Raw genomic sequence first — 282,969 nt, 5'->3', positions numbered from 1 at the left:
CTGCTCTCTACAGCCATTAACCCTCCTTCTCCTTTGCTAAACTATGTTAATAATACGTTTTGAGGCCTTTTGAGTGGGAGTGCTCGCTTTCATGGAAGCACCATTGTGCAATAGTGTGACTCGGCTTACCGATCTGTACAAAACACTGCGAGGTATTACAATCTGCAGCAAATGGACAGTTAGGTGAGGAGACTTGTTTACAGGCTCGTGTAACAATTCAGGACGAGTATGACCCTGGCAGATGTCTCCCGTCCTCCCCTCAGCCAGTTGGAGCATTTGAGCTCCAGGAGGCGCTGTAGTAGAGTCCCCCCAGGCAGCTAAAAATTTAATTTAAGAAGTACTTCATACCAAGTGTCATCAATATTCATAACTTCACAAAGTGACTGATGAGATTTAAGACACATGAACTGTTTTTAAAGTGTAATTTGACCGTGTCTGTATTTGCTTTACTAACACTTGCCTGTTGTTTCTTATGTTTGGTGAGCCAAATTGACATGGTGGGGAATAAAGATATATTCTATATGTCTTGAATTCAGCTAGAACAATATGTTTTTATTGGCTGCAGGTTTCATTAATATCAAACAACTTTGGTGCTCAAACCTCCAAAGCAGACACGAGAAGGTGTGTGCATGCACATTTCAGATTGTGGATAAGCTTTGGTTGAAGATTTGAATACATCGCGTTCCCTCACAGGACCTTTTTTCCCATGGGCTTCAGATAAATGAGATTCTACCGTACTGTCTGACTCCTTAATGATTATTCATGATGAAAATGATAAACGTCTTAAGTGAACAAACTGCAGAGCTAATCAGAAACACAGCAGGTTTTAATAATGAGAACCACCTGGGTAAGATTAGGGCCTGGGTGTGAAATAACAGGGGTGGATTGAGCAGGAAAATAGTAGACACAACATTCCTTTCCCCAACAATGGTGATCTTGCCAGAAATCTGCAGACTGAGCGTGGAACAGGGAGCCTCCACTGTGTTTATACTGTAGCTGTGGTACGTTAATCACCACCCTCCTTGTAATGCATGTTTCAGCAAAGTGCTCAGGGAAAGGCATTGAGAGAAGGGCCGGATAATCCTTATAGATAGATAAGGAAGCGTGGACGATGTATATTTATATTCCTGAATACCCCAGAGGCCTTGAAAAGTGTGCACGTACATTATTTTGCGCCAATTAAGCCGTGTCAGTTTTATCTGCTGGTAACTGTTGGAGAGCATCAGACGTACAAACGAAAAAGAGATACAGGATTTAAGCTCTGAGTTTACTTCCTGTGCGCTGCATTTGTTGATATTGCAAGTTCTGAACATTAAGCGATTGTGCAGCTAATCAAACGTCCCACATTTCTCCTTATTTTCAGAGCACATGGAGAGGGTGCATGAGCCTGATGACGGAGACACCACGGCCCTTCGCTTCCTGTTCAACCTCACCAGCATTCCAGAGGACGAGCTGCTCTCTTCCGCCGAACTGAGGCTCTACCGCCACCAGATCGACGAGGTCGTCGCTGACGCCGTCTCAGACGACCAGGGGCTTCACCGGATAAACGTGTATGAGGTGTTGAAGCCCCCGCAGCAAGGGCAGCTGATCACGCAGCTCTTGGATACGCGGCTTGTGCGCCACAACACGTCGCGCTGGGAGAGCTTCGATGTGAGTCCTGCCGTGCTTCGCTGGACTCGCGAGGGCCTCCCAAATTATGGGCTGGCCGTGGAGGTTCTGCACCTCAACCAGACGCCACGTCACCAGGGCCGACACGTCCGCATCAGCCGTTCGCTACACCGGGAGCCTGGCGAGGACTGGGAGCAGCTGCGCCCCCTCCTGGTTACCTTTGGCCATGATGGGAAGGGTCACCCGCTGACCCGCCGGACCAAGCGCAGCCCCAAGCAGCGGGGCCGTAAACGCAACCGCAACTGCCGGCGCCACGCACTGTATGTGGACTTCAGCGATGTAGGCTGGAATGACTGGATTGTGGCGCCCCCTGGTTACCAGGCCTATTACTGCCACGGGGAATGCCCCTTCCCTCTGGCGGATCACCTGAACTCAACCAACCACGCCATTGTTCAGACACTGGTGAACTCTGTGAACAACAACATTCCCAAGGCCTGCTGCGTGCCAACAGAGCTCAGCGCCATCTCCATGCTCTACCTAGACGAACATGACAAGGTGGTCCTAAAAAACTACCAGGAAATGGTAGTGGAGGGCTGCGGCTGCCGCTAACACACAGACCAGCTAGAACTTGGACTTGGATTGGCGACTTGAAAAAAGCAACATGGACGCTAAAGCAAAAGGTCTTTACTCCCAAAAATGTTCACTTGGACCCTTATTTATAACGTTTATGTTGAGGTGTATGTTTGTCTCACTTTTTTTGTTTCTTTGACAATATGATCATATATTTTGACAAAATATATATATTTATATCTACATATTAAAAATAAATTGAGTCCTTATTTTAAACATGAAAAAGCTGTACAACTTTTCATAATGTACATTAGATTGTATAAGGTTTTTTATTGAGAAAATAGTAAAAACAATCTAAAAAGTAAAAGTTTATTTACTGGTAATATTTATTGCTTTCATATGATATACATTTTTGGAGAAAAAAATAAAAACATGAATTGCTTCCAATAACACCTTCAAGCAGATCACAAGATGCACCCTTTGTGTATGTGCGTAAATTAGAGCACTGTGTGAATTTGTCACCGAGCTGATTTCTTTAAGGGATCAGTTGAAATAATCAGAACTGTACAGTGAATTTAATTGACTTACTTACATGATTTTAATAAGCCCCTGACAACAAAATCCATTTTACCTTCTTGTAAAATTTCTGTAATACCTATCTACTATAAGAGGGTTGTAAAAATAAAAGTTGGCAGTAATCAATTATTACAGTTTTAACAGGAATTTGGATTTAAACTCTAAGCCTGATACTTATCTTGGTACCCTTAAAATGTGTTCAAATCACTTTTTTAGCTAAAAGAAAGACAAAAGGAGAGAAATCTCTCTATCTTTCCCAAATAAATATTGTTTGGTTCATTATCTGGCATCTCACCAGCTTTGAATGATTCACACTTGTTCAAAAAAAGACAAATAATGGGATTTATCACCCTGAGGTTGTATATTTTCCCAATTTTCATCCCGCTTTCAATGACAGAAGCTGTTGCAGACGTGGTATGCCATTTCAAAGCTAGTGGGCTTTTGGGTTTGGGCCTTATTGTTCTCAAATTTCACTTTTATGGCAATTAGGCTAACATGTGGTGGTTGGACACTCGCTAATCCAATTGCAGTCGGGGCGGGTTGTTGAGCCTGACTGTGGGAGAGTGATTCTATTGTTCCTGACGTCCCCACATTGGGGGCATGATTGTGGCCGATGTGTCCTGCCCCTGATACAAGGCGGCTGAGTCCTCAGAAGAATCAAAGGTTAGACGCTCTGTCTCCTGCCTTTGTCTTCAGCGACTCATGCCGGCAGAGCAAAGACGCCTGTCTCCAACCTGTGCCCCATCACACAATAGGCTTCTACATCACTTATTTACAAGCTGACGGCTGGCCCAAATTATATGATAATGTTTAGAGAGAGCGACTCCTTTGAACTGCCAGGGGATGTTGGCTGGGCTTTGTTTCCCAGGGGCTGCCCTGTGCATCATCATGTCGCTTGTACCAACATAAGTAATTATAAATTTAGCAGCATAATCAGCATTTAAGGGATTTTGCAGTTTAATTTGTAGTTTTTATATGTAAAAACTGCGATTTCAGCTCCACACTTAATTGGTGTCAGTCTGATCTTAAAGATAGAGAGCTACATTTGTTAACATGAAAAATTTCGGCTACGTTGTGATAGTTACAGCTTTAGGTGGTTTCAGGTTTTCTACTGGAGCTTGTGCAGGCCCTCAGGCCCTCCGATGGCCGCCGGGCTTCTCTTTGATGCTTGCATATCAGCGCCAAACGAGGCAGACTGCTGCAGGAGAAGACGGCGAAGAATTTCATTTTGAAGTGGCTGAAGGCACAGGAGAAGGGGCCGAGGGCGGGAGGTACATGTATGTGTGTGTCCGGGTAGGCTGGGGGGAGTCTTTTTTAGCAGCTTGACAGCGCAATTACAACATTTCAACTGATCTCCCCCTGAAGTTGAGATAACATCAGCCAGTTATGGTAATTGTCTTGCCTGTTCATTATCCCACTACGCAAAGAGAGGATGCGTGTTTATTAAAAGGCCCAAATAGGGACGTTTATATAAGCTCAGCACACCCGGTGAGTCGGCCATTTAGGTCACCAGCCACCCCCGAGTCGAGACCTTAAAGCTTGTGTTTGGAGGCGGAGGAGCGCAAGCCTCCACCAGCATCATCCACGTGATCATTAACAACCTCAGTATTTCCTGAGGTTGATAAACGTGAGTGTGTGTGAAGGGAGATGAGGTGGGGGGAGGGGTTGGGGTCAATTACAGAATGAGTCCTTAAAAACAGATAGAGGCCTTTGTCATTCCTATGTGACGTGCCACTCAGTCTCCTGTAAGTGCTCGTTCTCACGCAATTACAGGTGAGTCATTATGCAGCAGGTCTATTGACACTGCTCGACTAATTGACTGGGCGAAGTCTTCAAAAAGCTTTTTATATGGACGTTCCACCGTAAAAGCCGAGTGTTTATAGACAGTAAACCTCCCCGCAGGAACAAAGGAAGATGATCCTCGCTTGCATTGCCTTGTTTGAGTGGGAGCACTCCATACCTCTATCACCGAAATCTCCCTTTCTTTTCTCTGGGTTACCAGATGTTCTGAAAGTGCATGCGTGCATGCATGCGCGTGTCGGTAAATCAGGCTTTCAGGTAAGTCATGTGACAAGAAAAACACATTAGAAACATCTTAACCAACGAAAATTGGATTTTTTTGTGTCAGCAAACTTACAGGGATGGTTCAGTTTTTGACATAAGGTGGCTGTAAATCCTGTGTGAAGAGTTGGAGCCCGGTGTTGTAGCTCATAGCTGCACCTTTTCTTTTAAAGAGCACACTGGTAGCGTGATATGCAACTGGGCAAAAAGTAGTTCCAACTTTCTGAGAGACCTGACAGAAGAATAAAATAGCAGAGTAAAAAATCTTATTTCTCTTTGTGTAGTAGCTTTAAATCTTTCATGTTTTATGGTTTTGGGAGCTAGTTTTTGTATGATGTCTTGCCGACTGGCTGGGATGTTTGGTGAATAATAAAACACCCAAAAATCCACATTAATTCCTCTAATGTTCGAACCTTTAGGTCTCTCTTCTTTTCGGTCTTTCATGTTTTACAATGGCAGCAACAAAGATGCTTCATTACTTTGCACAAGTTGGGGCCAACACTCAAAGTTATTCAATTTAAAATGAAACAAGCAAGAAATCCTCACATTAGAGAAGGTAGAAAGAACAAATATTATAATGATGTTTTAATAAGTACTCAAATATTCCAGCTGTATCGTATGTGGATACGTTTGAAAATGTCTCTTTTTCTCTCCAGTTTGGCCTTCCTCTCACAATAAACCATTACATTACTCACCCCTCAACATGATGAATAAACTCCTTTATCTCAGTGTCTAAACTTGAAAACAGCTCTTATGTTGCAGGGTGGACAGTTTCTAAAATCCAAAAAAAAAAAAAAAGCCAAAGTTCTTTCACCTCCAACTCTTTGTGATTTATGACAACTGACATCTTTTTATTTACTCTGTCAGACGACTTTATGAGCATGAAATAGTGATTTCATTGAGTCTGAATGTAGTACCTGAGCTTGGTTAACATGCAACATTTACAACCTGCCATTAAATCATTGTTTAATACCTGTGCAGATGTCTCACAACAAAAGCCAGAAGACGTCTGCACGACCAAACACCTGTTGCGCATTCAGCTAAATTAAAACCAAAATAAGTGATCAGAGGAGACAGACCAGAGGTTTGATCTGCAGAGACAGAGTATTCGTTTATCCTTTTGCTGCAGATCCTGAGCAGTTCATGGTCGTAATGCACCATTTTGTTTCTTCTTCCACAGAGAAAACTCTGCATGCCTCCGTAATGTTAGAGTGGTGGCAGAACTTTTGAACAGCAGTGGAGATCTCACACCCTCTGCAATTAAAGCCAAAGCTATCTGCAAGGCACAACGCAGCAGTGAGGCTCAAGTACACAAGAACAAGTGCTTACGGGCCTTGTGCCGAGGGCTGGGTGCGTCACGCCGTGCTCCGCTACAGTCCCACACTGGAAAGAGTTAGTGGATGCTCTCTTGTTCGGCTCCCTCTGTTCGCTAGAGTATCAGGAGGGGCTATTGTGACGATAGCTCATGTCAGTGCCGCTCGAGGTCACGGCCTCTTGTTTCACTCTCCCACTCATACTTCCACATGCATGCATATACACGCGCGCACATTCTTTCTTATAGCCTTTTTCAGGGTATATCATTTGTACACAAAGACGCGCGCGGCGTCACACACAGGTCTGAAACCTTAGACCCTTTCCGCTGTCCATCTGTGGGGGTTATCTGTGTGACACCTCCTCTCACCCCCCGTCTGTGGCTCATCTCCACTCATCATGCACGCCTCTGTGCTAGCACATGGCAGCCGGGGCGCTCTACGGCGCATTTAAGGGGATAAGGCTGTCATCGATGGAATACTTTGACCTCAGGGTCACAGGCACGAAACGCATGCACACAGGCACACGGTGCGTACAGTGCAGGTAGTAATGGTGATAGTAAAAGGGAATTTAACTCTTCAGGGTTCAAGTACATTTATGAAGAGTTATTAAAACTTCTGAACAGTTAGCAGCCTCAATACATGCTGGATATGTTATTTTATTTGGGATGACACCTGACTGACACATGATTCTATAAACCGGTTGAAGATGTATGTTATAGGAAAGCAGATGTTTGTGCCTCTTCTGAATTTGGTCCAGTATCATTTAGACTAATTCAGACTTTTTCAAACAACCTTGATTTTAAAAAAGTTGTGAAAAATCAACTGTGTTTACCAGCACCGGTTTTCTGAAGTGTTCCTGAGTCCATGCAGTAAAATAATTCATACAGTCATGTGTTCACAAAGTGTTGAACCTCGCTCCATCCTTACTTGTGAACGACTGAGCCTTTCCAGGATGCTCCTTTCATACCCAATCATGATACTATCAACTGTTACCAATCAACCTGTTTACCTGTGGAACGATCCAAACAGGTGTTTTTGGATCGTTCCACAACTTTCCCAGTCTTTAGTTGCTCCTGTCCCAACTTGTTTGAAAAGTGTTGCATCAAATTCTGCAGATATTTACAAAAATCAATGAAGTTGATGAGGTAAAACATTAGATATATTGTCTTTGAGCATATGTTAAAAGGATTAGCAAATTCTCACATTCTGTTTTATTGATGTTTCACACCGCGTCCCAACTCTTTTAGAATCAGGGTTTTAGTAAACTCTGATGACCGGAAAATAAGAAGAGATGAGCACAATGCCTGTAATCAAAAGGGCTCCAGAACTAAAACCGTTTAAATCACCAGGTCATCTTTTGAGCTTGTGCACAAAAATGGATTGAGATTTTTAGCTGTTTTCTGACACTGTATCGTCTAAATAATTATGATTAATGATTAATGGATAGTGAACAGTTGGTAGAGTTTAACTGCAAAGACAACGCTGTTGTTGGTAACTAAAATATGCAAACCATCTTTACTTTTGTTTTGATTGACAGTTGTTAGGGTTTAGGTCATTCTCACCGTCCCTGAGCTTCATTTAACTTACTGTGCGTGTGTGTGTGTGCGTGTGTCTGCCCGTACATGCTTGCCTTTAGTGTGTGTGCACAGTTATAGCAGCCCTGGTGTCTGTCAGTGGCGTTAGAAGAAAAACAATGACGGCCTCTCAGAGAAAGCTTAATAACAGTAATTGGTGCCTGAGTGATTAGAAAGAGTATCAGATATTTCCATCTTGACAACTGTTCCCAAACAAAGCGTACAGGAACAGAGGGTCGGGGGCCATGTGGCGTGTGAGTGTGTTGTGGGGGTTGCACACTGACTGTGTGATTAAACCCCCTCGACACTCGTTTCTCTCACCAAGCCTCCCCTACTGGGATGGGATCGCAGTGGAAATTTCCACTTGTTGAAGAAACAACCTGCGGGTTTAAAATTTGGTGTCAAGTGCCAGTGTCGCTGTGTGGACGGAATGCTTCTTTTGTGGGCGAGTCTCTGGTGTAATTTCGGGCAGGGCAGGGTGTCCCTGCAGTAGGCCTTTCTTCCTCGGGCACTGTGCAGTTTCATTAGATACGGCTAATGAAAAGATGGCTGCTGGACAGCCCGGCCCCCCGACGCTCCTCTGGCCTGTATTTAGAGCCCCCGCCTCGCATCTCCCACTGAACAGGTGTGCCGGCTGGCCCTCGAGCACCGCGCCAACTCCCTGAAAACCCTTTACGTCCTCATCTTCTCCTTAACAGGCTACCGAGTGTTATTTTCACAAGTTCATTTTACAACATTTTCATTTAAAGCTACTTGTTTGCTTCCATAAAAGCTCTTTCTTTTTATAACTGAACACAAAACAGGTACCTCCTCCTGTTTCCTGTTAGAGCAAAAGCACTTCATACGTATACCAGGAGGTCTAAACCAAGAATATAAAATAAACATGATTTTATATTTATTTTGATTCATATATGGAATATCTCCTTGTTGATAGCTCTCCATACTCTCATTTATTTTTTAATGTCTCTTTTTGTGCAGCTTGCAAGTAAATTTTTCATATTTTTGAGCTATTTGCCGTCACGTCTTCTTACTGCGAGTCTGAGTGAGTTTTCATTGTATGCGTCTTGCATTGTTAATGGTGTTGAGATGTTTGTCAGTCTGGGCTGGCTGGATGGTTAACCACATCAGCCTTTTGGTATAAGTATGGGCGCGGTAACTACTTCTAAACGTGATGAAGATCCAGCCGGGATCAAAACATTATGTATTTAAATAAATTTGTGGTTTTGGAGTCAGCAGGCACTACTCTTTTCATTAAGAGCATAAGCACTTTTCCACGAGTCAGGATTCACACACACACAACCTCCTCAACTATAAGAAATTTGAATAGAAAATTGAAATATGGTCGCAGCCATTTCACTAGTTCTTCTTTCACATGATTATTTATTGCCCTGCAGACAGTTTGTTTTCTTGCTTCTAGTAAAAGTGGCAACATGACGTGTCACATATTCTTCTCACATCCTTGTCTTTATTTACACATATGGCAGGAAATTAAAGACAGTGAGTAAAGCGAGTATCCCTCATTTAAAAGTCTCCACCGCTCTGAAGCCTCTGGCAAACTGAGACATTGTAAAAAGCCGCCTGTAATTAGACAAAGCTGTTTATGCGCAACTGTTCCATCTCAATCCCCCATTCGGTTCCCTATGAAACACTAATTTGCCTTTCAGTGTGATAATAGTTGATATACAGTCTGGTGTCATCTGGTGACAGCTCATTGTTTTGCTCTGGTTAGTCACAGAAGCCTATGTCGGCTACTGGCAGCTTCTCCCTTTTCAGGTGCATAAATATCTGAGAAGTTGAACTGGTGTTTGGCTGGAGCGCGACTGAAGTCAGATCTCAGTGTTTATTTGCTAACAGACTCCCTCTGTGTTCATACGCTGACCCTTTGTGTGGCTCTCTGAGAGACAGGTGGATTGTGCCTCTGGCTTGCGAGCTACAGTTTGAAAGCAACAACGTGAAACCGGAGCTGTAACGCGACCCCGAGGCAATTAGGCCCACAATGCGGACGTTTTTTTCGCATTCACCCCTTTTGTGTTGCTAAATACTATTTAAGAGCGAATAAAATGAGGAACCTTGGGTGCTTTGGCAGAGAGGCAGGAGGAAAATGTACAAGCAGGTCAGCAAATCAGCAACAGATTACGTTTTTGTGCCCTGAGCGATGGCTGCTTGTTGTACATAAGTTGAGGGAGTTGCTCCAACGCATGTCTCTCCTTTGAAGTTGCTCTAACTTGTTGTCCCGCATTTTTTTGAAGTGCGTGTAGAAGCAGGGAGGGGATTTGGGTGGGGTGGACAAGGCTGGAGGATGCAAGACTAACAGAATCGGTTTTGGGGGAGTTTTAGCACCGTAGACCCTGTCCCATGTTCACAGAGAGGCTGTGGAAGGTGCAAGGAGGGCTGGAAGAGGGAGAGAGAGACCCTGCAGCTCCTTCCCTCCTCCCTTCCGTTGCTATATACCCTTCTCTGAATGGAGTGTGTCCACCGGATCTGCCCAGGATGAAATGTCATATCTTAGACTGATCCTTATCTCTTAATCGCTTCCTTTGTCTCCCATGATTCCCCAGACCCTCCCTGACTTCCCTCCTCGGACACAGCCCTTTGATGTGTCAGCCACGGTTAGGGACGCTGGGGGTGGGATATTTGTGGTGTGTGCACGCATGTGTGTGTGTGTGTGTTTTAAAGTGGCGGTCTGGTTCTGCTCTGAGCTAACAAGAGCCCCAGAGGTTATCAAGATTCGATGGCGGAGGAGACCACTTGGTGGTTGGTGCTTTGCGTCTCTTGTGGCTTTGCAAAGAGACGGTGTGTGTTGCTTCGCGCAAATGTCCTAAGCTGATGACACATCAGCCTCACAAGCTTTCTCTAAGGCTACAAGCTGATGCTTGCATGGGTCACAGACAGTCAAATGTGAAACAGGTGAAGGGAATATTAAAGAGACAGTGTGCAAAGCATTACAAATATAAAAACAGGAAAATAGAGCAAATTCAAAATTATTAGTGCAATTGAGTCTGGGAAAGTCTCTATCACAGGTTATTTACATCCCGTCTAAAAGAAAAATGAACTCCATCCAGTTATTTCAACCATTTTTAGGCATCTGTTGCTCAGTCGGTCAGCCCGTCCCCCACTTTGCTCCAGACTGTAATAGCTCAACAACTGTTCGACAGATTTTCATCAATTTTTTGCACAGCAGGTTGTCTTGTCTTAACAACTATTGGATGGATTGCCACAAAATTTGGTACAGGCATTCATGTGAATCATCTGGGGTCATCGTGTCAATGTTTTTATTTGTTCACTTTGGTTCATGACCAAATATCTGCAAAACTAATTCCCATCATTCATAGTTCTACGTTGCCGTGCTGTTATGTGATAACAGGGGAAGTGTTGGCATGCTAATATGCTAGAATAAGTTGGTGAACATGGTCAGCATTATACCTACATCAGCATGTTGTCAGTGTGAGCATGTTAGCATGCTCTCATTAGGATTTTGTTCTGCCTCACAGCTTAGCGAACCTGGATGATTTAATGTCTGCAGAATCAGGTTGCTTGGTTGACTTTAGACTTGATTCAGGCTCAGTGCCGACATACGAACACTTCTACACTGTTCTTGTGTATATTTCCACAAGAGCAAAAGATGTTCATGGATCCCTTGCCTGAACAGAATAAATACATCTTGTTCAGAATGTGTCAGAAAGTCTCCAGATAAGCTGTAAGGCCTCTCGCTGTTATTATTTTTTTTTTTTGCCATTGTTGGCGTTAGCTCTGAGCTGATGCCACTGCTGTTCTTGCTGTAATGTCAGCTGTGCTGGCTAGGCTCATTAACTTCCAAATAGTCCTTCACTGTATATTTGATTTCACCAGGTAAGCAGGAATTTCAGACTTGAGATAAAAAGGACAAAACATTGTTCTGTTCCCCCAAAATGAAAACTGACGCTGATCTGACAGATAGAGTAAGTTTAATATTTTTGCCCTTCCTGCCTCCCTCCTGTTGGCCCTGGACATACTGTATTCACTGCGCTGCTGAAGTTTCCATATTTACAGTATAGGCATGTTTAAATAATTCAACACACAGTAGATGTGATATTTTTGACCTGCCTGCCTCCAGTTTGCCCAGGATTTGCTGCTCTAATGAACTTTCTGTGTTTATCTGCAGGTCTGAATAATTCCACAAACAAACATAAATGACATCCAGCAGTATAGCCTCGGCACAATTCACTGGTATTATCACTGAAGGTGCACATATAACTTGAAAACATCAATGAACCTCAATTTATTCAAGAATTTGAAATTGTGTGTTTTGTAAAACAAAGTTTCAGGCGTATTTTGCTGTTATCACAATGGCACAGATAATACATTTAATTAAGTAGTCAGTGCAGCTAGGCATGAGATATACTGTAGAAACATGCCTGTGTTCTGCAGCTGTGCACCGCAATAGAGCAGAATATAGAGCAGAGTACAAGGCAGGCCTGAAAAACGAGCGAAAGGATGGCAGACCGTGAGAAAAAGAAAAAGACAGTCGGAGACAGTGAGACCTTGTTCGAAAAGGCTCATATCTTCCAACACATCCTCAAGCAGATACATGCAATCATATCTTTAAACATATGACTGTGCGGTAACTGTGGAAAATGTACGTGTATCCTATCACAGCTTATTGTTGTCTGTTTGTCTCATTTTGCCGATCCAACATCCGGAGGCTCATTCTTTGGTGAATAAAGGAATCTCGGGCTGAAGCCAGGGGTGATGGGGGCACATTGTCTGCACCCTCTGGTGGCAGGATACAACACCACAACCAGTCCTTTTGTGTGTGTGTGTGTGTGTGTGTGTGCATCTGTGTGCGCACAAAGGGTGTTTGTGCGTCTACGTATTAATCAAGAGTCGGTAAAAGAACGTGCTTCCTCAGGTGAGAGCACAATACTGTATGTTTGTGTGGGGAGGCCACCCAGCATCAGCTGCCTACCCTGACAAAGATAGGAGACCTGGCTTACAATTAGAGGTTTTTGCCTCAGCCAAAAGCAACATTGTTCATTTCAGTGAAAGAGCGGGGCCCTCACTGGGTCCTGAGCCACCTGGAGATGAAGGAGGGCGGAGGCGAGTGGAAAGTAGAGAGAAGAATAACAGCATTAGTGTCAGAAAGAAAATGTCACCAAAAGAACAGATTCATCAACATGCAACGCTAAGGCTGTTATTATCGTCTCGTGTGCAGCCTGGCGTTTTCGAGCCCCGGGTGGATTTTCAAATGACGGCGCAGCATTGTTTCAGCCACGGGTGCATCTGTGTGTATTTGCACGTCCAAGCTAGTGTAGAGAGAAAATAAGCCAGCACTTTTACCCAGATTTAGGTCTAAGCTTGAATAAACTCTGACACTCCCTCCTTTATGAGTGATTGTCAAGAGGCTGTTTGTTGCTCTTGGCATGAACATACACAACTGTATACATTTAGCCGTGGACGAGTGAGATCATTAACATATGGGCCGAGCAGTAAAGGCCTGCAGCCATGAGCCCTGGGGGACGGCCCGGCTGCGTAAGTGAATACTGATCATATACTTCAGATATTATTACCTCTCCCTGTGTGGAAAAAGTTTGCTCACTAAGTACTTAAACCAGAAACTGAGCAGGTGGTAGACAAGCAAACAAATCAAGCAACATGCATTTGTGTTATTGGGAATTTTTCCTGAGAAAATAAAAAGATTTTCGGCTCTATCCCAAGAACCTGAACTTTTGATTGTTGCTTGAATGATTGGATTTCATGGCCTGGATTTCTGCTGATATGTTGGACTTATAATAATAGCTTTTATTGAAACCACTTTTCTGTGTGTCTTTTATCATGAACTTCTGACTTTTATCTTTGCAATATTACAAAACCTCCCAAGTTGGCCCAGTGTAGTGTGCTCAAAATTACCTCTTTTTTTTAAAAAAGGCATTTTGTTACTACAACTCCAACCCAAAGACTGGGAAAGGGGGAAAAACTGTGAAGACGTACAATTAAACATTTCAGCCGGTAATAAAACAGGAGAGGAAGAGTCACACCAAACAAACAGACCTGTTGCCTTGGTGATGGACAAAGCCCCTGCTGAGGAGGTGCATATGCCCTCCAAACTGAATGGAGGCATTAAAATGAGTTTTATCTAGAAACTACAAGAAGCCTGCCAGAGGTATGAGTTGGAATAGTTGACAGATGTACATTCAGGGACAGAAATTTGTTTTTGTGTGTTGTTTTGGTTCTAGTGATCTGCAAGAATCTAAGGAAAAGGTAGAGAAGAATATCATCCTAATGAAGACCAGGCTATCCCGGAGGATGGTTTCCAAAACACTCACATTCAGTTGTCCTTTACATTTGGGAGACATGCTGCAGTGTGTCGCGGGTTCACACGAGCTCCTGCCACATGTTCGCCTTCCTGGTGCTCGTTGCCACGTACCTGCCGTCCAAAATATTTTAATGATACACAGTACGAGAGAAAGTGGAGCTGAAAGATGGAGGCTCTTGCTGCGGCATGATGAGTTTACTTTAAGAAGGGCCAGGTAGAAAACATTGCGACAGTTTTGGTGCTGGATGGGACAGACACATGACTAAGGCACTCTGTTTGACTGGTCAACACGTGGTGTGTGTGTGTGTGTGTGTGTGTGTGTGTGTGTGTGTGTGTGTGTTTCTGTGTGTGTTTGTGTGAGGCTCGCGGCCACAGCCGTGCCCGGAAAGGCTTGGAGCACAACCAGTCATTAGGAAGTCAGGCCGTCTGGAGTGCATTATGGGCTGGGTACTGTAACTCTTACAAGCACAGGCTGCTATCAAATCAGGGATGAGGGGAAGAAGGAGGGAATGAAAGACTTAGAGAGAAAGAAGGAAAAAAACTCATCATACCTGTGTCAGACAGTAGTTTCCTTTAACTTACCTGTTTGCCACGAGGGACAAAAGTACAAATTCAAAGCAGGATAAAACACATTTTATGAGTTGTTTGGCTCAGGTTAAAAATGCAGGTGACAGCTTGGAAAAAGAGAATGAAAGAGATGAGAAGTTAAAGGAAAATGTGTGGAGAGTTGAAGAGCATCATGGCCAACCATCTAAAACCAGGGGAGGAAGCACTGGATGAATGGATGGATACACAGATGTGTGGAAATATGATGTTGCTTGGGCTAAAGGACAGTGCCCAGACAGATTTGGTGTTGCAATGTTAGCCGCAGCTGAAGTTTTGACTGCAGCTCTCAACAGTTTGACAGGTTCTGGGGCTTCATGTCAAATTACTGCTTACATTGGTTCTGTTTAGGTGTCATCAAATGGACATGACTCACTCCAGACCATACTGGGGGAATTGAAAGGAAAATTAATGGATGATGCATGCTGTAACATACAGGCAGAAGACAGTCTGATGAAGAAAAAGAAATGAAATAGGAGCAGATATCTGAGTGAGACAGATTAGCTGACATAAAGAAAAGTAAATATTGCAGACTTTATTGAATGATACCTGGTGAGTACCTCCAAATGAGTTTTGACACAAAGTCTTGTCCTAACTCATCTCTGTGGCTTGGCTAATAAAGTGCTGTGCAAATAACAGTACTCAACAAGGTGATCAGTAAAGATCTGCATTGGAAAGGTCTGCAGTACATGTTGGCGGTGCAGATTTTCTTCCTCCAGGGCTGTGGGCAGACACGTTGTAATGCGTGATCATAGTGTGCAGGCTGCGTGGTCTTCGGTTAGTCTGCCATCGCTTGCCACACTTGCACCAAATAGCTGTTTGGCAATGCTTTCTAAATCATAGCTTGTCATGTCTTCACGACAATTAAACATTATATACAGGAGATGGGGCCTGCCACAATAAGGAGTGAAAACCCATTTGCTGTAATGTAATGGTAAGACTTCAGACTGTGGGCTGAAAGGTGGGTGAGAAAAAATATAAAGGGCACGAACTGCATGTGGTGCGCCAGCACGCAGGAAGTTACGTAGCATTAATGGTGAAACACTTTTGAATCCTTTTCTAGCATTTAAGGCAGGCTGTTTGGCTCTGCATCACGTTTCCTCTGCTGCAGGGACACCCTAAAGGCCACTGCGTTGTGTTTTCTCCAGCTGTGGCTGAGGAGGGGGTGGGGTTCATCATCAAATCAGAAGACCTTGGTTCAACGTCTGGCTCCTCCAGCAAGTTACTGAGCGCCAAACTGCTTCCAATGGCTGCCACATCGGTGTGTGAATGTGTGTGTTAATGGGCGAGCATTTAAACATTGTGGCCTGCTTTGGATTTAGGCGCTCAATTCCTCCTGAGGTTGAAACCTTGCCTCTGCCATCAGTGTATGGATGCATGTGTGTATGGGTGAATGTGCTATGTGGTGTAATGCTTTGACTGGTTGGTAGACTAGAGAAAACGCTATATAGATATAGCCACTTTGCAATGTTTTCTTGCACACTAGGGCACCATATAGGGCACTTCATTATATTTGATTTACTATCTGCCCTCCCCCAGTCCATCGGTGGCTTGGTAAAAATACTGTAGATTGCAGCAGGTGGCTGTGGCGAAAAATTCTGCAGGTGCAGGAAGCTGTGGTCTTAAAAAGCAATTCCCATGCACACTTCTATCAAGCGAGTTTTCAGCATATGTGCAAGTAACACCAAAACTGATCACCAGCACTTGTATAAGAAGTAGGTTGGTTGTCCATATGGGAGGTTACTCTGAGAAAACATGTCAACCCTCATGCTAAAGCTAAGCTACGCTGTGACAGTGATTCAAGTTGTGTAGACATATGCAGTCTGCAAAGATGATAAAACTTGTGTGGTGATCACTGGCAATGTTTACTTGTGTTGGTAATGTACAGAAGTAATGAGTAGTAGCTCATTACTTCTGGTTTTGTTTTCAGGCTGTGGGAAGTGAGATGCTCAGTTCAGTGGAAGCACCGTAGACGCTCACTACTGCAGGCATCTTTCAAACTCTAGTGAATCCATACAGAGCGACTGCGTCATACTTCTTCACCCAGCACAAAGAAGTAAACAAACACCACAGCTGGCAGGTCACAGTTCACAACCGAGGCCATCCCACCAGACAAACTTTTTCAGGTCAACATTTGTGTCCTCTATCTATTGCTCCATGTCAACAGTGAAAATAGAGTTGCTGTTTGGGTCTGAAAAAAAATCATGTGAGTCATCGCTGTGCATCGCTCAACCACAAAAATACAAACAGATTTTGTTGCTCAGTGAGTTTGGTGAGGAGGCGGTTAGCAGATTTGCAGAGAGTCAATCCTTTACAGAAGGGCAGCAAAATGTCAACTTTTGTTGTAGCTGCTGAGTTCAAAGAGCAATCTTTTGATTTATCAGTTGAATTTTTGCATTTTGGCTCTGCAGTAGACAACCAGAGTTGGAGGCAGCCATTTAAGGTATCGTCTTTGACATCTTGACTTCATCCTGGTCTTCTGTTTTTTGATTTAGCGGCAGGGGAGGGAAGAAATCGCCTGGCAAGCGTCTGGCCTTCATGTTACAGCATTCGACATACTGAAACACCTGTTTTGATTTATTGTGTTTGGGTAGTTGGCAGTGGATTGATTCCAGCGCCCAGCTTCTTGCACATGCACCGCCAAGAAAACACACACGTCCGCAACACAGCTCTGTCTTGTGCACTTTTTCGCGCACACTCACACACGCTTACACGGCATACTCCTTACAAGTTTTACAAATGGCTTCGCTGAAAGATCAATCATGAACGCAGACTTTCTGGAAGTTTGTGTTCATGCCTTTCGTTTCTGAGCCTCCCCCCTCTGAGCACAGGCACGCTGGCACACAGAAGAAGAAACAAGAGAACAGCACAGTCCAACAGAGAAGAGCATGATGACCATACGTCAGGCTGCCCTGAGGTTACCTCCGACATGGTTCCACCTGTCAGCACAGACCTGAATCAGCCCCTTCTTCTCTGAACCCGAGCACATTAAGCTCAGAGAGCAAATGCACTGCAAAGCCTTTATGGTGCTCTGCCAAATTTCCTCTTTCTACCGGCCCACATCTATCTATCCGGTGCATGGACGAGAGTTAAAGAGAAGCAAATAGATACTCCATCTGGCAGTTGTCTGGTCTTAGCTGTCTGTGGGACATATGATGGATTCTAACGGGAAAAGACGCCAAAACACAAAATAGCTGAGGTCAGTAAGTTTAGGAAATCCCAAAAGTGGGAGAGGGCTGCAGATCTTTGTTGTCTGAATGCCGGAGAGGGTTTTCGTGCTGTGGATTTGGATGTTACACAGCTCAGTGTCTTATATCACACTTTAAATCACAAGTACTGTCACCTTTTCTGCAGTTTTTATGCAACACAAATCACAGAAGAAAAATCTACATGCCTCTATCGTCCAATTCCCTGGAGACACCAGCCGGTATCAGCTCCGCCCGCTCTGGTGGTTCATGGTTGTCGTCATGTTGACGCATGTATATGCTATCCTAATTAGATGGTTGGGGGAGGCAGACGACCGTTTGCCAAGGCCAGACGGGGTTCTTCCCTTTCCCGTGTGTCACAGTATGACATCACAGTCTGGGTGCTAGGACACCCTATCATTGGTATGATCGGGCAGGACGTGATGTGTTTGGGGAGTGACTGAGCCAACCTCAGAGGCCTGTCTCAGTCCCAGTCCACCACGCAGAAAAATCTCAGGAGGAAGTAGCCCATGTGCCAAGGAAGTGTGGGCTGTGCCACTTCAATCCAGGAATTCTTATCATGTTGACTTTTCAAAAAGGGATGCACCACACTGCGGTTTCGTCTGCAGCTGGGACAACAAAGTGATGAATGGAGTGGCTAGTGAGGAAGGGACATGCCCACACACTCACCTCCTCCCGCTCTCTTTCGACATTTACGCCCTCGATCAATGCGCACACACATACATACACAAATCCTGCGACAGCCGTACGGGTGGAGAAATTTGCGAGCTGTGGGGCTCTGCAGAGCCACTCTCCAGGGCCGTGGCCATAAAACAAAAGCACTTGTAACATGAAAGAATTCCTGCAATTTACAAGAGGAAGTGGAACATCTGAGAGACGATGTTTGAATTCTCAGTGTGCTCTTCTGGGCGAAGTGTCAAAGCTGGGGTGGCTGCTGCTGGCTGATGTTTCCACCCTCCACCACCACCGCTGACACCCCACAAGTCAAAACCACCCTCCATCCCACTGCTGGTATGCACTTCTTTCCATGCTGAATGTACTTCCTGTTCCCCATTACACCGCCATGTCTCAGTGACCAGTGAGACCTCAGTAAAACATGTCCTCCCTGAGTGCAGGCACCCACCGCGCACTGCTAAGGGGCCATCAAGGGCTTCACTTTGAACCTGGCAGCTCCAGGGAACATTCCTGCCTTGAAAGGTTTATTTGGTTATCTCTCCAAATGTCCTGAGGTGAAATATACTGTTAAGTAAACCTAGCTGATACAAACCAGTTGTAGGCATGCAATAGTAAACAGATTGTAACTGCTCATGAAATGGTTGCATCGGAGCAGTGTGCTGCACACTGTCTGCCTCCACCCTGCAACGTCAAAAATCGCAGGTTTTTCTCATAATGCACAAGAAATCAAGATGGACTTTTGCCTCAAGGCAACATGGGGTCTGAACTTGTACGGGTTTTCTGGTTTTGAGCATTATTATTATCTCAGACTTGTTATACTTTTATGACAAGACTTGGCATATATTACACAATTACTAAATTTCAAAGCGATAGGGGCTTCAGTTGGACTTTTAAAAGATGTGTAAAGGTACAGCCATTCTTTGCAAAACAGTGTGTAGTGAGTGTGTAACCTGCACGTGTTTGTGTCTATGTGTGTGTTTGCAGTTTTCCAGAATTTGGTCTGCATTCATGTGGATAATTATAACTTTATGGAGATTTTTTTCCCTCCCTTCCTTACAACCACATCTGCAGCAGAGGCAAATAGTAGAGGAAGGGTGGAGGCCAAATTTTCTGCTTCTCTCTCTTTCTCCTCTCTGTTTCTGTCTCTTTCTCTCTGCTGTCTGCCTCCCCTTTCTTTCACTCTCTTTCTACCCCTCCTTCCCTCTGTCGCTCATCTTCCTCCGTGGCCCGGACCACCTACGTTTGGAGCCTTGGGTGGACCCAGAACCATTGCTATCAGCGCAAGTGTACTCAAACGTCCCATAATGACTTCCACTTAGAGCCAGTCCATAAACACTCTCAGATGCACAGAGACACACTCAGGACTCAGGCAGGCCGGCTGCATGCTTTTCTCCTCCGCAGAGGCTGCAGTCACTTAGCTAGTTTCCTTAATTCCTTTCTTAATAGGAATCTGTTTGTTTGTTTGTTTGTTTGTGCATTGGTTCAGTGCTGTTTATTTGGCTGCCTGTTTTATGACATTTAGCAAAGTCCTTCGAGCCACCCTAGGAGCTGTGGTAACCTCGTGTGTGTGGCAACATTCACATATTAAACTTGAAGCTTTTTACAGTAACTCATTGAGTTTTCCGGCAGTGGTTAGACCTGCGGTGAGACTACCTCCACGAAGATTTACCCGTCAGAATGGCTTCATGACTTTGTGCGATCCCCAAAGCTGCAAGTCCCACGCCTGTGGACGATGATGTCACGTCACATTGTGTAATTATGTTTTGCTTTATGTTGAATACCATAAAACTCATGTATACTGCAAAGGGTGGAACTGACATATTCCTTTAACTCACTGAATGACCTCAAGCTAATTTAAGTGCAGTGCAACACTGCGATTGGTTAAGGGGAACTCTGAAGAGTGATGTTGTGTGATTAAAAATGTCAGTTTGTTGTGTGTTATTTGCTCGTGTTCTCTCTGAGGTCACTTTTAATCTGCGTGAGCATTAAACTGAAGAATAAACAGTAAAATGATGAATGTATTGCGACAGTTGTACCATTATGTGATCAGCACTCAATACTTAGATCTTAGTTTTGTTGTTTTTGCAATAGTTCCTACCGGCAACAATGAAACTGTATGTGCCACGTTAATTGCTGAGATCTGGAAATGCAGTAACATTGCAAAAAAGAAGGCAGATGGGGCAAGAAACACAAGCAGTGAGAAGATCATAAAAGTTTTAAATAAAACAACAGCTTAGCCAAACATATTTGGGAGAGAAAACAATGGCAGATTGTAAAATTATTACAATCTTTTGTCCATCCATCTGGTCATTCAGTTTTATCATAAAACTAGGAAAATTTAGCTCATTTTGTAATAAATCAGAATTATCCTTTAAAAGATAGAAATGTTAATATTCTATAGTTTTGTTACTGTCAACAAATCCCATCGGAAGTTCAAAATCAACAACACTTTCCGGCTTGTCTGAGTTCATAGTTCATGTTCATATTGATGACAGACCATCACACCCAGTGCATTGCTGTGGCTCATTTATGTGTTTTAAATGGACAGGCAACAATTAGAAAAATATACATATGCTTTAAGGAAGTCATACATTACTGTGACGCACCATCCTGACACCTGCAGACATTAACTTGACTTTGACTGTGCTAGAGGAACGTCAGAGAACCCCGGCGACACCATCTGTATCACAACACCTGGAGTTTATCTACCAGAGAGATAAACACAAATATTCACACATCATTCTGCTCAAACCTCCTGAACGCATCACTCACCCGCTGCTGTCAGAGATTAGGTGGACTATCTCCTGCCTGCTCTGACAGGATAAGAGAGATAGGCCGTTGGAAATGACATTTTTGCCAGCAGACTGTAAAGACCATTACGTGACAACAGAGCATCTCCTGAAGGTTGGGAAAAGAGCAGAGGGGAGAAAAGAGAAGATTGAGATCAGACTACCAGCTGCTCTGCTCACATCTTCTATCAATGTTGACATTTCGGAGTGTTTTATATCATGTCAGAATGTGGTTTTGAAAATGTGCCACTGACATTGTGGTTCTGAAGCCGAGTTGTGGAAAACACATTTGAATGCGTCTCATGCCTTTTCCTCTGTTCAGGATTTCCAAACCAAACATGAAGAGACCCTGATATTCTATATAAATGACAAGCATGTGCATGCGCTCGTGTTCACACACAAATCCAGAAATGAATCAAAGACAGTAAGATAAAAACATCCAATAGCCTCTTTCATCTGGTTTGTTTAGAATTTTTCCATCTCATGTTTATCCCTCGGGCAAAACTATGCATCTTGTTTTGCAATCAGCTCGCCTTTAATCTGTTTGGGACATTGTCTCCCCTTCTATCAGTACACAGGTGAGTTATCGCTGCAGCTCTGCATCCTGCCAAGCGTGGGGTTTCACAGCTCAGGGGCCACTATCTGGACTCGAGCTGAGCAGCTATCTTCACATGTGGGCCAGAGGGCGGACATGTCCGCAGCTCGCAAGATCAGACACCGCGCTAAGCCCTGCCACGATATGCCTGCTCTGAGGTGATGTTGCAAACCTCGGGAGATTACAGAGCAGATTCAAGATATCACGCATGCGACGGGGCAGGTGGGTGTCGTTCTTAGGCAAGGGGAAAATGAAAACCAGACCATCTGCTTTGAATTGGAACGTTATTTATGTTTTCTGAGTAACTTGGAAAATATACGTGTATTTAATGGTCTGCTTAAAACTCAGAACTTGGAATTTAAGAAATCCGATGAAGACCAAACATGAGCAGATAAAATCTTTCAACTTGTACTTATAAGCTCAGTTGAAGTGCATCATAAAACTGCCTGCATGGCAGTCTTGGCGGATCAGTGGTCTTGGTAGTGCATCATATGATCAAAATGTGTGGATTTGCATGGTTTTAATCTGTTTGGGTACATGGGCACCAGAAGGGGGGCGCTGAGGGTTCTGCAGCACCCCCTATCAACAAGGGTAGGTAGCAGGTAGCTATTTTACTGTAACTAACAGGCTATCTGAACATTTGTGTAAAGTGTGCCTGCTTCACCTGCTCAATCTTCCTCCACCATATCAAGCTCTATGCAAGAGGTAGCAACTCAGGCCGCATCTGCATCACCCACTGCTGGATTTGAGAATCCACGTCAGCCAAACTGAAGTTTTCCAGGAGGGAGATTTGGGACAAATACATCTGAACGATCATTTCAGCCCAGCTGGTTTTTTGAAGTAGCAGTGGCTGTACTGTGTGTCAGATAAAAAAAATTTTTTTTTGCTTTGTTTGCTGCAAGGCAAGAGAAGGGCGTTAAAGGAAAGCTCAGTTCCTTTGCCCATCATGATCTATCTGACATGCATCTGGAATGAGTGAGAATGCCGTTCTCTCTCAGCCATAAAACCTTGAACCGCTTTGCTCTCTGAGCAGACTGAGAAAGACTTGGCATCTGAGGGTGCTACCGGAGGTGCTGTTGCTAGCTGCCACCGCCGCTATTTGAGCCAGGCCTCGCTGAAGGAAAGTGTGCAAGTGTGTGCACATACATAGTCACGCACGCACATTTATACCGTGTTACACCCCTCAGCGAAATTATCCACGCGCACATCTGGGTACTTTTCGTTCCATGCCATCCTCCTGTTTCTTTCTTTAGTCATATACTCTGTCACTCTTTATAGTCAGCTGTCAAATAAAATACAAAATTATGGGAGAAATTGGGCTTCAGGGTTCATTCTTGACCTTAGAAGTAGCAGAAGTAGCAGTTTGACATTTCTTTTTGTGTTTTCCCAAGCTTTCAGCCAGAGCTCATAGCCCTCCCCAGCAGAGCAAGGTTGTTTGTGGGTATCATGTGATCCAAAGATGGAAAAACACTTAAACAGGATTTCATGTGATCGATCCACTAAGCAGTGAGATGTGGCTGAAAGCTTTAAAAGGATGGGAAAGGATCTTGTGATGAGGACTGATTTGTCACAATGGACGAAATCGTCATTAGCGAGTATTTCTTGGTGCTAATACTACTTAAATTGCCCGTCGTTCTGGCACAGTATCTGTTTTTATCCCATAAATGTGTCATGGATCCGGTGTGATATCCGGAACCTGTCTTCATTTAAAAACACCTTGCTACTATGAGACAAGTCGCTACAATGGCATGTAGCAGTGGCTTCCCTCTCAGGGTCATGCAGAGTTCCTACGAGGGTGAGTCAATTACAATTGCCAGTGAGTCAATTAGTGTTCGTGAGTCACTTTGTGGGCCCATTTTCTCCGTGAGTCACCTTGACGAGCCATTGCGTTTCCCGCAACACAAAGAGACTCTCTCGTTTTTCTTAGGTACCCACTGTTTGGACAGAATAGCTCCCTTAATTGACCTCGCTTTGATGTTCCAAGTTAAAGGTTTTGTCTGTGTAGTGTCACTCAGCAGGCAACATGAACTAATGACAATCTCTCCCTCGCACTCCTGAACAGTTTGGTATGTGTGTGGGGGTTATAATGGTATGGCCTCTAATAAAGTATTTCCCCAATACAAGTGCTACCCCTTTTTTTTAATCCTGTTAGATCCGAAAGCCGCAGCCACAAAATAACATTAATTGGATGAGTACTGCAGGGGCTGTAAGTGAGTAAGTAAACAGTCACTGAGGCCACATCCACACCAAGGTGGATCAATCTGGGAGCCTCATTTACAAGAGAAACGACTTCCAACCAAACCAGCAATTCTGAGCTGTTTTTAAAAAGTTCTCCACCCAAACTTAAAGGACCAGTGTGTAAGAATTAGTCAGAATGCATGGCAGAAATGGAGGATAATATTCATAAGAATGTTGCCGTCAGTGTGCAGTCACTTGAAAATAAGAGTCATGTTTTCGTTGCTTAAAAATGAGCCTTTTATATCTACAGAGGGACCTCCAAGGTCCTCTTTCACAGAGTCCACCATGTTGCACAAACCAAACACTGGCTCTAAAGAGTGAAAACTTGCTAAAAACCTGAAGGTTTTTAGCAAGTAGTAGGAACTCTGCATGTAGGAACTCTGCATGACCCTGAGAGGGAAGCCAAACCTGAAGGTTTGCTAAAAACCTGAAGGTTTTTAGCAAGTTTTGCAGCCACTGTAGCTTCTCCTACACGCTTGAGAAGGGAGGAGGGGGGCGCGGGGTATTTAGTTGGTTGCAATCTGCAACTTCACTATCATATGCCACTAAATCCTACACATTGTTCCTTTAAATACCAAAAAATCTTTTCTTTTTCTTTCAACTAAACTTATTGCAGCCATTAAGGTGTTTTCAGACAGTGAATGGTTACCATGTCGACACTAGTGTTGTTATGTTGAAAGGATGTCAGCAGGGCACATCTCCACCATTCTAACATGTTGCTACTAGGCGCCTACTTTAATCTCGAAGCCAGATTAGCGTGTCGTATCTTAAAGTGTAAGGAATGGTTACAAATATGCCATGATTCTGATCATATAATTTAGCTAATTAATACTGTAAACATGATTTATCGACCCAGGCTGGATCATCACACTTTGAAGCTGGCGTTGCTCAAAGAGTTCCCTAAATTTTGTGCAGCATTTTCCTGTGTGTGGTTTCTGGTCAAACGATGAATCACAGTGGCAAGCCGAAAAACGTCATGTTTAGTTTCTGTCAGCAACCGCTCTCCGACTGAAAGTACCTTTATCTGGACAGGAATGGGTAACACAGCCCAGTTATGCCGCTTGGTGTCTGCAGATTAGAAATCACCTGATAATCCCTTTTTCTTCTCAGTATTGCCTAATTACAGGAGCCGAGAACAGCAGTGCTTGCAATTATTACTTTAAGATCATTTTCTAGTGATAACAGGTTAATTTATCTCATTAAAACAAAGATTTCGGGGAGGATTGATAACTAAACAGCACAGTTAGATGTACTTGAGTGATCAGCAGGATCAGTGAAGTTCACCTGTGAAGCTGCAGCTGGGACAGTATTCCCCTTTAATGACTGGACTGATCTGAGTCTTATCTCTAACAGAAAGACACAATGCAATTTCTGCCTGTGTTACACCTTGATTGAAGCCGTCTGATGCACTGATCAATAATGGGTATAATGGGACTTTTGCATCTTGAATCAGTTGCTGAACTTGTCAACAAGTCATCTTTGCACACTGGCATTGCACTCCTGATCTCTGATAAACATTGTAAGTGATAACAGGTTGATTATGTCATTTATCTCAAAATGACAAAGCTCATTTTCTCGAGATAATGACATTAAAAGCAATTATTGCAAGCATGCCCATTCCCGGTTTCCATAACAACCACAGTTTACATGTTCCACTGAGATATTTTCCAACGGAGCAAGTATGAAATAGTCATTTGATCCCTGCTACACATCAGTGAACTCAATCCGGCCCGTTAGAGAAACTCATTTATTTGGTGTGAAAAGTGGCTGCCTCGTGCGGATGGAAGGCCAAAACGAGGAGGAAAACATGAGTTTTCAAATTTACTCAGCTGACATGGGACGTGGCCTGAGTCATCCGTGTTTGTGCCCTCACACACGTAGCTCTGCCCCCTTTATGCACCTCTATCTCTGGGGTGCTGAGAGCAGAGATTTTGGCTCCATCATCGCAGGCTGAGTGGCTGCAGACAGGAAGAGCCGGCCCATCTGCTGAAGTAGTTTGCTGCCGTTGCTGACTATGGAAGACGTTAGTGCTTCTGAGCGCTGTTTTTGTTATTTAACAGTAATAACAGCCTGCTTTTCAATTCAGTTCAGCTCGGTTCAGTTCAATGTGTGCTTTATTGGCGTGATAAAATGGACGATATGCATATACACACACAGGGGGTGAACACAAAATCATGACCACCTGTACATTCTAATGCAATAGCCTGCCTCTATGGTAACTTTTGAGGCCAAAGCAAGAGATTGCATTATACTGTACAGATGTGTATTGTTATCCCATCAGCCTGTCTAATGGCAAAGTTGCCTGACACATCACTAAAATCAGTAAGTTATTAAAGTAAATACAATTTGTTTGAGAATTGTTAGTATTTTTGCAGAATACACTTACTCAAACGTAAGACGAGTGTATTTTAAAACAGCCACGCTACATACCCCTTCACCACAATGGACACGCACACACACGCACACACACTCGACACACACATACATACACTTCAAAGGAAGCAGAAATTATAGCCTGCATACTAACTGGGGCCTGGCACACTCTCCTTGGCTCTCTCCTTGGCTCGCCTTCATGTGAAATAAATACACTCGCAAATACAAAACAGGCAAATACAAAACCAATGAAACACATGTTTTCCTCGCAGTCCGAGGCCATTGTTTTTCTTTTCATTTCTGAGGCTGAGGGTTGTATTTTTAAAATTCAGGTGAATTCTTGTGTGATTGTAGCACACACGAGCCTTGTTCACAAATACACACTTTTTGTACTTTTATTTATAAATTCATATGGATATTTTGTTGCAGATAAAAATGTACACATGCACATATATCATTCATATGCATTAAAGCTGTGCTTGGATAAATGTTAGGACAGCGTGCCAATGAGATGGTCCTTTAAAGTTATCTTGACACCACAGTGCCAATCCTGCATGTTGGAGATAACAGCCTGTGAGGGTTCAAAACGTCAACAACTACACTTTCAGTGCCTCCATTCCCATCACTCTGCTACCAGCTGCTACTATCTCGTTTCGGTTCTTAAAATTTGATGGAGTGATCGCTCCACTTTGAGCCGTGTCAGACAGGGCGCAAATATGGGCATCGTATTTCCAAAGATCGTCACAATATATTTCTCCCTGGAGGCGAAGTTAAACAAAACCATTCCAGGGATTCCAGGGCCATGAGTATTATCTCCTGTTTGGACCACCGAGTGCAAAAAGGAGGCAACCTGCAAGCTTTTAAAGATGGGGTCTGAACATCTAAGCGTTTGGCGCAGCACAAAATGTTTTTGACGTGTCAAGCAAAAGCCCTTAACAACTGAGAGGAGGGTATGTTTTTTAGTGTGGCGGGTTTATAAAGTACATCTGCTTTCTTTGTTTAGAGAGAAATGTTCTCTCTCATCTTTCTCTTCCGCTATAAATCAGAGACCACAATGGCACAGAGAATAAAAGTCAGGGACAGCAAAGCTCTGTTCATCTCACCAGCAAAGGCAACGTCTGTGTTTATGCTTTCATACATTTGTTTGTGCTGACTCCTTGTCTGTCTGTCTGTCTGTCTGTCAGTCCCGGCAATCCATCATTTAAAAATGTCTTCATTTTCAAAACACTTGGCATGCTCGTTTCAGGAAGTACACACTGAGGAGGCATGAATGAGAATAGCATGTTCTTGTTAGTATAAATGATTAAATTCATCCTCCTTGTTAACTAAATGTTTGAGAGAAATTGTGGTGGATATCATCAATTTACCCTTCATCGTTCTTCCTCTCTGACTTTGAACGTTTGCCCACTGCCTGATTGGTATTAAAACTGTGGAAAGACTGGGTAAGCGATTATTTTGGTAGTTTCTCTCTTTCCCACTCTCTCACACACGATGCTGGTTTCAGTATAGTTTCTCTTACAACTATTTTCAATACGGTTCCAAACACACACACGCGCACACACACACACACACACAAAGGGCCAGCTGGATGAGGCCCACCCCGCAGCCTGATCTTGTTAGCGTTGCGGTGGAGAGCGCGGCCACACCTCCGAAGAAATGAAAGAAAAGATGGGACAGAAAGAAAGCAGCGCTCCGGGTTCGACCCCTCGTCTCTCTCACGTTATCCTGAGGCTTGGACCCGGGGCTCCGCGGCGGTTTCGCCCGGCAGATGCCTGGTCACGGCGCTGTGAGGATAACCCCGCGATCAGAGGCACGACAGCCGCTCACTCTGCCACATGTGTGGGCACAAACAGATGCGCACTTGGATGCTGTCGATTTCCATGATGTCTTAATCCGTCGACATCATAACAGCCAACGTCTTGAGAGACAGTGAGAGTTATGTATACATGTTTACCGAAAAACAGGCCACCCACAGAAAGAAACAAGCCCTAAGTGACTAAAATTGTTTGTCATCAATTTCCAATGCAGTCCATATGAGTGTCCTCTGATCTGGAGCCCCTATCAGCGGGGCCTGAAATTGTTTGTTCATGTCCTTCCAAAACAACTTACATCATGTGAGCCTTTTCTCATCTGCCACTGCTATGATTAACGTTTGACTAGGTTGAGGCAATTAAAACTACTTGGCTGAGGTTAGGGAAAGATTGTGGTAATGTTTCAAAGAAGCCAACATCGCCTGCTGGCTGAAGACGGGACGCTAACCCTGGTATTTGTTGTCAAAGTCCAACACTTTGTATCGAAAACATAGCACATCCTGACACGCGTTAAAACAGCAAGCCCACACACCGGTGGTGACTTTATGCATCATTATAGGCCGCTGTCCAGTTTTACAGCATCGGCGCCCCAGAAAAGAAGCAGCTCTGTCATCAGGTGATGAGGTGATCATTCCTCCTGTTTGTTGAGAAGCCAGCAGTTTAGCCAGATTAGCTACAATTTATCGAGAGCGCCTGTAGTCTATGAGTTTTTAAGTACTTTACCGGGAAGTCGCTGTGGAAACTGTGATGGATGTTTACAGTGAAAATTTTATCATTTGCCCTCATTTTCCTCTTCTAAATATTGTTTGACTGTTCACCATCTAACCCTAGATTTCCACCGGGTGCGTCTCCATGACGTCATGTATGTGAAGCATATTTGCTATGTCCTCCACGCGTCTCCAATCCCCACCGGCCGCATTTTAGAAGTTTTGTTGACTTACTCTCATTGGGTTTATTTGCTTATTTTCCCTTATTTTTTGGTTTTCTGTTGTGGTTAAGTTGGCTGATGTACTATCGGGAGTCTGCACGGGGTGTGCTATTTTGAGAATTTACTGACTCTCTACACCGTCACTTCCTGTTTGACACGATCTGCTCTGTGCACATTGATGCGTCAGCCGTCAAAAAATGATGCTTCTGGGATGCTTCTGAAACACGCCTGGTGGAAGTACGCTCATTGATGAGAATGGCAGCGATCAGCTCTGTCATACGCATTCATGGACGGAACGTGGACGGAAATTAAAGGTTAAAGCTCTTCGTGTTTATTGCTCTTGGACTTGTTTGTATCAGTGTTGCTCTGGTGCGCACAGTGTTATCACAACCATCGAACCGATGGCCAAAACTACAACAATGACACCCAAGTTGCAATAAACCAGATTTCTTCTTCAAGATGTTTTACAGTGCTATCACAGCTTTATTATGGTATTTATCTGCTTCTGAGAGAGAACAGTCATTATTTGCATGACCACAAGAGGACGCTTGTCAGGAAAACGTAAACGCAGTGTTTGAACAAAACAACCAATGCTGTCATTTTTTCTGGTGAGGAGAGTCTCAAGACACATGTGTGACTACAATTTAAAGAAATCTGATTTATATTAGCTGCACTAATGCATGCAGGTTACAGAGGAATGGAGCGGAGCAACATATTGGCTGGGAGGGGGTGGAGAGTGATGGAGGTAGAGTGTGTAAATGTGTGTGTGTGTGTGTGTGTGTGTGTAGGGGGGTGGGTTGGGGCTGAGCTCACAGCTGGGAGAATGGTGTGCTAACCCTGCCAAAGCCTCAGCACATGACTCCCACCACTTGTCAAAATCACCATGTGTGCAATAATGTGATTACAGTCTGGTTACTATTATGATTTAAAACAACAGCTTGTGTGGAATGGAAGAAACGCACTGCCCCACAGAATATGTGCGTGTGTGTTGGAGGGTAAGAGAGGGGCTGGAGGGGGGGGGGCAATATGGGTAACAGGAGGAGGGAGGGAGTGTGTTGGATGTGTGCCCCGGCACCCTCCCTTCTTTCTCCCATCTATGCCCTGCAGGGGGACACTGGGTGGGGGTTTCAGGGTGACTGTCTGGGTCTTGTCATGGATTTACAAGTCGGGGGAATGCTTTATGTCATTTTCTCCCCCTCTGCAGCCCCATACACCATCCGCAGCCTCCCCCTCCTTTCATTCCAGGTTACACAATCACTGCACTGCACACAAGGGGTTGTCATCACAGGTGCAGCCGAGATTGGCCAGGATAAAGGAACGCTTCCAGCTCAAGATGTTTTTCCCCTCTCTTTTCTTTTTTCCTCCACCAGCTCCTTCCCCTCTCCTTTCTTGTTTTCCCTTCTCGTCTCATGTCCTCTAATTCTTTCTTTCACTCATATTTGTTGCACACTTTTCACTTACGTTTCCTCCATACTGGCCCATTTCCTTAGCTTTACATCTTGTTCGCTGTCAAAGCAGTCTGTTTTAAAATGGAAAAACAAGTCACACATGCCACCACACAGGGTTTGTCCTTTGCCTTGATTGAAACAGGACTGTGTCCTCTCCAGCCAGGAACCCAGCCCAAACTCTCACTCATATATGCCTCTTGATGGTGCCTGCCCCTTGGCTCACTCCTGAGCAACAGTCATGCAGCCAGCAGAGCAAAGGTGTGAGATCACCAATTTGCCAAAATCGTGAATACGTGTCTGTTTGTAATTACGCAGAAAGGTCTTTCAGCCTCTCAGCCACAGAGAATGGTGAGTCTCCTTTTTGGTGGTACAGCCTTGGCCGCAGGGCCAGATGGAACAGGGAGAGGGAGGGATGGAGGAAGGGAGGGAACGAGGGAGGAATGTAAACTGTAACCAGGCAGCCCAGCATGTTAGAAGCTGGACCCAATCCACACGATGCCAGCCGGGCATGAAGGCAGCTCTAACGATTCCCTCCTGGGCATCTGGAAGTGGGAGAGACAAAATGAGTGAGGCCCAGGCCCACAATGCCACCCATCTCGGAGCTCAGCTAAGGAAAACAAACGCCAGCGGTCACAGAGAGGGGATTTCCGGTTAGAGTCACCTAATACCTCCCTGGAATCTCAGAGGTTTGGAATCCAGAGTTGTGGAAGAGCCCGGGCTGCTATAAGCCACACAGCAGTGGTGTAATTCCACTTTTAAGTTTCACCTCTTCGTATTAAACTGTTGGCTTAGCATCAGGCTCCGTATCCCTTTCTCTGCCGGCTTAGCTCAAATGAAGGAAATAACAGTGGATTTCACTGACAAGAATAGAAAGATCAAACAAGTTATCCAGTTACAAATCAGCAAAATCACTAAGCATGTGACTTCCCCAGTTCTCATTTTAAGTCACACTTTTCACATGACTGGTTCGAATATGTGACAAGTTTGGGCATTCTTTCTGTAAACTCCAGGCCAGATACAGGAATTTAATGTAGGCACTAGGCACAGCTGGCCCTGCTGAAACTGGGACACGGTGTGAAGGAGGTCAGGTGCAGGATCTCCGCCCTCAGCCCCAGTGACAGGATGTGTTTGATGTGTGCGAGACCTGAGGTGACCAGGTGGCGTAGTTGCCGCTCATAAGCAGGATCGTTCAGTAACCCTGGTAGCGAGGCCCCTTATCCGGGGCCGAGCCTTAATTCTTTCACCAACTCCTTTTTCACCACAGATGTTATTAGACAGACAAAACCCAGACTCCTAATAGAAATAGTTTCAAAAATTCCCTGTTGGCTTTTTAGGGAGAGAACCGATTGCAAGACATGTGTAAGGTCGTGTGTGCTATGGGTTTTGGTCCAATTCGTTTTATGGCCCCTTTTGTGTCTTGTGATGAAACATCTGTGCACATTTGCGGACAGATTGCAGTTGAGAGCACTGGGTGCATACATGTCTCGCGTGTACTAGGTGTGGCCCAAGCTGTTTACATCTTGGACCGAGTCTGTGATGTGTTTTCACCAGATTGGTACATGTTCTGTGAGCACTTCAACCTCTCTCCTTTCTCTAAGCACTTTAGTCAGGGGTCTCTGGGCCTCGGGGACCTCCGTGATGAGACAGCTGTGCAAGAGAGTGCATGCACATGCAAAAAAAAGTGCATATGTGTGAGCAGGCCGCCTTGGTGCTGCTCGTAGCCCACGTGACCCTTTTGCCCCGACGCTGCTGCACGGTGTGAACGAGCGAGGTCACCATGCGCTGCGGCCTGATGGGAGTTGAGGCATCTGTCTGGGCCGTGATGAATAGCAAACACCTGCACTACTCACGGAAACCAGCGAGATTGAGAGATGGAGAGGAGGGGAGGAAAGAGAGTGAGTGTCCAGCTCCGAAATTGGCAACAAGAGACCTCACCTGCTACGAGGCCTGGAGCAATAAAAAACACCTCCCTGCAAAACCTCCCCTCCTGCCTCCCTGAGAGCTCCAGCACCCCCCTCACTACCACCACCACCATACACACTGATACATGCAAACCCTCACACACACACACACACACACGCTAGCTCAACCCGCTTTATTTGAGATGTTTGTCTTGCTAATGTGCAGTACCTCAGGGAGAATCAGACTTAATGCAAGGAGACCGCAAACTCTGCGCTCTGCGGCCTTAATAAGGACTAACCACTCGCCGAGCTTGGCTGGAGCTGGACCGGGAGTCCGAGGGGAGAGAACCAGATAGAGAGGGAGAGAGAGTGAGGATGAGTGATGATGAGGAGAGAGAGAGCACGCGGGATGGAGGAAGAGCGAGTATGAGATGGCAGGAGAGAGAGAGAGGTCGGGGATTGTTTTACAAACAGAATTCCTTTAATTAATCACCCTGTTTGAACAGCTGGCCTACTCAAGACAGGTCGTAACGGGATCCCTACGTGGAAGTGCGGATTACAGACGCGGATTCGGCAGAAAAATATTAGCTGTCAAATGCTGCAGCCGAGAGGTGCAGGAGAAGGCCCCTGTTTCCTGGTGGTGAGAGAGCCACAGACAGGGGGGGTTGCTTAACATGGCTCCCCGAGGACTGAGGCTGCACAAGGCAGCGCAGGGGCCTGAGAAGGGGGGGGGCAGACCTCGGGCCAGGGGCAGACCCCAAGGCCAGCAGTCGTCCCTCAGGGCCGAGTCCAGTGCGGCAGTCTGGGAAGGGGGTTCAGATTTAGGGTCAGGCTCTGATATGGGACTGGAAACTTGGAGACCCCCATGTTAGCATTTATGTACAGGCCTCACATAAACAACCGAGAGCAGCTGTCAAGAGAGAATGCAGTGTCCTAGTGGTACATGTTTATTATGGATGTCCCTGTAGAGGGATTGACATCATGGTTGAGAATGTGGCTGTGAAATAGTTGGCTACCTACTCTTTGTAAATAAATACATTCTGTATGTAGGTCAGTTTGTGGACAGGTCATTGGCGTAGTGAGGAAGGCTGGGAATTGCATTAAATCACAAATATTCATCACTGCAAGTTTTACATGATGCAAGTTTTCTGTGGGATCCGTTGGAACAGTCTCAGTCAGTGGATTCTCTCATGGAGGGGAGAACATTAGCATTGTCTTAACACTGCTAACCTTTGAGGGAGCATCCACTGTTATGGTCGGCAGTCTCACTCTTTCCTTGTCTGCTCTCTTCCACTGCCATGTATTAACTCTCTAGTTGTTTCAGATCCTGCTGCTTCCACCTGTCTTGCAGTAATCCCCGTCACCTGACCTCCCCCGCCCACCTGCTCACCTGTTTCCACTTCCCCGTCAGCCCAGTACCATATATGCCTCCACTTCCGTGCATTCGTCCTGTCTAAGTTTTGGACTTTGTGTCATTTCCCCTTCCTGCCTGTTTTCAGCTTTGAGTAAACTTAAATTGGGTCATCGAGCCCCATAACAGCTACTGATGGACCTTGTGGTGAGATTGTTTTGTCAACTGTTGTTTCAAAAATCAAGACTGAAGTTGAAGGACAGGCGCAGCAGGCGAAGACATCCTCTTTTTTTTTTACATGAATGGTTCGATTTTGATATTTTGGGCTGTTTTGCTTCCATAACATGTCTTCTTTGAGATTATTGGAATGAAAATGTCCACGATACACATTTAGTTTATTTTAGTTCAGATTTCTGTTTTGGACATTTTGCGCATATTTAATGAAATAAAGTCTCACTCATATAGTCAATAATAACACTTCAGGAAGCTTGTAATAACTAATAAAATAACTGTCTTATTGTAAGTAATTAAGTGGGGAAGTTTCAGCCATCAAGTCCTTCAAGCTTGAATATCTTCTTTTGCATGACAGCTGGGCAAACTCCTTCTCTCCAATATCTCAAAATAACAGCTTCCACTTGAGGACCATTATAAGCACATAAAAAGATAAATTAGAGAAATACAGAGAATCACAAAAAAAAAAGGAAATTCTGTGTGTTAAAGTATATAAGAATAAAGAACATGGACATATTCTACTTGAAAGCTGAAAATGGACTACTTTCTCCACTTCCTCTGTTTCTGTTTTCACTTTGTTTTTGTTTTTTTCCTCTTCCTCCTTCTCTCTCTCCCTTTGTCTTCGTCTCAATGTCTCATTCTGTCCAGTTGCTGCTGGAGGAGAAAAGGGAGTAATGTTGGCTCAGGTGCTTGATTGCCAGAACACTCACTTACACTGTATTTACATGTAGGGTAGGGAGGAAACAAATGTCCACCGACCACACACACACACACACACAGACACCACACAGTGTACACACATAACCAAGATGCATCACTCTAATTGTGTAAACAGCAATATTACTCTCAGACCTTCCACCCCGCCTCCACTCCCCTTTCTCTCATGGCCATGATGTAATTACCAAGGCACTTAATAAGTCATTGAGAGACTTGGAGCGGACACAGCTACAAAGTGAGATACTACACCACTCTTATTTAATGAATACCAATCACCAGTGCAATAACTTCAGGAAGCCAAACAAGGTTGTTTTAGTAACACAATATTTGACTGTAAGGCCGTTCACTGATACACACCACGGAAAGGAGAGACCTGCCTGGACAATGGCGTAAAAGCTTTTTCAAACATCTGTTGCGTTTTCCTTTGAGAGCCCCATAAAGTTTCACCGCCGAGTTTTGTGGTGATTTTCTGGGTTCTCTATGTATCCCAATAGGGAGGCAGCAGCTTGTTCAGTGAACCGTGTTCAGTTCAAAGCGCGGAGAGGAGCTGGAGGAGTGTTGAGGACGATGATGTATAGCAGACTGGACCACCAGGGTCATGGCTTTAGTGTACCCTTTCTGTGTGTGTGTGTGTGTGTGTGTGTGTGTGTGTGTGTGTGTGTGTGTGTGTGTGTGTGTGTGTGAAAAGACACCTCCTCCTAGATCACACATACACACACACACAAATACACACAAAACAATAATTAATAGTATTGTGTAGTGAATGAACTGACTTTTGTAACAACCTGGTCATTACTTTAATGCTTTTATTTTGCTTTAATGCTGGTAAATCTAATGCACACATGTCCGCAATCAAAACAAAACATTATTGTTATCATTAGACAACGAGCAAAGATTAGAGGCAACAAATTGGACCACAATATTAATGACATCCAGAATGTTATCATGTTGTCCCACGTTAACATTAAATCCAGGGGCTGTTTCCCAAAGTAGGGTTAGCAGATTATTGCACTGAATGAAGCACTGAAACGTTATCATTAAAGGAGGTTTTTCTCTGCTGGAGGAATGGTGTGTTTGGGGAGAGATGAAAATGGTCACAATGGTCAATATACCCTGATTTTTCAGTATTGATAAAGAAAGATTGGATCCTACATTTCCCAAAATGCATAGATTGTCTATGCATGGAGATTGTCTTTTATTATACCACCATGTCACTTAATGGTGTCATTGTTCTCCAACTGAAGTGCTTGTCAGATGGTGGAACAGCATCTGAAACACATCCCTCCACACACACTTTTCTGATCCGACACCTGCTGCTGGTTTATTGGAGGTTCTCAGCAAAAGCCAAAAAAAAAATCAAGGATTCAGACTTTGACTTTGTTAGGCCCCAAAGCTCTGGAACACATTACCTATAGATATCAGGGAAGCCAGCTTGCTAAATATTTTTAAAAGACAGATACAAACCTACCTCTTTACTTTAGCCTTTCAGTAGCTGTGACTTTCCTCATACGGGCCTGAGACTTTTGTGCTTTGCCTCACACTTCACACTGCACTGCTGCACTTCTTTTAAAATTCAAATGTTACCTGATTTCATGTTTTTATTTCTATTATTAAGTGGTTTTATTTTCCATCTGGGGTAAGCATTCTCTTTTGTTCTATTTTCATCCTTATTTCTATCTTGTTTTTTAACTTTTATTATCAAGTGGGTTTTAGTCTCCATCTTTGCATTAATTGTCCCTATTTTTCCCTCATTTTCTTTATGTTCATTTCAGGTTTTTTGTGCGTGTGAAGCACTTGGCAGATGTAATTTCTTTGTTTTAAAGCACTTTCAGCTGCATTTCTTGCATGAAAGGTGCTTAACATATAAATTATCAATTTCCATAACCTTCCGAAAACATCTGGCATTCACAGCCACTTCACACAGTGATGGGCCAGGTGTGTGGAGGTGAGGAAGTAAGATGAATATCTCTCCAGAGCTCTGTTTTTGCATTATTTACACACATTTTTCGTGTTTACAACCGAGTCAACAGGTGTGACGTGGAAACCTGAAGCCTTCAGTCACAAAAACACTGAGAATGGACTTCACAGTGAAGTCGGAGACATCTTGTGTCCAGCAATTAAACCTGCAAAATGAAAAATACTTGCATATTCATATATTCTGGGATTTTTAATGAAAGAGAAGGAGTGTCAGACACACATTAGTTTTTTGCATGCCTTAATTCATGTGTGAAGGGGATCTTAACACAATTAATGCATCTCCTACCTCCTCTTTGACAGTTCACGTTGTTTTTCACTCTGTACCAAACACTGTTGCCCTCAATGCTGCATGCTCCTGCTTTAAATGCCCCCTGCTTCCAAACTCCACAGCACCCGGTTGTAACTGAGGCTGTCTGTTGAAGCCCAAGCGGAGATGTTATGGTTATTTTTTCAGACTTTGGAAACCCCCATTCATGGCCACATAAGATATCATGTATCTTTTGAGGACTGCAGGACTCCTTATGACTAGTAAACTGTATATCATGTGTAAAATTGGTGGAGAGTCCCTTTCAGGAGGCTGCACATCAACTTGACCAAAGCAGAAACTTGGTGTCATGCGAAACTTTGTGTATACTCACTGTGGCTTTGTTTCGCTCATTTATTTACACGATGCACCAAAAGATTAAAGAGGTTACAGTAAAGTAGTGGAAATAACAGTGACCAAAACTCACAGCGGAACGACAACAGTGAGTGAGAAAAGATCAGATTTGGGATGTGAGGTCCGTCTACTGAAACCAGAAGATAAGGCTGAGACTGTATCACGAGATGTTTGTTCAGAGGCAGCAGCAATGAGCCAGAAGAGGAAAAGAGTGCTTCTTGTTTTCTCCAAATGTGTTTGCCTCCAGGAATTTGCCAACAGATCTTAGGGAACGTCTACCTTGAGGCAAGCGCTCCATGCATCATCATCGCACCCAGTTCCCAGGATGCTTTCATGAGACGTGGTACTTTTGTTGTCTCCCCCTCAGTGTGCGCAGTCTTGTGTCTGCATGCTCGTGTGTTTTGTGACCACGCATGTTATTGACTCATTTGCATACTGTTGCAGCAGGACCTGTTTTCCCATAAGGGAAAGAGGCAGATCTTGTGTCCACATCTGTGGGCGTCCAGTATGCGCTCACCATGGAGGCACTTGGCTGTTACTGTGTGTTTTTGTGTTCATGTTTGTATTACGTTAGCCGGATTAGTGCAGTTTCGTGGGCGTGTTTTCATCCATCACTCAGAGAATATGTGTGTGTTGAATGTATTTTGTGTGTCTGTGAATTCCCCACCCTTTTCTTTCTTTCTCCCTCCTAATCGGTTGTTTGTGTGCGTCTGCTCTTAATGAATACAGCCACAGGATAAACAGCCGCATGATAAAGCAATTACAATTAAGCACATATGTGAAGCATAGGGCAGACAACAAGAGATGGAGAGAGAGAACAAAGAGAATGAGGTTACACGAATCAATTTAATACGACGAGCGTTTTAGCACTGTATCAGAAATAATCTGCGTTCAGACTAACACGCCTGAAAACAAGTATCACATGACCATTCACATGCATTGGACATGTACGTGCCAGTGTTTGGTGTTTGCCTCCTGCACACGTCGTCCCTTGTAGCTGATAGACAACAAGGTCAGCAACACCTGTAAATCGTTGAACTAACCGGTGGTAATCAAGCCTGTTTAATATCTTCTGCAAAAGGGTCATGTGATAGGAACATGGCGAATCAGGGAAGGACATATCCTGGCTGATTAGACCCAAACAGCAAGCGAACGTGGGTGTATGCATAATGGTTTCCAAAAGCCTTCCACCCAACCACACTTTTTCAAACTGACACTTCGTCAGCAGTCATCATTTTTCAAACGTCTCTGTTTTTGGGGTTCTGAAACGGCGGATTAGTGTGGACGCCGGGTGTAAACGTAGCAAAAGTATTGTGAAAATGAAAACGTATTAGTGTGGATGCAGCCTGAGAGGACACAAAAAAGGCAAAGGAAGAGATGACCAAAAAAAAAGCCAAGAGAGTACAAGGTGTGAGAAAAAGTAGAGAATGTGAGGGAGATGCATATCGCTTCAGTGGCTCGTCTGGGAGACTCGAGGCGCTCCCACGTCCCTCTTCTCTCTCCCTTGGACGACCCTGCTCCCCTCCGTCTGCATTGGGAGAAAGGAAACGGACGAAGGATTTACTGTTGGGTCCTGACTTGTACACATTCCTGGTGTTGTTTTTCTCCCCTCGGCCCCTCGGCCATACCAAAGGCCTCTAAAACAACAGGCTGTCAGGTTGTGACAGCTGGCTTCAAACAGCTCCTACAGCAGCCCTGCACCCAGGTTCCCAGCCTCACCACGGAGCTGTGTGTGTTTGGATCTGTGTGTGCGCGGGGTGGATATGTGTGTGTGCGTGTGTGTGGGTGGGTGGCTAAGTGTTTGTTTGGTCTGTGCATGTGGATGTATAGCAGCTTGTGTCGGTATCTGTGTGTATCTATCACTTTGAGATAAGTAGGACTTCAGTGGCTGAGAATTAACATTTAAACCCCTTTGGTGTGTGTCCTCACACACACACACACACACACACACACACACACACCCCTCCTTATTCCCAGCGATGAGCCCAGGTGGCAGAGTGGCTTTGAAGCACTGCGAGCCTTCCTATGATTCCCCTGGCCATCCAGGTGTGTGTGGGCTGGCCCGTCTGTCTCAGCCAGAGAAGGCCCTTTTTGTCTGAGCTTTGTCAACCAGGAGAACGCCATTGATCCCCGTGACCCCCCACCTCCTCCCCTTCAGAGTGCTACCACACCTCCAAGATACTCCCCAGCTTCAGATGTGGGAGCCGGGAGAAACCAAAGCCGTCTGGAGGATGGAGGGGTTGTTTTGGGGGGGGGCGATGCAGCGGTGCAGGAGGTGTGGGGGTGTGGAAAAGGGCTCCTCTAGGTGAGCAGGAGCAGCCCCTCTTAGCACTAATGGGATAATCGTTTGCACTCCACAGGTGCTCACCGTCCAAATGAGGTCACAGCTCAAGTGTGGCTCTTCAGAAGTGGAGGAAGGTTGGAATTTTTTGGCTGAGAGCTGGCAGATGGGACACAAACACACACAGGACAGACTGTAATGCACAAAAGTATTTAGCATGCATTACACATCAAATAGACACACTGATACATGGTGGTGTATGTATGAGTTCATTTATATTAACTTTTATAATGTCATGCTTAAAATAACATAGTAGGCTGTTTTTTATTATTGTAGTTTGTACCAGTCGCCCTTAATTTTGGCTCTTTGCCTTTTTGCCTCAGCTTGCATCATGTTCTGGGATTGGCTGCTCAATATCTAACATTTAAATAACATTCTCCAGCAACCCGAATTCTTAAGCATTATGTGAACAAGCAACCGGGTTTTCTCAATTGGAGTAAGAGGTAAGGAGATACCTGTACAGCTGTATTTCTGCAGGAGAAGCTAAAAGGTGACGTTACATGCGAACATGTGCACGACAAAAACAAATGAAGTAACACTGTGGGATGAAGGTAAAGATCATTAATCCTAGTGGGATGTCCCTGTATCCATTTTGTATCCAGACATTTGCACACAGAAACAACACATTGTGCTTTTACACCAAGCTTATAGTCCCTGCATGGTTCTAACCAGGCGAGCTTTTTCACATTGCGAGTCAAAAGATTAAGCGTTAGGACAAAACAATATTTAAAGTAGCTTTAAAATGACTTGCCAGTCTGAATGAAAAGGTGCACAAAGTTTTTAAAGAGGGGAATAACAATAAAGAGATTTTAAATGACTTAACTTTCGCTTACTTGATTTAATTCAGGGATTTAGCCTACGCTCAGCACAGGACTGCATTAACTTTGGCCCAGGTGAGAAATAAACAAGAGAGGCAGCTCTTCCTACTCCACTCGGGTCAACTACACCTGTGGATGCATAACTATGTATTGGCAATGGCAATACACATGTACAAGGCACACACACACACACACACACACACACACACACACACACACACACACACACAAGCTCATTGAAAGATAAACTCAAAGTAAGATATAAGCCCCCTCCGCTGGTGTCATTGTTCTGTGCCTTTGAAGGTCTCATGCAGGTATTTTCCTCATGATATTTCCTGTGTTTTTGAATCACTCACTGTTTCCGTCCTCCACTGAGTCTTTAGGAAAGCCCCTTGATAGCTCTCTTTTTTCTTACCTACAGGTATTTACAGTCACATCTTCACATCTTTACTCAACTGTAAAGACACAAAGGGTTAAAAACAGGGTTTGATCCGCAGTAATTCCCAGAAAAGATTGCGTTTCTGATGAAGCCGGATGTCCCACGAAAGGGTAGCTCGGCCTAAATGACGAAAAAAGAACAACAACCAAAAAAACATATTTCTAGACTACTTTCTCAGTAAATAGTAGTTCCAATGAAAACTTTTTCAGTCACAGTGAGGTCCATGGATTCTGCAGAGCAACAGGAATATTAGTTTTTGAACTAATATTTTGCTGTATATTTTTTATGTACTCTTTTAGTTTTATGACCATATTAAGGTGCTGTGGCAGAAATCTTGTACATGACATGAGCCTGATGATAGCTCGAGTCGACAGACGCAGGCCCTCCTGAGTCAAAATGGGCATTAGCCATGACCACTGATTGTTTCATTCTGTGCGGTGTATCATAGTGGACAACAATCGACCCCACATCTGAGAGGCCTCCCAACGTCGCTACACAAACATGAACTTGTCAGAATTTATTTTTTTCCATAACAAATTCCACGACGTGTTCCAAGTGTTGACCAATAGGAGCTAAGAATGCTCTTCCATGCACAAGCATAAACATGATGAAGCAAGAGAAGAACGATGTTGGTTGAAATGTGAAACAGAATTAAGGTCAGAGTTGTTTTTTTCTTTCCTTTTTTAAGGCTTTTCTGAACACAACGCGGCCAGCATCGCACACACTGCCAGCGTTTGTTTAATTCATGTTCCCAGAAGTCGGCCCTTAGCGGCTCCTTTTTGATGACATCACGCATATCGTAAAAAAAAACGGCAAGCTATGATTGGTCGGGGACCAAACCGAAGTCTGCGATGTCTTTTGGCCAGGTTACGGCAAGAATTTATGACTACCATTGTCTAACCTGGCACAGTGACCATCGTAACAGACAAAAATATCCTGTTGTCTGAACCCGACATTGGAGACAGATACACAATGGACACATAAAACCAAAACTATCTGCATGGCTAGACACCACCGGGAATAAGTCAGAGAATATGTTTTTCATGTTGTAATTTCGGTGCACCAACCCTTTAATCTGCAGCCTGGCAGCTTAAGTGTATGAAGAAACACATATAACACATCTTTTTTTATGACACTGTAAGAAATGTCTAATTCACTTACAACTCCGATTCCGAAAAATTACGATTAAACAGGATTTTGCTAATCCTTTTAGACATATACTCAACTGAAAACAGCACAAAGACAATATATTTAGTGTTTAACCTCATCAGCGGCATTGATTTTTGTAAATATCTGCTTATTTTGAATTTGATGCAGCAACACGTTTCAAATATGTTGGGACAGGAGCAACAAAAGACTGAGAAAGTTGTGGAATATTCCAAAAACACCTGTTTGGAACATTCCACAGGTAAACATGTTGATTGGTAACAGGTGATAGTATCATGATTGGGTATGAAAGGAGCATCCTGGAAAGGCTCAGTCGCTCACAAGCGAGGATGGAGCGAGTAAAGGATAAAGGATGTTACTACATGGACTCAGGAACACAACGTGAAAGCGTTATCAGTAAATACAGTTTGTTTGTGAATTAATGCGTTCTGTTTTTATTTACCTTTTACACGGCTTCCCAGCTTTTTTCGAATCAAACTTGAAAAAGCTTGTTCCTGAGTCTTCGTTAAAGGTGGTGTTTTGCTGGACCACCACCACCACTACTACGACTTTGGTGTGAAAACATAGTCGAATTAACACCTTAAGGATTTGCAGTTCCACGACGGATGAGGAAAATCCATAGGCTGATGAGGGCTTTATCATATAGCTGAAACCTCTGAAGCAAGCGAGTAAGTGGGCCTTGAGTAGAAAGTTCTTCGTCAACTCCTGTTTGAAACACAACCGAACTCACAAGCAAGACTGTACCTTGTGTCACTGCATAGAATTTATAATATGTTGATGGATTATTATTCTACATAGGGAACCTTTATTAGTAACTTTTTCACCTTCATCTTAACCCTTCTTAGCTTAATCCCACACTTCTACACATGGAGATGAACCCTCCTGGCCCTGAGGCAGTATATGTACATGCAGGTTTGTCTCTTATTGGCCATTAAGTTGTGAGTGATTTTATGGCTGTTTTGCAGTGCTCTGTTTTCACAAAGGAAAACCGTATATTAACTCGCTCCCCTGTCCATAGGGAGGTCGAAGTCCCAGGTCAGCTATGATCTTTAGCAGGGCATTTAAAGTTCAGACGGGAAAAAATAGTACTCTTAAAGATTTTCTACACGGATTGTACATTAAATTGTGTTTAGAGCACTGGAGTGCACTTTGGAAACTATAATGTGGATTTTAAAAACAATCCTTCAGGCCCGTCTCTCGTCTGAACCGTGCTTTAGGCCCGATGCCACAGTGCAGACTGAAGTCACAATGGGAGACATCACAGAGTCACGGCCTGTAAATGTTAGCTTTAGTTTCTTTTACATCAACAGTTTACCCATCTCTAATTGGAACATGGCCCCCCTCCCTCCTCGTTCTATCTAAACACATAGGCGCGCACGCACACACATGCGCTCGCACATTCAGATGTGCTCACACAGTCAGGCATGCACGTACACATCCAGGGGAGTTATGGGAACATCTGGAGGAGCTCATCTAATGCACAGGCAAACGTTTCCTGGAGAGCACCAAAAGAACCATCAGAGAGGCTTCAAACGGCCCGCCCGGGCTAACACAAACACACACACACACATGCACACCTCTCGGCTGCAGAGGTAAAGGCCAGATCAGACGAGCGATGGGAACAAAGAGCGTCTCTTTGCGCTCGAGGGTATTGCAGCACTTAAGGTTAACTCTCCAAGCGCAGGGGCGAGGTTTCTTCTCCACCAGCATCTCATATACACATCCTACACATCTACACATGTATGTGCCGCCCTGCCAGGGTCCTGGGCCCACCAGGACACAGAGAAAGCCAAGATGCATCAGGAATCAGTTTCAGTATGTCAGGGTCAGACTCTCTGGCCTTGGATAAGTCCCTGCAAGACCCAGAGTGCAGCAGGGAGGGGAGATTAATACGCTGCATATGTACAGTATGTACGGTAAACAGTGTTGTAGATGACATGAGATGGAAACACATTTACTGACTAACTTTCTGAGGACAAACAGATTTAAAATAAATGGAAACACTGATGGATGAAGCCATGTTTTCAACTATTGCCAAGCGAATTATAAGTGAAATTTTAAATGTTGCAAAAAAGAAAAAACTGAAAAAAAGCAAATCAGACATGTTTGCATAAACTGGTTCAGAGCGAATAAACTAGGCGGCACAAAGCGTAGTTTCGTCACGAGTTGGTGGCTTAAGCTACGTTACGCTCGGCTATAATAATCAGAGCAGAAGAAGAAGAATGTTGGAAACCAGAAACAACATGCCTTAGCCACCTGAGAGAAAATCGAGAGAGGTCTACAGTAATTTGTTTCATTTGGGCAGGTTGTGATTGTTTTCTCATGTCAGCTGGTATTGGCAGTGTTTTCACATAGCTGTTGTTGGTACTATCAGCCATGTTTTCGCGCGTTATGGGAACATCCTGGAAGATGATGACAGTGGAAACAGCTACTTCTTCTTCTTCTTCTTCTTCTGGGTTTGTAGCAGAAACAGCTGATCAGTCATGTGAGTTCTGTTTGCAGCGTCAGAACTTATTCTGCAAAGGTGTTTCCACAGGTAGTCAGAGGTGACAGAGAGGTTTAAATTGAAAATCAAGCAAAGTGCGTCATCAGCTGTGTGTGTCAGTCATGTCGCCAAAAAGGGGTTTTAAGAGGAGACGGACTGCATACATGCAAAACCTGCCTTCAAAATGTTCATATTTAAGCATTCGCTCATCAGGAAATTGCTGAAAATGTTGTAGAACTGAATCTCTAAAACATGATATCAGGTCAGGTCCGTGATGTGTTTGAATTCTCCTCCACAGAATCCTGCCTTTCCTTTCTCTCCATCTCTCTATTTCTCCGTCAGACGCCGCAGAAAACACAGTTTATCATTATCACCCCCTCTCACCTGAGACCTCACCTCTTGCCTCCCCTCTCGCTCTACTTCCTGACACCCCCTCCCTCCACCCGCTCGGCCCTTTCACCCTTCCTCTCCCCTGCCACTGCCCATCCCTTCACACATTCTCTCCTCCCCTCCCTCCCCCTCCTCACCTCCCTACCACCTAGTGAGCACATTTCCTTACTCCCTCCCTGCCAACAAAGGGGAAAAAAAAGCTTTTACTCATTAGCGGATGACCCTTGCCCCTAGGCCACATTTTAAGAGGCTCTACTTGACTCCTGACATGGCCGTCAGCAATCAAAACATGTGCATTCAGTGCATATAGGCCTGGAAATCGGAGGGGGAAAGGCCAGTGTGTATTGATGCTTGGCTCAATGTGTGTGTGACAGCAGTCTGACAGGAGACAGACAGGTTCACTAACTACTGCACAACCTCTGCGCTGGTTCTTGTGTCCCCTGGCCGGACCCTGGTTACCCACGATGGAGATGGATCGCTCCCTCTCGTACTCCTCGTGCGGCCCGTTTGCCGGCGCCCCATTAGCTTTATCACCAACGTGTGTGTGTTTACTCGCTGTGAAAGGTGATGGTTTTAGGCATAGCGTGTCAGAGCCGCTGCGTAATGGTGTCGATGCCTTTCTAATTGCTCGCAGAGGTTGGATGTGGTAAGCTTGTTTAAGATCTGATGTGTTTGTGTTTCTAATTTCACAGACAGGATGCAAACGCTGTTTATCTCACTCTTGGCCTCTCTCCCTCGCCCATACACACACATAGAAACACACATTCCGCTTGATATAAAGAAAATCGAACAATAAAATCACTTTTCTCATCATTGTAATCACTAGATTTTTTGAGAAATGCCGCAACAGTGTCAAGCAGAAAATGTGAGCTAACCCGAGGCTGTCTCCTGCCCAGGTCAGTCTTTTAATGAGGAAGCTGACAGCATATTCCCTAAGGCAGGGTGCTGTTACTGTAGTAATGGCCCTTCATTGCTGACAGATTCATGCACACTCCTCGTTTGATGTGGCTCTCTCCTTCTGCTTCGACCTCGACTCGTCTGCTTTTGGAAAGTTTTCTTCCAAGGAAAACAGAGCTTTTCAAAGGACAGCAACCAAGCAATTAAGGTCCTCTTTAACCTGTTTTACTGTGTGGTAATGTGACATACCTCTGGGTGTCTCTGACACTAATATAGACATGTCTGCTCCCAATATGGCAACTGAGGGCTGTTATTGTAGCTGTTGAATTTTATCAACAGAAAATTATTCAAATCTAGTGTCATCAATACAGATGTTTCAGACCACGTTGAAGGAAATATATTTGAAACAGAAATGAAACAAGAGGAGAGAAATAACAGTTCACACAGATTTAGGGACAGTAGAAAAATGATCAGGAGTGGAGAGGGTCATAGGAAAGGGACGGTTATGTACTCTTTGAACTTTTTCTCATCCCAGATTCCTTTTCCCTTGTGAGATTTATTGTAAATAAAATAAATCAAATAGTTACGCGACAAAGCTAGATTCTCATATTAAAGGCTGTGCTCTTATAAAGGCTGGAGAAACATTTCCAGACATGTGACTCAGCAATCATTAAATGATTCAGGGACATCTGAGCTCATAAATACATATTTTATGTAATTCATATATATTCAGTAAGGATTATGTAGGATTCAGACGCCCTCCCCTCCCCAATAACTTGTGTACAGTCCCTCAGCTGGCTGGAGTTGGAAGTAAGGAGTCAGGCTGGAGGTCAGGGTCGATGTTTGGCCCTGGAGGGCCTGAAGCTGGATGGATAAGGAAAGGAGGAGGCAGTTGGTCAAAGTCTCATCTGGGGCCCGTCCTCGCGAGTCCACCACCCAGCCCTGTGCTTGGACAGGGTTTATTTTCAGCCTCTGCGTTGATGTTTAGCACGAAAGCCTGCGATACCCAAGTACCAAGCAGCAACGGCGACATGTGGCCACCAGACTCCTTCCGAGCTTACTCTCCTCCCTCCCTCCTCCTTGCTTCCACTCCACCCCCACCCTACGCCCCCTCCGCTGCTCCTGCTGTTCCTCTGAAAACATGTCCCATGGCATGAGCAAACATGCTTGGCCATCTTTCCTGTGAACCTGTAGAATGGCAGGACCCCCCTCTTCGCACGGCCCATAAGACATCCCGACCGCCTCTCTGTGTAACTCAGAACTGGTGAGACAACAAACCTTGAAGTTGGCTTTCTGTGACCTTTTAAAGGTATTTTAATGGCCCTATCTCCCCACTATTGAAATATTTGGCGGGGCAGGGTAATTTTATCTCTGTGAAGTGGAAAACAGCTAATCCTGCTTGAATAGGCTACCCTCTAGTGTTAAAAGCCATTATGACTCACAACAAGGCTTTGAAAGTCTCCTTCCACACTAACTAGGATTAATCACAGCTCAATTAGTGCCATGTTTTCACACCAGAGCTGCGTCTTGAAAGCAACTCGCTGATCATTACAACCTGCTGCCGGCTGAAGGAAACCACAAATGATTAAAGAATCTAAATAATTCCGCTTCACAGTGGTTATTCCTGCTTACAGTAACAATAATCTTACAGCTATTAATTACCCATACATCTACAGAAACATAGATGAGGCAAATTTCACAATTTTGGCCTGAGCCCTCCCTCGCTTTCATCCTTCAACTACATGTAAAAGTGTTTGCCAGATGATTGCTTTCCAAACATGGCTATTTACTCATATCCAAAATAGACAGCAAAATAGAGAAGCTACGGTGAAAATCTGTTTTTTTAATGACAAGGCCTCTTTCTCCTCTACCTCAGTGTCAGCGCAGAGAGGGGGTCTGTCATCATTTAGTCAATGATTTGTGGGAGTAAAGGTCAAACATTACACGTGCATACATCATACACTCTATTACAGTAAGCTAAGCCTCGCATCTCTCCCCTGGGCACTGACCTTAGCCACTGAGGGACAAGCAGAGAAGAGGAAAGTGAGTGCAGAAATTGAAAAATAGGAAGAGAGAGACATCAGATTATGAGATATCTGCGTCTGAGATGTTTATTTTTCGTGTTAACAATTGAATTTAATGTTGTGTGCAATGTGAAAGGTGAGAGATCCTCCAACTCTGCCGTTTCCTGCAGCACTGCAGAGCTTTTTAGCCCCTTTTAGTTCTTTGTTTTGGTTTAACGTCCACAGACTCTTTGTTAGACAAAGTTAGCGACTAGCTTGTGAAGAAAGTGAAACATTTTAGGAGCTAAAGTGCAAAATATATTTGTCAGTAGGTGTGAACACTGAAACAGGGCTGAGGAAAAGGGCAAATAATCAGACTTACAGTCATACTTTTGACAAGGGTTTTAAATGTAGTTTTAGTCTTACTCATATATTGAAAACTATAGTTAGTTTAAAGTTACATTTTAGTCTTTTTATTGACTTTTAAACAGTGGAACTCTGTTTAATTTTAGTTAGAATTTTCTCAGTTTCATATTACTGTTATGAATTTAGCTGAAGGATATTTTTCCTAATTCCAATGGGAAGTATGTGTACCTTGAACTATGTGTTTAGTCATATAGGCTGAGAATGTGCTACTGACAGCCTATTTCTTTCATATCATAAAAACAATCATGCCTGTTGTCGCTTTGAAAAAGTTCCATGTAATCATATGTCCTTCACAGGTTATTTTCTGCATATAGCTACAGCATGGCCTCTGCATGTCTGATATTAGTGGCCAGTGTATCTTTAAGTTTCTTTCATCCTTCATACTTTAAATGCTCTCGTTGAGGTTGCTGGTTTTGGTTTTCTTGGGTAAGGCCAGCCTCCTGTCAACCACCACCATCATTTCAATGAAGTCCTTCACTGTCCAGGCTGGTAGATCAGTACGACCTATCCACAAGGCTGGAGCTCTCTGTAGTTTGTTGTTCTTTTGCATCTGGATGTCACTTTGCGAGAGCTTAACAGGAATGGTTGTCTGTTGGTTCTCCTTTTCACTGCCTGTTTTCTGCAGTTATAGTCTCCAGAATCTGAAGGATAAATAAAGTGGTTTATACTGACAGGGTTTCTTATAATTTGCCTGCTCATAGTTTCAACCTGGCATCTTCCTGCATATAGCTGACAGTTGCAACACAGACACACGATATTTTTGGCCTGTTGCTCCAAAAATACACACTTTTAACCCAAACCATGATCTTTCCATAACTGTTTTTTTTTTTTTCGCCTCAAACTAACCAGACCTTATTGTCTTTATTGGTTATAAGACACTGATGTTTATTATCTATAATAGACTTTTCATATATTACTTCGAAATTCTACATCATGGTTCACTCACTTGAACTCCGGTTAAATAAATCTGCAATTATGAAAATGCGTAAACTGCATCATTAAGGCTGGCAAGCATCCCACTTTATTCACTTTACATGGAGCTCAAATTAATATCGACTGAAGTTAAATGTAAGAGTCTGTTCATGAGTCATAATAAATGGACTAGATTTTTTTAAGCTCGGCTCAGTCAAACTTTACAATATGTTAACAGAGCAAGATAAGATAGTTGCTAATGCGCCCTGTATACACTAAGATCTTTGACCTATTAGTCTTAGGGAATTAAATTATATACATGTAATAAAATCAATCAACATACGTAGCTGATATTTACCTTGGCAGACAGTGTGGGATGGTGTGTCTTCAGGTTTTTTCCACCTATCTTGAATCCACAAGGCACTCCATCCTCACTGGGAGTGATAAACTGGGAGTGATAAAGTCCTTTGGTTTGAATATTAGCAAAACGTGCCCACAGATCGTCTCTCCTCTTGATCCAATCAGGAGAGCGGCGTAGCAATGCATGTATCATCCTCAGGTATGATCCCTTTCATCCAAATGTGATCACTTCTGGCTCCAATAAAATCCAGATGGCTAGCCGCAATGTCTTTAGAACGGTAGTCCGCACACCAGCGGGTGACATTATGGTGGGTTTACACATGGACAAGTTTTGCATGTTCACATAAGTTATACTGGAAGCTGGCATTAGCACACAAACATGCATTTGGCAGTAAAAAAAAAAGTCATCCACTGAAAAAGATGCATGGAGGCAGTGATAGTTTGCACAAAGATCTCCTTTGTTAAAAAGACATATTTCCCTCCTCTGTAAATATACTGTATGCTGTGTCCCTTCTGCCAAAATTATTTTATTTTGAATGGCAAAAGAGCTCCTGTCCTGTCATGAAATATGTGTTTGGATCAAAAGAGTACAAATGTATTTCTGCTGAGATATACCGTATTACCGTGTCTCATATATATATATATATATATATATATATATATATATAGATAGATAGATAGATAGATAGATAGATAGATAGATATAGATATAGATAATATATGCAAGAACACTTCACAGCTTTGTGTTTGCTTTGGTCAGTCTCCCATGAATGCTGGACAGTCGTATCACAGCGTTGAGCCCCAACTCTCAAACCAGGTGATGACAGCATTATTGTAGTTGGGTCCCGGAAGGGTTATACTCAGTGTGTTAAAACATTATATAGGCCCTGACGGTCGAGAAGTGAGAAACAACTCTTTTCACCTGCTCTTCCAGCACAGTCTCTGGAATCGGCAGACTCCCATGGTTGTGTGAGGTCTTTGTCAAGCTCTTCATTTGTCTCCCTCACCACTGATAGTGGAGTACAGTAAATATTTGAGAGAGTTATTGCTGGGATTGGATTAATTACATGCAGTCTTGAGTTTCTGCAATGCATCCTTTGTTCCCGGAGAAGTCACACAACATTAACAAGCTGTCAAGCTGTGAACTGACATGGTTTGTCTCAGTGACTTGTTGTTGGTTTGCCTAACATTCTGTGTGTGTGTGTGTGTGTGTGTGTGTGTGTGTGTGTGTGTGTGTGTGTGTGAGAACAAGAGTGTGTTTCTGTGCCTCTGTGTAAGCACACCGCTTGCAACATTTAAGACAATACACACTTATAATTTGTGAATTTTCATGTCCAGGAAGTTGAATGTATGTGTGTGTGTGTGTGTGTGTGTGTGTGTGTGTGTGTGTGTGTGTGTGTGTGTGTGTGAGACAGAAAGACAGTGACAGTGAAACAGCATGAGAGTAAGAGAGGGGGGGTAATGGAGCTTGACTAAACTGAGCGCTTGTACATAAATTGACATGTGCAATTAGGGAGATGTACACAGTCCCCCTGGTCTGTTTAAGATCTGGAATAGTTTCCTAACAGCTTCAAGATGCCCTGTTTTGGCTTTAGTTTCAAATCTAAATCGGGTTTGACCTTGCTGAATAATGGTGCTGGTGAAGGTCCCTCTGTTCTCTTTGGCTCGAGTCCAGCTCCACACCATACATGACGGCGAAGGCAGAACAATGTTTGGCTTCACTGGAATCTGATGAATGGTGGATGAAATTCTGTCCTGAACCCGAATTCCTGACATTGGATTTTGCAAGGTGGTCATAAACACTTTTGGTTTTGGTTTCCTGTTTATATGGTGGATAAAGATGGAGGGGGCATTAAAACTGGAGGAGGGTTTAGCTTACTTGGCCTGGAAGCTCTCAGAATGAAAAGCGTTGGGCAGCTCTTACTGCTTTCTCTTCTTTCTTTTTGTCCGTCTTTTTCTTTCTGCTTTTCTTTGACTCTCTTCTTTCACTAAGCCAATACAAGCACTTGCACAAACTTTTCATCACCACCCAATCTTCACCAGCGGCTTTTACCCCTTTACACAGCGAAGAGTGGCAGACTGGAACTCCAGAGTGGCATCTCATGGGTTAAAGACAGCTGCCAACATCTGTAGCTGTGGTTAGCTTTTAATTGTGAGGCCCAGCAAGTGAGCGAGCAGCATGGTGGAGAGGGGGCTGGCAGGCCGCATATTTCAGCCGAGTGTTCACAGAGCAGCTTTCCGGCCGGCCATGTGGACTCAATGATGGCGTCCAGGGGTGTGCTGTGCTCCTATGAAATATTAAATCTGCTCGGCCCCCAAGTGTGGACAGACCACCTGCAAGCAAGCGTGGCGTGCGGCGAGCCCAGAGATCAGATGTCCCTCGGCAACACACATGCACAAACACACACGTACGCATGAAAAAGTACTCGCCAATGTCCTCACACAGGATAAACCTGTAGGCCTGCACATGCTTACACTAATGGACATAAACACATACAAAAAGAACCCACTGAGAACATGGAAACACTCAAACATATGTGGGAAAAGACATCTCTACAAGCATGTTTTTTCTGCATATAATAAACAGCATTGCTGCAGATTGCTAAGAATAAGAATTATTATCATTGGAATCTTTTATGAATGATGCCTCTCTGGCTTCTATTTAAAGCCACGATAAAGTGAAAAGGTTAAATTCACCTATGTACGTAGCTCTGGTAAACAAAGACTGCTTCTTATTCTGTCTCTTGAAACAATCAGCAAAAGCAGTGAACGATGAAGAACAAGAACAAGAAAACAAAAAAGATAAAACAAGAAAAAAAAAACTTGGAACTTTTAGAGTCCAAAAAGAAATTCAAGCCTGCTTCAAAACGCAGCCAAGAGGACAACGGGTGCTTGTCGACGGCCGTCCCCTTCAGGGCCTCGTTCATTTACACGTCGTGCAGTCGGTCCTCAGCCTCCCCTCTGCTCCCCCGAGGCATCTCTGCCTGCCCAGATGTGCAGCTGTTTATGCGGAGCAGCGATAAAAGCAGCTGGCCTGTGCTGCACATCCCCCAAATGAACAGGAGGGGTCGCCATTCTCCAAAAGTAACTCAGTCCTGATGAGGGAACAGGTTCAGGAGCAGTTCATTTTCTTAATCCTCCACTGTTCAACCATTAAAAGCAGCCAAAGCAAAAATACCCTGCCTCTTATCATGATTATAATGTGGAAAGTGGGGTTTTGGGTGGATTTTGTGCACCCGTTCAAGCAGTTCTTAATAATTCATTTATTGTCCTCCTCAGTTTTGTGATTTAAGAGAGACTGGCAATATCTTAATGACTACTGGGCAGCTGATGGACTTGTTTTATTACAATGACGATCAGGACTAACAGGCAATAGGTTAATAGACCAAGCAAAATATACAAATATCATACATTCAGCATCCTTTTATGGACTTATCATAGATGAAAACAAGCACAGTTTTTAGATTTGATTTTACAAAAAATCTGAACACAAAGATTGCTATCATGTTTAAGCTGAAAAACCCACTTATATTGTGCTTATTATACTATGTGCCTTGTGTTCGTGTAACTGAATCCTCTAAATGACTCTCAAACAGATACTCTTACATTTATGATATCTGTAATATCAGAGTCAGAATCAGCTTTATTGGCCAAGAATGTGGACATGGAAAGAATTTGACTGCGGTTTATCTCAATGTATTTACACACAGCTCCAAAAACAATTTACAGAAGGACACAGAACTAAACATACAAATCAGAAGAACAACAAACAACAAAGATACACAAAGATGGATAAATATAAGCTTAGAATTATTATATACAAACAAGTAGATGAAATTGTGATGTCTTAGCTTCGCTCTCTTTCTGTCCACTGCTTTTCATAATTACTGTGACAAGCCAGATATCTTTACTTGGATTTTGTGAAAATAAGCATTTATCTATTTTTCATATTTCCACAAAATGATGGAAAAATTAAGAAAACAGTAATAAGCCAAATTGTATTTATGAACTTCAAAAAGTCCTTTTCATTGAATATTATAATCTGACTAAACAAAAAAAGGAATGTATAACTTTTGCTGCTCACACAGCCTGCAGCTACAGCATTTATTAGTATTGAGAAAACTGTGAACTAAACTGATGTCAATCTGACCTACAATTTATGTATGGCTTTATGCCTCCTAGAGTACCTCCTAGCCATTCCATAGAGAATACTGCCACCCTGTGGTCATTTTGTGTCAATGAATCTTTTAAAATAGTAATGGTTATAATTTGTCCTTCTCTTGTCAGGGGACGCCAAACTCTAACACAGCTACACACGAGGGACCCAGATAAGGCAGGGTTGCAATAAGAAATGCTTTAAGATTAAAAAGCTTGATCAGTGTTTTTTTGTTTTTGCCATGATGAGTTTGTATACCTTATGTTGTAGCAGAATTTCATGCTGAGTGGACACATTTTACCAAAACAACAGCTGTTCACTGCATCATCACTTGTAATGTGATGATGTCACTTGCTGAGTCACATCCAAGGCTTTTGCTAACAAGCTGCAGAACACATACACATAAAATACATAGAAATAAGATCAGTGCACCAACCAAAAATCACCACTTATACAGAATATGTTGCGTGTTTTCCATGTGTAAGTCATCTGTATTCTCCTGTCTTCAGATGGGTTCAGTTGAACAGTCTGTTGCTAGTAGCAACCGCTGCTGACACAGCTGTAGCAGTTACACCTTAACTGACTTTTGTTACGTCTACGTATTTTTTCTGCGACAAGTTTACTGCTAACCATGCTCGTCGTTAGCTGTCTTAGGCTAACGTGTTGCTAATACAACATTCCAAGTAGCTAGCTAACTGATTAGCTTCTGTCGGGCGAACTGTATTTCACTTTTCTCACTTTCACTTATGTAGCCTTGCAGAATGTCTAATAGATTAATTATTTTTGTTGTTCTTGGTAAGGAGACTTAGATCTTTCACTAATAGTTCAGTGTTTGTTTCTGTCAAGAGGGACTGTACATGTTAGCTAATTTGACAGGTAACGTTTCACACTTTTTTGAATCTAGTGATCTTGTTTTGACTCTTTTCTTGTCCAATATTGTTGTTATAGTTTGACAGTTGCTTCCAGTAAAAAATACAAAGGCCACCTCATTTCTTCAGTCTTTATTGGAAGTGTATTTAGCTTAACTGCATAGCTGTACATCTACACACATAGTGAAGGATGAAGAATACGTGACATACAAATTTACATGGTCAAAGAATTACTGTTTTAAGCAATAATGGAACATTTTACTGCTTATTATTCAGAGTATTGCTACTTTGTCTTCTATCCAGAGTACTGAATATAGTGTCTAATGCTGACTATATCTATAACTGCTGTTGGTTTTATCCCCTACCAAATCCGGAATGAGTAAGAGCTCAGTTCCAAAGTCATGACCACTGAGGTCAAAAGGAGGGCCACAGTAATTTTATCTAATCTATTCTGAAGCCTGGACTCAGATATCTCTATAAATTACCTCAGTTATTTCCAAAGCAACCAAGATGTTAGGCCATGGCGGATGGGGTAAATATAATGAAAATGTACATGTACATGTACATACTGTATATATTACTAAGTTTGAATGTAAAGTAAAGCACTGAGGTGTCATACTCTCTTGGACAAAGTACCAGGACGACTTTTTAACCATTATGTTTGATAAATAACGAATAGTTGAGCATCTCTTTATTACCCACAATTTTGCCCGTTTTTTCCACAGTGTCTGACACTATCACATTTATATTCAGTGTCAGCTTTTTCTAAATCTTCATTGAAGCTATATCAGGTTTACCCTGAGGGAAGCATTCAGATGAGAGACCTTCTTATGGCTGTGCCATTCCAGCAAATGAAAATATTCTAGATGTCTTGTGCAGTCGTGTTCGGTGGCTTTGTTTCATGACAGTAGCTGACATTTGCTTCGAAGGGGTTAAAGAAAACTCTTCGCGGAGCATTTTGAAATCAGATTCACAAAATGTTTATTTCTGCCGGGCATGTTTGCCATCTGTTGTCACCCGAGAGATTTTATTAAAGGGCATGTGCGAACTGCCTGATTCGCTGAAGCCATGAGCTGCATTATAATGTAGTGTTTGTGTCACCACAAAGACAGTGAGGCAACATTTAAAGATTTGTTCTTAATACAGTACCTTCTTTCAAAGTTTTATCAATGCTTGTTTATTATTATGAATGAGACAGCTTATGCCTCATCCTTGGACGGTCACAAGGTGGCATTATAGGCACGCTAGCATTTTACCATCTCCACACAAAACGTGGAGCGCGTCCTGTGCACCTGCTTTATCTGAGCCAAATGCACAGAACACTGCGTGCAGGGAGAAAGACAACTGGGCATTTTATGAGGAGTGAAGGTTAACTATGTCCAAGACCTTAACATAAACAAGGTCAGGTCCTGGAAAATCAGGCTTATTAAACTTTGAGGATTTTAAAAGACGCGAAACAGCCTGGCTGGACCGCCTGTAGTGGCCACATGTGCATGTTCCTTTGTGCATGCTTTGTTTTATATGGCATGTTAAAAAGCAAACACCTTGCAGGAGGACCTGGAAGATGCAGACATTGACTTGCCCTTGGAATATATTTGTGAATGAGCCCAATGAGCTCCCTCCCCTCTCCCTCTCTCTCTCTCCTCATTTGGATAAATGTCACGGATTACCTAACGGACGAATCAGTGTGTTTTTTGTCATTCAAGAGAAGGTAAGACCACCATTTTGTTGCCTTGGAGACTACAAATCAATAGCATCATGCAGTATCTTCTTGCTCATTCCCAATGAGAGGGTTCAGTGGCTGCTGCCGTCATCAGTCGAGTCACCTGAGCTCTGATTGGCTCCTGCTGATAATGAGCTGCCATTGAGCTTTTTTGTGGCTCGTGCAGGGAGGAGGCGTGGCCCTGCGTCCCGGAGCACACGCCTCTCGCATAAATGCTCCGCACAACTGCGCCGACAAGCAGACGCACCAATTTAACGCGCTGCGTTCAAGTCCCCCGGGCTGTCAGACTCGTCTCGCAGTTACTTTCGGTTTGCGCGAGCGTGCCGAGCTGGAACAAAAACAGTTAAAGTAGAGCGAAGTCAGTGGCCGCAGTTCCGTTCCCTAATCAGCAGAACTGACAGCAGGTGTGAATTCATGTCTGTATTTTCCCCGCAGATATACTGGTGAGTACGCGCATCTTTTCCGCTTTCACCTGTTCACGTGTGTCAGCGGCAGTGTTTTATTTGATTCATCTGCTTGCTTGAAAAAAAAAAAACATGTATCAAACAGAAGATTTGTTGGCTTTGCACCTGACATGTAAGAACACTGAAGTATTCAGTTGTGGTTTGCTTTTCTTGGTGATTTCCCACGGAATCAGCCACCTTTGTTGCTACACCCACTCCTGTTTCCTTTTAAGATTTTCTGTGGGGTGTTGCCCCTGAAATTACAAATGTCATAGCACACAGATTGGAAAAAAAAATGTTATTGCTAGCAAATGATTGTCAGCCTCTAGTTTGATTAACGTCGCTGTGCCAGTTCAGAAAGGTCATAGTGGTCACTTCAGCCATTCGGTTTAGGGATAAAATGCACTTTAATCCCCCTTTCAAGACCCTTTTTTGGACCAGGAAGCACACAGGGTTACTTTAGTGTGTCCTTAAACATTTGAATAGACTGTTTCTGCTGACAGCCTTTGGTTTTTGGTGCTGCAGGTGCAGTGAAACTGGAGAAGGTTGGATGCACTCTGATCCTATCTATTACAGCTATCTATTATCGGTGTCTTCTTCTTTTTTCCACATATTCATCTAGCAGTCAGTACCTCGACTCCTTCGGTTACTTAACACAGGCATAGTGAGTGCATCTTTGTCTGTTTGAGCCGTTCTGCTCTCTTATCTGTCGAATGTTTTCCTGTCTGCACAGAGGATATGCAAGTGGCTTTGAAACATTGTTTTGCGAGCACCGTTCAAACCTCAGCAGGCTTCAGGCTGTCTCTACCAGGAAGTTCAGCATCGACCTCTTTACTGTAACCACGCTTTGCTTTCTCGCCTGTGCTTACTTTACAGCTGACCTACGCTTCTCTCTTCTGGAATGTTACTTTTTCTTTTCAATTTTTGATATGGATGTGCACACTGAACCTTTTTTAATCTTTCCAATCCTGCACACATCACTATGATTACATTTATGGCGCTGGAGTGGTAACTGATCCATGATGTGTTTTCAGTGGCAGACTCAACCCACAGGAATCTGGATAGAACCCATTCATTCCAGCACACTCCTGGGGGGTCTTACTCAGTCCCCTCAACACCCACATACCTGCAGAGCTGTGTGACTCGGCTGGTGGAAAGCTCAGCGCTGGCAGGGAGCGTCAGCAGCTTTGCCCTGTCGCCACACAGGCGGAGATTTATGAGAGTAGTAGTAAGAACTGTGGGATGGCAGAGGGGAAACAATGTTGATAATGCATGATGCAAATTCCCCTCTTGTGCAGTGAAATTATTGCGGAGGCCACTTGGTGCTCCTGTCAGTGCCACTGCAGTACAAACACGTGTGGAGCTAGCATGGCCTTGTCCTTGTATAGTCTTGAGACAGGTGGATGAACCTGGTGTCATGCTTATGTAAGACTGTCGGGAAACAAGGAGGCTGCTATACACAGCATGTCTGCACCTCCAGTGGCCGCCGAGTTGGTGCATTTGTCTGCACCTCTTGTGGTTGTAATGCAGAGTTAAAAATCAGAAAATATCACACTGTCGTCCGCCCTCATATAGTTGTAGCAAGCGGTAGGGTGATTTTAAGACAGGCACTGGAAAGGACATCCCTGATTAACATGGTCATCTTTCGTAGGACAGTAGATTTTGGGTAAATGATTGTTTTCATTATGGATTAGTTATTCTCAATTAATCATTCATAGTGTAAGATGTGTCCAAATTGCTTGTCATTTTCGCCCAAAATATATTAAATTTGCTATTATAGTAAGAAAAACACCAAATATTCACTTCAAGAAGCTGCAAATTTCAGGGCATTTTTCAATGAATTGATTGTAAAAATCGTGCTGATAAATTTCCTATCACCTAAACGATAAATAGTTGCTACCTGCTGTCCATCTGCGCCCTGACTGGATGTGGCGTTCGGAAGCTGGCAGGACCAGGTATGCCTTATCTTGACTGGGTCAGGAGGGCCATCTGCCACACCAGCGTCACACATCAAACGCAGTCAGACAGGAGTCGGGACTTCCAAATGTGTGCCTCTGAGCTCTCGTTAACTAGCTGCAGGACGTGCTGATCTCGTGTCACACTCATACAGGTTGGTAACTTATAGGATCACTTAACGCCTCCTCTCTTGGAATCAAGTATTCCACTCTGGGAGAGGCACACGCTGTTCAGCCCTGCTTGACACACTTGAAGCAGCAATAGATGTAACTGTATGTTTGTTTCCTCCCAGGTTGACTTGTTACTTGCGCACCCCCACTTCCTCCTCATTGTGCCCCCTTTATGTTTTATTAGGCCGATGTTCTGTTATTCTTAGCCGAGCAGGATGTTTATACGATCCCCGAACAGAAATATGACTGGCAAGGCCTGAGTGTTTATCTTTCTTTCCCTTCCCTCCCTCTCTTCCCCTCTCCTCCTCTGCTCAGGTCTTCACTGTCACTGTTCATCCCTGCGTCCCCTCCTCCGCTGCTTTTTGCATGCCTGCCTCGCCCTCTCTGCACCCCACTCAAGGATGAAATAAGTTCAAGAGCGGCCCCAGCTGACATTATTTTTTTCCATGTTAAACCTTGCATATCCTTCAAGGCTCCTCCTTTTTATTTTGGGATATCCGGGTATTGTTTCGGCCAAGTATGCCTTGTCGTCTGCCTGATGCAGTAAAGGTCGCTTTATAATAATTCGGCCATAAGCTTGTTTAATTTTCTCACTTTTAGAGCCAGCCTACACCTTTCTGTCAGTATTTCCTCATGAAAGAGACAAGGGTCATGTGTAAATGGAAAAACTTAAATGCTTCATGGGTTAATGATCTCCTGACTCATGTCATGCGATTCTCTCCTCCTCATGATGAATAAATGTATGTTAATTGGGCTTCTTCATTTGAGTCTAAATGAAGACTGCATCGTGTGTGGGTTGTAGGTTGTAGATACAATGTGGACGCTGAGAAATCCTAGATCAGAAATCACTGAATGAGCACTAATCTCCAGATTAGGAGGTACTTATTTTCTTCTTGTTGTTGGGCTTGTAGTTAGACTATGTAACCTGTGTTGAATAATAACTTCTGGCCACTCGAGTATAATGTTAATTGCTAAAATGTAGTGCAACACAAGCAGAACAGAGTCTTAAAGTCAGCACACTGTCAGTTGCACAGCAATATCTATATAAAGTTTGGTATAATTAGCTGCCATTAAACACTACTGGTCACATCAGACCAAGTCAGGCTGCAGCAGCATCAGACTGAGCAAGAGTGCATTTTAGTGCTTATGAATTCAAGCTTTCATGTCTGAGAATAAGAGCATGTGTGATTTCTTCTTTCAAAGGTTGCATAGTCTCGCTTTAAGACAAAGCAGTTACCACAATGAAAGATCTAAGGTCATTCATGTGTCAGTAAACATGTCCAGATATCTTTTTATGATATTTTCTCACTATAATGAGTTTTGGATGAGTCAGAATATGTTTCATGTTGTACGTGCAGATGAAGTAAAACTTGTAGGTTGTGACACTGTATATTTTTAAAGGGGACTTCTATTCACATGACTTTTCAAACACTGAGATGATTCAGTATTTTCAGTTTTTCTAGTTGGATTAATACACTCTGAAACAAGAGTGTTTTTGATAGATGAACTAAATGCTAAAAATAATTCAGTGGAACATGTTTACATAATCACTCTGTATTTTAAAGCCATGTCTTAATCACAGAATGCTTTTTTTCGCTGCTGTGTATATATATATATATATATATATATATATATATATATATATATATATATATATATATAAATTAAGATTCAGACTAGGCCAAACGAAGCCCACACATCTCTTCCAAAAAAAAAAAACTCCATTGACTCAGATAATGTGAGGTTGCAAGTGAGCCACTTGTTGTGTTCTGTTTTCTTTGTTCTACATAGCCAGTGACCACACAAACCGCAAGCCTGTGGCCACTGACCACAAGGCACCAGGCTTTAAATAGAGAGCGTGAGAAGGCCACTCAGCATCTCGTCTCAAGACAGCGTCTATGTCAGTCCTGGGACCTGCTTCAAGTCATTTGTTTTAAAGCTTTACTATGACAAAGCTGGACAGCGAATGCACCGAACATTGATAAACAAACTCCTGCTACTTTAATCTAAAATGGAAAGTCTGGCCAAGCTTGGATGGAACTGAGTGCATCAAGTTCCACTCCAGTCAAATACAGCAGCACGCCCCCAGCAGACTCTCACAATGACTGTGTTCTCTGGTTGCTACTGCAAGAGCACACCATCCTGTGTTTAGAAACGGCCACTGTATGCAAGCCACAGCATGAGCCGTGCAGCTTTGCAGTGCATTAGCAGAGCACGGAATGGATGCTTGGTGTGTTGTGGTCAAGATGTGCAGAGCATAAACAGTACTGTTGAACATGTGCAGGTAAAATGACCTGACTTTCAGACTTTGACTGTGTGTATACACATGGATGGTTTGATAGATTAGCCGCTTGTTGGTTTTCTCTTTTTGTTACTGACAGTTTTTCATTGCTGTGACTTCCTGCATCTGTTTGTCCTGCAAAACAAATGGGGACCACATTTAAATGAATTGTAATTCATAATTTGAATTATGAAACAGCGCTATGAACCGTTTTTAGGACTAAAAGGTTATTTCTCGTATACATTTGCTCTTGGGATGTCAGGCTAATGAACAAAGAACTTAAGATATTCATTTCTCTCCTCATATGGATAATGATCACCCCTGCACAGTATCTAATCACATAACTTCTTCTCAACTCTGCAGCCCAGTGTTTGTGCCCAGCCGAGATATGACTGAGGTGATGATCAACAGCACCCCCATGGAGGACATGAGGCTCAGCCCCAGCAAGGACAGACTCTCCTTCCAGGTAGAGCACACATACATGCGTGACAGTGAAACACCACGTCCGTCTCAGTCCCCTACCTGGGCATTTTTTACCGGTGTTCATCCATTCATTATCATGAATTATCATGAGCATGAACACGAGGGAGCAGCAGCTGCATTTGGTATGAGGTGGTGGAAATGTCAGCCCAATGTATATGAATGCAACAGAGAGGAATTTAGGATTAGCCAAGCTGAATTGTTTTTGCATTTAAGAACAGTTTGATAATGTTTACCATTATGAAGCCAACAAAATAGTTTTGTCATTGAAGAGTAATAGCATAAAGACAATTTACAGATTGGAACAAATACTCAGGTGGGAAGACTAAAATTTTAATTCTAAGGAAACATTACAGCAAAATTCTCCATCCCTCAGTTTTCATTCTCATATTTTGTCTATTAGAGGTTACGATTGGTCACAACACGCAAAGGAAATGTCTGTCAGGGAAATTGTCTGTAATTTACTGCAGCCTGTCACAAAAATAAACCCTGCAGATTCAGAGCGATGAGAGAGGCAGCCATCAGGTGGTCTTGACAAGGTGTTGCCAGCGGCTTTGTTTTACTGTCAGCTCAACAGGACCGTGTTAGAAACAAAACCACTTAATGACACAGCTGCTTGCTTATTTTAGTGTCACGTTTGTACCAAGGATGGAAAAAAAAGAATTGCCCTATTTTAATACGGACACCATTTTATTGTGATTGATTTGTTTAATACCATTTATGATTTTGCACGGGAAGAGGGAAGCTGCATTTTAATTGGAGGGTCACTGTTACAACTGGTGTCATAAGGCCATGGACACCAAAATATTCTCCAGCAAGTTCCACCTGTTGAGGCTTTTACAGCTCACGGGGCCAAAAGCCTATTTCCTGTTGGAAGATGGCTAATTTTTTACAGATTGATATAACTTAATTGTTTTTTATGAAAGGTACACATTCATAAACCCAATGCAATAGCCTGCTAATGCCATGCTGCATGTAGACGTTGACTCAGAGGATGTAGACTGACCGAGAGGAAAAGGCTGGCTTCCTCTCCCCACAGTTCACACCCCAGCTGTGAGTCTGTCTGAGAGGATGAGAGGAACGGATGAGGGGGGGAAACGGGAGAAACGGAGGGTGCCACTTCTCCACTCTTTCCATCCCCGCTCCTTATTTCCTCGCCTCGGCCTTTTGCCCAAGGTCCCAGCCACTCCTTTAGAGAAGCACTGTATGAAGCAGCAATGTTGCCGCCAGTCACTTCCTCCTTTATGGGCGCCGGGGGCTTTGACACAAATTGTGACCATTAAATTCCAGCTGCGCCTATAAAAGTTATTGAATATGACCTACTAGTGGAGAAGGATGAGCAAATAGTTCCTGATTTACTGAATTATCATCTCAAAAGGCAATGTCATGATTCAGGCGCCTAGTGTGGGCCCCTCCCAACCCCACCACACACCCTAGAAGATCCCAAAATAGCCAGCATTTTGCCTGGCTGATGATGTGTCGTCGCTTCCTGCCACTGGAAGTGAAACAAGTTATGACATGTGTTAGCTAGGGGTCCAAAGGCAAGGTCATTTGCTGCCTAACTCCCCTCAGTGCTGACGCACAGCAAGGATTGGTGATGCAGGCCAGGAATCGCAGAAACACGCAGGCATTAGAACTGAACACACACACGCTCACACGTAAACCCGCATGTAATCACACCTCTCGGTTCTCCACGCAGCTGTTTTTAGAGAATGTAAAAGCCTCCAACAGGCGTATGCATACTTTCATAACCTGACAAATTCTCACACACATGGCATATTTATAGCTTTTTGTTCTTTTCCCTCCCCCCTCATCTGTCTCCTATGGAATTCACGGAGACTTGGACACAGCTGGATCCCCTCTATCTCTTTCCCTCTCAGTCTCTCTCCTGCCTCATCTAATGCTTTCTTTCCACTCGGCTCTTTGCCCAGACAGCGACATGGCCCCCCCTCCCCTCCAATGTCTTGGAGTGAAATATGCAGGTCTAAAAATATTCATCCACTTTATCCAAACAACAGCAAAAAAAAAAAAAAAAAAAAAAAACTGCTGTTCTTGGACCAGGAGTGGCAGGCTTTTTCCCCTGGGCCATTTCTCCGGTTCCTGAGAACAGTGAAAGTCTGAGGTTGATGTTCAATCTTGCCAGGACAGGGAATGCATGTAATCTCTCTTGTCAGAATGTCTCTCATGCCCTTCAGTTTGGATCCAACCATCTGAGTGTGGCACGCTGCGTTTATAAGCAGACGTATCAGTCTGGATTTGCAGATAACTCGGCCGATTTCATGTTCTTCCCTAAACCTTCTTTCCAACTCCGTCATCAACAGGAATATAAAGTATTCAACGCTAACAGCTCACTGTTACAGGGACGGATGTTCTATTTATGCGCAAATCATGTCCCAGTAAATCTTCACCTTTTTTGTGTTTTCAACTTGCTGCTGGTTTGAAATGCCACGATTATGCTCTTGTATAATTTTCCGAGTAGCGGGTGACGTGGCGCTGGATGAGTTTGTAAGCAGCTACGAGCTGCTTGGCACAATGCCTTCGGAAGCATTTAGATTAAACATGATGCAGCATTTGCCGTGAGTCTCAGTAGACATGCCTCATTTACCCATACCCACAGCTGCTGATGTAACTCTCCCCTTGTGCAATTTGTTTTCGGGCGAGCACCTATGTGGAAAGCTGGCTTGACTGTGTGGGCTGGGCAAGAGCAGGTATGCCATTGGGATTTTAAGCGAGCACTTCCTGTCACAGATGTTTGGTCTTCACATCATTTCCTTCACAGTTGTTTAACCTTGTAATTGTGCCTGCAACACTTCTACAAGGCTCGAGACTAAGCTGTGATGTCTGGGAGTTCGCCACAGACTTCAGATCAGAAATGTGCTCACAGTATTAACTCCTGAGGTTAACAAAAGATAAATAACCAGCATTTTACCGCTTTTCTTTCCTCTAGATATTCCCCGACCCCTCAGACTTTGACCGTTGCTGTAAGCTCAAAGATCGTCTGCCATCCATCGTGGTTGAGCCAACAGAGGGAGAAGTCGAGAGCGGGGAGCTCCGCTGGCCTCCGGAGGAGTTTCTGGTCAGTGAAGAGGAGGAAGAGGAGGAAGAAGAGGAAGAGGAGCAGAAAAATGGCAGCATCCCAAACGGACAGCCGACACAGAATTCTCAGCACTAGAGGCTGTGTCGCTGCGCGCCCACCCTCTTGTGCCCCCTTTGTTTCTGAAAGACTCTTCCTTTCCCACACTGGTCCCGCTGCACCTCGGCACTCCAACCAACTCCAACCGGCAGACGCACATTCAGTGTCTCCTGATCCTGATGCCATCTCGTTGCCCTTGACACCAAAGCATCAGCCCCGCAAGAGAAGCAATACACACAGGCGACACACTTTCCTCACACAATGATTTATCCCCCTGGACTGCAAACCCGCCAAAACGGACTTGAAAAGAACACACACCTCTAACATCCACCTTCCTATCACGCCTGCCACCGTGCGGGTCTCTGCCCAGAACGGACGTCCTGTTGGACGGCGGCAGCTTAGCGCTCCATGGACAGCTCTTAAACTGCAGGGTGCTACAACTGCTCTGTCCTTTACTCCAAAATGGCTGGCGTCATGACCCCAGAGACTTCATACTGGCATACAGAACCATTGTGGTTCCCGTGGGGATTATCGTCTACAGTACACTGTCCACACTTGTGTTTAGTTTCTGGATTGATATGTTAATTATTGTGATTGCCACTGCTGTCCATAGATTTGTCTTGTTTCTGGGAAGTGAATGTTTTGTGATTTGTCCGGTTTTTGAGAAGTGGGTGTTTTTGTGTAACATGTTACTGGGATCCCCCCCTCCTTTCCAACAAAATTGATCTAAAATCATTTTTGTGGCACGTCAGGCAGTGAAAAAGGCAACCTCGGAGTCATTTTAGAGAAGTGAGCACAAAGTGGAAGAAAATAAACCAGCATGCCCAGCTTACGCTTATGTGATAAATCCATTGTACAAAGGCTTGTTTGTTGTGCAGTGCGGCCACATTCGTGCTATGATCCTCTCATCATGTCGGCCTCCTGTAAGCCTTATTACAACCAGTGCTTGGATAACAAAGCAAAATAGTGCAACATAGAAGACTTAATGTGACGCAAGCAGGTTGTTGGTCAGAAGGGCAAAGCTGAGTAAGGACTGACAGTTGTCATTTTTTTTGAAAAAGCAGATGATAAAGCAATGTACAGACCCAATGAAGGATGTGTAAATACTTGTTCCCAATGAGCCAACCCCTGAGGCCTTGTTAATGCGCTGATCCTGTTTGTACTCGTGGTTTGGTTAACATTTCAGAAAGACTCGAGAATCGCTCTGAGCTGTACACACCTGAACTGAACTGGTCTTCCTGTTCTTTATTTTTTTTTTTTTTGTTTGAAAACAGCCATACTTTTGACACCGTGAAGTTCAGGTCACGGTGAAGTCACACTGTAGCAGATAGTCCACAAAAATAAGTTATATATAAGGCAATATCTGACACCGTATTCTCCAGGTTAGTCCTGATGTCTGCCAAAAGCTGTTTATGGGAAATCTTATTTGTTGTCTGGTAGTAATGTCCGTCATTTTATTTGTATTGCAGTTTCAAAAGTCGGTGTTCTCTTTTGTTCACTCTTTAAAATCACCACTTATTGTTTGTGGAACAAGTCTTGTCAGTTGATTTGTGGAGAAGATTTCACTTTTGTGCACACGTTATGAAATGCTGTTGTACGAGCATGACTGAGACATGTCTTTTTGTAATTCCTCATTCGAGTGGCATTAGGGCTGTGTACAGAACATCTCTCTTTCTCCTGTCTGTCACCTGCAGGTCCCACATTGTCTTTGTAAAGCTCAGGGAGATTAGCCGCCATCTTTCTCTTGTTTTTTTTTTTTTTTTTTTTGTATTTAGACCACTTTCTCTGTGACAATTACAGAGGCTGTAAATAAACATTTGAATTTGCTATCCAACTGTGTGACTCTGCTGTGAGAATAATTAACTATAAAGTGTTGTTGCCATTTTTATGGTACAAGATGAAGTAAATGAGTGTTTTACAGGGGTAATCCTCCAGCACATTTAAAGCACGGTTTCCAAGAGACCTGTGTTTGCTTCTGTTTTCCTTTATGTGAAACCCCCCTTCTTCCCCACTCACTTTACCTGCAGTGGTTAGAGGAAAGCAGTAATACTTCCTGCTCGGCACCTCTCACATACATGCATCTGTATTCGTAGAGAGCGATTCTGTATCAAATGCGTACTTGTAGAAGCGAGAATAGGCCGCATGCTACTTCCTGTCTTCAACTTGCACACAATCCGACTCTTAGTTACAACGACAGCTAATTTGTCACCTCTGAACAGCTTTCATTTCTAAGTGCTTAAAAACCGCCTGTTTAAAAACACTAAAATGATGCCATCCAGCATTATGGAGAACATTGGTTTGACCCACCAACCTTCTGAGAGTTTTTACAATAGCAGAAATCTTGAGGATAGTACAGAGTATAAAAGCCTGTGGAAGCAACTCCTCACGCTCTACCCATAAACACTCACCACAATGATACAAGACTAATAAAATGTTGTCAAGTGGAAAAGTTCTAATGGGGAACTGGGGGATTTCCAGGAATAAACAGAAAGCTTTCTGATCACTGTTACAGTGGAAACTTCTCAGGTGATTCGCTGCTGTGTACTGTATTAGTGACCCACCAGGTCAAGTTTGATTGCCTTGTACCGGGAATAGTCCATCAGAGTTGCTGCGGTAGGGCCTTTGGAGGCCAAGGGCCTGACAGATTGGCCAAGGTGGTACTCTCAGGGCCTTACGGTCACTTCCTAGAAAGGGAACAATGGACTGACATTCTATCCTGCTTCCTTCTTCCTGGAAAAACTGGAGCATAAAGAGTTATTAATACCCCCCAGCTGATAATGGTGGTCAGTAGCGGAGTGTGTCTGGCCCAGGGAGCCAGTGGTGAGGTCTGAATAGGCTACAAAAGGAATGTCCTTTATTCCTTTCTTAACGACTGCTCCTTGATCTCAGTGGAAAATGTCATGAGATCATGGAAAGAAGAAATCATAAGAAGTTAGAGAAGGACAATCACGGTCCTTAGAGAGACTGGCTGAACTTGCATCCAGCTACGCAATCACGTGACGTCAGCCAGAAACCTCTGAACTTTGAGTCGTCTTTCAAATATTACTGGAGAAAGGAGTAGTGAGAAAGCAATATACTTCAGTTTTAATAAAGACAGGTCATGTGCTTCTGGGGCTTAAGCAGACATGAGAGGAAGCCCCTGAAGCATCTTTCCATAGCATTTTGACATTTTGAGCTTATCTTCAGCCCCTCTACTTCAGCCACCTCTCAGCCCATTAACTCACTAAGAAACCTTTGCAATTACAGACTTTTTTTTAACACAGCCGGTAATTAAAATTTTGGATGCCATCCTGTTGCCCTTGACACCGAAGGATCACTCCCACAAGAGAAGCAATGCACGCTGGAATCATTTCAGAGAAGTGAGCAAAAAGTGAAAGAAAATATGCCCTGCTGATGCTTATGTGATAAGGTCGTTGTGCAAAGGCTTGTTTGTTATGCAGTGCAGGCACAGTCATGCTATGATCCTCTCATCACATCAGCCTCCTGTAAGCCTTATTACAAACAGTACTTGGATGACAAAGCAAAATAGTGCAAGATAGAGGACTAAATGTGACGCAAGCAGGTTATTGTTCAGAAGGGTGAAGCTGAGTAAGGACTGAAAACTGTTTTTCTATTGTCTGCTGTTCTTTTCTTTTGACGGACATGGCTCTGTCTCTTCAAACCTGATTAAACCACAAAAACTGAGACTGGGAGCTGAAAGAAATGTTAACAGGGACTCACCAATCATATAACAATTATATTTTCTCAATCAGCTTCTTGCTATGAATGATGGGCTCCTGCGTGAGCACATTTCCTGCCAATGTTAGAAAACTTGAGAGCTTTCTGTATTTTTCCTGTGTTTTTCTCACTAGTTTAAAGTGGGCGGGGCTCGGTTTGGAAGAGGCAAGTCACGTACTTCTGTGCACCAATTAGGATTTAGAAACATTTGAATCAAAATGACAGTTACAGGGTTATTTGCTTATGTTGTCAAGCCACTGTCCGTTAGGTCTGATCAAACCACAGCAGCTCTGATAAAGCAGACGACTAACTGAGTTGCAAGTGTTAAGAAACAGTTTCATATTTTGGGAAATATGTGTCTTTCCTTGCCAAGTGTTGGATGATAATAACGATACCCGGCTCGAGTTTGTTCTGTAAATATGTAACTGTAGCCAGTAGCCACCAGCTTATCTTAACACAAAGACTGGAAACGGGGAAACAGCTAGCCTGATTCTGTCTAGTTGTAGTAAAACCTGCGTCCCAGCACATCTTAAACTCACTGATTAACACATTATATCTTTATTATTATCATGTCTCTAATCCATACAAAAACTGATAAATTTTGCTATATATTTTCATATTGACCATAGAAACATGAGTGCGGTATCAATCCTCTCATCTAACTCTGCAAGAATAAGCATATGTCCTGTCCCATATGTCCAGCTATTCTGTTGCTTAATAAATATCCTCAGACTTAAATGTTATTGTTGCTCATTTCATGATTCCAAATCAAGTTTCCAGGGGCTTTAATCTCACTTTGCCCTCGTGTTTTAGCGAACTTCACTGCAGATTTTAACCACCACATGTCTGAAAGAAATCTTTTTCCCATCCACTCTGCTGGTGGTCAGGGGTGACGCCATTCATTTTGCAAGAGTCGCTGAGTACTCGGTGACATCGGGGAACGGAGTGTGTCTCACACACCATTGTTGGCAGTATCTTTAAATGCAAGTGTGAGAGCGTGTGCCTGGCTATGTATTAAAACTGTTGTCAGAGCCCTCTGAGTGAAGTCACTGATAGCTCTTCTAGCTCATTCTTGGAATTCTTTCCAATGGAAACAATCCCATTGCTGATCCCAGTATGTCAGCAGAGTCTGACCCGCCAACCCCTGAATTCTCCCCGACTCCCAACTATAGTTCACATTAACGCTGTTTCACTGTCACTCTTCTGCACATAAACCCACCACCCCCTTCGTATACGCATCACATCAACCCTCCCTCTCCATTCTGGTATGTCACGGGGAGAAGAATAATGCTTATGCGATGAACTCTTTTTCCACCCCCTTTTACTTCTCCAGTGTGGTTGTTTTCTTGTTCCTTCTATTTTTCGCTCTCCCAGACTTTTATCCCATTCTGTTGTTTCAGCGAGTTTCCCATACTTACATGACAGTAGAAATGTACTCTGCATTCCCACAGTGCAGGTTATGTAACGTAAGTTAACATTTCATTATAAACAGTCCCCCTGTTCTTATAACCTTGCTATTTTAGTGCTGCAACCTTACTGTATAAGCCACAAAGATTTATTCTGTGTGTGCATGCATAACTGTGTCTGTGTGCTTGTGCAGAGCTTGCAAACGGGGACATGTGCTCGGAGGTTTTATGTATAACCGTGTCTGTTATTATGAGCGCCATTTGCGTAAGGGAAAGATTCTTTTCCCATGGTTCCTCAAGTGTGAGAAGAAAGTAGAGCTCTCAGGACATGCAGCAAAACTCTGATGGTTATTTATAACCTGTCTGGAGACGGCCCACCAAGCGTAGACACATATCTGGCACTGTCAACAAGGGAAGAGCTACAGAATGATAACACTGAGAGGCATACAACAAGGAGGGAGGATTAAAAGGGGAAGGGGTCAGGCAAGAAAAACTAAGGATGTTGAGGAGGTAGAGCATAAAGAACACCTGCACTGTGACATGGATAAATCACAGGTTAGAGACTGGTTGTCTACCCTGGTGGCCAGTTTAGATAAGACTTGATGAGAAAATGCAACCATGGCAAGAATGACACTTGGGACCTTGCTCAGTGTCACTTTGCCCTCATAAAATTTAACAAATGCACTTTCCAAATGACGCCACAAACAGCACGGATGGAAAAAAAACTGCAAGAGGCCTCTAGTAGTCTGTGAGGTAACTCCTTTTGTTGTAATCTGTCCTTCCCCTGAATATGTTTGACATTTGAAATTCCCACAGCACCGTGTGATACACCAGTCGAGAACAGGGGACCAGAATGCAGTGTTTGCTACTCAAAACAAAGTATTCACAACATCACAGTTAATCAGAGTCAAGCTTACTCAATAGTCTGCCAAATTGCACTCTGTATGTGCACGTCAACAGAGCAGCCTTTGAAGACATAATGCAACTGCTGGACTCACAACCACAGCACATATTTGGACTGATGAGTCTAAGCACCCTGGGACTCATTCTCTATTTAACAGGGTGATGTAAGGTACATCTCCATCTCATCTTCAAGCTTTTAAAGCTTTGATCAATACATGTCTGCTGGCATTCGCTTTATATCATAGTTTTGTGCGTTAATGTGCTAAGCCTGCTGTTCTTCCATAGGCTGTCATTGATATAAATAGACTGCGTATGGCCTCACCACTCTAATCCTTATTGCCTGGAGACGAGGGTGGAAAAAAGGAGGAAAGACAGGGGACACGACCAGGAAATAGACGGAGATAAACACACAGAAATTAAGATGCAAAACTGGAGTAACAGGAATGTGCTGTTACAGGTGTGAGGCCGAGACAGCGGGAAGAGGCAGTGAAGTGAGGAAGACTCGAGTTAAATCATCCATGTCCGCTCTTTGAACTACCAGAAAAGCACAAGAGGTCATTAGAGGCAAGAATGTTTAAAGAAACAAACTAGATGATTTTTTTTTCAATAAAGCCTCGTTAAAGTGCTATCAATAGACTCCACTGAAAATAAACCAAAACACAGTGTACAATGCCCGAAAAAGTCATTGTGTCTCTCCCACATGGACTTATGTAAGTGGAATGGCACGTCTAACATGAATTAATGTTGTCAGTCTCTGCATTTATCCATTCATTTGATCCAAGCTTTCACTGTAAGAAAAGTTGCATTTGACTTGGCTTACCTCCCAAGTCGTGTCTATCAGCGAACAAAAGTAATGTGTGCATGTTTTATAATTTTTAGGGATCGAAATGACTGTGATTCTAAACAGAGGGTTGAGATATTTGGAATTCTCCAAGGGCATATGATTAGAAGTACCTGATCGAATTACTTTTGCTAAATTATCTTGGACACCGGTTATTAATCATGTGGATGTGCTTCTCTTTTGAAGGTGAGTTGGCACTTCACTGAAAAAATGAGAGCTTTTTTCAGAGCAAAGTTTTTCCGTTCCCCTCTGAAGTGATGCGTTGACCCTTGAGAAGTTTATACTGACAAAGCTATACAGTTCACTCAGTCTCTCAGATAGAGTGCATGCCATAGGGAGCAGGTCATGGAAAAGTCTTGAGTTTGACTAAGTGCACTCTGTCTTTTCCCCTGTCTGTCAGTCTGTCTCTGCCTCTCTCACCGCACACACTGCAGAACACATGCACACACACGGGAGAGCACATGTGCATGCTCGGATACACTCGGACACATCGACCGTTCCGCGCACACATCACTGAATGCTGAGGTAATTTGTAACAGTAGAACAGCTCATAACTGTGGGTAAAAGAAACAAATGACACATGCTGGGATTTACACTACTTTAAAAGGCTATGTTGAGGGAAGTATATCATCAATAGCATGCTTGAGATTTGAATGAATTCTGACATATTATTAATACAAATTGAAAAGAGGATTAGTGAGCACGGATGTGGACATTCCTTTCCACTGTGGTTAATCTTGGTGATTTCAAACATGATTTAAGGACTTCTATGTCCTTGCAAAGGACAAACTTCCAGAAATGAAACAGGCTATTAGGTAGATTCTATTGAAACAAAGAGATGCCTATTGGATATTTACTCTTGAAACACATCATCCAAAATAATGATCCTGTGATATATTAAAAATGTGCCAATTAACATTTTTCCCTTCACCTAGGGATCACTGACTTTATCAAGTGATTGTTGTTTTGTTTTGTGATGCACTGAGGTTGCTACTTTTTTTCTTGTACTCTACTACATTCTGAGGAGAAAAATTGTACTTTTGACTCCACTGCAGTTTACTTCACAGCTAAAGTTACTTTGCAGATGAAACTATGATCAGTTTTTGAAATATGATGCATTACATATTACATATTTAACTATGCAACCATATAAAATAGTTAAAAGCAAAAAATATGCTTAAAATGCTGCTCAGACATAATAACAAGAAAATGATACTATATATATAACACAACATTCACATAAGCCATTTTCCTGCATAATGAGCACTTTTACTTTCTATAACTTAAGTAAATTTTGCTGATAATTTTCAGATTGTGATAGTATTTTTACTTTTGTAAAAACTCTGAATACTTCTTTTACCACTGGTGCTTGCAGTGCATGCATGGAGTGTTTTTTTCCCATCGTCTACCTCTCTTCCTTTGCACCTCCTGCAAAGGCTTTATGAGTGCAGGTAATTTGAGAACTGCTTAAAATATAGCAACCATAGTTATTATCATCTTGTGAAATCTACACTGTATTCAGTATTGCCTTGGTAACATCTGCTCCATTTGATGTATGTGCGGTTCACTGTCACCAGGTCGATGAATGTAAGCTTATACAAACAGCGACCCCTGTTGACGTCTGCTTGTAAGGACAGGTGAGAGGTGACAAGTTGAGAGGTCGCGTTAGCAGGCGGCTTTACTTTTGCTGCAGTCATAGTAAGTAAAGGGACTCAACGAAAGCTACGTTGTCGTGGGCCCGTGTTTGGCTCGGTTTATATCTTGCAAGAAACAAACCCGCTGTTTCATCAAGCGTCAGCTTTGAGGACCAGTAACGCAGTTGTTGTTAAGCTTTGCTAGTTACCCAACGTTAGCAGGCAGCTAGCAGGCTTGCTAGGCTGCTATGTCGCAGGCAAGTGCTTGGATTTATCTGAGCTAACAGAACTAGCTCACCTAAGACCAACTTTAATACTGGAGGAAAACACGAAAGGTGGGTATGTTGTCAACCGACCGAATGCAGTTATCTGTTCGGCAGTAGTTAGTGCATTAGCCACACCGGTTAAAATTACGTCGGCAAACATGAGCTAGTGTGTGTTTTATGTTAGATTTGGTTTGCTATGTTAGCATACACGTTGTTAGCCGTGTCAGTCTGGTTGAGAGTGTCACTTTAGCCCAAAGATTGCACAAACACCGGGTACCCTCATCTCAAGTGGATGTTATAGTGAGTAGACAGCAAGTTTCCCTATTTTTGATGGTGACTTAAATACGTCAATAATTATGCAAGCAGCATACTACTCGAAGGCTGATTATTCACAGACAGAACACGGTAAACCTCGTTGAGGGCCTGGGTTTGTGATCATTTAGCATAAAGTTAAACGTTGGCGAACCCGTGTTGTCTTTCTGGTATAACTCATTGCTCCTTGTTTGCTCCACCCTGGGGTTATGGAAAATGTTTGCACGTTAAATAACGGCACATTAGTTACGTATTGGTCTTAAATATTGCATCAACGAGGCGTGGTTCAGTCCGCGTTGCCTAATGCGTGTTCATTTAATCATAAAATGCCCAGCGCTATTGCATTAATCGATATGGTGGACTGGGAAGGTCGGAGGAGGCAGCCACTGACATCCGCTTTGCTCCCAAACTCATTACTCATCCACAGGAAATTTGTTCAGATGCAGTTGTTAATTTGCATCAACCAATTCAGACACATACACTCAAAGACAAAGTGAAGTAAGCCTGAAGTAAACAAAGTGTCCTTCTACTCTAATGGAAGTTTTGTTTACAATGGGATATTTGTATATTGCATGTGTTTCCCCACCTGTGTGCACTTAGTATGCATGCATGACGCATAAAACCCACATTACCTGCCTGTGGTGCTGTTTGAAAGTGATTGGACACTAAAGGACATTTAGTTCCTGTATGTCTAACTTGATGACAACATCTTCAACTCACTCTGTTAAGTCCTCTGTATTTTATCCAATTATCCACAGTGGTTGTGACTCCAGTTGCTGAGGTTAGAAGGATATGTCCCATATAGTGTTATTGTGTTTCATTCCTCCTCCCAATATTGATTACCCCCAACACTTTTGGTATAGTTCCCTTCAAACTTGTTCCTACATGCACCTAAACCATATATCGGTTTAGCTTTGCTGCAGACAGTACTCTTAAATGTAGGCAGTGAAACAACAGATGAAACTTTTCTTGTGGTTGAGCAGCTGCAGCACTTATTAGCTGATGCACTGTAACCAATACTGTACATGTTTGCCACATTGACAACTTACTGCTAACTTTTTCCTCTGCTCCGCTTGCATTTACCGTCACTTTTCTGATGCTCGACCTTTCTCTCACTTGCTCAACCACACACTCGCTACACACGGACACATTAAACACTGAGATATGCTACTCTTACAACAACAAGAAAACAATGGAGAACGTCAAATGTCTTGTGTTCTCTCTTTAGCATGATGTATAACCCTGCTTACAGTTGGGAGTACTTCTACTTAGGTTGGGTGGTATGACAGTATGTACTGTACAATGGTAAAAAATGTGTCCAACATAGAGATTTGAAAGTACTGTTTCCATCACTTAAGCCATAATTACACACTGTCATTCACAGTGTATGCACTGCTACGCTGCTACGCAGTGAGCGAGTGGGTGTGTTGATGTCATTGCACAGAGTGTAGCTGCTTCGTACTCTTTTCTGCTTGCCTATATATTGGTTTCTACTCTTGCTGACATTGCGGGTACGTCCAAAAACATGTAGCAATTATATGTACGCAACAATAGTCATCATTATAGATTATACCTCCTCCTCCTGCATGCTCTACCCAACCACAACCTCTCGCCGAAACCAGAGTATTTCCAGCAAGTGAGAACATGTCTGATGTGGACAACTGTGCTACAGGTGTGAAAGGACAACTTTGGAAAATGTTAGGACCTGATCCTGCAGACATTGTCCAGCATTCACATGAAAACACAGCTTTGGTGTCTCTGCAACATGTTTTTGACGGGCAGCGCAATGTGGCGATCGAGCTGCCTTGCAAGGTCACGTGATTTGGGCTGCAGAACTGCTCACCACCATCTCATGTGACGGGTGATAATGCACCTCTATCGTCTCTGTTGTTCTCGTTTGGAAACTTAAAGCTTCCATTTTTAAAGAAAGTTAGTTCTACTGTTTTTTTGTTTTTAAAATCAAGTGTTGTCTCATGAGAGGCAGTTGTTTTTGTTTGTATGGAAGTTCCAAATAGAACAAAATAATCAAATGCGATAAAATATGGTATGGTTCTTTTAAACAATTTCTTAAATTAATGGACATAACAATTACTGTACAGTGATACATGCTGTTACCGTGATATGAAATTACATATGCCGTAACAGAAGATTTTGGCCATATTGACCGCCTCTACTGTCTGCAGTGGACACGCAAAGCAGATGGAAGGGTTAGTTACATGTAGGTACGGGTTAGGTATGGCATTCAAGGCTACAACACAAAAAGTGTTTTTTCCATGCTTATACTGTTTAATTTTTTGCCATTTTGTTTGTCAAAAGGATATCCAAAAGTTATGGAAAAAAAAGTAAATGATTCCTGTGAAACTTGGTAAATATTGACAGACTTGATTCCCAAACTTTCCGAGTCTGAAAGGTCAATAAATCGAATCAGTTTGAAAAACTTGACTGTGTTTTTGGTTATCACAGCAAGTTGGAGAGTTGTTCAGTTGTGGAGGAGGTTTGCTCTCTCCGAGTGCCCTCTAGGCTGTAAAATAGACCTGCCCTTAAATTTATTTGCAATTAATTTTGTGGCATTATCTGTTTCATTCCTTCTGCCTCTGTCTTTCCTTCTCTGTCTGTCTCTTACACACACGCACACGCACGTACACACACACACACACGCACCACTTTAGCTCATTGTTTAACCTAGACATGCTTGACCTCTTCACTCTGCTTTGCTCTGTTGGGATGTCTGGTCTTGGCTTAGGATAAGGAATGCAAAATGATTGCCAGAGAATTCAGACTGGGACTATGAGGAGTATGCTGTACAGCATTGCATGTGGTGGTGTGTTTGGGGAAGTGCTTTCAGAATCATTACTATGGTGATTAAATAAATGTTAAACCAACCTAAATGGAGGGGGTTAAATCAAACCGACAAGTGGTGCTTATTTTGGAGTGTGGAAAACAAAGTGTTTCCGTGGATGCCTTATATAGCTAGTGCTTTGTCCCAGGTGTGCATGTCAAGCGGAAGAAAAACATGTTTATTTAACCCTTTAATGTCCATAATTCCATTCACTAATCATCTCTCTGGCTCCAGGTGTGTCATGCCTTTTTGCTGTATGTATGAATAGGCTTGTCTGATTGTTCCAGCAGCCACCCAAGGGTGTGCTTTTTGTTTGTGGCAATTGTGCTGACCAGGCCTGTTTTTCCTCACCTCTCTCATGCCTCACATTTTCCGTTGTTATAACCAGTAACCCTTAAACCCTTACTGCCACCATAATCATGCACGCAAATACACTTGCATCTCTCAAATGCACTTCAGCCGCCTTGGTCTCTGCTGTGAAACTTGCTGTGTCATGGTGCTGCAGAGGGTGTCACCAGGGGGAGGATGATGGGAGTGTTGGAGGCAGGTAGTGTGAACTGAAGCCTTGTGCAATCATAACAGTAATTGAGGTGGAAAGGTGAGAACTGCAGTTCATGTAAGAGAAGAAAACACCTGCTGGATGGAATCCTCCCTGTAGCATCAGCTCAGACTCCTTGCGTCAGCAAGGTCAGGGTCTAATCAAATCTAGACTCACTGTATTTCCCCTTTTAACCTTTATCTGATGGGACTTGCTAGTAACTGACTTTCTCCTAGTGCTAATGTTACGATTAGTGAATCTTATTTGTTTTGGTTGTTTTAAAGACTTGACATTTTTAAGTTTTTTGGAACATACATGCCATTTCTTATTTATTCATATAGTCACACAAACTAGATCCAGATGCAGCTTACTTAAATAGACACTGTTACTGTTTTACAGATAATCTTTAATTACATAGCCCTCATCAAAAGTGTGTATGTATGCATGTAAAAGTGCAGCACATCACAACATTTGTCATTTAAGTGACTCGAGCAATTTGTCTTGGTTGGGCACTGAAGTTGACTTTGTTCATAGGCTATTTGGATCATTTTTAAGACCCTACATGGCAAGACAGCTGTTTTAAATTATTTTACCAACCAAGACCTCCTCTTTTTGGTGGAGCCATACTAAGAACTACATGAATTCACCAAAGTCCATGAATTAATTAAGTGCAACAGACAGGTGCACAAAACAAACCGGATTCTAGTCAAGCTCACAGTCCCGAGATGAGGTCTAACCAGGCAAAATAAGTGAAAGCCACCTGTGTGGATATACTATATGTAGGGATTTTCAAGAGGGTCATGTTACACAAGTGTAACAGTACCACTGGAAACTGTAGTGGTCACCACTGATGTCATTGCAATGACAAGGGATCCCCGTTGGCATGTCCACATGAGCCCCTTTAAACTTTTTAGATATGTCATGGACAATTGAAGGTCCCGTTACTTGGTTTTAAATTTCAGAAGGATTACAGGCTCAGTTCACTTCCCTCAGGGATATAATGACCATGTGGTATTTCTGCTGTGTTGCAGCTACTGTTATAGTCATGCTTAACCAGCATTCAGTCTGTTTAAATGGTCTCCATTTACGTTTATCGAGAGCAGTGGTGTCTGTGCAGAGTGTACGTGTTTTTCTTCAAACCAGTCACATCATCAGCTGTTTTCAAAATTGCATAGTAATGGTTACACCACTGTGAATGTTAATTGGCATGCAGGCTTAGAATGAATAATAAGAGTAAGGGTAGTTATCAAACCAAGGCTGTAGTGAAATGAAATCATTCGTGTCTTTATCAAAGGGTGACAAAGTTTAAGCTTATCAGTTCAGCTGTACCTTCATCATCATCTAATTTTCAGTTCCACTGGGGTCGATGACATTTAAAGGGTCATAGCTTCAGGTGCTGGTGGATTCTCTCTACTACAGAAGTGGATTTTCTTTTAGTTGTAGACATGATGACTTTGTTAGGGCATATTTTATTTTATTCTATTTGAATGACTTCAACTAATTTAAAGAGCTAGTTTCAACTTCTGTTGAAAGTGAGAGCATTAATGTTCTGTATACTTTGCTTTTGATGATAGATTGCTTCAAGTAGGTTCATGAGCAATATGGATGAAATTATCAGTCCTAATATATGTAATTTTATATTCCTTTATCAATATGTTTTAGGATGTAGGAAATTTTGTGAAGAAACCTTGGAGAAAAATCAAATCCTGTCCTGCTTTTAATCTGCAATGTTGCCCATGCTGGGCTAATACATTTATAACACATGTAGCAAAATACTGCAGCACAGTACAAAAGCATGGTATGGCAATAGTGATATATGGCTCATAAGTGTTGTCTAGTGATACATATTATCATATCGCCTGCACCTAGCTCTGTGTTGTACTAGTTTAATTGTGAAAACAGCATTGCAACCATGATTGAAATTTCTAATCACACTAGTAAGTTATTGACAATATTTTAGATCTTCAGTTTATATAGCTGTGATATTTAACTACCAAACATCAGAAAATGTTAGCGCCACTGTACATACTGTGCAGTCAGTGGCCACGGCCACGCTTGATTTAGTGACCATGCACCCACAATTTGTCAGTCAGAAAGGTTCCCCTATTTACATTCCACAGTAGGAATGTCTGCCCTGGATTTTCCACTGTTTGTGGGAAAATATGTCAGAGGAACAACAGAACAGCAGTCTCTGCTATTGATGAGAACGTCGATAATCCCGTTTGGTTCATGTTACAGAGATGCTCCGCTTCAGCTCCTTTCCATAGTGGAAATCCCATAAAAGTCACCATTTTTATCCCCTTTCTGAAGCCACCTTGTGCTCAGCGCTTTGACTGCTCAAGACCATTTTATTGTGTTGTATTGTCTCATTCATTTCTCCACAGATGGCTGTGTCGGTGCGGGGCCTGTATTTCGTCGTGACCCTGTTTCTGGGGAGTTTCTTTGGAAGTGTCTTTATGCTGGGTCCAGTTTTGCCCCTCATGCTGCTGTCTCCTGCTTGGTACCGTTGGATTACCGATCGCATCGTCGCTACCTGGCTCACCCTGCCTGTGGTGTGTGCACCAGCTTAGCCTTTACTTAGCCTATTTCTGTACGTGCCAGATGGTCTTAAGTTATCTGTGTTTGACACAGTCACAATAACCTGCGTCATCTCAGCCTTATTTATGTCTCCCCATTTAATAAGATTTCTGTCAGATGTAAGCTTAATTTATTTAGATTACCTTTAAGAACAATTATGCAAGTCTTGTTTACAGTGACCACATGAATTGACAGCATTATTAATTTATTTTCGTCTCACTCTTGTCTCTCTCTTAAATTTATCTTTCCACCGTTTCTCTTCCCAGTCCCTCCTCTCTCCCTCTAAATCCTTTTTAAATGGTCATTTGTGTCTCCCCTTAATCATCATCCTCTACTCTGCCCCTTTCCATTCCTCCTTCTCTGTCACTTCTTCATCATCCTCCCTCTCCCCCGGTGTCTCTCCCCTCTGTAGTCCTTGCTGGAGCTGGTCTTTGGGGTCAAGGTGGTGATAACAGGTGATGGCTTCATTCCGGGGGAGCGAAGTGTGATCATCATGAACCACCGCACCCGCCTGGACTGGATGTTCCTGTGGTGTTGTTTGCTCAGGTACAGCTACCTTCGTCTGGAGAAGATCTGCCTAAAGGCTGCCCTGAAGGCTGTTCCTGGTTTTGGTGAGTATACAGTGGGTGCCCTGCCCTCTTATGTACACACAGACTTGAACACCTCTGCATACTCTCTATGATGTGCTTTACAAATCATTAGCAAAATCATTCAAATTTAGACGGCTGAATCTAAATATACAAGGGAAACAGTAAAGCAACTTCAGAGCAATTTTGCAGTCTCAATACAACAATTCTGCCATAAATCCAACTTCCTGAAATCTTCAGTTTCTGTGGAAACTGTTTGATAGAGGTGTTGATTCAACTGTATGAACATTTTGGAGGATGCAGTTTGTGGTCCTCTTGAACTGTATTATTTTAAACTTAGAGAAATGTGGTGGACAAAATAATTTATACACCTGTTGGTAACATCGTGACCTTCATAAAATAGGATTTATTGCAAGACTGTTGCATTAAACTGTTAGTTTTAGCCAAGCGTACCTAATAATGCAGCAACTGAGTGAGTGTAATCTAACATAACCAACAAGCATTTTGTTTCTGTGGCAAGACGCTTAACAAAACTGATTTCTAAAGGCAGAGCCCATTGACGCTTTTCATTGGAATCATACTGTAGGCTCTTGCCTGCGTTGAAAAGACTTACAGAATCAGTTAAGCAGAAAAAATAATCAGTTATGCATGTAAAGACTTTGTATGTATTGTCCAGGCTGGGCAATGCAGGTGGCCTGCTTCATCTTTATTCAGCGTCGTTGGGACGCGGACAAGAAGCACATGGAGAACATGCTGGACTACTTCTGTGACATCAGAGAGCCCCTACAGCTGCTGCTGTTTCCAGAGGGCACAGACCTCACCGGTGAGAATGAAACAATGCAGCACCTCCACCCATTCATGGGACGAATTTCCCACATTTCATCTGTTGGTCTCAGAATGTGTTACCCACCAACCAGTTTCCAGAGCTCAGTGTGGCACCTGTCTTACACCTTTGCACTGACACTGTTATGCAAACACAATTTCCAAGTGATAAGGCATAGCCAAATCCCTTGATGCACACCCCCCACAGTCATTTCTGCAAGAATGCTCTGATCTTTCAGTCCAAGCAACAGCGACACCGGTGCCTAAAGCCCTCTCAGATCACCATTAAGCCAATCAAAGTCCCGAGTAGCTTTACTGGGGCAAGCTTAACTTATCTGTACATACCATGATGTCATGAGGGGTCCAGTGAAGTTGCATCATAATTAGTTAGCAGATTTAGGGCTTTAAAGTTTGTTTCACTTATGGTGTTGTGTTTGTTCCCCTATATGTGCACATGCGTCTGCATTTAAGCCTCTTAAACCTCATGATTTAATTTGACGCAAGAAACAAGAGGATGTGTACACTATGATCAGATGTCTAAAGTTGTCCTAGTCTCAACTCTCTAGAGAAGCACGTACAGACCTCTATCTACAGGATCAGATCAGGGTCCGTTTAAGCCTGCATACAATTTTCTATGTCCCCTTGTATAGCTTGTGGAGCCTGTGTGAATTGAATGAAAGATTGTACAAGAATGACAAGTTGCAGCAGAGACCTAATCAACAAAAGTCTGTTCATAGTCCTTTTGTCCTGCAAGTTGGCCTCAGCTGCCTGTTACATAATCTGAGTAATGAGTCATGATACGTACTTTACATGTTCCTGAAACAAGTACCTGAAGAAAGGTTGAGGAATGTCCCCTTGTGGTTTTTACAAATGTGTAAGCGTTTGTCACTGGTGGATGTATTTCACAAATGTGGCCATATCCCTTAACCAAGATTATTATTGTTTAACTGCTATTCTTATAATAGTACACTTGTGTTTGCGATTGTATGTCTTGTCAACCAAGTTCTACTTGGATACCCTATGTGCAGTAATTAGGCTTGCACAGTTTATGCACATTGTGATATTTTCTTTTCCCAGTTGATATCATATTGTAAGATACTGCAAGCAGCTGTTAAGTAACAATTCAAAATTAATCCAAATAAGCAACCGCTGGCTTATTACAAGTTCCAGGGTCACTCCTCTTGCACCTGCAACTAAAAATATTCTGATGCACCGATTTATATGCACAGTTGATTGCTCCTCAGTGAGTTAGTTGCCACAAACAGTACAACATATGCGACACGATTTACAGTTTAGCACAATGTTATATGTATAGTGATTGCAGATGCCACCGGTTTATTGTGTGTCCATGTTTCTTACAGAAAATACACGGACAAAGAGCGATGTGTTTGCCGCCCAGAACAGTCTGCCCAAATTCGAGTATGTGCTGCATCCACGCACCACTGGATTCACCTTCATTGTGGACAGACTACGAAAAGGTCAGGTTTGATCCACATCAGCCATTTCTGAAATCATGAAATGTCTACATTAAACATGACAATGATCCACCCATGATAAAAATGTTATTAGTTGGCAGTCAAACAGCAGACATGTGGTCTGTGTTAAGTAGGACACAGAGTCTGTCATCGTAATGGAAATATTTTAGCAAAACCACAGAAAAATGACATGCTGTCATGATTGTAGTTAATCCACTGACGCTGTTTCTAGAAGAGGGGTCATACCTGTTATTTTTCTCAGTCTCAGACCTATGCTTCATCCTACTGCCAGCCATTACAACACCCCAGAGATTCTCATGTTTCCCTGTGAGCTAATTCTGGCAGTCCTCCAGAGTTCTTAAATACCACCTCTGGCCCTGCCATCAAATCCCCCACCCACCCTGGATGCTGAGCATGGCACTAACTCTCCAAGCAGGTGTTGTGAATCAGTGTGATGTCATCAGACTTAGCTAATTCTCCTCTCCCTCCCTCTGCACCGCTGACTGACATGCTGTGCATGTTGTTCTTTGTCCAAGTCCACTGTGGCCCTCTCAGCTCTATTTTTACCGAGGTAGAGCTGAGCCGTACAGGAGCAGGCGCTGGCAGGTGTCACCCTGTCCACTTGATAATTAATTCAGCTCTGTCTGTGTGTTGTAGCACTGCAGATCAGTGATGATGGTATAGAGCTCATGGTAGTCGTTGAAGGCAGAGAGGGAATGGAGCTCTAAGCCCCTGGGTAATAAGAGGCACATGTGTAATGGAGCTGAGAGCTGGGATTTTGAAGGGTGCGTAACACAGTTCCAGTAACTAGCATGGATGTGGAAAAGGGATCAAATTAAATCTCCCTTCAGTGTCATGCCATCATGTCTGAGACTGCGTAGTTTACAGTAAAGAGTCCAGTTCAGCGTCTCGTTTTGGTTATATTAGACTGTTATACCAGCAAGTGTTGTTCCTAAAATTATTTGAAATTGTGTCCCTTTTCCTAGGAGACAACCTGGATGCCGTCCATGATATTACAGTAGCATACCCCAAGAACATCCCTCAGACAGAACGCCACCTCATCCTGGGGCTTTTCCCCCGTGAGATCCACTTCCACGTCCGCCGCTACCCAGTGGCTTGCCTGCCCACCTCTTCCTCTGACCTAGAGTCTTGGTGTCGAGACCGCTGGGCTGAGAAGGAGGTCCGTCTGCGGGACTTCTACTCAGGCCAACCCCGGGCCTTTGATAGGGATGGTGTCGCACGTGTGCCACCATGTAAGACGGAGCTGCGAGTGACTCTGATCAAAGCCGCCTCACTGCTGTACTGGAGCAGCTTCATTGCTCTGTGCTTCACTGGCCTGTGGCTGTGGGCTCCATTCAGGCTCTACTTCCTGGTCTTGGTTGGAGTGTATATGGCCCAGCAGAAGCTGATTGGAGGGCTGGAGCTGCTGGAGTTGTCCTGCCATCGATACTGGAAGTCCATGGCTGCCGATGTTGGCGAGAAGAAAAAGGTGCTGGAGGAGAAAATGCAGTGAGGACGTAAAACTTGGTTGACTGGACAATGACATGTTTCCACGTGTGCTCAGCAAGGACACTGAGGACTCAGTGGTCTTGGCCTGTTCAGTCAGGAGGGCTAGAGGATCCCCTTGAGGGACCCAATCCTTCATGCCTTAGAAAGGGAGTAATGAGTTCACCTCCTGACAGTATGCATGGCTTCAGTGGAGAGAGCTTACCTTTCTTTTGAAGAAGAAAAAGAGGAATGTTATGTACATTTATCTGTGTTGGAGTCAAGGAATTCATCCCACATAATGTGTCACTTGCCCCTTGTATGTCTCCCCTTGGATAATCACTGTTTCTAGCTTGCTGTCAGTGCATTTTCTCTGTTTATGTTGTTAGTGTTTATTATGGTTGTTTGTTCAGAACCTCAGTGCAGAAATGTGTCACGAAACAATGCTGTTTAGTATTTGCTATACAGTTGCCATGTCTTTGAAACTGGTTTTATTGTATGTGTTGCCCTTGGTTTTCTATTGGTGTCATAAGTTATGGAGCAGAGCCATAGTACAGACCACCTGTACATATGATGACTTGACTCTAACCAATATTCAAATCAGCACTGTAGTTAGCTGGATTACACTGATGGGACTAATTAAATGAATCAGTTTCCATTCATAGTCTCTAGTCTAGCAAGGAAAGAAAAGGACCGATGTAATTCAAAGAGAATCGTTATGGAATATACAGGTATATATGTGTACCATTGTTTACCTTTTATTGGGTATAATTACCCTTTTATACAAATTGGGGAATGAACCTTTCCCAGCTAGTTGTTAGAGATAACTTCTTCTGTGATGATGTTTATTATCGTATAGGTCTTGAAACATAAACTATGTTATTCTGCTTGTTTCCTCAAGTAGCTTTTTGCACATAAAAGCCAAAGGTGTGAAAAGCAGACGTAATTTTAAAAAGTAACCAAACAGAATGTAGGCTGTCTTGTCCAGAGAGGGTAGCTTCACCCACCACTGGCAAGGTTGCCCGCAGCTACTCTGAGGTAACACTTGTGATCGTCAACTCACCAAGATCAAAGTTCTGACTGAGATCTTACAAGTGTAGAGGCAGATGAGCTTTGTGCCCTTTCAGGGAATGGAGGGATGCCTTGTAGAGGCAGGATGTGGGTGGTGCTGGGGTGGAAGAATGTCCTGTTGGGACAACATTACCCCTCGTTGTGCAGGGTGGCACAGAGGACCAGACTTGGAGTGGAAAACTGGCCCTGAACTCGACCTAATCCAAAAAAGCCCTGTAATGCCCACCTCTGCCTGTGTCCCTCTCTAGAGGACTGGCATTGATGCGCCTGCTAAACTCAATTAGCAAATGACAGCTGAGAAAGCTACTCCAATTGTGCCAAAAAAGGACAGAAATTGAAACAAGATTGGAGTGGTGCTTCAACCACGCTTTTAGCCACTGACTCACCTTGCCACTCAATACCATTTGAAACCATGTTAATTCTGGGAGTCAGGAAACTTTTGTGTCTCAGACAGTCTGTAGCAGTTTCTGTAACACTGTGCAATGTGTGCTCTAGGTGACCACTTCAACCCGTCTTTCCCGGTCGACCGCACAATAGGAAGTTGACCGAAACGTCTTTTTTTTTTCTTTTCTTTGTTTGTCTTTGTTTATATGAATCTGAAGCTCCTGTAGTCAAAAGTGTAAAGGGGCCCTTTCCGGTCACTGTGATCTAGCTGTGTTACAATTTTATCATCAGCATGTAGTAATTTACCAAACATGGTACTCCATCAGTTTCCACAACCCTGAACCAGCTACAATCTCCACATGTTACTCTTTCACTTGTGCTGTTTTCTGTTGCCCATTTTACAATCACTTTTTGATGCTGGACCTCTTTAAACTGTCACTGTCCTCAGGTAAACACAGTGGGCACTGTTCGAGTCAGGCTCTTAAAGGAGGAAATCTATAAATAAATATACTATATCACCTCATCCACGTTTCCAGTCATTGTTCTTTTGAGCTCACGGCAAACTTAAGAAAATGATGACTACTTACTGAACGTCTAATGGCTAATACTGCTTGTAAACTCACTTAATCTTTATGGTTATGGTATTAGATTGCTGTTAACATCAGTTTAAAATGTTAGATATGGCTGACACGGTGTGACATTTTGACATGGGTTTTCATCAAGCTGCTCATGTAGAGCACTTCAGTTACTCTGCTGTCATGTTTTCACTCAATTTTACTTGCTGCAATTGTCTCTGCAGTCCTTTAATCTAGAATTTACTACAATCCATCACTGCAGTAAATGAGTCAACAAGACCTTCAGTGCTCATGTTACACAACACCAGGGTCACAGTTTGCCTTGTCTATTTTGCACACACACACAAACACATTTTAGTCTACCATAGACAACCAAAAAGGTCAGGAGCTTTGAAGGTGAAGCGCAGTCGCCATAGTAACTAATGTTGACTCCCTTGTCTCCTAGCAACGGGATGTAGAGTGATGTCAATGGAAAGCATGCTATTTTCTCCCTCTGACAGAATGATGTCACTGCTTTGTGAGCGTGTGAAGCGACAAGTTTATTTCTATATCCTATATCTCTGCTCTCCTGAGGGGACGGAGAGGGGGCGTGATGCTGACATCCCGTGGAATCAGAGACAGACAAAAGGTGAGGATAAACTAAAATAGCTGTCTGGGGACGATGAATCACGGGCCAATTAAGGGTGCAATTGTGCTTCTGGTTCTTTTTTTGCTCTTTCCCTCCCCCGCTCCCAAACCATCCTCAGCATTTAAATGTAACTTCAGATTTGCTCCGATATACAGTGAGTGAAAGGGAGATGGATGATGCACATGAGAGCATCACTTCACTTGTGCACTTTTTTCCCCCTCTGTTATTGGATTTGGCCCTAAAAGACTTGGTTAGTTGAACGGGTGTATAGGATGAGAGCTTAGGGTTAATGCTTTAAATGGAATGTGTCCCAAGTCCTGCCCAGGAGCACGGTGGAAGTGAAGGGTAGTGGAAAAATAGCTCTCTCACACGTAAAGACTATGGCAGATGTAGATTTGTGCCATGTCTATCGAATTGCCTGCAGACTAATAGGATCAACAAGGCGATGTAATTATCCTTATCTGGCCTGATGGCTTTTTCAATAAAGACAGCAGATAATCCTGAGGTTACACAGGGACAAAGTCAGACTACTATGAATTATACAGCAGGCCAGTGAGCTCTGTGGAGATGGAGCCTGCTGTTTGCCTCTAGTCATGTCCGGCATTTAAATGGCTCTAGATGTGGTCAGAAAAAATATCAGTGTTCTCGATCCATTAATGCTCTAGATCCCTCAAAAAAAAAGAAAAAGAAAAGCAAACACGGTGGTTGTAAAAATAGAAGTGACCAAAACAGTTTTGTCGTGTCCAGCAACCTTTAATTAATATTTGTATGAGCTAAGTTTAGTGCTGCGTGCTCGGTGTAGGTCGCCTCCACGAGTGACTGCAGAGAAGCAGATCTGCTGTTGATTCCACCACTGTGACACAGACACACTAACAAAGAAGCCTTCCAACAGGATCAGAGCTATAAATAACTTTACGGCAGCACTGCAATATTAGTGGGTGGATTAGGAGTGAATCGTCACTGCCTATTTATAAACCCAATGCAGTCAAACTTCTTCATAGGGGTGATTCACTGAATAAGCAGGATTAAATGGAAATTATAGTTTAGATAAAGTATATTTTTGTCAAAAATGTTTGCTTCTTCCTTGACAACCCATTCAATATTTGCCTGTATGGGGCACTTAATCCAGTAGATTTAATTCATGTTTCTGCTCCAAAGAGTAATATCACTGACATGTATTTCCAGACTGCAGTGAAGCTCTACAGACCATGCCAAGCTGCAGGCTAACGTCAGAGGCAGGCAAGGGACTCAGCATCATGTATCCAAGGGAAAAACAATTCAGAGATCATCCTGTCTCTAAGTATTCTGCTGCCACCTAGAGGGCTAAGGACTTCGTTTTGCTCATAAGTGGCCTCCCCTCCCTGACATCCCTTTATGGACATGTACATAAACGCCTGTCCTCTTTCCTATAGATTTCAATCAGTATTCATTGATTAAACACAGGCAATTGATAACTCTCTGACTTTACCACACTTGCTAACAAAAGCAAAGATTTTCTAAGCTACAAAAGAGGCACAAATAAGACAAATTTAACCCAGCAAGACTACATGTTTATTTAGAAATCACGTCAGAGAAAAGCTTGCTATAGCCATACAAGAAAACATTTTTTCCAAACCTCCAATCAAGAAAATATACAGTAAGATCATCTATCAGCCAATAAAATAATAATCATATAGAGTAAAGCAAATAAAACCAAAGACCTATCAATAAAATGGCAAAAGTGAACAACAAAATGATAACAATATTTTGTCACAGCCACTGACTGTACACTGCACGGACTTCGGGATATGGATTGTGTCGGTGTCCTGTATAAGCCATTTTCATTTAATTTAGCTTTTGTTTTGTAGAAATGACAACTTGCACTTTCTTGCATGACCTTGGAAAGGCGAGCAAAAACATTAACAGTGTCACCAGTGACGGTTGGACCACTTTGGTAATGCCTGCAGGCGTGTACACTCTGAAATGGCACAATGTTACACTGGGGCCATGATGCTGTGCTATGACCCACTCCAAAAATAACCTCAAATGTCATGGAGATTGAGATTTCTTTTTCTTTTTTTTTTTCTTTTTTTTTCACAAGTTGACATTTTGGTTGAAATCTTCACAGGACACTGACAATATAAAATTGGGGCTCTGGCATAGTCAGAGGGCAAATGCTCATCTTCAAAAACTCCATTAAAGCTTGTTCGGCTTTGTGTTGTAAGAAACAAGTCATTTTATGACCAAATATGCCTTAAGCCGAGGATTATAAAAAGAGGATGGGCCACTATCCCGAAAGTAGGTGACGGCATCTCCAGTCACATGTTTAAATAAATGGAAGTAAAGTCAAACAAAATTTCAGTGCGTCATTTCCAGCATTATTATATATTGACTGGTAAGAGAATGTCTGCTGTCTTTTTTCCAGAGCATGTCTGTAAACTTGTCTCCCACTGTTGGCTACTGTCAAACACTTGCATGACCCATCCTCTCATAATCCTGTCCTTAAGCCAGCAGGCAGCCAGAGAATGTCTCCATCACGTCTCAGACTCATTCCTCCTCCGTCAGACCGAAGACACGTGGCTGGAAGGTACACGCTCCTCATAAGTCACCACAGTGACATGTTGCGCTTCACATGGCACATCACACAGGCACAGAATCCATGCTAACAGATGGAGGGTGGTAGAACTCAGTTAAATTGTGGGATCAATTACCAATTATATGATTGTTTGCTGTGCAGGAGATCACTTCCACACTTTTCAAGAATGTTGTGTCAGTCAAAATAAATGCACATCATGTGATCTAAATCAAACTCACTGTTAAACACAACAACAAATATTTAAATATGACATCAATCTGTGCAGTACCTATGGTATCATTGAGATGAGAACATAGATTTTAAACACTATTACATTCACTACACTACTGTTGACAAGTTGACAACAAAGAAGCACAAGCCTCTTGAAAGCTGAGTTTCGCCTCCATTGATTCATTTAACATTGCTGTGTACAGAGGACTGGTTGCTTCCCCATGTCTTAAAAATAAACAAAACAACCAGGTGATTTTTTTTTATGTGACTGACCATGTCTATCATCATGCATGTGTTAAATTACCATGTGTGGAGCATGCCTTGTGCAGAGATGGTGAAAATTCTGTGTGACTGTGCACAAACACCTAAACAAGTGAAGTTACAACTCCCTATCTGTGTCTCCAGCTGTTTTGGGGTGTTGCCTTGTGACACATAAATCAGGAAGTGGTAGGAGGAGGTCAAAGGTCGTAGGCCAGAGACGGGAAAGGGGTGTGGGGGGGGGGGGGGGGTGAAGCCAAAACTTGACTGACCACTAAGTCTGCAGGTGGTGGTGTGCAGTGCAGAGGCAAGAGGATAGAGGAGAGGGAGAGGAGTTAATCCAAGGATAGGGACTCATGAGTTGTCTGAGGGGACGTGCTCCTCGAAGCCCTCGCTCTCCCTAACTAGCGCCCTCTCCAGGATGACACGTCCCTCCTTGTACCGCTGACTGTCCTCTGTAGCAAACTCGTAGATCCAGCCCAACTTGCTGTTGCAGTTCTTGCAGCTGACGTCCCTCACCATGTGTCTTCCAGTTAGCATCACTCTGTCCTGCACCTCGCTATACTGGAGGTTCACCACCTGTGGGGTTGAGACACAGGCATAGGCACTCATTTTGAAGCAAGTAACGACATACTGAAAATGTGTACCCTGTTTGGCGCAGGAGTAAATGTCATAAGTAGTTACATCACTAATGTCTCTGTACCTTGTTGAAGAGGAAAGCTCTGCCTGTGGCTCCTGTGAAGCGTGTTGAGATAAGCTCAGATCTATTGGTCAGGATGGTGTCACAGTTGGCACAGGAGAAGAGCCGTGTTCCACCAATGTGGTCCAAGAAGATGCGTCCCATCGTCAAAACTGGGAGTGACTGAACTAAGACTAAAACATGAAAGAAAAAGAAGGGCAAACTATTTATTGTTGGAAAGCAACATAAAAATAGAACTTGATGATAAACAGTATATAGGCAGTTAACACTTTACAATACCTTAAGGCTGGCCAACATGACAGCGTATACCACAAGGCAATGTAAATTTGAGAACTTAAAGAGGTTTTGCTATACTGTTTATAATGTGGCAGCTACTCCTCTGACATAGCTGCGTGTGGGCGCTCTGGTAGCTCACCTTTAGAGAACATACTACATATTAAGACTGAGACCTTACTGAGCCTTTATTAAATGTCATTCCCTCGCTCTCCCCTCTGCCTTTCCTGTCTGTCTCCAGCTGTCGCTATCAACATAAAGCAGAAATGCTGAAAAAATGATCTTAAAAAAAATAGCTGAGTGTGTCAGACTATGATGGGAAATGTTGTAAATCAATGAGCAGGACTGTTTTACGGTCACATTGGATTTTTTAGACCTGTTAAGACTCTCAGTCATCCAGTCTACGGTATATTAAGAAGCACTATGTCAAAGGCAACAGGGCTTTAAAAAATAAGGACCAAGTAATGTTATTTTGGTTTCCATTTGGCTTCTCTTTTATGTCTTAACTCACCCTCAAGCTCTCTTTTCTCTCCCCTCACTTACTTCTTTCTCTAACTTAGTTTCAAACATGGCATTGAGGCTTTTATTTGTGCTTTATGAGGATAAATAGAGCCACGGTGCCCCTGAACCAAAATATGCATTAATTGTGAAAGTGCACAATTAACGGCTTTCAATGCTGGTGCAGACAGACTTTGAAGCAGCTGTTCTGTAATTTGATTTATCCTGTGTGTAACATATGTAACATACGCTTGCTTTTGCCATTTTTTAACGATGTCAAGTGTTTGCGACTAACACTGCACATTCAGACAGGAGCCATCTACACAATACAGTGTACACATGTATAAAGTGAAGGCCAATCACAGGAATTTGTCTTGTGTAATCAACATTAAGAAACTTAGCAAGGCACAAAAACATAATAACTCAAGTTGACAGCCTCAACAGAGAAACAAACATCATGAGCTCAGTTTAATATGCATTCAATTACATTGTGAGGCGTTATTACCTTATTACACCCCCTTGCTGTAGTACCTCGCTGTTGAGCTTTTTACTGATTTGAAAGTACTTTATGTTCCTGACTGGCGTGTCATGCAGACTGTTGCCTGTAGATGGCAGCTGAGCTTTACTCATTATGAAAAATAATAACAGCATCCTCTCTTCAAAAGATTGCCAATTGTATTTAGATATGTAGCTCAATATCATAAATCCTAATTTGTCTGGAGGGGCTTTACAGTCTGTAATGACAGCATACAGCACCTCCTGTCCTTAGACTCTCGATTCGAAAAAAATACTTTCAACGGAAGAAAAAATGGAAGCAACCACAGGAGAGGAAAGAGGATGGACCCCTCTCCCAGGGCGGACAGACAGAAAATAGTGTAACGTTGTACAACTATGACGACGAAATGTACATTGAAGAACATATGTGAAGATAAATACTTTTGAGTAACTGACAAAAGGGAGCACATTTGGGGGTCTCGGCCGTGGTGTCGGACGTTTGGGATGAGTGGTATCGTACTGGTGAACCAAGTAAAAAGAAGCTAACGTTACGTTAGCCGCTCAGCTAACTGCTACAACGACAACAAGCTCGGAACAAGCGGAACAACAACAAAACCCATTTCTCTGTTTAGTTCAAAAAGACGGCTTCCTACCTTTACAAATGTGTTTCAGTGGCACAAACCGCCCCCACCAGCGATTATGTCACCGTTATTTTCGGTATATTTTAGACGCGCATCTGTTGTTTGTGCCGTCGTCGACGCGGCTTTGTTGTTCTTTTTCAGCTGTTCCTGTCTGCTCTGTGCTACAAGCCAGTATCAACATCCGGTCATGACGTAGCAGCCCGTGCTGTAGCGGCGCGTGGGTGCGCCACAAGGTGTCACCAGAGCGGAGAAAAAAACCTTTACCTCAGCGTACACTACAAATATATCAATGGACCTTAAGTATACAGTACATCTATCTATCTATCTATCTATCTATCTATCTATCTATCTATCTATCTATCTATCTATCTATCTATCTATCTATCTATCTATCATGAAAGACAGAATGCCACCCAACTGCTGCCTCCGTCCCTTTCTGATCAGACAGTAAGAGGGCTCTGAGCAACAGGAACAGGCAATTTATCATCATTCAGCAGTCATCCATCAAGTGCAGCGGTAGAAACTATTTCATCTTTTATCTGACTGAGGCTTGTGCAAGCTAGACTCCATGACCCCGACCATGGCTCTGAAATATGACTGTGCTGTGTATTGATAAACTGATGGCGCAGACTGAGGTGCTGATGTAGCAGCACCTTTTTTCTCTCAGTCTCAGTCTCAGTCTACAGACCCATCATTAACTGTATTAATAACACATGTACTCTTGCGTAATGACAAGTCAAAACGTCTGCAGTGAAAAAGACCTAGAGTGTGCTGGGAAATCTCCAGTAAGTATGGGTTGGATCATCTGAGGAAAGTTTTGGTGGAAAAAGACTTAAGTCCTGAGACATCTCCTGACTGACCAACCAATCAGGCACTGACTGTAGCACTGGACAAATAATGGCGGTTGGTGTAGAAGTGGCATAAAGAATATGAGAAGCTGCATATTGGAGTGCAGGAAAATGCAGATGGATGACAAATAAAAGGAGAAACCAACATACTATAAAGTCTCTTCGTAAATTGTTGGGCAACCTGAACATTGTGATGTGCGCCTTTACTGTGATGCAACATATCACATTATAAACCACATACATTTTGTCCTCCTCTCCTTCGATGGAAATCTGATATCTCTACATCATCAAGATAACCTGTTGTTTCACCCTCTCGCGACTCCAAGGGTCAGGCTATCTGCAAAGCCAATCTAAGAACAAACTCATAAAGCATTTAGCAAGCAAATCATATCTCGCAACATCTCCAAAACTCTACCTAAATTGCTGGTTGTTAACATATAATTACATAACCTGATGAAATATATAAAACATGATTTTAGATACACACTTTATCCTTATGGCTTGCATAGTTCTGTCAATGTCATCAGCGATGTGCTTAAACATGGAAAACCACGTCCACAAGCTGGAGAACAAAAACTTTTAAGAAGAGTGACCATTTATGGTTGTTTGAGCGTTTACACCCAAATGAGTTTTATTACGAACCAGAAATGTATTCATTTCCCTGGAAAATCGCTCTGGTTACTATCACTGTGTCCACAAACTCTGTCCTGTTCCTTGTAGTAATGGAGGGGCTCAGATTTACCTCTTTAGGAGATGTGTATGGGGTCTCTGAAACATCAGTTTTGAATTAAAAAACAGTTTTTGGCTAAAAATAAAATAGACTGAAAGCTAAAAGTGTATAGAACTAAGATCTCATTCGATATATTGTTTATATATGACAGTATTTGATCATATTTTTATTTGGGATATCAGGATAACCCTTGTAACTGTCCAGCTAAAGGTTTGTGTGCTTTGTCTATTTCAGCCCCTAAATCCATGATATAACGATTTATTGATTATTTATACACTGGGAGCCATAAACTTGTCAGCACATTCTTCAGATTTACAAGTAAAACAGACACAGACACACATCAATAAACAAAATGCAGCGGTAGAGAGGAGGTGGGACAGCTTGTAGTTTGGCTGATTGTTATCCAGATAAACTGATAAGAGGAAGACATGCCTGAGAATAAAAGAGAGCGAGTGGGAAAAGCTGCATTAGCGATCAATTCTTTGAGAGAAGTGGTTTTTCTTTGCTTTTTCCTTTCTAAAACTTAACCCACGTGGGAACTCTTTTCCTTCTCCACACCTTTTACAGGTACAGTGTACTTTTACAGTCAGTGCAAGCTTACAGTCATTCTTTCTCTGAGGCTGAGAGGGAAAAAAGAGGAGGGCATTTCGCAAACCCCTCAGTGTGGGAATCAGTCAGGATCACACCACATCATGGCTAGAGCTGCACTCCTCTTTCTGGCTGCCCTTGTTGGATCCTGCGCTCGTTTGTCAGGTAAACTACAGGACAATTGGCAAATTCTGTGCCCTGAATTACTTGTTGCAGTCACCGACCTTAAGTGCAAGGTGACATGTGGTCAGAATGAATTGGTAACTGAACAGCCAGTCTGTTTTAGTTGTGCAGACTGTGCATGCATTTGCCACAATGTGGATGAAAGTAGGTCTTATCTACAAACTACCTTTTGCTTTACTTGTATATTACAAGGATTATTATGTTATTTGTTGTTTTTTTCTTATGCAAAAACAAAAGTTTGCTGTTAGTTACAGAGTAAATGTCCACTGTGCAAAAGGGACAAAGGGATGCAAATACAAAAAGAGCAAAGTACACAGTACATAACACAGACTGAGCAGTGTCTAATGGCACAAACAATACATAGTTCATTGAGAATCAGTACTGACCTCTAAGGTAAAGTAAATTGTAAGAAAAATGCTGCAATAGGAATATCATTATAGAAAATGTCCTGACGTGGTTTAACAATGAAAGTATTTTACTAAAGCAAATAAATAAATAAATCATCTATTAAAATAAGTTGATGCATTTTTGGGGGAGAGCGGGTGAAAATAATAAAAATTATTTCTTTCATATTAATTTTTTTAAACCTTTAAATGCATTATCATCTACTTTTTGTTTCATATGTCGCATTTAGACGGCTTCAGCGTTGATGTACGAAAAAATGAACCATCGCCAGAAAACTCGGAGAAGGTACTGGGTGTCTGTTGTGACAGCTTGGTGTTCATTGAATTTATTAATATGTGTATATACTCTGTATACAGGTGTGATGCCGTATCAGTGACATGAATTGTTTTTTCTGTGCAACAGACAGAAAGTTACATGTCAATACTCTGCTCACCCATACCTGCCACCTTATCTTCATCCTCTTCAGGTACAGTGCACACTCATCAATAGTCATATTAATGTGTTGTGATTACTGTTTGATTAGTCTTTTCAATGCTCTTATTTCCTTGAATGCATTTTTTCCCCGAAATATCCGTTTTATTATGTGACATTTGTAGTTATTGTGCCTTTGCTGACTTCTGCGTTTGCACCTGTTTCCTCTCCATCAGTTCACACTCTCAGACCTGCTGATATCTCAGCTGTTCATGTCTTGGGAATCCCGTCCTCACACAGGTAGACAGCCAAAAAAAACATGCAAAAATATGCTTCAGTAATACTTAAATCACTGGAAGTGACAACATACAGTGAAGGCAGCTGCTTCCTGAGCTGCTTTAAAGCAAAAGCTAATATATTGATACCTTAATCAACCCTCTCTCACTCTAACAACATGTTTATCTTCATTGTTAGGCACCAAGCATCCAGAGTGATCAGCAGAGTAGCTGGTAAGTCTATAAACTCTCACCCACAGCTTTTCTCTTGATTGTATTTCTATAGACAAGCAGAAAGAAAGAAGCGTATAATCGTCTAGAATGCCACAGTGTTTTGAACCTACATTTATTTTTTCTCACTTTATCAGTATCAGCACTTTCAGTATGTTGAATTTACATTTTGTTCTCAGGCGTAGTCCTGGTCTTTAGGTTTGTTGTCACTTATTAACTTTGTGATGATTTAAGGTAAAAACAAAACACATGTCACACTGTAAGATGATTGTCCGACCATGTGGTTCAAAAGCACTTCCAGTTTCTAGAGAGTTCAGTCGGCGCTTGTAGTCAAGACTATGTCGTAGTTTTTTATCTCAAAGGATAAGAGTGGGCCATAAACAGAGGTTGTTGACCTTCACATAAAAGTAAGCCAAACTGTCGACATGAATAGAGGCTTTTGCCAGCTTCATTTTTCACAATGGCAGTTATCTCATAGTGTTCAGTACATGACCCTCTGTCTGATTGTCGTGTAAGGAATTATGCATGCTGTTGACTGAGTCTATAGCATCGTGTCTCTGTGTGTGTTGAACAGAGCTGCTGTCCATGTTTAACCCTGAAGTGATCACTCAGCATGTGGATCAGACCTCACTGCAGCCCAGGTAACACATACATGTACAGTCACACACATAAAAGCTGTATAAGGTTATGGCTGCAGGTGTGGTTTATGTGAGTGTGTTTGCATGTGTGTGTGTTGCAGAAGCTTGTTAGAGGAAGCTGAAGACCTGTCTCTCTCCCTTTCTCACAAGGTACACATCAGCCCTCTGATAACATTGTTGTGTAACATATTTTAAATGCTTTATTTAGATGGAGAGAAATCTACACTGAGTTAGATTACCCACCATAAATATGATTCAAAATAAATAAGAATGAAATATTTACCACACTGCTTAGAAGAATATTGAATATTTTATTTAAGTATTAAATGGATCTCTCAATATTTAGGAGGACAAGCAGCTGAGCTCTCATCAAAACTAGAAACCACAGTTAACAAGAACCCAACTTGTATTTCATTAATTTAAGATGAAGAAACTTGTGCGCCCAGCCAAGAAACAGTCCCATACAACCATAAAACCACACCCTCCCATCACCACCAATGCTGATATAGGCAGAGCCAGGCTAGCTGTTTCGCCCTGTTTCAGTGTGCTAAACTAACCACCTCCTGACTGCAGCTTCCCCAAATGTCAGCCTGTTCATTTATCTCCTTTGACCAAATCAAATTTTGTTCAGAACAGATTCATGTCTTTTGAACATGTCTCACAGTGGATGGGGTTTGCTCAGATTTGTGTATATTTGCAGGTGACAGACTGGAAGTTTGTGCTGCTGTTTGTCCCGGCAGATTCCATGTGTGCCTGCTCGCCAGATGTAAGATTCCATGCTACAGCAAAATCCTGTTTACTGCGGCATACGTTAGAGTTTGTAAAGGGTGCTTAGAGTGTGTAATCTGTTTCCTCCTGCTTCAGGTTGCTGCAGATGTTAATGCTGTTGCGCAGGAAGTGGAAGCAGCTCTGGAGTTGTTACAGAAAAGGGTACTGTGCTTTTTGTTGAATACAATTTGACCATGAACAGATAAAACGGAAAGAAAACTAACATGCAGGGTGTATGTTTACAGTTGCGTCGCACTTTAGTTCACGTTGCAGTCTGGAGCACAAATCCTCAGCAGGACAAGTGAGTGTTTTGAATTTTAGGCAATAAAAGCAAATTACTTACATAAAATGTGTGAACTCATTTATAGAAACCTTGCTTTTTATACAGTTGTGATCCTGTTAATTGAAAAATGCATGTGGTGGCGATGCGCTTGCTATTTTGTGGCAGGTGTGAGTGTATGAGAGATGAAAGCGTCAGCCGGCGACTACATAATGCAATTCTTCTGACAAGACTGCAGGTAAAATACACACAAAGAGTTGTATTTGTCTTGTGGGTCATGCTCATCTGAATCATACGTGGCTGCTTTGTCTTGTTTTCAGGACTCTCTAAGTCATGTCTTGGAAAATCCAAAGTGGCACAGCGAAAGGGTGGACTTCACTGCTGAGCTGCAGCCTGCTCCAGTTATCTCTGAACAAATCTCAGACTCTGTAAGTGAAAAGAAAGCTGTTTCCAGACACCGGTTATGATAAAAGATACTGTAACTAACATCTGTAAATTATTTGGACTGCCTTCCAGTAACAATGGATGAAAGGCCCTTGAAATGGCTAATGTGTAACTAGCATGTACTGTGTGTTTCTTTGCAGGAGAGCACATGGTCGGACCCAGACCAATTAGTTGTTCAGCTATGGACTAACCTGGTAAGAGTAACAATAAAATTTACAGTGCACTGTATACATTAGGCTGTCTGAAAACCTTCAACACTGATCTCCATGTTGTTCAGACCCTGAAATTGACCTTGTGTCTTAGTTGTAAAATGAGCCAATAGGGAGGAGTTGCCATAATCACTCAAAGCAAAAGTAATATGGAACGATGACTGCAGCGATTGCTTTTATTGCTCTGAGGAGAGATTAGATAAAAAATGCACTAAAAGATGAAAATGATGAGATTATCCTATGCGATGACTTTCTCCATCTTTGATCACTGTAGATCTATATGCTGATAGAAGAATGATGTAATCCGTACTGTTTGACACTGTGTGGTCATTGGCTGTGCAAAGTGGCCCCACTTTAGCCTAAAATCTTAACCAATCCTCCTCCAGCTTCAGCCATCGACACGTCAACCAGAGGTCATGGACAGCAGCGTCATTCGTTTTCCTTGCCCTACCCAGGTGAGGCATGACATCCCATAATGCAGTCTATTCAAACGCCAATACTGCATGTAGAAGAATCGTGCGTTCCTGTTATGATGCAAACATAGAAAGAAATACTTCACAAACTCCGTCTGATGTTAAGATTGTCCTCTCTCGTCCCAGGAACGACCTTTCCTGCGGACACAGAAAAACTCCCCCACTAAAAAGGAGAAAACGGCCTCCACACCAGTAGATCCTGTAAGATTTTCAACTTCTACAGTGTAGACTTACAGCACATACAGATAAACTTATTTCAAAATGTACTGTATGTCTGCAGGTTATGGGCACTAAGATACATTGCACAGACCGAAGTCCATCTCCTACTACACCCACTTCAGGTAAAATCTATAATTTTAGCTCTTATTCTGCTAAAACATTTTGGGATATGTCGTTCAATGCAGCTGAGCTCGCCCACTTTGTTCTCTGTGTAGTTCACAAACTCAGACCTGCAGATATCAAGGTGGTGGCAGCAGTGGGCGACTCTCTGACAGTGAGTGTATTCTAAATTTCTATTAAAAAATGTACTTATCCCAGTAGGCATAATGATGAATTAAGACCAGGTGTACAGTATAAAGAACTGGACAACAGATGTAAAGATGTGGATCAGTGTGTATGCATGCAGACTTGCAAACACAACAGCCGAGGGATGTAACGCTTGCAACCCCCACAGCTGTTGTACATGCTTCTGGTTCAATAAATTCCTAAGTTTCTATTTTGCTGTTTTCTATAGGCAGGCAACGGTGTGGGAGCTCAGTCAGATAACCTCCTGTTAGTGATTAATGAATACAGAGGACTGTCATGGAGGTGAGACCAGCTAAAGTATAACTTTGTTCAAATTTGGATTGTGTGAGAAAATTCTTGAGCAGTTCATTTGATCATTTTGTGAGCTGCATTTAAAGCTAACATGCTGGCGCTTCAATTTTCAGCATCGGTGGTGATGAAAACATTACTACTGTGACCACTCTGCCAAGTATGTTTGTCTCCTTTATTATAATAAAAACATGTAATTGCTTTGCCTGAAATTAAATGAAATAAAACTGCTTACTTAAGATTTATCTAATCAAATATCAGATGACCATCATTGGCCAATTGTAACACTGACCTGTGATTGCGGTGTCTTATCACCATCATTATAGGCCCCAGTGTGTATGTCAGATAGTGTCCTGAATCAACTAAATATATCAGGATGCCTTCAATGATCAGTTGAAATCTCTGTGTTTGCGTCTGCAGACATCCTGAAGGAGTTTAACCCCTCGCTGACTGGCTTCTCAGTGGGAATAGGTAATGAGAACTCTCCTAAAGCCTTCCTCAATCAGGCTGTGGCAGGAGCGAAGAGCGGGTCAGTCTTTACCTTTTGAAGCTTAATATTTAAAACCTTAGTAGAACTTAGGTCACACCAGAACAAACATTATCAAAATATTACCATAAAATCCTGTTTTGTATTTGCAGCGATATGGAACAACAGGTGCGCGTCCTGGTGGCCAAAATGAAAAGTGATTCGGTGAGGCGGCAGTGAACTACGACACACATCCTGTCCTATCGTGTCAACCTTTATCTCAGTTTTATGTTCACAATTACCAAATTCACAAAAGATTTCCTGTTGATATCCTTTGACAGCGCATTGATTTCTACAACGACTGGAAAGTGATCACGATGTTTATTGGTGGCAATGACATATGTGACTTCTGCACAGACAGCGTGAGCACTCTTACTGTTTCTTTATTAAGATTATTGCAATAACTTCATTTGTGCCTTAATATTTTGCTTTGCTTATTGTCATGTGATCGTTGAACTGTCTTAAATTATCTCAGAGGACAAAAATATAGATTTAGGATCTATTAAGATCTATTTTAGGCGTCACATTTAGAACAAAGATCATCCAAAACTTTACAAAACAATTTGTTTTATGGCTGCAACCAATAGTTTTCATCTTTACGAGTTAATCCGCATATTATCTTATCAATTAATTGATACATTGTGATTGTTAAAAATAATAAGAAAAGCCCATCACAATTTTCCCTAAGCCGACATAACATATTTATACCTGCAAATATTTATACCTGCAAAACAAATCAGCAAATTTTTTGGCATCTTTGCTCAACAAATTGACTCAAATATTAAAGTAGCTGCTTAATTTTCTCTTAATCGACTAGTTGTTTGAGCTTTAATGTGTTTCATATCTATGTATGTGCACCTTCCGTTTCATTCTTTGGGTCCTGTGTACCAGTGACAAACTTTTTGTTCCCACAGATCTTTTTCTCACCTAGCAACGTGGTCGCTCGTATCAAAAAAGCTCTGGACATCCTCCATAGTGAAGTACGTTTTCATCTACTTGCACCAGCTGTAACTAACTGTACGCTAACTGTTAGCAAGTCCCGGTCACAGATAACCCACAAACCTGTTGTTTTGTATCATCCAGGTGCCTCGTGCCATTGTGAACCTGGTGGAGATGTTAAACATTGTAGCATTGCGTGATCTGCACAATGATAACACTCTGGGCTGTCCCACCTGGCTCGTAAGGTCAGTGATGTCTGATTGTGTTAAGATGAACAGACAGAAAAGAGCTGATCAAGACATAATTTAACAGTTTTGATGTTTATGTTTCAGTTTACTTTGCTCCTGCATACTGAAGCCTAAAGAGGGATCCGCTGAACTCCAGAAGGTCAACGACTTCAACAGGGCCTATCAGGTACAAGACTGGACTGATTTACAAATTTTCTAAAACTGACTTTGAGAACTTGAAGGTAAATTTAGCATCAAAAAGGCTCATAAGTCCCACTTTAAGTGCTGAATCATGTCTATCTTCATGACGCTTTCTTTTCTTGTCTTGCAGCATGGCATGAGAGAGCTGGTTGACTCTGGGCAGTACGACACACACGAAAACTTCACTGTGGTGCTGCAGCCCTTCATGAGGGAGATTTACCTTCCCACACTAGAGGTACGAGCCGACACAACTGAAATCATTTATCTGTTCATTTTTGTTTGTCATTATCATTTTAATGTTGTCCATTATTTTTAAAAGGATGGCCAGCCTGATCGCTCGTACTTTTCCCCCGACTGTTTTCACCTCAGCCAGAAGGCTCACACTCTCATGGCTCGTGCTCTTTGGAACAACATGGTGAGATTTGCTTTCTTCTGAGGACATTTCCTAAGTTTGTGCTTTGTGCTCTTATAATGATCCAAACTAAAATCACTGACTTTCGCCACCTCACAGTTAGAGCCAGTGGGCAACAAGACTTTTTCACAAGACTTTGAAGCTGGCGTTGATTTGGAGTGTCCTTCTGAGGTAACTTTGTCCCACAATTTATCAAAAATATGCATTACATGTTGCTGTTTTTATCATTTGTTTCTGTATTCATGTGTTTCTGATTATTTTGTTTTAGACCAATCCATTTTTTAGGACTGCTGTCAATAGTAACTACACCTATCCAGGCCCACCTTCTCTTCCTCCTCCTGTTACAGTAGGTCATAGCTTCTGTCTTTCACACACAACACAACTTTAGAATGGCAAGTAATTATTCTTTACACATGATGCCAAGTTACAGATTAGAACTACAAATGCCTTAAACAATTTCTCTGTTGTTCTTTAGAATTGGGGAAGTGACTTTTCCTGTGTTAACACAGCTCCTTCCAACTCTGTGCCCACTTCAGGTAAGCATGCAAGGTGTTTGCTGAGGTGTTTATCGACAGGGAAATAGAAAGGTGTGATGTGAAACCTGCTCATGTGGATCTTTTGGTAGTTCACAGGTTACGGCCAGCAGACATCAAAGTGGTGGGTGCTTTGGGAGATTCTTTAACGGTACGTTTGTACACAAATGTGACCAAGGAGTTTGCTCAGTAATTTATAATAATTTGAGAGAAAAAAAGATCTGAACCCAATACCCACTTGCTGGCTTTTTCCCAGAGCTTTCGACTGCATCTCAGACTCCTCATTTGATTGACTTATTGCCAAATGAATTACATTTGGTTGCCTTCTTGCTTTTAGACAAATTAAATGCCAGAAAATTTGCTTGTGCAAGTAGTAAGAATGCAATAAACTTTTTTAAACACACCATTTCTGCAAAATCCAGCACATCGGTCTAGAAAAAGGTATGAAGTTCTATGGGTTTCAATAAAAATAACGCAACATAAGTCTGTAATGATGGAGCCACTGGTGGGTCGATTTGTGTTATCTTGTACTTTTTCTCTGTAATTATTTATTTAAGGGGTCAGAGGAAGAGAGACAGGGAAAGAAAATGTGTCTGCAAATGATTTGATTTGATCTTTCTGTGCATGTAGGCTGCCTTTGGAGCAAAGGCAAAGAATCTGCTGGAGCTGAGAACTGAGTACAGAGGGGTGTCATGGAGGTGAGAGACTGCACACACACTATGTACACAACACATTTGTTCGCACTGGGATGAGCTCATTTTGTTCGTTTTTCATTAACAAGCATCGGAGGAGACGAAACTCTTGAGAATGTCACAACATTACCGAGTAAGTCCCAAGCCCCTGTGTCTCTGTTGACATGTAATGCACATTAGCACCAGTAGATGACAGAGTTGGACCATAATAAAACGAGTACTGTGTTTCCTGTGTTGTATTTTCCCTATTGATTTATTTTTTTTACATCAGATATCCTCAGGAAGTTCAATCCCAATATCAAAGGAATGTCAAAGGGACAGGGGAAAGCGCAGACTGGCCTCAACGTGGCTGTTTCAGGAGCTAAAGCAGCGTGAGTTCTTTGATCTGTTGTCGGGTTAGAATGGTTCCCTTTCATCTATTTTGTGCTGTGTTTTAAGCATTTTGTGCACTCATGAAAGATCTCTTATTTCTCATACAGAGGAATCCCAGAGCAGGTCCGGCTCCTGATTGATACCATGAAAAATGACTCTGTAAGTTTAATATATGGCTCTACCAGTAGTGGAAGAAGTGCTCAGATCCTTTACTTCAGTAAAAGCACTGATACCACACTGTGAAAACACTCCACTTCAAAAAAGCCCTGCATAGTTGAGTAAAAATATAGTAAATTATCAAAAGTAAACGTACTCATTGTGCAGTAAAATGCTCCCTGTCAGTGTTTTATTGTTATATGTGATGTTTTTGGATTAATGCTACAGCTGCATTAATGTGCATGTTGCATTTAATGCTGCAGATGTTTAAAGTTGAACTGATTCTAATCTACAGCAAAGCATCATGTTCTATATGATCACCATATGTTTGTAGTGCCTCTGTTCTGTGAGAACCACTTATCTCTGCCAGCCCTGTTTTCAACTTTGTGATGATGCATTTTCCAGATAATCCAAGAGGGTTTAAATAGTTTAGGAGGAGAACGTTCTCAACCCATAAAGGAACCAGTTTATCACTAACATTCAGAATTACCAAATTTGGAGATACATGGTTTTTAGTGGATAGGAAGGGTACGAAAAATTGTAATCTGCAAAGTAACTAGTAACTAAAGCTGTGATGAGATGAGATGTAGTGGAGTAGAAGTATAAAGCTGCATAAAATGGAAACACTCAAGTAAGGCATAAGTACCTTGAATTTGCACTTCAATACAGAACTAGAGTAAATGTACTTAGTTACATTCCACCACTGTGTACTACAGTATACTGATGCATGCACAGATGCAAATTTTGATGTTTTAATGTGCAAAACTCTCATCTGTGTTCCATCTCTTTGGTTCTGATTCTTTCTCCTTCCTTTTCACGGACGTAGACGGTGGATTTTGAGAATGACTGGAAGCTGGTGACCCTTTTCATTGGAGGCAATGACCTGTGTCAGTACTGCAATGACCGCGTGAGTTGCTTGGAGGAGTTGTCACAGGAAATGAAGGATGATCCGCCGAATGAAGACAGTCTCCTAAGCACAGCACAGTGTTTAAACATCCCGTGGTGTAGTGTGATGCCCTGTGTATAGAGCCGTCTCATGATATCACCCTCCAAAAGGGACTGCGCGCTGGAGCAGAATAATCAAGCTTTGTGAACAGCCCTCCCCTAATTGTTTTATTGTGTCAGAGTAAGATGAGAGCAGACATGGTTTCTTTTTCGATGAGCACATTCTGTCGCTTCACCCCTCCAACACAAATCACCCCCCTCCTCGATCTCAGCCTCTGTCTGTATTAAACAAGCGCACGAGGCACAGTGACAGGCCTTGTTCTCTCAGAGGCATAAACAACGCAGAGGTCAACCCAGACTCTCTTCATCCTGTCTCTGTCTCACTCCCTCCTCCTCCTCTATCTCTCCTTCTCCTTTCTCATTTTGCCTCCATTTCCCTGCTTCTCTCTCCCCTCTCTCCATTACGCTCCCTGTGCTCCACTGACAGGGTAGTCTCTCTTTTAATGTTTGTGCTTTGAAGCGGAATATCAAAGCACAGCATCAATTTAAGATGAGCTCTGAGACTGTGGTAGCGACAGCTTAGGGTTAGTTGTTGCTCGTACGCTCATGCATGTTGCATGGCGTCGACTCTTTCGGTTGCTTTTTAGCTACAAACTTGGCCAGTTTCCCCGAAATGGGCTTTAATTATTCTGCTTTTCTCTAGCCACAACAGAGAGCAGCTGCTAATGAAAAAAGGCACAAGGATACATGTGTTCACTATGAATTGATAATAAAAGGCATTGTGCATTGTGCGAAATCTTATTACTGTTTCCATCTCAAAACTACAGGCTGCTTTGTCACCTCAGAACTACAGCAGTCATTTGATGACAAGCTTGGACATGCTTTACAAAGAGGTAAAACAATGCTATCTGCTAAAAAATAACAGTAATGGACTGAAAAATTACTAAAATGTGCAGCCGTCCTGCCCGGATTAAGCAGGTTCATATTCTCTTCCCTTAAATTATCATTGATTTTGCTCTGCAACCGCATAAAAGTCTTACTTTCTTGTTTCTTGCTGTAGGTTCCCAGGATGATTGTCAACGTCTTGGAGATCCTAGAAATTGAAGGCCTTCGCAGCATCAAAAGGGATACCCTAGGGTGCAATGTGGTACAAAAGTACGTTCATTGATCCACTCATGCCAAATCAATCCAACATGAATCAAGACCACTGAGTGCAGCGCTCCACTGAATCATTGGCGCTTCTCTTAATATTGATCTAACACTAGTCAATCCAGCAAAGAAATATGGAATGAGTTTGTTAAAGGATGCCTCATCATACCTCCAACTTTGTGTTATGGATAATTATAAAAGCATTTTATTTAGTTCCCAAAATCAGCTGCTTATTTTCACCTTTGATCTTCAGGTATGTCTGCCCGTGCTTCCTGTTAGCAGGAGAGAATTCCCCAGAGCTGGCTGAAGTGAGACGGATCAATCGGGAAATCCAGGTCAGCAGACAGCCAAATTTGTAACCAACATCTGAAGTGCTCCTCCACTCAAAAATGGGATTTGCTTGTTGTTATTTCACTTGGATGCATGAGCTTCACTGTGCAGAGTGATGTATGTGCAGAGTTTGAAGAAAGTCATGGTCCCATATGTAACTTAGAGTAAATTAGGGTGATGCGGAATCTTGAACATACACAGAGAATAAACCTCTGAGTGTCATATGGGGCATCTTGTGTGAAGTAGTTAAACTTTTGAAGTAAAAATAATATCATTTTCATACATCCCGCATTTTCTAATGAGTATTTGTGGTCTTATTTCCAGGTGGAGACAGAAAGACTGGTGTATGGAGGTCGCTATGATGGCAGAGAGGACTTTGCTGTGGTCGTGCAGCCCTTTTTTAAGAACACAATAGTTCCCTTGAATGCTGTAAGCCGTCCGTGTACCTCCACCCTCCAGTGCACTCTGCATATACAAACAAATATTAGCTTTAGGACAGTAACAATCTCTTCCCTTCCAAGCACATAATTCCTACAAACAGTGATGTTGTATCGTTTCCTTTCCAGGAAGGCAAACCGGATGCCACCTACTTCTCTGAGGACTGTTTCCACTTCAGTGAACGGGGACATGCTGACATGGCTGCAGCGCTGTGGAGCAACATGGTGAGTCTGTCAAGGTGAACAGTTTAAGTGTAGCTGACAGGGGAAGCCTTTGTGGGTAAGTCTCTATAAATTAAATATGCAATTCAGTCATGGATGGAGCAAAGATGTCTGATCTCTGTTTTATCTGTAGTTGGAGCCAGTGGGTAAAAAACAGACACACAACAATTTCACAAATGGCAGACATAACATCAAGTGCCCCACTGAGGTAAGAAAGCTGCCACACAGGCACTTCTCACATGCCACTGCTGAGCCAGCTGGGATTTCTCTGTACAACTTGTGCAAAGTGCATGTGAATGTCTTGTGTGTTCCAGGAGCATCCTTACATCTTCACAAGTGTGAACAGCTTGCCCAGTTGGACCACAGACCCGCTCCCCACCTCTGATTGCACAGACATGGTGCAAATATGGCTCGCTGCTGTGCTGGCCGTGGTGGCTCTCCTGATTGGCTGTGGAGTCACCTGGCTTCTCCTCTCTTGCGTAGCCAAGAGAAACAAGAAGCTGAGGTCATCTGCGGAAGAGATGAAAGGCACTGCGTTTTAAAGTGCTGCTTGCTGTATTTTTAAACTGGACTGTTCAAGTTAGAGAACCAGAACTACAAAACAATGTTGTGATATTTAAAGTGACTGTAGAAAGCATTTTGTTTGTGGTGATAATAGAGAAGGTATTCATAGCAAGGCATGATAAGATAACCCTGTCTGCCTTGGCTGGAGAAGTTAATTATTGTCCTTGAACCACAAGAAATATTACTGATCAGAGGAAGCAGAAAGGTACACCAGTCTTCAATGTTGATTTTGTATGCAAATGAAGACTGAAATTACTGACTGCTCATTAACTTATTACTGCGGTTATATATTTAGTTTTATTCCAATGGAAATGTATTTGAATTCAATAGATGTCAGATAAATGTTGTGGGGTAAAATACTTGCCTCAATGTGTAATCTCTTAAGTGCTTGAATTAAATGTACTTAGTTACTCTTTCTGGGTCTAACAACAAAGCACTTTTGGTAGATGTAAATATTAATCTATCATTGTGCGGCAATTTTGTGCAACGATAAATACTTGGAAAGACAATGTAATTAGTTATTCTTTTTTTTTTTTTTTACATTTTTCATCTTTTTTTGGTCTCTTTTTGAAAAATAATGCCTTTGATTGTAGCAAAAAATGCTTTTTTGGGTTATTTGGAATAAAGAATTTGCAATAGAAACTCCTATCTAGTGTGATTGCTCAAGCGACATCTGGACAACCAGACATCAGTCAGTCCTGACCTGTTGCAGACTGCCAGGAAATCCTCACCATTACATGTTAATGGTATTTATCTTAATAACACAGCAAATACAAATATCACCATATCATTTATTACGCAAACCACCCATGTAGTAATGATTCTGCTTGGAGCACAGCACACATTAGCACACATGTTTTACCTTAATCATTACTGCCAGTGAGATTGCCTACTTATAAAACATAAAAGGGGTCATTTTATGGGCTCCATACAGTGATGAATACCGCTGACTACCTCTGGCAGTTATGTCGCAAGCACACAGTGGTGCAAAACACACTTACTCAAGTACTGAGGTACAATTTCAGGGCATTGTTTTTTTTATTTTATTTTCTGACATTTAACAATTTCGCTACATGCTATATTGTACTTTTTACTCCCACGAATTAATCTAACTAAGTAAAATTTTGAATGCATGACCTTTACTTGTAAATTACTATTTTTACATTGTTGAATGGCTAATACTTAGGTCTGGCCACTTTTTCCCAACACTATGAGCATAAACCCAAATCAAATTCAAAATAATAACGTGTGTGCTGAGTTTAATTTACTATAGGATATGTGTTAGCCTAAAGCCACTGACAAACTTGTTTATTTTATTTTATACATTTAAAGATGGTTAAAATGGCACTTTGTTAGTCTATATTATCTCCCGTTACTGTTTCCTTGACAACAGCGCCTCCCGGTGCCTATAGGGAGAATGGAATCGACCAACACTGTACCACATCAGTTTGAAGATGGCGGAGGGTGAATTGAACGTGGACAGCCTCATCTCTCGGCTCCTGGAAGGTGAACAATTTCAGTATAGTTTGTAATGTTACACAGAGCTAGTTGTTTATGTTCACTAAGCCTGGTGTGAGATTTATTCAGTAACTACCGCGGTTGCCTCACAAAACGCTGGAAATGTGCTAGCTAACAGGCTAACGACAGCCACTCGTAACGTTGTATCCCCGGCTAGCTCTGGCTAACGTTACTGTTAGCTGGCCGTGTTTATAAACAGTGTCAGCGGTGAACGCCTACATTTCTCAGTTATAGCAGTAATAGCTACGTGACTCTTTTTAAGAGATTTTATTGTGTCCTTACTTCAGCATGTAATTAAACTTTCCGCCTGCTGTTTTTTCGCTGTATTCTGGCTCATTTATTTTCCAAATTATGTACGGCTGGTCGCAGGAGGGGCTGGGACGCTTGTCCTGTGCGTCCTAACATTAAAATGACAGCCAGAATCATTTGTCATGGCTCTAACGGTTGTAACTGTTAGGTAGGTTAGGTTAATATTTGCTGAGCCAAGGCATGTACACCGATTTTCACCTGCGCCCCTGTCCTTGACACGGTTAAGTTTTGCTCATATCCGCGCTGCTGTTAGTTGTCGTTGTGATATACTGTTCGTTTTCTATTGCTGGTCTGGTTAATGTCACATCATTGAGAAGGGGGATCGGATAAGATAGAGAAAGAGGACCAAAAACACTAATATATAGATAACCCCTTCATTTGGTATTGAATGCCCTTATCACTACACTACTCTGTGAAGTAATTTTAACTTTCGCAGCTCACTCCTCTTTGGGTTTGTAGGTATGTTTTAGTGGGCAGGTTGCTGTGATTCAGTGCACTCGTGCACAGTGGGCCCACGTTGCGCACACATTCCCTTTAAATGTCTGCATCTTAGGTGAAAGACAAAACCCAAACTGAAGACTTTGCAAAAGTATGATTGATATAATAAATACTGTGTGCTTCTCTGGCCTGTACTCAAGAATGCTCATATATGTGGTTTAAAGTATGCCGTCTTGCTGTGTTCACTGTCACATTATTGATGTCATGTTTGGTAAATAAGGGGAATTGTCGGTGTGTTAGGACCGGGTTATGTGTTCGGCAGAGAGAGGGATGTGCAAAAATTCATTTGTGCTGGCCGTTCACCTGCCCAAGAGAAGGTGGTGAGTTTTCTGTTCCCCTGTGATACATCCTTTGAGTCAGACCAGACCGCTAAGGCAAATTCAGCTGTCCTTGGCATACTTTCCACCAGTATCTGTGATGGAGAGATGAAGACACACTGCCAGTACTGAAATATGAAGATTTTGTTATTAATAGTTATTGCTGGAAAATCTTGCTGCATCTCCCTTGTGTGTCTTGCAGTCAAATTTTATGTTAACATTGCTACCAAATGGTGAAATTAAATTAAAATAAACACAAAACAATAAAATACAATACTTCAGTATTGATGCTTCATATAATGTATTCCTGTGTACTCAGCTTGGACCGCTGTGACTTGTTGATTGTGTTGCTCATATTTTGAAGATAAGTTTGATGTCTTTCTTAGGTATTCAGTTCTGCTGTGATCTTGTTAGTGCAGGATGAAACAAGTGACTACACATGACTAATTGATTTGGATGTTATTGTTTCATAGTCTTCTTACATAATCGTTCAGCTTTGTAGTTAGTGGTGTGAATTCACTAAAGGTTTCAGATTGAGTATATGAGCAAATGATTTAGGAATGTGATAACAGATCATTATAGAGTAGCATCTTTTTTTATTCTAGGTAATAAATTTCTACTAGTGACAGACCACTTTGAAGATCTTTTCTTCTTGGTGCCTATGGCAGTAGTGGTGGTTGTTGCTGATTAGTCTGGATCAGTTCAGGTCTTGGAATTAAGACACTAGACCTATATATATAAAAAAAACAACCTTATTCTAATTGGTTTATTGGAACTAGCCAAGAAAACACACCCTGCAACTTGGCAGACACCAAAGCCAGGCTTTCAGATCGGTTTTTACCTTTCATTAAATGCAGGTGTTTATTTTCCCAGTGCCCAGCTCTAGGTTTGTGTGTCTGTTTTGATAAAGGTTTTGCCTCCAAAATTTTTGTTTGTTTGTTTTTTATGGATATATGTCATATAGTTGTAGTGTAACAAAACCAATTTTGGTCTTAAACACATGCACAGATATTTTCTGATGTTAGGCACAGAGTTAACAAACCAATTCAAGAGACTAGAAATTCTCTGGTGCTAAGTGTCTAAACCAGATAATTCGAAAGGCCTTGAGGCTTTATTTTGTGTCCCAACATTACACAATAGCTTATTGTATGTTTTGCTGTCTGAGAAAATTTGGTCTTGGGGAAAAGCCAAGTGTCAGTGAGAGTGCTTATTCATTTGAATTAAAACTTAAAGAACACTGTGTCACTTTCTCCAGCCGAGCGTACAGTCACACAGTGGCACACACACCACCAGTGATTTGGTCTCTGATGGTTGTAAATCCTTGTCATTGCTTCATTTTAGCCTTTGCCCCTTAATGTTCTTAAGAACGTAATCTCTTTTAAAAGTGCCAGCCTGCAGAAGTGCGAACAGGGAAAGGTTCAGTGTTAAAGCCGAGCAGCCTAAGCATCCAAGCTTAACTCACTCGGTTCTGATGAGGCCTGGCCGTTGAGTGAAGAGCCCTACTTCTGCAATTTCATGCTTCACACCATGGGTATGAAGCAGTGCTGATGCAGTAGATGGATGATAAAGAAAATTGATGGTGTGAAATGGATGGTGTAAAGCAACACTTCATTAAGGGTGGTGCAGCCCGAGAATAGATTTGGCTCTCAGATTTACCATCTGTGAGGATCCATATTCCTCTGGTTCACTCACTTCTCTCAGATTTGGTTGGATTATGTGACTGATGACTAAGGCAGTGACAGTGAGGGAGTCTGAGTCCAGTGTGTAAGTAGCATGTATATGCACACGTGTATGTTTCTGTATGCATAAAAATGCTTTTACTAAGCTTTAGGAAGTACTTACCAATACATCAGTTAATCCATTTTGAACTGCTCCCTGTTTGGCCATTCTCTGATTTGTCATCCTTTAAGAAAACAAAAAGGCAAATATGAAAAGTGTTTAAGTGAAGTTCATCTCTAACTAACATGCATTTGTTTTACTAGGCTCAGCTATCCTTTATTGGAATCTTTAGTGGGCGTCTAGCTTTAGGCCAATGCCAAAATGGTTTGTTATTACATAATTCCTCAGTCATGGATTTGTTCATCACTTTTGTTTCCATCGTCAATGGTTCATCTTCATACAGTGCTTTGATTTGCTTCTTGTGACGTGATGAAGCACAATTGATCACTGCTAAATCACCGCTATATATCTTCAGCCTAATATTTATTTAATTGGATTTCCACCTTTGTTTACCTGAAGCAACACTTACTTTTTGCATAGCTGTAATGTCATGTGACTGATTGTAAGCCATTTTTTAAGAAAAAGCTACCTTTCAGAGATATTGCACTAACCACGCTGTCCACATATTAAATCAAACACAAATATCAAATATATAAAATGCAAAAACTGCATGAACTTAGCTTCAGTTTTATACAAGCCACCAGTTGCCTTAGCAAGGAAGCAGTTTTTCTGTATAATCTAAATTTTCATATCTCTGAATATTTCTACTGCTGACTATAGCCAGCGTTTGCAATTCTCACTCCTCTTTTCATCGTTTTTAAGATAAATCTGCACCCAGAGCTGTGGCAGAACGCCAGAAAGTAGGCTTAAGCTAACAGTGCAACTACACAGCCAATAAACCCACACCAGTGCTGAAGATGCAAGCTGCTCTCACAGTCTCAGCAGTGGGTTTATTGAGTATGGCTGAGACTAAGCAGCTATAAGCTACAGAGCCATTACGCCCACAGCTCATCAGATTTTAAGATTGCCTTGTGATTCTGTTGAATGTGGGTTTTTTTTTCTCCCCTTAGGTGAAAAATTATTGTATCATGGTCTCGTGCTGATGAACTTTATGGTGCTGGGGGTTGCCGGTGCTGCTGTGTTACACCTGAAAATGATGACAACTGTTGTTGATAGAGCTGACCGGGTCTTTTCTCTCCTCTCCAGTACGGGGATGTCGCCCGGGGAAGATAGTCCAGATGACAGAGGCAGAGGTGCGCGGCCTCTGCATCAAATCCAGGGAGATCTTCCTCAGCCAGCCCATCCTGCTGGAGCTTGAGGCACCCCTGAAGATCTGTGGTCAGTGTTGTACATTTTGCTCTTGAGCCTGTTTTTTCACCACATTAAGTTTAGTTTTGCTTTTTGATTTATAAATTATAAATTCAGTGCTATGACATGTCCGTTAAAGCACATCAGAAGTGCCGTTTAAACTGAAGGGTTTTCAGGTTTTTTAAACAGACTGGATAACACTGCCCCAACCTGGGTCATATATTGTCAGTGTCTTACCTTGACTCTGTGGATGTTATAGAATGATTCATATGAAACTGCACACGCGTATGAAATGGACAGACCGATGTGGAGCAAAGGAGTGCACATTCGCAATTGAACTCCCTCCCAACAGTTGAAATGCTACCACTATCACTATCTGTAGCTGGCTCCTGCACATCTCTGCACACTCCCACATCCTTTATCTTTTCCCTACAGTGTAGCGCTGCACTGCAAACGACTGAACTGTATAATATGTGTGCCAGTCCTTGAAAACACAGTAAACAAGCTCACATATAGGCTCAGGCCTACACACAGTTCATTTGTGGCTGTCCTCATACCAGTTCCCTCCCACAAACATTTACTTTGAGTTTGTTGTTAGGTAGACCTAATACTGTCTTAACCTCAGATGGCAGCATTTGTATTATGTGTATTAAGCGGTAAATGTGATAATGGGAATCATTAATTTGTTTAAATCCAATTGATTCATATTGGATGTCAAGAGCATCACATTATCCATGTGTCTGACATTTGCACTGATCACAATAACTGACTTTTTGAAGGCGTCATATGCCCTTATTCATGTAGACTTTACCCTGATATATTACTCTAAAATATGCATGAGTTTGAGGTGGTGTTTTTTGTCCCTGTGTGAGCCGTCTTTGTCGCTCCTTTACTTTCTTTGTTTCATTGCGGAACCTCTATCCTCCAACTGATTACTTTAACCTACGGCTGTGTTGGCAGGCTTTCAGAGCACCACCATTGACTATAAAGACCAAACAGTGAATGCCTTTAATTATTTACTAGGGCCACATGGATCAGGTTCTGCGCTTTCTCTCTCTTAAACACGTTAACCTCAATGCCACTGGCATAATTTCACCAAACCGGCAGCTTTGACATTGTTTGGCTTTATCATTTGTCTGAACAGACTAATATAAAGTTGGATTTTTTAAAAATACGGTGTTGTTGACAATTATAATAATCAAACTCACAGTGTGAGGATGTGTTGGATAGTAATTTTGTTACTAAAATAATCCAGACAGATGATAATGATTACCAACACCCTACAATCACAATCCTCTGAAAATTACCATGGGGTTGGATGTTAACCATAATAGGACTGTACTGATTCAGAGCAAACTGTATCTGATTTGTTTGCCTGTTGAATTAGCTGAAGAAAGACCACTAGCATGCATGCTATGTTTATACTGTGTATGTTTGTGGTAGCATTTATCATACATTTCAACCCGTGGTACAGTGTCAGTGTTTGGGAAAATCAAATAGAATGCCTTTAATTATGTCTGACTACAAATACTGACTGAAAAGCAGGACAAACAGTTCACAAACTGAAGAGATTGAGATGAAAACATGGAATTCTCTCATATTAAAGTTGACGATATAATAAATACATGTAATAATTTAGCCATATTTTAGCAGAATATCACAGTAAGCCTGTATGAAATTTCTCACCCTGAAGTGATTTGTGTTAATTGTTTACATTCCACATTAGTATATTGGGCCTCTGAGTATAGGTGCACATTTGTTTCTGTTGTTGCCCTTTTTTTTTTTCGTTTTTTTTAAAGTTTGATGTATGTATCCTGAGGTGTTATATGTATCCATAAGGTGATATTCTCATGTCTTGTTATCAGCCATGCTGTTTTTAAGTTTCAAATAACACTTGAAATAAGACACTGCATGTATTATTATATTTTTCATGTAGTGTTTTTGCACATTGTTTATGAAAATCTGCCTGTTTTGTTTTTTGTGGAAAGTGAATCCTTCATTATTTGAAAATGATTTTGTGTGTCATGCCATCAAGCACAGCAAAAAAAGACTATATTACATTTAGGGGGGGCTGCACGGTGGCTTGGTGGTTAGCAGCGTCGCCTCACAGCTAGAAGATCCCCGGTTCGATCCTGCCTGGGGTCTTTCTGTGTGGAGTTTGCATGTTCTCCCTGTGCAGCGTGGGTTCTCACCGGGTTCTCCGGCTTCCTCCCACAGTCCAAAAACATGCTTAGGTTAATTGATAACTCTAAATTGCCCATAGGTGTGAATGAGTGTGTGTGTTTGTCTGTATATGTAGCCCTGTGGTAGGCTGGTCCCCTGCCTTCGCCCGAGAGACGGCTGGGATAGGCTCCAGCCCCCCCCGTGACCCTGCAAAGGATTCAGCGGTGTATGGATAATGGACAGTCAGCCTATTTGCTAAATGTGTTTATTTGTTGTTTTCAGCTTGAAATGTGCTTTGAGCAGTATTATTCAGTGTTCCTCACACCAGGGTTGTTTTTTTGTGTGGGTGCTTTTGAACTAGTTGATTATCTGGCTACACACAGACGGTAACAACAAGGGCAACAGTGCCCTTGACTCAAGCTTTATTACTTAAATACCAGTGCTCTGATGATAGGCTAGTTATATGATGGCCATTATATTGTGCATGCATAGGCATTGTTTTGTTTGATTGTTTTTTTTATTATTAATGATCTATTTATTGGTCTGTTCTTTCAGTACATAGGAGCATGTCAGCATGAGATATAATATTGATGAACCACACATAGGTGGTTTACCTGGGGATTTATAGGATGCACTGCTGTGTCTTACTGTTGTAGAGTTCTCTTATCGCCATTGTTTTTATATCATGTGGTCTTCTGAGACAAATCTTGCTAGTTTATAACACTGACCTCAGGTTCAGCCCTTTGCTCTGCGTTTTAAATCCTAAATCTCTGTGCGGCTATTCTCAGATTTTTGAGACTACAGCAGCAGTGCTGAGTAAATTATTCACTGTCATCCTACTATTCCCTGTGATCGCGCAGGTGTGTGGGGGTGGTGGGTGAGGTTTTACCCCATAGAAAGCCAGTGTCGGTGATGCTCCCAAATGCACTTTCAGACATGCAGCAACTCAACAAGGGGTTTAGGAAAGTTAGTGTAAAATTAAACTGAGGTAGCCATTTTCAAATATACAAGTCTGCTATGTCGTTCCTATTGAAATTATTTAAACATGTTTATTTTTTACAAGAGAACTAAAGACAGTTAACGTCACAGGTGTGGAAAGAGAAATGAAAAATAAAACAAAAATGTGAAAACAGCAGTAATGCTGGGAAATGGCATGGTAAAAGAGTATTATTTTATAATCCAGTTAATCCTGGTTTTACTACAGAGCCACAGCTCTTCTGAAGTTAGCCCTGCTCTTACAAAGTTCACTCAACCCCAACTGTCTCTGCAGAGATTACAGTCTATGTTGCCATGTCTACCATTTTATCCAAATGTGGCTTTTCATGTTTGTTTCTTTTTCTGTGCAGACTGCATCATAAATGAGCAATGCTAATTCTTTATGCCTCATGTCCATTTCTGTTTTGGTGCAGGCACAACCAAGAATTATTGTTCTCTGTGTGACGTCCTCTGTATTTACTCCGTTGTCCAGTATGTTGCTTTCAGACTGCCAAGACTAAAAAATCTGTGTCAGTTGGAATGAGTATTTTCATGTTTTTAGGTAGTATTTGTAGATTTTAGCAGTTTTCTGGTCTTTTAGATTAGCACAATGTAGACGCACACTTTTAATTGACCATCAACAAAATATGAAAGATAGGACTGAATTTTGCTATTGAGAGGACTAACACTGAAATACTGTTAACTGGAGTACAAAAAGAAGTGCATCTTCTGCTTTAAAAGTGAAATTCTAATAAAATGGAAAGAGATATCAAAATTAATTTTTAGGAAGATGCTTAATAGTAATAAACCTTATTTGTATAGTATGTTTTTCTATGCAGCAATTTGTGCTGCATTGTCAAAAGTATTTCTAAATTATTTCTGACACATGTATCCCTACTTTACACCTACCGTCTCCTTTTCACTGTCCTATGAGAAGAAAACAGCAACTCAGCTACTGGTTTGGAAATGTTAAGAGCTTTTCAGACTTCACACTAGATTAATACTTTAAGACTTGTTTCATTGAAGCTTTGATATTGTATTATTAATGGGCAGTTGTTACCTTTACCAGTACTTGTATCAAAACTCTAGATGGCAAGCTGGGGCCGTGTGTCCAGGGCAAAGAAAATGATTGATGGTGAAACACAGCTGCTCTGCACAACATGACCACTGAGTATAAGATGGAGCTAGACTTCAAACGTTCAGAACTGTTCCTTTAATCATTCATTTGCAGAGAAAAAAGTGTGTTTTTGCGTGCCATCATCCTAAGACACAGGCAAAAATAAGTACAGGCCTGTAGCCATATAGCTTTGCTGCCAGTCGTGGTTTGGGTTTTGGTGCCTAGATCAGTGACAGGCATGGGGAAATAGAAAAAAATCATGCCAGCCAAGAAGTTGCAATTTTTGTTGGTCATTTTTATGTCAGGGCCAGACAGCTGCACAGCGTAACAAGGCCTATTATTTCATTTTAATTTGTATTTGGTGCCATCTTGTAATGAAGCATTGCTTTAAAAAGAGTGTGGCGCATGCATTCGCTTTCCGTTTTGGTCACAATGAAGCCTATTATTATTGTCCTAGCCTTTCTGTTGAGGCTCTCTGCAGTCCTCTGTGTCTGGAGTACGTGGCCCAAATTAGAGCAGCTCATAAGTTGGTGCAAGAGGATATAAAAGGAAGCAGGTCTTGGCTAGGTGATGGAGTGAGGCTCCCCTGCTGAGATCCTGTGCTTTGGTAAGAGCGTCCCCAGCACATCGCTGCCTGACTGCTGTCACAGAGAGACAAGGTTGACCCTGAATCCTGGGAGAGCTGTTCAGATTAGAGTTAGTTTGTGTGGATATGTGTATGTGTGTCCTTTATTTTTGTGATTAACCTGGATTGTCAGCATTCTCTCCCTCTGTAGCTCATTTCCCATGGGCCGCGGCATTGATCTGGTGACAGCTGTAATGGCTCATTTTGTGTGTGTATCCTTGGGCTTGAAGCTGTAGTCCCAGTAAAGCATGGGCACAGACATATATCCCCACCAACCTACATGCCTGGCTGTGTTCTGAAAATCGAAATGGATTCAGAGAGATAGGAGTCGATGTGTGTGTGTGTGTGTATGTGCACAAGGTGGCTAATATGTGGTTTGAAGATTCAAAAACTGAAAGTATTTGCTTCTGTCCTTCACTTTTTTGACTATATTCTAGCATCTTTTCACGATCTCTGCATCTGCATTGTTTAACATCTTGTCTTCCCTTTCGCCTCCCACTCACCTCTTTTTCAGGTGATATCCATGGGCAGTACACAGATCTGCTGCGGTTGTTTGAGTATGGTGGCTTCCCTCCAGAGGCAAACTACCTTTTCCTGGGTGACTATGTGGACAGAGGGAAACAGTCCCTGGAAACCATCTGCCTTCTGTTGGCATACAAGATCAAATACCCAGAGAACTTTTTCCTGCTCAGGGGCAACCATGAGTGTGCTTCCATCAACCGCATCTACGGTTTCTACGATGAGTGTGAGTAGAAATAAACTCACCCAGCACGCATTCACGCATAAAAAGCCCAGAGGCACATACACATAGTTTGGTTCTAACAATGCATGTTGATGTGTTCCACCAGGCAAGCGCAGGTTCAATATTAAGTTGTGGAAGACCTTCACTGACTGCTTTAACTGCCTCCCCATTGCTGCTATCATTGATGAGAAGATCTTCTGCTGCCATGGAGGTAAGAGAACTGGCATGTACTTCCTCCTCTCGTCCCATATGTAAACTGGGACTTTTTGATGCTCTTGTTCGAAATGTAGTCGTCGCAACTCCAATTAAAAAGTAACCATCTTCATTTTCTATTTTAGGGCTATCGCCTGATTTGCAGTCAATGGAGCAAATTCGCAGGATCATGAGGCCCACAGATGTGCCTGATACAGGTGCTCATACTTATTACCGAACTTGTTCACTTCCTCTGGATTTCTCTGTGGAATTTAAAGTTTACCTTTGACAACACCGAGCCTATCTCTCTTCTTGAATGAAGGGCTGTTGCATCAGTGGATGGTCTATGTTGCATCAGCAAAGTCAGCTGGATCTTTAGCACATCCTCCCCCAGTTGTCTGTCCACACTCTCCTCTTTGCTCTTTCCTGATTTTCTCTGTTCTTTATTTCTTTCTCCCCTCTCCGCCTGTGTCTCTCAGGCCTGCTGTGTGACCTGTTGTGGTCGGACCCAGATAAGGATGTACAAGGTTGGGGAGAGAACGACCGCGGAGTCTCGTTCACCTTTGGGGCAGATGTGGTCAGCAAGTTTCTAAACCGCCATGACCTGGACCTCATCTGCAGAGCCCACCAGGTAATTATGAAGAGAATGAACACAGCGAGCGTGGATACTGAGTGTAAATGCAGGAGACACATAGCAAGCAAATTGATCTTGTGTTTTTTTTTCTTGGAGACTTAAAATTAGTTTGCATGTCTATGGTACAAGTAATTACTGTGGCTGATGCAAAACCACAGACACCCAAGCTAAACCACATATTAATAGACCTTGTGCAGCAGTGTAGCCCCCAGTTTCCTGCTCCTATTTCATCTATTTTTTTCTTCATGCATAATTCATTAGAATTTGATTTAGCACTCAGTCATTATCAATCTAGTTTTTTTTCTCAAGTAAAATAGTATGTAACAGAATGAGAAGCTACTGTTTGCATTTCAGACAATGACATCAGGTATATTTACCAGATCAGAACTGAAATGTCAAATTTTTCTGTTCTATTGATTGAACAACTTGAACAAGTAACACAAAAGCTGTTATCGTTAAATTGACAACGGCTATTTCGACTCGTTGCATTGGGCGTTTCGTATCGATTCGGGTGTAGGTGGTTTTGTACACTCAACCTTGATAGCAATGTTGGATTCTGAAAGTAGCTGAAGATGTTTCTTGGTATTGATTGCTGTAGGCGGTGGAATAATGTCATGTGTCTTCTAACAGGTTGTGGAGGATGGTTACGAGTTCTTTGCCAAACGCCAACTGGTCACACTTTTCTCTGCTCCAAACTACTGCGGGGAGTTTGACAATGCAGGCGGCATGATGAGTGTTGACGAATCTCTCATGTGCTCCTTCCAGGTAGTGTGAAAACTAAGATCTAAGACTTATATTGTTCACACATTTGTTTAAATCTGTGTTAGTGTGCATTTCTTCTTTGCCAAGATAATCCATCCAACTGACAGATGCAACATATCAAGATGGTGATTTAACATCATGATTATTGCACAGGTGTGCCTTTAGCTGGTCACAATTAAAGGCCACTTTAAAGTGTGCAGTTTTATCACAACACTATGCCACAGATGTCACAAGTTTTGGGGGAGCTTGAAGCTGACGTGCTGACTGCAGGAATATCCACCAGAGCTGTTGGCCATGAATTGAACACTCATTTCACTACCATAAGCCGTCTCCAATGCCATTTCCAAGAATTTGGTAGTACATCTGACCAATGTGACAACTGCAGACGACATGTAACTGCCCCAGCCCGGGACCTCAACCTTCACCTGCAAGATTGTCTGAGACCGGCCACCCAGACAGCTACAGCAACAGCAACAGTTGATTAGCCAAACCAAAGAATTTCTGCACAAACTGTCAGAAACTGTTTCAGGAAGCTCATCTGTACGCTCGTCGTCCTCACCAGGGTCTTGACCTGACTGTAGTTCATCGTCGTAACCGACTTGAGCAGGAAAATGCTCAGCATCAAGCGTCTGGCAGTTTGGCAAGTGTTCCCTTTATGGAGTATACCTGGTTTTCATTGTACCGGGCAGATGGCAGACAGCGTGTATGGGGTTGTGCTGGCGAGCGGTTTGCTAATGTCATCGTGATGTACCGTTGATCCACCGCCATCACCTCATGTTGCAGCGTGATAGTGCATGGCCCCATGTCACAAGGATCTGTACACAATTCCCGGATGCTGAAATCATCCCAGTTCTTGCGTGAGCTGCATACTCACCAGACATGTCACCCACTGACCATGTATGGGATGCCCTGGATTGACATGTACGACAGTTCCTGCCGATATCCAGCAACTTTGCCCCGCCACTGAAGAGGTGTGGACTAACATTCCACAGGCCACAATTAACAACTTGATCAACTCGGTCCCACCCACCCATAAATATGCATATCTGTAGCTGTATGAGAAGTCCATAGTTCAGTGCCTAATAAATGTCTTTTTTGTCAAGATAAAACTGCACCCGTGCAGTAATCATGCTGTTTAATCAGCGTTTTGATATGCCGCACCTGTCAGGTGGATGGATTATGTTGGCAAAGGAGAAGTGCTCACTAACACGGATTTAAACACAACAAACGAAGTGGGAGCAAAAACACAAGTGTTTTAAGGTTTTTATTTTCAGTATACATTGATCTTAATTTCCTTCAGATGTTTGTTATTATCTCTGAAACGCTCACATATGCATCTTCTCTCTATGTGTTTCTCATTATTTAAAGATCCTCAAGCCCTCAGAGAAGAAGGCCAAGTACCAGTATGGTGGTGTAAATTCTGGTCGGCCCGTCACCCCACCCCGCACCGCCCAAGCCCCCAAGAAGAGGTGAACATGCAGCCTTGGGTTTCCCCCCTCCTTCTCACCCTTTCCGTCCCTGGTCTGCCATCACGGCAACCCCTGTAACTCCCCTGTATAGCGAAGATACAGGGCTTATCTAATTGCCCAAATCTTTCTCCTCTTTCTTCCCCACTCACCCAGCCCCTCCTCAACTCCACTGACAGCTCTTTTCTTAATGTGTAAGTGTACATAGATTTGCTGTGACCAATCTGTTTTGTTTTTTCGCCTGTTTGTTGGTATTTTTGATATTATTAACAGGTTCTCTTTTTTTGTGATTTTACTTCCAATGCCATTTGAGGTTTTCTGAGGTTCTGTGTCATGAAAGGAAATGCCTTCTCTGTGTAGAGAGGCAAAGCGACTGAGTTAGGCGAATTCTTTTTCAGTTTAACAAAAACACAGTAGAGATTAAACATTGTTTTGCCTTCACCTCTCCAAAAGCAGAGAGAATCCTTCCAATGTATTACAGTGAGACTGAGGTTTCTGTGGAATGCGAATTCCATAGACAGAAATAACATTTCTCATATTCCAATTAAACAGTTGAAACACATTATAGCATGTGCGGTGAACTTGCGGTTGTTGTGAATTTTTTATATATTTAACCATTGAACAAGTGCACCTCCCCATGAGTAGCAAAGAATGTGAAAAGACCGGCGTGAATGAAATATAGAGGATAAATCAAAAGCTGCTGGCAGTGGACACGCTCTACCCGGACACAACGCCCTCTGGGCATCGATTCCTCCGTTCCGTCATGCCTCCCTGTGCCTCGACGACTCTACACCCACACAAAAACATGCCGCTTCTCTCACAGAGCTGGCACTGACATTTTCCTGGGTCTATTTGTTATTCCCTCTCATTAAGATATTTTCCCCAATATGATCCTCTTGATTTGTAGTGAAAGATGCTGAGTGATTTTTTTTGCATGTTGTGTCCGTGGAGAGTTATGTTAGTTGCACAGGCATTTAACTAACATGGGTCACTTGAGATCAGTATTTTACCTGCAGACATACTGGATAAATGGTGTATTAAAAGCGCTTATAAAATTGTCCTTCCCTAGTTTCCTAGAAGCAGATAAGCAGAGAAAATATCTAACAACACTGGTTGCAATTTTGTAAGTGTCTAACTTATCTAAGTGAGCCCGTGCAGTGTTAAATAACCAAAATAAATAAAAAGCAAGCTTCACAAAATGCTCCAGAATATTTGAATTGTTCAGCGCTGTGTTTATAGAGCACACAAACAAACATAACAGAGTTTGCTCTTGCAAGCTTTTAGGTAAAATGCCAGTTATCATCCTCTCACATCACCCAATCTGTTCTGGTACAGAGAAAGAAAACTGGTGGAGTCAGGAGTGGGCGGCAGGACCAGGACGGTCTGCTGTGTGACACTGATGCCACCTGGTGTATAAATAGAGTAGTGCAACCCAAAGAGGAACAAATCAGTTGTTGTGAATTTCAAGCTAGACAGCTCAGGAGGGGCTTTTCATTACATTGCCAGTACAAACTGTGTCCTTTACCACGAGGAGGTACTTCAGTTCAAATGTTTGACTGACCAGCGACAATCCTGGCTGGCAGTTACTTCAGTCTACTGCAAATGAGATGCAGTTGACCCTTTGTGGAAAACAGTTGCCTCTTTTCTTTTTCTTTTGCTCTTTGTGGTATTATTCTTTCTGTTGTATTTCTATGTTCTCTGTCCACATTGTTTACTTTTTATTCACTTAATTTATTTCCTAATAATGATAATAAGAAAACAATGAGGTGTTACCAAAAGCTGTTTTGCAATTTGTACAAGTTTGTTTGAAAGTCTCTAAATTCAATTAAAATGGATGGAAACCAAAATTGTTGTCACCTCTGCTTTTACTGATGTCTTTGCATGAGTGCATGTCTCTTTACTGTCAAGAAATTGTAGGCATTGTAAATTCCCACTACACTTCATTGCCTCAACAAACAACTGAAACTTCACACTCTTTTAAAGACCTGAAGAAGACAAGGCACACACACACACACACACACGCAGGCAAGATCAGGTAAAGTGATATTAAAAAGTTATACACAGTCAAAAAATCCTCAGAAAACAGGGGGTGTCTTACTGGTGGAAATTATTGAAAAGCGCAGGAACTCTTAAACTCTTTCTCCAGAAGATCAGAGGCAGGAGCAAACATGGAGCTGCAAGGTGGAGGTGGGACAAGATCCAAGCAAAGACGATCCACATCCCCACTTTAAGAAAGAGGAGAGCGTAGTAGGCGATGAGGCTCTGTATGCTGACTGTGGAGTTGGCCTGAGGAAAGATATGAAGTAATACATTTTCACATGTATTCATGACTACAGCAAAAAAACATGTTTTGATACATGCACATGAGAACCAGTAGCCTTGTCGAACCTGAACATCCACTGCATCAGCCATCATCATATTACTGCGGTTATCAGAGCACAGGGAGTTCAGAGTCTGAGAGGAGGCAGTCCTCTTTCTCTTTCTGTGCCTAGACCTTCGAGGCTGTGATTCTTCCATTGTCAATGTCGATCTGTCTCAGTAATGTGGACAACAACAACAACATGGGATATTATAAACAAATGTGAAAATCTGATCTATCAAATCAAACACAGTAAGCTTAGATATTTTGTAGCTAACAGAGCCATTTAGCTGCTGAAAATCTATGTGTATTATAATAATGTCTGCAACTTACCAGGTACAAAGATTGCTGCCTGATAGTGGAGATGAGCGTGTTTGTTTGTTTTTTTTTAAATTAGTTTCTGATGTTGGCAACAACTGCATAATAAACTTGGAACCACTTTGAATGTTTTCTCTTGAAAGAGGAATGTTATTTAATAATTGTTATAGAAACATATAGAAAAGTAACAAAGCACATTTACTCAAGTGCTGTACTTTATGCTTGAGTATTTCCATTTTATGCAACTTTATATTTCTACTCCACTACGTTCTGGAAGCCAATATTGCACTTTCTACCCCCCTACATTTCTGTTGCAACATTAGCTACTAGTTACTTTGCAGGTTCTGGTTATTAATACATACTATAAAAAAAACTAAGAAACTTTGATGTATTATTATATATTAAAATACCCAGCAGTATATAAAGTCATTAAAACAACCTCTACCTTTACCAGCTACAATATTAAAACAATGTACATATTAGTTAATAAATAATTCTATTCCAGTAATATAATATACATTATTCAACGTCATGAATGCGTTTACTTTTGGCACTTGAAGTATATTTTGACGGTACAGTAATATTGTTGTACTTTTACTGAAGTAAGATTTTGAAGGACTGAAAGACTTTTACTTGTAACAGAGTATCTCTCCACTGTGGTATGCCTTTTTTTACTTAAGCAGCAGATCTGAGTACTTCTTCCACCACTGCGTGTATACGAAATACTTTTAAATTTGATTTCTTTCTTTCTTGGTCCTCTTAGCGAGGATTGTTTGTGTAATACACCTTCCCAAACGAATGGGGGCGACATCTATCACTTCGATTCAGTTAAGATGCTCTTTGACTCTTGTTGACCGGACAGGACGGAACGCCTAACATCAGCTTCATGTATAGCATGGATGGGTCACAGTCAGTTCGTAATGGCAGCTGCAGATGGTTGTCAGATCTGTGATGTTTTCCAGGACAAACTGCTGAACCAGAAGTGCAGGTTGTATCTCGTCTTTTGCATCTAGTGCAACGAAAATAATATATGAGGACGCGCACGAGCCGTTATATTAGTTGTGACTATATAATACTAGCGTAATAATATAGATAACACTAGACGTTATATTTCAAAATACCCAGTTTTAACACGGAAACATGTGACGTGTTTGACTGTCGGAGGGTAAAACTAATATTATGTAACCCCTGTTATTCTCGACATCTGATAACAAATCCAAAGTTCATCAATGCAGGTAGAGTTGAGGTAGCTAACGCTGTTAGCTTGTAGTTGTGTCTTTAATCACGGATAAACCGCAGTAGCTAGCTTAGCTATATGTGGTACTGTCATTGGATGTAACTAGCTATATATGACAGGACTTCCGCATAGTATTCTTTCACATGAATTAAGTTAGCTCTGTCTTTTTGCACGTTTTTTCCCTCTGTTTTTAGAGCCGAAACGATAATCGATAATTGGTTTATTGTTTCAGGCATTTTTCAAACAAAGCTGCCAAACATTTGCTGATTGAAACCTCTTAATTGTGAGAGAGTTCTTTGCCCAACACTGGAGCAAACTGAGCTAGAGCTGCACTAATCAGTCAATTCATCACTCAGTCGCTCAACAGAAAATTAGAAACTTTCTTGATAAATTATTATTATTCGTTTGAGTAATTTTTCAAGGAAAAATGGCAAACATTTGCTTGTCAAATGTCAGTATTTACTTTGCCTCTAAGAACTTGTAATGGATATTTTTCACTGTCTTGTTGATTTAACATTAATCAAGAAAATAATGAGTTTCAGCCCCAATGTCCTTTTGTAACACTCCACCTTTGTTTTCCTCCAACCTCCAGGCTGAACACAAACTGACTGACTGAGCTTCAATGGCATCCTGTCCCACAACAACCCCTCACTGCTGTCTCAACAGGGAACTGTGGATAGCCTCAAGCACTAAATGAAGAATGGCAAGGTTTAGGCGCAAATTTTGCATCACATTAATTGCTTTGGTGTTGCTTGTGCTCATAATAACAGTGATCTTGAAGGCGCTCACGCCAGAGGACTCTCCTTTCAGCGGCCAGTTTGGTATGGAGGTGGTCCCGCGCACAAAGACTGAGATCCAGAGGGAAAACAACAAAAAGCCTGACCAGATCAAAATGAATGACTCTGCTCAGTCGGACAAAGATGCAGAACTGGAAGCTACTCTGAGGAAGTTTCCTCCCCCAAACTACTACCTCCACGCCTTCTACTACATATGGTTTGGGAACCCCGAGTTTGACGGCAAGTATATCCACTGGGACCACGTGCAGCTGCCACACTGGGACTTTAAGGTGGCACAGGGGTATCCGCAAGGGAGACACATCCCACCTGATGACATCGGGTCCAACTTCTACCCCTCTCTGGGGGCTTACAGTTCCAGGGATCCCTCTGTTATAGAGGCTCATATGCAGCAGCTGCGCACAGCAGCCATTGGTAAGACAGAGGTGAACCTAAATTTAAGTCAAGGGCAATAATTCAGTGTTGTCGCTTTCTTTGTCCGCTGAAACCTTTTCCTGATGATGTCATGATACTGTGATATTGTGATCAATCCTGGGCCATATGGTTGAAATCTAAGGATGTCAAGGGCATACTGATCTGGTTAATTCACATTAATACAGTTTCTTTGTCAATGTCATTATAAAATTCAGTATTTCTGTCTGAGGTACATTGATTCAGTTATGTTGGGTTGCTGACTGCTGCTGACTCACTGGCCTTATGTTACCTTACATAGAAATGAAATGGGGGAAAACAGCAGTGGTGTAGGATCAGTTTTGGCAGAAACCCTGAGTTGAGGTATCAGAATATATATCAGGAAAATCCCCCCAAAAAATCACTCTCACAATATTGATAAAGACATTTCTCCAGTATTACAAAATGTTTTGATGACGGATGTTTGCAAAATCACATGTAAAATGATCAAACTGATCTTCAGTGCAGTTAAATGTGTTGCACGGCTCTACACTGAGTCTGACAAAACTCTGCCTACACCATGAAGCAAAACAAAAACTAAATTAGCTAATTGTGTTGACTTTCATTATTATGATCACCTATGGTTATGCCGTATGTATCAATAAACAACAGCATTGAGTTATTGCCCTACCATATGTTATGATACACAGTGCAGTGATGATTATCAGCAAACTAGTTGTACAGCTGTTAAGTTTTTGTTATTTATGGTGTCATTTTTGAACATCACATTTTAAAATGAAATGAATGGCCTTTTATCTCTAACTAATTTTGTTAACAAAATGGAAGATTTAAGATGTGATAAAACACGCGTAATCCATATTTTGACTGATGGAAAATGATTGTTGCCATGTTAACTTCTGCCCCTACTGTATTATTCCTGCATCACATCTAACATCACTTCAGTACATGTACACTGTGTGAATAATTCTGTTTGTGAACAATTATGAGTGTTTTCTTTCATTCAGGTTCATGGTTTGTGTCTGTAACTGTGTTTATTCTCAGGAGTCATGGCGGTTTCCTGGTATCCTCCTGATTTGAAGGATGATAATGGTGAGCCATTGGATGGCATTGTGCCTTTGTTGCTGGAAGTGGCCAATAAGTACCATATTAAGGTCTGTATAAGGATATGAGTCACTTTAGTGGCCTTTTGTTTTATATTTAGCAGCGGGCTAAATGTTTGGTGTAGAGAGTTGCTTAAAAACTGCTAATATTCTTGAAAAATGTCTATTTATGAGAATGTTTTGTGTCATTGCCATTTAGAGTGTTACCTTTTTTTATGTTGCTTTTGCATTTGCATTCATATGTTTACAGGTAGCGTTTCACATTGAACCATACAAAGGAAGAGATGAAGTCACCATGTTCACTAATGTCAAATACATTATTGAGAAGTGAGTAGTGCACTGTTTCCTCAGAGCTGTCAGTCAAATGTCAGCACCATGATTTCACACTCCCTTTGGAAATCATGTCGTCATTCATGGCATCAACCAATAATTACCATGTTTGCATCAGCCTTTCTATTCCAGTGACATTTTCCTTTCTTCAGTTGTTTATCCCCTGTCTTTTACCTCCTCTTCACAGATACGGAGAGCACCCTGCTTTCTTCAAGTACCGGACAAACACTGGCAAGCTTCTTCCACTCTTCTATGTGTATGACTCATATCTGATGAACTCGCAACAGTGGGCCAAACTGCTAAAACACACAGAGAGTAACAGCATCAGGGACACCCCATATGATGCCATCTTCATCGCTTTGCTGGTTGAGGAGAGACACAAGAGGGATATCCTTACTGCCGGTTTTGATGGTGTCTACACTTACTTTGCTACTAATGGATTTTCCTATGGCTCCACTCAGCGGAACTGGGACTCTATAAAAGCTTTTTGTGAAGACAACAACCTGATATTCATCCCAAGTGTGGGCCCTGGGTATATTGACACAAGCATTCGACCCTGGAACTTCCAAAACACTCGAAACCGCATCAACGGCAAATACTATGAGACCTCGCTGAGTGCTGCTTTACAGGCAAGGCCTGATTTTATCTCTATAACATCTTTTAATGAATGGCACGAGGGGACCCAGATCGAAACGGCAATTCCCAAAACAAGCCAGACTGTGTATCTGGACTACCTGCCCAATAAACCCTCAATCTACCTGGAGATAACTCGAAAATGGGCTGCAATATTTGGTGGTGAGCGACGGAAATGGCAGGAATGATGTGACTAAGAGCCATTGTGGGTGTTTATTTGTGGTTGTATAAATAATTACATGAAAAGAACATGATTATACAAAATGCACATGATGAATAATTGTATGAAAGCAGCTACATGATTTGCAAAGCCACAGGCTAAATTATCTTAATTTAGGCTGCAGTGATGTATGTGGTCTTTTTACGCTTTAGTGAATTATTGTTAATTTAACTGATGTCTTATTACTTGTTTACACACCCTTGTAAGTTTTCAGAATCATAACGTAATCAGCATGTTTTTATCACCGTCTCCAGCTGAAACTGTGCATTGGCATGATTTGCCGTCCTGTAATCTGCGACTATATTAAACCTCAATAGAAAATTAATAAAGTGCACCCTGGAAAGGAAGGAAAGACACCAATAAACAAAGCAGTCTGTCGGTGTAAAGCTGTCGCCTCACTCTGCTTCCAACTCTGCCTCAGTCCAAAAACAGTACAACAAGAAGCACGACATAGATTTTGATATTTGAAAGACATGTCAGCCGAAAATCTGAGATGAATCATCGTGATGACAACACTGGAGGGATGATGGGACAGCACTTCAGTTACTGAAACAGGCGAAGAGCACAGAGTGGAGGGCAAAAGCAAGATTATTTTTATCTGTGGGATAGATGGCCCTGTTATTAATGGTCTGACTCCATTGAACATGCTGCAAAAATTTGCATATCTGGAGGAAAAGTTTAATTTAAAGTAACTATTATGAGATGAAAAGGCAGAGTTTGTATCAGTATCAATTTGATTGACAGCAGTTTTGCACTTGTCATGAGGCATAACACTCTTAAAATTGTATAATGTCCTCTGTGGTTCTGCAGGGAGAGGTCTAAAGTCTGAGAAAATGACCCTGATGATGTCATCGGGGTTGGCCCTTCAAACGGACGTGATGTCATAGTTCTGATGCGGGTGATAAGTAATGATTGGAACAACTGCAAACGGCATACCGTGAACGAGAGCGCCGCTACAGTTTGCAGACTGGTCATGTGATAATACACCAAACATGGCATCAGAACACGCCAGAATAATAACTTCTCGTTTTCCAGACACAGCGCGTCAGTGTTTCTGTTAGCTGACCGAACACATCGGCTCAGTTGAACAAAGGTGAACTCTGACCTGGAATTCCGGCTAGAGATCACATCGAAAACAGGAAAAGCAAGCTTTAAAGACACTTAAATATTCACATGACAGACATGTAACCTTAAACCTGCTGTAGCTAATTCATGTGACATGAAAGCGGCAGACGCAAGATGTGAGCATGACAGCTGACATCCAACAGTTAGAAAGAAATGTCATGAATTCTGAGTCACCTGGCGAATGTAAGCCAAATATTCACCACCTTTTAGCTCTGTTTTTGGTCCCTACCCACTCCCGATGGAGATATCTGGCTCTTAAGCTACCAAATGCTCCCAGCGGTCACGGCTAGTCTAGAACTGGTGGTGTGCAGTGGGTTTTTAGAGCTGTTTCGCTGAAAACTGCTGCATCCTGCGGATGAAAACTACACCAGGGAGTAAAAGTTGTGATATCTCAGCCTGTGCTCTTTCAGTTTTGACCCCTCTCTGCCTCAACTTCATGGAAGTGCAACAATAAATCAATAGAGTGCCCCTTTAAATAATTAATGACGATTGAGCTCATAGGCATTACTGGTGATGTTAGAGGTTTAATGATGCTAATTGCCACATTTCTAAGCTGAAGTGCTTCCTTGTTATTTGCAGAATAATTAACCCACCTTTTGCAGGCATCAATCTGTTGTTCATAGCAAGTGCTGTAATTTGTGGAGATTAGCGCTAACGACTTACTTTACTGATGTTGGGTGGAGTTAGGGGTTGTAGTGCATCATCTCTGACCGGCGGTCATAGTTCAGAGTTTGGCCTACATCACCGAAAGGCAGCCATGTGCCACATAAACCTCCCATTATTCTGTTATTTGGATAAACAGTCGATGCGGGCCAAGGTGGAGCAGCGTGGGGGCAGGCGATGCTTCTGATCCGCGCTTCCTCGCAGCAGAAATGATTCACCTGTTTATTCAAATGAGAAGCTTAAGCAGATGATTGAAGTGTAATATGCACTAACGCTGAATCTCAGCATCCCACACACACACACACACACACACACACACACTGGAGCTCCGCCACAGCCTGCAGCTGCATTGACGGTAAACAGAGCAAGGTAGCGCATGGGCAGCCAGCAGGGAATTATTCCACATCGCATCACATCCCTGAGCATACATGGCGTCCGCACACACCGAGCCATGAATTTAGTGTGCAGGCTCACGGGGTAGCCGCCAATTTCTTCCTTTCGTTTTTTTTCTTTCTTTCTTACATTTTTTTTTTTTTGCAGCCATCATCCATTGCGTCGGTGTGCAGCAGCGGGGAAGATTCAGCGCACATTGCTACAGTAAGGTACCATCATTTCCTGGATCAAGACGATGGGATGTGGGCTCATCCGGATCTATCCCTGCAAATACGGCGGACGGGCGCGATTTTTTTTATTATCCCAAACCCATCCACATCTTCCCAATGTCGCAAGGTGTCTTTGAAAAGGGTACGGACCTCTGGAGGAAATGAGAAGAAGGGTCTGTTTTGACTCACGCCTGTCGAGATGGTGAGTGAAATGCATGGCTTTCTATTCCCACTGCACCCCATGGCTGAGTACCTGCCTTTGACGGCAAATCCTCGCCAGCTAATTAGAAATGATCCCCACAGAAAAAAAAAAATGTCACAATAAATTCACCGTGTGGCGCTTTCCCGTTTTCCTTTGCTGTTTCTTTTTACATAACATCTCGTTTTTATGTTTAGGCTACACTTAAACCAAATGTAATGGATTTTTTCTCCAGTGAATGCGACTTGTATTTCAAATCTTCCATCGCACTATTACCCGCGTTTGCGTTGCACATACTGCACATTTCACAGCCACCGTCCTGCACGCTTTTACTCGTATTCTGCGCGTTTTTGGTGCGCAAAAGGGGTGCTGTGGCAACACATGAAATATTCCAGTGTGTCTCCAATATTCTCATCAACTTCGATGCGGTGTCACGCCAGCGGACAACCATTTTAAAGCGGCGGCTCGACTGGAGCATCACGTTTTAAAATGACCTTCAGTGCTCGCTGGCTGGAAATTGATTCTCACCTGGGATGGAGTGTCCTTTTACAACCAGTGCCGCTGCCTTCCTGACACAATACGCATACATCGACACGGAAATAAGAAGAAAGAACACGTTATTGTGCCCTTTATCTGGCACTAAAACCACATCAGGGATTGGGTGCATCTCTGTGCTTGATGCTACCAAAATCTGCCTTGCGTTTTTTTTTTCCTCTCTCTCGCTTTTTCCTCTCCAGTCATCTCAAACGTAGCCCCGCTGCAGACTACTCACCCATGCGGTGCTCTCTCCCTGTCCCAAATACATCACAACGCATTTGACAAAACCCCAGTTGTGTTCTTCAAAATGTGAATGAGTGTTTGAGCTGCACATGTCTCGCTCAGCTCCCATTTCTGGGCGCAGAGATGGAGAGAAGAGAGGGCTGTATCAGCTGTGTGGGCCATGCAGTATTCCCCTCTCATGTTAAACACTCTGACCTCAGCGCCATCACCATGGAGACACTATAACTTTACCACACACTGCATATTTAATGGGTGTGATTTTGATCTCCGCGCTGCTGTACCCTCGAGCCTTTCTGCATCTATACAGTGTTTTGTATATTTGACAATAACATATGAAGGTATGCATGGGCTGCATCCTCTTGAATAGCAGGGGGCTTATCGCTGCTGCTGACAGAAAACATGTTTCAGCGGTGTAAGAGGATTTGCCTACATGAAAATGTATTGATACAGTAAGCCTTTAAAAGGAGTCGCACTCATCTGGCCCTGGTTCATGTGGTCTTTGTGCACAGATCTGTGTTACCTAAGTCACACAGATGGGAGCGATGAAGGGGCGCTGTCATGCATAAGGCCGGTATTATTCCCCATATGTCTTATAGGACAGACGATGTGAGGAAGACCAGTGTTGGAGCTGGTCTTGCTGATTTCAATCTGCTCCAGTGATGTGTGAAATAAAAAGTCACCTCTCAAGGTCTGCTTCTGCACTTGGAGTCTCAATCTGCTTGCATGGCCTCTTTATGCAACATGCAGGTGTGTTGAGCCCCAGAGAGCCGGAGCGTCGGGGGGCCTCTCTGCTCTCTTCAGCCTTAAGATGGCAGCATTCTCTTACAATACGTAGTACCTGCCAAAAATCCAATAACAGCTGGTAGCTTACAATCGTGCTTAACTAACAAATTTGAAATAACATCCACGATTAACTGGCAATTTTGCAGTAACCTCAGTGTTTTCATTTGATTTTCCAGCGAATTGAGAAGATTGGTTTGCGGAGGTGAAGCCTGTCTCTGCATGTTGATTGCGTACATCCTCCAGACATGTTGCTGCATGCTGTTTCTGTGTTGATGCTTGGTTTCTTTCCCCCTCTCCAGCCCTGACTGCTTCTCTCTCTCTCTGCTCACATAAAGGAGGCATCATTAAGAAGACCTGTACTTTCAAGATCAAACACACCTCATTAGGTCATTGCGGATCATTGTTACTCAGCGTAAGAGGCATCTCTAAGCTGTGACCTGCAATTTTTTTTTTGTCTATGAGCACTGAATCACAGAGAAGACTGCTCCCACCGTCGACCCAATGTAGGAACTCCTCCCTCCGGTTCCCACAGCCTCGAGTCTTGCTTGGATTTCAGCATTCAGTCAAATCCACCAGGTTTGTATTGTAATGTTCATGGGGAGGCATTATAGTAAGACTGTGTTCACATGCAGATGCTCACAAGCCAACTGAATTTAATTGAGGGGCAAATGGTGTTCAGAGTCAATGATCCACTGTAATAGACATTATAAACTCATGGTCCTAATGTGTAAAACTTTCACACAATTAGATGATCAGTCTGAATGTTGTGGTATCCTGTTGACCGTGACTTTTTTCTACCTTTTTTTTTCCTTTGCTGTGCACTTTTCAGGACGGAGTATGCCATCTGCACCTTTTCACAGAATCCTACGACCCCTCCTGCTCGGCACATTCATACTGGGATGCTTTGTGACCCTGTTTTTGATGTATTTTAAACCATCCACCAGCTGGTTATCGGGTCCTGTAGAGTCAACGGCGTCCACAGACCGGGTCAAGAACCTCTTCTCCACCAAGAGCGACAAAAACGTAACCACCGTGCTGATCTGGCTCTGGCCCTTCGGACAAACCTACGACCTGAGCGTGTGCAGCTCTCTCTTCAACATCGAGGGCTGCTTCATCACTGCGGACAGGAACCTGTACAACAAGTCAGATGGGGTCGTCATCCATCACCGAGACATCTGCACTGACCTCTCCAACCTGCCGCCGCTGCAGCGACCGTCCTTCCAGAAGTGGATATGGATGAACTTGGAGTCGCCGTCGCACTCCTCCCAGCTGCCCGGGATCGAGAACCTGTTCAACCTGACTCTCAATTACCGTCAGGATGCTGACATTGAAGTGCCTTATGGGTCCATCGTAGCAGCGGAGGGAGAGGAAGACTTTGTCCCGCCCAGCAAAAACAAGCTGATCTGCTGGATTGTGAGCAACTGGAACCAGGACCACGTGCGAGTGAAATACTACAATGAGCTGTACAAACACATTGAGGTTCATGCGTATGGACAAGCCTTCGGGGAGTACATCTCCGACCAAGACTACTTCCCCACCATCGCCAGCTGTAAGTTCTACCTGGCTTTCGAGAACTCCATCCACAAGGACTACATTACTGAAAAACTGTACAACCCGCTCTCTGTGGGGACGGTGCCAGTGGTTCTCGGCCCACCCAGGCAGAACTACGAGAACTTTATCCAGGGAGACGCCTTCATCCACGTGGACGACTTCACCTCGCCCAAGGAGCTGGCTGATTACCTGCTGCTCCTGGACAAGAACGAGGAAATGTACCTCAGGTACTTTGAGTGGCGGCGGCACTTTAAAGTAAAGAAGGCCTATTTCTGGGCAGAGCACACATGCCTGGCTTGTGATTACCTGCGCAGGCACAAGGAGTACAAGGCATTCAATAACCTTGACAAGTGGTACTGGGGTGGATAGTGCTCTGAAGGGCTATGCAGCGCTTGTTTTGTTGTTGAAGGCAGTGCTTTAAGATTTTTGTCCTTCGGTTAACATGAAGGTTCATTACTGTTCTGTCCCGAGCTCCCGAATGATGTTTTTCTATCGGTTCTGTGGCACAGCGAGACATCCATCTTGTTTTGTTTATTATTTGCAAGCCAAATTTGACAAGCCTTACTTTGCCTTTTGAGTTACTCGTTTATGATTTATATTTTTATGAATTACAAATGCACTACATTTTTTTTATTATTTCAGCCCATGTTTTGCGTAACATGCCCACATTTGCTGCTATTTTTTTCTGTTTTTGTTCCGTCATTAGTGTGAATGTGTGATTGTATGGATGTTCCTGTGCAACAGATAACATTCATGATGCAAGGTTGCCGTTTAAATATCACATTTTCATGAAGTGGCACACAGTGGACATCAGAATAGTGCTGGCTGCAGACTCACACAAAAACTGAAAATATTTATGTAATATTTATTCAAGTGAGGCATTATATGATAAAAAACAATCTCATCTGTGCTAGTGATGCAGTCACCTATGCAGTGTTTACTGAACTCAAATGTGAAAGTAGTTCAATTGTGTCATGTACATATTTGTGTATTTTTGGAATTATGTAGCTGTCTTTTTTTTTCTTATTTTTGTAAATTTGCATTTGCACTGCTAATCCAACCTATCTTTATATATGTACAGTAAGACAGACGCTTATCATATTATATGGTTGTAGATGACATATGGTGATCATTACCCTGATAGTCTCCGACAGCAGATGTGACTGCTCCGTGAGAGGGAGGTTACTATTTTAATCATGTTGTGAGTTGTTCATTGTCACGTGTGATGTGTCACAGTGCGGTTGGATCCCATGTGGATGATGATAGTACAGTACGGAGCTAGTGCGCTGCAACATGAAACTCCCAGACGCCTCATTATGTTGCATTCTGATTTGAGCTTTTAAGTGAAAACGGTGACGACAAAGAGCATAAAATGAAACAGCGCAGCTCCTCTGCTGCGTGTACTGTACTGTCATCCCACTGAAATATTTACACTGATATTTTCAACTATTCCAAGCAGGTGTTAGCATATGGGTGAGGTGGGTGAGCTCTGCCCACGTGTTCGGGACCTGTCGAGAACAATGTGAAAGATGTGAAATGCTCGCGATTATTTCTGTCTTTGAATCATCACACCGCAGTGTCGTTTGGGGAGTTAGAGGTTGCATGTGAGAAATATTTTTCTGGATTATTTGTTTACTCCTGTTTACAGTTGTGTGGCTTGCCAGCCAGCCTACACCGCTCAAGATCACACTCGAAAAAGACAGCTCGGCATCTGTACATATTACATCACTTTTAAATGTTGTCAGAACAGCTAATCCATGAACAATGCATCTCAACAGCACTCAGCAGCTACTGACATGACGGTTAAGTCTTTACAGAACGTACTGTGGAAAACCATGTCAGCACTTTATGCAAGATGAGCTGGTGTCTTCTTGGTCAAAGTACACAAACTTGTTTCAGGTTCAGGTTTCATTTTGATATTTCTCCACTGTCAAAGGGACCATTGATGTAAATTAGGATGAATTCAATTATTTTTCTTATGGAATATGGTTCCACATGCCATAGTGAAACCTGTATATAACCCCTGTAGTGAACTGAATCATCATCTAGATCAAACCAGCCCACTAACACAGATCATTCCTGTATGTGCACCATGCTGAGGGAGCTCCAACGGTGTCTGAGTTCATGGGGAAAAGACGTGATGTGTTGTATATATTTTCCAAATCTCTTTATAACATGGAAGTATTGTGAGGCAGTGAACATGATTTTGCTGCACCTTCGTAAATGATGCTGGTGCTTCAAGAGGCTGTGAATCAAGGCGAAAGGAGAGAGACACTTGAAAAGAATGACGTCAGAGATAATGGTTTTAGTGTTGTGAGATGGACGTTTTCATCAAGGGAGGCAATTTTACACTGATGTTTTTTATTGTTGTTTTTTTGTTTTGTTTTTTTTGATTAGGCGGTAATCTTGTTGGCATGACCTGATTGAGAAAGTCGTGCCAAAATGCAGCAGAGATATAGCACTTTTATTCATTTAGAGTTGTGTGACTCACTGTGCTGGTGCCTGTCTTAGCTGGAGCTATTGTGAGTTCATAAACTGTCATCCAAGACCTCGGCTGTCCAGCAGATTAACTGTGAAGCTGCCGCTCACGGTCTCATATTGTACAGTCCAATCTCATGTATGAAAACAAAGGTTTCTTGTCCAATGTGGTTGGTGACTTTAAGGAACAAAAGATTTTTGATTTTTTTTTTGTGTGTTGTCTGTCTCTTTCATCCTCTCTTCCTTTCTCTCTTTTTTTGCACAAAAACAAACGTGAGGAGCTGTGGCTTCTCTGTCCCCTGTCTGAGTCTGCGAGTGTGTCACAGCACCAGAGAGTGAATCAGGATGTCTCCGGTTGCAGTCTGACCTGGCACTGATTCTGCTGGAGTCCTTAAAAACACTGCGAGATGAAATCTTCGTGTGTGGTTGAACGTGAAGATTTCTCCAGAAATGCTCATTTTCTGCCAGTTCACTGAAACAGTCAGTGAGTCAATCAGTACAAGTTTTTTGCCAAATCATTGTATTTTGCCAAATGTTGTGTTTTAACTGTAGATGTCTGATAGTGTCAAAGAAAATAAAGATGTGGACAAATGAGCAAACACTAGTGGAGCTGACAGCCCTTTTTTTGATACAGCTGACCATGTTACGCTGAAACAATTTTTCATTCAGTTGTTGTCTGCTGCCCTTAAATGAATAGCTTGACATTATGGGAAATACACTTATTTGCTTTCTTTCGAAGAGTCAGATGGAGAGATTGACACCACTCTCACGTCTGTGCAGTAGATACGTAGCAAGAACCAGAAACTAGTTAGATGCTAACTTAGCTTAGCAGAAAGCTGAGAGAAGAGGGATATAGCCGGCCTATATCATGTTCATTTTAGCCGTACAAAAAGCAGTACGTACATACGGTACGTTATGCCACCTAACATAGTGTTCTCACATCCATGTCAAATATAATTTCCACAAATGTTGCCCACACCGTTCTCCAGTGCCATGTAATGCAGGCGGAGGTATAAATAGCTGTCCAAAAGCCTTGATAAGTGATTGATGAGAGCGAGGAGAGGGTGTTGTGGTGGTTACGCCCCGAGCCTCCGGCTGTTGTTAGTTACCCCATATCCTCGCTAGCACTCTGGTATTTGCCTCCTCCGCCACACAGGGATGACACATCTTTGTCAACTGCCTCTCCTCAATGCTGCAGGTCAAAGTGTGTGATAAATGTGTGTGTAACCAGGATCAGTGGCACAAATAATCCATCAGTGTTATATGGGGATTAATGTGAAAGTTCAGGTGGTGGTGAGGGGACTGTCCCTCCAGTTTTTAGAACTCAAGACAGTGTTACAGCGGAGGACATTGTCCTCAGCAGTGAATCTCACATTTGCCCGGTCAAATACAATAGAGGACATTACTACGTAGATTGCATCTAGTGTTTCTACACTTGAATGACTTTGTGTAACATGAAAAAACCCACAGAAAATGATTACTGACTCGACAGAGCTTTACAACTTCTTTCAGCTCATTGTTCTGGTTTTTCAGCCCACAACTTTACTGTTTTGGTTCAGGCTAACTGCTCTAATAGCACCATTTTCAATGAAAAACTTGCTCAGCACCAAACAGCAGATATATGAAGTTAGCTTCAAGGTGGTGAACAAAGTGGAACATTTAGCAGCTAGAAAGCCAGATACTTCGCTCAATAGGTGGAGACCAAAAAAGAGCTAAAATCAGAGTGAATATTAGACTCTAAATTAATACTTACAGATTCACCATCATCTTAGACTGTGATAAGCATATCAGTGTTGTGCTCCCAGCTTGTTGCTGCTGCCCCCAAGTGACCAAATTATCTGTATGTATCAGATATATATATAAAAAAATTACCATTGATCGTCTCTAACAATGTTTGTTGTTCAAGTCCTGCCATGGCCGCTGGGTTTTTTGGGTCCAGCCAATGATTTGTATTGTTTATTTGTGCTGCGCTATTTGCATGATCGGAAGTGTTCCAGCATAAGGCACTGAGGATGATGTTATTATTACTGGAAAGCTGGAGAATAAATTAAGTCTTCTTTTTCTGAAGCTGTCTAATGCTGTCTTAAGATCGAGATTTAGCCCGTAGCAGGTACGTTAGAATTTCTATCTCTGTTTTACAGGCTGTGAATAATTGAACAAAATTCTGGTTAGAAATTCCTTATTTAGGTGATATATTGAAGTATGTTTTTGTGCTCTGACTTGCTGTGGCTGGCATCCAAAGGCAATCAGCAGCTTCGTCTACACTGTTTCCAAATACCACAAACTCTGTGGGCTGGGAGGAGGCAAGGGATCGAAGAGGAGAACATTTTAATGGGTTGTGCATTCCTAGGGGTAGACAACTTTCTCTCCTCTTTAGCGGTGGAGCTCATATGTCTGGCTCTGTGACAGGTCTCGTCACCCACTCATACCATGACTCATTTTGGTGAGAACTTGGGAGGGGGAGGGGACAGACTCAGTGGAGGCATTACCCAGGTACTCATAGGACCTCCCTGAAGGGGTGTAAGGTTTTGTCAGATAGTAGACTTAGTAGATTGTATCTCCTCACCCCCCTGGCAACCCCCTACCTGGCTATCCTGTTCAGATGAAAACGCTGCGTTGAAAGCAAGCTCTCCACGTTGCAGAACCTGCTCAAAAGGCCAGGTTTGTGTCAGCCCTCTCATTAACTACTAGAGCCGCTCCTCATCTCAACTTAATGGATCCCACTTATGCTGTCATCACCATGCCAACCAGCTGTCAACTCTAGTGCGGCGAGCCTTTTGTGCTTCAGAGAGATGCAACTGTGCCGTGTTGATCTATCTCAGTCTACAACAAGTCACCACCTCAAAGGAGCCACCAATGTAAATGCTTCTCTTCTTCTCTGAGATCATTCGATTAAGAGGGGGAAAAAACATCCACTGACACCTTATTGTAAAGACTGAATACATTAAGATAAGAGGACACCCGAGTCCAGGTCAAATAAAGGCCTATTTATTGGGGCGAGACAGGCCGCATACGAAATCTGTTGGCAGCTGCTCGCTAGTTGACTTCAGAGGATTAAGCAGGCAAAAAGGAATACGCAAGATCAGCAAGCTTTTTGCTCTGCAGAGCTGGCACTGTCTGGTGTAGAAGTTAATAATCCAAGGGACAAAGACCAGCACCTGTTATCTATCAGATACAAATCAGAGCAGTTAAAATAAAATCACAAACAGGCATGCTTTAATGCAGATTAACGCTCATAATATAAACACAATAAACAACAATTTCTGCTGTAATATCCAGTGAATATTTCAAATTGTGTTCATGCATTCAAAGAGATGAGAGTTTTCGTTTGCGGGTGAATATAGGTCACCTCCACCCTGGCTTGATGTCACATGGTGACAGACATACTGTGCAGCAGCCACCAATGCAACAAAGATTAGAAGCTTTTGAGAAGCAATAGCTATACTTGTCCTACAGTTGGTTCTGAGTTTATTTAAGGTCTGCATGGCTTTGTGATTTGCCGCTGATCTGGACACCAGCAGGGAGCACGGATACAATACAGTGGTAATTTAATCCAAAGCAGCAGATGACTCGGTGTAATCCGCAGGATCCACCCACTTAGAAATAAGTAGAACCTGAAGGATGGCACGGCTTCAAATCAAAGATATTTCCTACACCTGAATTCTTGACACGATATGGTTATTTTGTGCTGAAAGCCTTACATAACATGCAGCTTGTAGGTCAAAGTCTTACATTATTTCTCAGAGGTTTGTAGATACCACCTACGTACGCCACAGAGACATGTTCCGACATCATCTAACAATCCAACAGTGCATGACATACATGTGCATGTCATGTGTTACATACATGCATTGCATTTATTCACAAGAGTGTAATTTAAGATGGATTTCTTTACAAGGAGTGGTACCGAAGAGAAAACAGACAGGGAGAGAGTTCATCGAGAGAGAGTTGCATTCCTCTCAGCCTCATCCCTGTCGCTGACCTTCCTGTGTGTGTATATGAGGGATTAGGCCCGCGGGCCGGGCTGGTGGTCTTCTCAGGCTATTTTTATGATGATCTCCGCCCCCTGATCCTTTTGGAAAATTGATACGAGCACATGTTTCAAGATTCAGAGGTAATTAGTCGACTGTCAGTCAAAGATGCTGAAGAAGAGCATTTTCTTTACGCAGAAGGAAAAGGAACGATTTTTACTGTTTCAGACATGCCTGTTGGCACCTATGTGCTCACTTGGTATATGTGACTGAGCCATACTCAAGGTAAAGCTTGAGCTTGTCGTGTCAAACACTGGTTCAAAATAACCATATTATAGTTTGGGTAAATAACTCAACAGTAATTTTAAAAAAAATTACGTGATTACGTGATGCTAGTTGAAGTGAACCCAGTTTTGCATCTGTGCTACATTGACCCAAACTGGGTCAGTTTTTAACCCAGTGATTTGTTATTGTTTATTGCTAATCATCTTTTGTTCCAGCTCAGCATACTATGAATGTGTTTTTAATGAGGTTACAAGTGCATCGCTATCAGCTAGATGATCACCATCAAACTGTCGTATCGGCTCCTCCTCCTCCTTTATTTTGCCGTGGATGGATTGAGCATCCACAGGCCCGCAGCCTCTCCCTTCTGAAGTGCTGCCAAGGCGCTCTCAATAGCTACTGAGAGGTCCTGGCATTATAGTCCAGTACCTGGCAACCACAAAGCTGCTGGCGCCTACCTCTCATAAGCCATCTGCAACTGCTTGTGTGTGGAGCAGGCACTGATGACGGCCACAAGTGTGTCCAGACATGTCGCAGAATCCAAATAGCCATCTATCTCTGCTGTGTACCGATGCTCAGTCTAATATTAGTGTGTGGAAGAAGCAAGCTTTTGCATCTTTAGGCTCAAACCTTATCTTTTACTCATGTGTTTCTATGTGAAATTGATCAAACAGTCATCAACAATCAAGTCCTAAAACTGCCTTTCTCATTCCTTTATGCCACTCTGGAATAAAGCAGCAATGATTAAATCAGTTCAAAGGCTTAGCAATCTCTGCACCACCAGCTCCCTTAAAAGGTGCATGTTCATTCTCCCCGGAGATTACCGCTAATAAGAGGGCCAGTATTTATAGAAGATCCCCCCCAGTGGATACCCCTAATCCTACCTCACCCCTTTTCATCCCTTCCCCATCCCTGTGCCTGGACCGCTCACTCTGTGCAGCCCCCTGCTTCAGCCTCATCCTCACCCCATAGCCACTGAGGTAGAGACTTTTTGTTTTGTTTTGTATTGTTTGGGGTTTTTTTCAGATTCTTGAGAGAGAAGGGAAAAATTACTTTGCCTTTTCACTTGCTTGATGAGAGGGGGAAGAGATTGCTTGGACTATTGCAGGGCATTTTCCATCTTTCCCATTCTTCCTTGTTGTCCAATTTTCCTCCTCCTGCTCTCTTTGACCCGCAGCTAAGAAAAGCAAACAACAATGTCCACCAACGAGCGTTTCGACTGCCATTACTGCAAAGACTCCCTGCTGGGGAAGAAGTACATAATGAAAGAGGACACGCAGTACTGCACTAAGTGCTATGAGAACTTGTTTGCGAACTGCTGTGAGGGCTGCTCTTTACCAATTGGCTGCAACTGCAAGGTAAGGAAGCACCAGTGTATAAGAATGCATGCTTATTTATTTTATAATCTAGAGGTGATTTTGATGTCTTATGATCCCATCATAAAACATCAAGTCCAAATGAATATCTTACTTTACAGAATGTCCACAAGTGGAATAAATATTTTGTTAAATATCTCCAGGACTTGTCCTACAAGGATCGTCACTGGCACGAGCTGTGTTTCAAGTGCGGGAAGTGCAGCCGCTCTCTGGTGGAAAAGGCCTTTGCCGCAAAAGATGACTTGTTGCTCTGCACTGAATGCTACGCCAATGATTACTCCTCCAAGTGCACCACCTGCAAGAAAACCATCATGCCAGGTATGTTGGGGCGATGATGATGATGGATACATTAATGATAACAAACGTATTGAAAACTGTGGCTAACACACGATTTCGCCACAAGGTCAATTTAGACTGTTTTCACAGTCAAGAATTAACTTCCAGTATCACCTCTTAAGCCAACATGGACCACAAGTGCTCAGAAAAGAATAGAAATTTGAACGCACGCTAACCCTAACCCCTGTTCAATCAGGTGAACAAGTGAATGAAGTAAAGATAATTGTTTATTATGACAGATGATGTGTGATAATTAAGTCTCACATCAGTATCAGAAAATTTTTGCCGCTTTGAATCCACAGGGAGATCTTGTAATTGAGGGGCATCGCCCTGAGCAGCAGCGAGATAAATCCCCTCATGGATGTCCAGACACGGGTGGTGGTGGCGGCTGATGACTCTGTTGACAGGCTGATGAGGATGATGACATGATGAAGCTCAAGATATGCAAAGACTGGGCACTGACAGGGAGGCGTATAAAAGCAGCATGAAATAGCTAAGGCAGAGAGAGAATCATATTAAAAATGACAGACTGATAGACTCACAATGAAGGTATGTCACTGTGCTATTCGACAGATGTGGCACGCTGTTGAGAACAGCTGATATCTCAATTGACAACCCCAGTAAATGAGGAAATTATGAGTGAAAAAGTGTTAGAGGAGTGAATGCAGGATGGTTTGAGAAATAAGCTACAGGTCTAAGCATTCAAAAGAAAAGTCTTCCTTACTAAACTAGAGCTTCATTAAGCTTAGCTTAGCACAAAGACTGCAGGAAACAGCTGGTTTAGCCTTGTCTGAAGGTAACAAAATCCACCTACGGCTCCTCTAAACCGCACTAACACATTACATACTGTGTTTTTAATCTGTTAAGAAACCCAAGTGTAAAAACGACTACTTCTGGACTAGACTGTGAGCTAAATTTCTGGTTAGGCGTCATTAGTTATTATTGTTATTCGCAGTTTATTTTATGGTGTTTGGGCAATTTATTGTAATTTCAGATGAACTCTGAGTGAATTAGGATTTGGTGGGAGATCTGTATTGGTAATACAATAAATAATAACAGTATATATAATGACAGTAATTACTTTGACAAAAGAGGAAATGATTTTAATAGCTGGACTTAAAAGGTCATCCGTTACCTTGGAAACAGTGGCTGACAAATTGATCTCACCTCAGGCTTTTCTGGTTTTTCAATGCAACTTCTACCTTTCCCCCAAATTCTTTCCAAGATTATTCAGATTGCATCATCCTCTCCCAACAGATCAAGCGGGCCTATTTCGGGCCACAGTGTGTTTCTATCATAGAGGTACCATATGCTGACTAAGCTGCTCTCGTCCCCGGTGCCAGGTTCCCGCAAAATGGAATACAAGGGGAACAGCTGGCATGAGACCTGCTTCCTGTGCCACCGCTGCCAGCAGCCAATAGGAACCAAGTCCTTCATCCCAAAAGATGCTGGTTACTTCTGTGTGTCCTGCTTCGAGAAGCAGTTTGCCTACCAGTGCTGTGCTTGTAAGAAGGTAGGGTTACACCTGAGTGCTTCTATGTATTGACTGCTGCGCTCCAGTAAATCCCCCTGACTCTTGTACTTTAATGTTACTCACACTGTGGCTGCCGAGTAAAAGGATGCAGAGCAATAGAAATGTCACTGCGCGTTTTCTTTCACTCTTGCCCTGTCTGGTTCTGTGTTGCCTCTAGGCGATCACTACAGGTGGAGTGACATACCAAGACAAGCCCTGGCACCGCGAGTGTTTCCTATGCATCGGCTGCAGAAAGCAGCTGTCGGGTCAGCGCTTCACCTCCAGGGAAAACTACCCCTATTGCCTCGAATGCTTCAGCAACCTGTATGCAAAGAAGTGTGTGGGCTGCACCAAGCCCATCACCAGTGAGTCACTGACTGTGCTCGTTTTCATTCACTCTGACACCCCTCATGCAGTTCCCCCGCTCATATTTAAGGCTTTTATTTGCATTTGTGTAGGAACTGTCAGATAAACAAGGTGAAGAAGCATTAACCTACACATTATGTAAATACATGCATCTTTGTTTGATGTGTGCAGGTCTGGCAGGGGCCAAGTACATCTCTTTCGAGGAGCGCCAGTGGCACAGTGAGTGTTTCACCTGCACGCAGTGCTCAGTGTCCCTGGTGGGACGTGGCTTCCTCACCCAGCGAGACAACATCTTGTGCACCGACTGCGGCAGGGAGAAGTGACCTTTGCATGAAGGAGTCACCGTTACAACTAGAGCTATTCAGTTATCATATTCTCGTACAGATACTGTGTTGTGCAAGCATGGATAGTTCTTTTTAGCATGCACACAAACAAACATCAAATACAAATGTCAAATTATTATTGTGGTGTTGTAAATGACCATTAGTTCTCTCACACTGCCCACACACACACAGAAACTGGAATGTTTCCATAACAACAAACATGTATCTTTAAAGTTTTTGTTCTATCGTTAATGAATCGTTTTCTTTGTTTCCTGAAATGAAAAAAAAAAATTGTCCTCAGATACTTTCAATTTTTGACAACGAAAAAATGAAAAAAATATGTATTAGAGTTGATAGCAACTGGTCACTTAATAGTTTATTAAATTGACAGAAAATTTATCCTATTTTGATAATCCATTAATCATTTCAGTCATTTTTCAAGCAAAAATCCCAAACATTTGCTCGTTCCAGCTTCTTAGGAGCTAGAATTTGATACTTTTTTGTTGTCTTATAACTGAATATCTTTGGATTTTGGACTGTTGGTAAGTATGTTCCACTATGTTCTAACATTTTATGGACAAAGGCATTGATCTGGTAATAAAGAAAATAATCAGATGTTTTAATTGATGATGGAAATAATCATTTTTTGCAGCCCCAAAACACATTTCTCTTTATACAGATCTGATTTTCATTACACATATATGTTTCTGCTACTTGCTCAGCATACGTTGGTTATGGTTTCCAATAAAAAAAAGTATTCACACCGTGGAAACAATAAAACATGCAAGATATATGCTTCTCTTATGTGAAATACTTTACATGCTAAAGGTTGCTCCAATAAAGACCTTTCTGTATATTTCATGATGAAAGAGACGTCATACCAGCCCTGCTGTGGCTCATCTTAATGCGTCTTATTCTGCTCCAACAATGCCATCCAGAGGAGGATTCTGCATATGTCAGCGTAACAAATATAGCTTTGATGGTAGGTTTGAAATCCAGATCTTTTTATGACCACATCGTCCCCTCTCGGTCACCCTTTATGGAATCATTGCTGTAAAACAAACCTCTGGTGTGCTTCTGTTGCCTCTTGACCTCGTCGCACCCAGCACATTCGCGTTGTAAACAAACAGAGCGACCATATATGGTGTGATCAGCAGATCACTTGCTTGCCCACTTGTCCATTATCCACCAACCAAAGCCACCACTTTGGGCCATGCACAAGCCAAGAATACAAGCGACCGTTACTGTGGGCACCTCAAAATATCTGTCTTCTTCACCATACCTATTGTTTTGATACTTGTAAAAGTTGGTTTTCTTGGTGAGAGCTGGCAGATGAGTTGTGCAAGTGTCCTCACATGGCAGGATAAGCGGTGTAAAATGCTGACATAGATTTCCTGTCAGGACATAGTCACATGGGGAGGTGAAACTACTTTACACTTCATAAACTTGTGGAGGAATTAAAGAGGAAGGGAGAACAGCAGAGAGGTAGGGACGTCTTATTTTACAGATCTGGGCAGATACTTATTGTTTTTTACCCTAAAAAACATCTAACCTCTTTAATTATCTGCAATGGCTTTTATAGCATTTAAACAAACACATGTCTATGAAAAGCAAGCTGCCCCAAAAGATAAGGACAGATCTGGTATCCAGTGCCTCGAGTGCTATGACCGAAATGTGTATATAGGGACCAAAGACGCAACAGTCCTGCATCTCATCCTTCCCAGTGGCACAAATGAAGACCTGAGTGCTGGCCAGAGCAAAACCAGAGAAGGTAGGGCAAGAAAACTGGGCTCAAGCAACCAAGTAACCCAACTGAGGGCAGTCCCACTTTTCAACCATCTGCTGGTCCTGTGGGACCGGAGCGTTACTGCCCTCAACATGTTCTCCTTAGAGCCCGTTCCAGCCCTGAAGAAGATCCAGCATGTGTCTTTGTTTGAGGTGTGCGACTCGCTGCTCATGGCCCAGACGGCATGCGTGCATATGGTGACTTCCTCCAGTCGCAGGAAAATGATCCGGATCCACGTGGTGGGAGTGGACAGGTGGGAGGTTGTAAAGGAAGTCCCTCTGCTCCAGGACCCTGTGGCCTTGGCGGTAGACGGTGCCAGCCTGTGTGTCGCTACCAGCGACAGGTATCTCCTCTGTGATATTCAGACTGGGAGCAGTGAGGAGCTTTTTCCTCACAATCACAGCAGGCAGCGTGTCATTGTTAGCTCAGTGGGACGAGGGGAATTCCTCCTGAACGGGCCTGAATCGTTAGGTAAGAGCTGCCAAAATGTTTATGGTCCATGTTTTACAGGCTGCCAAGCTCAGATATCTCCATGTGTCATTATATGCTTCTTTTCCAAAGCAGCTATATAGTTAACCCCCTCATATCATGCCTCCATATATCCATCTAGCCAGAGAATATAAGTTTTCCAAGATATAATTTCTCCATCCTCTTCCCTCAGGCATGTTTATGATGAAAACGGGGATATGCCAGCGCCCTCCCCTGCAGTGGCCTCAGGAGGTGATGGCAGCCGGAGTCTGTTTCCCTTACATCCTAACCCTGCAGCCCCAAGTGCTGTCTGTCTACAGCATGGTAGATCAGCAGCACAAACAGACTGTGAGTCTCAGCGGAGCCAAGGGTCTGCTCTCCACGTCAGGTAAACCAGGCAACATCATTTCATCACCTAATCCTGGCAGATTGCGGACCGAAGGCTGTCAAATTGTGGTTTTGTTTAGAGAGTTGTAGCTGTGTCTGTCTCAGTTTGCACTGATTCAGTCAATCATTCTTGCACCTACTGTTCCTACACACTGAGTGTTTCTGAAAACCAAAAACAAATCTCCCTTCAGATGGTGTGTTAGTGTTCACAGAGAGAGACATTTTCAGCCTGCGCCTGGTGCCATATGAAGAGCAGATCCAGGCACTTGTGAGGCATGAGAGGGTCGAGGAGGCCTTGTTGCTGCTGGATGGAGTTCAAGGCCGTCATCCACTTGCCTCATACAAGGTGATAGATAGACACGCAGCAGGATGCAAACATATCTCTGCTTCGAAAGCAACCAAATATATTCTTCTCAAAGGTTACAAAACTGCATTTCTGAAATGCATATATTATAGTATTTCTGCTTTCTCCTTTCCTTCTGTCACCTTAATCATGTAAGGAGAATAAAAAAACAACCTGGCCAACTATTCTGCCTTCAAAGACAAAACGGCAGGACAAAACTGAGCTAAAACCAAAATCTGACTTTTTTTAACAGCAGTTCTGCCACATGAAATTATCATAGAAGCATAAAAGTGTAGTTAAAAAAAAGCATAGAAAGTTTGCAGCAAAAACCAATTGGAAAATCAAGCATCACCAAAGCGATTATAATTCACAAAAGTAGCAAATTTCAAGTCAATCAGCCCTGTAGTCGACCGCCAGTGGCGCTAATGAAAAAGTCACAAGCTCACCAGAGCTGCTAGAAAAAATGAATAACTACATTTCATGGGATAAATGAAAACTCCGTCCAGTATTTGTAGAGATTCAGTCTGGATCACAGTGGTGGACTGACTGACCTTTCCTAGAGCGCAGCAAGCATGTCTAAAAACCAGACCGAGATTGCGCTGCACAGCTAGCCTTGGCTTTTCCCTGTAATTGAAAATCAATTTTAATCCTTCAGCATCTCAGCATTGAGTTTGCTGCACCACATTAATAAGGAAGTGGCTGAAACATAATGGAGAACGAAGCAGCATAGATAAACTGGTCTTGCTAAAAGCTAAGTAGCATCCTTTAGACTGTCCGGACTTGGAGAACAGTTTGACAAACACTGTTTTTCTTTTGGTGCCCGCCCAAAAAAGCTTCAAAATTCTGGTTTTACAGCTTACATAGCTGTAACACACTCAAACCTCAAACTCTTCTTTCTGCATTCAGCGCTGCTATAATTTCACCCTATTATAGTTTCAAACACACCACTGATGTGTTTATAATATGCACGCATTAAAGCCCAGCTGGCATTGCATTGTAGTGCTACAATTTAATATTTCACCACCATAGAACAGACTGAACCAGCATGTCAAGGCGGAGACTGACTATTGTTGTGAGATGCTATTATAGGTGTATTCCAGTTGGGTGAATGCAGGAGAGCAGATGTTGTCTAAGATTTAGTGTAATCTGTGCCATATCACAGATTGCAGGTTAGCGGGGAGCATGTCAGAATTAACACACTGATGAGAGTCTTTCCTTATCATGTAGCTGGTTTTGAGCCATCTTAGTCTAATATATTGCCCTCAAATTTGGGGATCATCACAGATCTTTCTGCCTCAGTGATGTCAGATGACATATTGGTGCTTTAAATTTAAATGTTCATGTGATGCATGCCTGGCTTTAAAAGACCTTTTTTAATCAACAGGAACTGCAAAAGGCCATCACTTGCCTGGCTGGATTTTCTCATTTTTACCAGCAGGGTTTTTACGAGGCCAGAGATCTATTCATGTGAGAGTAAAACCCCTTTCACGACACTCCAAATCCCAGACACGCTAAATAAATCACAGCACACTGTGCAGTAATATGTGAATTTTGTGAAAAGTGGCTATTTTCTGCTGAATTCTACACTAAAGTCTAACACAGATCAATACTCATTACCCACTTGAACAGTAAAGGTGAGCTGGACCCCAGAGAAATCATCCGTCTCTACCCTGACATGCAGCCGTATCTCAGCGAGGACTTTCAGTCTCAGCTTGATCAAGTGAACAAGGGCAGGGATCTCCAGGTGCGCTGGCAAGAGGACAGAAACACATTTCATCATTACCTGGGCTTCCTCAGAGATTTTCTCAGAGCAGTCAGAGGGATGGAGCAAGGCCTGAAGTGCATTAAAGAGGTGGACTGCGCCCTCCTGAGGCTGTATGTAGAACTTGGAGACACTGAAAATCTGCAGCAGCTTGTGTCATTTCCCAATGAGTGCAGGCTGGACCACTGTGTTCCTGTTTTGGAGCAACACAACAGGTGAAAATGAGTCATTGTTGAACAGGTGATTTGTAATGATACTAGCTTAGAGCACAAATATGTTTTTTTGTGAATGACAAATTATTCTTGAGGCTTCAATTCAATGTTTGACACATTTTGTCTAATTTGTGTCTGATTTTCTGTTTAATCTCTTTTTATTTTCAGATTTTTCGCATTAGGTTCCCTCTATCAAAGCCATGGGAGTGAAACTGATGCAATTAAGGTATCGTTACCCAAAATTCCACACATTTTCCAAATATACTTCAAGTGTACAAGAAGTGTCTATGAGCCTGTTGTTTTCTTCCAGACTTGGGTGAAAATTGCAGATGGCGTCCACAAAGACCCCTCTTGCTCAGATGTATATGGACACATAGTGCGGACTCTCAGTCAACTGCAAGACAGAGATGCTGTGTGGGAATTTGCAGACTGGACTCTGCAAAGAAACCAAGAGGTGCCTTTTTCATTCTTCATGCTCTCAATTGAAACTACAGAGGGCAGAGTTGGACAACACAACTGTGTGTTACAGATATAAATGCACAGCAAATTGCCACCCACTATATTGATTACAATTTACTTCTAAAACAATTACCGGCAATGAAGTGGCCAATAACAGCTTTCCTTTGTCTGACAAAGGTAGGTGTGCAGATTTTCAGCAGGCGTCCACCAGATGATCGAATTGAGACCCAAGATGTCCTTGCTCTCTTGGAGACATACCCACTGGCATTGCTTTTATATCTTGAGTTCTTAATCCATGATTTGAACAGTGAGGTGGGTACTGCAGCAGCTACCTAATCAAATAACGTGACTCCTTTATTAAATTCAATGAGACATGATTTGTGTAATCTGCCCCCAGGAGGAGAGACATCACAACCGTCTGGCCCTGGCATATGTTACTCAGATGCTACAAGAGGAAGAGGAAGCCAATTTGAGGAAGACCAGAGGGAAGCTGCAGCATCAGCTATGGGAATCCAAGTTCTATGACGTCTCCACTCTGTATGGTGCGTGGATGCCCTGTGAGAAAATAAATTGCTACTGAATTATTATTAAGTCTTGTTTTATTCCCATCACAGAGAGAGTAAAGTCAACAAACCTGCACATAGAGAAAGCCATTCTCCTCTGCAGGACCGGTGATCACTCACAAGCACTGCACATGCTTGTCCACCAGGAGCGAGACCCCCAGGCGGCAGAGGCCTTCTGCTGCAGGGCTGCCCAGGGCCGAGACTCACAGTTCAGGCAGACCCTGCTGCTCACCCTGCTCCAAATCTACCTGGGCTCCGAGGATCTCACCGGCGCTGCCGTGGATCTGCTCAACAACAACCCTCAGGTGTTTGCAGCAGAGAAGGTCATCCAGCTCCTGCCTGATCCCTGGTCTGTTCAGCTGGTCTCCCAGTTCTTAGTTGGATCCCTCAGAGAGACCTTGCACCAGAGGCGAATGGCAAGGCTGCAAAAGGCGTTGAGCCAGATGGAGCTATTGCGGCACAAGGTCATTTGGGTGAGTTTAACGACATATTTCGCATTTTTATTTTGCTCCAGTGAACATTATGTGTACTCTTGTTTGCTTTTTTCCTGAACCCTTTCACTCTCTCCTCTGCAGATGCAGGCCTCAAAAACAAAGTTCAGACTGGAGAAGGGGCAGAAGTGTAAGGTTTGTCAGAGAGACCTTGCTGAGCCACAGTTTGCCTGTAGTCTCCACGGTGAGCTGATGCACACAAGCTGCACTGGCTTCTCATCATCATAAAGACACCGCTAGACCAATCTATTGTCTTTTTATGCAAATATGCGCATCCCTGCGCTCTTGACAATCATTCATTTCCAGCCGGATAAGTGTCTGCTTCCCACCCGATAATTTTTCTAGATTAGACTGTGTCATCCACGCAAGCTCTGTACAAGGATTCAATTCATGGACCTTGGACCAGACGCTTTCCTTAATTAGAAAAAATTAAAAACATTGTGTAAATAACTGGTTTCAAACTGCAGAAAAGCAAGCAGTGCACTTTTTCAGGGCGGTATGTCTGAGCCATTTCCTACAGACACTGCAGACAGCAATAGCTATAAAGTGAATTGTGGAGGACACTCGGGGGCATATATTCACTGATCAGACAGTGGTGTTTTACATGGAAACCACCTGCGGTCATCCTGGACCAGAGGGAATTTGACCATCGTCCAACGTTGTATATATGTATCCCCGCCATCACGGTTTCCACTGACTGTGTATATTTGTCTGCATAGAGCTGGAAATAGAGAGTCAACAGCGCAGAGGCTGCACGTCAGAGACTTTTTTATTCAGCTCGTGCATTAATATACATTTAAGACCAGGAAAAAAAAAACACAATTACAGGTTTAAAAATGAAAAGCAAACAGGTCGAGGAAGTGCAGTTTTGGGTCATTTCTGATAATTTTACAAGCCACCAAAAGACATGTCTGCACTATGTGTGGAACATTTTTTTACCAACATCATCCCTATATCATTAGGGGCCATGACAGACATGTACTGCAAATAATAACACACAAACTCCAGTGTCCACATGTGTAATATGGAAATCTTGTAAATAAACTTAAACACATATCATTAAGTTAAATGACACTCCAGATGAATTTGTGTATTTTTGTTGCAATTTAGTCATTAAGGCTAACCATAACTGAGGGTATTTCTTTATCCTGATGCATTTTGGGACAGGACATAAGGAGACGCCTAAGTCAGTCTTTGGCCTGGAGTGAGTGACTAATAGAAATGTAGATATAGTGAATTATGAGCATGTTCGAAGGGATTATGTTTTTTGATGCCCATGCCAAGATCTCTTCAGTTTTTCTTTCCTAATGAGGTTTTTGTTGGAGTTTTTCATTGTTCTCACTAAGAGTCGAGTTGTGTTCATGTGATGTTTCATGCTGTGAGTGCTATGAAGCCTTTTCAGAGTGTAACTAGGATTAAGGGATACAAAAATACACTTGACTTAAGGTTTGACTTGAAACTTCTCACTCTGAGAATTTAAATTTAACCTCTGACTCATATAAATAAACCCATTCATATCCCTGAAAGCCCAGGAAAGCCACATTTCTAGCTTGTTCTCTTTTATGTGGTTGCAGGAAAACTGCCACATCCACTCCTCCATATCGGGTCCTTGTAATTTTGATAATCTATGCATTTGATTTTAATCTACCGTTCGGTCATTGTAAGATCTCCTGGATAAACTGCTGAGAGGTATCGGTGCAGAGAAAATCACATACCATCGACTTCTTTCTTGCTTGTTTTGAGATGTGAAGGAGCCTCTCACAGTTTATGTGGACTGACTGCGGGCTGCCGCTCTGTGACTGGCTGAGCTTTGGGCCGTGACTGATGACCAGTGACCACTGGGTGGACCTGAGATGGGATTTATGTCCACTCCTTTCCCTTCTCACGGACATCCTCTGGGAGTATTAAGGCTGTTTTGAACACCTGCGGTTATAGAGGCCAGAAGTAACCAGAAGCTAAAAATATACACGCACAAGTACAAGTGCACCTTCTTCTACCTAAATTAAGGCTTTTGAAGGCCTGTTTGGTGCATTTAAAGGTTTTTTTATACTCCTATGTGATGCATGTAGGCACTGATATGAGTAGTTCCTGTCCATGTGAATGTAATGCTCTTGCAAACAGTGTATGAGTAGGCAGGGGCTCTGGATCTCTGCAGGCTGCTGCAGGCTGCCGGCCAGACGGACATTTTAAACATGAGGGGAGTGGACTGGATGCAAAAAGAGACTGTTTTGGACCAAAGTATGGTGGGGTATTCAGACATTGGTCTCCCATTATAAATATCCATGCTGCCACAAACTCAGTAAGAAGGGAAAACAAGAACAGTTTCTTCTTGTGCTTTTCTAAATTTAAGAAAAAACATTGGCTGTCTGAACTGTAGGACGTAATTGTTTAGATGTTAACACTGGTTTGTTTTCTGTGGAATAGAAAGAAAGTATTCGGATGCATTTGACTTTTTTGCCTATAAGTTATAGAAAAAGGTGAACCCTAATGTTCTGTTGGGGTCCTGATGATCCCTGGCACCGTAACAACTAAACCAAAAACTGATGACCTGTTGCAGAAATCTGCTACAGAAATGATGCATTACTTCTGTTCGGCCTGTGATTGGTGCCCAAATTCTTTTTTTTAATTTCTTTTATTGGAGTGTTTTTAACAGAAGAGAATTAGACTGTCTGGAGTCTAATTAACCTTAAATAAAATCACCGTGAAGATTTTTATAATGTACATTTCATTACAGTCAGAAGAAAAGGAAAAAGATCTTTTCAAGAAAATAAATGCTTCCACAAGATGTCAGAGCAAAACAGCCAATTTCAGTAGGATACAGGGGTTAGAATGCCTGGTTTTAATATCTAATACCTTCAAGTCAATTATTTGTTGAATATCATAAAGTAGATGAAGTTAAATATTCCACACTTTGCCCCAACTTTAAAAAAGCCTATGAATCAAATGTTGCTTCAGGATTATGAAAATTGCTGCAGGTACCTCACACAATAAAGCTCATGGGAAAAATGAATACACAATGTTTCTGTGTGTAATCATGAATCATATTCATAGTCAAAGCCACAAATTGCTGTATCATGCCCCTTATGACGCATTTTTCAGTCTTTCAGTGGTTGCACAGTGACAAGGAGGATCTTAATTTGCAACCCTTTTGGTAGCAATAATGGTAAGGTAGCAGAAAACCTAAACGACTTAACTTTAATTCCCACTTTCTCCAGCAATACTAATTCTATGGATATACAGAACATGAATGGGAATACATAGATGAAGAGGATGATCAAAAGATATCCTTTTTTAACTCTAAGGCTCTCATTTTCATGGCTTGCTACCTTGGGGTTTGGCAGCATGCCACTGGGAGAAATGTATAGGGTGGCCCACTGGAGACACAGATGGCTGAGACAGTGACTGCAGACTCCCACCCTGCCCTGCAGCATGAAGGCATTGGGGACTTATGTCGTACTGTACGGTATAGCAACCCAATACAACCCTGCAGAGAGTCAACCCATGGTTACAGGGCTAATATTGTTTGTTGCTGGCCTCTTTCAGTGCTCAAAACTGAAAATATAATTTCCAGATAATTAGTTTGCCTAAGAAGTGAATTATGTTATTACAAATATGGCTAAAGAGCTTAGAGGCTGCACAAAAATAACAAGGGGAAGGGTCATAATTTCTATTTTTCTTTTAGGTGGCGTTGTCTGTTTTTTTGGGAGAACAGAAGGGGGTTTTATTTTCTTTCCCCATATTTATATTTCAATTCAGCCTCCCTTGTGACATTTATTCTAAAAAAAAAGGGGAAAAACAGGTACATATAAACAATAGCACATGTGTGCCTCAATGTGGCTGAAAGTTTACCGATATGATGGATAAAACCAATATGATGGATAGTGCACGCATGTTGTCAGTGCATTGCCACTCTGAACTCCTTAAACGCATTTGAACTCATGCACTTTATGGTCTGTTTTTCCACCGTAAATTGATATTCATATATGGGAACACAGCCAGAAAGGAAAGGTTAAACATCGTGAGAAATACTTTTACTTCCTTTATGGCATAGTTTTAGATGAGAAGGTCAATGAAGCTGGCCCCATCAGCCAGCTAACTTAGCTTAGCATCAGTACTGGAAACAGGAAAAAGAGCCCAACTCTGTCTAAAAGTAGCAAAATCCAACTTCCTGCACCTCTAATGCTCTCTGATCAAGGTGTAAAAACTGTCTTTGTATAAATCATACAGATCATGAATGGTGTCGATCCTCCTAACTGCACTCAACAGGATAACTAATAAGAATGCTTTCCAAAAATGTTGCGATCATGTGATAATATGTCTTCCTAATACTAGCCAGGAATGGGAGATCAACCTTGGGAAGCGGTTACTGACAGGGTTAACAATACAAAAGTTAGACATTAGGTTCAGCCCCCTCGCCACCCCAGTGTCTTCATACAGTACCTCAGAGCTTCCATTTTTCAATAAACTAGCCAGAAATCTCAAACAAACTTCTGACTTCTTTCTCCAACCTGAAGCCAACCATAAACAGATATATTCCCCAAACAACTTAAGTAGCATTCACTTAATGTCCCGCACTGTGCACAACTAATGACTCAATTTTGGATGAAGAATGAGAGCTAATTTTTGGAAAGTCTTTCTGGCAGCGTCATGTGTTTACGCTGTTCTTTTCTAACAAGTACATTTCAGGTGGAGAGTTAAGTACTCGGCCCAAGGGGTCTAGCTGCGGTTGTCCACCTGGGTTTTTATTTCAATCTGGAGGCTTGCGTCTCATTTCCAGGTCTAGCACCTTTCATCTCTGGACCATTTGGGTTTCTGGGAACAGAAACAAACAGACCTGCTGAGTAATCTAAAAGTTGGGCTGAAACTGCAAACTGCTTCGTTGTTCGGCACCCATTCATACAAATGAACTTCATTATCCATATGGTGAACAGTTTTTAATAGCGAAATATGCCAGAAAACAAATAAGATTATGTCACCTTTTGTTCAGAGTTAATTTCATGCAGCTCAGTGTGCACATATAAGGGGATGAATCTTAAATTTCTACTCATGCACATCTTAATTCAGAGCATCCAGTTGCTTGCATTCGAAGAGGGCTATTCAGTAAGCTGCAGGTGATGAAAATAGTACCACAAAAATGGCTTGATGGTCGGCACCGTGTGAAACAAATATAATTAAAGCTCTGACAACAGAAGGGACGTGTGTTCTGCACCGCAAGGTCCCCGCTAGCTTCTGAGCTTTATCTGCAAGACTGCGCCTCATGTGGTGTTTGACATCACTGATTACAGAGCATGTGTCACATTAAGTTTCTGTTACTGTACCCTGGGAAAGTTGAGAGCGCTGGATCGTGCATAATTAGACATTTTGCACCAATCCTGCCCACATACGAACACACCCTTAACCACAACAGATAGGCCAGGGAGTTAAAAGTGTCCCAGCGCCCCCTGATATCAACCGCTGGAGTCAAAAAGCGCCCCACCTCCGCTATCTAGGACTAAACTTACTGTAACCCACACAATAAAGGCCCAAGGGGAGCATGAAAGCCAGAACTAACCCCGAAAGGCCTCATTCAATCTTCAAGCTGAAGTGACTGCAGTAAGAATCTAAGTAATCTGTATTTTAGAACAGAAAAAAGTCCCATGAGCTGTCATAAACTTATATATAGCAATCAAAGCTCCAGTCAGAGCTCAGACAAATTAGAGGTATATTGTGTTTTAGCATAGAATTACAATTCTATTTCTACAGATCGAACATCTCTGTAAGCATCATACGAAGGACATCTCAAGGCTTTCATTAAGTCTTTCATGAACCATAACTACCACCGTGCACAGAAGAATAGACCAATTCTCTGCTGGCGTGAAGCTGCACGACATCTCTACACTTTGTGGTTTTATGCACCGACAGATACCCATACTTGAGAGTATTTCAAGAGTGCTTGAGCATTTCTTTGCATCTAAAAAAAATACATAGAACAATTCCCAAAGAGCACATGATGTCCTGGCCAAAAAGCTAATATTTGCTGTGAAATAAAGTGAATTCAGGTCATGTGTAGCTTCTTTTCTACTCATGTTAGTTTATGTAACCAAGTGCATTTACTGCTGTGCTTAAAGGAGAACTCCACTAGTTTTAGAGCATCTTGCTTTTATGGCGTAAAGCCTTTCATGACTGTGTGAAGTGGTAACAATAGCCACTACTAGCATAACACCCCAGACTCTCTGATTGAACTGTCAATGGTCAAAGGGCATTGTGTCTAATGTAAGCACCAGATTTTAAGAAGAATGCCTGGAATATAAAATACAATATCTCTGGTTCTGCTGCATTCATTTTTATCCTTTTTTGAAAAATGTCCAGGGTGAGTTAAAGAAGTGCAATGCTAAATCAGGGTAGTACTCTTTAATGTACCTTTTCAAGTACTTGAGTGTTTTGAGTTCATGTTAAGTTATATTTCTACTCCACTAAACCTTTTACTCCACATTTGCCTAACAGCTAAAGTTACTTATCGGCTGGAAGTTGACCTAAGACTTAAACTAAAACTGGCTTATATAAAACAGTGTATTGCTGAAGATTAAACCATGGTTTCCCAGTCGTTTTGGCTTGTGAACCATTACAGAAACCCAGTGTCTATTTTGGCCTTGTTTCAGATTTGTAAAATTCTGAATGGTTTTATCTAAAAGTAGCTTGAGGCTAAAACTAATTTGCACAGCAGAACTACGGTTTATCTTCGTTTCTTTGACGTTAACCATCTCATGACCATCCAGCTTTATCTTCTGATCCTCTAAAGGAAGGCATACCTAAACCAATGGACTAAAGTGCCTATCTATACAAGTATTTAGAAATAGCTCCACCTTAGCCAGCTATAACAGCAAAATGCTACTTACACACTGATGCAGCAGTATTAACTACCTAAATATGAGCAGAACATGAACTTTTACCTCCACACTTTGAAAATAATACTTTTGCACTAAAATATGCTGTTTGGTCCTGCCTGCCACTGAGGCATCTATCTCTGATGTATTTTTTGCTGGATGATGTGTTCAGTCAGCTTTCAGTATGTGCTCAAACTCTGTGGGTCCAGATTCAGCAGTAAATCAAAGAGCAGTCATCATTGTGGTGACAGCACAGTGAATCACAGCGTCCTAAATAAAGCTTTCAAACTTTCCATTGTCTAAACACCAAAACCGACTCCAAGCTCTATAACATAACATTGTGTATGCTTAACATGTTGCTTAATGAAGCAACAAAACCATGGTAACAGCCACTATTATATGTATGAGTAAACCAGAAAGTAAGTCTGTTCTTTCAGCCCATAAAAACCAGGGGCAGTGTAATTGTTGTCTGTGATCCAATCCTGAGGCAAAAAATACTTTAAATATTCTGTCAAACCCTTGTCTTTATGCATAATGAAGCTTCAGCGAATATTATGGCATTGAAATACTTAAGAGTAGTAGTTATATCTTTAGATTCTTTCACGTGAAGTACCCTATTAAAGCAGGATGACTGTGTCTTTATTATTTTGCTGCTTATTCTTGCACAGTGTACAAGTGTGTTGCTCTCACACGGATCATTGCAGCCAAAACTATTTCTAAAAGCAAACACTAAACATTATTCATTAAAAGCATGAAATGAAAATGAAATGGTTCACATATACACGAAAAGCTTCAGGTGCATAATAAATAAACTGATTAATCATCTATGATGGTTGTGGTTTGAAAAGGCTGAAAAATACCTTCCAGGTGTCTGATTGGGGAACGTGTCTGACAGAGTGTGTGTGTGTGTGTGTGTGTGTCTGTCTGTCTGTGCACCTCTGTGTGACTGCACATTCTGGTCTTTTTTCTTATCCCCAGGTGATCACTGACATTTGCAGTTTATTGCTACACTTCATCACAGAGCAGAACTCTTAAGACGTCTGCGGGAGCTCACCTTGGCTCTCCTGCTCTCTGTGCAGACTGGAGAAGAGGACTGATTTGCACAAACTGAAGCTTATGCTAAGCTCTCTGTTGGCGGCTGGTGTCAAACTGGGGCAGACTCACAGACTGGAGAGACTGGGCAGCTTTTTACTCCTGAAAAAAGCTCCCCAGCTTATAATGTCAGGTTTTGGCACATTTCCGACCTTTAATTTGAAGAGGGTGTTTCGCAGTCACGAAACCTTGGCGAGATAATAGCGGGTGAAAGTATAGCTTACAGTAGCTGCATGTGTACGGGCGTGGAATATAATTAGCTTAATTTCAACGAAGCAAACCACTTGTCTGTGAGGTATAGATGTGATCAAACTGTGCAATCAACAGAGGGGCTTCACGCTGTGCGTATGAAGTGAAAGTAAAGGGCTTTGGAATATGTGTGCAAACATGCAACTAATCTCATTTAGGTTTTCAATCTCTTATTTCAGATCTGTTAGGAAAACAGTAAATGTCTGCAATTTACACTGACTAAACAACAGAGCAACAGGACAGGATAACCACCTGTCATTAGAAAAGCAGCAAAATGCCTGACTACAAACATTTCCCACCCGTGTGCAATCCCTCATTAACCATGACCTTAAGTTCGGGTCAACTTCAAATTCTCATTCGGCTTTTATTCAAAATAGATGACATCTCCATTAAGTTCAAAGGAAACCGCTGTTTGTTTTCAGGAGGATTCCTCAGTCTTTTAGGAGTACTCCACTCTTCTGTGGCCTCAGGCCGTCATTGTCCAGCCTGCCAGCGCAATAACAGAACAGTGAAACAAACGTGAATCTGATATTTTCACTTGGAGGCTCTCACAATAGTGAGTGATATTTGTTGTAACCCAAATATCAATTGAAAAGTGTCTTTTAAGAATAATTAGAGCTGCTATAATCAATATTTTTTGCCAAGCTGGTAGCATTGCTCGGCATGTCACTTTGATGGGATGGATTGCCGTGAAAGTGGGTCCGGGCATTTATGGTTTCCAGATGATGGATCCTAATGACTGTGGTGATCCAGTGTCAGTGTTTTCAATGAAATGTCTTCACCAGTATTGGATCAAATTTGGTGCAGACACTCCTGTTCCCCTTGCAGCAATGCACAGTAACTTTCTTTAGTGCTAATCAGCAAATGTTAGTATGCAAACATGCTAAACTAGATGCAGCTCGAGCGAAAGTTCAGTCAGGAAGACGTGTGTTTTGAATGTTTGAGCCTGTATCTTATTTCTCAAACCATTCTGCATTCACTCCTCTCACGCATGCTCATTCATAATTTCTTCGTTATCATTATCTGAGGTTGTCAGTTGAGATATCCAATATCCAATAGCACAGTGACACGCCTTCACTGTTAGCCTATCATCTCACTGCTGTCTATTTAAATATCCTCTCTGTGCCTTTGTTTTTTCATGCTGCTGTTATGTTATCATACGGTGTTAACACCGCCCAGTCTTCAGCTTCATCATGTCATCATCCACATCAGCCTGTCAAAAGAGTCATCAGCCACCACCACCACCCTTGTCTGGACCCCATGGGGGGATTTATCTCACTGCTGCTCAGGGCGATGCCCCTCAATTACAAAATCTCCCTGTGGAGACTTAATTATCACATATCATCTGTCATAATAAACAGTTATCTTTGCTTTATTCGCTTGTCTCCCCTGATCGAAATGCTAATGAATTCTGTACCTGGAGGAGGTTTAAAAACACATTCACATTCACCACATCAATTATAATTAGTGCAGGTCAAACGAATAAGATTTAAGTGGATTTATGAAGAAATGGAATAAGATATCTGTGAGGGTGTTTTCATTAGTGTATAAGAACCTGAAAATAGGAAGTGTTCTTGTTACTGCAGAATGCGCCCTGTATGTCTACAGAGGGAGCGGGTCCTCTTCCATGAAGTCCATCATGTTGCACTGCCATGTTTCTACAGTAGCCCAAACCGGACAAATCAAACACTGACTGAGAGCGCCTTTGGCAATTTTTTTACGTAGCCACTGGAGGGGAGGGTGAGGCGAGGGGTATTCAGTTGGTTGCAATCTACAACTTCACCACTAGATACCACTAAATCCTACACACTGGACCTTTAAAGCTACTAGGCTATATAGACGACTGAAAGTTTACCACTGAAGCAATGTACACCGCTACCCTCCTACCCCCATTTATCCAACCCAGGAAAGCTGAGGTTAAGGAGCTGAAAGCAGCACATAACCTACTGTAGACTTCCACGAGGTTTGTCTCACGAAAGCCATCAGAATAATTTGTAAGCTGCTCTCGTCATATAAAAAACTACAAATATTGGCTTTAAGAAAATAAAGGAATTGCCACATCTTTGTATTGTAAAACAAATCATTAGTGGAAATGGAAGCAGATGGCTTCGAATAAGAAATATTTTTTATTCACTCCCACAACCAAAGTGGTTACAGCCTCCTGCAAATGGCTGGTTTGGCTCGCTGAATGAGATGCACAAAGCAGTACAGTCTGTTGGTGAGGCCTGTTTCCATCTTGGAAAACATGCTCGATCAAATGCTCTGTCCCTTTATTAGACAGCCACTTGAGAAAGCTGCTGCCATTTAAATGCTACTGCAGGAGTTTCCAGACACAGTCTGAGTCCACCTGTCTGCCTGGCATGAGTTGGAATTCAAGCAGTGGCTGCAACCACAGTTTTATTCAACCACTGAGCTGCTGCAATCTGACCAGAATGTGACTAGACCAATGTAAACACTGTAGCAGGAAAAGTGCACCAGTATTAGTACTGTAACCCTCTCTTCCTTTACCGCAGGACCTCAAACTTCCACATTTGGAGAATTTGTTTGAAATACAAAACTGCAAATAGCTGAGAAAAATACCAATTGGAAGCACTTCAAAGTGTTGTACGCGCCAAATTAGCAGTTCACCTTGTGCCATCCAGACTTGACTGTCCAGCTCCAAGTCTGTCACCAGAGAGAAAGACATATACTTACAGGCTTCAGCTGTGCCTTAACAGCAAAGGCCGTACCCTTGGAAAAATGGTATTTACAGTAGCAGCGTTATCCAGGAAAAAAAAAAAAGAAAAAGGAGATTTGGTTCAGGAATTATAGAAGAGATTAACAGAGGCTCTTTGTTGGGGGGAAAAAAGGTCAGAGACCCAAAATAGTCATCAGGCCTGTCCTAGAAAGATCTTCCAGCAAGCTGTCACTGCATTTAAACCTATAGCCTACATGCTGCAATTGAGGGAGAGAGCTCTGGGAAGTGACATTATAATTATTATGTTAAGAGGAAGGGAAAGTTTTACATGTGGATCAGTCTAGTTAACAGGTCTACAGTCGTGGTCACTTAAGACAGCTGCAGTGTGCCGAAATTACAGAGCACAGTGACTCACACTCTTGCTGAGCTTAAGACCACTTGGCTCTGCCCGGGACGGGACAGTAAAACAGGCTCTCCGCAGAGAAACTGTTGGCTCATCGAAATAACAAACTCTTTGTTCGGCTTTGCAGCACTGGCCTTGCAGACCACCTGGAAGAATTTATTTTTGTTGTGATTACATGCTAATCAGCGCTGAGAGAAATAACCCTGAATGCTACTCACAGGAAGACACGCTGGTTTATTTATGGAAGTTGCATGAAAAAAAATAATTCATCTAGACCCCCCAAGAAGCTGCTCTGATTTTCATTTATAAAATCACCTTTCCATAGCTTTCATCTATGTAATGTGGCCGACACTAAACAAAACCCATTCAGCCCATTAGGTGCCTCGGCCTTAACCTCTCCATTAACAAAACCTTTTATTAACAAGTGCATGTGATTGTTAAAAGCTAGAGGATCACAGCCCTGTGCATGTTTCTTGTACATCATTCTGAATTTACCTGCAAAAAAGGGGGCTTAACAGCTCATTTCCTATAACTGCAGCTCTAATAGCTCCTTTAAAGACGTGCTTATCCATGACTTTTCTTTGTGAAAAAGGTTTAAATCACTTGTAATTTCACAGCATCCTGCAGAACCGCAAACACAAAAGTTAATTCATTGTGTTTCCGTTACATTTCTGAGTAAAGGTCTAAACAAGGCACGGCCAAATTTAGCCTGTCAGATCTTTTAGACTTTGACGTCAAATTTGTTTTGTCTAAATGTCGGAGACAGTCTCAGATGACCTGTGGTTAAACATGTTTAATGCTCCATGGTTTCAAAAGACACCGAAGGCAGGAAATATCCTGGACCCGTGCTGTGTCAGACAGCTTTCCGTGTCCACAATCACAGGCCACGTGAGGATCCGGACAAACTCACAACACAAGTGTTTTTGCATTCAGGATCCACCTTTGGTGAGTCTCTTCAAAATATCCTGCAAACATGAAGTCTGGTCCCCTAAACCCTTTAAACAAACACATCTAGAGGCCAGCGACCAGCGAGCCAACCATATGGAATGAACCTTCACTTTGTGTGTTCTTGTCCAGATTTATTCTGGGATGTTCTTGTGTCTGTGGATTAGCAATAACAAAGTCCGAAACATCTGCAGCGAGCCACTCGTCTGAAAGATTGTGGGGATTTTTTTTTTTCTTAATTTTGTCAGATTGCAGAGCCAATTCAGTACTTCGTAGCTTTCTGGCAAAACACATGTAGGCAATGTTCCATGCTTGGTCACATCTGAATTCAATTGACAAACCAACTGCATATTTGCCATTTTTATAATACTTTGATTTTGTAGTAGTGCATGTGAGACTTGCTACATGTTTTTACTGATGTTTCAAGTATAGTTTGACCAAGTGGCTTCTATTTTCCTCCAATTTAAAACATAAGAACTACAACTGGATGCACGTATATCAGGGTTCAACCACTTGATGAAACTCAGAACCAAAGACACACAGACTCGAGGCAGCTGGAGGGTTGAGGCCACCACTGCTTGTATTCTTGGGCACACAGCTGCAGCCTTGGACTACAAGGGTCACGAATTCAGATAAATCATTTTGCACATCTGTCACAACAGACATAATGGGCAAAAATATGACAAAATAATGTATATACAGTATTAAAGGTATCCTGTGGAGTTTATGACCACTAGTAACGCTACAGAGCAATGTTTTTACATACAAGTCCCTGTTTTGTTTGTCCTCGTGCGTGCTTATGTGGTTTCACAGTATTCCAGTGATCAAGAGGCGCCAAGAAACGTAGCAATTCGCCAACAAAAGCTTAGAAGAAGATGATGAGGGCAAGGGAACATGGAGTTAAACAATGCCGGTTACAAATGTTTCAAAGGAATTAGCTCTCCAAATGTTTTATGAGGGAGAAAATTCGCTAAACAAGTTTGTTAGACTTTAAAGCTCCAATAGCCGATTTTTGTGGCCACTTGGGGGCATCAGAAACAAGCTTTTAAGTTGATGTAACGAGTTGCTTAATTACATCAGTAATGGACAGTGGGTGAAGAAATATTAGATGCATTACTCAAATAAAGGAGTATTACTACAGCAGGCATGTCAAACTGATTCCATAAGGGGCCGTGTGGCTGCAGGTTGTTCCAACCAAGCATGAGCACACCAGGCCATCGAATCAACATCAAGGGATCACTTAGTTATCAGCTGAAGACTGAGATGAGCTATAAATTGATTTCAGCCTGGTGTGCTCCTCCTTGGTTGGAACAAAACCTGCAGCCACACGGCCCTTCATGGAATCAGTTTGACATGCTTGTACTACAGTGTAAAGAAATATTTTATTGTTGTAGCTGGTCATAAAGAGCTCTTTAGGGATTCTTACTGTTACTGTGACGTTAGTAGAGAGTAGACAGGATGATATTGTTTGTGTATGTTATATAATATGGAGTCTTTCCCATTCAGACTCAGTTGGGGCCACTGTCTCTGGCTCCAATCAGAGCATCAGCCCACACACTGTCCATCAGCATGCAAAACAAACCTCCAAACCACACCGGATCGAGACTTTGACCCGCACGTTGTTGTGGACATACTGTACGACAAACTCCAGCCAACTTCCCGCGGTCATGTCTCTATATCCAACCACCATGAGAAAAGATATGTAAAGTGTGTAGCCTCTAACTGACAGTTTAGCTCCTACATTTACTGGGAGACAGGCTTGGCTGGAAACAAATATAGTGTACAGAAACAACACTTGTCTTGTCTCTCCGCAAGCCATTATGGTGCAGTGCTAACTATCTGCTCCAGAAAGAGAGGTGACATTGTGCTGTATAAACATTGCTTCTTGGTTGTTGATCTGCATTTCAGGCACAGAAAGTGCAACCCCCCCCCCCCCCCCCCCCCCCCCCCCCCAACACACACACACACACACACACACACACACACACACATCCCAGCTGCAGTGTGTGCTTAAGTCAAATGTAATTACAAAGTGACAAGTCAAATATAAATCCACCTCTGCTCTGATGCAGTTTACTCCTGCTGTCACAAAGACTTTTTCTCCCCTCTCTCTCTCCCTCTCTGTCTCTCTCTCTCTCTCTCTCTCTCTCTCTCTCTCTCTCTCTGGCATTTGTAGTGAAATGGCTGACGCTGCCTGATACAGACGTTGAAACCTGACATTTTCACAGGCTTGATGTTGCGGATTAGTCATTATCCTTAAATACAGGACTGCACCACCTACACTTAAGCGCTGAAAATCCCATTAAGGTGGTTTTATTTAACTTTGATATCTTTAAATGATCCCACAATAAGCAGATTCGTCTCGCAGTCTGTCTTCTGTTTGACTGGGGTTTTGTTTGTTTGTTTGTTTGTGCTTTGAAGACAAGGCAATATAATGTAGCGAACACCAAGCAAAGAGTGTTTCCTTGCTGGACAACAAAACAAGAATGAAAATAGTATCTATATATGTTGCTCTGAACTTTTTACCTTTGTAGCAAATTGTGTGCACAAGGGCTGTTTTGCTTCACCCCATAAACTGTCTGGCTGAGTGCTTCTAGTTAAATTAGTTTTTGGCCGCTGCAGCTCTCAAACTCTGGTTTCCCCCTAACTGGCGGCAGAGTCAGACCTTTCCAGAAATAAACTCGCAGCAAATTGAACCATGGAAACAATCAAATCTCACAGTCGAGATAATGTGGCACTCGGTTGACTGGCAATAAGCAACTTCTCGCTTTCAGAAGTGTGTGTGACAGCAGCCACATCCGGCAGACCTCTGATAACATCGCAGGCAGCGTATGAGTGCAAATTTCCAAATATTTCCAGCTTAATTACAAAGCAAATTTGAAATGTTTACACATTAAACACTTCAGCTGTGTCTGGCTGCTCGGTGAACCTCTGGAATACAGCTACACGGGTTCACACCTGCGAGTTGTTGAAGGACATTCAACAGTTGCTTTCTCATCCACTTCCTGCCATTCTGGGGTTTCAAACTGGTTACCTCCCATACATTAGGCCTCATCTCTACGGCTACCACCGCCATTTTTCAGTTACTTTTACACTTCCGGCTCCATTTGGGTCCATGTTTGCTTTCAGGACCCTGTAATTTCCCCACGAATCACTCAAAAGGGCCCCCGTCAAGTCTGCCATTCATAAAGTTTAAAGTAGCTCTTAGTGGTCCGTGGAGTTTATTGAAACATTAAATTTGTATCCCAGCCGTGATGGTGTATCTTTAGCCGTTGCTTAACTCACGTGCTCGGTCGGGTCCCCTTACATCAACCGCCAATTATGTTCTCCTCTTGGGTGTGGGTTGAGCCTCGGTCAGCATGGAGAAGAAACCAGAAACATCAATTCCTGGGCAGTGGAGCGAACAAAAACAGACAAAATGCGAAAACCTTTTCCCCGAAACACTGTTATCATTGCAGAGTACGAGCACATACATCACTAACATTGCCAGTAATACTGTCCAGCAGCACTCTCTGGGGAACTTAGCAAAACTTACGGCCTGCTGTTAGATACGGATGAAGGCCTGAACAACTAGCTGGACCTCAGAATGACAGCTTCTGGCCTCTGCAGAGGGGTTAGACAAAGAAAATTTGCTCTGTCACAGCTTCCCATGCTCGCTGTTTATCTTTCTTTTCAATCTATTTCTGTGGAGGATAATCAGAAAATGCAATGAGTAATCCTTCCAAACAGGCGCCAGCACCAGAAAGACTTCACTGAAATAAGAGCAGCAATACCACAGTGTAGAAATAGCACACTAAATATTGTACTGGAAGTAGAAAATTATGCACTATGCAAAATGATCCTTTCCAGAATAATATGTATAAATCAAATTGTTAGATTAGAATTATTGATGCATCAGTGCACTAGCATCACTTTAGCGTTGCAGCTGGTAAAGGTGGGGCTGCTGGGTAGCTTAATCTATAATAGTGCAGCATTATTTATTAGATGATTAGATTTGTTATGATAATCTAAATCAGAAAATTAACTAAAGCTGTCAAATAAATGTAGTGTTTTATAAAGTAGTGGAGAAGACGTCTAGCACACAGCACTTAAGTAAATGTACTAAGTTACTTTCCGACAGGAGCTATCACAAAAAAAACAAAATCTGAACTAACTGTGATCCTGAAACAAGAGACTGTGCAGCTTCCATGTGCTCACAGCGACTTTGGGTGTGTCGTGCTCATAATGAGCCATTTTCTTATTCTGCTAAATTCAGTAAAAGTGTTTTAGGTCATATATCAAGTGTGTATGAAGTGACACGAAACCGAAAGCATGTGCGCATTTTACAGTGAGGGTCTCTCGACAATACGAGAGCAAAGTGGCGTCGCCGCCTCCTGTTTGAAGACCTAATTCCTAATGGTTATTACAATGAAGCCTGCCGACCACATCAAGCTGCTGCGGTGCTGTAATGAGCAGAGCAGAGAGAGCTCTGCCGTGCACTTTCACAGCCTCCAATTCTGCCACTATAAGCACAAGGACACAGAGTCCTTCGCAAATGAGTGCAGTGGCGTGTTTAGAAAACAAAAAAATATGTTGTGAGGTTATAAACAACATCCAAATTACACTGTTAATTCAAGTCTTCCTCAAGCCAAAGTACACTCTGGTTCCAAGGCTCTGCATGAATGTGTCTGCTTTTTCACTGGCTCACATGCAGATGCAGGTTGTTACGTTTTTGTACATAAAGAGATGAATCATTGTTCTCAGAACATGGGACTAAAAACGGAGAACCTCTTTTGCAGTGGTTTAGCTGCAGAATGTTTGACAAACATAAATAAACTGAAAACATAAGAAGCTATAAACATATAAAATCCTAACTCCACCCTCTCTTGCTCTGTCATTTTATCTAACTTTGACTAAACCGGGTGTTGCTGGGCCTCCTCTGGGGCACAAACATAAAGAGATTTTAAATATGACTATAAAATATCAAAACTTTGGCAGAGGCGCAAATATTGCGCCAGTCACGAGCAGTTAGAGTGAAACAGGAGAATTCAGTTGCTGAGAACTTGCGGGACAAACATGACTCTGCTCAGCTGATAAAGCGAGACCAAGCATGTGCAAAATGAAAAATATGACTTGCATTTATGATACTGGCACCACAGTGATCCTCCTCTTGCTTGAGTTGCACGTGTGCATCTAATATGCCATTTCTCTGTCATCACGCCGCCTCAGGTAGTCAGTCTGCACCTTTGCTGTCAGCCGTCGCTCCTGTCTCGGTTGGGAACAGAATTTCAAACATTTGAAAATGAAGATCACAAATTACACTATGTTTTATTTGACAGGAAGGGCAAAGTTAAACAATGCTTGCCAAACATGATTAAGTTCTACAAGCCAGGCAAGGTAGCACTTTGGAAAATTGCAGATAATTTGGTCTAATTTACAAAGAAAAAAAAGTTGGTGGTGGGGTTCAAACAAGCTTCATGTTGTAGAATCTTTAATTATACCCCCGTGAAAGAAGCCTGTCACACTCACGCGTTGTATAGACGCCTCATATAGAAGCCCGCAATCAGGCGACTCGTCCTCTTTCCTGCAAGTGCTGTCAGCAGTATGTATGTACATTATAAGAACACAGAAACCATAAATGGTCTCATGTTCAGCAAAATTCTGGGATTGTACCCTACACATCGTTCATGGCTCCTTGTGTGTTTGAGAGCATGTGATTATTTGGGTGTATGCATTTCCTATGTGGCCGGGCTGAAATTGAGAAATTACAGTTGGAGGATCTCAAAGTAAGCAAGGCAAGGTGGAGGGTGGGGGTGAGGGTGAGGGAGGATAATACGGGAGGACGGAGCTGATTGACGAAATATAACATCATGACAGAAAGTAGCCGTAATTGTAGGAGCAGGCCTCAAACCTCTGATGATGTATATGCACTGAGGGGACCAAAAATAACAAATGACCACAGGGCCATGGCCCCTTCTCCACAGCAGCAGCAGCACCTCAAGCCATGCAAAGGTGCTGTGCAACAGTAAAACCTGCCCTCTGGTGTCCAAACATCAGTACTGCATATGAGGGCTGTCGCACACTGGGCTGCATTCACATGGCTGCACAGAAACAAGCCCAAATGTCTTTTCCAGTGGCCCTTTATATAGTTTTATTAGCTGTCTTGAGGGTGAAACACTTACAAAAATACACAACTTAAGAAAAAGTGTTCATCCTGAAATAGAGGCTGAAATCAAGGCCACTTTTGTCCCCAATCAACCAAAATGACAAGCTGACCAAATCACACCCAGGAAATGAACAACACTGAATTTATGAAAACATGTAAATCCCTTGAATGATGGGATTATCAGGAATAAACATAATCAGCCGCTCTAAGGCAACTAAGATCTGCGGCACCTTTCATCCACAGCACTCTGGGCCACCTTTCCCCACCACTTCCCTTGTTTACCTTATCATGGCAGGGGGTGGAGGTGCCCAGACAGTCAGGAAAGGTAAGGGCGAGTCTCAGCCAGCCGGCTGGACGAGATGTAAATTTACAGATGAGTCTGGTACTGTACATCCTCAATGTGAGCTTTGTGAGGCCATGCAGGTGCCACTACAAATCTGGTCTGTTTTTTCTGCACGCGTTCTGACTATTTTCAGACGTTGTCATATTTAAACAGGGGGGTCTTACAAACACTCATAAATATAAACATGCCCTTTAATGTTGCTGGAAAACCTGTAAATATAAGCGTAAAAAGACTAAGAATGTGATGTTGGTGCATTAAGTGTATTCCTCCCACAGAGCCTGTTAGTATTCTTTTTCTTATGTATTCATTTATTTCATTTTTTTCTCTACTTTGAACATGATTATTGTCTAGTTCTGAAGAAGACTGAAATAAGTGATAATCATGTGTCTGGATACTCAAGACATGGAGGCACCCTGATGTGACATGCCCGCTTTGGGCAGATCTGTCTGCTAATTACAGCCTAGCTCTGAGGAGGGAGGTACTTGCGTGGTGGGGGCTTTTTTTTTTTTTAATGATGCGAGGGGTAGATATGGTATAAATACCCACATCATTGTACTGGAAGGCAGCATATCCTCAGTCGTGCTCCTACCCTAAGGATATACAGCAGCACCAAGGATCACTGGTGCTGAAGAGACTGACTTTCTCCTCTTTGGATGCCGGTATGTGTCTTCTCTCTTTAACTCTGAGCAGCTCTGTCACTGGGGGAGTGTAGTCAGCATCTTGGCTTTGCCTCGGCCTTGAGTTGCTCTTGCGGCAGGCTGGTGATGGGAGGCAGATTTTGGCTGGCTTAGAGCTTCCTGGGTGACACTCAGAGAGTCCTGAAGGATCCAGGATGCTCTGACTGAATCAAATTTGAATTTACAGCCTGTTACTCAAACTTATCCTGTCTTATTTGAATCCATTGACTTTCGGTAAAGATGTGCAGCCTGTACACTCAGCTGACTAAGTTTTTAAGCTTTGTAAAACTCGAGAGAAAGCCTGCTGACACTTTGTACCTTGAGAGTGGTTGTGCTCACTGTCTCCTTGTTTTCTCCTGCAGGCTGGATCTTGTAAGATGGACCTACGAGTAGCAAGCATCCTCCTCCTCGTGGTGGCCTCAGCTGCTGCCCATGGCGGGTATGTGGTGAAGAAGTTGGTGAAGGCCGCCCCTCAGTACCAGCCCTACTCTGTGAAGAGCCACGGTAAGAAAACACAGCCTCCTGTTCTCTATGCAGTCTTTTTGACAATGGCGCATTATAGCTTTTTCTCAGTTTTTGTCTGTTTTGTCCTCACAAAAGTTGCTTCTTAAGTCAGATGTTCTTCTCTAAAGACGATCTCTACTTGGGCAACTTTTTGTCACAGCCCTGCCTTACCTTTAAAATCTTCAGCTGGCAAACTAGCATCTTTGTTGTGGCAAATAGGAGCAGCGTAAGCAGCCAGACAGATGCTGCCCACAGCCAGCTGCACTTTACTTTGAAAACTGAACTCCACCTTGCTCTGGAGCTGCCTTGTGCTCTGATTGGCTGCAGCAGTGCACATGCTTTTCCCATCACATCCAGTCCATCTGGATGAAGGATTTGAAAAACATTGCTCATTTACTCAGTGCAGAGCTTTGCTTTCATATTTTTTTGTAGTTTTGACTGAGATCTTTATTCCTTCTTTTATTCACCATTACAGCATTTTTTAATTGAAGTGATTTCGGGACTTTCTAAGTTTCCTTTGTTAACTATCCTGCAACAAAAAGCTCTTTGCATGATCAACAATTCTGAGGAATCACTCATGTTTTTCATTTTTTGTAATGTTCTCATTCACATTAGCAACTGTTAACATCTAACATTCTGAGGAGCATAATGTTGTAAGATTACTACTGATTTGACATACATGCTTCACATTTTTAGTAAGTTTTGCTGTGAATGCTGTTCACTTGCTTTCAAACACTTCATGCTAGCATCTCTGCAAAACAAAACAAAAAATCATTATCTGTCGGTATATTTAGTCCCACAAAAACATATTTTACTGCATTTTAACAATGTTAATTATGGTGTGGTCTTGAGTGAAGGCTAAAATGCAATACAAAATATGAAATGTTGCTTATGTGTGAATCAACATGCTGCTATTTTTATTTGAGAAAGTAGCTGTTAGTGAATTATTTTTAGTTTGACACTGACAATTACAGTCCAGTCACCCAGCAGTGTGGTTTGTTTGGGTGTGCCCGCTTCACACACAAGTAGAAACATCTGTTTGGCTTTATCCAAACTGGGCTGCAGTTAGCCGAGGAGTGAGCCTTTTACACTCCAACACATGTGACCACATTAATGCAGCAAATTAAAAAGAGTCCTTTTCATTTAGACCTACTGTTTCACAAATAAAGTCACAAGATACAGTGTCATCCTTGACAGTATGAAAAATGGCAGTAAACTATATCATTCTAAACAAATTCTAAATATCTGTCTTTCATTCATAACTTTTCACCACAATAATAAATATATATGAAACATAAATATATATTTTAAATGCAACCCAGAGTCAAATTTCGACATTTATTTTGAAGGATTTGCATGTTTAAGATTTTTGCAAAATTCTACAGTTTTTTTGATCAAATTTTATAAAATAGCAGTCGTTTCATAAAATTGCTCCAGTGCATCAACACCATGTAGTCAAACTTCAAAACTGCAAGATTGGCACCTGGGAATAAAACTGCCCCGCCTCCAGGCATCAAAAACCAGTGAATTCAGATTAAATACATTTTTTTGCTGATGCATCCATCATTTTAGCTCTGTGATACAAGAGCAATGCTTGAGAGCAATTGTAGCACTTTCCTTTACATCGCTCTTCATCTCACGTTTGATTGATGAACAACGTTGCCAGCAAACAAAATCCCAAACTCATTTACACACACAAACACCAGTACATGCAGGTTCTTGTCATTTTGTCACTTGAATGGGATTAGGAATTAGAGTTACTAGATATGCTAGACCCTGTACTCTAAGAGTATGAATATGAAGCACAGACTGTAATGTAATGAAAAATATACAAACTCTAAGTAGTTCTTTGAACTTTAGTTGATGAGTGCTTCCTCCTTGCCTGTTTCCATTATCATCTGTTTTTGGGGGTTTGTTGTTGTTGTTTGTTTGTTTGTCTGTTTTTGGCGGTACTGATGATGGTCACTGTTTTACCCTGCACAGTGATGTCAGTGGCAGGTGAGCCTGGTCCACCAGGTGAGCCCGGCCCTGAGGGACCTGCTGGCCCTCCTGGCGAACCAGGTGAGAGTGCTGAAGGTATGCCTGGACCCCAAGGACCCCCTGGACCTCCTGGATCTCCTGGTCGCTCCATCGCTGGCAAACCTGGATCCCCAGGTGGACCTGGCAAACCTGGAAGCAATGGAGCACCTGGTGAGAAAGGAGACACCGGAGCCCCTGGTCCTCAGGGTCCAAGGGGAGCCCCCGGAGCTTCTGGAAGCCCTGGACCCGCTGGCCTCTCTGCTACCGGCAAGCCTGGACCTGCAGGTCTTCCAGGAGCAATGGGACCTAGAGGAGAGCCTGGTCTGAAAGGACATCCAGGTGTACCTGGACTGCCAGGTGCTAAGGGTGATAGAGGGGTGGGAGCTCGTGGACCTCAGGGTGAGACAGGACCTGAAGGGCCCATGGGCCCAACTGGAGCACCAGGTGCTGATGGAGTTGGAAAGCCAGGGAAACCAGGTATGGCAGGTGAGTCAGGAAAGCCAGGCAGCCCAGGTAGGGATGGTGCCCCTGGTGCTATGGGACCAATGGGACCTAAGGGACACACTGGTGCCCCAGGTGTAGGTCTTCCAGGTAAATCAGGTGAGAATGGTGCCCCAGGTCTGCCTGGTCCAGTTGGTCCTAAAGGCCACCAGGGACCTGCTGGAGCTCCTGGTGCCCCAGGAGTCCCCGGATATGGAAAGCCAGGTGCAAACGGAGAGAAGGGAGAGAGGGGAGCAACAGGTGCCACAGGTGCCACAGGTGCTAAGGGTGAGCAAGGTCCAACAGGTTATACTGGTGCTACTGGTGCAACTGGGCCCAGTGGTCCTGCTGGACCTCAGGGTGCAAGAGGGTTCCCAGGTGAGCCTGGTGCTGTTGGCCCTAAAGGTGACACAGGTGAAAGTGGACCTCAGGGACCTAAGGGAAACAAGGGAGATCAGGGACCACAGGGATTTGCAGGCAAGCAGGGTTATCCAGGCGCAGCTGGTCCTCCTGGACCAAGGGGAGCCACTGGACCCTCAGGTGAGAAAGGTAATGTAGGTGCCCCCGGTACCCCAGGTGCCCCAGGTATTCCAGGCCCTGCTGGACCCAAAGGTCATCCTGGCCGTGCAGGTGAGCCAGGTTCTTCTGGTTCTGATGGTGCTCCAGGTGCCAGAGGACCCACTGGACCTCAAGGTCCCGCTGGTGCTCCTGGCCCTAAGGGACACCAAGGTGCCCCTGGTCCTGCTGGCCCCGCTGGTTTGGCTGCTAAGGGTCTCCCCGGACCTCAGGGTCCTGCTGGTCAGCCAGGTGAGCCCGGTGCTGATGGAGAAGCTGGCCCAGCTGGCCCTCCTGGTCCCCCTGGTCCTCCTGGTGAGGTTGTGTTTGAGAAGGGCATGGGAATGGGCGAGGTTATGGTCAAGTCTCCCATGTCTGCTTTCACTGCATCTCTGGCCACCCCCTACCCTGCTGCTGGCACCCCCATTAAGTTTGACCAGATTGTGTACAATGCTGAGAATCACTATGACCCAGAATCTGGCATTTTCACTTGCCAGATTCCTGGAGTTTACTATTTCTCCTACAGCATCCATGTTAATGGTGCTCATGCCCTGGTGGCTCTGTACAAGAATGGCCAGCCTGTTATGTTCACTTATGATGAGTACAACAAGGGCTTCCTGGACCAGATGTCCGGTAGTGCTGTCCTCTTGCTGGATGAGCAGGACACAGTCTACGTCCAGATCCCCGATGACGAGGCCAATGGCGTCTTTGCCGCCGAGAATGTCCACTGCTCTTTCTCTGGGTTCCTCATTGCTTCAACGTGATACGTTGATACAGTAGTTCCCAAAAGCCAACCAACTAAATTTGCAATCTATTTCTCAAATTAAAGTAAACTTCCTGTTTCCTCAACCAAACAGACAGGCAGTTCACCCTTATTTGAGGAATAGTAGCATCTCGACTTGAAAACTACAAGAAATAGGTGCTCAGAAGAAGGAAAACTAATTTATGAAAAAAGATGATCAGGGATGGGGGATGCAATCCACAAAGTTAACAGTGAGCTTTTGTAATGGATACAGCATGTGAAATTGAGGTGTTATAACTGTGTTGTGTCCTGACTTTTTCTTTTCCACTCTGTTCCTTTTATACTGACATCAGCTGGTGATTCTCAATTTAGTGTTTGTCTGGTTGTTTTGTTTGTTTTTGTACCTGCTTGTTTTTGTTTGAGTGACCAATAATCTTATTAAAAGTACACAAATACTTTCTGTGCAACATGTTGTAATTGTTATCCTTGTATGTGACTTGAATATTGTGAAATGGTAATGGTCAAATTGACCATTAAAGTGAGTCACCAGAATACTGTCATGCAAACACAGACTACCAGCAACATTGTTATATCCCTGAACATGCATTATGTCATGTAAAGCATAATGAACAAAATAAACGATGTCTAAACACATGTTTTGTCTCAGTAGCACTTTTTAAATAATTGCAAGCATTGTACCAACTTTCCTGTATACTGATGAATTGGAGGTGCATATGAAAAAACACAGCATGTCTTTATGGTATCTTGTGCAGTTACACACTGAAAATTCTGCCAGGAAAGTCAGTGCATTGATGCCGCTTTGAGCTGGTGGGGATTCTCTGTCTTGATCAAGAACCCTTAAGCAGAGGTGGATGCTTTCCAGAATGGTTTGTGTGTTTGCTACTCCAACTGGCTGTCAGATGTGTTTGCAGCATGGTACAAACCCAGATTAAAATCTAGCCTTCCTGAACAGCACTGGATTGAAGATCCAAGGCTCCAGGAAATTACCTGGTCGCCACACTCATTTATTACAAGATTTGCAAAATATTAATCAATTTAATGCAAAAATGTAAAAAGTAAATAAGATGTTCAAAAACAATTAATAATGGATAGCTTCATGGACTTTGCATGGCATTATACCTTTATGGACTTTGCATGGCATTATATAAGACATACCAACATGTAATGTAGTCAGATGCAGTACTCATACCCCTTTTTATGTAAGTAAAAGTAATAATACCACAATATAAAAACATTCAGCAGCAAGTCCCCCTTTTTAACCTGTAAAAGCAGTATATAAACATTCAATAAATGGTTTATAACACACTGTAATGTAGTTTTAAACAGATCGGAAGTGTTTGTTAATGTATTTGTAACAGCTATACCTGCTCCTGTCAGGAACCCGTTAGTGGTTAGTGGGTATGAACAGATAATGATTGATATAAATATAAAATAATAAAATATAAAACGTGCTTGAATAATGTATGTCTGTATTGACATTGCTGGCAAATACTGTCATATCTGCTTACAACTATATTACTGTGTGTTATAACCCACTTTAAAAAAATGTATACTGTTTATAAATGCTATAGGGAGGTTTCTGTATCACCAAATATTCAATTACAAGTATAAATTCCTGCAAAACTTCAGCTTATATCACAATATAAAAATAGAATTGAAACATAAGTATTAAAAAAAGGCTACCTTGGGTATCAAAAGTAAAAGTACTCATAATTATAATTACTAATGTAAGCAGCAATATAAGGTTGTATAGTATTATGTATCTTAATCTGTAAACACAAGCAAATGTAAAAAGGATAGGATAGGTACAATCTTAATCTGCAAAGTAACCAGTTACTGTAACAAATGTGATGGAATAAAAAGTACAATATTTTAGAGAAGAGGTATAAAGCAACATGAAAAAGAAATATCAACTTCAGTGCAGTACTTGAGTAAATGTACTTAGTTGCTTCACACCACTGGTACCTGTAGAGAAGCTGAGATGGATTGAGGATCCTGAAGTAAAAAGTTCTCTCCACACGATGGCCACTGGTTGCCTGCTTGGCAGCTAAAGTTTAGAAAAGCTACCATACACTTCTGAATATAGGTGTGCTGAAAATAGTCTGCATGTGGGATGAGGGACAGGGATGGTCCTCTGGCAGAGCAGCAGCCGTTTGATCTTCCCTGGGACAGAGAGCGAGTCAGTGGTTAGGTGAGGGGCCCGGGCGACAGAAGAGAGGAAGCTGGTTGAAGGAAACCGCTGGGGATTGCCATCTGAGGGGACAGCCATTCAGAGACGGTCTGCGGTTGGTGCATGAGGTGGGACCGACAGGAACACAGACGGAGCGCTGCCTCTGGTCCACCCCGCAAAAGCCACACTCCAAAATAATCTGTTGCGCTTAAAGGAATATTTTTCACTTTGATATATTTTTGTTCTTTAGCAGGCTCACGCATCTGTATTTATTTGTATGGAGCTGTACTCTTGTGCATCCTTTTGTCTAAAAAGAAGCCAGCAAAGGAAGGAAGAACTTTAGGAAGGATGGAGAGTGGTGTGTGGCATGATGGGAAACTTCATGGGTGTGAGTTGCAAGTGAGGCACACTAAGGGCCAAAATGGGCAGCGAGTCCCCCAACCACCAGACCAAGATGGACATGCAGACCAGGAAACAGAAATAGAAATATTATGTGTAAAACACACCCTTCCTGCGGTGGCCAAAGGCTGCAGTACACAGGGTTAAAGTGGGTGCAAAGGAAATAGATGGTTTGAAATGAGCAAGGGTGCAGTTGTGGGTGGCTAAAAACACCCTGGAGGAGTTTGCAACAAGCTCCTCTACTCTTACAAAGATTCTGGTGTTTTTATGGGGTTTTGGGTTTCGCAGAAGGTATCCTAACATGTCGATGGCACGCTCAGGCATCGGGCCTGCGCTGCAGTTGTTTGCTGTGGATGCTAAACCTCTAGACACCGTAAAAATGTTTATTTCAAACACTATCATTTAGGGTGCAAAATCAGAATCCCTGTGATGGAATCAAACACAACTTACCCCGAATCTCATCACGCAATTATGTTGTGGCTGTTTCCCTGAGTAAGTCAGTCATTTCTTCGAAATACTGTCGGGCAGCAAGCACGTCTCACTTTGTCTCCTTGCAAATGAGGCTGGTTTAATTGGGATAATCATAGATCTTAGGATGTACTGACTGGGGCCTCAAAGGTGTAATTCACCAGCCATTTTGTTGTCGCTTTTGCACCAATCACTGCATTTGAAAACTGATTTATGTAGAAGTGTTTACTCTAGAAAACAGTTCTTTTTACAGAAGCTGTGCAATATTTTATTCAGATGCTAATGTAATTACACAACCTGCTAAAGAGTTGCACTTAGACCAAACTGATTACATTTTCTCCAAATAGGCTCAAAATCTCACCCAATACAAATTGAATGAAAAAAAATCTTTGTACATGCTACAAGCACCACACGGGGGCGCTGTAAAGCAAAGAACTGGTGTGAATTTATTCCTCCAGGAGCTGATCTCAGTCACGAAGCACAACTCTGAAACCACCAGAGAGATTTGATGTCCGCTAAACATTATGAATAAATAAGCCACTTGACAGTTTATTCCTTTATTCTTCAGTGCTCACAGAAAATAAACTGAACATGTCTAAACCAGTTTGTAGGCAGTGTTACAATCCAAATTGAGGCCTCATTATTTACAAAAGATGCTGTTCAAAGATGGCAACCCTGACCCCGAACTTTTGTGCTTTCTAGTGTAGTTTTTGAGTGGTGTTGCAGTCATCACAGCTGGATGCAAAATTTGCTTAAAACATCTCCCAATTTTATTCAATCTTACAAATGGTGAAAAACAAGAAAACTTCATTTACAATGGGTAATCTGTTAAAAACTTCAGTCATTTAGGTACATCTCAGTCATAAAACCAGTAATATCAAAGTCTATACAACGTGCATTACTACAGAGTTTGGAAACGGTGGAATCTAAATGGGAAGTGATGAGCACCTATTGGTTTGACAGTTATCTAAATCTAGTTCATTCAGGAATGGTTGTGTCCACAGGAGCATTGAGTTTAAGAGTTGTAAACAACTGTGCACTGCAAAGACAACATTTAAGACTTGGTTTAGGACTTTCCCTTTAAATATCACAATGTGTCAAATCTTGCAGACACAGCTTTAGCTGCTACATCCAATTGCCCAGCACCAAATACTTTGATAAAATATGTCAAATTCAGCAACGTGTCAACACAGTCATGGTTTCATGTAGAAAAACATTCGCACTCACATTCACACTTTCACACTCACCCACGTCACAAATGCAAGCACCAATGAGCAGTGAGGAAGCAGCACACTCTCCAGTACACCTCCTGTCCATCACTGCCAAGGACGTTGCAGTCATTATGGATGAGATGGTTGCAGAATAGTAAACAAAACACCAACAAAACAAAACAAAAAAAAAAAAGGAAAAAAAAATTCCCTGGTTTTAGACAAGTCCTCGCATTCCTTCACACGGGCTCAATCGCCTCCTTCATTCCGGTGTCTCGATCAGCAGGGTTACTCAGCCGCGGCCGTGGCCTCTGGACTGGCTGCCGTCTCTGGCTCAGTAGGCGAAGCTTCGGCCGGTTTCTCCTCTCCTCCCTCTGGTGCTGCTGCTTCTTCTGCCTTCGCCGCCTCCTCCTCGGCCTTTGGCTCCTCGGCTGCAGCCTCCTTAGCTCCTTCCTCACCAGCCTCTGCTGGCTTGGCCTCCTCCGCAGGTGCTTCCTCCTCTGCAGGTGCTTTCTCTCCTTCGGCGGCGGCGGTGGCTGCTGCTGCTCCCTCCTCTGCCGCCTCCTCAGACTCCTTCTTGGTCTTCTTAAAAGAGAAGCCGCTGAGCTTGAAGGAGGGTTTCTTGAAGGAGAAACGCTTTTTCTTCTGCTTGCCGTCCTCGCTGGTGGATGGAGTGCCCTCCTCCGGCTTGGCGGCAGCCTCTCCGTTTGTGGCGGCGGGCTCCTTCTCGCCGTTGGCCTCAGCACCCTCTACTTTCTCCCCTTCTTCTTTTGGCGCCTCCTCAGTGGGAGTGCTGCCGTTGGCCTGAACATCAGCTTTGTTGGCCTCCTCTGCAGCTGGAGAGGCATCCCCGTTGGTCTTGGCATGGCCATTCTCCTGGAAGGAAAAAATCAATAAAAATGTCTTTAACGTGCACCATGCTATTTAAGTCAACAATGAGTTACGCTTGATTTCCTGTAATCATGCATCTCTTCTGCCAACACTTGCCTACATTTCAACATGTGGATGCAAGACTACCCCCTGCAGAAAAAAAGAGTGATGTTTAATCAAAATCAACCACTAGTGCTAACCAATAGCAAAATAGACCTAAAACTGCAGCAACATCTGTTACTAGGAGAGTGACGACAGATATGTGGCTCTCAGCAGTAGGCTAGTCGGTTAGACTGCAGTACCGCCGGGCTCCGCCAGGTGGCGTTCAGCGTGGAGCCGGTGTACAACACTGGAATTTTGGGATTTTTTTTTCTTCCTTTCTTTTAACGACCCGTTTAGTCAAACCAATGTGTGTTATTTTAAATTTCACACACTCCTCTCATCCCACTCAATGCGCTTTCTATAATTTGTTGCTTTTGCGGGTTGTGCGTGTGTATGAAAACGTGGCTCCTTTCTTGAACCTGGCAACAAAGGCGTGGTAGCGTTTTTTAAAATGGCCATGCCACCAGCGAGAGCGGCCACAAACCTCCGCGGCACACATTTCAACCAAATGCATTAAAAGAAACAAAAAAAGCAGCCACAGTGTTTAGGAAGCTGCAGCCCCACAGAAACCGAGCATCGCTCATAATAAATCAAAAATGTCATTTAAACAAATCCCCGATGAATCAAAAACATCCATCAGATTAGTTGTGCAGCCTGATATTCACGCTCAAAAGATGAATTAAAAAACACGTATCAAGTTAAAGCCTTTCAGGAGAAAAAACGCCATTATTTGAAACAAAATTGTGCCGCAAAACACATAAATAGTAACAAAGCGCTCGCCGGTGAAAATGGATACATGTGGCCACTTTCCCTGAATGCCGGTGAGCGTGGGGATGCGCTACAGGGAACATGGAGCACGCCATTGACGCAACACATTGCAAAAATGAGACAAAACCCCGCTTGAGCCATTAAGACGTGAATAATTTAAACGCAGTTTACCTGTCCGTTCGTCTTTGCTGCAACAGCTGCACCTTCTGCAGGCTTTTCCACCGCGGCTTCCTCTTTTCCAGCGGTTTTGGAGATTTGTGCTCCCATGCTTTTGGTGCAACAAAGGAACCCAACCGATCAAATGATTGAACAAAGACCGCAAGCTTCCTCCCAAATATTCAAGTCAGGCGCCGACACCTCCTTCTCAGAGCGAAGCCGAGGAATCAGCCCGAAACCGAGATGACCGCAAAGGGACGGGTGGGAACTTGCAAGAAATTGTGGCGAAGGTGCAAAAGAAACGCGAATTCTTTCAATTTTTTCTCGAGCGGAGTTTGTAAATGGAGAAATTGGCCCCGCCGCAAATGAGATGCGGAGTACAACGCCCAAGTCCACTGATGAATGGGCGCTGGGGCTATGACGACAAAGCCACCCCGTCTCCGCCAATCACAAGTCCGAAATCAGACGAGTCGGGGGGGTCACGGAGCGGGGGGGCTGTGGACAATAGGCACAACAACATGGCCAGCAACTTGGTTTTACGACCAAACTTCATTTTATTTCTGACTAAAATAACGACTTCGGTTGTGTAGAGCCTCACCAGGTGCTGCACATTTACCTGGAGGCGGATTTAAGGGAGGGAATATCCCAAAAAATCTGTCATCACACAGTAAAGACTATGGTCAATATATGCTTAATTGCATCAAAATAGCCAACATTTGTTTTAATATGTTTAAGTATTTAGAAATATTCATTCTCTCCAGTGGCAAAAATTTTGCCCACTCTTTCATATGCATTATATGCCATCACCAAGAGCAATAAAACTGTCTGTTTATTTACAATAATATACAATATAACATGCAATAAAACTGCATTTTTTTGTAGAGTGTTAAAAACACTGTAGCTCATCAACATATTTATTGCCACACAAAGCCGCAACAAATAGAGCCAAAGAAGTTGTTGGTCACAAGTCTTAAATGGATGTGCAAGTACCAAAACAACAGCATGTTTTGGACAGCTGAGCTGAGAAAGCGCTGCTCAGCTGGTCTCATATTATATCATCACGCACCCTCCTGACATATGCTTCACTCAGTAAACAGACGTCCCCTATAACCATAAGCCCCTGTGCCCACAACTTCCCTCATCCCTCTTCTTGCATAATAGCGTCTTGTCTGCATGCTGCAGCTGGAGCATCCCAGTGACCCAGATATAATGAGAGTTTATGGCCCTCTGCTCCAGGAGCCTGCAGTGCTCCGACTCCACCACCAGCCACAAGTCTCCTCTCTCTGCTATCACTGCATGACCCACATCTCCATGGTTACCAGTCCAAAATGGCTGTGAGGACGAGGCTGCACATCGAGCACTTCGGCGACCGTGACTCCTGGTTATGGAGAAGTAGGGTGAGAGTGAGTTCAAACGCTAAGCAGCGCAGACAACAGTTTGAGGATTAGGGTGACTTCTTTCACCCGCCCTCCCCTTCATCAGGCTAACTAGGCCACGCTCATTGTTGTTATATTCTGATTATATGCAAAGCTGTAATTATGGTGGTGAGCTGCCATGAATATGTAAACCAGGGGACAAAGCCAGTGGGGCATGGAGCGTTTTCAACAACACCATGCAAGCCAGACGCTCAGACATAAAGACTTCACCTGTCAGGAAGACAACATGCTAGTATCCGAGGTGGAGTGTGTGAGAGCAAGGGGAATTTTCAAGACAATTACACACTGCTGCCTTAAATTACAAAAAAGGCATAAATCAATATTAAATCAAATAAATATGACGAAAGTTTATTATTTCAAACACTTGAAATGTAACACTTTAAACACTTTAATCATCCCATCCAGGAAAAAGTAATAAAAAATGTTTTTTTTTCTTGTTTTTCCATTGATTTTAATTGTGAGCCTCAAACAAACAGTTGAGATGTCCATTTATGATAAAAAATATTTCTCTATCAAACAGTAAACATGTCGATTTCCAATAAAAGCTAATTTTTACCAATCTGCACATATTCTTCTCCATTGTGGCAACACTTTCTGTTACACATCTGTTTTTAAGGACAGGAGTGATGTCTAAAGGTACAGACACACTGATGGATGTTAAGTTGCCAAATCCTATTCATTTTCTATGGATACGGGAGATATTGACTGCATGCTACATGATGGATACGGCAATGCAAGTTGATGGACCATCGTAATCCTTGTGTCTAAATTTTTGCATAATGACAGCTTGTCCTCAACTTTCTGCAAATGAGTCCGTTCAGGGTGACGCAGCTGGCTCCAGAAAATCAGATCAAAAAGAGCCAAAACCAAACTCCCTTTGAAACTGTCTGGATTTGATGCATTTATTGTTATAAAAGCAATACAATGATCTGCTGCCAATATATTAATTTAAACTTGTCTAATGTGAGGATTTGCATCTTTTATCTGTTTTATATTGATGTGTGATTGAACATCCTTGGGTTTTGGACCATTGGTTGGACAAAACAAAACATCTGCACTATTGACTATTTTCTGACAGTTTCTATACAAAATAGTGACATGATTGCCAGAAAACAAGCTTATTTGATAATAAAAACAATTGTTAACGGCAGCCTGAGTCTAATCTGCTGGTGCTAACTGTAGAGTGGGTGGATTGAGTCTTCATTCTTCCTGTCCACCGGTCAAAGCACTGATCTCCAGTGTGTGTGGAAAGGAAAAGACTCAATTATTTTGGACAAACACCAAACGAATGGGCCTGATAACACTGTATGTGACTGACATTGTTGATTTTCTTTCTCATTTCCTTGCTGTTAAGTATCTTATTCAGTCACCCAAATAATCTGAGTGCGTGTTTGGTGCTCAAACAGCTGCAAAACTGGAGGAATGTTAAGTGAATGGAAGTCAGAGATCAGCATTGTGTTTCATAATCACATTCCTGAGCGGGTTTAAATCGCTGCTAATCCTTGTAAAGTATCAAAAAGTTACATATTCTAATCTGGATGAGGATTGTTGGCTATAATTGTTGGAATCCATGTTACATTTTGCACTCAGCGCTGCCTCTCATTGATTCCTGTGAGAGGGGTTTATCACCTGTGCATTACCTGAAGTTTCTGCCTATTGATCATTCGTGTGAGGCTTTACTGTGCTACTGTATTATTCATGGAGGGCTACCTGCATATCTAGTTTTAATAAAAAAAAAAAAAATAAAACGCTAAAGATCCCATGTACATGTCTTAAAGTTCCATTGTGTAAGATTTAGGCAGATATAATGGCAGACTATAGCTGAAATGGAATATAATACTCACGAGTTTGTTACAGTAGCCCAGAACAGACAAAACAAATGACTCCAGAGAGCACATTTCACGTTTTTTGTGTTTTTTCCAGCCACCATAGGGAAGGGTGAGGCAAAGGGTGGTTGCAATCTGCAACCTCACCACTAGATGCCACTAAATCCTACACACTGGTCCTTTCAGGTATACATGAAAAATGTCTAGTGTGTGTAAAAGAGAAAAAAGTATAATCACCACATCAGAATCCTTAAAATGTATCAGGCTTCCACATCACACTGTTTTACACTGAATTTTATATGTGCGTTGTCACAAATCATGCTCAGATCAGATTTTCAGTTGGCACAGAGAAGATTTACACTTTCAGTAAATCAAAGTTAAAACAGTTTTCTAGTGTCAAACTCTGCACACAAATCATTCTGCACAGAGAAGATCAAACATTGAATCATAGCAGAGAAGCACATTTTTGACTGGAGGGGGACTTTTAGGCCAATGAAGTGTCTTTCTCGCTGTGGGATTCTGTGCTCTTACTCAGATTTAAACACTTCAGACGAAAACATATACAGAGAGCTCTCAACACTTCAACAAAACCAGAACATTTGCCAACCTTGCCCTGTTTTCCAGTCGTCCCACAGACGAGGAGGTGTCCCACTATAAATTGTAACCTGTCATTGGAGGAAGGCCGTGTCAATCACACCTCTTGGTCTGTGTGGATCTGCATCAGCCGCACGCAATCACCGCTGCGTCAAGACGCATGCAAATGAACCGGAAAATGGCCCATCAAAATAAAAGCACGAAAGGTAGTAATTTTAATTCATGCAGCGGGCGTGCTTGACATGCTCTTACTAATGTGCGATTAGTGGAATGGCTGTCTTTAATCTTTAGATTCGTTTTTCTTTATGCCTGTTTTCACCTTGAGCTGACATGCCCTAGTTTATGGAGAAAAGCAGCTTTATTTTGACAGGATCAACCAGAAACTGCGTGTGTTTGTCGCTGTGGACTTGACGCTGGTCGCCGTCGTCATCATCTGTACGCACGGCGGCGACAGGAGCCCCTGAATCGGCAGGGACGGGTATCCCACCGCTATTCTCTGTCAATGCCAAGAAAAAACACTAACAGAGAGTAGAAAAATATCGGCGATTCCCCCCAACGAAAGCCTCCGATGGATTAATCTTGATTTTTCTGCGGTAAGCACGCTTTATTCCCCCCCTCCTGTGTTGAATTGCAATTGGTGCACCCGCCTTGTCCCCTATTTTGCGCTGTGGGCTGCGAGATGAATTCATCTTAGGAGAGACAGAAAGAGAGAGAGCAGAGGGATAGATAACACGTTGTACCTCGCTGTATTCACTCCAGCCTTTCTGCACATTTGGGTGCGTGTATTTGATGGGGAAGTTTGCCCTCGGAGAGGGGGCGAAGCAGAGAGTGGTGGTGGTCTCGTGATTGTGGATGGTGTTTTGCAGTGCTGTGATTGTGGAGAGGGGGGCTCTTGTGTTGCAGCAGCAGGGATGGATGCGCTGCAGAGCTGAGCTGACCACTGAGGCCATGCACACACATGATGAACGCCGCCGTGGCCTGCGCGTTGGTTCACCCCGAAATAACTGTCATATGCTTTACGTTAACTGCATCGGCACGCTGTTAAATGGCCAATTAAAGCAGCCCTAATCGGGTTATCTGATGTGTCTTGGAGGTGCAGCCATCCATCTTGCAGGCAAACACCGGGGATGTGTGTAAAGTGTGTGCAGCCTCAGATATATCCATGTGCAATAAGTTGGCCAGTAGTTGTGTGTTGGTTTGTAAATATGCACTCAGCACCCTAAAGCTGTGAGTATGCAGCCTGCCATTGGTCCATGAATGACTTCAATTGATGTGCGTGATATGTATCGGATGTGAATGAAAGGAGCTTCATCTTATGGCTCATGAACCATGTGCATTTCTCCTCAGGCCATCTCTGTCTATACAGTTGAGCCCATGCTTAGCAAACACCCCGGCACGTAAGCTGCTGCCTCTGACTCCAGGCTTTCAGGGTCATTGAAATATCTCATCACAGAGGTGAAATGTTTAGTCCAATGAGGGGTTAACTGATTACTTTGGTTAAAGCACAATGAGTTAATTTGCAACATATCAGCTGTTGTTTGCCTGTTTTTGTCACACATACAGATGTAGAGCTGCAACAATTAGCTGAGTTCATGCACAGAAAATCAACCTGCACCTAATATGATCATCAACTTATCGTTAAAAGTCTTTCTTGAAGCAAAATCATGGTTTCAGCTTCTTAGATGTGATAGTTTGCTGTTTTTTCCTAACACTAACTGAATATCACAGACACAGCAACATCGTGATGGGTGTGTTGTATTATTTTCTGATCGGTTCACATGAATCGACCGTGAAAATTATAGTTAGTTTCAGCCCTGTTTTCTTTATTTGATTAATGGAGTAGATAATCAGGACATTAATCCCTAATTGTTTCATGTCAACATGTCAGAAATTAGTGAAAAATATCCATCCTGGTATCCTGAAGTCTTTGTTGATGTCTTCAGATGTCTTGTTTAGTGTGACAAACTGTCCCAACCCGAACATATTCAGTTCATAATGATAGAAAACAGAGAAAAGCAGAAAATCAACAGACACCAGAGATTTTCTTAAAAAATCGAAGCCAAATATAATTTTTTCTGTCATTCCACTCATCGATTAATCAGCTAATTGTTGCAGCACTACATTTAGCACCTCATTTTGAACTTTCTATCAACCCAAGTGTCGTTCAGCTCGATCAGAAAACTTCCAACCTCCGTCGCTGCAGACCCACCACATCATTATTTCCAGTGGGTTCTTACATTGAACGTTGCCCTTCACTGGCACCAGATCTGGAAAGTTTAAAGCCCCTATCGTTGACTGACAGGCAGAGGCAGCGAGAGTCTGCTCCTGTTTGTGGAAAGAAAGAAGAAAAAGTTAATGTTTTTCTAATTTGCCCTTTTCTCCCATTTGGAAAATATTCATCCACTAGGCGCAAATATCAGTGAGTGAATGGGTATTTACAATGGGCTCAGTGATTGAACAACGTGACTCAACACACTCAACTGTGAACACCGTGACACAAAACACAGTGAGTCTTAAACCCACACGTACAGACTGTATGAAGCTCAGCTGTGGGTTTCATAACTAGTTCATTCAGTATGTGCAGAATGCTTTGAAAGCCTTAACAGTGCATTTCTTTGTGCTGATAATCTTGTAGCAGAGTGAAAAGTGCCCATTGTCTTGTTGTTGATCTGCTGAATGAACTCAGCTGTGCAACACAAGCAAATATTGTAACTATTCAGAGAATGGCAGCCATGAGGAGGAGATTGTACCAAATCCAGCAAACATGCCAGCGAGTTTCATAAAACGATCCTCTTTCAGGTCGTTTGTTTGGTGGAGGAACAGAAAGTTGCATCTCGGAGTTGAACAAGGTCGCTGCGAGTGTGACTTCAGTGGGAGGGCTGTGGGAGGTCTGACCTTGTTTTGTGCCATGTCAGTGATCTGAGTGTAAAGGGACCCCTCACTTCAAATTAGACAGAGCTGTCTTGTTACAGGCTGTGTTGAATTGCACAATGATTCTGCAGAGATTTGTAAATTCGTCAGGTCTGAATAATGAAGAAATACTGGATGTAGCGACCGGTTTGTGAGTCAAGTTCAAAGGTTTAAAGCTTTTCTTTATCTTACTTTTATGGTAACGAATATAGAAAAGAAATAACCATCAGGCCAGCTTGGGACCAGTTAGATAGCTGTTTCCTATTATTGTCAACTATTTCACCATTTCAGTCATTTTTCAAGCAACAATTAGAAAAAAAAGCTTCTTATATGTCAGGATTTCCAGGATTAATTGATTGATTTTGAGTAGAAGTAATCTGCTGATTGCATCTTTGGTTAACAGAGTAATAAAAAAACATGTGAGTCCTGTGTGACATCTTCAACTGTCTGGTTTTGCAGTCCACAATCCAAAGATTTTTTATTCACAATGATATAAAACAGAAGAAAAGCAGCAAATCCTCACATTTGAGAAGCTGTTTGGTGTTTTTTGGTTGATAAATCAATGATATGATGAATCGATCAATCAGAATTGTCATTTTCAATTGTCCAGTGTAGTGAGTCAACATGGGTGCTCCTGATCATTTCAGTCCACATGTTATTTTCTCAGACCTCACATATGTCTGTTTCCCAGGCCTGACTGCCTCCTGTTTAATCCATCAGTCATGCTGCGTGACCCTGACATGTCTGTCCGTTTTAATTTAGTATATTGATCTGGCGGCTTTACTATAAATGGCCGAGTATCTCGTTATGGCCCCCGGCTCTCCATGTTACTGTAGATGATTAACACTCGTGCCCGCGCGGCATCAAAATAAAGGCCGTCATTTGGGGAAATTAATTTCCAGTCGATCCCGGTGGCTGTGAGTGATGTGGTGGCACCGGCCCCGTCCTGTCGCTCTGCGCTCAGATGATGTTGGCGTCTTCGTCTCTCTCTGCTTCCTGATGTGTAGGAATCTTGCAGCAGCGTTGACGAACACTATCCAGCAGATTTGGCCGGACATCAGAGTCAGATTTCAGACTTGAGCCAATCAAGATGAGGAGAATTAATGTGATACCCCTGCCTGTCTGTGTTTTCGTGTGAAAGTCAAGTCCTCCCTCTCGTCTCGTCTCTGCCTTTTACTGTTAACTGTTACAACACACCACGTAGCTGTGATCCCGTCCCCCTTGGACCTTCCATATCACGCCACTGCGGTCCTCTCGGAGGCAAGCTGTTCATTTGGGTCTGAAAATAGCGTGTTCTCGCAGGCTGAGGTGGTCATGCGATACCCAGTGCAAGGGAAAGGAACAAGCCCCGCGGCTGCCATGCCATCATCTGCTTTTTTTGGGGGGAGGAAAGTTGTGCCGCAGGTCGGGCACGGAGCAGTCAAGTATATGGCTTTGTGTCTCACCTGAAATCATTATGTTGCAGGGCTTTGTCCTGACGTTTTGACATGATCCATAGTGTCGATTCATGCGTGTAATTGAATAACAGAGAGTTGTCGTCCCTTGGATCAGTGATGAACGCTGGTGAAACTCATCGCCAAAATGTGATAAATCTGCCTGTTGCTGTCGAACGCGCCTGAGCTAAACTCCATAAATCCAGATTCAGTTGTTTATCTCCTTTAAAAGAAAAGTGTTGCTCAGGTCCAAAGATGGCGGATTTTTTACAGCACTCACGGCAACTTCAACAGCACCACATGATTCATGGGCAAGTGTTTACTGAGCGAACGCCGTGCCAAAAAATAAATGAAAAAAAAGGGAACATATGTATATAAACAATACAAGATGGCCTAGTTTCTGTGCGGCAGAATGGTAACAGATATGTTAAAGCTATGGTAGTCCCTGGCCTTTTTACTTCAAGAGCAGGAAGATTTTCATAATCCCCACAGGCAGCACAGCGACGTGAGATCTCCCCTCATTTACTCTGATCCCTCCAGGAGGGGATGCAGTGCTATTTCAATCACTGCAGTTATAAGAGAAAATTCGCCAGAAAACAGGCTTTACCTGTGTTACCCAACTCAGTTCAGTCAACGTTTCCTCGCCTGTGCAGTTCTCCACCAAAGTTGTCAGAGATTTTAATATGTAACTAACCCTGTTTTCATCAAGCAGGAGGCTCGTTTGGACTGGCTGTTTTTGAACTTGTATATGCATGCAAGTTTTGTTTTAGTCTAATGCTCCCAGTTTTTAAAGGATTTCCATCACTGTGGTTGATTCTGTCAGATTTGTTATTTTTATTTTTCATTGTCTACAGAATGACAGAAAATCACTCAAATGCCTATCACCAGCTCCAGAAATGTTGCCGTTATGATGGTGAGCAGGCTTCAATCTCATTGCTACTGCTTTGGAGAAGCTTGTGCATTTCCCCTTTTAAAATGAAATCTTCAGCTAAATGTGTGTTTTTAAGGTAGATTTTTGACTCACCTGTTACACTGTGGAGAGGGGAGTTGTGAATACCAGGAGACAGACAAGGACATGCAGATATTCATGTGTTTATGTGTTATTTTAAGGGCTACCAGAGACCCAGCAGTCCTCCTCCTCCTCCTCCTTCAGTCTGTGGTCTCAGCTCTGGTCTGGGCTCATATTGTAATGCTACCACTGGGCTTGTTTTTTTTCTGGGTATTTAATGGGCTTTTATTGGCAGTAATGAATCACAATGATCTCCTCCTATCTGCAGTGGCTCCGTTCCTCTGTTGGTTAAGCAGCGTGGAGCGAATGTAGGACTGGGGAAAGTGAAAATGCTGTGCACGGGAGGTGGATTCTGTGTTTGGGAGGCATGTGATCTGTATTTCCATACACCTGTGGGCTGCAGGTATTTGGATATTTGGACTTTTGATGGTGCGCTTTATGTGCGATTTGTCTTGGTTTTCTGGTTTCTGCTTCTTTTAAGGTCTTGTTTAAGTGTAGTTCCCAATACACGTATGAAGTCCGCAGATAAATCCATAATAAAAAATGCATCGTTGCGTTCTGTTTGTCTTAAATATTAGCTGCTTTAAAAAGAAACTTAAACACTGATGCACACATTTTTGTCTTCAGTGTCTGTACCCGGTTGCAGTGCTTGCAGTCTGCAGCGAGTGACACATCTGTTTGCACTTTTTCTGATGTAGGCATTTGGGTTTCTTGCTAGTAAATGTAAAACAGGCACAAAGCTTTCCTTTTAACCATTAAGCTCCAGTGTCCTTCAGGACATGCCTCTGATTCCAACTCATTTGGAGCTGCAAACTAGTTTACTAGTAGGAAAAAAATGCCCGTCACAACTTCCCAGAGCCAACGTTGACATCCTGAAATGTCTCCTTTTGTCCAAAACTGCTAAATATTTATAAATTTTCACATTTGAGAGGCGGAACCGGTGAATGTTTGCTTAAACGATTAGTTGATTACGCAATTGAGTGAATTATTTGATTGAAACAACTAATTGTTTCAGCTCTAAATCAAATGCAATGAGCTGAAACTGTTACCTCCAACATCCTCTTGAGATATGTGATGCTGCTGGTTTTATTATACATTACTTATTTTCGCCCATCCTGGCCTGATGTTTTGTTTTTTCATAAGACTCAGCTGTACTGTTAGTGTAGATGTGAGCAGAGGTCAAGAGCGGCGCGATAGTTTCCCTCTTCCTCCGTCTGCTGCGGCGCCAGCGTTTGCCCCCTAGCACCACCTCTCTCCATCCACAGCGACTGTAAACAAGTGTGTTTCCAATTAGCCGTCTCCAAAGTCAGCTGGCCGCTAAAGCTGATGAAAGACAACGGTGCTGTCAGCGGCCTCTTCCCAGCCCTGTCGTACCGGCTTCATGAGCCTCCGGGGCTCAAAGGGGGGCACGGTGAGCCGAAATGTGCATTAGTTTAACTGGGTCTATAAAGACGGTGAGGCTCTTTTTAATTGGCAAAGCAGATTGCCTCACTCGTTACAGAAACTGGTTTAGCTTTGCTTTAGTGAGGCCAAATGCTCCGTCAGTCCCCCTCATGAGACTCAGAGTCGAGCCAGGGAGTGGTTTGCTGTTCAAAGCCTCTCTGCTGTGAATCTACAGACGGGTGTGTGGCTCCTTGTAAAGAAAACAAAAATAAAGTGCATGCCAACTTGTAAACGCAATGGCCGTGTGTAAATTCTTCTCACAAGTGCAGTGGTGCAATAAGACGGAGAAGTAAACCATAACAAGTAGTTCTGTCATGTTCTTTTATGCCAGATGGATATTCTCAGCATCTCACGTCCACATATTTACACCAGTGGCCACATTAGCCAAACGCTGCAGCTCTGTCACATTATGTTCCTCTGTATAATTAGTATTGGAATTTAAAGTATCGTGTTTAATTTCAGCCTAATTGAAAGATTTTTCACAAGGCTCTGTGTAACTCTCAGAGGAAGCTCTGAAATAATGGAATATTGAATCATAATTTCCCCAATGGAGACAGCTTTCGAGCTATTATTTTACCTTCGTGCTAATTTCATCTGCCTCTTTCTCTCTCCACCCACAGAAAGTAGAGAATGGGCTGTGTCCAATGTAAGGATAAAGAAGCAGCAAAACTCACTGATGACCGGGAGACCAGCCTCTCGCACAACTCGGGGTACCGCTATGGGTCCGACCCCACGCCACAACACTACCCCAGCTTCGGGGTCACCACCATCCCCAACTACAACAACTTCCACAGCGGGGCCTCGCAGGGGGTGACCGTGTTCGGAGGAGTCCACACGTCCTCGCAGTCTGGCACGCTTCGGTCTCGGGGAGGGACAGGTGAGGTTGAAGAGGCTCTTTTAAAAAAGTCTGTGAATGCATGTCAGATGGTTCGAATGCAAGGCAGCTGTTTGGTACCCCGAAGGGTTCATCTGGTCCAGGTTTGTGAAGGATGTAGTTGTTTCCAGTCTTTATGCTAAGCTACGCTAACCTCCTGCTGGTTCTACCTTCATATTTATATTACAGACATGAGAGGGTGGTGCCGATCTTTTCATCTGACTCTCTGCAAGAAAGCAAATAAGCGTAGTTCCCAAAATGTCGAGCTGTGAAAACAGGGACCTTTAAGGCGGGGTGACGTCGTGAGTGGAAAATCCTGAAATATGTTGCTGTCACTAAATGGGGGTCAGATTACAAACAGTGCCATTAAAAGAGAAATAAAATGTCAGTTGTAAAGCTGTAAACTTCTGTGAGGACCACTCACTGTCTGGCACCCCTCCAGCGTTCAATAAAAGGCGAATGTCAGCTGAAAAATGTTGACTGACCAGGAGACAGTGTTCAGTCTCGTGGCTAGTTTTCACTTCGGACATATTGGATGATTTAAATGAACTCCATCAAAGGTTTTTCCGCCTGCATTCCAAGTAAATATGTGATTCATCTCGTGTATGTGTGCTGATATTGTGTTCTGCAGAAGATGGATGTCCACTGGCTGAAAGTTAATGGGAAACAGAGTGACCTAAATAATCGCCGCTACTCTTTGAGGCACATCTGACGACCGTAGAGATCAGATATTGTGCTGAACAGTGCAGAAGTGTCTCTGTGGTGGAGAAATGGGCTTTTCCGTCCCACACTTAAGATTTTAAAGATACATATGATGTGTGATGCATAAATTAACAGCATCTTCTTGCTTTGATGTTTTTTTTTTTTAACCCAGCACAGATAAACACTCTGTGGAGTCAGCAGCTTGTATGAATAAGAAATTACTCCAGGAGGGCAGCTCTAAGCAGCATTCATATCTGAGACTGTAAAGAGAAGCCCGGAGTTAAAAACAAACGTTCAAACGACAGTCAACAAGGACAGAGCGGAGCCGAAAACCTCGCCTGCCCCCTCTGCGAAGACGTCGACATGTTTGCCTCTGAGACAGCGAGCAGCTCTGGTCATTGTGAGGCGCGTTTCAGAGGTCACTGCCTCGACAGGGAAATGTGCAGGGCTCGACTGCGGCACTGGAGCTCTTGACTGTCCGGGGACGATTCAGATCCAATCAGAAAATGAAATCATTTTACAGTATCCAGGCTTATGAAGAGATACAGGGACTCCAGGGCCGTTCCAGATCACATCAGATAAATTTGATTGGCCTCAACATTCCTAGAGGATGCTCTGTTGGATAAAAATCAGATTTGTTTTTTGTATGCAAAACAAAGCCTTTTATTTATTTGCATGTTAAACCTGCAATAATTCATCTTTTTGGGCCCTTTGGGGGCAGTACAATAAGCTGTAGACACAACACTGAAATGGTATTAGCTTATACACATGCAATTGTTAACGTCTTAGCAAACAGTTGCTAATTTACACATCCAGCAGATACAGGTCACCTCCAACATTCACTCTCCTCCTAACTCTGTTTTGGTCTCCCCCAACTCCTGAGGGAAATACTTGGCTCTGTTCACCATTTGTCGAACAGGTGCAGTGGGTCTAATAGAGCAGCTGTGGGTTTGTCATTGCGAGCGACTCCCTTCACATTACATTACATGTAGTCATTTGATGCTTTTTTTCATTAAAAAATATTGACCAGTGCATCTCTAAGATCAAAAGATAAGACTTTATTGATCCCACGCCGGGAAAATTCTCTCGTTACAACAGCAGAATAAAAAGTAGAGTAAGAAAATACAAGTAGAACAATATAAAGATACAAAATAAAATCCACTATTGCCAAAAATACAGTGTCTTTGGGTTGTTGCACGGCATAAAATATATATAAATAAACAATGCAGGAAGCAATACAGCACTAACAGCGTTATTTAATCTGTAGGAGGAGGGGAAAAGCCCAAGAAATAAATTACCGCCACCTAAAATAATGTAAAACAATTATTCGCAAAGTTTAAATCTTCGTCATTTTCTTGTTTCACACATGAGGATCTCTGCAAGTGAGATGTTTGTAGAGATAAAGGCTAGATGACATCTGGTTGAGCTAATCTGGGAATTAGTTTGAAATTAAGACATATAAATCTGTCTAAATCATGACAAATCATGACAAATTTGAAAAGTAGCAGTGCAGTAGCTCTTATTGCCATGACATGACCAGCAGCCCGTGTGTCAGAGGGATGAATGAAGAAAATCCCAGCATTATGCTTCATCCATGCAGCTCACCTCCACTAACTCCAGCATGTCACTTTGTTTCGCTGCAGGGGTGACTCTGTTTGTGGCGCTTTATGACTACGAAGCCCGGACCGAGGATGACCTCAGCTTCAGGAAGGGGGAGCGGTTCCAGATCCTCAACAGCACGTAAGTGTGAAAACATCTGCATGAGAGCATGAAGGGTGGCGGTCGTGTTTTCGCTCTCTGGTTTTCGTCTGTCGGGAATGTCAGAATGCTGCGTTTGGAAATGTTGCTACACAGGCGCAGACAGAGGGAACCAGCCTCTCGTTTCTAGACCCGATCCAGCTTATGAGGGTAATGTTATAATGTTAAGTCTGACAGATTTGTCATGTTTTAATGGAAACAGTTTGCATCATTGAAATAAAACGTGTCCTAGAATTGTGATGTAGAAATAATAATAATACAGAAAAAGAGCTCTGGTATCTGTGTCAGTATCACAAATACCAGATACAAATTCTGGTTTCCGTGGTGGATCGGTGCATCCCTTTTTCTTATCTAACCGACAAACATGAACACACATGTTCTGCTGCACCTGCCAAATGAACCACCAAGCCAACCTTCACCGTGGAAAAGTGCGACGCTAACGTCATTTTGTAGTCCGGATAGCTAGTTAGCAGCACATTAAACAGCATGTAACGGTACCATCAAATGTCACTCTGGTCCCGTTAGATGCTGCTGAGGTCTGCACATGACATGCAGGCTGCTGTACGAGTTTGTTAACTTTGTCTCCTGTCAGTCTGGCAGCCTGCCGTCAATCAAACCCCGCCAGCTGAGACGAACAGGAACATTTCCGATATTTCCCCGAAGACCTTCTTCTTTCTTTCCTTTTTGATAATAAGAATCTATTAAGGATACATTTAAAGAACGGGGTGACATTATTTTAGACTTCAAAAAGGGATGACTAAATTTCAGTGTGACTTTAAAGGGATGATTCACCGCAGGAGCCCACGCTCTAGAAAACAACTGCTTTAAACGTTGGTTTTTATGAGCCCTCGACTCAACTCTCAGAGACAAGACAGCCAATAAATGTGATCACCCACTACTGAGCCTGTCTGCATAATGTGTAAATGCTGATCTGTCTCCCTGCTTATTCCAACCTGCATCCATCATCCTCCGTCTCTCTGTCCTTCTCTCCACAGCGAGGGGGACTGGTGGGAGGCTCGTTCTCTCACTACAGGTGGAACTGGTTACATTCCCAGCAATTATGTTGCTCCGGTGGACTCGATCCAAGCTGAGGAGTGAGTAAAACTTTCTTTTTTTAACATGAACACGCTCTCAAAGTCTCCGAGGCACGGCAGCTTCATCAGCGGAGAGCATATCATGAATATTTGAGAGCTGCCTTTTGTTAAATGTGGCGTGGTGGCACGTGCAGCGAGGATAAAAGACAGGACGTTTGAAAAAAAAAAAATTGAAAGCAAACATTGCCCTCCACACTTTGATTCCATCTCTCTTCCTCCCCCCCCGCAGCTGGTATTTCGGTAAATTAGGCCGAAAGGACGCAGAGAGGCAACTGCTTTCCAACGGCAACGCCAGAGGCACTTTCCTCATCCGTGAGAGTGAAACAACCAAAGGTACTCTGACCGAGCGGCGTCTAACGCGCTGACATGTTGAATGCTTTTAAAGTTCAGCAAACACAGCGAAGTGTTTGTGAATAAATGAATATTTAGGAACTCCTTACATCCGCAATGTAGCAGTAGAAGCTGTTTATTTAGAGACAAACTTAGAAGAGAATCTGACCAATAGTGCAACTTAAACTTCAGTTCAATATCATGTCATTACCCATGTAGCTGCTCCATATTCATTGTCCTAAATCTTGCTTTATATGCACCCATTAAAAACTATCAAGCACTGCCACATGTGCTGTATTACCTTGGTTAAGTCTCATCAGGGTTGTGGCTCTGTTCCAGGGGCTTACTCTCTCTCCATCCAGGACTGGGATGACATCAAGGGAGACCATGTCAAACACTATAAGATTCGCAAGCTGGACAGCGGAGGCTACTACATCACCACCAGGGCCCAGTTTGAGACCCTTCAGCAGCTAGTACAGCACTACTCTGGTGAGGCTCTGCTACAGTTATGCTTCCCCGCTCTTAAAATCACAATGTCATGTGGTTCTGTGCCACTTTAAATATCATTTAAAACTGAAACTGCGCGCTCCATCCAGCCAGGGCTGCGGGTCTGTGCTGCCGGCTGATCGTGCCGTGCCACAAAGGCATGCCTCGTCTGACCGACCTGTCCGTCAAAACCAAAGACGTGTGGGAGATCCCGCGGGAGTCGCTGCAGCTCATCAAACGTCTCGGCAACGGGCAGTTCGGCGAGGTCTGGATGGGTGCGTACCTTTTTGTGGCATCCTGTTTTGGCACAAAAGAAGAATTGGACAGCTGTGAGCAGTGGTGTGAAACATGCTTGTATGTGTTGGATCACTCAAAACTAACACCCAGCTAATGCCACCCACAGAGAAGAGTGTTTGTTGTCAGTGATTTCATTTAGACATTAGACGCTGGACACATCTTTGTGTCAGCGTCCACTTTGACTGGAGTAAGATTCCTGATTGGATTCTGGATCTGAAAGGACCAGTTGAACCTTGGTGTATGTGGTATATGTTATGTCTAACTAGGTTTTTGTGACGTGGCTCCAAACTCAGTTCAAACATGCTGTTTTAGTTCATTTAAGTTCAATGAAACTTAATTTGTCCCACATGTGTGGCAGATTTGCTGGTATGTTGTTTGTACTTGTATTCCTTTTAAATAAAGTTTTCAACTGGAACCACCTTTTTGGGCCAAGTCTAAATTCAGGTCCTGACAACTTGTAAAGCATTATTTTACTCAATGCTAGATGTATTCAGTATGCAGGGAGATAGTTAGTTATTTATAAAAAAGAAATAAACTGGGATGTGTCATTAATATAATAATAACACATTTATTTTTTTTATAGATTTTAATTACACTACTGTATTATGGTTGTTACCCTGTTGCACCACACTATGCCATTCCAAGTTTTATACTTGAGCCACCTCCAGCCACTATTTGTTACCTATTTACTTATGAGGAACAACCTTTTTTTTTTTATTTCATCAGGCACGTGGAACGGCACCACCAAGGTGGCGGTCAAGACTTTGAAGCCCGGCACCATGTCGCCCGAGTCCTTCCTGGAGGAGGCTCAGATCATGAAGAAGCTCCGGCACGACAAGCTGGTGCAGCTCTACGCCGTGGTGTCCGAAGAACCCATCTACATTGTCACTGAGTACATGAGCAAAGGTAGATTTTACGCTGACGCTAAAAAAAAAGACAACATGAATATTACATGCACGCGTTTATGCACACACCTACACGTTGTGTGCATAATTTATGCTGCTACATGGACAGTGCAGTGTGTGTCCTACTTCATAACACAGCGCTCCGTCACAGAGATCCTCAGTTACCACGGCAATAACTAACAAATACAAATCCGAGCCAAGTGTGACGTGTGGCAGGAATCCCAGAACTGATGTCACATTAGCCTTGACATTGTGCTTCAGTTTTGATCTAAATCTGAGTTAAGACCTGGCAGCTGAGGGCAGTACGAGACAACACATCCTAACTCATGTTTCACCTGTTTTTTATTTTTTTTTTAGGGAGTTTGCTTGACTTCCTTAAAGACGGAGAAGGACGAGGCCTCAAGCTGCCAAATCTGGTGGACATGGCAGCGCAGGTACGCTGCTTGGAATAATCCAGAATCGTGCTGCTGTACACTGTGGATTCGTTACCAGAGCACTTTCAAAGAGATTTTCTTTCCAAGAGCTTAATCATCTCCAGCTGTTACCAATTTATTCTTTTAAGCTCCGTGTTGCACATTTACAGCCACTTCCATCTTGAAGTTGTGCCAGTGTTTACACTCTCAAGAGGCAAAATGGCAGTTTGTGAGAAGTTTGGGTGCACATGTAGCACATTTTTAGTTACTGGTTGGTCTGTGATTGCTTTATACTAAGACCAAATGGACAACATCATATCTAAAGTTATTGATTTAGCATTACGGTTGGAGCGCTCAATCGCTGTTGGATTGTGTTCAGTTCTGAAGCTGTGATTCATCACTTCCTGCGGGTCAATAAGTAATCAGACTTGACATTTGAGTTTATTTTGCAATTATGGCAAATCTGTGGGATTTGACATGCTCCTCTCTCTTGCAGCCCAATGTGAAGGCTTATAAAAAGGCTGTAAATCTATGTGAGAAGTACAGATTTAATCAGATTGAAACCGTTCACTGGAAAAAATGACTCCATTTCCCAGGTGGCAGCAGGCATGGCATATATTGAGAGGATGAACTACATCCACAGAGACCTGCGCTCTGCAAACATCCTAGTCGGGGAGAGTCTGGTGTGTAAGATCGCTGACTTTGGTCTGGCCAGGCTCATCGAGGACAATGAATACACAGCAAGACAAGGTAGGCCCACAGGAGCGGGTTGCACCAGCGTTGTAGAGTGGTTGCCAGGAAACCTGTGTAAACAATCAGCTATATAAACAGGAAGTAGCTTGTGATGCAGGTTGCATCACAAGCTGTAACATCACGTGGAAAATAAACAGTTTCAGAAGGCCAAACGGCGTATTAATGCATTAAACTTGTTCATATGTACGTGCAGACATGGAGGAATATGTGTGTCAGGGTTTGCAGTATTCATGCTGTTTAGCCCAACAGTGGCACACAGCTCATGGAGGCAATTAAAGCACTTTAAAACCTACAGTGCCCTGTTGCCACGATTTGCATAAAATATTCTGCTCCTTCTCAGAGTGATACCTCAGTCAAATATGAAAACACAGACACAATACACACATTCTTATATTCAGTCTGTCTCCCACTCCCGAGGATACCATTGTGAGATTATAAAGTCTGAATAAATGTCCATAAATTCTCTTAGAAATTATGGAAAAAAAGATGCTCCTTACAGTCCAGAACTTGTCTGAGAATCAACACATTTTAAAGTTTTCTTTTGCACCAAAGTAATCCAACCATAGTCGTCAGTACATCCAGTGGTTACGCTGCAAACAAGAACTGTTAATTCAGCATAATGGCACAATGATGCAAAGTTTGATTGATACGTTTGTTTTTTAGTAACAGCTGATCTCTACTTAAGATGCAGTTGTGTAGCATTTTAAGTTAGTGTTTTGATTTAATGATGTGTAACATAATAAGCACTCACGGTCTAACTAGGCTAAAGGGTGCACTTAGAAACAGCTGCAGCAACCGGCAGCCACTGTTTAAAGGGAGCACTTTTGATTTATTGGTCCTGGTCTGGAAATGTGTTTTTTTTACAGGAGTTTGTTGGAATAGGAATGAACTGGTGTGACTTGTGTACATATCTGTTGTGTGACTTTAATGTTTCTGTAGTATTCTCTTAGTCCCCAACCACAGCATCTTCTGCAAACCTCACTGTCAGAGGAAAAAGCCGGCGGGCTGGCAGATGACTTGTTCCATTTAGTCAATTCCAGGACACATTTTACACGCAGCCACACACACACGCAGCCACACACACACACACACACACACACTATGCTTTTCAGAATAAGGGCTGTAAATGAGCAGGAATTTGCCTTGGTGACACCAGTGGAAAACTGAAGCATGTGTGGTTACAGCATGGTGCAAAAACAACAGAGTAACACATTCATATCAGGGCAGAGTGCAGGATTTAAGATGCAGCACATGTTATACACAAAAATCCATCTGTCGCTGTGTATCTCATAGGAGGGATACGGAATAAGTGGCCCTGCCCTGCAAAAAACATTGTTCTCCCCTGACTGTGTTGGCAGACGTGAACTGCACCAGGAGGACTTCCAGACCCTCTTAGTCACTCTGTCAACATGCTCAGTCACTCATTTGTTAGCGATATAAACGTTTACTTGTTCAACTTGGGCCAAGTGCAAACTGAGGCGGAGAGAGATAATGGAATTGTTCCGTTTTTTTTTCCCCCTGGTGGGATGTTATCACGTCCTCATGTCTCTGCACTAATGAAATCACAGATGAAGGGAAAAAATCCATACAGAAGGGACTGACCTACTTACTCCTGCATGCACCGCAAAAGTGAAATAACAAAAATATCCCGGCAGAAGATTAATAATCATGCATCTGGTTGTCTTTTAGGTGCAAAGTTTCCTATAAAGTGGACTGCCCCTGAGGCAGCTCTCTACGGGAAGTTCACCATCAAGTCGGACGTGTGGTCGTTTGGCATCCTGCTGACAGAGCTGGTGACCAAGGGCAGAGTGCCCTATCCAGGTGAGTGCCTTCATCGGCTCTGTGGATTATGCAATCGCGTCTCAATTCCAGGTGATCGCTTGTGTATGATTAACGCAGAGTGTGTGAGAGCCGCTGGAGACGCTGCCCATTGTTCTGAACGCTAAAAAAAGAGCAGCACGTTGCATAATGTACATCACATTGTGCATTATGCAGAGCGATGTTCCCAGATGACTGCGCGAATATGTGAAATGTTTTCCTGTTTGTCTGCCATGCACATTTTGACAGTATATTTTATATACTGTCAAATATATATATTTTGAACAAACTAAATTATTATGAACCAAATAGCATGGGTGAAAAATAACCTTTATTCCTCTTGATGCTGCATATGAGTCGAGTTTACAGCGCCTTCTAAAATCCGCTTTGATTTAAAGGTCCTGCGAGCAAACCTCGAGTTAGTTTTGTGGAGCTACGATGGGAAATACGTGATTTCACAAACTGTATGTACTAAAAAGAATAATGTCATTGCGATTTCTGCTCTTACAGATGAAACAAAACTAAAATGAGAGTCACAGTCTGCACACGCCCACACAAACCTGAGCAGAGCTCTAATCAGGGAGCATAGGTGAAAACACCTGAGAGGCTGGGCTGTATCTGTGTAGGGGCTTCAAGAAGAATAATTATTACACTGCAGTAGGGCTGCAGCTAACGACTGTTTTTATTGCGGTTAATCTGTAGGTTATTTTTCATCGATTGCTTTACACACCCAAAGTGACATTTTCAGATGTCTTCTTTTGTCCAACAACAGTTTGAAAAACAGAAAATATTCCCTTTATTGTCATATGTGAACAAAAAAGGCCAATCTTAATTTAAAAAAAATGAAAAAAAGCAAATGATGAGGATTTTTTTGTCAAAAAGATGATTGTTCGATCAGCAAGAATTTCCAGATGAATTTGTTGTCAATTCACCAATTGACTAGCCAGTGCAGCTCTAATAACTTAAAGATAAGAGTAGGCCTATTACATGAAAGACCTTTTTTCCCTGCTGAGAAAAAAAGTCTAGCAGAGAAAAGGCCACAACGAAACCCTGCGAGCTAATTTAGGCAGTGATGGCCTGTCACAGTTCTTATATCATCGCCTGATCGCAATCATTTGAACTGACCGTGATCACTTTGATTGACCATGATTGGACCCTTCTTCTGCTACGGTTTAATGGCACCTGAGTGGAGACTATTGTTAATCGCCGCCAATTGTTAATCTCAAGGCGCTTAACTTCTAATATTCAACCTGAGCACGATGTTCCGCAGTCAAGAAAAAAATAGCCTGGCTGTCTGAACCTTACTGCTGTTGGACAGGTTCTTTACATTAGAGACCATATTTTTTGCTTTATAAGCTTCATAAAATGACTTAAACACACAAGTTGTTAATCGCAATTATTTGCATGACAATTAATGACATGAGTTGGCTGATTGAAATGCAGCTATTGGCCAATCTGGAGAAAGTAGAGAGCATCACTGGACTGGAGAGCCACCTTTGCCTTCATTTGTCCGTGTTCCTCTCTCCAGGCATGAACAACCGCGAGGTGCTGGAGCAGGTGGAGCGAGGCTACCGGATGCCGTGCCCACAGGACTGCCCCACGTCCCTGCACGAGCTGATGGTGCAGTGCTGGAAGAAGGACCCGGAGGAGAGGCCCACCTTCGAGTACCTGCAGGCCTTTTTGGAGGACTACTTCACTGCCACTGAGCCTCAGTACCAGCCGGGGGATAATCTCTGAGCACCGCTGCCTTCATCTCATGTCATTTCGCTGGCGTTCCACCAGAGGGAGCCAGACTCCACCTATTCTCTCTCTCATCGTGTGGCTGTGACGATCTCAAAAGCTCATCGACTGACTTCCTGACTTCCAAGCTTCATACAAGTAGGGACGGTGCAGCGCTGACAGCAAACTGACTATCAAATCAGAGGATGATTTGGAGGCGGCGCTGAGATGACTGAAGAGTTAAAAATGACTGCCATGGATGAGCGAGATGTGTTGTGTAACTTGTATGTAGTGTAAATATAAATTGCTTGTTTACTTATCTCTTTCTTTTTTTTTTTGGTTTGTTTCATTTTATATTACTTTTGATATTTTGGAAAAGTGTGGATTTTTTTTTTTTATCCGAAGTCGAAGTAATTTCAGATTTCCGGCTCGTAGACAAAAAAAAAAAGGGTGCGGCTCACAGTTGGTAACAAATCGTGATATAATAATTGTAGGAATGGTAATAGTCAGACATCATGGACCGAGGTGTCTCAGAAAGTTTTTTTGGAAGTCCACTGACCTTTTTTACGAGGTTAATATAACAATACTGCTCTCCTCTTCTCAAGGAACTTAGATGTACTATAACACCTGTTCTTGCCTTTTCATGTTTAGTAATATTCTTATAACGTAAGGGAATGCCTTCATGCTTTCTACACACTAACTTAGTGCATCATGGACTCTTCCACCCAAACTTGTATGCCATCTGCGCTAATATTAAGTGCATTCATCACATTTCAGCTTCAGCCAATGAGTTTTAGATCGGCTTTAAGTGACTTTTTGTTCCTGCTTCTTTGTAGTTGAAAAGGAGGCTGACTTCCTCTCCAGCTGCAGCCATTGTTCGGCTGACTGCTTATTATACTGGCAATATTTTAAAATGTATGTCGCATTATTGTATGGCAGCAGGCTGTGTAAGAAATGCTGCACCGTCTTTTCGCTTCAGCAGCCGAACGGCCGACCAAACAAACTGCCACTCCCGTGACAGGAAATGAAGGATGCGTACCTGTGTTTGTCCCTCCATAATGTGTATCTGGAAGTAACATGTTTTACGAGACCAAACATGTTTATTTCATCGTCAGCGTTTTGGCCAGTCTCATATATCCTCACGCGTAATTGTGTGATTTTATTTCTAATTGTTTGTTACCAGGGAAGTCTGCAGCTCTGGATGATTTTATCATCCTCAAGCGTCAGACTTCTCTCTGTTGGTGGGAGGGTGCATTCCAGGACAAGACCCCATTTCTGTGTGTATTTAAGTTACTTTCCAGGGGCGGAAAAGTGAGCAAAAACTAGTTTTTGAGTCACTTGGTTTGACCCTTATTCTGTAGCAATACAGAAAATGTTCTTGGTCTCTGCATTATTTATTGTCTCTGTCTGTTACTTGTACACAACTGGTTTTGAAATAAACAATCTTGTCATCATGGTCTTGTGGACTACAAAACAATTAGCACTGAACACTTGTCAATAACTTCTGGTTTGGAAGCTTCCCTGATTGCTGTTTCGCTGGCTTCACCTTTTCCAGCACCGGGCGAAAACTGACAGCAGGAATCAATCACTAAGGTGTGAAGAGCTGCAGGTAAAATGATTGCGGTGTTTGTGAGAGTGCTTCTTTGTGGTTTTCCCTCAGGCAGAATTTCACACAAAGACAACATGACTGAACTCAGAATATATGCAAATCAGTTAGTAGGTGTCTGCCAGACAGTTGGAGAGCAGTCAATTGTACACAGGATAGTAGATCAGAGTTGAACTTTTTAATTGCTTGGAATTTCTTCTTTGATTAAAACACTGAACTGTAGATTTTTGTTTTAATACAGCCTCCTGCTGGCCGTTTGAGAGCACAGCTTTAATGTATTACAGCTCCCATTTCTTTACTCCCCTATCTGAATCATATTTCCTCATAAGTCATTTTACAACTAAGCGTTTTTCAGATGTAATTTTCAAGAATTAGACTCCACTTCCAAAGGTATTCCTCCCCAGCTAAACTTAACTGGCCAATCTGGCTCAGCAACACAGACGCTGCATTCTTGACTCTGATTGGACACAACTGAAGCATTGCAAGGATTTGCATATAGCAGGCTGTAACACACACAAGCCTCTGCACCCACAGGAGTTTAAAGAATCCAGCAGAGAGGAGGTAGGTCATTGGTACTCTTTCTTTTCACACTCCTTTTGCCCTGGTATGTACAGAAGACATGTAAAAAATACGCTATCATGTGGTATGTGCATGGAAAACATCTCAGTTCAACTATAATCATTTGAAGCATTCTGTTTTATTCTGCAGGACTACAGAAGTGTCCAGGTTAACATGGAGAAATCTGAAAAACTACCAGAACTGAAAGCGTTTTCCACCACAGATAAATCAGATCAACTTTTGAGCCCTGAAGTCACAGTAAACCAAATATTTCATACTAATCCCCATCATGGCAGATTCATACCAAACTGCTGGGTGGATGCAGATTATTTCTGGCAAAAAAGCCCTTGTAGAGTTGGACAAGTGAACCAAGAGTTTAGTCAGCCTGCTCGTGCTGTGCAGCATAAAGAGCTGATGCAGCACAGAGAGCCAGAACGCAGAGGGGCGACTCCTGACAGGATGGACCTCCATCATCGACCTCTTTGTCCTGCAGGAACTGGGGATGGTGCAGGGCCGGCGAACAGAGGCACAGCTAGGTGGGGAAATCAGCCACAGAATGGAGTAAAATTTGTATTTGCTTCAAGGTTTATTTGGGATTCATCTATTTTTTTATATATTCAGGGAGGAGGATGAACACAATTTTCAGCTTCAGAGTGATGAGGAGGATCTTGAAGCTCCTTTGCCGCTAAGATCTGATGATGAGTGGCAACACTACAATCCCTTTCTACCTCCTCACCACTACATGCACAACTGTGGTAAGGAAACCTATTTACTATACATACTTTTTTACATTGCATGGTGCAAAAAAAATAAATAAATAAAAAATAAAAAAATTATGTAGCCTGTAAAAAAATGGTTTATTATATATTACTGAATTATTATTACTGATGCAAAAATGTGTAAACAGCACTTGTTTTAATTGGTCAAGGTGGATCAAACTGTACTGCTGTTTTAATTTTGTATCAATAGATCATGTCTTTTTAGAGGCTTAAATACTTGTAAAATTCGAATACTTTCAGATAAATAGTCGAGTAAAAAGTCTAGTATTTCCCTCCGGACTACAGAGGAGTTGCAGAAAATAGGAGCACTCAAGTAAAGAGTGAATGCTTTGTGACTTTCCACCACTGTCATTAGCAGCTATTATCATGCTGTAAAATTGCATGCATATTTTTCATTTTTTTAGTCTAAATTTATTTGTGCCCTTGTTGCTTTTCTAGGCATTTTCTGCTTTGTCACTGGATGTGCTGTCACATAGAAACGTTAAAACTATATTTGCAGACCTTCATCACACTATGGATGTCAGGTGTTATCAGTCTGCAGGAGAAGGGCAGTACGACTTCAATCCGGCCAGCAGATACCCACCTCAGCCATGTCACCACTCTGCTCCCTGTCGCCACAGAAGACCCTGGGATGACCCCCAAAACTGGTAAAACAGTAGCCTGACCCAGTCGTGGGTTCCTATGAGCCTTGCTGGTGAGGTTTAAGAAAAGAGCAGCATTCCAGGTGCTGCAGCGGTGTGCCTACTTTGCATGTAACATAAATCCATGACATGTCAGCGCCATTCAACTGAACGTGCTTTGTTTTTTTTGCGCTTTCTTCCTGCTTCAGGCTCCGATCTCATGATACCTGTATGAATGACAGCATGGCTCAGGTAAGCGTCTCAGTTAACGTGCCTCAGTTCTTCGTCCCCCCTGCGGAGGAGGTGTCGCAGGTCGGCGTGATGAACCTGAGCTCAGCAGCAGCAGAGGCGTCCAGCTCACATCCCCACGAGAGACGAAGAACTATCAGTCTGCCCGACGAGTGCCGTGAGTCACCTCATCCTCTCATTTCAGAGGAAGGCAACTCACTTCGAATTTCAGTGAAAATAACTCTTGTCAGCACAGGAGATAATTGAGCACACTGCAAAACCTCAGCTCACAAAACCAAGAAAAAAAGCAATGAAATGGGGGGAAAATTGCATTAAATGAACAAAATTATCTGGCAACAGAACAGGAAAATTTCACGTACCAAGATTTTTGGAAAAAATCAAAGATCCACAGTTATCTAAAAAATAGTCCGACCAGACTAAAAAACAAGTGCAGTTACCTGGATACAAAGAAATTCCGACTCTCACAACCGTTTTGTGCCTGTCAGTGTTGATCAAACAAATTTTTAATCCTGCAGAGTTCAGTTTCAAGCATTAAATTACTCAAAGAGAGAAAAGCAAGCAAACACTGCTTTGATTTAAGAAATGTAGAGTTGATTTTTTTTTTTTTTTTTTGCAGTGTAGGGCACGTAGACGTAACTGTAGGCAATTAGCCTTATTAGCCTTAAAGGGTGTGTTATTGATGCACGTTATCTTTATGAGCCTGCCAAGCCTGTTTGGAGGCTTGTAAAAAAACAAAAACAAAATGAAATTTACATTAAGATTAACTCAGTTGTTTATGTCAATTTGTCTACTAAAGACTAAGGGGTTGTTCTTTTTTGTTCTGTTTGTTTGTGTGTGTGTGAGTGTGTGTGCGCGTGCAAAATAGAAACCCCTTCACATTATATTGGATTTCATTAATTTTGGTGTAACATTTTTCAGTGAAAGCAGAACCAGTCCAGCAAAACACGTATACTCCATGGATTTTATGATGTCTTCTCTTGTCAGGAAACGTTTTTATAACTTATTCTTCGGACCTTTCTTCAGAGATAGTCCCCTTCGTGGACTTCCTCACAAAGCAAGGATTTCGACCCGCTGTAAGACACTTCCTCTTCACTCATAAGTCAGATATTTTAGAAAAAGACACACTGGACAGCTCACGTGCGGCCCTGAATTTAATCTCACAGATTGACATATTTGACAACCCCATCAGACGCATGGATATCAACAAGTGGAGGGACAGTTACCTGAAAGATGTAAGTGAAAACCACAGTTAAAACCTGATTCATGTACATTTCTTATTGCTAATTTATATATTCTCTTATCTTAGCATTACTAGACTTAGAAGACAGAATCAGACTAAATGTGGCTTTAGTATATGTTTTGTGCATTACAGTTGTCTTTTCAGGTGGTGAATGTGTCTTAAATGTATGTGTTTTTAACAGTCTTCAACCCTGATTATCATCGCCATCAGTCCAAAGTATAAGGCGGACATTGAAGGGTCTGTGCTGGATAACCATGGTCTACACACTAAATATATTCACACCATGGTGAGAGCGTATTTATCTCCAAGAGATATGAGTGTGAGAGGAATTTCCAACAGGTGCTTAGATTTTAAATCTCGTTTTGCCAGATCCAGAATGAATTCATCCAGCAAGGCAGCTTGAATTTCAGATTCATACCGGTTCTCTTCTGCAGTGCGTCACAGGTCAGAAAGTGTTTGTTTTAAATAACACACTCTTTACTCTGGCACCCTTTACTCGAAAGTTCTGCAGTTGCTCTGTTTTTTTTTCCACTCTTCTCTCACTTCCCTTTGTCACTCCTCTCCCCGAAACCTTTCCCTTCTACAAAAAACCCCCCAAACATGTACATACAGAATGACGTCCCACGCTGGCTTCAGAACACACGTGTTTACCGCTGGCCGCGGGACACGGAGGATTTATTACTGCGGCTGCTCAGGGAGGAGAGATACGTCCCTCCTCCTGTACCTATGGAGCTCACCCTCATCATCAGGCCTGTGGCCCACAGCTCTGCAGCTACACTGTAAAGAAGACACACCTGTGTTTATATGTGTGTGTGTGTGTGTGTGTGTGTGTGTGCGTGCGTGAGTGCGTGTGATGATTTCTTTCTGATGATTTGTGTGTTGTGCAAATCAAATTCTCAGAACTGATCCAGTCAAAATCAACAACAGCTCTAAGATATGTTTGTATGTAATATACAGTTGTTTTTCATATGTTTCAATAAATGTTTTTCCTCTGCACAGCGTATTTAAGTGAGTGGTGTGGCTGCAGGGGGAGGCAGAGTCTTTCTGTCCACCACTTTCATCCAAATTGAACTATCTCAACAACTATCGGATGGATTGCTGTGAAGTTTTGTACATTCATGTTCCCCAGACGATGATTCCCAGTGACTTAAGTGATCTTCTGACTTTTCCTGTAGCACCATCAAGAGGTTCATATTTGTGGTTTTAACTGACATGTCTGAACAACGATTGGACAGACTGGTACTGACAGTCATGCTCCTTTCGGGATGAATCGTAATAACACTGGTGATTCTGAAAACTGAAAGCTCTGAAAACCAAGACAAAAAGCAATACAATGGGAAATGTTACATAAATTATCTGCCAGCAGAGCAGGACAATTTCCCTTACCAAGACTGATAAATAAATATCTAGTCTCAAAGATGTGCTGTTATCTCAAAAGTGGTCCGCTATATCGCCATGATTTAAGATATTTCATCTTACTTAGATTTGTTTTTTGCGGTCCAAAATTTGTCTTAAGCACTTTGATTTAAACTGGTGACATCCCCACCAGCCTGAGCTCACTTTGTGTTAAATACTAATTAGCATATGTTAGCATACTAACACGCTAAGCTAAGATGGTGAGCACGTCAAACATCATACCTGTTTAGCATCAGCGAGTCAACATTGTCGTTGTTAGCATTTAGCTCAAAGCACCACTGTGACAGTGTGACAGAGTGGCTGATGTGACTGTAGCCTGTTTTAATGCTTCCAAGGCAAAATATGATAATGTCTTTCCACTTACTTACTTTTTACTTATTCACTTTGTGGTAAATATTGCACTTGAAGCTGTTGCAGGTTGCTAAAAGGTTCACCAGATGGCGCTCTTTAAATTCACATGCTGGGTCTTTATTTGATTCAGTGAGGTAGTTAATAATTTTGGAAACGTGTTTATTTCAAAGCTGCCACGTATGAGCAAATGTCAGAACCTAAAAAGAAAGTGATGAGCAGTGAAAAACTCCTGAACAAAATAAAGCACATCAGCACCAAAGGCAGCGGGACAAATGTGACGTCTTGACGTCTGACAGTGGAACTCGTTAAGGACAGTTTCCACCTGTGTTGCTGTCCATTCCTCATCTTGGACACCTGATTTGTTCCAGTTTAGTGGGCAGATTACCCCACCAGTAGGGGTGCCCAGTTCAGCCGACTGATCTTACACACACCCCTTCCACCGCCAAAAAAGGCCTGCCAGAGCGGCTGGTGTGCAGCGCTCCAGCTAAGAATAACCTTCTGGGGGATAAAGTTACCTTGAAGCCCCCCTGTGCTGTGCTCTGACCTATACCCATGTGAGGCACCAATAACACTGGGTGGAATATTCTGTCTGTTCCCCCTCACCCTACCCAGCCCTGTGCTTAGCTTGGCTCTTTCCTTCACCCTGCGTCGCTTTGCTTTTGCCCCACCGTCCCCAGACCCCCCTCTGCAATGCTGCCGCACTGGCAGCTCCAAATTCCCAAACGGCTGTGAAGCTTCATGCTTGATTTTCCATTTTCTTCCTTTTTTTTTTTTTAATCTTGGAGAAGTTCGCCCTGTGGATTACATGATTCAGGAAGCCACTGAACGCCAAGTGGAAATGGAATAATCTCATAAAGGGGACATTTTCTTTTAGTGGATGCTGATTGGATTCATATTGAAGCTGTGATTTTCCATCCACTTCTGCATGAGGAGGCTTTGGTACCAACTCGAAGGATAATACCTGATATTGTCTCCATATCACCATGGCTGAAGGTAGGACTGTTACATCTGCATCAGCGCTGAAATGAACAACTCTCTGCTTGCTGCAGCCAGAAAGTCTAAGTAAAACGTGCTGTGTGATAAATAAATGGCAATGTTATGACGGTGTGTGTCCTCTTAGGAAAATGTGTTGAAAGTTGGTTGCTATAAATACAGGATATCATGTAGCCAGAGCACTAATATTGCTCTCCTGTGACGGACGTGACTGCTGCCGGGGGGTCACCTCTGGTTTTCCAACAGCTTTCTGTCTTTGCCGTTGGAAAATAAGCCTTAAGTTTTTACGGGACCCGCTCAAACAAGTGGTGTGTAACAACCAGGCTTAAAGGCTTAAATGAGCAGAGCAGGCAGCAACAGGCAGTTTTTCCTTAAGAATCAGTTTCAATCTGTGGTGAAACACTGACACCACCTGTCCAGCCTGAATAATTCAGTTGACTGGAGGGACTGGCTGAGTTTTCATAAGCCAGCGTTTGTGTATGAGGAAGCGAATCATGAGACAGGCACGATCAGGGTTCATTCACAGTTGGACGGCGTCTCTAACACCTTGGCACCAGGGCCAAGTTGGAAAGGACAGCAGTGTCGCTGCACTCTCACAGTTGATGATGGCGAGGATGTGGTATTAAATGCTACACAAGAATTTTCCGCTGTGCTAAACAGATGGGAATTGTGCATATGAGAAATGAGAATAACAGATGATGTCTTTTCTGATTTTTTTTATCAGCGATCTCAGATAAAACCTTTGTTGATCAGCATACGACACTCTTAATCCGTCTCCTAAAGCTTGTATGTTGAGAGGTTTTAATTTGATGAATGCAAAGGTGAGACATACTTTCTTTAAAGTTTAGATCCTTTGATCGTAAAGGATTCACCTGTCATGGTTTAGCTGCAGTGTATGAGGCTGGGAGGGTGGACAGGGCAGGACGTTATTCTCCCAAACATGCCACAGTGACACAGTAGTCAGAGATTTGACTGAGCCATGCTACTGTTTTGAAGTTAGGAGTTGTGTTAGCATGAAATGAACTGGAGAACTGTAGATTTTTAGAGCTGGTAGACATTTTCAAAGGAAGAATATATCAGACACGTCTGCGAAAAAGCTTTTTTCAAGATGTTTATATATGGACCACATCTTCAATTAAAGGCCCTAAAAATCTGCTTTCTTTGCTCACACGTTGAAAAAGTTTTTGCACCAGAGACTTCTGTATTTATGTTTTTGTCCGTTTCTCTCACTGGTCTGAAGTACGTCGAGCTCAATTGGAAAAAGCTGATGTTTATTTCCGTGCACCAATCAGCAACATTTGAATTTGGTAGTTTGTGCTGTTACCAGCGCTGTCAATCAAAGGTGATCTAACCACACCCACACAGTCCTGACGAAGCAGCTTAGCTGAGATTTTCAGTGTTAAACTCTTTTGTGTTTTTCACAACTTTAATGATGATATTTGCTTATTTAGTCATTAATATTCAATGTTAGAAGAAGAACCATAAGATCCTAGAGCCCCTGGAAACTAGTTTTAAGAACTTTGTGCGTAGGAAAGAGAAGTTTTTGTTGGAGCATATCTTCAGGGCCTGACTAATACTGGATTTTTAAGGACAATTACTGACATTGATATTTAAAAGCTTTAAAAAAAATCTGATCTTTTTTTTACAGATGCATATACATGCATCATGCAATCCCTTTAATATGATTATTAAAGAATTGTGACAACATTGTGTAATGAGGACATTTTACAGTTAAGAAATTAGTAAATGCCTTCCAGAAGACAAATTTTTGCACATACTGTATTCATTTTGTTGCATGTAGATGCAGATATATTTGCAATGAGCTAATATCAGCTGATATATCGGTCTAGCTCATGTATTTTAACACACACACACACACACACACACACATACATCTATGTAAAAATATATTGAAAAAACAGGAGACAAAGCTTGTCTTATGACTCTTTCCCAATGCACTCACTGTATGAATGTAGCCTCTTGTGATCCGTGTTAATCTGCGTGCTGCTGTACAATGGTACATACAGTATAAAACCAGACTTCTCCAGTGTAGCAGCAGCAATTGTTAGACCAGGCAGCAAAGGTTTGATCAAAACAAGTACATCCTGATGAGCTCTCTGAGTAACTTCAGTGTCGTTTCTCCCCCTCTGCAGCCACGGGGTCCAATGGAGCGGCGCCTCCACAGACCAGCTCTCTCAGGTCCAAGGGTCTGGGCCTCCTCGGGAAGCTGAAAATGTCTGCAGAGCTGCTGATAGCTGTGGCTGCCCTCCTGTCCTGGGTGGTGGTGGGAGTGGTGATGTTTGACTTTGTGGAGTACAAGGCTGTCCCCGGTGGGTCACGGATACCTAAAAATGAATCCATTTAGATTTTCAAACAGCATAATCACCAACATCTTGTGTTATTTTCAGACGTTCAGCAGATCATGACGGACCCCATTCAAGCTGTAAACGATGCTGTTGATGAAGTATCCAGTCTGCTCAATAAGTTTCAAGGTACATGAGAGAGATGGCACGCCACATGTTTTTAGTAGGGTAAAAGCAAGTTTAATGACGCTTATTTCTGGGCCCCTAGAATGTGCACCTGATTTAAGTGACCCCATGTCCGTTGCCACCTACGCTGCTGAGGAAATATCGGAAGCAAAAGATGGATTTGTTCGCTATTTTTCGGATGAGGAAGGTATGAAAGCAAAGTCGACCAGGAGGTTTAGCAAACATGTGATGTGGCCATGACTCTAACTATCTCTTTCCAAAAACCACAGGGAACTTCTACTTCAGCTATGTCGACCCTGTGGTCATTGGGAGACGAGTTTTCCATTCAACGAATGATTTCATGGGTGGAATCGTGGGCTCCTTCAGGGACACACTGTGTGCTGTTGTGGATACTGTACTGGATACTATATCGGATATAAATACAGGTATGTATTCTGTATTTTGTTGTTTTTTTCTGAGGAATTTGTCTGAAATAAAAATAATAAAAAAAATAAGATGATGGTAAAAGAGGACTAATCATTTGATTCATTCAACTAAATCTGTATTGTTGCCCAGCATGATTTTTAATAAATTAATTTTCCCTCACAAATGTCCTCGTTCTCAGGAGAAACTGACCTCAGCTACATTGACCCTGTGGTCATAGGCAGAGGCGTCTTCCGTGTTACTAACGAGTTCGTGTGTGGAGTAGTGGGCTACATCCAGGATGTGCTCTGTGCCATCCTGGACACTATTCTGGATGTAGTGAAAGGTATTTACTCTTCTCATTTAACATGCCTCTAACCTGCAACCTCTAAACAATGACGATTATACACAGCAAAGAGTGACGATGTTACATATTTCTCATTGTTTTCCGTTTGTTTTTCCTCAGGATCCACAGATATTAGCTTCATGGACCCTGTGGTAATCGGCAGAGATGTCTTCAGTGTTACTAATGACACTGTCAGTGGAATAGTGGGCTACATCCAGGACGTACTCTGTGCCATATTAGACAAAATACTGGATATTACAAAAGGTACCTGCTTCATATTTAACAATTGTATTGCTTGCGGGGCGATATTTACATTAAATATCATTATGTCTGTGTTTTTGAATCCTTATTTGTTGCCTAAATTAACAACTAAATCAACATTATTGCTCAGTAACTTTCAGCTTGTGTTCGTTATGTGCGTGTAACAGTACTTTTTTTGTTGTTGTTATTGTTAATTATTAATTAATGGCCAATAGCTTTTCCGACTGCTCTCTAATTGTCTTTTCAACAGTCTTCATAACAACAAATAATTAGTTGATTTGTTGACTGAAGTGACTCACTGGAGCTTGAACCTGAATGTGTGTTGTTCTTCTCAGGAACCACTGACGTTAGCTTCATTGACCCTGTGGTTATTGGCAGAAATGTCTTCCATGTTACTAATGACTTTGTGAGTGGAATAGTGGGATACGTCCAGAGCGTGCTCTGTGCAATCATTGATGTAATACTGGACACGGCACAAGGTACAGTATCTGTCATGGTTTCTAACGTTTACCTTATATATGTATGTTTTTGCAACGTTATACTATATATTGTACTTTCAACTCCACTACATTTACCAGGTATCTTTAGTTACTGGCTGCTTTTCAGATTATATTTTTCATACCTTCCCTGCCCAAGGAAAACCATCTCCAAATTTGACGATTTTGAATTTGGATTTTTCTCAGAAACTGAAGGATTCCATGCCTCTTGGATTAGCTGGAAAAATGAATTGTCAAGGAGGTGGGAACAGGGCTGTTTTTCTTTTTACAGATATGTGGTTCTCACAGGACAGTGACGCTACAGACATATGATGAAGAAAGTAGTTCAAATCATTAACATTAAACATCTACAGAAGCAAAATGCAACATATCCATTAATGCAGCCCTACTATTAATCCACACATCATATCTAACAGTAACACTGACAGGGAGCATTTACTGCACAATGAGTACTTTTACTTTTCATACTTTTGCTGATGAAACTTGAGTAAGGTTTTGAATGCAGGACTTTTACTTGTAGTGGAGTATTTTCTGTACTGTAAGCTGCGAACTGTTTTTTTCACTGTGACTTTCCTGCTCATCAGATATCCAGCATGCTGTGGGATTCAGCCCCATTTCAGCTCTGAAGAGAACAGCAGAAATCACCACAGAACAAATAAACATGCTTGTGAGCTACTTCTCCACAATGCTGATCGGTGAAGAAGGTGTGTTTAAACACATGATGACAGATTTACATACCAGCTACATTACATCAATGTTGTCTAACTGAACTAAGAGAAACAGAGATATGAATAAATGTGGTAATGGAATAAATACTAGCCTAAACAATCTAAAAGTTATATTTTTTTGGTATCACGAGCAACAGCTTTGACTGACTTTGTGGTGTGCTTATATCTCAGGGATCATGTCTGAAGTGTCCATTGACCCAATGAAAGTTGTCGAAGACGCCGTGTTGGAGTTTACAGACAAGAAAGATTTGTTCTTGGCTTACATGTCGAGCATGCTTGTTGGCGATCAAGGTATTCTTGTTTGCCTCAGTAATATACAGAAATATTCTAACACAAATGCACCAATGTGGGGAAAAAGATAAAAATACTGACACCTTGATGCATATTTTATTGTATTTTCTTCTCTTGTTTTAGGTGAACCTGTTGCCACGCCAGTTGTAAATGTAGTGACTGAAAAAGGTTTCACTTTTCATTACTTTTAATAGACCTAAAAGCATCTTACTAGTCTATGACTGCAAATTTCAACATGTCTTTTTTCTTGTCTTTGTTTAGATGAAGCTGTAGCATCCCTGACTGATATGAAATTGGTACAAAGGAAAGGTGAGTAATGACAATACTTCCCTTTTTTTTTTCTTTTTTTTTGCTGCAACACTAAAAATCATCTTAAATCGTCTTAAACGTGAAGCTAACTGTCTTTCATTGCTTTCTTTGAAATGTAGGTGAATTTCTGCCACCTTTTGAAAAAGGTAAGAAACACACTATAACATTTACTCTGGACAGGTGTGAAGTGTGCTGCCAGCAAATAGTGGCGTTTCATGCATGTTCGCGTTGATTTTTGTTTTTCTTGCCACTTTGTATGAACTTGTCTCAAGTCTGCATTATGTCATGTTCAGCATCATAAAGTCAGCCTGAAGTGCAATGAAACTGTATGTCAATTTTGTTTGAATAAACTCCATTTTGCACTTATCAAATCACGGCATTAATAAATATGCATCATAATAACCAGTGTATACCTTCATTGTAATAAATGTCGTTATGATTTGGTGACTGCATCATTTCATGGAACTTTACATTTACGTGTTTTACCAGTAAGTTGTTGTTGTTCCAATCTTCATGTTTTCATCATCATCTCTGTTATATTGAGCATGAAAATCTGTCTTTAATATGTGTCCCATGGAGCTGCATTCCTCTGTTACCTTCTCCTGCATTGTCTGTACACCTGACTGACCATCACCTGCCACTTGTTTTTAAACTATATAAACATCTGTGACATCCTGTGTGTATGTTCGTATCTGGATTGTTTTTACTGGGTGACGTGTTTTCGTTTGGAATATTACATTTTATCATTGCATGGAATCATACAGTGCAAGTCTACACCACATGTTTCAAAAGCCTTCAGAATATTATTGACTATAGTCATTTTGGTGCTAATGTTTTGGGGAGGTGGTAATAAAAAGGAAAAAACAGCCAAAATGGGATTAAAGAATAAGTCTGGAAATATTCAATATTTTTGTTTTTGTCAACAAATACCATGAAAATATTCAAACCAACAATTAATTGATCCTACTAATACGTCAGTCTGATATATTTTATTCTCTGTTGCATAGACTAGGTGTCATCTGGTATTTCTTGGCTGCTTGATGGATGATTTTGATGCCTGGTGTGTCTCCATGGCACTACAATATGTACAATGTAATAAGCAGGGTGAAACGAGGCTTGCACTTAGCACACTAGCTAACTCAAAAAAACATTAAAAACACATCAGTGAGCCATAATACTAAACTAGGAGACATTTTCCATCACATGGGGGCTGTAGTTTATTTTTAATCCCACATAGACTGTTCTGCTGGCATACATACTCACAAGAAATGTGTATTAGTACGCAGCTGAAAATAGTCCCCTACAAATGCACTATTTATTGCTTTTTAAGTAAGGTTTGCTAGAAAGTACAATGGCCACCTTTGTAGCAAATTACTGGAAATGAAACTATATCTCTGATTTACATCTCCCTATGTGAATGGGTACTGAGACTGCTAAATTGTTGGTTTTGGTAATTTCCGACGATTTGTTGACAATAAGTCAGTTTTAATGATATATGCATATGGGGAACATCATTTGCAGCATGTGGTGTGTGCCATACAATGAATGGTCATTGTCGTTGTTCCCATTTCACTCCATTAAAATCCTTCTGTGCCTTGAAACGAGTTTGGAGCTGCATTTCCGTTTACAATTCCAAAGATGTGACGGTCAGATAAGACAGGTCACATGGGTTGATGATACAGTTACAGAGATCATGAGTGCTGCCAAAGATGAAGCTGCTGCTGCTGCAGAGCTAAGTGAAGCTCCAGGCTCAAAGATGCAGGAGGAGGAGGAGGAGGAGGAGGAGGAGGCTGAAGTTCCCACTGAAACTGCCAGTGAAGATGAGGGTACTCATACAGTTTTTCTTTAATAGTCACATTTATTAGTCAGACACACGATTGATCACAGACACTAAATTTGTTACTATCACATCACTAGTGAAACATGTCGAGCTTGAAGAAACTGGACATGAAGCATCACTGGAAGATGAGGGAATGATCGATGGTGACAGCCAGGAGGAAACCAACATGGAAGAGGCGGAAAAGGTTGGCTCTGAGGAGGAGGGGGAAGAAGAGGAGATTAAAACAGAGGAGCATGCAGTACACATGGAGGAGGAGGAGGGGGAAATAGAAGATGATGAAGGTATTGGTACAGATGAGGAGGAATTAAATACAGAGGATGACGAAGAGGAACAAGAAGCAGTAGATATTAAAACAGAGGAGAATGACGTAGAAGAACAGGAGGAGGAGGAGGACAAAACTGAAGAAGCTTTGGATGAGGAGGAGGACAAACAAACAGGAGGAGAGTTGATAGAAAATGAGGAGGAAAAGGAAACCACAGCTGAAGAATCTTTGATAGATGGGGAGGAGGAGGAAGAAGAAGAGGTGGAAACAAAAACAGCAGAAGAGGTGATAGAAGAGGAGACTGAAGCTGAGGAACCTGTGGTAGTTGAGGAGGAGGAGGAGACGACCAGAGCTGAAGAAGTTTTGGCAGACAGGGAGGAGGAGGAGGAGGAGGAGGAGGAAGAGGAAGAGGAGGAGGAAGAAGAGATCAAAACAGATGCTTTGATAGAAGAGGAAGAGGAAACAAAAACTGAGGAAGATACAGTAGAAGATGAGGAGGAGGAGACAACAACTGAAGAAGATGCAGTAGAACATAAGGAGGAGGAGACAACAACTGAAGAAGATGCAGTAGAAGATGAGGAGGAGGAGACAACAACTGAAGAAGATGCAATAGAAGATGAGGAGGAGGAGACAAAAACTGTAGAAGATGCAGTTGAAGATGAGGAGGAGGAGGAGGAGGCAAAAACTGTAGAAGATGCAATAGAAGATGAGGAGGAGGAGGAGGAGGAGGAGGAGGAGGCAAAAACTGTAGAAGATGCAATAGAAGATGAGGAGGAGGAGGAGGAGACAAAAACTGTAGAAGATGCAGTAGAAGATGAGGAGGAGGAGACAACAATTCAAGAAGATGCAGTAGAAGATGAGGAGGAGGAGACAAAAACTGAAGAAGATGCATTGGAAGATGAGGAGGAGGAGGAGGAGACAAAAACTGTCGAAGATGCAGTAGAAGATGAGGAGGAGGAGACAACAATTCAAGAAGATGCAGTAGAAGATGAGGAGGAGGAGACAAAAACTGAAGAAGATGCATTAGAAGATGAGGAGGAGGAGACAACAACTGTAGAAGATGCAGTAGAAGATGAGGAGGAGGAGACAACAACTGAAGAAGATGCAGTAGAAGATGAGGAGGAGGAGACAACAACTGAAGAAGATGCAGTAGAAGATGATGAGGAGGAGACAACAACTGAAGAAGATGCAGTAGAAGATGATGAGGAGGAGACATCAACTGAAGAAGATGCTGTAGAAGATGAGGAGGAGGAGACAACAACTGAAGAAGATGCAGTAGAAGATGAGGAGGAGACAACAACTGAAGAAGATGTAGTAGAAGATGAGGGGGCGGAGACAACAACTGAAGAAGATGCAATAGAAGATGAGGAGGAGGAGACAACAATTCAAGAAGATGCAGTAGAAGATGAGGAGGAGGAGACAACAACTGTAGAAGATGCAGTAAAAGATGAGGAGGAGGAGACAACAACTGAAGAAGATGCAGTAGAAGATGAGGAGGAGGAGACAAAAACTGAAACAGAGGCAATCGAGGATGAGGAGGCTGAGGAGGAGATTGAAGATAAAGATCTTCATGAAGGACACAAAGAAACCATTGAATTAACTGATACTGACGTCAAAGGTGAGTTTCTAAAAACTGAGCAAGACGATCAAGCTTTCGACCTGGATGATGAGTCTGAGTCTTCAGAAGAGGAGGAGGAGGAGGAAGGTGAATTACAGGACAAAGTGAAGATTGATATGGAGCTGGATGATGAAGATGTAGACGTAGAAAAAGAGCCACCTGTCCAACAACTTGATCTTAAAATCCTCTCATATGAAAAAACTGATAATGCCAGCATAGCAGTACCTGACTCTGACAATGACGAAGAAGAGCAAACAACTGTCCTTGACAAAGACGAATCCCCCGACATCATCGACGATCATGATGAGAACAACAACAACAGTGAAAGTCAGAAAACTGAGCTGAAACGAAAGAGGAAGGTTCATATTCCCTTTGAGAGGCTCAGGAGAGTCGGATCCAGAACTGAACACAAGCACGAGACAGGTACCACACTTTTCCCATTATCATCACATGTTTTCATTCATGCGTCAGGTCATGAAAGTGAATGCTGATGGTGTGTTAATAATGATAAAACAAAACTAATGTGGAATGATCATCTTGACATTTTCTTTACATATTTTCAGAGGACACCCTGAAGTCTTTGTGACTCAAGTCATTAGGGCTTGACAGATATTTGCTCAGTGACTGTTGTATCATGGTTCATTTCCTCATTTCAGTGCTCTTTGTTTACATTGTCTTAATTTGTGACTGCAAAGCATCACAGATTTTCATCACAAAATGTGTTTCATTACAGATTCGAGGGATTAGATTAACATTTTAGGCAATGCTCTTGCTTGCTGTTTTCCCCAGAATCAGAAGAGAAGGTTGATATCAGATTGATCTGTGTGTCCAGTCCGGACAGGCCTATCATCACAACATATACACATATTTTTAGATTCACTTACTCTTCCCTAGGATGTCATTATTGATCTAAAAAATGCAAAAGGCGCCCTCTAGAGTCAGTCCTTGGTTTGTCGGCTCTGGGCTACTTGTAGGAACATGGCAGACAGCAGAGGACCCGCTTCCTCTGCAAATATGAAGAGCTCATTCTAAGATTTCACAAGTACAAGGATTCTTATTTTTAGTGGATTATACACGAATGAACACATAACTATGAGTATTATATTATAAAATTCTGCCACATTCTGCCAATAGATCACCTAAATCAGGCATGTCAAACTGATTCCAGAAAGGACCATGTGGCTGCAGGTTTTCTTTCCAACCAAGGAGGAGCACACCAGGCTGGAATCAAATAATCATCTGATCTCAGTCTGCAGCTGATAACTAAGTGATCCCTTGATGTTTATTGGTTGGCCTGCTGTGCTCCTTGTTGGCTGGAATGAAAACCTGCAGCAACACAGCCCTTTATGGAATAGGTTTGACATATGTGCCCTAAATCTTATATACTAAACCTTTGAGTTTTCTTTAATATCAAAGTATTCCAGAGAGTTTTCAGTACATCTTTAGTCAGTACATCCTGCTTACATCCACCAAAGCATCATAGAAGTGTAGTTCCAGAACTTGGAGAGTGCAAACCAGCCAGGAAACTCAGTCTCAGTTTATGTCTCCCTTGAGGAATGCTGGTCGCATCAACTTTTGTCTTTACATGGACTGTACTATAGTGTTGTTGCTAAAGTTTGCTCTCCGTTCGGTGAGGGATCGTAACATACTCCCCTCCCTGAGGGAAAAAAATGTCACCTTTGCCATTCACGTTTAATTTTTTATTTTTTTATTCATGGATGGCTTCTATTCTACTAAGTTTATGTGCCTGACCAATATCTGTACTGGGCACACAAAGGCTGAATTGATCTTCTCATCTGACCACAGGAAAGACAAGCACATTTCCCAAAATGTTGGTGTGTTTCATTAAAAGCATTTTTTTTTAACTGAAAATCAAATGAAGGCAACAAGATCAAGTTTTATTTAGATCAGAAACTCATCTTGATTTGTGTGAATAGCTGAAGGGTAGAGCACCCATTTTTCCAGTTCTTTTATCTGTGCTCTTTTGATGACTCAGTTAAGACAAATATATTTAACAAGGTGCTAATTGAGTACTTAAGTGTAGTGCTTTATACCACCACTGCCTTAGGCAGTGAACCTTTAGTACAAAGGACAGCTAGATGGAGCTAATGGGCTGAGAAACACATAGATTTCTGGATGAGTACATGAAACAAAATAGTGATGTCCTGTAGGGTCTTCCAATCATCACAGTGTATTGTAGAAAAATATTTACTGAATAGCTAGATATTATTACTTTCTGCACATCTCTGCAGTCAAGCTCTAAAACTTAGGTCTGATTGTTTTATTGTTTATTGTTTTAACAATATAACATCATGTAGCTTTTGGTATGTTTTTAATCATAGTGTTTTAGTGCTGTAATGCTTGTAGTGCTTAAGCAAGCATGCCATTGCTGTAATGCTTGTAGTGCTTAAGCAAGCATGGTTATTTGTCATGATAACGGTATTACAGATCTGGTTACTGCTTAGAATTGCACTGTTATGTACTATTTATTTTTCATATGATACCTCAGTTCTCAAAGAGGCAAAGGAAAGGCACGCAATAAAAGAAGTTAAAGATGCCATTATTAAAGGTAATATACTTGAAACTGTATGTATCCTCTTCACATTTACTCCCAAAATCTGTGTTATATTTCATAATGTTCTCATTACTAACATTAATTAGTCTAATTTAGTGAAAACAAAAATGTACTCAATGCAAGAGAACCTGATAATATTGCTTCTGAAAATATATTGTGGTTTACAGACCTCAAAGCTGTAGAAACTGAAAGAGAGAAGGAAGCCAAACTTGAGGAAACTGTAGAGATAAAACTAAAAGAAGAAAAGCCAAGGGAGGAAGCCAAACCTCTTGAAAAGAAGCCAAAGCCCAAAGGTAATTACACTTCATGATAAAGAAGTACAAAATATCATACATATACATGTGTCAAAACTAAAAATACAGCGTGTAGAGTTAATCTGCAAAGATGAAATATGTCCCCAATGGAATGCTGCTCAGTCAATTGTTTGTTTAACTGTACAATATATGCATATTTTGTCACCACTAGTGCATACTGCTAGTAGTGTCCAGCATGAAAAACAGATGTATACTACATGTATCGCTAAACAAATTGTGGTTCATATTAGTGACATTCTGATGTGTACACAAAGAACACAGGTTACTTTGTCCACTGCTCAACTTTTAAGTCATCTTATGGCACAGAAAAAATAAACTGATACTTCTCTGATGATTTGATGATTTTTTAGAAGAAGCAAAGCCTTCTAAAGACAAAAAAGAGGTAAAGAAGCCATCCAAGGATGAGGCAGAAGTAAAGAAGCCTTCTAAGGAGAAGAAAGAAATAGCAAAACTAAAAGAGAAGAGGCAAGAGGCAAAACCCCCTAAAGAAAAAAGGGAAGTGAAGAAACCACCTAAAGAACAGAAAGAAGTAAAGAAACCTCCCAAAGAAGAGAAAGAAATCAAGAAACCACCTAAAGAAGAAAAAGAAGTCAAGAAACCTGTAAAAGAAAAGAAAGAAGTCAAGAAACTTCCCAAGGAAAAGAAAGTAAAGAAGCCTCTCAAAGAAGAGACAGAAGTGAAGAAACCTCCCAAAAAAGAAACAGAAATCAAGCGACCTCCTAAAGAAGAAAAAGAAGCCAGGAGGCCACCTAAAGAAGAAAAAGAAGTCAAGAAACCACCAAAAGAAGAGAAAGAAGTCAGGAGACCACACAGAGAAGACAGAGAAGTCAAGAAACTTCACAAAGAAGATGAAGAAGTCAAGAAACTGTCTAAAGAAAAGAAAGAAGTCAAGAAACCTCTCAAAGAAGATGAAGAAGCCAAGAAACCATCTAAAGAAGAGGCAGAAGTAAAGAAACCACCTAAAGAGGAGAAAGAAGTCAAGAAACCACCCAAAGAAGAGAAAGATGTCAAGAGACCATCTAGAGAGGAGAAAGAAGTCAAGAAACCATCTAAAGAAGAGACAGAAGTAAAGAAACCAACCAAAGAAGAGGCAGGAGTAAAGAAACCACAGAAAGAAGAGAAGGATGTAAAGAAAGAAGAAAAAGAAGTGAAGAAACATCCCAAAGAAGAGGAGAGAGAAGTGAAAAGACCTCCTAAAGAAGACAAAGAAGAAAAGAAACCACGCAAAGAAGAGATAGAAGTCAAGAAACCATCTAAAGAGGAGGCAGAAGTCAAGAAACCACCTAAAGAAGAGAAAGAAGTGAAGAAACCATCCAAAGAAGAGGACAAAATCAAGAAACCTCCTAAACAAGAGAAAGAATTAAAGAAACCACCTAAAGAAGAGACAATAGTCAAGAAACCATCCAAAGAAGAGAAAGAAGTCAAGAAACCACCTAAAGAAGAGATAGAAGTCAAGAAACCTCCTAAAGAAGTCAAGAAGCCACCAACAGAAGAGAAAGAAGTGAAGAAGCCACCTGAAGAAGAGACAGAAGGCAAGAAACCACCTAAAGAAGAGAAAGAAGTGAAGAAACCGTCCAAAGAAGAGGACAAAATCAAGAAACCTACTAAAAAAGAGAAAGAAGTCAAGAAACCACGTAAAGAAGAGAAAGAAGTCAAGAAGCCACCAACAGAAGAAAAAGAAGTGAAGAAACCACCTAAAGAAGAAAAAGAAGTCAAGAAACCATCCAAAGAAGAGACAGAAGTCAAGAAACCACCTAAAGAAGAGAAAGAAGTGAAGAAACCGTCCAAAGAAGAGGACAAAATCAAGAAACCTACTAAAGAAGAGAAAGTAGTCAAGAAACCACGTAAAGAAGAGAAAGAAGTCAAGAAACCTCCTAAAGAAGAGAAAGAATTAAAGAAACCTCCTAAAGAAGAGAAAGAATTAAAGAAACCACCTAAACTAGAGACAAAAGTCAAGAAACCATCCAAAGAAGAGAAGGAAACCAAGAAACCACCTAAAGAAGAGAAAGAAGTCAAGAAACCTCCAAAAGAAGAAAAGGAAGTCAAGAAGCCACCTACAGAAGAGAAAGAAGTGAAGAAACCACCTAAAGAAGAGAAAGAAGTAAAGAAACCATCCAAAGAAGAGGCAGAAGTCAAGAAGCCACTTAAAGAAGAGAGAGAAGTCAAGAAACCTCCTAAAGAAGAAAAAGAAGTCAAGAAACCACCTAAAGAAGAGATAGAAGCAAAGAAACATCCCAAAGAAGAGAAAGATGTGAAGAAGCACCCTAGAGAAGAGAAAGAAGTGACTAAACCACCTAAAGAAGAGAAAGAAGTTAAGAAACCACCTAAAGAAGAGAAGGAAGTCAAGAAACAATCAAAGGAAGAGGAAGAAATCAAGAAACCTCCTAAAGAAGAAAAAGAGGTCAAGATGCCACATAAAGAACAGGCAGAAGTAAAGAAATCATCTAAGGAAGAGAAAGAACTGAAGAAACATCCTAAAGAAGAAAAAGCAGTGAAAAAAACACCTAAAGAAGAGAGAGAGGTGAAGAAACCATCCAAGGAAGAGGGAGAAATCAAGAAACCACTTAAAGAAGAGAAAGAAGTCAAGAAGCCATGTAAAGAGGAGGCAGAAGTAAAGAAACCATCCAAAGAAGAAAAAGACCACAGAGAAGAGAAGAAACCACCAAAGGAGGAGAAAGAAGTAACAACATCTCCTAAAGAAGAGAGAAAAGTCAAGAGGTCACATAAAGAACAGAAAGAGGAGAGGGAATCTCTCAAAGAAGTGAAGGAAGAGAAGAAACCACTCAAAGATGAAACAGAAGTCAAGAAACCACCAAAAGAAGACAAAGTCAAGAAATCATCCACAGACAAGAAAGAAGTCAAGAAATCACCTAAAGAAGACATGGACTTGAAACCATCTAAGGAGAAGAAAAAAATGGAAAGGCCTTCTCAGGAAGGGAAAGAAGTGAAGAAACCCTTTAAAGCCGAGAAGGAAGAAAGCGAGACACCTAAGGAGGAGAAACAAATTAAGAAACCTACAAAAGAAATGGATGAGAAAGAAGTTAAGAAGCCATCTAAAGAAAAGAAAGAAGAGAAGCCTTCCAAGGAAGAGAAAGAAGAGAAAACACCTTCTGTGGAGGAAAAACAAGTGAGGAAGCCTTCTAAAGAGTATAAAGACAGTAAAAAGCCTATAAAGACGGAAAAAGATCAGACAAAGCCTTCTGTGGTGGAAAAACCTCACAAAAAAGAGAAAGAAGTTGCAAAAGAAGAGAAAGAACCAGCAAAGCCTACAGAGGCCAAAAAGCACCTCAGAGAAGAAAAGGAACAGGTACTGCCTCTAAAAGAAGAACGAGAACCAAGGAAGCCCTTAAAAGAAGAGAGGGAAGCAGAAGAAACACCTAAAGAGATCAAAGAAGTTAAAAAATCTCCCAAAGAAGAAAAAGCAGTAACAAAACCTGCAAAAGAAGAACCAGAAAAGGTCTTTAAAGAGAAGAAACAACCAGAGGAAAAAGAGGAGGAAAAGCAAAAGAGGCCTTCCAAAGAAGTGATAGTACAAAAGAAGTCCTTTAAAGAAAAACAAGAACCAGAGAAACCTTCAAGAAAAGAAAAAGAGCTGACAACACTGTCTAGAAAGGAAGAAAAAGAACCAAAGAAGCCTTCCAAGGAAGAGACAGAACCAAAGAAGCCCTCTAAAGAACAAGAACAAGAGAAGCCTTCCAAGGTGAAGGTTGAGGTCAAGAAGATTCCCAAAGAAGAAAAGGAACCAGAGAAGATCTCAAAGGAAGAAAAAGAGCCAACAAAGTCTTCTAAAGAAGAGAAAGAAATCAAGAAGACTCCCAAAGAACAAGAACCTGTCAAGAAGAGAGACACTAAGACAGGTATGCACAGACCAGCCATGTTTTTAGCAATCAAATCCACTTCTAAAATAAACTCCAACTCAACTCTATAGCCATGCTAGTAGCTCTATGAGGCTTTACTACATACTACACTAAGTGAAATGCTCACATCATCATAACAATATGCTCACAATGACAATGCATGTTGATGTTTAGCAAGTATAATGTTCACCATGTTCACCATCGTAGTTCAGCATGTTAGCATGCTGATGGGTATGTCTCTCCTCTCTATAATTTATGTGAAACTGTTCAATGATTTTTGCCTTTTTATTTCAGACGCTAAACCCACAAAGACTGTAAGGAGGACCACAGTACTCAAGAAGGAGGTTGTGTCTGTCCTGAAAAAGGAACACCTTAATGTTACAAAAGCAGGTAAGAAATTATGGTAAAAGTCACAGTAATGTTTTATCTATATGATCACTATTTGATACATTTTGCGGTGATCCAGCTTATACACATTTCTTCAAATGGAATGAAAAGTAAGAAAAAAGAGACTGTCATCACCCAAAAAGGGTCACTTTTTCAAATAGCTTCAAACAACCCATGTTTACGGTTTCTTGACATGCAACCTCTTGCAGTCACTCATTTTTTGGCTCTCATAGTCTTCCCCAAAAAAGAAAAATCATATTATGGTCATATAATCTCTTTGAAGGTATTGCTGAGACGATTATTATGTCAGTTTTTCAGCTACATCTCATGATATCAGTCAGACTTCATTGGTAATATGATGCAATGCTATGTAAAATCATTCTGCTTTTCATTTCAGCTGATGAACAAAAGAAGGCAGTAAAGTTGCTGAAAAAACAAATAGGTCCTGTCCTGAAAAAGGAACATCTTAATGTTACAAAAACAGGTAAGTTATAATCCACACTCTGAGAAACCACGTGTGAACTTTATAGCTGCAGTGTGTCAAGAAGAATAGACCAGAATTCAAAACTACTGTTAATAATACATTTACATACAGTAGGCAATTTTAGGGGTGATGCCATCCCCTTTGTTAGCAAAATGACCAAAATGCATCCCCACGTCAATCTGCCATCCCCCCCTCTCTGTCCCTTAATAGCAGAGACAGTGACAGTCCCACTCTTGTGTCAGTTTTGTCTTGGATCTATAATATTCTCTAAACTATACACTATAAATACTCAGTTCTATATTGTAGCCTATGGACATTATATACACTGTAGAGTAATGTCACCTTCATGATCAAAGTAAAAAAGTAGCAACATATAGACAGAAGAGCGAGAGAATCATAGAGGCACAATGCTGCCTGCTTTCTATAGTATTCCTATAATATTTCTGTGATCATTCAGTAGCATCTGTGGTGCTGAAAATACATCACCAGAGCAAGGCACCTCTGTGACAAAATATTTTAGAGGATGTTTATATTTTTTAAACATGGATGTCATTAGACTATACTTTAGTTGTTGATTGGGGCTTGATTGTACATGATGATAGGCATGTGACATACAGTCTACTAGAATTTTATTGAGCATTGGATGCCACAATTACATGTTACCTAATGACTGCAGTGATGCAGTTTTGCAAGGAGGTGGATTTGATGTGAAGCTGAGATGCGCTAATGAATTCTTATTTTAATATTCCCCAACAACAGAGGTTCCTGAAGTTCCTAAAGTGAAAGCCAAACCAGTACCTGCAAAGAAAGGTATGATGTGATTTAGCTGTGTAGATGCTCCGTAGCTACACAGCTTATTAGTCTTTAATCAGCCCTTTTAAGAATGAAGCATTTTTTTGTTTGCTGATACTGACCTTTTATGTGTAGCACACATAAAAAGTTATATAATCAGTGTCACATAATGAACAGCTTATCTTTATATACACCTAAGGCTTTTTGATGTCATAATTTTCCACCAGTGGCAGCTCCCAAAGAGCCCAAGAAGGAACCAAAGCAAAAAATCAAACCTAAACCTGTAAAACCAGGTAATGCAAAGACTCACTGATGCTGCAGTGTAATCCATTTGGGGAATATCTCACTCAGAGAGGAATATTAAAAAAAGAGAGAAAAAAAGAAGAAAATGCTGGAAATCTTCACACCAACAACTTAAACCAAAATATATGTTATATCAGTGAGGTTAAATAACACCTGTCTGTATGATGCAGTAAAGTTCAACAGCAGCACAAACATTGTTTACAGTTTACATATATAATGTTATTCAGTATTTTCCTGGAGCACTAAATTAAATCAGCAGTGATGCACTGTGCCGGCATAAGTACATTATCAGTTAACAATACAAATGTTTTTTATGTAAACTTTAACAGCAGCTAATGAAAAGGCAATGGTGCACTAACTATGTGCTCTGTTTTGTGGTGCAGAAGTTCCAAAGGAAAAGGCCAAAGCAGCTCCTGCTAAGACAAGTAACAAACACGTTATTATTCTAGAAGCTGCATCTTTTTGATCATGTTTTCATCAACAGAATGATTAACTGTCACAGTGGAAATCAAACTATCCTGCAGTAAGACACATTTTGCTTTTCACACACAGAAGCTGTTCCTAAAGAAAAGGTCAAACCAGTCATCTTGAAAAAAGGTAAGAGTGTTGCATCTTATAATTTACATACAAATATCAACCTAACTACATACTGTTCACTTACTGACTGTATGTGTGTGTTATTTCCATATTTCTGCTAACAGAACCTGAGGGCCCTGCAAGAAATGCCTCTCTGGTGAAAGAGAGGGTCAAAATAGTGCCGATGAAAAAAGGTAATTCTCTTTGGTTTGTGTGTTTTATTGGTTTCAGATTCTTCCATGTTTTAGTGAGTTGGGTCAATGATCCTCAGCATTCATCTGTTTACTTGTTGTTTTTCAGAGGTCAAGGCACCAAAGGAGAAAGTCAAAGCAGTCTCTGCAAAGACAGGTACGACACATCTTAAACACTGTATTTCAAAGGTTTTGGTTTTACTCACTGAACATCATTTAATGTGTTTTCCATGCAGCTCAGGTTCATTACATCATTACATCAACAACCTGATACAGTGTGCAGTATATCATCCACCTCATTTTAATGATTGAGGGTGGACAAAATAACAGAAACACCTCTTTGTATAATGCAACACAGTCAAACAGCCGCACAAAAACAGTTTTAACAAAAACTGAACATTATGACCTTCATGAAGTCATGATTTACTGCAGGACTTTTGTATTACACTGCATTAGATTTAACTAGAGAGTTAACACTGTTTACAATTCAGACAAATAATGGTCCTCAATATCTTCCAGGGGCACTAACTTAAATCAGCAGTGTTGCACTGTGCCAGCATGACAGTTTACAATGCAAATATTTTTTTATGTAAATGTTAACAGTAACTAATGAAAAGGCTAAGGTGCACTAACTATGTGCTCTGTTTTGTGACACAGAAGTTCCAAAGGAAAAGGCCAAAGCAGCTCCTGCTAAGACAAGTAACAAACACGTTATTATTCTAGAAGCTGCATCTTTTTGATCATGTTTTCATCTCCAGAATGATTAACTGTCACAGTGGAAATCAAACTATCCTGCAGTAAGACACATTTTCTTTTTCACACACAGAAGCTGTTCCTAAAGAAAAGGTCAAACCAGTCACCTTGAAAAAAGGTAAGAGTGTTGCATCTTATACAGAAAAATATCAACCTAACTACATACTGTTTACTTACTGACTGTATGTGTGTGTTATTTCCATATTTCTGCTAACAGAACCTGAGGGTCCTGCAAGAAATGCCTCTCTGGTGAAAGAGAGGGTCAAAATAGTGCCGATGAAAAAAGGTAATTCTCTCTGGTTTGTGTGTTTTATTGGTTTCAGATTCTTCCATGTTTTAGTGAGTTGGGTCAGTGATCCTCAGCATTCATCTGTTTTTTTCTTCTTTTTCAGAGGTGAAGGCGCCAAAGGAGAAAGTCAAAGCAGTCTCTGCAAAGACAGGTATGACACATCTTAAATATCTCAAACATCAACACGTTCATGATATCAGTGTGTTTTGGTTTTACTCACTGAACATCATTTAATGTGTTTTCTTTAGCAGCTCACGTTCATTACATCATTACATCAACAACCTGATAAAATATGCAGTATATCATCCACCTCATTTATGTGATTAAGGGTAGGTTTAAAAACAGAAACACCTCGTTGTATAATGCAACACAGTCCAACAGCCGCACAAACTATGATCTTACAGTTGAATCAATACCTCTTAAAAACAGTTTTAACAAAAACTGAACATTATGACCTTCATGAAGTCCAGATTTACTGCAGGACTTTTGTATTATACTGCATTTTTTTTAGCAACATCTATCTAATAAACTGGCAACTGAGACTATGTAAATACACAAGAGGTGTTCCTCAATACCTTCTAAAAACTCCTAAAAAACGACTCATATGGAAACATTTTGACTTCTCTAGGATGTGACTGTTGTGTTGTCATGAAGGGATACTAACTGAAATCAGCGATGTGGCACTGTACCAAATGTTTCTGATGTTAACACCAACACTAACTATGTGCTCTGGTTTGTGATGCAGAAGTTCCAAAGGAAAAGGCCAAAGCAGCTCCTGCTAAGACAAGTAACAAACACGTTATTATTCTAGAAGCTGCATCTTTTTGATCATGTTTTCATTACCAGAATGATTTACTGTCACAGTGGAAATCAAACTATCCTGCAGTAAGACACATTTTGCTTTTCACACACAGAAGCTGTCCCTAAAGAAAAGGTCAAACCAGTCACCTTGAAAAAAGGTAAGAGTGTTGCATCTTATAATATACATAAAAATATCAACCTAACTACATGCTGTTCACTTACTGACTGTATGTGTGTGTTATTTCCATATTTCTGCTAACAGAACCTGAGGGCCCTGCAAGAAATGCCTCTCTGGTGAAAGAGAGGGTCAAAATAGTTCCAATGAAAAAAGGTAATTCTCTTTGGTTTGTGTGTTTTATTGGTTTCAGATTCTTCCATGTCTTAGTGAGTTGGGTCAATGATCCTCAGCATTGTTTTGTTTTTCAGAGGTGAAGGCGCCAAAGGAGAAAGTCAAAGCAGTCTCTGCAAAGACAGGTACGACACATCTTAAACACTGTATTTGAAAGGTTTTGGTTTTACTCACTGAACATCATTTAATGTGTTTTCCATGCAGCTCAGGTTCATTACATCATTACATCAACAACCTGATACAGTTTGCAGTATATTGCCCACCTCATTTATATGATTGAGGGTGGACAAAATTACAGAAACACCTCTTTGTATAATGCAGCACAGTCCAACAGCCGCACAAACTACAATAACTACGATCTTACAGTTGAATCAACACCTCTTAAAAACAGTTTTAACAAAAACTGAACATTATGACCTTCATGAAGTCCAGATTTACTGCAGGACTTTTGTATTACACTGCATTAGATTTAACTAGAGAGTTAACACTGTTTACAATTTAGACAAATACTGTTCTTCAGTATCTTCCAGGGGCACTAACTTAAATCAGCAGTGTTGCACTGTGCCAGCATAACAGTTTACAATGCAAATGTTTTTTTATGTAAATGTTAACAGTAGCTAATGAAAAGGCAAAGGTGCACTAACTATGTGCTCTGTTTTGTGGTGCAGAAGTTCCAAAGGAAAAGGCCAAATCAGCTCCTGCTAAGACAAGTAACAAACACGTTATTATTCTAGAAGCTGCATCTTTTTGATCATGTTTTCATCAACAGAATGATTAACTGTCACAGTGGAAATCAAACTATCCTGCAGTAAGACACATTTTCTTTTTCACACACAGAAGCTGTTCCTAAAGAAAAGGTCAAACCAGTCACCTTGAAAAAAGGTAAGAGTGTTGCATCTTATAATATACATACAAATATCAACCTAACTACATACTGTTCACTTACTGACTGTATGTGTGTGGTATTTCCATATTTCTGCTAACAGAACCTGAGGGTCCTGCAAGAAATGCCTCTCTGGTGAAAGAGAGGGTCAAAATAGTGCCGATGAAAAAAGGTAATTCTCTTTGGTTTGTGTGTTTTATTGGTTTCAGATTCTTCCATGTTTTAGTGAGTTGGGTCAATGATCCCCAGCATTCATCTGTTTTTTTCTTCTTTTTCAGAGGTCAAGGCGCCAAAGGAGAAAGTCAAAGCAGTCTCTGCAAAGACAGGTATGACACATCTTAAACACTGTATTTCAAAGGTTTTGGTTTTACTCACTGAACATCATGTTACATTTTCTTCAGCAGCCGAGGTTTCAAAACAAAAGCCCAAGCCAGTTCTTACAAAGAGAGGTGAGACCTGACCTTGTATTTAGTTTTATTGTTCCAATGTGTCATCTCATTTCCTGGAAATGACAAACCCAAAATCTTGTCACACAGAAGCTGCTCCGCTCAAGACAAAACCAGCCCCAGTGGTCAAAGGTAAGAGGATGCTAATCAACGTTTGTGCCCGTGTTTAAATAATGAGGCCTCTGACCCTCCTGCTCATTCACTTGTCTTACAGCGGCAGAAGCACCACACAAAAATGTCTCGCTAGCAAAGGAGAAGGTGAAAGTTGTGCCGCTGAGGAAAGGTACGTCTGTTTGTTTACAGCTAACTTTCATATTTTGGATTTGCTCTTTTTCTCCTGAACTCAAACTGTTTCACTCCGTCATAGTGTCTGTGACTCCGAAAGAGAAAGTCAAACCAGCACCAACCAAAAAAGGTACTTACAGTAATTAAACTAGTTTCACCAATCAAGTATCATCCATATTCATATCATCATATATATGAAATGTGCACTTTTTTCCTTTTCACGTTACATATTATCACACTCTGCTTCTTCAACAGTCTTAAATCTGGATGCTTGAAATTAGTGTTGTCGGGAACATTAAACAAGCTGCATCAGTTGCGCATGAGCTAAGTGCTGGAAATGGCCTTCTTCACTGATATTTTTGTTGTTATTTGCTTCAGAAGCTGAGATTCTCACGGAGAAGAAGGCTGAGCCGGTGACTCCCACAAAAGGTTTATTTGTCTCTGGTGTTTTCATCTATTTCACAGTGTTTTTGTCTCTCTTTTATCTTTAGATGAGATCATAGTTTTGGATAAGTGGTTTCTTTGTTATTTCTCACCTTACTGTGTACGTTAGAGTTAATAGAGCCATGTATTTTTTTAGCCCCTGTTATCAAAGCAAAACCCAGATCTGCTGAGAAGAAGAAAGGTATGCAGCAGACGTGTGGTTCCGTAGAGCTTTAGTAGCTGATATTAACATGCAGACGCGATGCAGACTACATGCTTTACTGCCACATGATAACGACTCAGCTGAAAACAACATTGTTCAAAAGAGGAGGTTTTTCCCACAGCAGACATTAGATGCTTTATTTAAGCTAAAAGCTGCTTTGTGTGGGTTTTCTAGGCTTGCAGCTTTTCATAAAGGGTTATGGTGACATTGTCCCTTGTTTCATTTGACATAGAAGCTGCTGTGAAAGAAAAGGCAAAGCCAAAAGCCTGTCAGAAAGGTGCTCATCAGTTGTTCTCTCTGTCTCCAATGTTGCATAGAATATAGTGTGGGTGCATTTTCCACAGCAACACGTTTCAACTGCCTAACAGCACAAATTTCAATCACATTTGGAAGAAATATGATTTCACTGGATGGATCACACATCTGTCACTCATCAAAAAGCAGGAATCATCACACCACTTCTCTTCTTTCTCTTTAGAACCAGAGGTCGAGCCGGTTCTCGCCAAAAAAGGTAACAAAGCTATGATCCATCGTCATGTGGCAAAAAGTTAATTATGCTTAATGCAACTGAGCTCATTTTCATCCTGTGTTGCTCAGCACCTGAGCTGAGAAAGGAGAAGCCTAAGCCAGCACCTGAAAAGAAAGGTGAATATTTCATTAAGGCATGACAAAGTCTTTTAGATTTATTTCAAAGTTAAAAATTGTTGAAAAGTGTTTTTCATTTCAATCAGCCCCTTCCAAAACAGAAGCTGAAACAAAGAAGGAAAAGGTCAAACCACTCCTGAAAAAGAAAGGTAGCCAATCAAAATCATCTGCCCGCAGATGATTTTCTGGGGTTGCAGCTTATTATAATATCGTTATCGCCTACACGCGGCAGGCAGTTTATGCAGAGCCCCTGGCTAAAACTAATGCAGTCTAATACAACACACCTGCAAGGAGTTCTACCTGCATGAAGAAGGACGTTCAGGTCTTGTTGATGCAGCTTCATGAGTTATTAGTTACTGCACTGGTTTTAGTTAGCTGTATCTATCATAATATTAAAAAATAATAATATTATTAACACTTTATTAATAATAATAATAATAATAATACGTATTACTAAAGCAGTTATAGCTTGTTATGCTAGATAACAAAGCTGTTTACTGAGTATCAATAAAGTCAGAAGTACCAGAGGACAAAGTCAAAACAGCTGATAAAAATGGTAAATTAAAATGGTAATTAACATAAAAATCCAATCTTTGTGTGAGACAATTTACTTTATTGACCTCCAATTATATGGGAAGCATTGTCACAATTAAATTGCATTTGTGAGAAGAAGGACAGTGGTCATTAACAATATGCTGTAAATGTTGATTCCTCATAACGCAGCCTCTGTTTAGTGCAAATCAAAGCTCCTATGGTCAACATAACATGTAGAGAATACAAAATATGGATCATATAGAGCCAGAAACTTCAAAAGAGGCCACAGTAACTCTCTTAAAAGTCTTAGATGCCTGATTTGAAAAGCTTGAAGGCTTCATTCATTAGTGTTCCCTAGCTTTCTAACATTTGTTGCACCTTTTAGACATTCACTGTTGTTGTAGTGATGCTTTGGCTCAAGATGCAATATGCATTTTTGGACGATGAGCTAATTGTGGCTTCAGCTGTCGAGTTCCTGTGTGTCCCACGTGTGACCTCAGTTTTCCTTCTGCAGAACCGGAGACTCCTAAAGAAAAGGAGAAACCTGCTGCAGTGAAGAAAGGTACAGCTGCTGTTATTTTACATATCAGTTTGTTGTGCACGTCAGTCAACTTGATGATGCATTTGATAATTTTAGTCTCTTATATACTTCCAGAAAATAAATAAATGTGTGTTTTATCGGTTGCATTTTCTTCCTGATGACGCAGCCATGTTTAGGGAAAAGACCAAACCGGTCCGTGTGAAGAAAGGTACATTTGTGGTGCTTCAGTAGAGGCAGCACTTCATGTAACCTGCAGCGGTAATCTGAGTGCAACATGTAATCTGATTACAACATGAAGGCCTGTAGATGCAGTTATTGGGCTATTCAGAGGGGAAACAGCCATTTTTAGCCACCTGCTGCTGCTGAAGCCTCAGAATATTTTCCTGCTGAATGTGAATGTGTTTTTAAATCCTTTATATAGAAAACATCTCAAATGAAGATCTACAGACGTGTTTTCAATCAGCAAGAAAATATTCTGTTATAAATCTTAGATTTATAGACAGTAACTTACAGAATACTACAATATTGACTTTTGTCTATAAATCTTAGGCTTATAAATAGTAATTGTGTAGATAGTTGAACCATATTTTCCAGTATCTTACTGAACATGCACGCCAGTAGCGTTAACAAAAGAAGTCTTGGTGGTGATGTGTTCAGTTTTTGCTTCGCCATGGGACCTTTGGCATGTCTGTTGTAACTGCTCTTGCCTACTTGGGTTTCTTCTGTGTTTGTGAAACAGAGCCTAAGGTTTTAAAAGAGAGGGTCAAACCCAGCGCAGCAAAGAAAGGTACTGCATCCAATCAGCTTTGAGTACATCAATGAATCCACAAAAAGGCGTAAATTTACGTAAAACACTGAAACTGCAGCTGCAGGATCATGTGGTGTAATCACGGCTTGTAACCATTTGTAATTTATTGCAGAGGACAGAGCTCTTAAAGAAAAACCAGAGCGTGTAAAGAAAGGTATCTTGATTGTCAAGAAACTGACATATTGTGACCAGAGAACCAGTTTGCCGTGCTACTATACACTGGAGACCTAAATTATCTATGAACCTTTATTTGTTTTAGAAAAAGTAGCTGCGAAGAAGGCAGCCAAAGAGGAGAGAGCTAAAGGTACGGTGTGAAATCAGCAAAATGTGACAGATACCACCAGCAGTTGTAGGCTACCCTGCACGAAGCTAACAGTTCTCGTGTTGCTTTTTCCAGAGGACAGAGTTCTTAAAGAGATACAGGAGCCTGCAAAGAAAGGTAGAATTGTTTGCTAAGCAACTACATTTTGCATGTTTGAAATAATCCAGTGGAGCTTTACTTTATTCCTCTTTTTGTTGCAGAAAAAACTGCTGAGAAGAAAGTTGCCAAGGAGGAGAAAGTGAAAGGTATTATACAGTGGCGCTGTAATTTTGGCTGATATAACACTGCACTGTTTTACGGTTAACATCATGTTCTCTTTCTGGCAGCAGAGCCTTCGGTATCAGACAGCTTTCTTATGGAAGGTAAGTGCAAATTCACTCCTCATGAGCAAAATGCAACACCAGCGTGCAAACTGTGTGCTCAGCTTCCACCCGGGAACATGTCGTACTGTCCTGTGACTCCCTCCGCAGATGAGCTGCCCTACTTCCAGTGTTTCTTTGTGGACGAGGACGAGGCCCAGTTCCCGTTCTACGCCTTCTCACCGCTGCAGATTTGAGGCTTCAGTCTGAGTCCGGTCTGAGGTTTACAATTGAGTCAATTTGCTGATAACGACACGGTCACCACGCGCCCTGCGCTGCGCTGCTGAAACAGCCTCCAGGGGGCAACCCTGGACAGCAGAGGATGATGGGTGATTTCATGTGATGGACCTGTTTTATTTTTATTTCCAGATTTGGTTGAGCTCTCATACCAAATGCGTGCAGCCAGTTGTCATTCCTTTCCATTTATTTTTTTATTTATTTATTCATTTTTTTGTGCGTGAGTTAAATTTTTGGGCCGTGAATATCATGGGAGTATTTAAATGGAACAATATTAACCTTTGGAGCGTTCGTTCAGATCCTCACAGCAGCACATGCAAATATGAATATGATGGTGCATTTTTTAAAGAATATGTTCAACTATGCTGTAAACAGGGTACAAAAAATGGCCACAATTGCTGATTCAAGGTGGACAGGCGTTTAGTTCCTCAGAGGCCACATTTACTTGAAAAGTGGTTTGTACAGTAATCCTGCATTTCTATGCTCAGTCATCTGTGTATTTAGCTTTTTTTTCTTTACTGCATTGTAGATGGCAACATTTTTAATGATCAACTTATCCTGCCCTTGAATCAACAGTTGGGCATTTGTAGTGTTTAATTCCATAATTTCATTTATTTCAAGGAAACTTCTCACATATGTTCCTCCATTTTTTTCCCTAATGGGTACTAATGAGGAATGAAAGCATTAACGAAAGGAGAGGTTATTTTGTCTGTTTCTGTCTTCTTGTTATGTGTCAAAAGGAATGACCATGCACTGTATATGAGAGCTCCCAACACTACCTGAAACGACACCTTTAAAGTCTTATTAAACTGTACCATGTAGACGTGTGCACCGGCGCTGGCTCTGAAAGCAAGCACTGCATTGTCTGCACTGTCAGAATGAGGCTTGAGTTCATGTGATCTTTTTCCACCATCAAGGCTCAGATTCATTCTCTAGTTGGACTTTGTCCTCCAGCTGCTCGCTCATTTGAATGCGATGCCACCTGTTTGAGTTTAAGTTTATTCTTGCACTGTTATCGAAGACGTTCTGCAAGCTGGAACATTACAAGTACAGTAGGGCACATGTGATGATTTTTTTTGTCAGTCAAAGGGGATGACCGCTGTGGCTAACAGCACGTCCTTGAAAGACCAAAAACAAAACAGAAAAACACTGTCACTAACCTGTGTGTGTGTTGTGTGCACAACGTAGAAGCAACCTTTTGAACATGTTCGTTAAAACCAGAAAATGTTTAAAAGTATGATCTATTTTATGTTTTTAACACATATAGCGTGATATTAATGCATATGTTATTGATGCAAAAGGTCACAGGATTCATGTCACAGCTTATAAACATCCTGTGTATGTGATGTACAGAATGGGTTACATGATATCAGATTTTAAATACGTAAGTGGTGAAAAAATGAAATCCAATTACGTGTCTGAAATCTCCGGAGGATGAAGAGGGCTGCGAGAATCGGCTCCTCTGCAGGTTTACTCGTGAACCTTAATGTTGTTAACGTGGTGATGCTGAGTGAAACATTTCTGAGGATTTGAGGATCTCAGATGTAAAGTGGTGCATTAGTTCTCGGCGTGTACCAGCTGTTGTTTACATATGGCTCTTTACATTTTTGCTCCATATGCTGCATAGAAGACAGTTACTACAGCTTGTGACACTAATCCCAAATCTGCTCAAGAGTAAATCCATTTATCTTTTTTATTAAAATAACAGACGCACACTCTTTTTTAGTCTATAGATGGTGCAGTAACTGTACTGTAACAGCTGGAGTTTGTTGGAGATGCTCCACTATCACTGATGAAGCTGTAGCTGTGCATCTTTGAATATTTCTAAGAGCTATTTGCTGTTAGTGAAGAAGATGTTTTTGATAGTATAAACAATTATTTTACTGCATTTAAGGCTCACTTTAACCAGGTAACCATGTGCAATACATAGATTTTTAAATATATGAGTGATCAAAGCATCGTATGTTTGTCTGATAGTCCTTGAATGAAATGTGCATGATGTGTGTGCGTTTTGTTTTATGCCCTCAAATGTTTTTGTGGTACTTTTTCCCCCACCTTTTGAGCACGGCAGCGTGAAAAACTTGAACTCATTTGACACCAATAACTGACATTTTCGTTCAGTTGTGTTGCTAACGTAATTTAAGTGCCTAACCATTCATAATTAAATGATCTCATTGTAAATACTCAAATAAATGTACAAAATAGACAGTTTTGTCCCTGAACAGTTGCTACTGAAACTGCTCTTTAACTGCAGTTTTAATCACATGATGTATCATTTGTCAGTTACATCGTCCTTATGCTTGTGAATAGTGGCAATCTGGCATTAAAACAGCAATGCAAGTGTTTCTTTTGTAAGTCTTGTCTTTCTCCAAAAGCCCAGCTTCTTTCAGTGCACTGTTAGTTTCAGCATTAACAGCTGAGGCTAAGTGCATGAAGATTTGAGCCACGAACAAAACAGAAAGGTTGAATGTGATTTAAGTACATTTATTATTGGCATTGTATCCTTATATTTATAGTTAGTTTTGTATGCTTTTGTGTGTGGGAGCAGGTTTCGTTGTACTGATTATCTAAATCATTTCACAATCATATTCTCTTTTTAATTGTTTTTGATTATTAGAACATGGTTGGCCGAGTGTCAGGGCTTTATACAGGATATAGAAATACTGAGGTCATCAGCCCAAATGACCCCAACAGAACCCTATTATCTAAGAAATGCATGGACTTGACACAAACCAAACTCTGTACACTTTTCTGGCTATTTGTCTCTTGATTTTATGTATTCATTTAGCTAGTTTAAAGCCATCTCTACACTTCCTGGTAAATCCTTTTTATTTTATTACATTTCTTTGTCTAAAAACAGCCCAGTTTTAAGGATAAGCCGAAAAGAGCATGTAGTCTGTGTGTTATCAGAATGTAAACTCCCTTTCATGTCATCATGACATGAGTCTACTCATGGCAGCTGCAGCCCTGATGAGTGCATGATGTACAGCATGTGTGCCTGAAATAATAAAATTGGGACAAACTGAAGGGGATGAACAGTAGATGGTCCTCAGGTCTTCACTGTATTTCCCTAATGAGGCCACAGAGGTTACTACAGGCCGTTTTACACCACCAACACAAATTCACACAAAGAGGAAACTCCTCCTGCTCTCCTGGGAAGTGTACTGAGGACAGAAGAAGCTACACTAAACTATTATCTCTCACTGTTTCTGCAACATGGAATGTGATAGCTCCCATTTCAGTGATTGCGCTGCTGTGAATATCGTGACATAAACTCCCCTGAACTTGTCTTTTCACTGTTTTCACCCCAAAATACTTATGCAAATGCCTTGACCGGGTACTGTGAGAGTAGGGGATTTTGGGCATACTATAACTGGAGCATAAAGATAGATTTTAATTGAAATTAATTCAGTGGGCGACGGCCAAATGAGTTCCACTCCAGTTACCACGGTTTCTTTGTGTCGCTATTCAGAGGTGGTCAAAATCTTGGCAGCCTGTGTGTTGAGATGAGAAGAATGGCTGCTTGTGGTCACAGTGTTCAGTAGGCTAGACGCAGCGCACAGGGGAGGACAGGGAGGCTTTAGCTTGGCTGCTTAAATTGTGGGAAAGATGGAGGATAGATGAGGGAACTCAAGCTTGTGTCTAACAGTTAGAGATCACAATGACTTTATTTTTAGACTTTGAACTATAAACCCTAGGATACTGGACTTGTACAAACTGTCCACAGTGTCCTTATCGTTCTCTGCCTGTTATCTGTCATGCCAGCGGCAGCATTCAATCACAGTTGGTCCACACACCATCGAATGATGCCTCTACGTAATGACACCACAACTAAAACCGGATTATCCCGAGGCCGGTGACATCACCGCCCCCTCCACCCCCCTCCTGCTCTTCTCTGACCATCTGGGGGTTACTACAGGACACTCATTCCCATGAGTTCAATGGTCACACTGGCTGCTGCTGCTGCACGGCCGGCTCTGGCCTGCACCGTCACCCTGCAGCTGTCACCTGGAACCGACCCATCACAGGAAGAGCACTGTTCCCACAACTTAGGTTGATGTATTTGAAAAGAAGTGCAGGGCTACATTCAAAGTTGCATGAAAAAAAAAAACAGTTGATGGTGATTTACCAACTGAAAAGTCTGAGTCATTTAAGTTTAGTCAAGCACTTTATTTTTCCCTTTTCAAACAGTTTAGGCCCTTCACAGTCTGAATTTCTTACAAAAGATCTTACAAAAAGAGTTCCCAAAATATTTATCTCATGTTGCAACAACAAATCAAGTGCAAATCACTGCATACTGTAAAAACATTTTTGTTTAAAAAAAAAAAAAACAAATAAAAAGAAGGACACCTTGTTGCAGTGCATGGGTGATTTGCTCATTCAAGTGGATGGTAAAGTAGGTTAGGCCTTCTCATACGTGCGGACTGACTGGACTCCCTCAAAAGTCAAAGTCTGTGAGGCAGAGAAGCGAAAAAGAAAAAGAGACGAGACATGACATGACATGACGGCAGTCAGAACTGTCGATTTAAATGCAGTACCTAGAAATCATGCATGCTTCAATCCATTTGGATGATGTCAATTATTGTATCATTGCAAAAGTAGGATGATGCAAGATTATCTGTGCAGCACATTTCAAGAACAAGGCAATCCATAAAGCATGAGATAAGATAACAGCTAACTTATTATGGAGTAAACGGCTGCATAAACTCATAAATGTAACTATAATGAGGGCACAAAAAGATCTGTCCTCACTGAAGGGGTTCATATTATACTCCATCAAACTCTGTGTTAATTAATCTTACCATCACCATCTTCCCATCCTTGATTTCTCTGACAAATTTGGTCTCCTTGCCGTCCCACTTCTGCACTTGCACCAGTTTGTCTCCCTCCATGGTTAAGGTGGACTGCAAGCACAAGCACAAGCACAAGCACAGTATGATTTCAACCAGCTCAGGTCATCCTGCTGCGAGGGCACGTGTCACATGTAGGATTACACGCTGACTTTTACTCTGCTTACTTTGACATGCCGGTCATCAGGTGTGGTCTCATCAAACTCCTCTCCCAGCTTGGAGGAGATCTCGGTGTTCCTGAAGGTGCTCAGGGTTTTCACCACCACTTTGTCCCCATCCTTGCTGATCACTACTGTTGGTTTGGTCACATTGCCCACTTGTCTTGTGGCAAAACCGACACCTGTCCAAAAAACAGTACATTCAGTGATGCATTATGCAGTGTTTGAGCAAAAACAAACCACTACTATCTCAGAGGTATTGGAGGTGCAGCCCACAGCACACACCCATGCTCACATACAAACAATTAACTCCTATTTCAAGCAGAAAACTGAAATAAAAACTCATTAAACTTGCTCACCAAGTGCCTTCATGTAGTCATCAAAGTTCTTGCTGTCAACCAGTTTCCATGTAGCACAGAAAGCATCAACCATTTTTGCAAATGTTGTTGGTCCAGTTCAGAGTGAGACTGTCACACAGCCGCTGTTCTCCCTGCAGTAAATCTTACAGCCTCTCTGCCTGCCACATTAATACTGAGACAGAGGGCGGGGACTCAAACTGCAGCGTGAAAGCTGATTGGAGGGCCCGCAGGCTTTGTGGGATGTGATTGGTCACCGCAAAATGTGCTGTAAATTGTGTATGAAAATTAATGTCAACCGTCCTGTGTCAACCACAAAAATTAATTACACTAATACTTAAAACAAACACCCACACTACAAATATTTTCCTCATTTACATATCTAATTATTGCAAAAATTATAATACATTTTTAAAGCAATGCAGCAGCTTTGTAAGGATGATATGGAAATCACAAATGTCTATACCAAATTTCATAGCAATCAATTCTATAACTGTTGAAAGATAGACCAACCAGCACTACCATTCAGAGTGCTAGCATGGCTAAGAAACTGTTCAAATCAGTATCAAAGGCCATTATTCAGCCTGAGCCTAGTAAGCATGAAATGACTGACAGTGCCTACAGTATATCTTTATTGTTGATAAAATACTTCCTGCAGATACAATCAGACACACTTACAAACAGATGTCCACTGTCAGAATACAGTATATCAGTCCTGATCAATAACACCGAAGATGTAATCAATAACACTAGTAAATGATACAAAATAAAGCAAAATTAAATTTCACTATTGCTGAATATATTCAGTTTTTCTGCATTCGTTTAAAAAAAAAATTCTACTTGGCACTGATCAAGGCCAGATTAATACATGAAACAAAACCTGCAAGCAGCATATAAAACATACCATAAACCATACAGTGAAAACATTACTTTGTCTTCTTTTTTTCCTAAAGAATTATCCACAAGAATACTTTTTCACTTCCCTGAACTTCACATATTGGGCATGCAAACGTAACATTAAATGTTTCACAATGAAAATTTGTGTAGCAACTCAGGGACCTTTGCTTTTACACACTGAAGGAGAATAGTATCAAAGGATTTGAATGTATTGTTTTACAGTATATTTCTGGAGCAGCAAATTCATCTTGCGTCATGGTTACAAAACACAATGATGTTTGGCTATATAATTTGAATGCGAAATGATAAGTGGAAGGGCCCTGTCCAATAAAAAAAAACAACTGTGTTATTTAATTATTAATAGAATATGACTCGAAGCAAGCAAAGCCAGATGTGTTCCAAATATTTAAACTATGTTTCACTGAAGTGGTTTTTAAACCATAGGTGACTCTGATAGAGCAGGGGCTTGAACAGTTTGAGGTTAGGAAAGCAAAATTATCAAGTACTGCACATAGTTGGGGGAAAAGAGGGCAACAGAGGTAGAATGAGAGAGGTAGAAAGTGAGGTAGGGAAGGCAGAGCAGCACTAAGGCTACTCTATATTAAGGCCTCTCTCTCCTCTCTCTTATCAACCTAAAACAAGCCCATGATAAAGATAAACATTTCAGTTCTTGGCGCACAGTGACAGGTTCATAAAAAATTACACTAGAGAGAATTTACCTTATAAGCCACAGCAAGACTTAATGGTGGTTGCTTTCCTACACTAGTGGCTTGTTGTGCTGGGCTTGTCAGTTGTTAAAAGCCACCGGTTGGTGGCTACCAGTATGATTTTTCACCCTGACTGCTACAGTTTATACAAAACCATATAAGAGATAAAAACTTCTGTAAATACATTTGTCAGTATATAACTACCAGGCTGTAATAGCAAAAAAAAAAAAAAAAAACAACACTCCAAATAGAAACTTTTTTCCTTAATGTCAAATCTTCTTCAAATATCCCTCAGAAAATTAAAAAAACCCAGCAATTTAATTAAGTAAAGGGCATATGTGGTGGTTGTAATTTAGAACACCTGTAGTGAGAGGAAGCAAGATACCGAATCCAGTAATATTGCATAGACATAATGCAAATTAGAAACTGTCAACTGTTACTTAACAGCAAATCAAAAAGTAAAAATTAAATTCCTTCTACTCCTGTTAACAAATCAGACGTATGAGAAGAAGGAATTTAGATTTTAGATTTGTGGAGAAATGCACTTATAAAAAAAAAAAAAAAATGGCACATCACTGACGTCAAAGATTGTCCTGCAACATGGCATCTGTATGTGTGTATGTGTGTATGTGTGTACGTGTGTAAGCGGTTTTATAGATAGTTCTGATTTGTCCATTCAGCCATGGGAGCTATCTGAATACCCCAACATTGATTGACAGCGCCACCTCTGGTTTCCTGGATTTGGTCTGTCCAGTCTTCTTCTGTGGTCCAACATCATCAGCACCTGCCGCTTGCCCTCTGAAAAGATGCAAGGACAGATCGTTTTACCAAATCTATAAATAGAAGTCACATTATCAGACCCAACTGACATAGTGCTGTAGTATTACAGCTACATTACCACACACACTGTAGCCATAACAAGATCACCAAATAATGGAACGCCATAAAAGGTTTGATGTCCCACCCTTTCCGGCGTTGCTCTGCCTGCTCTCGGAGCCTCTGCTGGCCCTGCTCATCCTCCAGGGTGACAAAGTCCCTGTTGTTATCAATCAAAAGATTCTGGGAAAAATATCGATGATACAAGTTAAAAAAATACATTTAATAAAATACAGTTATTCATCTGTGGCTTTATTATCTATTTTCTCTCTAAATTAATTTGCACTGTGGATACAGCCCCTTAAAATTTTTGGGTGAAGTATTCAAGATTTAGCTCTTTTTCAAGAAAAGTGGTAGCAGTGTAGAAGTGAATAAATAAGTGAGTGTCATTTTCAATAACCATAACAGCACAAAAAAATGGCATTAAAATCTCTAGCTAAATACCTCTCACTTTAATTGTGTAATTGTTGGCTTGCATGTCATCAATACCTTGATGCCGATTGTGTCGCCATCTTTGAGGTGAAATGGTGCTCCCAGTAGGGATTCCGCCTTCTTCTTCTTTTTCTTTTTGGAAACCTGCTGGCTCTGGAAGTAAAAGGCATAGGACACAAATCACTGATAGTGTGACAGTAAACAAGCAGAATCTACACAAATATTTAAATTCTGGAATATCTTGTTTCTGAAATACTAAACCTGATAAAATGATGAACTGACTCTCAAGTTGTTAGTCACTACCAACATTTCTTTATAATGTTCTTCTCAAACTTCCTCTGCCAACTTTTCTATTAAGAAGGATTATACAAACACAAAAAACAGCAAAAACTCACAGAAACTTACCCAGTTTGAGATTTCTTCCCAGGTATGTTTGTCTGGCTGGTGCTTGGCCAACAGTATAGAGTCGGGCGAGAGGCCATACATTGCAGCCAAACATGTGCGTAGAGAGCGAGGAGAAGAGTCACGGGATGCATCCCAAGCCAGCTCCTCTGGAGGGTAGTAACACCTCTCCCCGGGTACTCCCATTTTAACATTCAACAACACCTCCTTAGGACTGAGGAACAGAAGGACATCAATCATTTAACTGAGAAATAAAGGAAGGACCCTGACACCTTGGACTGATGCTGCACAGCATTATGTATAAATCAGAAAAGTTGTGACATCCCAAACCTTACCCAAGATCTTCCTCCTTAAGCAGCCGTTGCACACAAACATCTGTACCACTGGTCAGCTTCAATTTCCTGATCAGGAGGAAACAAGTAAACTAGCAATGACTCAATGACTCTAGCGATTAATTTCATGTATGTATACAGAAATATACCGTGAGACAGGAAAGTGTTCATACCTGAGAGTCAATTGTTGTCCTCGGAGGATTCGTGCCAACCTTCGTCCCTCGAGCTGCCACACACGCATGAACGCAGTGGTTGGCACACACACATCCTGAAGGGCTGGCAGTGTCAACACCTGATTCAGAAACAGAAAATGAAGTAAAACAAGAGGAGCATCTTTAAACATTTGATGAGGGAACAAAATACATTAAAATCACATACACTTAAGACTTTGCACAGCCTGACCTATATTTATTTTGTCTGCAGCTATGGTAGAAAGTGTTTTCCATTTACCTTTTATATATTTTAAATCAATAAAAATCGAGTACGTAATAAAAAAATGTAATTGTATTCTTCATATTAGTGTAAATGGAGGAGTGTCTCATTCTTAGTCTGGCAGACATAGAGCCCTAATGGGTTTGACAGCTGTTGAATAAAGTCAACTGACTGGTGGGTCTGAAAACTGCTTTCGATAGACACATAAAGTAACCTTCACATTCTACCTGAGTCTTGAGATCCTCCAGGGTGGCCTCGTCCGATATCTCCACCTGACCTACACTTCTCAGCTCTGCCATGTTGCCGGCGCACAGAGGTGGTGACTGACTGTGAGTTTCACCTGCAGGTGCAACCTCCAGCATTTGCTCCTCAGTGTGGCCGTTGTCAGTGTGATTAAAACAAGCTTCCGTGGAGCTGCTTCTGGGATCCAGACAGAGCCACACAGATAGCTTGAGGAAACCCTGACAGAAAACAAAAGACGACAACAAAAGGCTAAAGAGAGAGTAATCGCATGTAATGAATCTCCAGCCAAAACCTAAACATTTAAGCACCTTCGGAGGAAGCTGTCCTTCTGTGACGATTAATGTCTCTCCATTGCTGATCTTCAGCTCTGACAGAGAAGCATCCTGAGAATAAAAGATTGTTGGTCAAATAATTTCAAACACTACACAAAGTTCTGGTGTCCTGTTTTTGGCTTTGTGCAAGTTTTCATTCACAGTTTAGCACCTTGTGAGCTTTCATATGATGTTTCTATGAGCTTTGCTTGGTGTTAAATATCATTAAAAAGTGAGAAACTACACCCGATAAGCAGGGCACGCAAAGCAAAAAAAATAAGATACCTGCAAACATTGTTTGATGTAGGAATGACATTTTGTTCACACTATAGTCAGTCACTCACCTCATCCATAAGTGGTTCTCCAACCTCCTCACACCAATCAAGCCTCCTGAGGTGCCAACAGTTGCCTGCAACCACAGATTTACTTGACATTAACAACAAGAAAAAAAATCAGTTTTGTTTTCTGATTTCAGCCTTACAAAAGTAGAGATAATCTCTGTGAACAGCAACACTTAATGCACGAAAGTTGAGTTTACAGTACATGCAAGTTACATAGAGGACGTTAGGAAAAGAGAAAAAAAAAGTCTTACCATCAAGTCCAACAGCATCCAGCATTACCTTTAGACACTGCAAATAACAATCAGAAAATAAGAATTAAAAATATGCATACATGTAAATGTTTCACAAAAAAGTGCATGAACACTTTTCGCCCTCACCTCTTTGACAGTACAAGTATTCTCCACAATGATGTCCATCTCCATACCAGCAGAGGGCGCTGTTCCCACAGAGAAGTGCAAAAAAAGCTGCACAGTAGAGAGAAAATCTCACATCAATCAAGCATTTTAAAAGCTCATAACTCCCTGTCTCGATTTGTTTTAAAATGCACGATAGGAAAGGCTTACTGGTACCTAAAGGTAACATTCACCTGTGCAGCTGCAAGAACAAAGGGTTTATTGAAGATTCCAAATAAAAGACACACCTGTGATGCCTTGGGGGCATTTCCCGGACAGAGAGTCAGTGTGGTCATGAGTCGCACCCCTGCATCCCGAACGCTCAACTCCTCACACACTGTCAGGTAAACCAGGGTCAGACAACACAAGTGCACTGAGTAAATATGCTGTAAAACTTCAAAGACAGATGATGAGACGAAACATTACAGGCAGGGGGAGTACCTTTTAAACATTTTATGAGGGGCAGTGCATATCTTAATATTTTTGTAAAAATGAGGGGGATTTCCAGCTCTTCAGTTATCTACACCATTAAAATCACCCCCAGGTAACAAATGACACAGTACCTGGAGGAAGGAGTTTCCCTGTGCAGTCCACCTGTCTCAGACAGTACTGTGCACCTGGTCAGCAAGAAGAAAAACAGCTGATTTACGAATGTTTCCAAACACAAATAGACATTTTGTGAAAGAATATATTACATGAAGAGACAAGGGAGGTCCTGAGATAATTTTCATGGTCTATCATTGGCATATAATAATTGATCAAAATCTTCTATATTAACCCTGCTAAAATTCTGATCCTTTGATGCAGTATTAAGAAAATATATGCATCATAAATAGACAATATCCGAAATTTAAAGCCACGTGGCTTCAACTTAACAATGCTCCAGTTTGAACTTGAACTTTGTACTTCAGGTATGCATTGTGTTGCTGCGTTACTGAAGCAAATAGCAACAAGGACTCTGCATCTGCATATATATAACCGGCTCTTACTAATAATGGTGGGGCTGACCAGGAAGCCCCTTGCAGGCAGTTAAATTTAACACCAAACAGCTTGCCTGGGGGTTGCTCCTGTAGCTGCAGCTCCTCTATGGCCCTCTGTTTCACCTCACACAGCAGCTGTAACAGAGGCACATTAAACAGGACTGAATGATTTTTTGGAAAAAAAGAGGAGGAAGAGACAAACAGGCAGAGTAAACACAGCGGCACGAAAATTACTGACCATATTTCCTGTAGCTGGAACCTTGATCTTCCTCCTCTCCCCTTCTTCTTCTCCTCTTCCTCCGTGAGGTTGAAACTCCACCTGGAGCCAGCGGCAGTCAGACGGTGTAGTCACAGTGACGATGTCTCCGTTTAGAGTGAACATGCTGAGCAAAGTTAAGAAGACTGTCGTCAAACACACAGCTGAAGAAAACCACACGTACTCACAGTGCAGATGGTTTTACCTGCTGTCAAACGATTGTGGCTCCAGCACCAACAGCGCGTCTCCATCTTTCAGCGACAGCTCCTTTAGCGTCCGCTGCATGTCATCGGGGGGGAACAACTTCCATCCACTTGCCCCTCCTCCCTCTCCAGCCCCCAGCTCTCCCCTCTTTCCTCCCTTATGCTCCTGGCACAGCAGACTTTCCTTCGGCTCCCCGAGTGCCTCCCTCACCTCCCCAAGAGTCACAGCACCAGCAAAACCTCTCGCCTCCCTTTTAAGCCCCTGCTCGCCATTTTCAAAATCTCCTCTGCCATCCTCACACACCACCCCATCCTCCACCTCTGGATCCCCATCCTCCCGCAAAAGGGGACGGACTACGGTCAGCAGCACTGGCTCCCACTCTGCTCCACTTGGGACAGTCGCGCCACACACCTGAAGAGATCAAATCCAGCAAAGTATGAGAGATTTAGGATATGAAAAAAATGTTCTTGCATGAGGCTGAACATGTGAGACTAAGCTTTCCTCACCTCTCTGCCGTTCCACACAAACAGCTCAGAGTTTGTATGAATGCCTGCACTGTACAGGGAGACACTGTCATCTGCAAAGAATACCACAACCATGCAGTTACAGCATTTGCAGAACTTCTTCTATCCTCTTGAGGTATTTTGCATGCATGTGTCTCACCTGTCACAGTATTGTAGAGATGTAACCCTGCAGGAAGACTCTTGGCCACAGTCAGAGCCATATCCCCTTCCCACAGTTCCTGCATCTATATAAACAAATGGCAGCTAAGTTCTTACATTCTTTTCAGCATCCTAAAACACAGCAGCTAGTGTTTGTGGAAATTAAGTTACTTGATATATGGCTAATCGGAGCTCTCCCACGGTCTTTCTACGGTCGAAACTCAGAGCGGTGCTCCCGCTCTGCTCGTGGCTGATTGGTTGCAGGGCTCCATTTTGCAGCCTGTAATTGGGTGCCAGGTGGAGACGCAGCTCCACAGTGTTATTCGTGGCTTCAAACTTCTCACTGTAACAGAAACAATGTTGACTGATATTAATTACTTAAAAATGAATACAAGTTTCTTCTTTTCTCTGGGTATTGACGTGCTGATCTTCACTGATTCAGGAATTTTAAATATCACTGAAATATCACACTCGTACATCAGTCAGAACCTGCTAAAGAGCTAAAAGTGTCATGTGACTAAAGTGGGATTTGTGAATGTGTTTCTGTACCGCATTTGCTGCAGCTTGATGTTCTCCTCCTGAGCCATCTGGATGAGGTGAAGAGGAACTTTATATTGGGGATTGTTCAGAGCTGCAAATGTAGAAACACGAAAACAACTTTTTTTTCCAGATATATATTAGTCATCTAACTACTTCACTTTTTGTGTACTTCATGACGAAACTATTAATAGATTCATTGCTCCATTGAATCTTACTATGGCAATTTCAATTTAAAATGACCCCACTGAACTTTCTCCACTGTTATTGACCTCTTCTCCATTTCTTCCTCTGATCCGACACATCTTTTCAAATACAAACGCAACACATGGTGTCCATTACCTTCACTGGGTCTGTGCAGCTGTGTTTTTCTGTAGAACAGCATGTACGCGCTCTCTTTGCCCTGGAACTGCTTCTCTATGTCAGACTCCCTGATGGAGGTCACCGTGGAGTCGTTCAGGTCAAACCAGTGGCTACCCTGCTGACAGACAGAGGAAACACCGTGAGAAACGCGCATCAAAGTAATCACAAAATGTCCAACAGGAACCCAGATGAAAAACAGAATGGAGTGTGTGTATTGTTTCCTTAAAGGTGAATTCCTGCTAAAATGTAGCTGCTACTCCAATACCTCTTGTCCAGCAGCTCCTGGGTCTGAAGGTGTTGGAGGATCAGAGTTAGTGGTCTGCTCTGCTGGGCCGGGGGGCTCAGTCACAGGGCTTGGCGGGTTTGCCTTCAATGCCACTCGAGTGCCATTGGACACTAACATGAAAACATCACTGTGGGACTGCAGGAACTACATCAGAAGAACAAAAACATGAAGAAACGACAATTATTTGTATAAGAAATAATCTGGTATAAGCACCAGAGGATGTCAGCTTTAAGGAAAACATTGCATAACAAAAAAAACAAACTGAACAAACCTTTCCTATAGGACCATAATGTTTTCTGAACTTTTTGCTCCAGGAGGAACCAATCTTATCCATGAGTTTCTGTCCCAGCTGGTCCAACAGGACACTCTTTGATGGCTCCTAGTGGACAGGAAATCACATAATGACTGTACAACTGCTTCAACAAATAAAAATACATGTATGACCTTGACAAAATTCAAACTACAGATCCTTAGATTTGCTGTTGCTATACCTGAGCAATAATAGCAGTGAGGACAGACAAAGGGTCATCTTCTTGTAGTTTTGGCTCAGACGCTTCCTTCTTGACCTCCTCCTTGACTTTCTTCTGAGTCTTGGGTTTGCATTCCTCCTCCTGACAAAAAACACAAAGAGGTCTCTCCTAACGTACATGTTCAAGAGCTTGCAGATTTTGATCCACTTTTTTTATACTGCTGATAGTAATGCAAGGCATAAATATATACCAGTTGGAATATTAGCTGTTTATAGGGAATGAGCAATTAGTGACTATTGACATCTCATAATCATGAAAGAAAGTACAACTAATGATAGGTTACTTACTAATATGCATTTTTTTGTTTTTCATCTCATTTTCTTTTTGTTACCTGCGGCTCCCATTGGCCAAGCTGGTCAATGTCCCTGATATAAACATGGTAATGGCCACCATAGCAGCCACCTTTATGGATAATCACGGAGAACAGCTCATAGGAGTAATCAGAGTCCTCTCCGTCAATCTGTAAAGGAGGAACACATATCAAGATATCTTAGCATAAGTGTAAGCCTGGAGAGCAAGAAAATGGAAAAAAAAACAACAATCAAGGAAAGTCATGTTAGATGTATCTGAATGTAAAAAGAAGTAAGGTCAAGTACCTGTTCGCAAAATGGCTGTAAGTTGATGGTGAAGGGGAAACTATAGCGTCCCGTCTCCTTGTATCGCTCACATTTGGCAAAGTCAAAGCTGAATCTCAGCAAAGATATGGTCATGAATGGAGGAAGCTTCCTAAGCTTGGCTGACTGAATAAGAGCAAAATAAATAAAAGGAAGATGAGAAAAGAAGTTTAAGGTTAAGTTTCTGCAAACATATTTAAACACAGTTGCCGTTCTTTACATGTCTAGTTTGAATCCTCTTTTCTATTCAGTTGATTAATGGAAGTCTCATTCAAAAAGGGGGAAATTAGACTTTTAACATCTTAGGGTTCACTGTATTATAACTTTTGCTATTTTGTTGATACAGTCTGAAAGCTGGCACTGACCTTGGCAGCTGTGACCAGCCTGTCACACTGTGCACAGCGGTAAAGGTTATTGCCCTCAAACAACTCTTCCTCCACAAACATGCTCCACAAAGCATCCTCCAGGCTAGACATGCCACAAACGCACACTGTCAGGTCCAGGAAGTCCTCCTATGGAAGAAACCAACAAAACAGAACTGGGTTAATTAGTCATCTTTGTCTTTGCATTTAGTAGTGAAATTTATTCCATGTGGATAACTCCTTTCAAATCAGTCTTACTAAATCTTAATGAGCCAAAGACAAAGAAACGCATTCCCAACTGTATTTAATGGCCAGAATATAAAAGGAGGCAGGTCAGACAGACACAGAAACCATGCAAACATTTACACACCTGTCTCTGGCTGACATTACCACACTCCTTGCAGAGTATGCTGTTAACAATGGTCCCATGGTACAGCCGGTGGATAAATGTACTACCAGTGGTGTCCACAAGAGAGTGCTCCAACGCACTGAACAGAATCCTGTTCAGTTCCTGCACGTCGTGCTGATTTGTTCCCTTTAGAGGACAACAGGAAAAAAAGGATTAAATCATGGAAATCAAGACGCTGTTTCAGTTACATTCTATGTTCTAACATATAATATGTTAATTTAATATAACATAATAATAAAATTATTATAGAGGAAATCAATGTAGGCTTCACCATTTTATACAGACATAACATTATACAAGATGTACATGAAACTTTTCTGAAAAAGCCAAATAGTTCTCCCCAGATTTACAACTTAATTTATGTTTTCTATAATCTTTCTTGAGTTGTTTCAGCACCATGTGCTTGTTCCTTTTTATTTCAACGTTAGCAGCTTCCCACTTTCTTTTTAGCAATGTAGGACAGCCGACAGATTACTCAAACTACATGCAGATTTAAAATGCACATTTACTTTATTAAGTGTACTTAATAAACTTTATCATCATTATTAACACAGCTAATATATATTTTAAAGTCTCTGGCATGTTGTAAGGGAAAAATTGGCATGTAGTAAGGGATTGGGACACATCATGTCACTCAGCAGTTTTGCAATATCTTTGTCTGTTATGTGCATAGTCAATCCCAACTCCCCCAGCTAAAGCTTAAGTTACACTTTCCATTTCGATGGTTTTAAAGCTCTGGTTCGAGTTTAATCACCGCACTGTATGTACATTCTTGACCTGGAAAAGGGGCTTACGCATGTCCTGAGGCCAATTCTGTTAATGTTTCTGTCTGTTCTCCCTCTTCAAGTATTTATTTTGAATAACTGCAGCTGGGATCCCTCCAGACAAAACGGAATTCCAATGAGATTGCAGTTTGTAAAGCAGTTTTTGTGAATTTATGCATGCGTTTCCTGAAGGTAAATCAATTACTGAAATATGAAGTGTAACCTGAGCCTCTCTTTCTCCTTCTCACTGACCAAGATAATGGACACAGACCTCGCTGCTGTTCCAGCCAAAACTGTCAGTCAGGTTGGCGGTGGAGGCGCTTTGCTGGTCCACCAGCAGCAGAGTGGCAAACAGTCTCTGCAGCTCCAGTGGGATCACTCTGACCTGCAGAGAAGAAGGGAAAAAAATAATGATTTCACGTCACAAAGACATACAGACAGATTTATGTTTATGCCTACATACAGTACAGGCACTTACTTTGGCCCCTGGTTTCTCTTTGTCTTCCAGGCGTCCTAATTCCTCTGGCCCCAAATTGAACAGCTCCTCTGCAAAGACACACAGAAAACAATGAATAAGAAAACAGAATCGAGACTCAGCTGCCCTCTGGTTGCCCATTGCGATGGTGAACCAGAATCTCACCCCGCACTTAGGAACTGTACCCTGGCCTTACCTCTGAACTCTGGGGTGAAAAGCAGGGTCTGGAGCAAAGAGTTGAGGTAGCAGGTACCCCCCTGGTTCTTGATGCCGCACAGATTGCTTCTTCCTCGTGAAGGAGGAGGCTCGTCTCCTCCCTTTACAACTCTCCCCCTGGAGGAAGCCGAAGTGAAACCATCCTCCTCCTCTTCCTCGAAAAGATTCCCAAACATGCTGAGTGACTTATTTACTCCGTTTTTCTCTCTGCTATGCCGGGACTCGTAGTAAATCGTGTGTTAGCACTCCGATGTGCCCTCTTGCTATCTCATCTTGGTCTTGCCGAGTTCTCTGTTGACAATGGCCGGACTGACTCTGAAATAAGAAGACTTCACGGGGCTAAACATAGCGACTATTACCGGATATGTATGCGTTTGACTCGCAGTTACGTTGTTTAGCTAGCCTAGCACGCTAACAAAGGCAATTCAGTCGCAGTCCGACACTGACGAGAAGCTTGACAGCTCAGCGAAAAAAAAATCAGGCTGTCGGTAACGTTACGGTCGGTATAACTACGACTGGAAAATTGCGTGTTTACTCTAACGACTGGTTTAATTGTTACACAATGTCACTGTAGCTTCTGACACTGACTCTTTCTTTCTCTGCCTGTCTTAAACCAGATAACAAACGAAACGTAAATAAAAATACCGTCGGTGAACAGTAGGCAGCCATGTTTCTTCCTAGCAGGAGATTGAATGGTGCATTGTGGTATTTGTAGTCACTTGGTTAACGCGCACAGTAAAAATCAATATAACATAAAGATATTTTCAGCACTCGGCCGATGCGTAAAACCATCTTAAACCTCGTTAATTGTTATTTTAGTATTTTACTGTCAACGCATGATACAGCCATAAAGAAAACATGTTTTATAGCTGCAATTGTTTTCTTAGCAACAGTAATTGCAGCGATAAAAACTACATTTCCGCTTCGTCTATTCTGGGTTTGAGGTCATGGGGCTTGTAGTCCACTAGAACAAACATGTTTTACAGTTGTTGGAATTTTAAGAGGTTGGTAGTTATGTGCCCAGGGCCATGTGAGCTAGTTTGCATACCAAAGATAGACCTCACCAGGTATTTCATTAGCCACAAAATTACTTTAAAAACGTGTGTACTGTCGTTCGATCCTGCAGGGTATGTTTACCACCCTGATTGCCACCCTGCATGCTCGTAATGAACCTTGAGGGTTAGCCAATCAATGCACAAACAACTCTTGTCTTGCATGTAAACATATTAAGTCTGGTCTATGGTTTATTGTTATTTCAATAAGTTAGTTTTTATACATATTTTATGCAGTCAGAGGCAATTTTCCATGAGAACACACACTCTGGTTAACAAACAAAATGTTAAACATCATTAACATGAACTGCTTTTACAGAAAGATGGAAATCCTACAGACTGTCTTGAGTTGTATTCATTTCTTTCAGACAATCCAGACAAACAGACAAGATATTTGTAGTAGGTTGAGGTGCATCAGTTGTTGACCAAGCCCTGGCCATCAATGCTGCAAGGTAACTGTGTGCAGGGCTGGTCATTATACCCCCCCTAATCTGAAGACATTTACTCACAAAAATAGCAAAATCGTTCTTCAAAACCCACCATATGCAGTTTATGTGTAATAGGAGAATGGAAAATCCTCCTCAGGTTGTTAAAACCCCCAAATTTCTAGAAAGAATACTAAGGTCATGACCATATGATGACCTTAATGGTTGCTACGGTCCTGACTGAATGTAAATTGCAAACAGACACAGTATTATGAAGACACATTTCAAACATTATTGCAAAAAATTTCCTCACACAGGAACATACAGACAAATTACAAAAAAGAAGCATGTACAACACAAATAAATATAGTACACAAAACCACATGTACACACTTTTTTTTTTTTGCTCAGTAGGTTTTCAGCTTGAACACTTTGGAGAGCGGTGCTTTGGCACTGGAGTAGATCAGATATGATTCTCCTTTAGCACTGAAAAACTCCCAGTCACTGCACCCAATCGTTGGAAGCCAGTGAACCGGAACAAAGCCTTCATATCCCTGCCACCTAAAAACAAACAGAGAGGGGGAATCAAATCAAAGGTGTATTTGCATCTGCTTAACAAAGGCTCCAGACCTAAAATTAGCCAGCAGCCAGTTCCTGTTACCCAGTGAATCCTCACATGTCAAAAGTGCAGGTAGGCTTTCACTAGTCCGGCTCACAGGAGGAAAATACATCTGCATTACAACAGTGTGGGTGTTTGTCTCAGCACTAAGTTAGATGAGCATCAGAATGTATGAATTATTTCACACTGGGAGGGGGATGTTGACAAGTTGAGTACCTGTACAGAATGCTGTTGAGAGAGTAGGATTCTCCGTTAAAGGAGTTAGCGACAACCAGAAAATATTCCGCCCCGAGGCTGAAGAACTCCCAGTCCACTGCACTGGTGAGACAGAAAAGGTATGTGGTGATGACGAGAGGTTGACATGGCAGCAAACGGGTTATTATACAGGAAGTGCTCTCACAATCTGTCTGTGTGTGCATGCACCTGGCGTACTATAGTGTTTGCATATCTATACCTATAGGTGACAATATCCTGGAAGCGGACAAACAGCTGTCCGTTCATGTCCAGTTCGTAGATAGTGGAGTTGATGGCATATCGGCTCGGTCCGTTAGCATGGAGTCTGTTTCCATTGGCAACAACTAAGAAGACTCTGCTGCCGATCTGAAACATCTCCCAGTCTGTGGCACAGAACGTCTAGATTGACAGTGAGAGAGAATTGTGCTTAACTTGCTTGCAGTGGTGGAATGTGATTCAGTGTATTTATGTATAATGATGAGGTACTCTAACTTCACATAAGTATATTTGAGGAAAAATTATATATTTTACACCACTGCATATATTTGACATCTGGAGTTCCTTTTCAGATTAAAAAAAAACCCAGCAATGCATTGTTTCAGCATGTTTGGCTTGGGGCTTCTTACAAAAAAGCAGCGTCTAGCCTGGGCCCCTTTGAAGGGTTTGGATTTCTATGAGCTATTAGCAGTTCCACCAAGGAGATATGTACCCTCCAACCTTCTCGGATGGTTTTATTAAGGTACAAATATTCAATATTTCACAAAAAATTAAAGATTAACCCTTGGCCAGAGGGTTGAGGCAGCGAACATGAACTATAATGCCCCTTTTAGATGAATCTCGTGACCCCTCGGTTGGGAACCACTTGTCAGATTTCCTAATTGTATTCAAGGTAGTTAATGCATCAGCTACACATTGTAGCATCAGTTCCTTAAAATCTGATTATTAAAAGTGGCCGTTTTATAATGTATGAAGTTTACTTTTAGATTCTTCAGTGCATTTAGCTGATAATAGTAGTTGGATGCAGTACTTTTATTTATAGTGCAGTATTTGTACATTGTTTTATTCCCATTTTTACTTAAATAAAAAGTTGAGTACTTCTTTGACTAAACCTGAAAGAGAAACAGCTAAGAGAGTAATACATAAAAAAAGATAATGTATTTTCACTCATTTCTGGATGATTTTACATGATTAATTTCCACCTGCCTCAAGGTGTTCTTTAGACTCCTCACATCCAGCTGTGGAGTTCCCCTAAATCATCTCCTTATGGTTTCTTATGTGACTATCAACATGTCAACGCTCTCCTCAAATGTGGCTGGATTCAAATATATGATTCACTATCAGTTACATGTCAAAGCACTGCTATTGCTCAAGCAAATCACGGCAAACCACACGCTCTATTTTTGGCCCTGTCTTAAATGTTCCTTGCTTCCCATCTCTCTTTCATTACCCTGTTATCTTTCCCCGTTTATATTCCCTTCCTTCTGTGTGTACAGGCGAGATGGTTTTTCATACCATCATCTCACAGATACAGATCACATCAGAGGAAATCAAAGCCCAGCCGGTGACAAGATGAATGGTATGGAAATCAAGCAGAGAAATGCTGCATTTAAGTGCTATTAAGCCTAATTTTCACCCTTGCTCAAAACACCATCCAAAGTTACCCTGTGTTGTGTTGGGGCATCAAACCAGTGTTTTTGAAAATCAAGAAAGTAAGAGTTTATGTGGTTAACATGAAACAACAAAGGAAATGTGGAACTGACTTTGAAAAATTGCCTGTTTAACCACATACTTTAATTGTCTGGAACACCTGGAAGCTTCCATTGACCCAAACGTAGATGACTGAGTCCACAGAGGTGGTCACTCCATCAAAGGCATTTGCAACCACCAGGAAATGGTACGGTCCAACTGTGAAGAACTCCCAGTCGTAGGCCCCTGAGGTCAGCAGCATCTGGTGAACCTCAAAAGACTTTGTTAGCCTGTTCCACTTGTATATCACACTGTCTATGGTGTGATTATTATTACCTGGAGGACAAACCACAAAGAGAGAGCAAGCAGCAGTAGTTTAACATTTTGTGGATGTCATGCAGGAATTCTGGATGTTAGCTGGTGGATCTTTAGTTTTTACCTCGTCTATGATTGGCCACAGCGAGATACGTCTGTCGATTGATGTTAAAGGCTTCCCAGTCCCGGGCACAGTGTGTCTGCAGAGTCTGGAACCGCACAAATCGTTTTCTTTTTTTGCTCCACTTGTAAATCACAGAGAAGTCCGCCTCTGATTCTTTGTTAAAATGCTTGTCTGGCCCTCTGCCGGAGTTAGACACCACCAGAAATACCTGGATCCAAGTAAGAAAGCACAGGGAATATCAGCTCCCCACATTACTTTTACCAGTTGGATGCATGAGTGTGTTCGATCCATATTCTGTAACACATCTCTCGCTTTTTGTCACCTTCTCGCCCATGCTGAAGTGTCTCCAAGCCAGAGCTCCATATGTGCTGATATTCTGGTAGAGCTGGAAACCTGTTTGGGTCCACAGATACACAGCAGAGCCAGAGGTTGGAGACTGATGAGCCATAGCAGCCATCAGACCCATGCCAGGTACCTGGAACACCTAAAGATTGGATGGAAAAAAACAGCCATATTGTGTAGAAGAAGGAAATCACAGGATACCAAAATACTTGTCTTCTCTTGTGCCTTCGGTTTCCAAGTACAGTGAGGATCTTCCAACAGTATAAACATCACAAAATGGGATGATTGGATACCTCTACATCATGTGTCTCTGAGCTGGTGGTGAGGACCTGTTGTTCCAACACATAGTCTAGTCGTTTATGATCTGGGTAGATGGAGAGATGACATTTCTGTCAGATTTTCAACCTGAGCCGAGTAAAAACTTGCTCATAAATAGCTGGTTGATGCTGGACTCACCCTCTAACACAGCGATCCACACAGTACCATCGCATAGGTAGAGGCCTTTCCTCAGCGGGTTGAACCACAGCTGGCCCTGTAGCGGCTCTGAGCACGACCGCTCCAACCCCACCAACACCCGCCGCTCTGCTCCTGATGGTTCATGATCTAAACACAAAGACGAGCAGATGATCAAAGAGGCAGGGACGCACATATGTCATGTCCTGCTTCATGCTATATCAAATGTCCTGCATAGTCTTGCATCTGCAGGTTACCAGAGGACGATACATGGCCGTCATCTTCCCTCCCCGTGGCAGGCAGGTCTGAGAGAAGCGGCGGTACTGACAGAGCTGCTAGCTGGGGTTCGGAAGAGGGGCAGATGTGGTGGGTGGCATCCGAACCTGGCACCAAAACCAGCTGTCGCAACAGACCCTGTGCATGGGGCAGCAGATAGGAAGGGGAAGCTTTAAACAGTGGTTTAGCAGTTTATTTTTAAAGAGAATTACTGATAAGGATATATAAGTCTTACTGAATACAAGCCTTTCCATCTCCCCCGACTGCCAATGTGGAATCTCGATCCCTGAATGTTGAGGTCTGAGGGGAAAGGCCTGGAGAGAACGCTGTTTGCCATAAAAAAGACATAATTATTTCTAATAGCTGAGGTAAGTTGTTTTTCTTCTGTAAATGAACTAAAAGTCTGTAATTAAAGTAGTCTCTGTTCTGCTCCTATTTTTAGGGCTGAGACAGGATTTGTATTATATTCCTGCTGATATTCTTCCCTTCTGTGTGCCAGAGGGAGTTTCCACTGAAAACCATCTATCACACACTGTCAGGCCACTGTGATATGGCTGCAGGGCGTGAGCACATTTGGAGCGGTGCCATTGTATTGTGGTGACGGATCTACTATCCCTCAAGGGAATTCAGAGGGAGCAGGAAGGGAGCCTGCTGGGAGACAGACAGCGTGCCCACCCAGGGAACAGAAGCACTCAAGAGGAGAAAAAATAAAACTTACATTTCCAGCGGTGGGCTGCAGTCCACTGTGAGCCTGGCGTGATGACCACCAATGACAAAAACCAGGGTGTGCCACTGGTTATCAGCCAGGCGGGTGCCTCGAAAACCCGAGTGCTCCACGAGCCCTCCGGGACCTCTGTAGAGGAAGTGCAGACGTTTTCTGGAGAACCTCAGTCCCATGATGATCCGTCCACGTCCCTCATTACTCCTCAGCCGCCTCTCCTTCTCCCTCACTCCATGTTGCTGCATATCTTCATTCCTTTCTGGAAGGTTCCCTTTATTGCTCTCCACTTCCTTCTCCTCCGCCCCTCTTTTCTCTACTTTTTTTGGCTCCATCAAGGAAAAGATGTATTCATTTCTCTGAAAAGCAAACAGGGAAAACACTCAGTACAATATTTACTGACACGACCAGTCGATTAATTGACAAAATAACCAGGAAATTCATTAATAATGATAATAATTTTAAAATCCTACCTGTACTTTTCTGCATATTTCAATTTTATGTCTTCCTCTCAACTTGATTTGAGTGGAAAATATTGTATTTTTTACTTCACAACATTTATCTGGCAGTTATAGTTAATTTTCACTTTTCACATTATGAGTTTAAAAGCCTTTAATGAGCTTATAAACTGCTATTTGCATTCTGCTGCACAATGAGCGCTTTAACTTTATATAAGTACATTTAGGTGATAGGGAGAGTATTTTCTGACTGTAGCACTTTCTCTAAAGTAAAGACTCTGCACGCTGACATTCAGTGCCGGGCGTCTCTGGGATGATCACCTTGGCTGTGCTGTGAGTGACTTTTACTGTGGCAACAATGGAGAATTCTTTGGGGAAGAGGTCGCAGTTCGCCAGCAGCTGGGAGGAGGGGAAGCTCATGGAGGTGTGAGGGCTTGAGAAGTGTACACCCCTCACCCCTCCAGCCTGCTTCATGTGCACCCCTGGCACGAGTTTGGAGGTGTCCCTCTCGAGGACAAAGGACAGGAGATCCAGAGGGAGAAAATCTGCAGACAGTTAGCAAATAAAGTCACAGAGATTGTTTTACGACTTAAGATCTCTTATGCAGAAAGTGCTGTACTATCGGTACTTCACTCCATTACATTTATTTACAACAGTATTCTTATGCTCTTGTATATAATGTACATATATATAGTCTTATTCTGTATCCTTCTTTATTGTCTTTTTGATCTTTATTTGTCTCTCTTTATTTTCTTTGCTGTCTGTAACAATTTAATTTCCCTGGCATGGGATGAATACAGATTTATATAAAGATGGCATAAGATCTTATCTTATTTGACAGCTTTAATTATTCTGCAGACAAAACATGTGAAAACATTACAAAATATGATGCTTTGCTATAAATCAAACTACCCAGCAGTATATCCAAGTACAACTGAAACTATGAGTTCTGTTGATTGACAGATTCAGATTCATTGGAAACTATCTGAATAATTTTTCATGCAAAGATGTCAGACGTTTTATGGGACAATTTGATGCTTTTTCTTGTAATTACTTTCATGATTTTAATAATTTTTTAAATAATTTTGAGCTTTGTTTTAACAGTTGGTCAGATTAAGTATTGTGAAGGTGTCACTTTGAACTCTTGGTAGCTGTGACAGCATTTCTCACAATATTCAGAATTTTAACAAAGCGAGCAACCAATCGATTAACTTGATCCATAATGGAGAAAAATCATCAGTAGGAGCTTTACATAAAATAGTTTGAAAAGCAGCTTCACCTCAATCAACACCAGTAAAATGCTGCTTACAAATCAGTAATAATAATCTAATGATCTAACAGTCACAGGGGACGTCTTCATGCTTATTCAAGTAACATTTTCACTGCAGGACTTTTACTTGTAATGGAGTACTTTTAAAGTACAGTATTAGTACTTGTACTTGAGTAAAGGATCTGAACACCACTGCTCATTGGTTAATAAATGAAACTAAGGGTTCACAAGAAGACATAGTTCTGTTTAAAGGGGACACACGTTAAACAGGTTGGGAACAACTGCTATAAACTAATAAAGCACTTAATGAGTCAAAGCACGCTTGAATCCCTGACTCCCCCGGTGTGTGAGAAATAGCCCTGGGTGGTGCTGGAGCTATAGGAGGTTTTAGGAGTGGTTGTTGTTAAGAAAGACACTCACAAAGAAGACAGAATAATGGAAGGGAATTACTCCACAACTGATGAGACATCATACAAACATGCACCCCATTAATCCTGATATTCTGATGTGCATGGAATTGTTGTGGAATCCCGACCACATCCAGTGTCTGTACTTGTTTGTGGATGTTAATTTAAAAGTTAATGTTGCACGCTACAGCGCACACACAAACACTCCCACTGTACTGTAAGCAGATGCAGACAGTTGGAATTATCCGAAAGAATTTTAGCTGGAGGGGTTTCTCAAGTTTTTAAATGGAACCATAAAAATCATTCACTGAATAATCATTAACTTAAACAACAGATGTGCTGAAGTGAGCTGAGGTGATAGAGAGGTGAAATAGAATAAAATGGTACAATACCTGTACAGTGTCTCCATGTGTCTGTGGTGGTGTCAGTGACCCTTAACCCCAAGAGAAGGAACTGCACAAATATCAGTGATGACATTACAAAAAGTTTGGTTCAGTTGCCAGCTGGTGCGAATGTCTCCATATTGAAGGTATGTCTCTACGTCCTGCTCCTTTTGTCTCTATCTTAAGTGACAGTACACACAAGACGGCTGTGTGCTCTTCATATTGATACAAGTGAGCATTTTCAGATCTTCCAACTCCAAAAAAAAAAAAGTCTAGTCAACAGACCAGAAGCTGAAACTCATCGAAGCTGTACCGGCCACCTAAGATTCACATGTAACAGGAGAAGCATCTGCGCTTCGAGAGGAATCCACTCATCTGCGTGGAGAATCCTGCACCTGCAGCTCCTTTTAAACACCAGAGCCATGCAAATCACTACCCAGCCTGTCACTCACCCTCCCTCAACGTCTCTGATGACACAGAGCTGCCAGAGGGGAGAGCTGCTCCACTGTGTGTGTATGTGTGTGTGTGTGTGTGTTCACTTGTGATACATAGAGGAACAGACAGACAAGCAGACAGACAGAATACTTCAATGCACTGATATCGAACATTTCTGTCAAAACACAAACCCGCACTTTCGCTACACGAAAGGAGGTTTTGGCAGGCAATATGTCTCCTTTTAATTAAAAGGCAACCTAAGAAAACAACAACAGAACATATGTGACCTTTGGTCCACTAATGGATAGATGGAAATGAGCTGAGCTATTATCATATTAGCTGTTATCCCGTAGTTTATCATCTGAAAAGCCGAGGTATGTGCATGAACCCTGCTCTGATTTTAAAGTCTCAAACCAGGATTATTACTTGTTGAACATGTAATGAAGTCTCGGGACAGCGAGATTGGGAAAACTCTGCAATGACAGAGTACAAAGTTGGCCTGGGTCAAATAATACTATACATTGAATTTGTTTCAAACAGCTTGTTTTTGGTAAATCACAAGAATTTGACTTTCAAATACGTCGCTTGCTGTCACAAGGGAAGTTTTGATTCTCCACAGTCGCCCAACAATTTAATACCTCCTCAAATAACTTGATAAAATCATGTTCCAAAGTCTATTTGAGTCCAGTTTGTTGGTTACCAGGCAAATAATCAGGCCGCCTTTTGAGAGATGTCGGCATCTCGGCTTGTGTCAGATCTCTCTGAATGCTCTCATCCGCTGGCCGGCACATTTACAAGGCAAATGCACTTTGTCTCTCCTCTTCTCGCCCACATTGAGATCATAGACTGCACCAAGATCGGGATGCAAGATAGCAGCTCTGCCTTGCTCTTCTTTTCCTCTATCCATTCACTAATCTTTCTTCCTTCCAGGCATGGCATGGCGTGGTCGTCGCTCCCTCCTGTGTGGTTTCAGAGGGATGTAGATCGTGCTACCATGCGCATGCTTTTCCTTATTCCTGGTTTGACTCATCACCTGCTGCTATTAGTCTTATCACTGTTCCACTTGTGCTGAATGCAATGCGAGGGTTCAGTCAGAGTATCAGATGAGATTTCTGAATCTTTCTACATCAGGCATCAGGTGATAACAGAAGCCGTGGAAGTCAATGCACTATTTGAAATAATTATCAGATTTGGTTTAATATATCCACACGTCTTTCTTGTAAGCTGCATCATTCACTTCAGTGATATGTTGTCTCTGTATGTGAAGTCTAATTTACGCTTGTGTTTCAGGACCACTGTGGAGATAATAACTTTTGTGTTTTTATCCAGTGTCATCCTTCAGTTTTATGCATAACTTTTGTTTTTGTTGCTTTTTATAGTTTCTTTTGTTTCTATCGCTTCCTGCATGTCCGTTTGTATTGGATTGAATCTGTGGGTTATTTGTTTTGTAGTTTTTTTGGTGAATAGACAAGTATATAACATACCCATACATATTTACTTATACTACTGTCCATATTGTATGTATCTGACCTGTATACACCATATTCCTATCATACCTCCAGCTGTGTATTCAGTATAAGTCTTACTGTTTGCATTTAAGTACACCTGCACTGTATATTTTTATATCACACTTCCACTGCCTACTGTAACTGCTGCACATGTTCACTGTATAGCGCATGTTATAGGCCCTATCTCTTATTCATATTACTTACTACTTACCCTTACTCTGCTTTTTGTACTCCTGGCATTTCCTTGTCTCAGTACTCAATAACAGTGAAGTTAAATCTAATCTTATATAATGGTGTTTTATGGGTAGGTTGTTTTAGGACAGAATCAAAGCAAAGCAAATCAGGCAGAGATGTGACATTATCATAGTTCACTGGCACCACCTAGCTGTTTTCTTAAGCCACATGTGGTGTTTCCAGCCATAGCACTTGTGCACACATTTTTAGCAGGCAGTGCCCCTGCCGGAACTGAAACCATGTCTTACATAACGAATCACAGAACAACTATATTTAATTCAATGTCAGCCATGGTCCGACAAGTGACAAAATGTACAGCACATCAGGCAACAGCAAGGTTAAAGACCCATATGTCACATGACCAAATGTCACACGTTTGGCTACATGTAAGACACACACAGAATCTCTACATGCAAAATTTGTAAATGCTCCTTACTAATACAGCAATGTATTTTTATAAAAAACATGTCGAGACATGCATTGCAGCCTATCAGGCCATAAATTCTGAGGCAATACTGAAACAAAATCTATAAATAGAAAGATTCATTCACTTTATACTTCCCTCTACATAAGAATTAAAATAAACGATTCAGAACTTATTTTTAAAAACAGACACAAAATGATGCATACGACAGCAAATCTGAGTACCAAACTATATTTATTGTATACAGTAGTAAAAGACCACAAATAATGTACAAATCAGTAGAGAAACAAATAACATGACAAGACCTGGGCCCCCTTCTTCGTACATTACATAGTTTAGCTTGAATGTTAGCTAGCTCAGAAGCTCTCCATCCAGCTAACTCAGTCATTCAAATGCAAATGGCGTTGTCGTGATAGCTGTGCTCTTATTCTGTGAGAAAGAAAGATAAAACCATGTCGTTGCTTATGACTGACTCATCATCAAGGGTAATCACAAAGATTTAACATGTCTCTGTACAACACGATTTTGCCAAATTCTTGCTATTTACGCCTGGGAAGGATGACGGCTGGTTACTCCTCAGATAAAATGTCATTTTCCACTGGGCCACTGTGGACAGTAGTGAATATTTCAAACAGCAGGTGGCAGTGTAGTGAAGCTTTCGCCATTTCAAAATGAAAATTGACAAACTTGTGTTCATTACAGAATGATACAAAAATACAACTGAAAAACATTTTATTTTGTAGATTGCATTGGTTTTATTTTGTTGTACTTTTTAATATATATGACTACTTAAGCCTTTGATATGCCTTATATGAAAATCAATTAAAATTGGTAAACTTAAAAAATGGATACCATGAACCAATTCGCTCAGACTAACTTTGCATTTCTGCAGGTTGAGCAAAAGGACTACTTTCTTCAATAACAGATACATTGAATCCTGAACTATACAATCCAAGCTCATGTCAGGCCCTCAACAATGAAATCAACTCATGTTACCCGTGTACGAAGAATGGGGCCCCGTGGGTACAGAACAATTATCTCCCAAACTCCATCTGTTGGCCTCCCTGCCCTCCCGATACGCAACAAACTGCATGCATCCTTCTCCGAAATTGTAAATAATTGGAGACACTCATCACCACTTGGGATATCGTCACTGTTAGCAACACTGCATTCAGGTTTTTGAACATATGGCCTGCAACTTTTGCCTTTTACACAGAAGGAAACAGCTCGACAGCTGACACAGCAGTGAAAAGTGTCTTCAAAATGTGTTAACAAAAAGATACTGACTTTTGTTGGATATCCTTTCTAGAACTGGAAGCTGCTCCTCTTTAAAAACACATCTAGAATCAGGTCCCATCAGCCTACATTCGCGAGGACGATACAGAGATGAAACAGCTGACCCCAAAACAGCGGTGAGGAACGACCTTCCAGTTATTCCCACCCACAGCCCACCCTGGACCCCCCCCCCCCAAAATTGTAAAAACCCACAAGCAAAGCCACTTGCAAGAATATCATGGAGACTAGCCACTGGCCAAATCATTGGGAAATAGGGAAAGAAAACAAAAAGTTGTGTATTCCATGTAAAGAGACTATTTTTACACAGCCAGAACCCAAACAACTCCATCAAATGATGAATTGAATTTCCCACCGCTAAACGGGCATGTCGGGATGTGTAAATAATAGTCTGTACTGGACACCCACAAAGAACTTATCTCAATTAGTAGAAGTCATAGAGGAAGCAAATAACATTAATGAAATACAAACTGTCGAACTGTGACAGTTTTGACCTTGCAAGTTTGCATTTAGAGTAATCCAAGTACATCAAATATGAAACAGAAGTGCAGTCTTGGGAGTATTGGTCCAAGCCCCACAACATTTATCTAACATCCACTCTGATACTTCTGTACAGAAAAATCAACAAGCCCCCTGGGTGTTAATTCTTAAAAGAAAAATCAAAAATACAAAAAACATTGCAGAACTCTTTAGCAAAAGCACCTAAAATGCAGAGAGAATTAAAATCTTTGACAGAAGAGCAGGAGTCACTGTTCAGACAAAAAACACACAAGAAAGCGAAGTGAAATGGAAGGCGGGTGTGTATTAAGTTCAGATAGTGCTTCCACTTCAAAACATTTTCATGCCCACTGACCGTGACCCCTGGAGAAAATCTTGCAGAGCCTCACAATCGACCCAGATGGATGAAAACCGTGACAAACTACTGGATACTAAGCTTTCACTGGAGAGTGAATAAGAAGCACTGACAAACCAGGAACAGCTGTGGCGTGCTGTTGGTCCAATCACAGCCTGCAGTGCCATAAGGAAATGTTGTCCTGATTGGCCAGCAGAGAGACTGTGGACGCGCACAAAAGTTCAGTCCTGGCTGAGACAGTACATAAACAGCTGAGGAGCTCCCCCCCCACCACCTGATGAAAGACCATGACAGATATCTTTAAACTGAAGAAATAATAATAATAATAATAATATTAATAATAATAGGCTGAGGAGCGATGGGGAGGGGAGGGACAGTGAAGGTGGCTGAGGGCGTGGTCTGAGGGTGGCCGTCAATGAGGTGGGGAGGGCTTAGCAGCGCCCGCCTGTCTGCTGCTGGAATACATCTATGGTGTCCTCATCTTCCATCTCCAGCTGAGAGGAGCAGAGAAAGAGGTCCAAGTTAGTGGATGTAAACGATAACTGAACAGGTAAAATCATTTAGGACTCTTCAGAGATGCTGAATTCTCTCCAACAGTGACAGGTTCCTCTAATGTGCTAACATCACGTAGAAAAAACATTTCAGTGAGGTTTAAAGAGAATATAATGGTGCATAGTGCAGTGTTACCTGTGCAGGTGTATCCGTCTCATTGATAGGCTGGCCATCAAACCTGAATCTGATCTGCCTTATTGCGAGGCCCTGCAGGAACGACACAACAGCCACAAAGATTAATCCATATGTGAAGGACTTTTGGTGCAGAAAAAGCAAGGTGACATGTGCAACTAAGTGGGAGACTTGTTGGAGGAGGAACCTGAACAGCAGTCATTTGGGCTTTCAACTCACCTGTCGTTCACAGTACGCCTTCATTAGTTTGCTGAGGGGTGTGTGTCTTTTGATTTTGAACTGGACCACCGACCCATCTTGCCCTGCAACCTTGAGATTGATGTGGTCGTTCTCAGTTTTTACTCCCTCCTGCAGAGAAACACGTGTTTCATTAGAGAAACCATACAGTTTGGGTTTAAGGTAGCAGAGACACCACAAACATTGCACTTGGAGGTTACATTAAAGAAACACTGTAAAGAAAGAGCACTGCTATTAGAGACGTCTGCCAGTCGAGTAACGTTGACTGCACAACGTTACAGCCTGCAACTTCAAAAGAAATGTCAAGAACGGCGTCCGACCACGATGCATAGTGAAGGAATACGGCCACACCATTTTATACATATATAGACCGAAACAAACTTTCATCAGGCACAATAAGCCAGTCAGGCTACTTATGTTGCTAGACGGTCAGCCACAGATGCTAACGTTAGCAAGGTTAGCTTCAGGCTAACTGGTTAGCAAGCCGGCCCTTTAAGACCGATGCTGAGTTTAGCTGCCGGCTAACGCTGCTAGCAGTTTTTTTGGTGTACTGTGGCTAAATAAACACCGTCACATCGAAAACAGCAAGAACAGCACGGCTACGTTAGTTTTTATACGAGTGCGTCATCTCCATTTGCGCTCTTTGTCGCTGCGGCAGTTGCGGCGTTGCGGACATAACGTGGTCCCGTTTCGACAAAGAAAAAATCCGCAAATGACAATCATGGTGTAATTGGCATTTCTGCTCACAATCATCGAGACCCTTGTTAGTAGGTCAACCTCTCTCCTAATTCAATCTGTAGAGTGTTGTTTAAACGCATTTAAATGTAAAGATGGATGTGCGGGTACTCATTCATTTGCGAAACAAACATTGCGCCGATTTACACAAACGTGCAAACCAGGCCATTTCAGATTGCACATCTCAGGAATGGTTTGGCAGGAGCTCGACTGAGCCATCCCCACAAATCTACAGCTCTCCGACCCTTGATATCTTACCTTTGGCTTTTCCTCTGACATCCTGGCTGTATTTCGTGTGTGGGTTTTCAGAATAAGCGGTTAATTGGGCTTTATTTGTCTCTCTGCCGCTTTCTGTCCTCCCTTCTCCTCTGCTGACGGGTGCGCGCTTTGGACCGCTGTTATAAATAAACGATTGGATCTGACAGGACCATGTGACTACTAAACCGCGGGAGCGCGGACACGGGAGCGCGCGCAGTTGCAAAAATACTCGAACACGCGAACTGAAGAACCTATGAAGGTAACACTGTCAAAACCTGCAGATACTCATACAATAGACCGCAGGGCAAACAATGTGTCCATGTTTTTGGTGCCAATATTCACACACTAAGAAGTCTTTGGGAACTTACTTTAAAGCAAATAAGTGATAACTCTGAGACGGCATAATGTCTTAATAATGTCAGAGATGTCACAAAAATAATGCAATAACAGCAGCAAGCTGACAGAATCACCCTTAAAGTGGTATATAACTATTATATTGTGCTTTAATACAACAATGAAAACATGTTTTGCATTAAAAAACATGTTCAACCATATTGAAATTTGTTGACCCTTTATACACGTCGTGTATAATTGTATCAAGGCATTTCTCTAAGAAATGTAAATATAAATGCCAACAATATAGTCATTTGTAATCTTGATGGATCACCAAATTCACTTCATTCATATAATTTGTTCAACTCCTTTGTAATATTAACCATGTCTTTACAACATTACAAATCAATTAAACAATGTCAAACATAAACAAAATTCACTACCTTAGTATTATAATTTCTTTCTATTATCAGGTTTAGTTTATGTTAACTATAAATCAGCTTTAAAAAACCTAGAGTGGACTAAATAAAAATGTTCTTTACCTCACACAACAGATGCAGCTTTCAGCCTTTAAAGACCTTTGGTGAGGTATTCTAAGAATTTAAACCACGGTTTTAATCAATTAACTTTCACTTTTCATTAACTTAGATACAAAATATAAGGCCAACATTTTAATAATAGCACAATGCAGGTAAACACAAACAATAAAAGTCCAGAGCTGCTGAAGGAATCAATTATGAATCCAGCCCTTTATTAAGTCTTCACAGGAGTTAAATGTAAAATAAAGCAGACTTCAATCTGTCTATCCAACAATCAACCCATTCACCTGAAGTTAATGATTACTTTATCAATTCAGATTATATGGCTGAAGATTTTATTTTAACTTCATAGTATGGACATATTTTCTAACCTAAACCTCCAGCAATAATACAATAAAAATTGCCTCCAACAAGTACATTTCAGAATAGGAATGAGTAAATTTGAAGCAAGAGAAGAAAATCACACAAAATAAAAAAATAGCTTACAATTTCTAAGTATATAGCAGCAAATCAGAGGAACTGAAATCTCAATATTTGTAGATGCAACACATTTACTTACTTTACTTATGCAAAAGGAAAGTATTGTTCAGTAATCAAACTGGATTCTTTCCATTCTGTACAATTAAAATTAAGACTAAGTACAGTGATGCAAAAGGAGCCACAGGACAGACTACTCTAGTCTTGAAGAACACTGCTGCTACGCATGTCTATTCTAGCATTTCGTTACAGCCTCGTAGATCATCACACTGAACACAACATTCCTATTTATAGGCCGGATGAAGCCAAAGACTGCCTGTACAAAACTGTCACTTTTCTGGGACTTATTTATAATTTACATTAATTCTCAGGTCAAGTCTACTTTCACAACCACAGGACAGGTTGTTGATGTCTGTCAGAATTCAGGGGAAAACAGATGGGTCATGATGTAGATCTCAGGTCACAGATCCGCTCATGCAAATTTGGAGTATGGATTTGGCCCACTTAGACCTGGAGAAACATAAAACAATCAGTAAAGCCATGCATTGATATGAAAGAATAGCTTCAGATTTTCAGCAAAATGTATTTGTGTTCTTGCTGAGAGTAAGATGAGAGGCTCGATACCACTCTCATATCTGTCAGTTGAATAGGAAACCACATAGCTTGGCTTAGCGCAAATCTGGGAAACAAAGGGACTCTCCACGGCTACCCTGGGTCTGTCTGAAGATAACAAAATACCCCTCCCTTTCACATTATGCTTTTTGTATGGTTTAAACAAGGATATATCATGTTTTTCATGAGCTTTAGAGGGGCTTGCACATGGACTTTGTCACCTTTGGACTGACCCAGGCTAGCAGTTTCCCTCCTGTTTCCACTCATTGTGCTAAGCTATGCTACATGGCTGCTGGCAGTAGCTTTGTATTGCCTGTACAAACATGAGAGTAGTATGATTCTTTCTTAGTGAGAACGCACATATCCCTCAATGTTGAAATGTTTCTTTAAAAATGTCTGTCAAGTGTAAACCAAAAAAAGATATAAGAAGCAAACATTCAGCTTTTCTTTCAAAGACACAGAAAAACATATCTGCACAGTGTAGTAGGGTACATGCACATGCATATGAAAAATGCAGATAAAATGATGAAAAATGTCAGCAAGTGAGAGCTCACCGTATTTCTTCCTGATTTCATCATGTCTCTGTCTCATCTCTGCCTTCCTGTAAGGACAAAACATTTTCTTCTGAGTCACACAATGAATGATAAAATTTTCATTCTCGCAAACACTCCCAGAAGTCACATGGCCACAAACCAGTTTGGGCTGGTAACAGTTTGACGTGTGCATTTTCCCTCATCTGTGTTGCTTTTGTGTTGTGCTATGAAGGAAACTGATATGGATCATGACTAACAACAACAGGGGAAGCTGGTGCGTCAGGTGTCCTGTAGATTGTAAACCATACAACAAACCTACAAATTGAGACTATTAAGGGACTGTCTAAAATAGGTGAGACTGGGGAAATTTTAAAATGCACCCTAAGATGTGCATAAACCAAGAGAAGGTGGCCCACAACAATTTAGCATTCGTCATCAGTGGAGGGCCCAGTCCATCCTGAGAGTGATCTTCGATTTGCTTGCCAGCCCAGGCAATGAAAGCCAAAAGTCCGTAATTCATCGCTCACCCACTCAACAGAGTTGTCGGAGAATCACAGAGCTTTTCTATTAGACACAAGAGGCGTCACTTGTGTTTAATTTTTTAACCAAAACAGCCTTGGGTAGTCTTTCTACCATTCTAACAATTACCAGCTCTGGTTTGGTTGAACTTAACCTTTAATTAACTGAGACAGTTGTGAAAATATTTGGGCTCTATACTCTGTTTTCCCCTGCAATATAGTAGTAACATATTCAGCTTGCCAAGGAGCGATTTCTTTGATCAACCGAGTGACCTAAATCCATAAAACATGATTATTAACTTGTCAGCTATCCTGCAAAAGCTAGCTACACAAAACATCAAGTAAAATGTGCTTTAGCCAACTAAAGTTTGATCGTTTCGATTGAATGTGAATGCCTTCAGCTAAATGCTTCGGACTGCACTCCATCTTGTTTTTACGATAGTGTATAAAAGTGGGGAGGAGCAACAGTTTCACAGGGACCCACATGTACCAACATGCAGTGAGACCATACTGGCTATAAAAAAAACAACACAGAAGCTCAAATTACAAGACACACAGAGGAAGTGTGACCTTAAAACCATTTAGCCGTTTTCGTGCATTTGAGGCAACTCGCGGAGATGGATACTGTCTTGTGAAACATCTTTTTGTACATGAGAGCTGCTATTAACTACTGATATGATGTATCACATACACTTCCAAAAGAACAAACCACATCACATTTGAAACTGTGTACAAATTCAATGAACATTACTCCTCACCTTTCATCTTGCTTGGCTTTCGTCTTATTGGCTTGTCTCTGCATCTTGGCCTCGAACCTTTGGGATCTGACACACAAACACACGACCAAATTTAGGTTGTGGCTAGATGGGTCATGGGAAAGTACACAGTAAATGCTTGTGTGTTCGTCTCGGTGCAGAGACCTTAAGGTTATCGCACCAAACCTGACAGAAATGTGCAATATGTGGCCTTATTATCATCACATTAGTCACAGGTCGCATGACATGAAAAAGTCATGCAACAGAGCGACAAAAGTAGTCATTCCACAGTAAGTTGACCAAACCAAACCCATACTTAAACCATCTGTGACAACAAGCATGTACCTGAACCTAACCATTTCTAACCGAATTCATGATGATAGCCATTTTTACACTTACACCTAAACGTACTCTCTGTAATACAAAGCCCTAATCTAACTTCTCCTATATAAAACTGAACTTGGAGACCTGAACCCAGGGTCACTGACAATCCATAGATCTTTCTCATCAAACAAACCTCTTTCCAAATATAAACCACCCTGGGGGCACCATCGTCCACATTTCCCTGGCTAAAGAAGCTGTATGCTAATTAGCTCATTTTTATCATATTTGGTCTTGTACTTTCTTCCTGTCAGGAGACAACTTCACAGGCCACTAAGAGCAACATGTGAAGTTCTGTAAATGTGTGCGTACTTGAGAGTGTAAGACAGATATTTATAGAAACATAAAGGAAAGGGGAGGGAGAGACCTGGATTTAACACGTAAAACCCAGGAAGCAGGTTAAGCACATAAAATACATAAATTCAAGTCGTTCCGACATTTACTGTACTGAAATATATGATTTTTGAATAATTCACATTCAAACATACTTTCAAGAAAAGCCTGTATTTAAAAATAAGAACAGTTATTCCATTGTCACTGTAAATGTGTATATTATTATTATTTTGTTCATGCCTCACGTCTAACGAGAAGCTAGAAAATATAGTAACAGGCAGTAAATAGTCTTTCTGACATATTTTTTTAAATTTCTGAGCTTTTTCCAGTTCATTGTAAGTAGTCTATCAATAAAGCTGCCATAAGCAACATAAGTGGTTGTGGTTTCAGTGTATGAGGAGATCTTGAAAGATGAGATTAATCTAAAAAATAAAAAGAGAACAATGGCACCATCGTTTGACAGATCCTCGCTAAAATAAACCAAAAGTAAAGCTTGATGCCACAGCCTTGTGTTGAGGAAGATGAGAGTGTTTTGTCAGTTACGATGTGTTCACAGGGTCAACCATAGCTCACGGTACACTTACCCGAAGTTCTCACACTTGCAGCAGCAGAACAGGCAAACCAGGAAGGCGATGATGAGAATTCCACCAATCACAGCCAAGGTGATTATCAGCGCCTGGAAGTTCACTGCAGAACAGACAGAGAGAAATACAATAACAAATTTAGACAGGAATCCACAGTCACAGATCTATCTTCAGGATAGAAAAGAAATCTAGACCAGCACTCTTAACTCCTTGACTTTTTTTTTACTTTTTCTTCATTTTTGTGTTATTTTTATGATCTGAGAAATAAAGGTCAATATTTATTGTCAGTGTGAAAGACACCTATAAGGCCTAGATTCTGCATTTAAAAAAGCAAAATCTACATCTAGTTAAAATACTAATTTCAGAAGATTTAATGTGTGCTGGCTAAGTCTAAGCCCACAATTTATCTATTACTTTGTCACACACTCATTATTCACTATTTATTTATATCACTGGGGGCCTTCATGTGCACATTCAGACATGCTGAGGGTTTATCTTGCCTTTGACATTTCACAGCATACTTCTGCTTAGTGAATGACTCCAGAAAGATACCACTAAATAGTTGTGTGTTCATTCTTAACAGAAAAAAATGATAAAGAGATTGCCATCCACAGACAATCTGTAGCTAAAAAAACTGGCAAGCTTCCAAAAATGCATGTATGTCTCAGATAACTGTCTGTGTCAAACTGAGCTGAGACAGACAAGTTTAAAACAGTTCACCCAGATAGATAAATCCAAGGTCAACACAGTCACCACAAGTACAGTCATTCTGCAAGTCCTCTGAACTCACTAGAATTATGGCTTTATACACCACTCTGCCCCCTTTTCTCACTGTCTTTGCCCTCTCCCAGTACCCAGCTGCCCTGATGAACCTCTGTGCCTTCCTCCAACTGAAAGAGAAACTCCTCAGAGCAGAGGCCAATTACCTCAACTTGAATCTGACGAACAGCAACCAGGACATACACAATGCATCCAGTTTAATGGAAAGACACGACCATCGACATTATGAAATCTCACGTCATCAAAAGGGGTGCTGTGACCTTTCAAAACAGCAGATCCAACCATCCAGCCTCTGCCAGGGATGGGACCACTGAAGGTAAAAGTCATTGCTTCAATAGTGACTTTCTTCGTGTTTGACAATGTGGAGAGAATGGGTCATGTACTCTCCAGCAAACAAAAATATCTACTGTTTTCCAGGTAAATTTTCCTCAAATAAGCATCATCAGTTCGTACAAGGGTTTAGCAGCTGGAGACATGCAGAATGCATTGGGGATCATGAGAGGAGTGATGAGAATAGGAGCTGCATGCCATCTTGCCGCGACCATTGACTCATCTTTGCTAAAACAAATGGAAGGAGAGAGACAATGCTGGAGAGATGTCAGCAAAAAAGCTGTGGCGGTTATCAATCTTCTCTGGGAGAGAGGACTCGCCTTTAGAGGTGAAAATTAATTGCTGTGATCACCTCTAAATTGAAATTTCCTTGGAATTCTACAACTGAGACTGTTGTGGATGAAATTCAAGACACAAAATACTTCTCTGTAGTTGTCAACTCAACCCAAGACCTCTCTCATGTCGATCAGCTTTACTTTCGGATTTGTCAACAAGGACGGGAGCATTGCCTTGCTTTTGAGCCAATTGAAAGCCATAGAGACCAGCATCCCAGAGGTTGAAAATTACTTTGACATGTTATACACAGACTAAGTTTAACAATGAACTATCTCTCAAGCACATAATGAAGCTGTCGAGCAGATGTTACCAAAGATCTCTCGAAAAACTACACCAGGGTTAAGGAGGCACCAGACATGATGCAGGAGCCCCGTGTGTTGAATTGGAGTATCTAGAAACTGCATTTACACAGTCCTTTACAGATTTCAAGCCACAAGCTTGATTGTTAATCAACAATTAACATTAACATCAACATTTTAACAGTGGTGGGTCTTTGAGTTCTTGCATGTTTTTGCTCCCAGACATCGTGATCAATTTGAGATATACGAGAAAGCATCTCTGAACAGAATGGGTGTGCATTCTTAATTAATGCTTGAGGGGCGGGCATTGTGACCATGTGAGACCATATAAATTTGTCTAATGTGAAGAGAAGTGCTTTGATTTGTCAGGAATTTCATTTGCTGGATTAACCAAAAACAGGCATTCCTGTTACAATTTCTGGTTATTCTTTCCTCATTGCTCAATTGATTTATATATTTTATCCATATCACCCACTCCTACAAAGCATTATGCTTGCAATAATGCATGCTAGGTTGTTCTGATTTACAACACCTGAACTGTTGTACTCAGGTCACTTACTATTGGCAGAAGCTGTGATCACGTCACCATGTTTGTTTTTCATTTAACCAATGATCAGCTCTGTTTCAGCAGTTAAAGTCAACTAGTTATGTAGCAAAAGAAGAAGTGCTGTTACCACGATTACCTGGTGCAGTTCATCACACGTTTTCTGTACAAACTACATTGAGGGGGGTGTGATGGATGATGTAATTCTGTTTATCTTGCCTTGAATCTTAAGAGAGGTCTTCATCAAGGCCCTTAAACGTTTAACTTCTGACCTCTCCTGCAAAAGACTTTTGCTTACTAAATGACTGTATGTGGGTCATTCCATGAAATAGATGCGTTTTCCATTTTGAAAAGGTGATATCTAAACATGAATCATCACTTTTTTTTAAACAGTAGCTTGCCTTCTCAGGCTGTGTAAATTCATATTTTATGGCTGTTTTTCTTATAAATATTTTGCCTATTGTGTCAGCCCTGTTCACAAACATGTATTGATATAAGATGCATGTTACAAGACATCCAGGATGCATGCAAAACAAACACAGTACCATCATATAGAAAGTGTGGCCCAAGGTCACATGCTACCCTCAATGCCTCAGTTGTTTACTAATACAAATAAATAATACTCTTAATAATGTTTACACCTCATAAGGTTAATCTTCAAAGACAGTGAACATAAGGGAAACACTGATTAACACTGATGAGGTCAACCCTGTTACATATCAAAACGTACATATATGTTACAATAATCATATATCATTTATGTGCATATAAATTAAGCTGTGTGTGTGTGTGTGTGTGTGTGTGTGTGTGTGTGTGTGTGTGTGTGTGTGTATACTCTCTTACTCCAGCAGAGACCCCAGCGTGCATCATTCAAAGGGCAGAGTGCATGCGGTGGAAGGATGGTCTTCACTGGATATGTTACACATGACTTGGTTTTGATACACCACAAGCACTGTAAAAACACCACAACACATAATGACCTCTCTATTATTTGGACAAACATTGAATCCCAAGGCATTCAGGGCAAATGCAGGATACACTGTTGAACACACACACAAACACAGAAAGTAGAAAATGGAGGAGGAGGGTGGGGATGAGATCAGTTACTCCTCAAACCAGTCTAACAGGTGTGTAGGTAGAGGAGGGGCCACTGCCTGAGGTTCCTCCACTTAACACACTTCTTTTTCCGTAAAGCATGCACACACACAAAAATAAAATCACCTCGGCAGAAACAAAATGTTTTCTTTGAGGACTTACCGTCACGTTTTTCAGACATTCCTCACAGCTTGTCCCATTCTTCTCCTCACAAACTGTGGGGGAAAAAGTTTGGATAAAACACCCAAAACAATTATATGTGAGTAAACTCATCAACATGATGTCTTTCAGAGGTACAAACACTTTGCCTCACAGGAGAAACATAAGTGACTCGTGTTAGAGAGATTAGCTGAAAACATTACAATACGCAGATTAAATGAGGCCTGTAGGTTTATGCTCACTGTGGTTTTTGTAACTACTGCTAAGCCTCCTGAGACATTTTCCATGGAGACGCAGCACAGTAAACACACAGACTGCAAACCGGTCATATTATTATCAGCAGACTACACAGAACAACAGCAGGGTTTGTGTCAGTGTAGCACCAAATCTTTAAAATTTAGGTGGAAACAAACAGGCCCTCATTGTTGTGCGGTCAGTTTGTTTGTAGCTACTCCTGGTTTCTTTACTCTAAAACACTTAAGGACCTGAGGGGGGCTGAGAACTGAAAAGACGCTTATTGTTCCTGCTGAGAGGTTTCAACAATACACAAATATGTGAAACTAACAGAGAAACAGTGATACCAACAATCTGTGTTTATCTCGCTTTAAAAAGAAGCCTTTACCTAAAAATGTCTTAATTATTTTATGATAAATAACATTTAAACAGAAAAAACAAACAATGGAAATGTAATTCAGGACCAACACAACTCAAATAAAATGTTTTGGTTCCTCTATGTCCTGCTCTATTCCAATTAGTCTTTGTAATGTTTAGACAGGAGAGAGCTCAAACAACACTGTCCTAAATTGAGAAAATCCATTGTAATCCAGAGCCAAAGAAAATTCCCAATAAATTAGGTGAGGATTTTGAACGATTTAGAGCCATTTAGCCTACATTTTACCCAGGACATCACTAAAAAAAACTAATGACGCAGGTAAAAGCCATTAAAAGAATGGGAGAGAGATTATTTCAGCAGCCTGTCACCGCAGAGTTGCTGATTTCCACTCCTACCTTGTGTTGGAGGGGCGGAAGACTGAGCAAAAACTGTCGCCAAACTGAGCAGAAGCAGGAAAGCAGGGAGAAATATCCGTGAATCCATCACCCAGCCGCGTAGATTTGTCGAGATGTTATTTCTCTGACTTCTCGTCTGAAACCTGTCAGCGCAAAAAAAGGAAATACTTCGGCTGCTCCAGTCGGCAACTACTCGGTGAGATGTGCGCTGGCCTTGAAGGAACTGAACGCTGGATCCTGACGCAAACTCATTACGCACCGAACACAAAGGAGAGGGAGGCGTGTGTGCGCGCATTTTTCTTTCTGTGGCGCAACAAGCCTACTCACATACTTTACTTAAACAATAGTACCAATACAGAAATGTAAAAATACTCTAGAAGGAACCGCTTTGAGTTGAAATCATTACCTTGTGCAGAAGCTTTAAGATAAGATAAAACGTTCTTAATCCCACAAATTAAATACGGACAGCAAAGAAGAAAAGAGACACAGAAAGATCAAGAACACAGCAACAAAGGATACAGAATAAAAAAATATAAAAATCAACTATATATGTATATATATGTATATTATATGCAAAAGTAAAAAAATGCTGTTAGTAAGAATTCTTAGAAATCAAAGAAGTCGTTCTGAAAAAAATGGCTCGTTTGACTGATATTAGGCATAAATTCATGATATTATTAGACGGTCACTAATGAATCAATTGTAAGCAGCATTTAACTTTCACTTCATTTTAAAACTATGTATGCACCATAAACAGCAGCAGCTTCACAAAATAAATCATGGGGGTTACGTGATGATTAATACTTTATTTTTTTGGACTTCTCTCTTTTCTTTGCTCTCTGTTTGGTGAAATATTAGATGATATAAGCCTTTAACAGCAACTGAAATTAATTCTTATGAGAAGTTTAGAGGGGACGACAATCTTTGGTGAAACTGCTAACAACTCAAAGATTAAGGGACCTCAACCAGGCACTGTTATTTTGTGATGAGCCAAAAACAAACAGAAGATGTGTATTTTAAAAGATAATTTTAAGTAATTCAGCATTTTTATGGAGTTAAATCAGGGTCAAATGTTTTGTACTCGAAAAACTAAAATGTGAGACTGAAAAATAAAATTTGAAACTGAAATTTCAAGTATTGATCTTGAATTTTGAAAAATACATCAACTTATTCAAGATAAAAATAACAACTCAACACTTAAAAGATCGCAGAAACATTGTATGTTGTTACAAAACGACCTCATTTTGATATTTATCACCATTTCCCAACCTTACTTTTCACACCTGTGTGCTGGGTCTCCGCGAGCCAGCCGGTCCGGACGCCATCGCCAGCGGACACTGCGAGGCATTCACAGTGCTACGTGGAAATCGGACATTTCACACTTACAGTGTGGGCGTCTGTGCACAATCTGGTGTGATTTTGTCGCTCCTGTACTACAGTTGGTCTTCAGTACTGTCTAAAACGGCTTCCCCATCTCACATCTAAACAGCCTTGGAAATAAAAAAAATTTTGGCCATGCAAATGGAAGTTTGTCACTGACAGCAGTTTATTCACTGCCAATCATGTGGCGTAGCTGAATCGTTTTAGATCCTACGTTCCATGAAGGCAACATGATAGGGGAAGGTCTGTAGCCTTTTGGTTAAGCTGTCTGTCATGATTCCACTTCCCCTCTCAGTTAATGCACGCCCCCCCACGTTAGATCAGGGTCAAAAGTCTGAAACTGAAAAAGCAAGATCTGAAACTGAAAAAGAAAGATCTGAAACTGAAAAAAAAGTGTAAGTGTAAGTGTAAAAAAGATTTGAAAGTGTAAAAAAATATTAATTCAAAAGAATTACCAGAGTTGGTGATAATTATTTTTAACCTGAAAATGTTTTCATACATTTATTTTTATTTTGAATTTGAATTTGAAGTAGATGTATTTTTCAAAATGCAAGATCAAAACTTGAAATTTCAGTTTAAAATTTTATTTTTCAGTTTAAAATTTTATTTTTCAGTTTAAAATTTTATTTTTTCGAGTACAAAACATTTGACCCTGATTTAGCTCCATACATTTTGGGAAGTACTCACTTTCTGGTGGAGAGCTTGCTAGATGTGAAGAAAGATACCACTCTCAGTTTAGTCCACTGAATATGAAGCTAACGCTACAGCAACCAGTCAGTTATCTTATCTTAGCACCTTAGCACAAAGACCGGAAAAGGGAGGAAAGAGCTAGCCTGGCTCTGTCCAAAGGTAAAAAAAAGTCCACCTGCCAGCTCCCCTAAAGCTCAGACGAATCATTTCCTGGAGTGTCTGCTGGTTGCCTGGCAACCTAGCTAATAGTAGTTACGCTGACAAAATCACTTCTAAAAGCCACTAATTAGCATTTTATATCTCAATTGATTAAGCTGTATAAAAATCACAGTGTAAACACTAAGAATTGCTATGATCAGTGGCT

The 282,969-nt window shown here is 41.9% G+C and overlaps 21 protein-coding genes across 27 annotated transcripts in view; 14 read left to right on the top strand and 7 right to left on the bottom strand.

The window, feature by feature from the left end:
• Positions 1-2,642, top strand: part of bmp4 (bone morphogenetic protein 4) — a 9,286-nt gene extending 6,644 nt beyond the window's left edge. Inside the window, exon 4 of the mRNA XM_041953253.1 lies at positions 1,364-2,642. Coding sequence (XP_041809187.1) covers positions 1,364-2,217 — 854 coding nt within the window. The 3' untranslated portion in view covers positions 2,218-2,642. The remainder of the gene's footprint in view (positions 1-1,363) is intronic.
• A 54,091-nt stretch (positions 2,643-56,733) lies between these two features.
• On the top strand, positions 56,734-66,719 carry lbh (LBH regulator of WNT signaling pathway). The gene is made up of 3 exons (XM_041953696.1): positions 56,734-56,924; positions 61,695-61,797; positions 64,759-66,719. Exons 1-3 carry the CDS (start codon positions 56,896-56,898, stop codon positions 64,981-64,983), a joined length of 357 nt encoding a protein of 118 aa, XP_041809630.1. The 5' UTR covers positions 56,734-56,895; the 3' UTR covers positions 64,984-66,719.
• A 6,735-nt stretch (positions 66,720-73,454) lies between these two features.
• lclat1 (lysocardiolipin acyltransferase 1) lies at positions 73,455-86,316 on the top strand. The gene is made up of 6 exons (XM_041953421.1): positions 73,455-73,780; positions 79,785-79,952; positions 80,390-80,588; positions 81,241-81,387; positions 82,748-82,864; positions 83,848-86,316. The coding sequence occupies exons 2-6, from the start codon at positions 79,785-79,787 to the stop codon at positions 84,372-84,374; spliced, it is 1,158 nt and encodes a 385-aa protein (XP_041809355.1). The 5' UTR covers positions 73,455-73,780; the 3' UTR covers positions 84,375-86,316.
• Positions 86,317-88,538: 2,222 nt separating this feature from the next.
• Positions 88,539-92,809, bottom strand: LOC121618126 (protein yippee-like 5). The gene is made up of 3 exons (XM_041953422.1): positions 92,667-92,809; positions 90,751-90,920; positions 88,539-90,626 (listed from the first exon to the last, which is right to left on the bottom strand). The coding sequence occupies exons 2-3, from the start codon at positions 90,889-90,891 to the stop codon at positions 90,402-90,404; spliced, it is 366 nt and encodes a 121-aa protein (XP_041809356.1). The 5' UTR covers positions 90,892-90,920; positions 92,667-92,809; the 3' UTR covers positions 88,539-90,401.
• Positions 92,810-95,822: 3,013 nt separating this feature from the next.
• plb1 (phospholipase B1) lies at positions 95,823-107,674 on the top strand. Its single transcript, XM_041954560.1, has 41 exons — positions 95,823-95,874; positions 96,056-96,119; positions 96,294-96,328; positions 96,900-96,966; positions 97,065-97,113; positions 97,664-97,729; positions 97,828-97,893; positions 97,977-98,032; positions 98,180-98,249; positions 98,332-98,439; positions 98,596-98,649; positions 99,051-99,119; positions 99,264-99,338; positions 99,418-99,478; positions 99,572-99,630; positions 99,871-99,944; positions 100,067-100,110; positions 100,371-100,479; positions 100,590-100,641; positions 100,758-100,838; positions 101,391-101,456; positions 101,560-101,660; positions 101,748-101,829; positions 101,974-102,078; positions 102,163-102,258; positions 102,355-102,426; positions 102,524-102,601; positions 102,731-102,791; positions 102,881-102,939; positions 103,419-103,486; positions 103,570-103,613; positions 103,752-103,851; positions 103,960-104,011; positions 104,835-104,915; positions 105,781-105,846; positions 106,014-106,108; positions 106,356-106,437; positions 106,757-106,861; positions 106,999-107,094; positions 107,225-107,299; positions 107,406-107,674. Exons 1-41 carry the CDS (start codon positions 95,823-95,825, stop codon positions 107,631-107,633), a joined length of 3,123 nt encoding a protein of 1,040 aa, XP_041810494.1. The 3' UTR covers positions 107,634-107,674.
• Positions 107,675-109,089: 1,415 nt separating this feature from the next.
• LOC121617956 (serine/threonine-protein phosphatase PP1-beta catalytic subunit-like) lies at positions 109,090-123,847 on the top strand. The gene is made up of 8 exons (XM_041953155.1): positions 109,090-109,161; positions 113,223-113,354; positions 118,719-118,949; positions 119,053-119,157; positions 119,285-119,356; positions 119,618-119,769; positions 120,403-120,537; positions 121,903-123,847. Exons 1-8 carry the CDS (start codon positions 109,110-109,112, stop codon positions 122,005-122,007), a joined length of 984 nt encoding a protein of 327 aa, XP_041809089.1. The 5' UTR covers positions 109,090-109,109; the 3' UTR covers positions 122,008-123,847.
• A 1,752-nt stretch (positions 123,848-125,599) lies between these two features.
• manea (mannosidase, endo-alpha) lies at positions 125,600-129,776 on the top strand. Of its 4 annotated transcripts, XM_041953476.1 has the most exons (6): positions 125,679-125,912; positions 126,507-126,622; positions 126,725-127,122; positions 128,161-128,270; positions 128,470-128,546; positions 128,737-129,776. In XM_041953476.1, exons 2-6 carry the CDS (start codon positions 126,615-126,617, stop codon positions 129,368-129,370), a joined length of 1,227 nt encoding a protein of 408 aa, XP_041809410.1. In that variant the 5' UTR covers positions 125,679-125,912; positions 126,507-126,614; the 3' UTR covers positions 129,371-129,776. The 4 variants fall into 4 exon arrangements, with proteins under 4 accessions (XP_041809408.1, XP_041809410.1, XP_041809407.1 ...); XM_041953474.1 differs by lacking the exon at positions 125,679-125,912 and adding an exon at positions 125,600-125,665 and having other exon boundaries at positions 126,507-127,122; XM_041953473.1 differs by having other exon boundaries at positions 126,507-127,122.
• Positions 129,777-131,867: 2,091 nt separating this feature from the next.
• fut9a (fucosyltransferase 9a) lies at positions 131,868-138,175 on the top strand. The gene is made up of 3 exons (XM_041953477.1): positions 131,868-131,994; positions 133,890-134,130; positions 134,384-138,175. Exon 3 carries the CDS (start codon positions 134,392-134,394, stop codon positions 135,472-135,474), a length of 1,083 nt encoding a protein of 360 aa, XP_041809411.1. The 5' UTR covers positions 131,868-131,994; positions 133,890-134,130; positions 134,384-134,391; the 3' UTR covers positions 135,475-138,175.
• Positions 138,176-142,714: 4,539 nt separating this feature from the next.
• fhl5 (four and a half LIM domains 5) lies at positions 142,715-146,530 on the top strand. The gene is made up of 6 exons (XM_041953350.1): positions 142,715-142,816; positions 143,014-143,194; positions 143,356-143,530; positions 144,892-145,061; positions 145,240-145,426; positions 145,599-146,530. The coding sequence occupies exons 2-6, from the start codon at positions 143,033-143,035 to the stop codon at positions 145,748-145,750; spliced, it is 846 nt and encodes a 281-aa protein (XP_041809284.1). The 5' UTR covers positions 142,715-142,816; positions 143,014-143,032; the 3' UTR covers positions 145,751-146,530.
• A 688-nt stretch (positions 146,531-147,218) lies between these two features.
• Positions 147,219-155,209, top strand: si:ch211-266g18.9 (transforming growth factor-beta receptor-associated protein 1). 3 transcript variants are annotated; one of them, XM_041953956.1, is made up of 12 exons: positions 147,219-148,007; positions 148,198-148,392; positions 148,583-148,737; positions 150,119-150,201; positions 150,364-150,711; positions 150,877-150,934; positions 151,019-151,162; positions 151,345-151,479; positions 151,565-151,709; positions 151,782-152,203; positions 152,306-152,405; positions 153,973-155,209. In XM_041953956.1, exons 1-12 carry the CDS (start codon positions 147,320-147,322, stop codon positions 154,026-154,028), a joined length of 2,529 nt encoding a protein of 842 aa, XP_041809890.1. In that variant the 5' UTR covers positions 147,219-147,319; the 3' UTR covers positions 154,029-155,209. The 3 variants fall into 3 exon arrangements, with proteins under 3 accessions (XP_041809890.1, XP_041809892.1, XP_041809891.1); XM_041953958.1 differs by having other exon boundaries at positions 153,965-155,209; XM_041953957.1 differs by having other exon boundaries at positions 152,306-155,209.
• Positions 155,210-171,510: 16,301 nt separating this feature from the next.
• col10a1a (collagen, type X, alpha 1a) lies at positions 171,511-176,563 on the top strand. Its single transcript, XM_041953747.1, has 3 exons — positions 171,511-171,597; positions 171,978-172,119; positions 174,103-176,563. Exons 1-3 carry the CDS (start codon positions 171,592-171,594, stop codon positions 175,935-175,937), a joined length of 1,983 nt encoding a protein of 660 aa, XP_041809681.1. The 5' UTR covers positions 171,511-171,591; the 3' UTR covers positions 175,938-176,563.
• Positions 176,564-180,433: 3,870 nt separating this feature from the next.
• marcksb (myristoylated alanine-rich protein kinase C substrate b) lies at positions 180,434-182,361 on the bottom strand. Its single transcript, XM_041954485.1, has 2 exons — positions 182,093-182,361; positions 180,434-181,057 (listed from the first exon to the last, which is right to left on the bottom strand). Exons 1-2 carry the CDS (start codon positions 182,186-182,188, stop codon positions 180,470-180,472), a joined length of 684 nt encoding a protein of 227 aa, XP_041810419.1. The 5' UTR covers positions 182,189-182,361; the 3' UTR covers positions 180,434-180,469.
• Positions 182,362-186,430: 4,069 nt separating this feature from the next.
• fyna (FYN proto-oncogene, Src family tyrosine kinase a) lies at positions 186,431-204,063 on the top strand. The gene is made up of 12 exons (XM_041954631.1): positions 186,431-186,526; positions 193,349-193,605; positions 195,948-196,044; positions 197,058-197,156; positions 197,386-197,489; positions 197,826-197,975; positions 198,083-198,247; positions 198,996-199,175; positions 199,532-199,608; positions 200,184-200,337; positions 202,030-202,161; positions 203,687-204,063. The coding sequence occupies exons 2-12, from the start codon at positions 193,359-193,361 to the stop codon at positions 203,893-203,895; spliced, it is 1,614 nt and encodes a 537-aa protein (XP_041810565.1). The 5' UTR covers positions 186,431-186,526; positions 193,349-193,358; the 3' UTR covers positions 203,896-204,063.
• Positions 204,064-206,029: 1,966 nt separating this feature from the next.
• Positions 206,030-209,896, top strand: LOC121618820. The gene is made up of 10 exons (XM_041954446.1): positions 206,030-206,044; positions 206,192-206,577; positions 206,663-206,796; positions 207,320-207,467; positions 207,650-207,846; positions 208,674-208,762; positions 208,853-208,921; positions 209,111-209,215; positions 209,299-209,373; positions 209,542-209,896. Exons 2-10 carry the CDS (start codon positions 206,216-206,218, stop codon positions 209,710-209,712), a joined length of 1,350 nt encoding a protein of 449 aa, XP_041810380.1. The 5' UTR covers positions 206,030-206,044; positions 206,192-206,215; the 3' UTR covers positions 209,713-209,896.
• A 1,389-nt stretch (positions 209,897-211,285) lies between these two features.
• Positions 211,286-226,146, top strand: LOC121618526 (neurofilament heavy polypeptide-like). Its single transcript, XM_041954029.1, has 19 exons — positions 211,286-211,689; positions 213,843-214,019; positions 214,098-214,181; positions 214,261-214,365; positions 214,448-214,603; positions 214,783-214,926; positions 215,047-215,190; positions 215,523-215,666; positions 216,269-216,388; positions 216,584-216,703; positions 216,827-216,871; positions 216,965-217,012; positions 217,132-217,158; positions 223,242-223,301; positions 223,475-223,600; positions 223,972-224,210; positions 224,259-224,747; positions 225,147-226,052; positions 226,135-226,146. The coding sequence occupies exons 1-19, from the start codon at positions 211,680-211,682 to the stop codon at positions 226,144-226,146; spliced, it is 3,156 nt and encodes a 1,051-aa protein (XP_041809963.1). The 5' UTR covers positions 211,286-211,679.
• A 133-nt stretch (positions 226,147-226,279) lies between these two features.
• On the top strand, positions 226,280-240,444 carry LOC121618220 (neurofilament heavy polypeptide-like). The gene is made up of 39 exons (XM_041953581.1): positions 226,280-227,478; positions 227,773-227,868; positions 228,263-228,349; positions 229,109-229,159; positions 229,369-229,434; positions 229,828-229,869; positions 229,997-230,041; positions 230,146-230,214; positions 230,321-230,368; positions 230,869-230,910; positions 231,038-231,082; positions 231,182-231,250; positions 231,357-231,404; positions 231,999-232,040; positions 232,168-232,212; positions 232,317-232,385; positions 232,481-232,528; positions 233,072-233,113; positions 233,241-233,285; positions 233,390-233,458; positions 233,565-233,612; positions 233,688-233,735; positions 233,823-233,864; positions 233,947-234,015; positions 234,100-234,147; positions 234,396-234,446; positions 234,598-234,642; positions 234,896-234,940; positions 235,142-235,174; positions 235,261-235,308; positions 235,395-235,457; positions 236,357-236,404; positions 237,123-237,170; positions 237,304-237,345; positions 237,451-237,495; positions 237,589-237,630; positions 237,714-237,758; positions 237,840-237,875; positions 237,984-240,444. Exons 1-39 carry the CDS (start codon positions 226,503-226,505, stop codon positions 238,067-238,069), a joined length of 2,976 nt encoding a protein of 991 aa, XP_041809515.1. The 5' UTR covers positions 226,280-226,502; the 3' UTR covers positions 238,070-240,444.
• Positions 240,445-242,419: 1,975 nt separating this feature from the next.
• On the bottom strand, positions 242,420-243,605 carry fabp7a (fatty acid binding protein 7, brain, a). The gene is made up of 4 exons (XM_041953237.1): positions 243,477-243,605; positions 243,127-243,299; positions 242,912-243,013; positions 242,420-242,561 (listed from the first exon to the last, which is right to left on the bottom strand). Exons 1-4 carry the CDS (start codon positions 243,547-243,549, stop codon positions 242,511-242,513), a joined length of 399 nt encoding a protein of 132 aa, XP_041809171.1. The 5' UTR covers positions 243,550-243,605; the 3' UTR covers positions 242,420-242,510.
• A 489-nt stretch (positions 243,606-244,094) lies between these two features.
• usp40 (ubiquitin specific peptidase 40) lies at positions 244,095-256,165 on the bottom strand. Of its 2 annotated transcripts, none has more exons than XM_041953398.1 (31): positions 255,477-256,165; positions 255,284-255,351; positions 255,077-255,190; positions 254,003-254,167; positions 253,636-253,782; positions 253,253-253,396; positions 252,988-253,116; positions 252,618-252,737; positions 252,398-252,505; positions 252,106-252,270; positions 251,820-251,958; positions 251,490-251,571; positions 251,112-251,283; positions 250,942-251,026; positions 250,785-250,855; positions 250,280-250,689; positions 250,057-250,201; positions 249,893-249,953; positions 249,402-249,455; positions 249,087-249,175; positions 248,824-248,910; positions 248,698-248,734; positions 248,450-248,514; positions 248,103-248,177; positions 247,779-248,012; positions 247,293-247,411; positions 247,123-247,188; positions 246,791-247,001; positions 246,443-246,538; positions 246,042-246,136; positions 244,095-245,875 (listed from the first exon to the last, which is right to left on the bottom strand). In XM_041953398.1, the coding sequence occupies exons 1-31, from the start codon at positions 255,670-255,672 to the stop codon at positions 245,767-245,769; spliced, it is 3,858 nt and encodes a 1,285-aa protein (XP_041809332.1). In that variant the 5' UTR covers positions 255,673-256,165; the 3' UTR covers positions 244,095-245,766. The 2 variants fall into 2 exon arrangements, with proteins under 2 accessions (XP_041809332.1, XP_041809333.1); XM_041953399.1 differs by having other exon boundaries at positions 251,820-251,955.
• A 764-nt stretch (positions 256,166-256,929) lies between these two features.
• On the bottom strand, positions 256,930-264,420 carry LOC121618695 (thrombospondin-type laminin G domain and EAR repeat-containing protein-like). Its single transcript, XM_041954248.1, has 13 exons — positions 264,268-264,420; positions 262,520-262,743; positions 261,741-262,099; positions 261,258-261,348; positions 261,004-261,160; positions 260,750-260,896; positions 260,587-260,657; positions 260,274-260,435; positions 259,952-260,159; positions 259,616-259,848; positions 258,047-258,225; positions 257,809-257,910; positions 256,930-257,534 (listed from the first exon to the last, which is right to left on the bottom strand). Exons 1-13 carry the CDS (start codon positions 264,350-264,352, stop codon positions 257,381-257,383), a joined length of 2,172 nt encoding a protein of 723 aa, XP_041810182.1. The 5' UTR covers positions 264,353-264,420; the 3' UTR covers positions 256,930-257,380.
• Positions 264,421-267,074: 2,654 nt separating this feature from the next.
• On the bottom strand, positions 267,075-271,048 carry sumo3a (small ubiquitin like modifier 3a). The gene is made up of 4 exons (XM_041953236.1): positions 270,920-271,048; positions 269,909-270,037; positions 269,693-269,764; positions 267,075-269,499 (listed from the first exon to the last, which is right to left on the bottom strand). Exons 1-4 carry the CDS (start codon positions 270,938-270,940, stop codon positions 269,437-269,439), a joined length of 285 nt encoding a protein of 94 aa, XP_041809170.1. The 5' UTR covers positions 270,941-271,048; the 3' UTR covers positions 267,075-269,436.
• A 934-nt stretch (positions 271,049-271,982) lies between these two features.
• pttg1ipa (PTTG1 interacting protein a) lies at positions 271,983-280,778 on the bottom strand. Its single transcript, XM_041953235.1, has 7 exons — positions 280,536-280,778; positions 279,531-279,583; positions 279,117-279,225; positions 275,985-276,087; positions 274,690-274,755; positions 273,435-273,481; positions 271,983-272,778 (listed from the first exon to the last, which is right to left on the bottom strand). Exons 1-7 carry the CDS (start codon positions 280,621-280,623, stop codon positions 272,741-272,743), a joined length of 504 nt encoding a protein of 167 aa, XP_041809169.1. The 5' UTR covers positions 280,624-280,778; the 3' UTR covers positions 271,983-272,740.
• Positions 280,779-282,969: the final 2,191 nt, after the last annotated feature.

This window comes from Chelmon rostratus, chromosome 15 (genome assembly GCF_017976325.1).
Source record: "Chelmon rostratus isolate fCheRos1 chromosome 15, fCheRos1.pri, whole genome shotgun sequence".
Classification (NCBI taxonomy): Eukaryota; Metazoa; Chordata; class Actinopteri; order Chaetodontiformes; family Chaetodontidae; genus Chelmon; species Chelmon rostratus.
The sequence above is the reverse complement of the archived record's forward strand: the minus strand, read 5'-3'. Positions and strand labels throughout refer to the sequence as shown.

What these genes read in the sequence shown, in the direction of transcription:
- LOC121618820 (XM_041954446.1), top strand. Translation starts at nt 206,216, where the DNA reads ATGGAGAAATCTGAAAAACTACCAGAACTGAAAGCGTTTTCCACCACA. An exon ending in TGGGATGACCCCCAAAACTG is followed by an intron (nt 207,468 to 207,649) that starts GTAAAACAGTAG and finishes TTCCTGCTTCAG; the next exon opens with GCTCCGATCTCATGATACCT. An exon ending in CAGTCTGCCCGACGAGTGCC is followed by an intron (nt 207,847 to 208,673) that starts GTGAGTCACCTC and finishes TTCTCTTGTCAG; the next exon opens with GAAACGTTTTTATAACTTAT.
- LOC121618126 (XM_041953422.1), bottom strand. Translation starts at nt 90,891, where the DNA reads ATGGGACGCATCTTCTTGGACCACATTGGTGGAACACGGCTCTTCTCC. An exon ending in GAGCTTTCCTCTTCAACAAG is followed by an intron (nt 90,627 to 90,750) that starts GTACAGAGACAT and finishes TCAACCCCACAG; the next exon opens with GTGGTGAACCTCCAGTATAG.
- si:ch211-266g18.9 (XM_041953956.1), top strand. Translation starts at nt 147,320, where the DNA reads ATGGCTTTTATAGCATTTAAACAAACACATGTCTATGAAAAGCAAGCT. An exon ending in GGGTCTGCTCTCCACGTCAG is followed by an intron (nt 148,393 to 148,582) that starts GTAAACCAGGCA and finishes ATCTCCCTTCAG; the next exon opens with ATGGTGTGTTAGTGTTCACA. An exon ending in TGACGTCTCCACTCTGTATG is followed by an intron (nt 151,710 to 151,781) that starts GTGCGTGGATGC and finishes TTCCCATCACAG; the next exon opens with AGAGAGTAAAGTCAACAAAC.
- col10a1a (XM_041953747.1), top strand. An exon ending in CTACTCTGTGAAGAGCCACG is followed by an intron (nt 172,120 to 174,102) that starts GTAAGAAAACAC and finishes TACCCTGCACAG; the next exon opens with TGATGTCAGTGGCAGGTGAG.
- LOC121618220 (XM_041953581.1), top strand. Translation starts at nt 226,503, where the DNA reads ATGGACTTGAAACCATCTAAGGAGAAGAAAAAAATGGAAAGGCCTTCT. An exon ending in ACCAGAGCGTGTAAAGAAAG is followed by an intron (nt 237,346 to 237,450) that starts GTATCTTGATTG and finishes TATTTGTTTTAG; the next exon opens with AAAAAGTAGCTGCGAAGAAG. An exon ending in ACAGGAGCCTGCAAAGAAAG is followed by an intron (nt 237,631 to 237,713) that starts GTAGAATTGTTT and finishes TTTTTGTTGCAG; the next exon opens with AAAAAACTGCTGAGAAGAAA.
- LOC121618526 (XM_041954029.1), top strand. An exon ending in TCTGCTCAATAAGTTTCAAG is followed by an intron (nt 214,182 to 214,260) that starts GTACATGAGAGA and finishes CTGGGCCCCTAG; the next exon opens with AATGTGCACCTGATTTAAGT. An exon ending in CACAGAAAGAAGAGAAGGAT is followed by an intron (nt 224,748 to 225,146) that starts GTAAAGAAAGAA and finishes CCTGAAGAAGAG; the next exon opens with ACAGAAGGCAAGAAACCACC.
- fhl5 (XM_041953350.1), top strand. Translation starts at nt 143,033, where the DNA reads ATGTCCACCAACGAGCGTTTCGACTGCCATTACTGCAAAGACTCCCTG. An exon ending in AGTGCTGTGCTTGTAAGAAG is followed by an intron (nt 145,062 to 145,239) that starts GTAGGGTTACAC and finishes TGTTGCCTCTAG; the next exon opens with GCGATCACTACAGGTGGAGT. An exon ending in CTGCACCAAGCCCATCACCA is followed by an intron (nt 145,427 to 145,598) that starts GTGAGTCACTGA and finishes TGATGTGTGCAG; the next exon opens with GTCTGGCAGGGGCCAAGTAC.
- fabp7a (XM_041953237.1), bottom strand. Translation starts at nt 243,549, where the DNA reads ATGGTTGATGCTTTCTGTGCTACATGGAAACTGGTTGACAGCAAGAAC. An exon ending in TGACTACATGAAGGCACTTG is followed by an intron (nt 243,300 to 243,476) that starts GTGAGCAAGTTT and finishes TTTTTTGGACAG; the next exon opens with GTGTCGGTTTTGCCACAAGA. An exon ending in AGGATGGGAAGATGGTGATG is followed by an intron (nt 242,562 to 242,911) that starts GTAAGATTAATT and finishes TCTGCCTCACAG; the next exon opens with ACTTTGACTTTTGAGGGAGT.
- LOC121617956 (XM_041953155.1), top strand. Translation starts at nt 109,110, where the DNA reads ATGGCGGAGGGTGAATTGAACGTGGACAGCCTCATCTCTCGGCTCCTG. An exon ending in GGCACCCCTGAAGATCTGTG is followed by an intron (nt 113,355 to 118,718) that starts GTCAGTGTTGTA and finishes CCTCTTTTTCAG; the next exon opens with GTGATATCCATGGGCAGTAC. An exon ending in CTCTCATGTGCTCCTTCCAG is followed by an intron (nt 120,538 to 121,902) that starts GTAGTGTGAAAA and finishes CATTATTTAAAG; the next exon opens with ATCCTCAAGCCCTCAGAGAA.
- plb1 (XM_041954560.1), top strand. Translation starts at nt 95,823, where the DNA reads ATGTCAATACTCTGCTCACCCATACCTGCCACCTTATCTTCATCCTCT. An exon ending in GTTTTCCTTGCCCTACCCAG is followed by an intron (nt 99,120 to 99,263) that starts GTGAGGCATGAC and finishes CTCTCGTCCCAG; the next exon opens with GAACGACCTTTCCTGCGGAC. An exon ending in TACAGAGGACTGTCATGGAG is followed by an intron (nt 99,945 to 100,066) that starts GTGAGACCAGCT and finishes TTCAATTTTCAG; the next exon opens with CATCGGTGGTGATGAAAACA.
- fut9a (XM_041953477.1), top strand. Translation starts at nt 134,392, where the DNA reads ATGCCATCTGCACCTTTTCACAGAATCCTACGACCCCTCCTGCTCGGC.
- lbh (XM_041953696.1), top strand. Translation starts at nt 56,896, where the DNA reads ATGTCTGTATTTTCCCCGCAGATATACTG. An exon ending in TTTTCCCCGCAGATATACTG is followed by an intron (nt 56,925 to 61,694) that starts GTGAGTACGCGC and finishes TCAACTCTGCAG; the next exon opens with CCCAGTGTTTGTGCCCAGCC. An exon ending in AGGACAGACTCTCCTTCCAG is followed by an intron (nt 61,798 to 64,758) that starts GTAGAGCACACA and finishes TCTTTCCTCTAG; the next exon opens with ATATTCCCCGACCCCTCAGA.
- fyna (XM_041954631.1), top strand. Translation starts at nt 193,359, where the DNA reads ATGGGCTGTGTCCAATGTAAGGATAAAGAAGCAGCAAAACTCACTGAT. An exon ending in TTCCAGATCCTCAACAGCAC is followed by an intron (nt 196,045 to 197,057) that starts GTAAGTGTGAAA and finishes TTCTCTCCACAG; the next exon opens with CGAGGGGGACTGGTGGGAGG. An exon ending in TGAATACACAGCAAGACAAG is followed by an intron (nt 200,338 to 202,029) that starts GTAGGCCCACAG and finishes GTTGTCTTTTAG; the next exon opens with GTGCAAAGTTTCCTATAAAG.
- manea (XM_041953474.1), top strand. Translation starts at nt 126,615, where the DNA reads ATGGCAAGGTTTAGGCGCAAATTTTGCATCACATTAATTGCTTTGGTG. An exon ending in CCAATAAGTACCATATTAAG is followed by an intron (nt 128,271 to 128,469) that starts GTCTGTATAAGG and finishes ATATGTTTACAG; the next exon opens with GTAGCGTTTCACATTGAACC. An exon ending in GTCAAATACATTATTGAGAA is followed by an intron (nt 128,547 to 128,736) that starts GTGAGTAGTGCA and finishes TCCTCTTCACAG; the next exon opens with ATACGGAGAGCACCCTGCTT.
- lclat1 (XM_041953421.1), top strand. Translation starts at nt 79,785, where the DNA reads ATGGCTGTGTCGGTGCGGGGCCTGTATTTCGTCGTGACCCTGTTTCTG. An exon ending in GAAGGCTGTTCCTGGTTTTG is followed by an intron (nt 80,589 to 81,240) that starts GTGAGTATACAG and finishes TGTATTGTCCAG; the next exon opens with GCTGGGCAATGCAGGTGGCC. An exon ending in TGTGGACAGACTACGAAAAG is followed by an intron (nt 82,865 to 83,847) that starts GTCAGGTTTGAT and finishes CCCTTTTCCTAG; the next exon opens with GAGACAACCTGGATGCCGTC.
- LOC121618695 (XM_041954248.1), bottom strand. Translation starts at nt 264,352, where the DNA reads ATGTCATCACTGATATTTGTGCAGTTCCTTCTCTTGGGGTTAAGGGTC. An exon ending in TGCAGCCCACCGCTGGAAAT is followed by an intron (nt 261,349 to 261,740) that starts GTAAGTTTTATT and finishes TATGGCAAACAG; the next exon opens with CGTTCTCTCCAGGCCTTTCC. An exon ending in TGTGGCCAATCATAGACGAG is followed by an intron (nt 259,849 to 259,951) that starts GTAAAAACTAAA and finishes TTTGTCCTCCAG; the next exon opens with GTAATAATAATCACACCATA.
- pttg1ipa (XM_041953235.1), bottom strand. Translation starts at nt 280,623, where the DNA reads ATGGATTCACGGATATTTCTCCCTGCTTTCCTGCTTCTGCTCAGTTTG. An exon ending in AATGTCTGAAAAACGTGACG is followed by an intron (nt 279,226 to 279,530) that starts GTAAGTCCTCAA and finishes GTGTTTTTACAG; the next exon opens with TGCTTGTGGTGTATCAAAAC. An exon ending in TGAAATCAGGAAGAAATACG is followed by an intron (nt 272,779 to 273,434) that starts GTGAGCTCTCAC and finishes ATGTTTCTCCAG; the next exon opens with GTCTAAGTGGGCCAAATCCA.
- usp40 (XM_041953398.1), bottom strand. Translation starts at nt 255,672, where the DNA reads ATGTTTGGGAATCTTTTCGAGGAAGAGGAGGAGGATGGTTTCACTTCG. An exon ending in ATCAAGCTGCAGCAAATGCG is followed by an intron (nt 251,284 to 251,489) that starts GTACAGAAACAC and finishes TTTCTGTTACAG; the next exon opens with TGAGAAGTTTGAAGCCACGA. An exon ending in CTTAAGGAGGAAGATCTTGG is followed by an intron (nt 247,002 to 247,122) that starts GTAAGGTTTGGG and finishes TCTGTTCCTCAG; the next exon opens with TCCTAAGGAGGTGTTGTTGA.
- marcksb (XM_041954485.1), bottom strand. Translation starts at nt 182,188, where the DNA reads ATGGGAGCACAAATCTCCAAAACCGCTGGAAAAGAGGAAGCCGCGGTG. An exon ending in CAGCAAAGACGAACGGACAG is followed by an intron (nt 181,058 to 182,092) that starts GTAAACTGCGTT and finishes TTTTCCTTCCAG; the next exon opens with GAGAATGGCCATGCCAAGAC.
- sumo3a (XM_041953236.1), bottom strand. Translation starts at nt 270,940, where the DNA reads ATGTCAGAGGAAAAGCCAAAG. An exon ending in TGTCAGAGGAAAAGCCAAAG is followed by an intron (nt 270,038 to 270,919) that starts GTAAGATATCAA and finishes GTTTCTCTGCAG; the next exon opens with GAGGGAGTAAAAACTGAGAA. An exon ending in AGACGGATACACCTGCACAG is followed by an intron (nt 269,500 to 269,692) that starts GTAACACTGCAC and finishes TGCTCCTCTCAG; the next exon opens with CTGGAGATGGAAGATGAGGA.